This window comes from Amphiprion ocellaris, chromosome 5 (genome assembly GCF_022539595.1).
Source record: "Amphiprion ocellaris isolate individual 3 ecotype Okinawa chromosome 5, ASM2253959v1, whole genome shotgun sequence".
NCBI classification, from domain to species: domain Eukaryota; kingdom Metazoa; phylum Chordata; class Actinopteri; family Pomacentridae; genus Amphiprion; species Amphiprion ocellaris.
In genome coordinates this window covers 35388753-35677110 of record NC_072770.1, presented here as the reverse complement: position 1 = coordinate 35677110, position 288358 = coordinate 35388753, and the positions used below count along the sequence as shown (strand labels likewise).

General features: G+C 40.3%; 16 protein-coding genes and 1 long non-coding RNA gene across 32 annotated transcripts in view; 4 read left to right on the top strand and 13 right to left on the bottom strand.

Annotated features, from left to right (window-relative positions):
• The window catches only part of cacna2d2a (calcium channel, voltage-dependent, alpha 2/delta subunit 2a), a 153219-nt gene extending 53127 nt beyond the window's left edge, over positions 1 to 100092 (bottom strand). For 2 of the 3 annotated variants that reach the window (XM_023287421.3, XM_023287422.3), the window contains exons 1-6: positions 99658 to 100092; positions 93297 to 93378; positions 58429 to 58545; positions 23549 to 23608; positions 6619 to 6663; positions 1828 to 1966 (exon numbers count right to left, since the gene is read on the bottom strand). In XM_023287421.3, coding sequence (XP_023143189.2) covers positions 1828 to 1966; positions 6619 to 6663; positions 23549 to 23608; positions 58429 to 58545; positions 93297 to 93378; positions 99658 to 99773 — 559 coding nt within the window. In that variant the 5' untranslated portion in view covers positions 99774 to 100092. The remainder of the gene's footprint in view (positions 1 to 1827; positions 1967 to 6618; positions 6664 to 23548; positions 23609 to 58428; positions 58546 to 93296; positions 93379 to 99657) is intronic. The other variant, XM_023287423.3, reaches the window with a different exon arrangement.
• Positions 100093 to 101165: 1073 nt separating this feature from the next.
• Positions 101166 to 104087, bottom strand: LOC118471416 (uncharacterized). The gene is made up of 3 exons (XR_004848727.2): positions 103953 to 104087; positions 103652 to 103751; positions 101166 to 101235 (listed from the first exon to the last, which is right to left on the bottom strand). It is a non-coding gene; the product is annotated as an uncharacterized LOC118471416 (long non-coding RNA).
• Positions 104088 to 144929: 40842 nt separating this feature from the next.
• Positions 144930 to 168595, bottom strand: hyal1 (hyaluronidase 1). Of its 3 annotated transcripts, none has more exons than XM_055010428.1 (5): positions 168512 to 168595; positions 167278 to 168188; positions 167099 to 167188; positions 163898 to 164241; positions 144930 to 145098 (listed from the first exon to the last, which is right to left on the bottom strand). In XM_055010428.1, the coding sequence occupies exons 1-4, from the start codon at positions 168558 to 168560 to the stop codon at positions 163915 to 163917; spliced, it is 1377 nt and encodes a 458-aa protein (XP_054866403.1). In that variant the 5' UTR covers positions 168561 to 168595; the 3' UTR covers positions 144930 to 145098; positions 163898 to 163914. The 3 variants fall into 3 exon arrangements, with proteins under 3 accessions (XP_054866403.1, XP_023143202.2, XP_023143201.2); XM_023287434.3 differs by lacking the exon at positions 144930 to 145098 and adding an exon at positions 160467 to 161003; XM_023287433.3 differs by lacking the exon at positions 144930 to 145098 and having other exon boundaries at positions 163680 to 164241.
• Positions 168596 to 169187: 592 nt separating this feature from the next.
• On the bottom strand, positions 169188 to 175191 carry hyal2a (hyaluronidase 2a). Its single transcript, XM_023287442.3, has 5 exons — positions 175138 to 175191; positions 174964 to 175041; positions 172840 to 173812; positions 172221 to 172310; positions 169188 to 170301 (listed from the first exon to the last, which is right to left on the bottom strand). The coding sequence occupies exons 3-5, from the start codon at positions 173767 to 173769 to the stop codon at positions 169915 to 169917; spliced, it is 1407 nt and encodes a 468-aa protein (XP_023143210.2). The 5' UTR covers positions 173770 to 173812; positions 174964 to 175041; positions 175138 to 175191; the 3' UTR covers positions 169188 to 169914.
• A 5045-nt stretch (positions 175192 to 180236) lies between these two features.
• tusc2a (tumor suppressor 2, mitochondrial calcium regulator a) lies at positions 180237 to 183035 on the bottom strand. Of its 2 annotated transcripts, none has more exons than XM_023287436.3 (4): positions 182762 to 183035; positions 181835 to 182070; positions 181061 to 181181; positions 180237 to 180967 (listed from the first exon to the last, which is right to left on the bottom strand). In XM_023287436.3, exons 2-4 carry the CDS (start codon positions 181981 to 181983, stop codon positions 180902 to 180904), a joined length of 336 nt encoding a protein of 111 aa, XP_023143204.1. In that variant the 5' UTR covers positions 181984 to 182070; positions 182762 to 183035; the 3' UTR covers positions 180237 to 180901. The 2 variants fall into 2 exon arrangements, with proteins under 2 accessions (XP_023143204.1, XP_023143205.1); XM_023287437.3 differs by lacking the exon at positions 182762 to 183035 and adding an exon at positions 182588 to 182746.
• A 144-nt stretch (positions 183036 to 183179) lies between these two features.
• On the bottom strand, positions 183180 to 194642 carry LOC111579908 (ras association domain-containing protein 1-like). 2 transcript variants are annotated; one of them, XM_023287426.3, is made up of 7 exons: positions 194237 to 194642; positions 192909 to 193261; positions 191975 to 192099; positions 184980 to 185084; positions 184612 to 184897; positions 184406 to 184521; positions 183180 to 184307 (listed from the first exon to the last, which is right to left on the bottom strand). In XM_023287426.3, exons 2-7 carry the CDS (start codon positions 193225 to 193227, stop codon positions 184161 to 184163), a joined length of 1098 nt encoding a protein of 365 aa, XP_023143194.1. In that variant the 5' UTR covers positions 193228 to 193261; positions 194237 to 194642; the 3' UTR covers positions 183180 to 184160. The 2 variants fall into 2 exon arrangements, with proteins under 2 accessions (XP_023143194.1, XP_023143195.1); XM_023287427.3 differs by lacking the exons at positions 191975 to 192099; positions 192909 to 193261; positions 194237 to 194642 and adding an exon at positions 187225 to 187726.
• A 12524-nt stretch (positions 194643 to 207166) lies between these two features.
• Positions 207167 to 214680, bottom strand: zmynd10 (zinc finger, MYND-type containing 10). The gene is made up of 12 exons (XM_023287603.3): positions 214551 to 214680; positions 211606 to 211714; positions 210883 to 210999; positions 210752 to 210805; positions 210452 to 210589; positions 210270 to 210358; positions 210009 to 210103; positions 209464 to 209636; positions 208879 to 209004; positions 207923 to 208044; positions 207698 to 207823; positions 207167 to 207443 (listed from the first exon to the last, which is right to left on the bottom strand). Exons 1-12 carry the CDS (start codon positions 214637 to 214639, stop codon positions 207344 to 207346), a joined length of 1338 nt encoding a protein of 445 aa, XP_023143371.2. The 5' UTR covers positions 214640 to 214680; the 3' UTR covers positions 207167 to 207343.
• On the bottom strand, positions 213078 to 224201 carry nprl2 (NPR2 like, GATOR1 complex subunit). Its single transcript, XM_023294898.3, has 13 exons — positions 223813 to 224201; positions 222520 to 222611; positions 221685 to 221853; positions 221465 to 221573; positions 219875 to 220011; positions 219443 to 219540; positions 219239 to 219275; positions 217976 to 218069; positions 216732 to 216849; positions 216492 to 216634; positions 214551 to 216411; positions 213421 to 213557; positions 213078 to 213306 (listed from the first exon to the last, which is right to left on the bottom strand). The coding sequence occupies exons 1-11, from the start codon at positions 223891 to 223893 to the stop codon at positions 216344 to 216346; spliced, it is 1146 nt and encodes a 381-aa protein (XP_023150666.1). The 5' UTR covers positions 223894 to 224201; the 3' UTR covers positions 213078 to 213306; positions 213421 to 213557; positions 214551 to 216343.
• A 468-nt stretch (positions 224202 to 224669) lies between these two features.
• Positions 224670 to 235006, top strand: hemk1 (HemK methyltransferase family member 1). The gene is made up of 11 exons (XM_023294900.3): positions 224670 to 224966; positions 226661 to 226834; positions 226941 to 227032; positions 227110 to 227203; positions 227309 to 227446; positions 230539 to 230603; positions 230741 to 230790; positions 230878 to 230983; positions 232031 to 232126; positions 232402 to 232512; positions 232731 to 235006. The coding sequence occupies exons 1-11, from the start codon at positions 224868 to 224870 to the stop codon at positions 232792 to 232794; spliced, it is 1089 nt and encodes a 362-aa protein (XP_023150668.2). The 5' UTR covers positions 224670 to 224867; the 3' UTR covers positions 232795 to 235006.
• LOC111585425 (cytokine inducible SH2-containing protein) lies at positions 233436 to 235377 on the bottom strand. Its single transcript, XM_023294904.3, has 3 exons — positions 235236 to 235377; positions 234574 to 234737; positions 233436 to 234394 (listed from the first exon to the last, which is right to left on the bottom strand). Exons 1-3 carry the CDS (start codon positions 235253 to 235255, stop codon positions 233898 to 233900), a joined length of 681 nt encoding a protein of 226 aa, XP_023150672.1. The 5' UTR covers positions 235256 to 235377; the 3' UTR covers positions 233436 to 233897.
• A 4818-nt stretch (positions 235378 to 240195) lies between these two features.
• Positions 240196 to 248145, bottom strand: LOC111585423 (twinfilin-2). The gene is made up of 8 exons (XM_023294902.3): positions 247712 to 248145; positions 244732 to 244910; positions 243746 to 243841; positions 243525 to 243629; positions 242441 to 242566; positions 241722 to 241872; positions 241203 to 241324; positions 240196 to 240853 (listed from the first exon to the last, which is right to left on the bottom strand). Exons 1-8 carry the CDS (start codon positions 247806 to 247808, stop codon positions 240686 to 240688), a joined length of 1044 nt encoding a protein of 347 aa, XP_023150670.1. The 5' UTR covers positions 247809 to 248145; the 3' UTR covers positions 240196 to 240685.
• Positions 248146 to 248986: 841 nt separating this feature from the next.
• Positions 248987 to 253386, bottom strand: wdr82 (WD repeat domain 82). Its single transcript, XM_023294903.3, has 9 exons — positions 252991 to 253386; positions 251635 to 251732; positions 250982 to 251048; positions 250771 to 250870; positions 250536 to 250652; positions 250293 to 250448; positions 249994 to 250063; positions 249653 to 249795; positions 248987 to 249186 (listed from the first exon to the last, which is right to left on the bottom strand). Exons 1-9 carry the CDS (start codon positions 253149 to 253151, stop codon positions 249157 to 249159), a joined length of 942 nt encoding a protein of 313 aa, XP_023150671.1. The 5' UTR covers positions 253152 to 253386; the 3' UTR covers positions 248987 to 249156.
• A 77-nt stretch (positions 253387 to 253463) lies between these two features.
• glyctk (glycerate kinase) lies at positions 253464 to 257899 on the top strand. Of its 3 annotated transcripts, XM_023294919.3 has the most exons (6): positions 253464 to 253534; positions 253683 to 253766; positions 255752 to 256138; positions 256226 to 256377; positions 256462 to 256637; positions 256725 to 257899. In XM_023294919.3, exons 3-6 carry the CDS (start codon positions 255783 to 255785, stop codon positions 257613 to 257615), a joined length of 1575 nt encoding a protein of 524 aa, XP_023150687.1. In that variant the 5' UTR covers positions 253464 to 253534; positions 253683 to 253766; positions 255752 to 255782; the 3' UTR covers positions 257616 to 257899. The 3 variants fall into 3 exon arrangements, with proteins under 3 accessions (XP_023150687.1, XP_054866964.1, XP_023150688.1); XM_055010989.1 differs by having other exon boundaries at positions 253484 to 253766; XM_023294920.3 differs by lacking the exons at positions 253464 to 253534; positions 253683 to 253766 and adding an exon at positions 253806 to 255229.
• A 1553-nt stretch (positions 257900 to 259452) lies between these two features.
• tcta (T cell leukemia translocation altered) lies at positions 259453 to 261471 on the bottom strand. Its single transcript, XM_023294921.3, has 3 exons — positions 260399 to 261471; positions 260262 to 260313; positions 259453 to 259708 (listed from the first exon to the last, which is right to left on the bottom strand). Exons 1-3 carry the CDS (start codon positions 260607 to 260609, stop codon positions 259666 to 259668), a joined length of 306 nt encoding a protein of 101 aa, XP_023150689.1. The 5' UTR covers positions 260610 to 261471; the 3' UTR covers positions 259453 to 259665.
• Positions 261472 to 261596: 125 nt separating this feature from the next.
• On the top strand, positions 261597 to 267196 carry mon1bb (MON1 secretory trafficking family member Bb). 2 transcript variants are annotated; one of them, XM_035941342.2, is made up of 6 exons: positions 261597 to 261750; positions 262309 to 262403; positions 262554 to 263093; positions 263577 to 264369; positions 264955 to 265102; positions 265605 to 267196. In XM_035941342.2, the coding sequence occupies exons 2-6, from the start codon at positions 262325 to 262327 to the stop codon at positions 265830 to 265832; spliced, it is 1788 nt and encodes a 595-aa protein (XP_035797235.1). In that variant the 5' UTR covers positions 261597 to 261750; positions 262309 to 262324; the 3' UTR covers positions 265833 to 267196. The 2 variants fall into 2 exon arrangements, with proteins under 2 accessions (XP_035797235.1, XP_023150682.1); XM_023294914.3 differs by having other exon boundaries at positions 262497 to 263093.
• A 1701-nt stretch (positions 267197 to 268897) lies between these two features.
• On the bottom strand, positions 268898 to 280763 carry brpf3a (bromodomain and PHD finger containing, 3a). 2 transcript variants are annotated; one of them, XM_023294915.3, is made up of 13 exons: positions 280483 to 280763; positions 276679 to 278205; positions 276266 to 276422; positions 275208 to 275339; positions 274033 to 274161; positions 273629 to 273941; positions 273190 to 273513; positions 272306 to 272860; positions 272161 to 272218; positions 271379 to 271461; positions 271080 to 271177; positions 270810 to 270964; positions 268898 to 270710 (listed from the first exon to the last, which is right to left on the bottom strand). In XM_023294915.3, the coding sequence occupies exons 2-13, from the start codon at positions 278184 to 278186 to the stop codon at positions 270527 to 270529; spliced, it is 3696 nt and encodes a 1231-aa protein (XP_023150683.2). In that variant the 5' UTR covers positions 278187 to 278205; positions 280483 to 280763; the 3' UTR covers positions 268898 to 270526. The 2 variants fall into 2 exon arrangements, with proteins under 2 accessions (XP_023150683.2, XP_023150684.2); XM_023294916.3 differs by having other exon boundaries at positions 271080 to 271153.
• The window catches only part of si:dkey-183j2.10 (glutamate receptor U1), a 10942-nt gene continuing 2747 nt past the window's right edge, over positions 280164 to 288358 (top strand). The window contains exons 1-6 of one of the 6 annotated variants that reach the window (XM_023294911.3): positions 280164 to 280310; positions 281437 to 281569; positions 285078 to 285218; positions 285401 to 285473; positions 287917 to 287948; positions 288052 to 288231. In XM_023294911.3, the coding sequence (XP_023150679.2) occupies positions 281543 to 281569; positions 285078 to 285218; positions 285401 to 285473; positions 287917 to 287948; positions 288052 to 288231 (453 nt within the window). In that variant the 5' untranslated portion in view covers positions 280164 to 280310; positions 281437 to 281542. Of the gene's footprint in view, positions 280311 to 280812; positions 281570 to 285058; positions 285219 to 285387; positions 285474 to 287916; positions 287949 to 288051; positions 288232 to 288358 lie in introns of those variants that run through there. The other 5 variants (XM_035941347.2, XM_035941348.2, XM_055010868.1 and 2 more) reach the window with 5 other exon arrangements.

The window sequence follows — 288358 nt, the reverse complement described above, 5'->3', positions numbered from 1 at the left end:
TTTTTTTACCAATCCCCAATATTTCACCATTTTTCATAGCCACAAACCATAAAGACAGAAGGAATCATTGGATTTTCAACTTGAAATGCTCCTTTGTGAGTTGTTGTTTCATTGGAAAATTTGGAAATTTTCACATGTACTTAATCAAAATCACTTAATCACAAAAAACAACAAAAAACACCCATCTGTACGAACCAGATTCTATAAAAGTTAAAAATTCTGCACCCCTTCACACAACTGTGAAGCAATTACTGATACAGTTCTGATCAACAGTCTGTGATAAAAATTCAGGGATTTTTTGGCTGAACTGCAGGCTGTCCTTCCACACAGGAGTACGGAAACAAAATGAAAATGTAAATATGAAAATATCTGTGGTATGTACAGTCACATTGGTAACACCTGTTGCACATGTGGATTCTGGGATTTTTGTCATTTTCATAAATAAAGAAATTCAACTTTTGCATTTTTTGATTTTTGTGATTTGTAACAATATAACTTTTTAATAGCCTTTTTTTTTGTTGCCATGATTGTACTGTTTCCGTAGAGGAGAAGGATTTTATGTGACGGGAGTAAAAGTTGTCCAGAAACTGCTTAAAGTTCAGAGTTTCAACATCGTCTAGACTTAACTATACATTCAAGATTCATTGACTGAAACATCTCGCATATCTATTTGTACCTGAGAAATTTGGTTCGGTCTCAAAACATCTTTAAGAATTACTGCAAATTTGTGCAGCAACATGTTTTTCCACTATTTATCTATCGACGACAACTAAAACTACAACACACATGTTCATAATGAATTTGGCACAAAATCTGCAGCTGGCAATCTCAGCACAGCAGACCGAGCAGTGGGAGCTAATGAAACAACATCAATAGTAAACATTTCCCACACAACAGAAGAGAAAAAAAACCTAATTCCATGCACTGTACCGCTCTACTCCTCTAGACTCCACCCGGCTCAATCAATAGGCCTTTATTCTCTGACTCCTATCTTCAGACGAGGGAACCAGAGCTGCCACAGAATGGCTCTGGGAACAATACGCAGGCCTGATTGCTCTATTGTGAGTTAGCTATGGCCTTTGACATCTCCCCCTGAACCACGAGTGTCTAATTCTGACAAGATTTGTCTGGAGGCACAGCTGGAGGGCATTGTTACAGACAGGTGCCATACACTGCCTGTTTAACAAAGACACCGAAGAGCTAGACAGTAACGGAAAGCCATAAAAAAATAAAAAAAAATAATAATTCCTGCGTGAAAATGGCTGCCTGTCCCTGTCTGCACATGCTTTGGTTTTTTTTTTTGAGTCTTTATAAAGAGGAAGGCAGAGATCATCTAAAAGGTTAGAGGTGGACAACAGAGGGAACATGCCAAGCGAAATCAGAGTCCCAGAAGGTACATGTGTTCCCTTTTGTCCATGTGTCAGCTGCAGACTAGGGAGGGTGCTATGTCTGCAGGGCAGCTCGGTGCCAGGCAGGAAGGGCAGGGTTCCACGCAGGAGAAAACATGAAAGAGAATACAGTACTGACCTGGTGCGAGACAGAGTCTGTCATCTAAAATCATGTTAGTGGGCTAAAGTACAGGCTGAGGGAGAAACTGAGTTAACATACTGAGAGAGGTCAAATCAAAAAAAGACGACATCTGTCCCTGACCCAGTGCTGTGTCGGAAGGCTTTTTGGTTCATCAGGATACACATAAAACTCCTGAGAGCCCCACAAGTCTTGCTATATGCATTCAGTATTAAAAATTCACGATCCCTTTCCCCCACTTCCCTACAAGCGAGATGACCAACGGCACACATTCAAGCCCAGTAAGAAGCTGCGACTTACAGCCTTTGTATATGTCTGTAGGGATCTGGACCGCGCTGGAAGAGTAGTTGACCTTGTTTTTGAAATTGGGATCATCCACGAACTCCAGCTCCAAAGAGGTTGAGGCTTCCAGCGGGTTTTCCTCTTCTCCGTCCTCCGTCTGCACGCACACACATGCGCACACGCAAACACACACACACACACACACACACACACAAATGTGAGTGAGAATACAAATAAAAACGGGTAGAGAATCAGGGGAAACATGCAAACATAGATCTGCATTCTGTCACCTCCCATTTTGTGGTTTTAGAGAAGCCATCTGAGACTCTGGTACATGGAGCATGTTGTCTTTGTTTCCGACTCACACAAAGTCCCATGAATTTTGGATAATGCTGAGCACAAAAATAGCAGTTATTCCGGCTTTTGTTTGCCTTCAGACTTAGGTGGTTTGGTTCTCTTTGTCTCATCAGAGAACAACAGCAGGTATCGGATTGTCAAAGACACATATCACAGATTTACTGTTTAATTTCCCACCTAAACAAATCGTAGCATATTATATAATGGTCTGTCTCCTCTCTTTATGTACTTGTGACAATTTAAACAAATAAAGAATTCAGTTATCAGTTTCTAATTGATAGTTTTTGTTTTTTTCCTTCTGCTTTTTCAGTTTGGCCACTGCACACGATGACAAAACCCAACCTAGACACTGCATTAGTGAAGTGTCACATCTCAAAAAGAGACAGAATATTAAAAAAGGAAAACTGACATTTAAGCCTTTTATCTTGATAAGTTATCAATGTAGTACAATCTGTGTCTGTTCCCACAGGATGAAGTGATTGTGGGACATGAAAAAAAAATGGCAGCAAGATATAATTCCCTCTGTCTGACTCAGTTTATTAGCTTATTCTAGATCTGGTATCTCACTAAAACCCTGTCAGATGCATCCTTTGAAAACAGGTAACACTTGGAGCATTCAAGCAACATTAAAAAAAAAAAGCAAATACAGAAGGTCGACTCATGGTTGAGTCTTTGTCGAGCAAGGGCAATTTAATTAATGTGTGCTCATGCACTGAGCTCTTTGATACGGTGCCATACAGAAGTAGCCCTCAGCAAAGTCTGGCATCATGCTTCGATCATTCTTCCTTCATTAGTCATCCTTCATTAGACTTCATTCAGTGATTATTTGTAAAACCAAAATCAAGAGCAGAAAATCTCTGATCATTCTCCATGCATTTAGATCTCTAAAAAGCAAAATTTGACATTTCTGAATAAATAAAATAAACTCTTGAGTGCACATTTTTCATTCTGATAAAGCAGCATGGGTTAATTGGATCTGACATGATAAAAACTGTTTGTTTTCTGAAGAAATTAAATCAAAACCCCATGTCCATGACAGAAATTGATTGATGGGCACAGTTTAATTGACTATTAAAAGGCAATTACAAACTTGTTGTGTGGGACGAGCCAGGGGATAGTTGTGTTGAAGCCCCATTGGAAGAAAACATAAGAAGCAGAAACCAGCTCATGAGGACATTTCTACAACTCATATGATTTAATGGTACAAGATATGACCAGAGAGAAACCTACACACACACACACAGCTGACATTTAACACACAAATTAAAACTTAAATACCAGCTGTCAGGCAGTCAGTTAAATTTTTTTTTTTACATGTTTTGGTATCACAAATTGAATGTGCAGTAAAAGTAATATAACATTTAAACCAGACATTTGAGAGTGTTTCATTCAAACTTTGGCAGAGGTTCAAAAACAACTAAATAAGTGGTCAGAGACTGGTTAAAAAATATTTTCTTTGCATTTAAAAAACAGAAAAACACCAAGAAATGATAGCAATGGTGCATTTTTGTGTGAAAAAACAGCCGCAGTGTGTGAAGAAATGAGAGGTTCAGAAGCAAGAGCTAGCGAAAGTGACATCCTGGCTTTATTTCATTGCTCCTTATTGACAGGAAGATCAGATATGATTTATTGTAATTCATTTTAGACTGGGGCTCACACTGAGCAAAGCCCGTTCGCCTGTTGTTTTCTGTCTACATCTTTTAGACACGACCTGAGGTTGCAGTCTTTCAACTCTGGGCTGCAGACTATTTATATTCTCTGTTTTTATTCTTGCTCATTATAAACTAAAACCTAAATTTGACACTAGAAGGTAATCACAATGGAAACCTGCAAATCTTAGCACTATGAACAACTTCTCTTGTTTTTATGTAACATGAATGCTTCATGTCTTAATTCAAAAAAGTTTGAGAAAATACAGAAAGAATGGGGCTAAACTGATGCACTTTTCTAAGAAGGAGAAAATATAAGAATGAGCTCCTGTAAAAGTAAAACACAGTAAGGATAAGAGTAGAAAAGCTGTGAAAGGCACTGCTGACTAAGAACTCTCTCATTAAAATGCTACATCAGTAGTGCTTTCTTTTCATTTTGCTGTCAGATACACAGACCTTTGATCACAAAATCTGAGACAGTAAAAAATGAATGAACTATTTATTATCAAATCTGATAACCTTCGATGTCAGTTTAGCATTTTGTTGGCAGTGAATCTGAAAGAGTGTGAGGTCTCACAGGTTGACTATCCAATAGCACAGAACCTGATCAGGTTGGAGATGCTGGCTTTTCTACAGCATTAACTGTGAGGTTGAGGTGTTTGTTTATCACTCAGTGTCACACTAATTCCGTCAATGTCGGGCATGGAGCTTTTCTTTTTTTCTTTTTTCTTTTCCAAAGAGCCCAATCATAATTAACTAAGGCAGTGTCTAATTAGGAACTGAATAAATCCACACAGGAAAGACTGATTGGTTCATTTTCCTCAACCATCCACCACCTGTTTTGCTCGATTCATTACCCAATTTGTTAATTTTATCTCCCGGTTCTAAAGGTTTAATTAAAGGCTGAAGAGGCCAGAGATGACATTTCAAAGCATCTTTCATTCCTGCCTTCAGCCAACCAGGGCTAACCTGGAACATGTCACTTATGACCCAGTGTTTGTGTGGGTGTGTGTGTGTGTGTGTGTGTGAGTGTGTAAGTGTGTGTGTGTGTGTGTGTGTGTGTGTGTCCTCTTTACATAGACCTTTAAACAAACGAGGATTACTTCCCAGAAATCATCATTGCAATTGATGAATAGCTATTTGAAATATTGTAGTGACATTTGCATTTCTATGCCACAGTCTTTTCACTTTAGATGTTTGATTGAATGTTACAATAATCACACGTGTCATAATGTATTTTATATATTTGATAGTTGTCCTTGAAGTAAATTACCACCTAGTGACATGACTGGCAAGATTTTTCGACCAGACAGATAAGTAATTATGTACATAAGTATTGCACAGAAAGCAGGATCATGCAAGCCATAAAACATTTACATTTTCACCCAGGATGCTTTGTCTGCTCTCTGCCAAAGAGCAGGTTATAATCTTTTATGAGGCACATGGGGGCTGATCTTGTCTGTCTCTGTAAAAATACAGGTATTTTAACACACGGCCAAAACTGGCCAAAGACTTGAAAATCATAATATTATTCAATTTGCAGACATCACCATCCACAAATTCTGGACTCGAAAAAACCTGAGGGTCTAATTAATACAGGGAATAATGCTGGTAGATAGCTGAACAAATTTAAAAGAGGCAAAAGACATGCTTTGGCACATGGGCATTTTGACTTATAATAAATGATCACATTACACTGTTATATCAAGTGTTCAGTGACAAGAGGAGAAATTACCAGGGTGTAGAGTACAAGAGGGAAAAGAAGAGCCTGCCAATCACTTACCTGTCTGGAAACCCATTTCTTGTCTCACCTCTCTAATAGTTCAGGGTTTTACTCAGGAAGCACAGCTTACAGGGACAGGGGAGTACTATCGGCTACTGTCGGGGTTTCAGAGAGTGGGTGACCTCTGCCTGACTTCTGTTGTCGTTTTTGGGTGGCTGTAAGGTCGGTGACGTGGGGTCAGGGGTGTGTCACTGTCTCGGCCTCAGTGTGCCATGTTAATGATGACCGATGTTCTCCAATTAGATGTGCTGACAGGCCCTAAAGCGCCATGTCATTAATCACGGGAGTGGCGTGCACAAAGAGAAAATCACACCATGATTTATTGCTCCTCTGCCTCCCTTTCTCACTCTCTTCCCATCTTTTTTTTTGTGCTTTGGTGATCTAAAAGGGATACTTGCACTCCTCCCTGAAACTTAATCAATCAGTGTGCATGGGCTTCCGAGCGTGGCCTATCCCAAAGAGGAACTGTAGCCAGAGTGCTGGCGTGGTGGAGACCGGTGATTTGCGGAGGAAAATGCGTCACTTGTTCTACTGGTCTTTCTTTGAATGTCATTCATATTCTTCAGCATGAATGACATGCATGATAGAAATGGTTCCCTATTGTATGAAACTGTAATATGATGTTTCTGTGTGAGGCGTCTTGATGGGCACGGAGGCCTGACAACCCGGAGTTCAGATCTGCAGCTGACACAGTTGTGGTCCAAGAGGGGGAAGAGACAACTCTGGAAAGTAAACCGGGGGAGGACACCTGAAATCACTGTCACATGCACGTCGGCCTGCCCCCTGCTCTGTCACAGCAACTCACCATATAGCACTGTCACCTCACTAACGCTCACAGACAGCCCAGGGGGCCTACGACTGGAGGGGGGGCGGGCATCAACATGGAGAAGGCCGGGGAAGAGGGGGTAGGGTGGGGTTGCAGGGTATGGTGGCAGGGGTAGGAGGTGGAGCGGGTAGGATTTTGGGGGATTTAAGGCAGGCAGACGGGGGGGAGAGAGGAGCAGTCCGTACTGTACTCACATAGTCTGAATCCGCTTTGGAATCGTAGTATGAAATGGCATTCTCCTGTGCAGGAAAGAAAAGTAAAAAAGAAAGATGAGAGAAGATATAGCAGCGCCTATATCAGCCCCGACCTGCGGCGGTAAGCTAGAGAGAGTCATGGTTATATTCAATCACACTGTTCAGCATGAGAATATAATCAGCATCACAGAACACAGGAGGAGTAGTGTGATGTGCAATGACGGTCATGAAAAGGCGAAAAGAGAAGAGCTGCAGAGATACTGAAGGATGTGTCGCATCTGGCCGATGCTTTGGTCAATGTATGTGACACATGTTCGAACCTGTGTTGGAAACACCGTCGGAACATTTTCTTGTGCTGTGGAAAACTGTTGTCAGTTTGTGTGGCCCTGTGGTATGAGTTCAGATGTAACATGGAGCAAAGCGGTTTGCAGAAAGAGCAGAATAAACTCAAAATATTACTCTCTCTGGGAGTCTTATCAACCTCAACTGGTTGTGTTTTCAGTCGAGGCAAACAGCTCTCGCAGGAGGGAAGAAACAGAAAAAGAAAAAGGCAAAGAATGTGAATTTATGCCACTGTGTTACACTAGTTTGCTCTAATTAATCACCGAAATTTCCAGTCACCAGCTGAAGCCCCAGATTCGGCCTCGTACCACCACGCTTTTACCCTTTACCTGGCCCCACTCCCAAGATGTTAGCCTCCCCCTGCCGTCCTCTTGTCCTCTGAACTGGCGTCCTTATCTCCCCGTAGAGGCAGGCGTGAGGGCGGGCAGGGGCTGCGAGCAGCGAGCAGCGTCCGTGTGGCCTGCCTCATTATCATGAGGAGGCTGGCTGAGGACGTGCTCTCAAGGGCACCACAGTGACTGCCTCGCCCTCCCTGGAAGAGCTGTGGTCATGGTCCGATGAGGGAGGACGGCTGACAGAGAAAGTCTCCTGTACAGGTGGAATAAGTCTTACACAATGACTACTCAGCCTCACATATTTTCTCACAGATTCTCTTCATCTCGAGGGCTGCACAGTGGCGTAGTGGTTAGCACTTTCGCCTTGCAGCGAGAAGATCCCTGGTTCGCGTCCCGGCTTTCCCGGGATCTTTCTGCATGGAGTTTGCATGTTCTCCCTGTGCATGCGTGGGTTTTCTCCGGGTACTCCGGCTTCCTCCCACAGTCCAAAAATATGCTGAGGTTAATTGATCATTCTAAATTGCCCGTAGGTGTGAATGTGAGAGTGCTTGTTTGTCTCAGTATGTAGCCCTGCGACAGACTGGCGACCTGTCTAGGGTGTCCCCTGCCTTCACCTGAGTCAGCTGGGATAGACTCCAGCCCCCCCCGCGACCCTAGTGAGGATTAAGCGGTGTATAGATAATGGATGGATGGATGGATTCTCTTCATCTCTCGCTCAGTTCAACTGTTTTGCTCCTTGTCTTTGTCTCTCCCCTGCTGCTCTCTATATTTAACTGGGAATACATACACACCTATATGCGCAAGTACTTTCTTTCTCTGTCGGTCCCCCTACGTCTTTCATTCAGTTCCCTTCAGCATAAAAGTCCTTCTACAACCAAGGTCTTGGCTAGCCTCCAGTCCTAATCAGCGAGTCAGTCATCAGCGCAGTCCCAAACAAGTCACCAAAGAAAAACAGTATGATCAAAACTCAAGCTGACACCGAATACGGGGCGCATGAGCCTGGACGTGGATTGTCTCTTCGGGAAATAAGAGAGGACAGGATAGAGGAGGAGCAGAATTTGCCCCCATGACACATCTCCTCAACTTACCAGCACTCCCTCTGCCCCTCCAGCTCTGTCAGAGATCAGGAGTGGGGATGGAAGGAAAAGGAGCTGAGTGGAGGGATCAGAGCAGATCGTTCAGGGAGTACACTGGGTTAAGTTGGAGGTTAGGATGGAGGCTCAGGTCGGGCTGGTATGAAGGGATGAACTGAGAGGAGAGAGATGGGTGGCGGTGGCAGTGGTGATGGTGGTGGGTGCAGTGGGGAAAGAGCTGCCAGGAGCTAAAAATAGCCCATGCCTCTGCAGAGAGAGAAGAGAAATAGAATGAGTGTGAGAGGGAGAGAGAAAGACTGTGGCAAAGCAACAGTGTTGTTGTGTCTGCCAGCAGGATTGATCTGGAGCCCAGTCCTGCTTAGACTGGTCGCTCGCTTCTAAAGAGTTTACTCTCACTACTGCGGCATTACAACTCATTATTCAGGACTGCTTCCTGTAAAGAAAAGCTTAGTTTCTCACACCCAAGGGGCACCGTCCAGCATCCTTACTCAAACAACAATATACTCGAACAACTACACCACACAGTACTGAAGAGAGTCCTTAGTATGGGGTCCAACACTCCAGTTCCCTTCTTTAAACTTCACCATTATTACTGCTCTTTACTGCAAATGTTAGAACATAGACATCAAAAGCATCGTTCTGATATATAAGTAGAAAAAATTCAAGTTGCAGATGCTTCCATATACCACCAAGTGGTCACTTGTTTGAAGTGCATAAAAATGGTGCAGTCACTAGACCTCTACGAGACTTTGAACGGCCCAAGTGACCACTTTCATCCAACATCAAAAGAGACGATATGTTTTAGAAGAACAGTGTTCATCTTTTCGGTAGTTGACCAATGCAGCTTTTCTGGTAGTTTCAACATTGTTTTGTGCTGTTTTTTTAAAAATTTTAATTAGCACCTATCTGTACTAGTAACGCCATATGTGTTGCATCTATTTGCGCCGTTGGACAATGACCCTCATGGTGCTAAACCTGCAGCCCGTGTATTCAATAAGCACTACCATCATAGCATTAGCAGCATCAGTTTAAATCTCAAAAAGAAACACAGCATGGTTGTGGAACACTGGGATTTTCTGACAGTAAAATAACATAATATGCCATCCCTAAAGAGCAGCATGGATCCCACTCATGAATGCAGCAACCACATGCAGGCATGCATAGAAGAAGTGGCTCCATTTTGGCGATGCTCTGAGCAGTCGCCAGGGTAGCACGGCCATCTGCTGCGACTGGTCACAGGTCTCTACGGGCCCAGGGTCTGGGTTAAACACACATCTGATACAACACCCAGCCAGCAACACTAATCTCCATGCTCTGTGCACCCGTATAGTTCACACATACAAATATACAAAATATGATCTCATGTGTACAAATGCTACTATAAAGTGTGAACATACTAAGAATGTACATATAGACACGTGTACGGCTTGCATGTATACGCACCTGAACTTAGGCACAACATATGCACAGGCAGAAACACACAAGTCTGAGAAATCCCCACTGAAACAAAGTCCTATCAGTAAATTAAATCTATCATGCTGAGTGGACCAACAAATTCCAAACAGAAGACAAACACTGAGGTCAGGTGATGATCTCCAGCCCCTCCCAGACATCAATCTTCCCCTGCTCATCTCCCACCTCCCTCCTCTCCCTCACCCTTATCTCGATCTGCTTCCTCACTTCTCCTTTTTGCCCCATCTCTCCTACACCACCTCCTCCTCCTCTTCCCTGCCCTGTCTTATCTTCATCTTTCCCAATCTCTCTTTCCTCAATACCAGCCTCCTCTCGCCAATTTCAGATTTCAGCAAAAGCAGCAGCGCGTAGGTTAGATGCCTACTGTTGCTATAGAAACCGCCCCTCTGCTCTAGATTACAATGTGACTTTGTCTCCTCGCCAGGTCTACGACGTCTGCTCGGTTTAATGTCTGTCCAGATACATGCCTGCCTATCTCTTGTTTGTCCGTACGTCTGTCTGACTGTGAGGTTGTTCTCCTGCCAGCGTGTTTTCTTGTCATTGGTGTGCGCTTCGTGTTATTTCAAAGTCATCTTTTGCTTGTAGTTATGCATTTAAACTTCAAAATCCGCTTTCAGGTGAGGGTCGGAACCTTTAAAGCCGCAAATTTCATCACACTGACATCATCTCATGTCTCTAATCAGACACTATTACAGTGGGGGCCGCATTTTAACCATGTTTAAAGGATAGCGGGGAACAGCATAATCCACTATAACAATATGTGAAGAGGACCTTGACAGATGATTTATCCGGTAAAGCACAGGGTGACAATACTGACTGAAAAATGGATGGTACATATAAAAGGCTGTCGTATGTAGAGGTACATGCTATGACTGAGTACGGTCACCGGGGCTAAATCTTCTGAATTTGAATCCATGAGCTCCGTGAATGCGCTGCCTGAGACAGGTTGACATTTGAGGGTGAGACAAGCGCTCCATCATGGGTGGGGACAGATTACAGTCATATTCATATCTCCTCTGGACACCTGCTAATGATTCTATAATTACAGAACACACTCTGTGCCTCTGCCGGGCCCTGGGGTGCACACAAGCATGCAGTCTCACACACACACACACACACACACACACACACACACACACACACACACACACACACACACACACACACACACACACACACACACACACACACACACACACACACACACACACACACACACACACACACACACACACACACACACACACCCCACACACACACACACACACACACAGTGCACCTCTATCCTGGCCCCGATAGTCTAGCAATCATTCCTAGCACCAGTTTCCCTAATGGAAGCTGACATTATATCAAACACAATAAAGGATTTCATTTACTGCTCTTCATTAACCCACGCACATCAGCCCATAAGGTACACATCAACACACACACACTTCAACACACACATGCAGCTCACTTAGTGTGGAAATTCAACCAGAATAAAGACGGAAACCTTCACAATGTGATTTGGCTCCAGAAAAGTAGCTTGTAAAGTTTGCAGCAAACATGTTATGGAGATACACATTGTGACTCCTTTTCTTATCTCCTCCGTTCTAATTTCTCTGCTTGTCCCTCCCTCTGTCTCTGTTTCTCCCCAGCATCCCTGTAGTTCATCTCTAGGTGTCAAACGCTACAAAACTACAGACACTTAAATGAGATAAACACTCACCATACAACACTGGCTGCACAGACTCTCCACTAAGAGTCCTCACACACTTCACCTCCAGCACACACACAAGCAAACAGATGCATTACAATTTACATATGTGAAGAAAGAAATGACTGACATCCAATTTGTTCCGGAGAAAGGAAACACACACCCACACACACACCCACACACACACACACACACACACACACACACACACACACACACACACAAGGGCGTCCGTACTAAAAGGAGAAACCTCGAAATGAGATCACAATACGCCATTAGAAGCTAATTTGTTCAGCTCATTCCCTTTGGTTTATATGACCTGCAGGATTGTACTGGTGTCAAAAGGTGAACTCATGAAAGATGATGTTCAAACAGACGCAAATTAATCATAGACATGTAAAAAATTTGTCAGACATCTAAAAGCCCTTTGACCACTTTGATCTTGAATTGCAGAGGTTGCCTGTGAATAAAATATTAAACATTGTTCTTTGATGACGCTGTTTCCATTCAGGCAGTTTTATCTTTTTCCACTGAGTATAGGCATTTTGCTTATTTGCACAACTGTGGGAAAAAAATGCATGTGGACATTTGTGTAAAAAAAAAAAAAAAAAAAAAAGCATACAATGTTGTAATGTGTTCTTGTCCAGATAACAGTGACGTAATTATAAACTTATCTCGATGGACATTTTCATCTATTTATTTTCTACTCTTATCATGGAAAATTACGGACATATGTGTCATATATTTTTGTCATTTATGTTTTCCTTTTGAAAATATGGCAGAATTTGTGTTCCTAAACAGTTAAAGTAAGAATTACCGCAAATGAAGCACTGCTTAATATTACATTTCTCTAAATAAATGACAACAACGCTGATTTAATTCTTTTTTCCCCCTCTGATCTACAGTGATCACATCAAGCCGTTACCTCACAGCTGAGGTGTATACTGAACTAATATTTCTGTACTAATACACCCACAATTTTAACATTCTGGGTTTAGGCGGGGTATATTACAAAATTGCTTTCTGAATATGAATGAAATTTAATTGACATAATACAAAAAAAACTATAATACAGTCTTTGAACATAAGTTGTTGCAATTGAGTTTTGGGAGACACTACTTTTCCCTTTAATTGTCTTTATCCTGAAGGTTTTCCTCCAAGCATCTGCATCCTGAAAGAGGCCATTTGGTGCCCTGCCACATCACTTTATAAATAAATGCAGACATGCTGTTTGAGGTGTCTGGTCCTGAAAAATATGGCTGTTGTCTTAAGCACTTGAAGGTTACCAAAATGCCTCTTTATAATGTCAAGTCAATAAAGAGTCAACCAGCACATTGGAAATTAAACTGTTGGCCTGGAAGAAAGGGAAAGTGAGAGACGGGGAGAGCTGCTGAGCTGAAGTGAAACTCAGATAAAGGAGTGCATGACGGAGGCCTGGGGCGTGGCTGCATCCCTCTCTCATTGGCATGCTCTGCGTCTCCAGGCTTTTAAGCGATTAGGGAGCTGCTGAGACCATGGCGTCCAAGCATAGCTCCATGCAGATGTTCATTTGTATGCCAATAAACAAATGTGCCCCCAGATTAAAGCTCCAATACACAGTGCAAATTCAGCAAAGTGAATGACATTCTCCATGCACATCTCATCAATGTCTTGCTCCTCTTCAGACACAACGGCCATGCCTCCTCCTAACTGCACACTCACTTCAAAGACCCTCATAAAAATGGGCAGCAAACCAAGAGACAGAAGGAGTGAGGGAAGCGAGAAAAGAGAGAACAATTGAGAAAGAGAGAAGACTTGATTATGGTGACATTAAAAAGGCAGAATCTTCAAAATAAGGTTACATATGCTATGGCTATATTTCCTGCCCTCAATTTCGCCAATAAATCTGCAATTTGCACTATTTAAATCTCTCTCTGTAAACATCCTGCAGGCCACAGAATCCTATTTTTCTCCTCTTTTCCTCCCTCTGTTTTTCTTTCTCTCTCTCCCATCTCTGCTGTGCTGTCTCTTTCTTTCAGAGCCTGACACTTCCCCTTGGTAAAAGCAGTTAAATCAGTCTGTGAATATTCCAATCCTGCGATAAGGAAAGAAGGCTTTGTCCTGCTGCACTCTGGGTAATGCTGCTCTCCATTGTTGGCTGACAGGGCTCCATTGAGGAGCAGGTTTTAATGCTGATAGCATCACCACCCTGCATGGACACAGCGCCAGATAAAAAGCCTATCCAACATGACACACGCATGCCAACACCTCCCAAACAAGGCCCCAATCTGATCATCACCGCAGAAGCAGGAAAGAGCTGCTGTAACACCAAATAAAGACAAATAAGATAAAACAGGCTGTGGCGATATTAACGGTATCATAGGATTCCAGAGGGATTTGATAAAGCAAATACAATTATCCACGTCACACACTTTACGGTGTCGGTAGCCGCGGTGACCAATCCTAGCGATCAGGTGCTTGTCTGGACCTCCCCGTCCAATCACACTGCAGCTTGGTGTGACACCGATGCTCCACTTATCTGAGTTAAATGTTTCCAGGTTCCATTTTTCTTGGAGGGCTGAATGCAGCTTTTCATTTTGCAGATGTTTTTCAGCCATTTTACCACCGTTAGTCCATAGAGTCCTGGAAAGTCGCCACCCCCTCTTTGCAGGCTGACTGAGAGCACCCAATCAACAATCAGCACCGGCCAAAGGAAACCTGTTATTTTCGACCCCGTAATCATTTCCATCAGATGCCTTGCTGTCCCTCACAATGATTTTAACATTCAAATGACAAAAGGGAACCCTGCTTTAACATATCTGCAGACAGGCCCCAAGGACAGCAGGGACAAAACACACCAACAAACCCGAAAACCCAAGCAGGCATCTTTCCTCAGCTAGAAGAAAACCAACCTCTCACCAGCCACAAAATGACAACCTAGCTGCTCAGATACACACTTTCCTGACGCATCTCGGTGGAGTCAACCCCAAGAAAAAAATGCAATTTTCTTACAGCTCTGTCTTTTAAATAGAGAGAAAACACAACAAAATTCGACTATAGATGTTGATTATTTTTGATTTATTCTATGAAATGCTTGACAACAGTGACAATGCCCATCATCACAATTGTGGATTATCTCTTCATAATGGTTCTCTTGTCCAACTTGTAGGACAAAACCTAATTGCAAAGATTTCTACAATTATAGAAAAGATAAAAAATATTTTAGAAACTGAAACAACTAAATATTTGACATTTTACCATCATCAATGACTTAAACAAATAATCGTATTTGCTTATTATATTAATTAGAAATTCAGGATTTATGGCTCAGACCATGAACTACAATGTCTTCATACTGTATTATTATTGTTGATGTCATGCCATTTTCTATCTATTTCACTCTAAATTCAATAAAAGCAATAAATGGCCAAAAAACTTCTTGTAAAATATTTTTTTCTGTCAATAAACAGATTAATTTAGCACCTAATAATTTAAGCTCTCAGACAATATATCAGCATGTAAACTAAAAGCCCTCAATACAGAAAACTACATCTCAAGTTCTTAACACTCCTTTTTTATTTCTTTTTCATCCCCTGCTCTGACCACAAAGGCCACAAAGCCACAGGTTTACTCTTTAAAATAACATTTCATGGGTGCTGGCCATGTGTTCAAATGGGAAAATCAGGGTCTGCAGCGTGGCTTGCTGGATTTCTCTGACTATTGATTCCCATCTCCTGTGAGGCAGGGGGATCGATCAGTGGGATTTAGACATGGGGGCCACTTTCTCAAGCCTCCCTCCCGGCTAACACTCTGCATCACAGCTGGCCAAACTCCTCCTGACAGAAGGCTTACTGACATATTTCAACTTTTCTTTCTCTGTCTTTTTTTAACCTTAGCATTTCTCATTACCTGTTCCCATACTGTAAAGCTTCTTCAATTCATCTTAGACTTCGCAATGTCCCCCTGCTCAAGTGCAGAACAGCATGAGTTTTCGTCAAGAGGTGACTCTTGAGGCAGCAGTGAAACATTATGGGTAAAATGTGGAGGAAAAAAAGCCACAGCAGGGGAGGTAGAGAAAAAAGAGATCAGGGAAGAGGAAAAAAAATGCAAAAAAGGACATTTCTACCTCAGAGAGCACCACTTAAACAAATTACAGCCGTCTGCAATCAAGAAGCTGAAATTACCAAACCGTTGGGTCACCACAGCAACCAAATGTCTGATCAAAGATGTGAGCGGCGCTGCGGTTGATAGAAAATGAAGGGAGGGACCGGGAGAGGAGACAATAAAGCGATGGAAGACCTCATGAAGTGACAGAAGCTCCAGTTAAAACGGAAGTTTAAGCTTTTCTTTTTGTTGGTGTGTTAGTCCAGTTTCTACTGAGGCACCAACACCACCGGATACATTTGAGAGCTAAAAGGCTCCCTTTCAAATGCAGCTAAATTGAAAACTGTGTTGGAATTTTACTCCATATAGCCCCTCCTGATTTTTTCCCCTTCCAGTGACGAGCAGATGGAAGTCCGTTCCATGGCTCAGGATTTGGTGATAACACTGTTTATGAGTTCCATTACGTGCTCGGCAGGCTGCGAGCGCTCTGTCTCAGCACAGCCATGAGGAAGTGAAAAAAAATACATTGCTCACAATGAAAATAGATGCAGGTTTTTGTGATTATACAATGTGGCTATGCTTATCAGTGTTTGAAATAAGCACTGCGCATTTAAAAACAGCCCGGATGGCTGTATTCCAACCTCCTCCTCCACCTCAGGCCTCTGCCACCGAGATCCTTTTGAGTTTTGGTTGTGCCGGCACAAGATGGTTAGCAAAATCATTTTTTTTTTAGAAGGATGTCTGCATCTGACTGTTGAAATGAGGAATGAATATGCAGCTCAGGGTACACAGTGCTGGCAAAATCAGAACAACATGATAGTCAGTGTAGAGCAGAAAAGCAGCACCCATCACTTCCAGATAAAACACCACTAGCTTGCTAATTATTACATTATCCAATAGCAAAATCCATCAGAATTGGAGGATGAATATTGTTTACTATTTAGAAGAATTACAAAGGTTCAGATGAACATAATCTCTGATCGGTTTATTTTGTATAATGGCAGGAGGGAGCATAAAAAATGTCAAAATGTGCCAGGGAGAGATTTGCTACCAAATATTACAAAGCATGTGCCTGGAGAATGCCATTTCTCCCTGTTTTATCAGAGACAATGAGAGATGAAAACAGGTGTTTGGCAACATTTTCAGACAACCAAAGAAAAGGAAATAATGGTACAATCTAGCCGTAGCAACAGTAAAAGTATAAAGTTACCATGTGGACAGCAGAGCAGAGAGCTAAAACAAAGCCAGAGTGAGGCATCCTTTCATTTCTGTCTATTTTACCAGAATCTGAATTTGAATCTGTCCAAGGCAGCCATCATAAGACTAATGTATTCTGTGGCTAATGGAGCTGGTAGCTTCGAGGGCTGGGCTGAGAGTTGCCACAATGATTCTCACTCATTTCCTCTGAAGGGCCAATTATCTCAAATAGAGGCATTATGAAAGGAGCCGAACTTGGTCAAGTGAACAAACCCTAGCAACTCTCGCTCCCAGCACTTCAGGTCACGTCACACCTCTGAAGGGACCTATTGTGACTTTAGGGCAGCTAATATGCCTGAAATAATGGCTAAATATAGCTTCTATTGATCCCTGCTAAAATATAAGAGAACATGAGAAGCATCAAACTTAAAGAACTGCTAAAGGATGATAGACGCCACCAAAGACTACAAGAACTAGGTGGGGTGAACACTGTAGGCTGCAGTAGCTATTGAGTGAATATTATTTGTGGGTTTTAAAAAGGTACTGATGAAGATACAAAGATGAAGCACAACATTAAAACCACCTGCTGAATATCGTCTCTGTCGTTGGCAAGTGGCTCTTGTGGATCCTGTGGGTTGTGAGGTGGGGAATAAATGAAACAGGCTTGTTCCAGTTTGAGCAAATTAGCATCTGGGAAGTTTGGTTGCCAGTCAACACTAGAGCTTTTTGTCGTGTTCCTCAAGGCACTCCTGAGCTTTGTTTTCTTAGTGTGGATAGCTCAGCGACCAACACCCCTGACTTCGGCACGGGAGATCAGTGGTTCAACGGAATGATGCATTGCCCTGTTGGAAGATGATGCCGGCAGTCAGGAAGTGCTGTTGCCATGGGTGGGTTGTACTTGGTCTACAATGGTGTTTAGGTGGGCGGTATGTGTTAAAGTAACATCCACATGAATGCCAGTCCAGAAGGGTTCCCATTGCCTTGTGACGAGATGATCAATATTATTCACCGTCAGTGGTTTGAATGTTTGTGGCAGATCGGTATACATGTGAAGAGAGCGGGAAAGAGGTCACATGAATACCACTGTGTTATGTATGAGAGTGGGTGGCTGAGTGGAGATGAAGAGACAGAGGCAGAGAGAGGAGAAGAGAAAGAAAAGGAGAGATTGTGTTGTCCTATGATGAAAGGCTTGATTGATTAGACAGTGATGATTGCAGTAAATGGCCTGGAAGATGGTTCCATCTCTGTTTCCCCGTTTTCTCCGTCTCTTATACCTTCTTCCCTCTCTCACTTGCTTCCTCACTTACACCTCTCTCTCCCCCCTCTTTGTCACCCTCCTCTCCCTGGTTTCATCATGGCAACCCATCAACGGAGTGGCTCTCTCTCTCCTAATGGCACAGCTATTAGCACTAATGCATTTCAAACGTACAGCAGCTGCCACATCACGATCTGAATGAAAGGACATGTCTTCCTCCAATCTCCACAATCTCTGCCCTTTCTTTCTTCCAATCTAGTGTCTCGGTTCCAATGTGATGCCCTTCATGTCAGCCCTTCTCCAGACATGCAGCAGTGGTCATCAGCAGCAGCCTCTACGAGTGGCTGACAATAATGCCGTTAATAATATATTGCTGATTATATCATTAGTCTGAAAGTGATTTTAACCGGAGACAATTTTTCATTTTGTAAATTTAGCAGGGTAGCTGAGTTTTGGAATCATTTTACAAAGTTGCCAACTTGCTGAGTCCCACAAAAAGTAGTTGTTGCCATTTTTAAGTCTCTCTAGTTTGTCCAACCTTATCTTCATCATTGAATGGGGTCAATAGCAGCTCTGTGAAATGCATCTTTAAGCCGACAGTAACTGATTTTATAGCTCGCTGAAACAAGCTGGGAACACAATATGAGCATTGTTCAAGCTGATATGGCAAACCTCCAGCACACACACAGGAAAATCATCATTCCTTTGGAGCTGCTTCTCTGACCACCTGATGAGTTCAGCATTCAACTGTTTTTGGTTTCCATTAGGTCTTCCTATGTTCCACTATACCGCAATGTTCACCAGCTCATTACTGACCTTGTCTGTTTCCGATTTGCTGCTGCTGTACAGGTGGACAAGGTGGATACAGTGAGTTTTAGGGCTTTTTTCAATTAAATCGGCTACTTGCTCTGAAAACCGACACTGAAGATGTGGACATAAGAAGGTTAGGCTGGTATAGAAATCCAAAACAATGGAATGAAAGGCACAGGGTGAGGTGGGCCTGCAGAGTGGGGTGCTACTTTGTGGATTCATTGCAACAAGCTTACTTAAACATGCAAGTAGTAGTAGTTATGTTATCCATCATGTAAAAACATTGATTGTAGATAGGGATGGGCTATGTAGCTGGAAAGTCGAACTTTTAAAAAAAATAGGTCTATATCAATTTGTATTAATTTTTAGATCACCTGTTTTATTAAATGCCATGAAAAAGTGTGTATTTTGAATATAACCACTTTAGACAATTTATCAAGGTTGGCTGTAATTTTAAAGCGGAGACAACATCAAAGCATAAAAAACAGGATAAGGGCACAGAACTGAACTTTGAGTTTTTCTTTTTGTTTTTCATGGTGGTTTGCCTCTGATGCATTCAAGTGAAACAATAAAGCAGTATCTTTCTAACAGTTGTGTTATTGTATTGAGTGTCTATCGTGGCACAGTAGTCTATTGTTTTATCTCCCAGACCTAATTATAGGTGCTTTAAAGTTTCCAAAGGATTCTTATTCAATCCAGACTTTGTAAACTCACACATTGAAGAAGTCACAGTTACGCGATTCAGAAAAAATAAACATTTACATAACTGTAATACAACTGTTAAATAATGCATGTCTGTCCACAGGGGGAGTAGTAGTGCTGATGAATACATAAATGTTGGAATTTTGATCCTGCTGTCTTTGTGAAAACATTTGTTAACCACAGCCTCACTATTAAAATGCATCCAATTTTAAGCATTAGTCATTTCCTCTGAATCCACGCATGACAAACCAGACATGACCTGAGATAAACTAGGCCAAGCTCATCTTTTAACATACATTTAATGGTGGCTCACTGACACACAGCGATTCCATTAGATACATATGCTGTGTTATTGAGTCATTACATTGAGATCAGTCACAGCAGTAATGCAACATATCTCCTGATACATCTTTAGTGGTCAGAATTCATTTTAAGCTACTGCATCTATAAAGACATTACAGATGTCACCAAGCCCTTTTATCATGTACAGAGTTGATATGAATCAGGAACTTCAAGGTTTTGCTCCACAAGTAAGAAAACCTTGCACATGCTGGTAATTCAACCTTTCTCATCATGTATCTTATGGCTCACTTCATGAGTCTAGATAAGGACGGTTGTGTTTTGAAAAATGACCTTATATTGCTGTTTATTCACCAGCACCAACATTTCCCATAAACCCTAACTGGTCATAACGACTTGACAGAAGAGATTAAAACGAGCTCATGTATGTCTGTAATAAAAAATGGAAGAGACAAATAGACACAGTGGAAGCTCTGCGACTTCACAGATTTCTTCTACAAAGCCGAACAAAAGGAAGGCATTCGGTTAGTTGTTTGGATATGGGTGAAACCAAGTTACCAAGAAAACATGGCTGGTGGACCATCGTTTCCAAAAGTCTCAGTTTGAGCTTGTTCAGACTAAAATGCAGCAGTGTGGATGCTGGGAGTAACGTAGCAGCAGTCATGTTTTAAATGGAAATCACATTTGTGTTAATATAGTTATACGTCAATTTTAAAAAATGGTTCCTAAAATCTTGGTTTTTAGGGGTATATTTGTTTAAAATGGTCTCATAGATGGTCACTAGAAGACGAACATTTTTGGCACCTAAGTAATTTCCATGAAAGTGATTGGCTCTTTAGTTGGCCAAAGCTTATTCTGTGCCAGTGTATTAAAATGAATACAAGAAACTCATCAGTTTATCAGCTAATAAATTAGCTGAAGAATTCAACATTAGTCAACTAGGAATTTCTTTGGAGCCATAAATTTTATTTTCCATTCAGTAAATTTTGCTTCTTTTATGTGATGGAATACATTTTCACCTCATTGTGTTTTAAATGTCTAAATGTGTTTGTGCATTAAAACTTTAGTGTTAAGCCAAGATGCTCTGTGAATCCTGCCACTGTAAATTCAGCTTAAAGTTGCATTTACTGGTACTGTGTTTGGTGGTGTGCTGGGAGAGAAAACATTAAAAGCAACAAAGCATTTCTGCAACTACTTTGAACTGGCAAACACCAAGGTAAACATATCACTCAGAGAAATGCCTTTCTCTACAGAAAAACATTTAAATGGCATCCCAAACACCGCATGAGGCTGTGGTCAAAGCAGTGGGACCCAGCATTGTTTCATGACTTGATTTTGAAATACAAAAATTAGGACTGAGTCAGAGGCTGATGGTCTTCGCTTCGGCTGCCAGTTTTCATTTTTACCAAACAAAGAAGAGTTGTGATATTTGGCTCCAAAGTTGCTGCTTCTCTTTTGTCCCTAAGAGAATTGCAAAAAAGCGGTGAAATGACTGTGCTGCCTTGGGATGACTCTGTTGCCAGCACAATAGTCGAGTGTCACAGAGGGACGGGCACCTGACCTTGAGAAATCAGCGGCAATCCAACACTTTAATGTCTATTTCACACACCATTTCATTCCAATGGTTTTAAAACCCTGAACGACTATCTCAACAGTTGTTACGATCAACATCTTGACATCCATAATGTCCAGCAGTCAGGATGGTCAGACGCTGGCTCTGCAGTCACTCCAGGAAAATGCCTGAATGTGTGCGTGAGAGAGAGAAAGAGTGTGGTCTTCCCATCGCTACGGTAACAGCTGCGATGGCAGCCGCTATGAGGAACAGGCGTGTCATTGAGTTTCTATGATGTCACTGGTTTGGTGAGGCGAGCAGATGGGCTGGGCCAGGTACAGAACCTGCCGTTAGTAAACACATACAAATAAGTACCGGCTCACCGATAAACGCAAACAACCACATTATGCTTTTCGAGCATGCGCGCAAACACACGCGCACGCACAAATTCTATCAAAACGCACCGTCTCTCATGCGTAAACACCTTTTCTCTTCATTTGACAGACTGCTCCACCCGCTAGTTTAAGATGCGACGCATTCCTCCTAATATGCCCAAAGAGCATGCAGCCCTAATCTAATTACAGTGTCAGTCAGCAGAGTGTTCACCCAAAGAGAAATTAGGAAAGCACAAAATCTACAAACAAGAAAAAAATATCTTCCTGCAAGCATGTGGCATATCTACCCACCACCACCACCACCTCCTCTTTGTGATATTTTTTAATGGTTTCACACTTACCCCTGCTGAGATTTATTACCTGGCCTAATTATAAAGGCAAATGAAATCAGCTCGAGACATTATTAACAGAGAACCACTATTAGGATTCATTTGCAGTATTTGCAACAATATGGTATATTCTGTTTTCATGCCTGACACACACAGATAACAAAAAAAAGGTATATGAATGTGATCGAAGGGCACGAGGGTGGGGATGAGGCTTGTGCCTGGACAGAAAAAGAGGTGGAAACACAGGAGGAAAGAGCAGAGACAGAGGGACAGCGGGGTTTTGTTGGAGGAGGGGTGGATTAAAGAGAGTGCTGGCTTTTCCTCTTGAGGAGGTATTGATGCCATATTGGATGCAGCTACTTATGAACAGGTGTGCTGTGTGTGGTCACTGTGACCCAGGCTCCACTTCCTGCATGGCTACACATCCGACTGAGGTGTATCGGAGCCGAGCGGGGAGAAGCAGGCGTCAACCCCCCTCGGGTCTAAGATGAAGGGACAACCGCACTGCAGCTCCTTCCTCAGACCAGCAAGGTGGGAGGAGAGGGGCTGAAGCCCAGCCACCCCAAGACCACTGCCTCAGAGTGTAAGCAACCATGAATAAAAATGGACTTTGCAGGGAAGTACGGCTCATAATTATTCGTTTTAAATCAGTTAAAGCCTTTTCTCAAATATCCCCTAGGAGGCGTGGGGTTAAGAATCCATTTGTGGGAAGTGTACCATGACAGCGAGCTTGTCTCCCTGGAGACAGAGGATATGACAGTAGGGAATGCGCACGTGTTTGGTGAGGCTATATGCTTATACATCTGTACGCACGTGTGTGTGTGTGTGTGTGTGTGTGTGTGCGCATTAATATGCATGCATTTTTGTGGGGTATTTGAATGTTGGCAAATTTGAGAGTCAGTAGAGCACACAGGCTCACAAACACACAAACGGGAGTAATATCGTTTCTCCTCTTTTAGATTTCAAGAGTGGATCTCAAGTGTTTTAAAGGTCACCTGCAAGAGAACACAATGCAGCGTTCAAGTTGCTATGACCTGTGAAACAAAACAGACTGAAAGCTCCAAGATAATACTGAAGACCACAAAAATAACATCCTCAGGGGTAAGTAATTTGTCGTGTGCACGGATACAAGTAGGACTGTTTTTGTGTGTATGGCTTTTGCGTTATTTACTACATTGTCTCTGTGATGCTGATCACATTGTCATTAAAGGGTTACAAGTAAAAATTGTTAAATAGCGGGGAAACTGGACAACATACGGGAATGGGCAGATGACAGGAAGATAAACCAGTTTGCCTAGAAAAGAAAAGGGGAAAAAAGACAGAAGTAGTCTTGGGAAGGAGGGAGAGGAGCGGGTGTCCTACTTTACCGTCACACCGTCTTGCCATATATGGTCCTTCTGAAGCAGCTCTGCCTCCCTGGCCAGTTTCTGCAAGGAAACACAAAAACAGCGCAAGTGTAAGTATCAGAAGTCAATAGGACATTGATTTGTGTGTGTTTGTGTGAGACAGACGAACAGACAGAAAGATGGGGATTTGACCTCGTTCCCTACAAAAGCCAGTGTAGCTGAAAAATGAACTGTGTAATTCAGGTGATCAGGCAGCAGCAAAGTCAAAAACAGCTGTCCTCTTTAAAGAGTTTGTCTAAATGACACTATAGCACCACAAGAACTACCTTAATTGAAAACAGTTTGTTTTGAAACTTGCAATGGAGGCATCTTTATTACCATTTGTGCTAAAAAAAAAAAAAAAAAATAATCTCTTAATTCAGAATCAGCAGATGGGATATTTTGTTATTAAATATCATTAAATACAAATTTAAAACAAGGGAATTTGAAGACCACGTTTGTGCAAATTTGCTAATCCTGTAAGTGTATTAAGAAAAATTATGCTAGTAACTACAGCACATGTTATTTACTTGTCAGTGCTACTGAGGAGGATCTTCACCACGACAAACTTACACTGATTGATTTAGACATTTGCAGGTTAGCTGTGTGTCAGCTGTGTGCACTTTTCCCTGGCAGTGACCTCAACACTGATATGTGTGTTTTTATCTGACTGCACGTGTCAGTTTTGAAGCTCTAGCACCTTGGTACAACACACTTATTCCTTATTAGTCTTTTTCACTGTCTATATCCACGAACGTTTACAATCCGCACAGACAAGAGGCGTATTTCTTGCTTCCTTCCTTTAGGATGTGATCTCACTCCATGCAACTCTCTGCCCCTCGCTGCAACTCAAGCACATCAGCTCACCTGTGACCTTGCACGATCACTGTAAAACTGCTCTACATTATACAATTGCAAGTTCTTATATTGGAGGGATTCAACCATACAGGTGTTTGAACTGGCAAGCAATTCTAAAGAAGAATTATTTTATGGAGTGAACAACATGCTGCAAGTTGACTGGATTGTTGTTTGTTAAATATGAAACCCTGGCAATCTGAAACTGTTTTTGAGACTGGTTTTGATTGGTACACTGCACTTCTAAGGTGGAAATGCATGACATGGCTGACTCCTTACGTCGCTCATGATGTGTCTTCTCACGTATAAAAAGGCACATATGAACTAGAGATGTTGGATCCTAGGATCAGGAGGGTTCCAATTAAGGCGATATGTAATTGATCCACATCAGCACAAACCTAGTGTGAGTCTTTCTTTGCCACTGCTGTTACAGAGGTGTTCATTATTTGAATCATTTTCTCAGTAAATGCAGCATCATCAATTAAAAAGTAATTAATTTCAGATACAAATTGCACACAATGGACATCTGTCCTGTGCTAATATTGCTGTTTTGAAGCACAGACACATGAACAGATGTTGCAGAGACACCTTTAACATGTGTCACTGGGATGTAGGAACACTATCGTTGTTGATCACAGCTTGACTTGACATGTGCTCTGATTGGTGGTCTTTAAGTGTCCTATTAGACTTTGTCATGGTGCTCCTTTACCAGTTAAACTCTTGCAGTGCTTGCCAACATGGAACTGCACACATCCTCTGGTCACTACAGGACTAAACAGCGAGAAGCTCCACTTGGTAGTGCAACCACACACTACAGCTAATCTACAATACCTGAAGCGTACCAATAAAAGATGGTATCAAGAGAAATATTAAAAGACTCGCACTTGATTGGGAGCAAAATCCCAATATGGGCCATCCTTAATATGGACAAGTTAACAAGGTAAACAAGTTGTCTTACTGACATTTTGTGTTATTATGTTGTATATGTAATAATAACTGTCATCTCGAACTAGTTAAAAGCACAGCTACTCAGGGATGTTGAACTTTAGGAGTCTAATATTATTCAACATGATGTGGCTCATCCCTGAAGAAGCTTACTGTATGCAGGCTTCGCATATAGGAAGTCATCCAAGTGACAAATATGGTGAAGCCTTGGAATCTCTCTCCTTCCCTACAGCAGTTCTCACCCTGCCTCCCTCACTCCCTCCCTCACTCCCTCCCTCCCTCTTGTGCCTCAGTATCTAGGTTTTCCCAGGCCTCTAGGGGGCGATCTTATTTTTGTCACAGAATAGTGTGATCATTCACCAAGTCCTGAGGCTCTAAAATTACGAACCCTATTTAGAACCCTGCTACAGTGAGCGCTCATTCATTTGTGGAATCTGTCCCCCTACCATGAGAGGCTCTTTATCAAACAAAAACACTCAAGAAGTAAATTCTCATTATACTGGAAGCTGTTCTATTTCTATCAAGGGACCCGCCCACCTCATCTCAGCAGACACTCCTACTTGCAGCCACATGGAAACACATCAGCTCCACCTCATCTCAGTGCACACAGCAGGCACAGAATATCAAGCTCCTAGTGACGCCACATTGGGATGTCATTACAGCATAATGGCTCAAAGTATGTATATAATGTAATATCACTAACCTCATCTGTGGATATCAAATGAAATGAATATCGGAAAATCGGGATCACTTCGTCTTTTGTGAGTGTATGCAGTTGCATCATGATTTTAATCACCTGAACAAGCCTTAAATAAGGACAAGATTTCACTCATTTCCTAATGAGACAATAGGCGACTGAAACAACGAAATAAGGATCTAATTAGCTCGTTGGAATTATTACCAAAGAGTCCATTAGAAAAGACAGTAATTGTGCGGCTTTGTGTTAGAGAGGGTCAGCTTAGCTAAAGGGCACCACCACAGTGGTAATCTCTCAGCAAAACTATCAACACTTCATTTTTCAATCTGGGATAAACAGAGCGGTTAAACAATAATCTCCCTGTGTTGTCAGGTCTGGAAATTAAAGCCATATGATTTCACTCTCTGTCACAACAGCTGTATATGAATGTGTTTTGTTACTGTAGTCAAAGTTCTTTTTGAGGATAAATAAGTTGCATTTGCTCAATAGTATCCATCCTTTCTTTCTCCACCCTATTCCATGATCTGTTATCTTGCTAACCTTTGATCCCTTTGGCTCAGTCCCTTCTTCAGGATTTCATCTGTCAGTAAGGATCTCTACTTTGTCCCTTCAGAGAATCCATTTCTCTCCCCTTGAGTGGCCGACACATCTTTTTTTTTTTTTCAGTTCTGTGTTTCTCCAGCTCCCTCTCTCCTGGTATTCTTCCTTCCTCTCCAGTCGATAGGCCACACCATTTCTCTGGGACCCTATCTCTTCCCGAGCAGCTTAATGCAGTCCCCATGCTCCAAAACAGCCATGTGTCTTCATGTGTCTTTCCTTCCTCTGTGTTGGCCCAGATGGATGGGCAAAACAAACAGCCAATGAATCAGAGTGAGAGATGTGGGAAGGAGGGGGGCAGGGATATATCATCTATGCTGGTGGCTGGAGCCCAAGCAGCTTAGAGCACTGGATGAGCATAGTGAGATCAGCACAGTACAGCACAGATAAGCTCAGTACAGGCCCACACAACACAGAAAATAACACCACAGCATACAGGCACAAATACACCAGGAGAGTCAACAACATGAGCGTGAAGCTCTAATGTTTTTGCCATTGTAACCTTGACACAAAATGCATCACATGTCGGGCCATTTGTCATCCAGCCTTCAAGCAAGGTCAGGAGCCATAAGCACAACTCTGTAATGGATAGTGGCATGTGAAGTGCGTGTACAACGTCCGCAGACTTAAACGACCCACAGTGGAACCTGTCATGTATGCAAATACAGTACATAATAGTGCAGGTGACAGTATAATTGTACAAACAGCCAAAGCGGAGGCTGCAGCAGCCTGGTGATGCCTCTGCTGTCGAAGAACCCCGTGGGTGAAAAGCCGTGCTCCCTCGCTGTGAACTCACAGAGCACGAAGACAGGACTGAGCAAAACAAGGAAAAGCTCAGCATGAGACGATTAGGATCTTTAATATTTATAACTCTTCAGTTTGCTCTGTTCCAGAGGGGAGCAGTTTAATCACTCAAAGTCATGTTATTTCTAAGGGAATGACAGCACACCAGGGACGGACAGCGTCATGCTGTGGTGAGCACCAACTCGACACTGGGCCGCTTGTGTGATTGCTGTAGCCTGTTAGGCCCTTCCACTGAGCATTAACTTAAAGGGCACTCGATACACCACATTGTCGTCTGTGTGATCTGGAGGGACTCTCCAAAACAGACCGACAATGTGTGTGTTTGAGTGAGAGGGCACTTGAGAAAACACGACATGGACTGTACATGTGATTGCAGCTTTGAATAAGGTACTCAACATGTTCCAAACGACCCCCTTAGCTTCGGTTTCTGGCAACACTTAAGTCACCTTGGGGACCAAAAGACTGTGAAATGACTCTGCTGAGGTCACTAAACCTTCTCAGAGCGACTAATACAGTAAGGAAAGACCCTTTGTAAATTCTGCAACGATTGGCTGCTGTGAACGGTGACAGTCAAACGGCAAGCCACTAAGCTCTTTGAAAAAAAAAAGACGTCTAAATATAGAACCGTTTTCTTGAGGGTCCTTTCCACAATGTTGAATTAAATATCTGGCTGCAGCATCACGAGAAAGAGCATCTCTGTGTCTACTGACACACGCATGATCGGGAAGAGTCATCAGCAGTGGCATGTATCGCTCGAGGCAGTTCAAAGGACATGACATCTGTGGGCAGCATTGTTTCCGTGAGGCCGTATGAGGACATAATTATCATACACACTGCAAGGAGCATTAAAATTTGAGTGAAAACCGCTGTGTGTCATGGCTGCTGACAAATTCTTGTCACATCAAGAACTCAATACTGTGTCGTGGCCTTAAAAGCAGCTCAGTGTGCTGTAGTAGTGCAGAGAGCAGCAATGTCATGCAGCAGTTGGTCCATTAGGGGGCAGCAGACTGAGGATACCAATGAGCGCCAGCAGCAGCAGCAGCCAGTGGAGCCTGTCAGAGTGAGAGCAGTCTGCTTTAAGCTCTTCATTCTGTCTTCTCCACTCGGCCGGGATTAAGGCCAATCATAGAAATCACTGAGTCAGAACCGTCCCACAATAACAGATGGAGGGACTTTCCACTCCAGAATTTTAAAACATCACAGACAAACTCACTTTCAGTTCGCCTCGCACCCTTACCGCCACCATCCCCCACCGCCGCCACCATCTTTCATTCTAGCACCATCCTTTTATCTCTCCTCCTCGCTCTGCTGTTATATCCTGCCATCATATGCTGTACTCCATTTCTCTCCATCTGTCTCAGTTTACTGCCCCCAAAACTTTCTCCCTCCTCTAACACCGTATTAATTCCAACAACACAGTCACAAACCAACTTCAAAACAGTTTAATTGACTTCCCAGAGTGCAGCAACATATGATGAAATGGGAAGAAGCTTGAAAACTTATGGCGTGTTTTTACTGCTCGAGTTATTACACAATCGGTGGAGTGACTGAAAAGAGAGACCATCAAATTTCAAGATCCAGACACAAAGTGCTGCACTGACGAAACTGATAATAAAAGACTCTCCTCTTCATAGTCGCCAAACAATGTAAAAGTCCATAATGAGGCGAAATAATGACCCTTAATTCCAGGTCCCTGGCTGGTTTGATACTGGCAGCTGGGTATTGTAGTCCTTATTAGCTAACTCTGACAGAGGATCTGCATGGATGGGTGGGAGACCCTGTCTTTGTTCTGTGATCCAAAGCACCCTGTGGCAGGCCCGTTTGCAGAGGCAGTGTGTGTAGTGCTATTGTAGCATGTGCTCAGATAATCCCTGCCTTTGTTTCTCTCCCATAATCTTCCCCCACCACAACGGAAATGTTCACACTTTCTTTTGCATTGCCCCACTCATGGCAGCACATTCCCAACTCCACGTTGCCGTTTCCACAGAGACTGAAAATCCGGGAGACGTGAACTGTCACCTACCCACAGCAGCAGCAACTCACCAGCTTTTCAGAATCAAACAGCAGCTTTTCCACACTCCACACAGAGCCACAGAAACACCATATTTCCACAGAAGACTGCCAGCATTGTGCTGAAGCTTCTGTGTAGTTCACTGAGACAAAAAAAGGCAGCTGTCTTTACTTTGGAACAATACAGAATCAGCATTGTAGTCTGCAGCAGCTAAACTCCCTCATAATGGTTCTTCAGAGCTACATTGAAAGTAATCGACCTTGATCATAAGCTCTTGTGTACTAATCGGTGCGCTTTTAAGTTTATAATATGGATAGAATCAAAATACGATTATGTTAGAAGCAGTGTCACAGGAGCAAATGAGCTAATTTAATATATTACTGACTGCTGAAGTATCTCCATAAAAACAATTCTCACTAAAAAACTAATTCTCTTTTAATTGGGATGATTTTGGTTTCATTTGAGATACTCCACTCAAAATAATATGCATTTCACTCATTAAACAGCAGAGCCTTTGAAGCTAAGTGGCAGACTCATCATTGCACAGAACGGGGCCAAAGACCATTGTAGTGCACATTATCATTCACTGGAGATGCTATCACTGTAAATTCAAATAAACCTCCTATGGGACAAATGCTACAAACAGTTCCATCTACATCGGACACACGCATGAAAAAATTTCCATATTCACGATGCACACATCATTTAAATTATATGCAAAGTTCAAACAAGGTCAGTGCAAGAACACTGTAGTGAGTCAATATTGCACAGATGTGCAGCCTTGACTGCTCACAGGTAGCCAGGAGTCCTACATGCAGAGGCCAGCAGGGGGCTCAGGGTGAGCGTGCAGGCAGAGCGGTGTGTTGATGGGGCCAGGATCGGCTCAGTGACATGCCAGCGTCTGGCTGCTTGGTCTCACTGTCCATTGTTTGACAGATAGTCACAGACATGCCCAGCCCTTCCTGCTGTTACTGGCATCAAGCAGACAACAGTGAGTGAGAGATGGACTAAGAGACGGAAGGGGGCCTAAAAGTGACATTTAGAAAAATGAAAAATAAATAGATTTAGTCATGTTTCTCCAGCCTCAACCTTGCAGGTGACTGAGAAGGAGAAAATTGCATACCCATTGTCTGGAACAAGTGATAAATAAAATAAATAAATCAAACAGAAGAGGCCCGGTGACATTCCACTAGAAAGAAACTGAGCACATGACTGCTCTTTCAGGCAATACATCTGTTAGCAGGTGCATGGAGGACCTGCTTGTTTCGTCCACCTCCTCATAAAGCTGAGCGGGGAGGAGCAGCATCAGGATGCACGGCAAATGTTTCCTTGATCAGAGGGGAGATTGATATATGCAAGCACACTGCGACACAAACACAACAACAACACTTAGAGCTGTACACCGCCGCTCTGTGTTTCCACAGTCTGCTATTTGTGACACATTTTTCTACAAAAACTCCACAGATGCCAAATTACACACATAATGTGAAAACACACAAACATACAGAATGAGTAGGAAAACAACAGCAGCATACGAAACCGCTGAATGAAAGCCAACCGCGATTGTTTAGAAGACTCGCTTTCAATCACCACTGGTCACATACATCAAATCGACACAAACACCGCTCAGATGTATGTGAATACTGTACACTTGCAATCAAATCAAATGAGCCCTCACTAATCAACGAGCAATCACTTATACACACATCTGTATTCTCTGTGCCCTTTCTCTGGTGAATACGCTGCCTGCTCAGCTTGATCGGAAACAGCCAGTTGTGTATTGCTGAAACAAATAGGAAAACAGAGACCATTTTGGTCGTAGTGTTTGGGAAATTCATATTGAATTCTAAATATTATAATGTTTTCTGTCATATTTTTCCAGTCTTCAGTTTGTCACATGTAACCATAAAGGTGTGGAGCTGAAAAGACTGCAGAAGAGTGACCTGTGGTAGATTTAAGGTGTTACACTGGTGTGCGTTTGTGGAGTTCTCTGCAGAGTGAAGGACTATGGGAATTCAACCCACGCAGAGGCTATGAAGACGTGTTTGCGTGCTGAACTCCACTGAGCCAACGGCGTGTTGCCCCTCAGCGACAATGCATAAGTCCAATGCTGACTGATTGAAGGAAAGGGTAAAGGGTCCTTTCAATATGGTGAACAATGCACGTGCTTATAAACACTGCCAATGAATGTTAATGCAACAGGACGCAGTTTCCCTCCACTATAATCTCCACTGTGGCTTCTGTCTTTTCCATGGCAGATTCAAAAGCAAAAGGGCAACAATAATGCAAAGTCACCAGAGATACCTACAACAGGCAGCTGTGCTCTGCATCGCATCGACACCATAGAATATTTCGGCCTTTAGTGATGGTCAGGACAAATAAAATGTCAGAAGGGTGTAGAAACACCACAAGAGGAAGAAAGGCAGTTGATTTTTTTGCTCAGAGCCATACCAATATTATCTCAGTCTATCAGCTTAGCGCCCCTTCCCTTCACCTCTCCCCCTCCACAGCCCTGTCTGCAGTTCAAGGGCAAACCGGTTATTTTTGATGTCCATTTTTGCCCTTCACTCAATCAACCTCACCTCTACTTGAAGACTGCTGATAGTTTCGTGAAAGAAATTCACATTCATGACTTAAAAAGGGCCTTTATTATTCAACTAAAAGGTCACGACGTGTTACCAAAAATATATATTCAGTGATTTCTTGCAGATTTACCTTGCACCCTCTCCTCCGTCCTTATTGCTTCAAAGAGAAAGTGCACGGTGTCTGACAAAACCGCTGTCAAAGTGCCAGAGAGCCCAGTGACAACAGTTGGTGTTTGACAAAGTGTATCACTGACAGTGTGTGGCCAGTCAATTGTTCAGGATTTACACACATGCGCACACATGAGCACACACCTTCAGTCATACCCATCCACGCACACACACACACACACACACACACGCGCTACACACACGCTATTCATACCCTATCCAGTATTCCAGCAGACATAAGAGAGGAAAAACATGCAGACACGGCCGTCTCTCAAAGCAATTACAGCAGATTGAAACCAAATTAAATTTGAAGCCTAGAGCAACACCAGCGACTGAACGTCTATGACAGATATGACAGGGGAGGAAAGGGAGTGCTGCGGGACCAAAGGGGTGGAAGGCATGATGGAGGGAACGGCAGGTGTGGGTCACAGAGGAAGAGACAGCTACTTGGATAGAAGAGCAAATAGAAAGAAATAGGGCAGAGAGCTGGTCCCATACAGAGAGCATCAAGAGTGAACTCTAGCACGATTTAAAAGGACAATTCAGACAGTGTTGCATGCTTTGGCTCACCTGCTATGACTGATTCTATACGTTGCTGCAGATGCTTTCAAAAGCACACCATATGTTTTTGGATTGATTTTCTACCTTCAGGGCAACCACCAGTTTGCAGTTATTTCAATATGGAATCAACTCGGTTTGCATTCATTACTGTGCAGAATGAACTTTGAGACTTTAAACTTGCTTCAGGCTTCATGTCCACACCAGTACATTTTCATTTTTAAACAGTGTTTTAAAATAAATATGATCCTCGTCAAGTTGAGCAATTTCAGAATCATTTCAGAAATAATCTCCTTTCACACTAACATGCCTGAAAATGTGCATCGTATCACCGTTCATGTACATCAGGTGTGTGCATGCTGGTGTGCATAACCAGGGTTTACAGGCAGAGGGTTTGTTGCTTGGTTGTAGAATCATGCAATAGGGGTGTGATGAATCAGAGAAGGACACATAGTGACTGATAAGAGGATGAAAATCTCCACTCTGGAAGGAGTTTTCTAAAACGTCTGTTTTCAGTGACCTAAAACTGCATTTGTGTGCGGATGAAAAAGCCAAAAAGCATAGCTAAGGCTATAAGTTAAAAACTACCCACATACACATGGAGAAGACTGGTACTCTATCACATTAAATGTTTCATCACATTTATCATTATACTCTGACATGTACAGTACTGCAGGCTTGGCTGTTAAATAACCTCTAAATGCACCGAATAATCAAAGTTACAATATTCAAATTGACACTGCTGTCTTCTTGCTATCCATATTTTTACTTTCCAACTATATACTGTTGCTCCTGAATTCAATGACTTTCTGCATCGGTGAAAACCAGCCAAAACAGTAACAGTAAAGGTACAGTAAAGGTGTCTGATAATACAGTCTGACACTATCAGACACTATCAGGAATGATGGAATACTATATTATTTAAAATTAATATACTAAAATATGCAAAATCACCGACATGTTCCTCTCTGAAGACATATTGTGCAGTTTACAGTGTCTGAATATACAATGCTTCATCTATGCTATTCATGATAGATGCCATATATCTGACAATTAAGCAATGATTTATCAAAAAATGACGGCTAAAGGAGGAAAAAAAGAAAAACAGCAACGCTACATCCAATAAAAGCATTGTTTTTTTTAACTGTCACACTGCAGAACGATACTGCGGAAGTAGAAATATATTATAATCTGTAGACCATTTAGCAATCACAAACATGTGCTCGTTGCAGGCATACAGATTAGCTCAGTTTCCAGTTCTCCACAAGATATCGTTTCTCCATTTTCATTATTCTAGTCCAAGAAATGACAGGATTAGTTGTGGCGGCTTTTAAACATCTGATGTTATCTCGCTCTCCTGGGTGAACAATTAATCCCCCTCACTTCCCTTCTTCTCATCACCCTCTCTCTCCCCATCCAGGCTTCATCTCGCCTCCATTTCTCTGCTCCTCTTTTCTTCTCTCCCCCCACCATACTGTCTATCGCTCCCAGAGGAGATCTTTTTTTACTCGAGAGAAATGAAGCTAAGTGGCCTGGCATTTAAATACCTACAGCGTGCTGTGGAGCTATGTGAAGGAACACAAAATGAGGTTTCTGTAATCACTAGCCAGTGGCCTTACAGTACATGCACTCATGTTCAAGTCAACATTTATCCAGCATTAATGCTCTTATATTTACTACATCATTGTTCTCTTGTCTTTTTAGTTCAGACGTGATTTGTAAATCCAACGTGAACATGAAATTTCCATTAGCAAAAACAATATGAGATGGATCTATAATCGTGTTCAGGTGGCAGGTACAGAATGATGAAATTTGAAATGATAATCTGTCACACTTTCCTGTCAATCTGCCTTCTAACAAGTGAAGGACATCATTTTCTTTGTGGGGAGAGCAACTAGCTTGCAAGCAGGTTTCATATGTTAATGCAAATAACATCTGGCTAACAATGTAAATGTTTGATCAGTCTTCTGTGTCTCGTCCTCCTGCAATCTATACTCCTCAGTCGCCAAGAGATGATTTGCTGAATATTCAACAAAGCGATGACGCTCAGAATTCACAAGTGCTGCGACTGATTCTATATGCAAGGTCTTCAATGAGAGGCAATTTGTAAAAACAGATACAACAGAAAATAGAGAGATGAATATTAAAACATGTGGAACCTTTATAGGTAACACTGGACCTGGAAGTCCAGTAATTGCACAATATATACGATACTTTAGCTCAATTCTGCGTTTTCTTTTTGAACTCTCCTGATGTTGATTTGTCCCCCCCCAATAATCAAAGAGCTTTCTTTGCATTTCAGTCAGATGTGGAGAGAGTGTGTTTTGTCATAGCTGCTTATACACAATAGTGGCTGGTTTTATGTGATCTTATCTAATTTATTTTTGGTAAAATATCAAATGGTCTTGAAGGTACCATTCAAAAACATTTGCATTTAATTATCCCACAGTGTAAATGCTGGAGTCAGTCCATATATTTATTGCTATCACAGATGGCATAAATATGGATGATTCATATGCAGTATGTTTGAAATGAGAGCCTTCTCTGTCTAATTCAGAATCAAACAAGAAAAGTACTTGAACCTGAATTACTGTTATTCCTGAATATGTTACACTATGAGAAAAAATGCCTTCTAACAACTTCCATGTCTACATCTTGTGTAGTTATCACTCGTAAATATGCAGCAGTTGAATGCAAAGACTTCACACAGCATGTCCAGAGTTCTGTTATCACACACTGAGGCTGCAAAATGCTGTAACTTAGCAGAAACACAACCTCGCTGACTAATGGATGCATCAGTGCCGAGTGTGCTACACAACAGAATAAACATGTAAATAAGACATCTCCTTTCACTTTTCATTGATTAAAACTTTCTGAATTTGCACATAAATTGAGCTTGATAAAGGGAACGATGTACAAGGAGATGAAAACAAATTATTCAAATACATGATTACAGTAAATGCCAGCCTAAACAACTGAAATCCCCCCTCCCCCCCAAAAAAAATAAATGAAACACCGAGGCTTCCAGCCAGCTATTGAGTCTGACATGCACATCCATCCAGGATGTTGTTGCTGCAGATCATCTTTTTCTCTGTCTGCCATGTTTAGTGGCAAACATTAAGATTTGTGTAAAAGCAGAGAAGAGGCAAATTCCTTCAATAAACTGGCGCTCATTGACGCATCAAAAGTGAGAGGCATATGAAATGCTCGTTTAATTACCATTTGTAACTTTTATCATCCTCTTGAGAATATTCACACAGTCTCTCTTTGGAAATTTGGGTAAATCACATGGAAGATTTGATTTTGAATGTTACTGCTGTTAAGTGAGGATAAACACAGACACATGACTGTCCTGGAAGTAAAAATATAAAAAGAAATGACAGTCAGATTGTTTCTTCATTAAAAGCTTCCAGGAGGTTTATTTTATGTTAGCTGATTTGTTTATTTCCAAAAAAAAATGTAAGTAAGTAGTAAGTTGATTACCAATGGCAGTGGCAGCATGATGTCATGTGAGAGAGAAGAACTGAGCTAATTCATGCTGACCATGAGAATAAAACACAACTCTGGGTAAATGAACGAGAAGACAAGGGGGTACGGCCCGGGGCGTACAAGAACGCTACCAAATCTAATCAGCCTAATAGGCTGAAACACAAATATTAGAGACGTCTCGAACTTGAATTATCAGTTTTAAACACAAGCACGCACTGATTCGCTCACTCAACAGCACACACGCATACAGCAGCACAAAGTTTATCAGTGTTGTTGAAGGGCAGAGGATGAAAACACCGTATTTAAATCATTCCAGAAGGAGAACAAACTCATTTTCGAAAAAGCTCCACACGCACAGCAGCCTGATGCTATATTCGGTGTCATTATAGACTAACATTGGTCAAAGATTATACGGGGTAGCCCATTCTGTCTGTGTGCATGAAGTCAATTTTCTAGATGGCATTTTCAGTTTCTCATTACCCTAGTGGTATACACTACGCAGCTTTTATCTCACCTGTAACATCCTAAAAATATCTGCTGTTAAGGAAACAACATACAACAAAGAAGACACCCACATAAAATAAAATAGCAATGTGAAATATCTAAAATTGCAGAAAAACCCCTTTGCAGGAAAGAAGAAAATGGTGAAAGATAAAACGAGGTAAAGTAGATGAATTTAAAAAGCAAAAAGTGTGATGGAGGCAGATAGAGAAGAAGAGAGCCAGGCAGCACTGAAGCAGTCTAACCTTGACAGAGAGCATCCTCTGACAAGCATCTGCCTCCTGTAATAATTTAGAAATAATCTCCATCCACAAAGGCCCAGCAGTCTGGCAGAGTAAATGCTCTGTGCCTGATCGATCACTCCGATTCAGCCAGCTGCCGGTCTCGGTGTGCGCAGGCCTAACATCGATCTCAGCCGTTCTCCCTCTCTCCATCGCAGAGGAGGGGAAGATAAAGCGAGGGACGGGGATGAAAAGGTGAGAGAGAGAATGGAGATGGTGGTGGTGATGCCAAACTGAGAAAAACAAAAAGGGGATACAGACTCAAAAGCTGATTTCAGAAACAATAGCGCAAATTTAAAGCTAAAACTGAGCGAAAGAAAATTAAAAACAAACATTTTCACAAGGCATCTGCCAGAAACTGAATCCAGACTATTATGCTGCTCTCCCATGATGCTCTGCTTCATGACAAAGGTCATCCCCAGGACAACAGACAATCCTTTTTTTGAGAGTTTTTTGGAAGTGCAGCAGATGGCCACCCAGTTTCAGACAAGAGGAACACACTACCGCACACAGGCACATCCCATCAACACATCCAATTACTACTCAGCATTGTGACTGTATTAACTGCCACTGTGCATTTGGCCCCTACCAATTAATTGACTTTTAAATAGTCTGCCATTAGCACCAATTTAAATGAATAGATGTACTCCTCCGCCTTCACTTAGTACACTTTGCCCCGGCTGCCTTTAAGAAGCGGCACCACTGTGTCATCGGAAATGGCAGTGCAGTCAGCGAGGTTTCAAAACAGAGCAAGGATAAAGTGAACCAGGCCTCTAAAATATGTTATTATCATGCATATAGGCCATGATTACAGTGTCCGTATTAGATTAGACGTTTCCACCAAACACCTGCATGCACTGTGCAAGAGGTGGAACCTAAACCTCCCAGGTTTTGTCAGGTCTAATGTGACAACAATAGATTAATTCGTAGTATTACAATTACTGCTCAGCCACCATAAAGCCATGAAAATGTTCATACTCATCCTGGTATATTTCAGTTATCTCTGTGTGCACTGTGATTAAAGCTGGGATAGGCAGTATTTTAGTGGTATCATTGGGTAAAAACACCATATTAACTTTACAGTGTATTCTGATTTAAGTGGTTTTAGAGAAAATTAGACTTCCACACCTCATTTTGGTTATGTTTTCAGGCTTTAGGAAAAGCATAGGAAAAAGGAAACACAAACAAACACATGGCTCATTGGTAAATTTTATAATGTGTACAATATGGATAATAAAATAACATCATTACAATGCTGAGAGGAAGGTCACTACTTTATTTCCCATAGAATAATTAGCTCATTTATAACTTTACAGTGAACACAAACTGTCTTCGCTTCCATTTCCTATTGGCTTGTTCTTAACAGGTTGTAAGTTTAAGTTTTTAATTCAATGTAAAACTCGAAGTCTGACATTCCTTTCAAAGAATGGCTTCCTACAGATGAGACTAATAGATCTCCTTAGAAGAACCTCTGGCCAAGGAGCCTCTTCAGACTGAAACTCCAAACCCGTCTTTACAGCAACACTCGAAAAGTTTGGAGTCTCTCACAAACTTGCAATAAGCGGCAGTCAACCTGCCACTCTCTCTCTTTAAATGACTAAATAATGAAACAAGTAAATATAAATAGAAGCTGATTAATATCCAAATAAATGACAATCTAAGATACACGGGTAGGACATTATGGAGAGCAATAAAGTCCGTTATGGTGGAACATAGCGCAGCAGTGGGTTAGATGGAAGACTTTCAGTGAGATTTTACAGGGTTCCAGTCCCATGTGAAACCACAAGTGATTGCTGGTTGTTAGCTGGACTACCTGGTCTGGTGTGAGAAGTTTAGGACACAGAGAGAAGAGCTGCATGAGGGCTGTGCTTTCAAATATGGTCTTTTTTCTTTCACTTTTCCAAATTTCAGCCTACTCCATTTTTATACTCACAAAACTACCACAAACTCAGCCTGAAAGAAAGACTCAATGCAAGAAGCAAATGTTGAGAAAAAAAATCCTCTGCAGTTCTTTAGAACTAAAAAGGAAGGAAGATAACAAACACACTATATATTATTGTTTGTCTTTAACTGTCGCTATAATTCAATATTTGTTCACCTTCTACTTATGAAAGCCAGAGCTACAGTTGTTGAAACTTACATTGCTTTGTAAACCCTTTATAAAATGTTTATATGCCTACAAATACGAAATATGAAAGACATAAAGTAAAGCGTTGCTAGTATTTATTGTAAAGAATGAAATAACAACAAAAGCTGAATATTTATTTATGGTTTAATTAGCATTACTGTGATAATTCAATACATATAGCATTTTTATGATTTTTTATAACCTATTAGACTTATTAATTTGAAAAAAACCCTCAAGTTTCATAGTAATGCAGGAACTATTTGTTGTTTGCTGTACTTCTGAAGGGTGGTATAAGAACCCCTTAATGCAAAACTTGTGACAGCAAACCTACGTGGTTGAGTTGATAATGCAATGCACGCTATTCAGTACATAAATCTTACAGTTGGGGAGGATGGGGGGTCAAATGGTAGGGGCTTATTGTGATAAGCTGAACCTGAGCTTGTAAGTTTGTAATCAATGATAGGGATTAATGTGTATCAAAAAGAAGAAAAAGAGCGAGGTTGCTTTTATCTGAGGTCGCTAAGATTACAGGAGCAAAGGACACAGACGAAACAGAGAGAGACGCCAAGAAAGGGAGAGAGACAGTGAAACAGGCAGGAGAGTAGAAGTGGGGAGAGGAAAAAGAAGGAGACAGAGTGAGATAATTATTATCACAGAGGTGGTTTTCCAAGGTCAATATTTGAGATTCTCCTCCACTGTCTGTCTGAAGCGTAACACCCCCCGCCAACCTCCATGCAGCACCTCCTCTCTCCTCCCCCCCGGCCACCGCCAGGCAAGCTCCTATCTTCCCCTTTCCCTTCTTCTGCAGTTCCTACGCCTTTCCTCCGTCACTCATCCAGAAGAGGAAGACAGTGTCCCATCCCCCTGGCCGCTACCCCTGAATGAGCCGAAGCTACAGCCGACAGCTACCGTATAGCCTTTCAAACGCAAGACAAATTAAATGGGCGATAAACAAACCAAGGGGCCCCTCTCTCTGTGTAGTTGGGGAGCCACCTGTCAGTCAGCCAAGAAACAAGGTAACTGGGCATCAAACCACATCTCCCAGCCCCTACTTTGCTGGCCTGTAAGGAAAAACACCTGCCAATCATGAAAAGTGTTAGGTCATTATGTTAAGACAGGCTATAACAGGCTGACAGAGTTATGACAGGCTGTCAGAGCTCAAGACAGTAGGGCAGAAATCACGGGTGAGGAAGAGGAGGAGGGGCAACGGGCTGCAGAGGAGAGGCAGGTGAACCGGAGTTTGACAGTGTGAACTCAAAACTCCTCCTGAGGACTGCCGAAGATAATTTTAGTATTTAAATTCACTAAAACGCAGTTATTTTACGGAGTGGAGTTAAAAGAAGAGTCTTTAAACTCACAGTTAGACGGAAGTTAGTGTCTTTAGCCTCCTTTATGTGGCATATTTCAGGTTTAACAGTCTGGGCTAGGTAGTTAGAAAAGAGATTTAGATGAAATCCTTTTAAATTTGACTGGCTCACTCGAATGTAGGAGCAGTTATGTGAATGAAAGGTGATAAAGATCTGTAGAGGATTGCTGGCCTGTATATACATACCTCTAATGGCAGAATACTAATGCAAGACAGTGAATAAATTACTGGAATTACAAAGAAATGGATAAATTAACCCTGAACCACATTCTTTACCCTCATCAGGACACGTGGCAAAACCTATTAATCCGTATACTTGAGGTCCAGCTGGACCCAAGTAGTATTTCATCTGGTTCACATTTCTGTACCTGTCCGTATCCTATCAATATGTATTTTCTTAAAACGTGTGTAGTCTGTAGATACAAACATGAAAGCAATAATAAAACTTGGGTGACTAATGATGTTTTTATTCAAGAGTAAATGAAATGAGAATAACACAAACATTTTCACTATTTTCATATTTTTGTGATTTTTGGTGCAGAATCCTGTGCAGGAAATAGAATTAATACGTCCCATTATACCTCTGAAGGTACAAAGTAAAGAGACATTAATGGTTTGCAGTAGAATAGCATATATATGATCCTTTTGATTAAAACTGCCATCTTTGCCACTGGGGTCCAGGTGTGAGTGTGATTGTTTGTCCTGCTTTAAGTTACTGTAAGTTATTCTCTTGTTTTTCACTGTGAAGCACTTTAGTCACCCTTTGTGCTGTTGTAAAGGATATAGAAATAAACTTTGATTGCCATAGTTCAGATGATTACTATTAATGATTACTGACAGGTATTGCTTACAATGTTAGTCTAAGAACTCCTGAATTGAAATGAAACACAATGCAACTGAAGCAGTCATCACAAGAGCAACAAAACACAAACATACATAAATAAAAGATGCACAGTCCGGCTGGGGGCTGCACAGTGGTGTGGTGGTTAGCACTGTCACCTTACAGCTAGAAGATCCACGGTTTATGTCCCGGCCTTCCTGGGATCTTTCTGCATGAAGTTTGCATGTTCTCCCTGTGCATGTGTGGGTTTTTTCCAGGTTCTCTGGCTTCTTCCCACAGTCCAAAAATATGCTGAGGTTATTTGATGATTCTAAATTGCCCGTAGGTGTGAATGTGAGTGTGATTGTTTGTCTCTATATGTAGTCCTGTGACAGACTGGTGACCTGTCCAGGTCGCCCCGAGTCAGCTGGGATAGACTCCAGCGCCCCGCGACTGTAATTACAATTAAGTGGTGTACAGATAATGGATGGATGCAGTCTGGCTGGGGTCCGCATGGACCCCGAACGATTTTTCTATATGAAAAACCACAAAGCTAATTGGAATCAAATAAGCTTTGTTTCATGTGATGGCAACTAGATGGGTGACAACTACCTAAAGGGACTGAAAAATCCAACTTATGGCAAGTTATATACCCCCGGAGTCTGGATGGACCCCAGGTGTACTGATGAGGGTTAAAAACATACATTTCTGACCAGTGATATCACATTTCTAATCATGTTGATATAAAAATGTATCTCGTTAGTCACATGCAAAGAGTTACCTGAACAATTAAAGGGGCACAGAATTTCAGATCCAAGAATTTCACTGTTTCCTCAGCATTTTTAAAATAAAAGTAAATACAGTACAATATATTTTTAGAGCACAGACTGGAATGCATCCATTTGCAACACATCTAATGTTTGAATTAATACAATGCAGTTAATTAAATTGGTCTCTAGTATAAGGTTCTAGGCCCTTGTTTTTTCTGTTTTACATGACGGTGAAGTGAATATCATTAGACATTTGGATATAAAACTACATTTGAAGATGTCAATGCAAGTGATTCTGAGCTGCAACCCTAAAAATGAAACAAAAGAAAATAAAACCATTAATCTCAAATGGGTACCATGACCATATCGTTCCCCTAAAATGTGCATTTGGTAAACACCAACCACATAAGACTAAGAAGAGACTGTAATGTATCATTATGCCATTTTGCAACACATCTAACATTTGAATCGAATTAGTTATTTTAATTAAGTTCATAAAATGAATTATGTGAATTAATAAAAAGCTTCTCTAATATAGAGTTCTGGGCTGTCGTTTGTTTTACAGAAGTGAATATCTTTAGTTTTGTTCTTAGCTGCTACCCTAAAAATTTAACAAAATCAAATCAGACACTAAATCTCAAATAGTGACCACTGCCATATCCTAACCCCAAAATGTGCATCTGGTAAACGTCATCACACAAGATTGAATCACATGTATGCGAGTCAACCCAACATCCCACAAAGACACACACACACACACACACAGAGCATGTGCAAAATAGCAGGCAGCTTTGGGCATTTGCCTCTGCAAATGTGCTTTAACACCAATAAAAGCCCTGTTACTTTTTTATATAACCACTATTGCAGACCAATGCCACAGCTGATATGAGATGATGCAACAAGCTGAGACAGACTCTGAATGGCTTCCACTTAAGAAACAAACACAACAGAAGAGAAGTGACAGCGCAGCGCAAATGAATGCAAACTTGGGAGAAATGGAACGGAGAGAATAATTCAATCTGCAGCCACCTCCTCCAGTCAGCCAAGGAGAAGTGAGCGGAGGGGAGGCGGGGGGGACAGGGCTGAGGCGTGTGATGCCTTTCTCCCTGGGCAGGGCCGGGGTGGCAGGCGCCCAGATAAGTTGGGGCTAAGCAAAGATTAACTGCTTGCTCTGATGGAAGAGCAAAATAAAGGCGAGCCGACCTCCGATTCCCTTGGCCTCTCTGCATGAGTGTCCTTACTCAGTGGGGACGAGTGGTAGGGATTGTGTACATTAACCATGATGAGAATTTTTAAACAGCCAACAACAGCCCAGGCAGAGAGAAACTAATGTCATTCCTCCTGTGAGGAATAGGAGCCGCATGACCTCTCGTATCCTTTCAAACTCATCCCTTTTTTGTCTTTCACTTTGAGTCCAACTTTTCATTTCCCGCAGTCCTTCACTGCAGAGTCAGACAATAGTGCCGGTGGCTGCACCTGCAGAGCTGGCAAACGGCTTCTCTGAAGATAACTTCTAATTGTCTAAGCCCATCCAAATGTTGAAGCACGGGCATTAGGGAAAGATAGAGCTTTTCCCAGTAAAACTGAGCTGGTTTGCAGGGACTGCAGCAGCCCAGTGAAGTTGATCTCTTGGATCATTCTAGTGTGGTTGAGCTCAAGTGCTAAAGCTCTGCAAAGAAAAGATCTTACCTATTAAAGCAAGCACCTTTTTTCGTCTCTGCCATCGCCTAGTCAAATAAGTTTTTCAGAGTTTTTTGCTTTTGTGCTGGATTTGTCGCTTGTACAGGCTAAAAGAATACTTATTTAGATTTTTGGCTCATGCAAAAAATTGCAAGAACCTGGTACAAGGTACATAACTGGGTTCTTATCATCCTGCCTTCCCCTTCGTAAAACAAGAAACCACATACCTGAAAATGGGGAGTCCAGATTATTACAATTGTATATGCTGATGAAAAATATGTTTAACATGTATATGTAACTATTTTTATGTGGTTTAGGTGATTTTATACTAATGACAGACAAGGAATAGATCACCGTGATCAAAGTCCAGCTGAATAAATGGAGTGATCTTTAGCATTAAAATAATTGAATCTGAAAACAGCTTAATTCAGTCAGATTTGTATTGTAAGAGCACTGAGCTTTCCCTCATTGTGTTACTTTGTGTGGTCTAAATGCTCAATTACACAACAAAAAAACAAAGATAATAAGTTAAAAACCTAAAATGTGTAAGCCCTGGTTCTACAGCCTTGTAGAAGACAGAGGAGAATTCTGAGATTTCAGCTGCATGTTAAAGGCACTTTTTAGTAAGCAGGATATTGTAGTAAATGTAAACATATTTCCTAAGTTTAGATTTTTCTCAGCATCTGATTTTCTCACTGTGCAGCTTAATATAGTGCATTAGGTTTCTTTATTCAGGATATCGGCTTCTCTGTTGAGACAGTGATACTCTCAAAAGCTCCGAACGTCAATAAAATACAATCGATTTATTTGTCTGTCTGTAAGCCCTGCAGGGACAGAACAACAAATGTGAACTCTTAAGCTCAAATCGTAAAATGCTGTTGAGGAGACGTTTCTTGTTAGATTAACATAAATCTGGTGTCCTTTCATGTGAGTGTGCATGTATATAGTTATTTAAGAGCACCATACTGTGAAAACAGCCCTTGTTCTCCCGATCAATGGTCTGTCAGGAACTAACAGCTCGTTGTCAGGACACAAGCCCATTATTTGCCTTGTCCATTCCACAAGGAATAAAAGAAGGGACTCGCCCAAGCAGAACCCGACACTCCATCACACTGGAATTAAAGCACAGCTTTCCAGGGTCAGAAGCAGGCTATGGATATCAGGCCAGCATTCAGAGACAGGGATTATTTACCTCCCCACCAATAGCTACTTAATCCCTATAAGCAACATCCAGCCTCCCACTCATGATCACATCAAAAAGAAAGACTCACTGACAGTGTAAATAATTTCATTATTGACCCCAAATAAACTTTAAAAATCCTACATTTATTCAGGTAATGTGCAATTACACTGCAACAATGATTTTTATGCAAAAAACCACTGAGCCAATGAAGCATTGGTTAACATTAGATTAATTAACTGTAGGATATAAAACCCGGATTTCTCAGTGAGTGTCTGTGGTTTGCAGTCCACAAAAGTTTGCACACTGACTTCCTCCCATGGGAACCATTTTGCTATATGGCCTCTCAGCTGATGATGCTGATAAGAGAAGCTGGCAGATAATCAGTGAGGTGATGAGGAGGTGGAGAGGATCTAACAGAGTGGAGGGCTGGGCAGAATGGAGGTGGAGTGGATTTTGACCTGCTTAGGACAACCAAACATAATGACATATTTTTATATAAAATAATAACTTGACTTTCTAAAGCAGGGTCTCTCGAAGAATAGCAGATGACCACACTGTGCAATCTTGTTGTTGAAAATACAATTGTCTATTCAAGCAGGGCATTTTTTTCATGCAGCACTTATTTCATTTTTTCACACCACACAGTGGTATAACATTTTCTATTTGATTGCTGAGGCATTTTTCAAAAGCCCCTTTCATAAAAATGATCTTTTTCAATTGTGCCCTCTAGGAAAGAAAACAACCAACAGACAAGAGTACTGCCTCGGAATAGGAAAGGGGAAAAAAGTCTACGTTTTAGCACAGCAATTCAAGATTCAAGTGTCTCTGTCCTTTTCTTTCCCTTCTCTGCAGATACAAAATCGCACATGGGAGACTAGAAATATATGTTTTATGCAGCTTGGAGAGACGGCTGCATAAAAGCACAAAGCAGTCATTTCTATTCATTTGTCTCTCGCTGACGGGGAAATGAAGGAGTGAAGCAGATGCTACTGCTACGTGAACAAGTTGCTTAAACACAGAAAGCATTTTTCCCCTTTCAAGAAGAACTTGGATAATTAGATGCTGAATCAAAACCCCTCCCCCCACTTCCTGCCTCGAACCCATATTGTCACTCAAATGAATGATTCTGAGTGAGGCAGGAACACCGCAAAAAACATAAATCTTCTGCTGTACACTGACATTTGTTTAGGAGGAGGGAAAAAGGCAGAGCATTCAAATGGAGCTGAAAACTGTGCATTCAGAACTAAAATAAATGTGTGCATTGGGGATGTGAAGGAAAGTGCTGGAGGCAGCATACTGCCACGAATCAGATCAGGTTCTGACATTTTGTCTAATGTGAAATGCTGCCAAGGAACAGTGGGTGCGATGTTGTGACCTTTATCAGTGGAATGATAGAATGACCCAATACTATAGATAGAATAATCCAGAGATACAACAATCTGTTTTTACAACGCAATGCTGTGACCTACCCCTGTGTGTACGTTTCTAATGACCTCCCGCTCTGCTTGTGTGCATCGGTGTGCATGTGTGCGATCACGAGGGTTGCTGACCTTCTGACGCATCTGTAGTGGGCAGCAGCGCAGTGACGCTATCGCAGGTGTTTGTGAAGGTTAAACAGGCGATGCCTCAGCAAATTCTCTCAAGGCTTCCAAGAAGTTAGTCTGCTGTACGTTGAGTGAGGTAAGTGTGTCCATTCATATGTTTGTGTGTGTGTGTGCCAGTGTGTGAAGTGTAATAGCTTTGCCGCAGGTTGTAACAGATGGTTGCTAATGGAAGTTCATAGATCTGAAAGACAGGGGCCAGGGGATTGGGGATGAGATTATGGGAGGGAACGTGTGATTTAATGCGCGTTTGAGAGTGCACATCCATGTGTTGGAGTTTGTCTAACTCTGTGCACATATGCATGACCAAAGTAGACCAACTAGTGTTTCTAGTCCTTTGACTTTGATCCTGACTGAAATATAATTACAGCATTAGGGCAGACTCTCATGCAATTTAGTCAAGACATTCATCGTACTCGAATTAATAGTTTTGGTGATCCCCAATAGCACTACCACGGGGTTGACAATTGTAGTTTTCAGTGATATATCTCAAAATTATTGGCAGACCACTTGCCCTGATAACAAACATAACATTTTAAATTCATGGTCCCCAAAGAACAATTTGTAATAATTCTGGTGAGCCTTGAATGCATTATGCAGCACTTTTAGTTCTGTTGTGTTTTTGACGAAATACCATTAAAGCTATCTGCAGTTATCCTAGGCTCCTCTTAGTGCCCTAGCTGTGATTAGCAGAGCAGAACTGGTACTCCATTTTTTGGAACGATGCAGCTACCAATTTTTCATTTTTAAAATTTTTTTGACTACAAAATTTCCATATGGATGTATCAACCAATATTTTTTTATATAAGTAGATATACATTTATATATAAATGTTACAGGAAACTGCTGATACCGATGCTAATATCGGCTAATAATATTGGCCAACTACCAGCTGGCCAACTGATAGGGCTTTAGTATTAAGTCCTACCTAGTGCTAATCATCTAATGTAAACAAGCTAAAATAGGATAGTAAACACATCAAGTTAGCTAGTTAGCATGCTGATTTCAGCCTTTAGTTCAAAACAAAACTTCACCACAGTAAATCAAAAAAAAAACACTAGAAACTTTTGATAGATCAACTGCTTATGAATATTTGCTCACATTTTATATCAAAAATCTGTTTGAGAGCTCATCTTCAGCTTGATAGCTGATGTTTATCAGTTGATCAGCTCACAACTCTGAAAAACTGAGTTCTGTTCTTTTGTATTTCTGAGACAATAAAAACAGATTCTGACTGACAAAAACCAAATGACAAATACAGTTCCCATAGTGTTAGATACTGTTTGCTGTATGTCATCAATAGCGTTAAAGACTGCAAAATCATGTAAAACATCCACTTGAATAGTCCACTGTTTACATTCTTTAAAACTCCACACAATTTTACCATAAATGGTGTATGCCTATTACATCTAAAGAAATGTGATATTCTTTTGCCAATCAGTGCACACCGCAAGTTGTAAAGTTTTCTCTTCTATTTTTACCCAAGTAGAGCTCGGCCTACTTCTCCCGCTCTTCCCTAATGGGACCTGAGAGTTATAACTGCCTCTCCAAAGGCCTACAGGAAATGGAAAAGCAAATTACTTTGTTAGAGTTTCCTCTTTAATTTAGTTTCTTCACTTTCTTGCAGTGGAGCTGGAAGGGATGGAGTTGTAGTATGTAGCCGTATGCTATCTACAACAGCACATCCAAAATGTTCCATACATGTTAAGAGTTCTGACAGGTGATTGGGTTCATTAGCTATTCAAACCATCTGACCTCCCCACAGCACTGCTCAGACTCAGTCATTACGAAGCCCTTGTAATTCATTAGGCTTCCTAAATGAACACAAGCCATACCGACGAGTGCTTGAGATTACTGAGTGGCATGCTGTGCCTCAGGGAGGTTAATAGTAAGTATGTGGGTAAAGTTTTAATGCTACGATGAGGGCAAGGGTGGAGGTTAACAACTTGCACCAGAAAAACAGTGGCTGGAAAATACACTGCAAGGATACGAAGATATAACATATATTTTCGGTGTCTGTGCACAAAGCATAATGTAAAACAACCAGATTATAATAGTGAAGATTACAGAGATAAAGACTATGCAAATACCTGGAATAAAATATGCTATGCTATGCTTCTATAGTGGAAGATTAATTCAGCACTTAGGGTTATGATGATTATAGAGTACCAACGCAAGAAAAAAAAAAAACCTAAAACAAAATGTCGCCCCAGATTTAGGACTGAGGGGAACGAGGCTACAGGGAAATCTCCCTCCCACTGAAAGGGAGAGACAACTCCTTCATTTGTCATCGCTTCACGCCAACAGGAGGGACATAATCACTTGCTGCCGGTGGTGTAATTCATTGTGGGCACACCAGCTGCTGCTGTACTGCTGCTGTTTGGAATGGCAGCAAGTTAGAAAACAAGTGTTTCAAGTGATTTAGAAAGCCCTTTTAAAGGACGTATACAGTATAATTTACAGGCACAGCAGGAAACATACAACACAACAAAGCACAGCACTGGCTAACTGACAGGAAAGAATCACCAGCAGCAGAGCAATCAGTAACCAGTCCCACATCAGACAAAGGAGAGCTTCACTTTACTAATCCTCCAGCTCTAGTACACTCTACCACCGAGGGCCAATCCAGACCCGAGTGACAGCTCTCACTAGTTGCAACGGCTGCACAGTGGCATGATCACAGGAGTCTGATTTTTAAGAACTGGTGGGCTTTAAAAGACTGAGAGCTAAATTTAGCTGTTAGAAATTGGTTATTTGTCCCGGATGCCTGTTCAATTAAAGCCAGTCACTGAGGCGTCTGAGATCTCACTGGGATGACGACTCAAGTCATCAACCACACACTCCAAGGAGCTGGTTATACTCCCAGTGTTAGTCCCGGAACAATAATTAAACTGCTGATTTCTCCTTGTTGTTGTTTCTGGGCCAACCATTAAAAAAAAATGAGTGTATGAAGTATGATGTTCCATTAAAACGATGAAGTAGGCACTTAATACCTTCTCATTATTCACCACACAGAGCCACATTTCTCTGAAGATATTTTTGCTGAAACGTTGGTCTCTTTGTTTACATCTTACATGTTTATACCCCAGTTAGAGCACTGAGGTCAACCAACCAGATGCTCTTGGATATGCCGAGATCCAGGCACAAAAATAGAGGCGGTAGAGGCTTCACAGTGGCTGCCCAAAACTCTAAAATAGTTCACCGTTTTTTTTTGTTTTTTTTTTACAAGCCAGCATCTCATCAACTTATTGTTCATCCTCAATCCACTTCTTCAAAGCTGTGCTTTCCTGATGGAGAAAGTGTGTGAACTTAAAAAATAGTAAAAAAAAATCTGTGAAAAGGACAGTATACAGAAGAGGTAAGTACAAGCCTGTGCAATATCACTTAAAAGTTAAATGATTTTAAATTGAACTGCCTCTCAATAATTGCATTGTTGCCAAGTTGGACAGTAAAGTATTTCCTCTCATGAGCAATCAAACAGATACTTTAGAAAGACCATAATAAAAAAACAGACTCCAAAGTAGAAACAAACAACAGCAAGGAATGCACCTACGATCACTTAAATATAAGTTAAAAAAACTAATTTCCAGTTATCCTAACTGCATGGACGCAGTTATAAAATAATCTGTAATCAAGTGATTACTGGACCTATGGGTTGTATCTATATGCATGTCTGCATCATGGCTCCATGTGGAATTGACAATAATTGACAGAGGACTTTAAAAATTGACGATTGATTGTGACACTTCACAAAGACAGAGAAGAACACAGGAAAGTTGGTTACCAACAATACCGCAGCAGTATTTAGGAGATATTCAATGACTCACAGTACCACTAATCAGAGCCACAGTGACTGTCCTTCTAAAATGACATAATGGACATAATGTCACCTGTACAATGTAGTTCTGAAAAACAAATGGGCTTCAGACTTGGCACAGGGGCTATTAGTGGAAATTACAACGTATGTGACACCTCAGACAGTGTGAAGGACATTACATGACGTCAACTTCAATGGACAACATCCAAGAAATAAACTTGCAAAATTGCAAGAGTGAACTTTGCTAAAGGACATTTTTTTAAAAAGCCTGATGAATATTTGAGCTCATTCGTTGTTCAGATGAGATCCAGGACTGTCTGCATAGTGCTGACAGTGAAGTACAGGGTTTCGAGTGTGATGATATGGGGCTGTATTAGTGCAAACAGTGTTGGGAAGATGAGATTTATAGAGGCCAACATGAATGCCTGCCAAGATATTAAAATACTGGAAGAAAGAATGACTCCTGGTCTGCTGGGATTTGGTAGTTAAAATCAAGGTGGACATGGACAGTTCAGGAAAAAAAAGGAAAAAAATACTCTTAGGAATGAAAGGTATCCTAGCTCCTGTTGCAATGAGTTCCTACCGTTGGATCTGTAATTGTATTATAGTAACTGTGAGTTTTTAATTCAACATGAGAGCAAATACTCAACTCTGTAGTAATGTAATTAGTAAGAGGTGATGCAGTTTATAATCATTTGACTTTTGCATGGCATTGCACTCACTTCACCTCACACTAAACATCTGATTCTTGTTGAGCTTTTGTAACTTATGTGGGTGCTATTTTTTGGGGAAAAAATGTGTATTTCACTGTGCTTGTTTTTCACAGCGAGATATACAAAACTGTCAGAATGATTGACTTAAGAACAAGGTCATGGAAAAGAAAATAAGCTCCTGACCGATAACCTGCTGCTGTGTGAAAACTGATCAATGTCGGCTATAATTCCCTTTGTTTCTTTGGTGAAAATACTAGCTGGTACTTCAAATGTCATTTCTCAGCGGCGTGGAAATATCAGTATACTGTAGGGGATGTCAGTGTGAATGGGTCACAAAGTGAGTAGATCCAAATGTTCACACCTGCGTTAACACGTGCACGCTGGCACTGCTTTCAGCATACATGTTGGCAGTGCATGCCACACATGAGAGTCAATGTCTTAGTGAATTATTAATGGATGTAATGTGATGACAGATGACTTGCAGCGGCCCGTCCCTCCCCATCCCTGACCCGGCTGTGTCGTCTTGTTTTCCATGGTTAGGAGGAGACGGAGGCCCACGCAGTCTGATTGATTAATTCTGTCAAGCACACTTCTGCTGTCCCTGCACAGTGTCCGGTCCGAGCTCTCCTGCAATCTCTCACAATCACTATCAGCATGACTGCAAAGTCACAAAACATCTCCGTCATTTTTTAAAAAGTCCAACCCGCCCACTGTCCATCCTCTTTGGTTCACATTATATTCTTGTCCAGTTTAAAAAGGTCTGCTTGTCGTGCCCCATTGAGAGATACAAATTTCTCTAGACTAAAACAGCACATCAGCAACCCAGGTTTGTTTACTGGAGCTGCTAACTTCCTCAATATTTCTACATTATTTTATGACTTAACATACAGTTTACTTGTTATACAGTCAGTTAGCTGTCTATGTGACAACCAAGAAAACTCCATCTGTTGTGGAAGGATGTGAGATGTGGTTGAAAACTTGAGAAAAAGTAGACAAAGTAGACACTTAGATACAGAAATACGCTCACTTTTTTTTAAGACTTAAGATAAAAAGATTAATACAACTTTTAAACTGGTTAGCTTAGCTTAGCTTAGCATAAAGACCAGAAACAGGGATAAATGGCTAATCTCACTCTGTCTTAAAAAAAAAAAAATCTGCCTACCAGCAACTTAAAATTTACTAGTTTATAAATGCTTTCAATATCAAAAACAAATTTTCAGTCATTTAGTATCACTTTTAATGCTTGTTTTTATACACTAATCCAATGAACGGTTTAAACGGTGGTATATACAGGGAGTCAGCCTACCGTACTTACAATGTGTGTAAACTGTTGGGGAAGAAGACACTGAGCTGTATTGTTTCAAGATGAACGCTGACTTGTTGTGATTGCTGTGCAACATTGGGAAGCTGCATGTCCAGGTACAAACATACTTCAGGTGTGAACATCCCAGGTGTGACTGCACTACATGTCAGTTTATTTCCTGGTCAATAAGATATTTGTTGCACATCCGCTGTCACTGTGCTGCACACAACCTCAGAGTGAATCACATCTATTTATATGGGTCAATCTTCTCCTTTTCCAGAGCCACAGAGCACAGCAAGTACACTTGTTAAACTAAAAGGCCTCGGTCCTGCCAGTGTTTTTCCCTCTATCTGATCTTTACACATGCAGCTTAAGTCTCCTCACTTTCTTGTGCTACTTGTTAGTACAATTCCTTTGCTGTGTTTTTTCTTTAAAAAAAAAAAAAAAGAAAACATCAACTGGGACTGATTCTTATTCATTCAGCTCCCTGCCTCATCTCCATGCTTTGGCCCTGCAACCATTCAAACCCAATAACAAACCCAGTGGAGTGCTGGGTGAGCATTCATCAAGCACTGAGCAGACCAGAGGCACTCATCCTTCAGCCTGTAAGTGGTATTGGAATAGTATTGAGATCTGTGTAATTGGATTAGACCAACCTTAGTCCCCTCTCTATTCCAGCAGTCCCCTCTGTGAAATCACAACTTAAGAGCTTTGACAATGGTAGTTTTGCTGTGCAGCAGCTGATGGGAATGTAGCATGATCTCTGTCTGTAGCTCGTGGCCCCGTCCTCCCTCTCCGAGGCGGAAGAATCCCAGCAGCAGCCTGACTGACAGCTCGACTCTGCCGAGCTTTGACAGCATACAGGATGTTGTGCAGTCTCAGCCGGCTCTGAAGGGCCCAACTGATGGCAGGCCTGTGTGGCAATCATATGTAGCGCCACAAAGAGGAGCAGGGAAAGGGATGAGGGCTAAGATCAGTCTGGGAGGTCTATCACACCTGTTTGGCTTTATACTCATGACAGGTTACATGGAAGGCTCTGTTCTTTCTGGCTGCTCTGGGTTAAAAGGCCTGTCAGACTGATGCTCTCTCAGTATCACTCAGATGTGAGCCTGTTGCTCACAACACACACACACAACACACAACACACACACACACACACACACACACACACACACACACACACACACACACACACACACACACACACACACACACACACACACACACACAGAGAGATATAGACAGTCACTATGAAGCCATTAAGATGCAGACAGAAGTACACCAGTGCACAGAGAGCTCAGACGCTACATGCACATCAGCGTACACTGCAGTCCCTCACCAAATACAATCTCAGATAATCAAACTCCGGAAAAAGCTTCAATAATCATCGTGTGGATCCCAACAGCAGCAGCATCACCACGTTTTCCCATGTGGTAACTGCTCTTCTTCTCATGGTTTATTGATGTTTAAAATAACCAATCAGGTTCCTGTAGATATTATTGATTATAGATAGCAGTTTGCAAATATTCTAAAGGTATCATGGAGCTAGGAGGTAGAGGACTGAGAGACATTTTCTGAATTGGATACCATTCTTTAGAAGTGCATAAATCTGCTGTTTTCAAGAAAAAAAATGTAATAACTACAAAGGAAAAATAAATGCCCTTCAAAGTAAAGCTCAAGCTAAGCCCAAGTAAATTGTCATATTATATATATTTACTGACTTGTAGGCAAATTTTACTGCTTTGGTGTGTTCTGTGTATGGGCTGACAATAAGACCCTTTAGGTTACAACAGCAATTAACTGAATTATCTGAATGGAAGTCTACCAATTGAACACCCACTCTATTTTCTCTGTAATGAAATGAACCTTGTTGGAAATCAACAGGATGTTCAGAAATCACGGATCCGTAAAATGAGGCACTACCAAAAAGGCTTCTACAATAGTCACATGTCACGCAAGCACAATTTGAAGAAGACATCTTTTCATATCCTGCTCAAATGTGTATTGAGAAAAAAGGGAAAAAAAAAACTCAACATGCAAAAAACGTCAGCAATATACACTGAACTCAAATCTGACTGGCAGCAAAGTTAGCTTATCTAAAAATGGTTGTACGCATCAAAAAAAAGTCCAGTCAGCTTCAACACACGAGCAAAAGCTTTCCTGAATCACATTTCAGCGTACCTCTGGAAACAAAGACATTTATATAAAATGTCCACGGGCAACATGCAAGCCTTTCAGCTAGCAGAGGTTTGTGCTACATTTGAATTTTGGCACCGACCATAGAATCAGATCATTGTTTGCAAAGATGGCTGAAGCCAGAGGCAAGAAAGGGAGAGCAGACAGGGACATCAAGTGGAGGAGATTAAGACAAGGGAAGGAAAAGAATAAACACTGGAGAGGCTTTTAACAAAAAGTAAGTCAGCTTAAACTGTTTCCATTTTTAGAACCATGGGTGCATTAAGTACGTTGCTCTTTGAATGATATTTTATACACATTTAAATGCCTATTTTGACGGTGGCTGTATAAAAGAGGGCACACATCCCTCTATTAGTTATGCCAAATGTGGATATTAAGGCTGAAACGCTGAATACAAAAGAAGAATTTTCATTAATTAAGCTTCGTTTTTTCCAGCTGCCACAGATTTCATCTTGGACGCAGCATCAATAACACCAGCCAGTGTTAGTCCAGGCAGGTACACAAAATGAGAAGAAACAAAGAAACGCTCACCGACCAGATTCTGTTTTATTATTTCACTCCTTTCCCAATACACAAGCAGAGCATTTAAGTGATTAAAATACGTTGCTAATTTAGGAATTAAGGCTAAATCGGCTAAATCCAAAGCACTGAGAAATGCTTATATATCAGTAACTAGTGTTTAGAGTCAATGTGTATTTTCTCATTAGTAATATAAACATGAATTACAACGAATCACCCGAAGCACTATTTAAATAGGTTGCAGAAGAATAATTTCTTCCTGCGTGCGCACACACACGCACACACACACACACACACACACACACACACACACACACACACATTTCGTCGTTTTTAAATGTGTGGCAGGGAATATTTGGGACTAAATAACCATTACAGGGGGTAGAAACAGGCTGGAATATAAAACGCTGTCAATGCCGCGCTGAGCAGAGTTTGAGACCTTCTTATCTACAGGCTGCATTAAGACTTTCACTTTACAGGCTTTCACTTTTCTCCCTGTATGAATAATAAGTCCACATGAATTTATTCGCCTACAGTCGTGAATTTTCAGTTTTAGTGAAATAAGAAAAAAAAAACATAACCTGTCTAAATGAAACATATTAACTTGTTGCCTACTTTTTGTTAAGGTTTGTATTCTATAATGACATAATGACTCTATTTCCTTGCATTGCTCGTTCGCTTCTGCTATTTTGTTCATCTGACTCTCTGTTCCTTCTCTCCTGCTTTCATCTTTTGATTTTTTCCCCCCCTCAAACTCTCTCTCTCCCCTCCCCTGCCTCCCCCCGCCGTTCCCTCTCTCTTCCTTCCCCACCGCTTGCTGCTCATTTTTAAATCTATGAATTTCTGAACATCATTTTCTTGATTTTTCCACGCCCCAGGGAGACATTCTCATTCCAGACCTTCTCTTTTTTCACCTCATTTCCTCCCTCCTGAGCCAGAATCTCTCAGACAGGATGTGAGGTGACAGTGTGGCCTGTGGAGGTTAGGGTGGGGGTGATGGGGCGTAGTGTATATATGCATGTGTATGTTGAGGGAGGTAAAGGTGGACCTACAGGACTCCACTCTAAACATAAAAATTCAGAGAAACGGAGGTGGAGGGTCATTGCCATCTCAAATCCAATCCTAGACATGACCACAGGAGACATGTGGAGACGCTGCCTTGGCTTTAAGGACCCGAGCTGTAGAATTAACCGTGAATTTGAGAGACTCCTGCTGCTTCGTATCATCCCACAAGGCCTCATGCTCTTAAAAGATATACACTCCTGCTCCTTTATAAAGCTTCAGCCGTGTTTAAAAAAAGGCCCGCTTTTGCCTTGAGTGACCATATTTGGGCAGAAACAGAGTGAAAGAAAGAGAAATGAGGTGCCATATAGCCGAAAGTCAAGCTACAGCTCGCACATACATATGAAGCTGTTATACAAATATAAACTGAATGTTCAACGTGCAAACAAGAAGGTTTTGAGACACAAATGTACCGTCGTAACTGTTGCTTCTCTATTTTGTGGAGATGTGTGTGTGTGGCTACATGTGTAAATGTGGGTGCAGATGATGAGAATCATCAAACTGATTAAAACGCCTGCCTCACTGCCATTGTGGATTGAAAAAAAAAAACTAAATTAGCCTTAAATAGCAATAAATACAAATTCTATCCAGGTAATTTGGGAATTAGAAGCCCTCAACATGTAATTTCAAGTGTGAAGATGGTTTGAACAAAACTTCTTTATGCTCTGATAGTCGGACTACCAAACGGGGGACATCAACATTTGATTTTTAAATCCAATTTTTCAGGATTAGCACAAACGCTACTTTACTTTATCTCTGGCTTTTAAAAATTAAAAATTGATTGTGTATACTTTTCTCATTTCCCTCCGTGTCACTCATCTCTCCTGCCTCCGTACCGCCGCCCCCTCCTTCGTCTCTTCGGGGTTAGAGGTTTCCTACTGGGAGAGCGAAGCAAATTTTTAACTAATCACAGGACTGTCTGAGCATAACAGTCGTAATAATTATATCCCAAAATGCAGGACACTGAAACGATAACCTTCTCATGCATCACGTATCTTCCAGAATATGCGCCTTCAGTATTACACAGAACAGAAAAACTCTAAAATAGTGCTGGGACAAAAAAAAAAAAAGAGAGGAATGATCTAAATTTTTGACTAAATATAATTAGCTTAATACTCTATTTCAATCCTAAAGAGGAGTTGCAGCATTTTCTAATAGAGTTCAAACTGAAGTACTGAAGGTGATCTCATTCCATCATAGGAGATCCATGACATTCAAGTTAAATAGAAGCACAGCATGACTGCAGGTAACAATTGTAATATAATGACTGATTCTGAGTGTGCCAAAGATGTTTCAGTAGTTACAGATGATGATACAAGCGACAAAAATGTTCCTGTCAGTTGTTTTATGGTCACATCTTGGCAAATCTTAATACTATAAATGAAATTAAAATAAAGTGCAAAGAGGATCTAGTATTATGTTTTTTTTTACTGCTGGGACTTTAACGCGTTAATTTTGATTAATTAATTACAGAAAAAAATTACGCATTTAATAACACTTTTCTCAGTTCCCTAATTTCAGATGAGGCCACATTGAGCTTGTTGGGTGGAAAGTTTTCTTTTAAAAAACTTCCTGATGGCAGCTTGGATAAAAGCCTGGTTGTGTACAAATTGTGTAACAAAGAGTTTTCTGATCACCTCAGTGCAAAACATGTTGCTGTTAGCAGCAGAGCTAACGTATGCTTCGACAGTCCTGGTACAGGCAAACAACGTAGCCAGCCCATAATAGATCACTTTTCAAGACACTTAAAGTTCTGGAGTTTACAAAAAGTCTTAAAATGTTGAACATAATATGTAATTGGACTTCGAGTTTGCAGTAATCTGTGAATGTAGAAGACAGTTGAAAAATGCAGATAAATATAAATGAATCAAACATTTTTGTTGTGTAAGTTCACGTATATGTCTATTCATCAATTCAGTTGTCAAATAAAATATATTTGAATTGAAAAACTTTGCTTATTGTGTCAAATATTGCTATTTGACAAAAGTGTGATTAATTGCGATTAATTAATTGCAGTCAGATTCATTTTTTGAATTGTGTCCCACCACTACTTTTTTTTTTTTTTTTTTTTTAAACTGGAATCCATAAACCAATTTTAGAAAAAAAAAGTTTATCTGTTTGTATGAAAAGCCACTTATGTGTGTACAACTGTGCAGCACCGTAGCATGTGTTTGGACGCATGTGTTGTAATACGTGCAGCATGGTGCTCTTACCTCCAGGGCTTTTCTCTTGCTGTTGAGCAGCCTGGAGATGTCCCGTGCCACTCTCTCCACCAAGTCCTTGGGGTTGTTTCTCTTGATTTCAAACTGGCTCTTCTTCTCATTATAAATCTGCAGACGGAGAACACAGGGAATCAGAGGTTGGGTGACTGGAGCCATTAGTTTAATTAGGAAGATCACAGAGGAGCTCTTTGCTTATTCTCAAGGTAGCACACGAGATAGTAAGCGTTTACTGGAGAGCAGGCGGTATGCAGCCTGCCATTACACCCATAAGCCTCAGCACTGTAGCAGAATTAAACACAGAACACAGCCTTAATGGCAAAGCACTTAGCTAGCCAGCTGCAGTCTGGCAGTCAGGATCAAATTAAATAAATGCAAACTCCAGCAGATTCTCACTTGCTGGGTGAACACCTTCTATCTCCACCCCTTTGGAACTAAGACAAGAAGCCTTATTTACAGCTTGGTGACAAAAATATTTGTAATTTAATCCAGTGGGTTACTCAAGAATAGCTAAATAAAATCCTAGAAAAAAACCCCGAACAGACAGACATTGCAAACCACATAAAACGAGTACGGTCACAGGTCTGGGAAGCCACTAGGGACTGGGATTTTTGCAAAGGGAAGGGCATCCAGAGGCAGAACAGCAGATGCTTGGGCCGCTGACAGAGGAAGGTACTTGGGAGATTAGTCTGCTCCCCTGGAAGAATCACGAAGGCTGACTCAGCAGCCGGAGCTCTCCATAGGATCTGTAGTCTACAACAGAGCACCACCCGAGGGATTACCACTTATCCTGCTGCCCTAAGACACCGCAAGACCCACTTTCACGCCATAAAACCATTTGGTATAGTTCTCCTGAAGGAAACCAGGGAAAATCCTGTTGTTGCTGAACATTTTAAAGCAATTAGGGTGTACTTTAGCCTGAAATGCTGCATTTGCAGTGTGTTTAATTGGCCTTACTCGCTTCGTAATTTATAAACACACTGTTTATATTTGATTCTTTATTATTATTTATTATTATTCTTCAATTAAAGATGTCAGAGTTGATTGTGAAGAGGCTAAAGACAACCATAGAGGGAGGATATTGACCAGATATGTCAATTTATACAAAAAAATTCCAAGATTCTATAACAATGAATTAGAATATTTTGATATCGCTTCTAAAATGACAGCCAGTTCAAGATTTATGCAAGGCTGAATCAAAATGTTTCTTAAACCCAACTACTCCCACTCCTCTTTTAAAAAATGTTGATTTTAGGAATCCTGTTGTTTTCTCAGCATGGCTTGAGATTGGTGCTTTCATTAACAGCAGTGTATTAATTAGAGAGTGCTACTTATACCGAGCTCTCCAGACAATCAAACATACTTCCTTCAGAAACCTTTCTCAAGTACAGGGAATGGTTTCAGTTTCAAAACGTGAAAATCTATTCATCAGTTTTAATGAATTCGTCAAATTGTCTTTTCAGGTACATAATATACCAACCGCATGGTAGATTAACATCACACATGTAATTATTTAAGCGGTCTGCTCCCCAGTTATCTATCGATATCTAGAAAAACAGATGTAAACATGTTTAGCATCTGCACATCGGTGAAAACTAATACCATGCCTATTAATGAAGTTTACTGTCTGGAGCTTCAACAAATTGCTGGAAAAATGTACACTCATATCAAGGACGTGGTTTTTTTTTGTTAAATCTTAACTTTTTTTTCATTTAATGAAGCAGAGCCTCTTTGTTGGGTTTACAGTGAGATAAAAGGCTTTTCTACTCGTCAAATATGAGAATAGTAACAAAAGAGGGACAAGTCTTTTAGTGAAATACTACTTCATTAATTACTGAAGACACTTTCTAAACCAGTTAATCTGGTTGAGTAACGCTTTTTAATCTGATTCAATATTTGTTTCAGTACTTTCAACACATTGTAACAGCACCAGTACAACTGACAGCAGTTTCTTAATTCCTGCACCAGGATACATTGCAGACTGATCTCAAAACATGAGATTTGTGCAGACATTATCCTACAAAACATGACAGAGAAGAGGAAACATGCAACGTGGACACTCACTAAGTCACAACCAGGGTCCTGAAGGTCAAGAAAAAGGTGCTAAAAGGAATTAATATGGAATTAAATTATGCTTCTGATTAATAACACCACTCAAAGCATGGGTCTAAGTGGTCAATTTTGCCATTTTCTCGTCTGTCCACACACTCAGGCACAAAGGGACAAATTCCCAATACAAAAGCAATACATTCATATTCAAGAATCCAAGACGTGTTTAAACCAAATAGCAGAGGAGTGAATGAAACAGAGGGATATTTTACTCCAGTCGATGTTGACAATCCTTGTTTACCACATGTGTAAAATAATCCATCAGTAGTAGAGACATCATTTTTTAGAACCTGAACAAACACAGCACAAACCTGCAGAAATGTGACGTCTTATAATATAGAATACAATATCTCCTTTTCAACCACTAAACTGGTACACGACATTCAGATTAAACAGGACTCAAATCAGCCGATCGCCCGACGATAAAGTCTACAAATCAAACATGTTTCTTTCACAATCATCAAAGCAAGAATCTCGTTCTCGGTTATAAAACATCATGTCTGAAGGATTGATGTGTTGACGTGCAGCAATTAGGAAAGGAAAACACTGGCGTCCATATGATCTGTCTCTGTCAGGCTGAAAGCCGGGCAGGCAGCCAGAAGCCGTTTCCTTCCACTGGCCCACTGAGCATCAAACCTGGCCCTGAAGCTCCGACCATGCCAGCCGAGCACTCTCATAAGATTGCCTGGTGTCTTATTTTGGCTGCCCTCTGAGGTGTCCGGGATCCTGCTTAGTTTCAAACGACACTTTAAACTACTTTTCAAAGTAAAATGTGCAGGAAAAAAAATCTGCATACTTCATCATAATACGACCAAAACAAAATAAATAAAAAAAATCTTCTAAAATGTTTTTTGATGAGTGAAACAGGTGGTTTAATTCTTTTAGTTTGGTTTGTTTCATTTTGTGCTCCAGCTACTCATCCTGAAAAAGTCATTAGTCGGCAGTTCAGCAGCCCACACACACACACACACACACACACACACACACACACACACACACTCATGCAAATTAGTCATTTCCCTTCACGTCTAAATGGAACCGTCCTCCGACCTGAGACCGACAATCACGTGAGTATTTACACACACATACACACTTGTACTAGTAGTGCATGCACATGTACACAGTGACACACACCATTTCAGGGGGCTTTTTTTTTCAAGGTGGAAGAAGCCATTAATGGAATCTTATTAAACCATAAAACAAGAGCGAAGTTTTCTCCGCTCCATTGACAGACTACAAACCCCTAACTCTTTTAAGTGATGCATTTTTCAAGTCGATTTAAAAACCATGTCAAATTTGTTTTTAAATCAATATTCATTCCCTTAATGTGTGGTAGCACTCTCTGGCTCTGCCTCTCCCCTCGAAGATTCATGGCAGTCTCGGGGACATTGCAGACAGAGTTTGCTCTACTCTGAGTTTAGAAACAAAACACAAAAACACAAAGAGAGAGATCAATAAAACTCATATTGCCTAATGTGGGGGATTTCAAAATATATGTTTATGTAGCATACAGTGAGGTCAGAGAGCTCAGGAAGTCTTCCGTAGCGCAAAGTTCTTCTCTAATGTAACTTCCATCATTCAGGGATTTAAAATGATTCTAAGTGTGCTGCAGAACTGTGCAGTCTTTGCTGCTACTGTACTCATCAAACGGCCTCATTGGAACATGCACTGCTTAATTACCTCCTCAAAGAGTCTGCAAACCATTGAGAAAAAAAGGCAACTACTGCCATTCTGTTCCAAAATGTAGGAAAATTAGCTGCTAAAACACCAGTTAGCAAAATAAAAGCAGGATAACCACTAAACTCACACACTGTATGGATTCTGTTGCCTATAATCCGCTCTGCTGCTTGCCAGAGAACAGAAAACTTCTCGTCTTTAATGCATCTTTGTGCCAAAATTTGTATATTGACATAATGTTGATAGTTCATATTTCTAAATGAGTCACATTTCATGTGACCAACATCTGACACAGTGTCCTATTTTAAATATGTGAACATAATAAGATTTTAGTTCATGATTTAAAGTTTTTCAGTGATAATGAGGACAATCTTGTCCACCATATTTACATAAGTCAGATGATGTATCAGTTTAATATACGTGAGCTGGTGAGAGCTACCTCAGAGTAAATGGGCATGACACCAGTGTACTGTATCCACCTACACTGTGTTCTCTTCTCCAGTGTCACATGTCTATTGTTTATCATGTGCTGCTGCATAAACACCACTGGTATCAGTTTCTCTGTCATTTTGCATGTGAGCTACTATAGATGCATTCCTGACGAAAGCTTCTTCTATCCGCTTCATGACTCTCCTAATAAATAAAATTACAAATAAACTACAAATAAAGATAGGACTGTATGCGGCTCATCTTCCTGACAGGTCGGCCATTACAAGCTCCTGTTACAGCTAGATGAGGCTCCTGTCCATTGTAGGAACTGCACTGTCAACCACACCAAGCTCCAGCCATCCAATGAGAATCTAAGTTGAGGAGCGCTGGGCAAAGACTGACAGCACATGGTAATGCTGGACATGATAGGTCTGAGGAGCTTTAAATCCCCTTTAGCTAGAGGTTGGAGATGAGTGACCATCATCGCTGAAGGGCCATAAGCACGTCAGCCTGCCTGAAATTATATCTGAGGGCTTTAGAGCTTGACTCACTCAGGTAATGGGGCAGCTACAGGAGAAAAACCAAGCACCGTGGCAGGCGACTTTACTGATAATCATATGCAGCGTTTGAGCCGTGCCAAGCCACTTGCAGATACTTGTAAAAAATATAAACTGCAGAAATATCAGAGCTCTGTAAAAATTGCAAAAAACGTAATAATAACCACAATAACCCCCAAAAACATATGCTTATTGGTAATAAAAATGTAAAATAAATTTTTTCTGTTGTCATGTTGATGTGAATTGAACATATTTTGCAAAACACACAAAGTCAAAAAAAAAATTGTGGTGGAAGAAATATTGAGATAATTTACCTAAAAACACTGAAAAATCACACAATGACAACTAAAAATAAAGAAAAATCAAAGGCCATCGCAACAAAATGTGGTTGTAGTATGAGAAGATAAAACAATGCTTATAAAAAAAGACCCTACTTGGTTGAGGCAGAGCAAATTTCAGTTGTTTTTATGGATCTAAACATCGTAATATTTTATAAACTAATATGTTTTGTATATAAAATTTTACAACAAAAAAATAGCAATGACTGTGTAAAATGTATGTACTAGAGGAAAAAATGCAATATATCAATATATGCCTGGAAAAACTTGTGTGTTTTATTTGTACAGTCATTGAGTGAATAATATTTCCTTACAGCTACTGTTTCTGCTGCTGAATGCCACAATATGAGCTTGCAAAGCTATTTTAAAAGGAACAAACATCCACTAATGTATTCATTTATTTACTTTAAAGTATGGTGATGATTGATGTTTTTTTTTTCCACCACAAAAAGATTAGGGGTACTGTTAAGTCCCATTTACATTACACAGACACATTAGCTCCAAGCAGCATTTTACAATATAAAAAGCAACACACTCCAAACTGAAAAAAAACGTGGATGTGACTGTTAAGTGGTGCCCATCCTTTTCTGTAAAGAGGAATGAGAACTCACGGATTGGAAAGGCTGCGGAGCAAATTAGCAGTGTTGATCAGTTATGCTGTTGGCTCAAAGCTGTGATGCCTAGACAGCTTTCTGTGTAGGCCTGTCATTCTCACAGGAAAAGAGGAGAGGTGGCTCTGCAGAACGCCACCGACGGCCAATCAAACCTTCTGCTGCTAGCGCTCACACAGGATGCCACAGAAGCGACTATGCCAATCGCCACCAATATGCTTTCTCTGGCAGTCACAACAGTCAAGCACACACACAAAAAAAAAAATCACACACAAAGCGCGACATGCAAACGTGTGCACAAGCTCACATTCACACCCTCTGTTCGGCTCGTACACGTCACACACACTCACTTTCTCATCATTAGCTATGATGGCTGGTTCAAGCGTGCCAAGCCCTGAGCGTCACTGTAAACACGCAGATGGAAAGACAGAGGGTGGCGAGACTCCAGAAAATTACTGTTAAAAAGTGGTATGCAGATTCAGCTGGCTCCAAATATTCATCAAACAAGTCCACTGCTTTGCAAGTCAATTGCCGTACTCCTCAGCCGCAGTAACATTGTAAAAAAGGAAAAAAAATCTTGTTAATGCTGCATAAAATTTCAATACCAGCTCGTGTTATCGCTCAAACCTTGGATTTTTCAAAATGTTCCTCCTGTCATCAACACAGCAGAGGAAAGTCAAAAGCGTAAAAATGATAACAAATGAAAAAAGATTTCTGTCTGCCTCTGCCATTTTGTATAAAGACTTGTTTTGTTGACTTTTTCTGCTATGTTCACTGGTAGCACTGATGTTCTTTGGTAGTGTTGATGTTATTGTCCCTTCGCCTGTGTCTAAGGGAGAGGACTGCTTATCTCTCTGTGAAGTCAGCCACAATAGGCCATGTCTGGCTGCAGCAACGCAGAAGTTGACAGAGACAGATGCCACATCATTAAGGAATATTAGTGGGCTCTGCCGAGCGGACCCAGCTTCCACGGGCCCCGGGAAGAGTTCAATAAAAGAGAACACATAGGGAGCAGCAGCCCCTCAGAGGAGCTCGATAAGACACAACACACCAGAAGCCTCTCATAGTTCAATAGGACTGGAAACCTCCAGAGGAGTCCAGTCAGACGCAGAAAAGGCAGAGGCACTGACTGATTCTGTCAAGCCGGTTTCTCAGGTTTTCTGTTCCAAAGAAAACGAGACAGATGAGTGTGTCAGTAATGGACAACATGTTACAGTTAATCTGCCACCTGCTTCGATGACATATACTCCTGCTGACTGTATATCAGAGCAAGGCACTGCATCATAACAAACAAATAAATCTACTGCACAACAAAGTCATTTCAGAAATCATTCCACATTCTATAATAGGTTATTCACAGCACTAAGTACAGACACAAAGAACTAATAATTTTATTGCACGATAACTTGTTTTAGCTGTACATGACAATAATACCATATGAAGGAGCTTTGAAGGACTTAAAACTTGCGGTTTGCTGCTGAATTTCTTTTCATTTACTGTAAATGTAACAGGACACTGATGGTCCGATCACAGCTTAGCAACTGTAACTGATCTGAGTGGACATGACAGTCTGTCAAACTTTGGATTTCTCCTCATGTCAAACATGGTGCTCTGCTCAGAGCTATTTAGGACATTTAAAGGGTTTTTGGTGAAGCATATCCTCAGGTACTTACTTGTTGTGGTGACAGCACAGCTCTGTACCCAAATGCTATCTGAGTTAGACTAACATTACCACCTCTGTCATGATCTTTACTGGATTTAGTGAAGTTTGCACTCTACCACAGCTAATGTGACCAAAGGACCAAAGAAGACACGTTGATTATTACTCATTTTTACAGCTTTTTCTCTTTTTAGTCTGTATCTCGGTTGCACATATGATAAATATGTTTCTATTCGGCATATCTTTATTTATTTTACTGCTTTCCAGAGTCCTGTTTCTGCCTTCATGCTCCACTCCTGTCCCCCTTAAATGGATTTTATGACTCTATCAAAGCAGCAGCTCTCTTGCAACGCCAAAGGAGGAAAAATGTGTTTGTCTGAAATTAAAATTCTCTCAAAACGTCATTAAAAACGCAGCTAAGTTGTATTGGAGCGTAATCTTGTGGAGACAGAGTTGCCCAATCAGCTGTGAGTATCTAACGACAATGTTCTGAAGCAAAAGTCATCTATGGCATTTCTGACTCACAACTTCCAGGATTTAAAGGATCTGCTCTTAATAACTTAAAGTCAGAAAAGGAACCTGAGTTTGTAGAATCTATACATACATCAGTTCAGAGATGTTTTGGTGGCACCCAAAGGACCAACAGTGTATTAGGCATGGGTGGTCATAAAGTCTTGACTCTTCAGTACAGCACAAGAACAGCAAGACCTGGTCTGTCCTGCTCTCTCTGGTCACCTCATTGTGTTTTAATGCAGCCGAGGTTACAATATAGTTGTTGTCATTTACATAGTTTTCTGTTTGCATATAAATTGTGGAGCTGCTGTGACGTTGTGATCATGGGTCATGACTGCACCAGCTGACAAAATGGCCAAAAATGCATGCTGCAGAGAACATCTGTGCTGTAACATCAGCCATATTGACATTTAAAATTAGTGATAAAGGGAACACATTAAAGGGTTGTCATATTCAAGTACCTACAAACACAAAGCTACTAAACAAGCCATAAATGTGCTTTCAGTATGCTGTAAAACACAAAAAATGTTGGCAAACAGCGCTGAACTGTATTCGAAATGTGGCTGCTGACGAACAGCCGCTGTGCTCCTGAAATGTTTCCAGTGGGCGTTAAAACAGCGACAGAGGCGCAAGTGAGCCAGAGCTCAGCCAGAACATGACGCAGCCAGATCCTGTAGACATATGGGGTAACACGCAAAAGAAACAGACATTTCAGCAGCAGCGGCAGCTTCCGAGGCAACATGGGGTGCTGGTGCCAACGCAAAGTAATTCTGAGCAGACTGCAACCAGGCTCCCATCATAGGAAACAAAGGCTGAGCTAAATATTTACATGGACCCCATGGGGAGAGTTTGAGCTTAGACAGAGAAGGAAACTGGAAGAGGAAATGGAGAGGGGCAGGGTGGGCTGGCTTCTGTAGCATTATCACAGGGATTGTCAACCAGCGATACAAACAGGTCAAAACAAAGAGCAACATTATTCACGTGAACAAAACCACAGCCACATACACATGAACAAACCGCCCACAGAGACAGGACTTTGCATATGCTCAGCCTTGTCTAATCTCCATGCTGAAATAGCCTATTCACCTGCAGGTGCTGTACAGTCTCATTCACATGTCCTCAGTGTATTTAAACTTGCTGTCTTTATTGCTTCATTGCATCTTACTAGCACGCTGAGTGATGCAATTATCATCTTCAACCCGAGCTTACTTGTGTCACATTTTACAAGATCTAGAGGCCCCTAAAAGCGGTTGTAATTCCCGTTTTAGTGATTCAAATCTCTGGGCCATAACTCCTCATCATTGCAGTCCAGCTTAACCGGCCAAGAGACAATCAAGGTCTTACTAAAACAGACTTCGAAGTCAGTGTCTCACATCATAATTGATCCCTTTCTGCTCCCAAATAAGCAGATAAAAAAGAATCGGACTCTCTAAACGCGTACAGCATGCCAATATGACAGTATGAGAGGGGGATATTCACTATGCCAAGCCACAGACGGTGCAAACCAACAGGCAAACATGACCAGCTGGACAGATGGAGCCCACAGCGATCTCTTAACTGCCCGGTTTTGTATCTATTCATTAATTAGCCCTGTCAGCACAACCAAAGGGTCATGCAGAAGTGGTGTGTGATCGCGGATTTCAACAGGACCGGCTCGCTGAAAAGCAGCCAGCCGGTTGGCAACAATCAGACAGAGGGATTCATAGGAAGTGACTTGTTGGGAGCGAGGAAGGACGAAGGTAAATGTGGGGCAGCCTCCCCCCTCCCACTGCTCCTCGCCTCCCTTCCATCCTCCCTCAGTCAGGGTATTTGTCTTTTAGACAGAGATAAACTGCAGCCTTTTTATTAACTTGCTGATGGTAGGGAATTGTTTTTCCCATCCACGTGTTTTTTCTCTCTCAAACAGACAGCCACAAAAATATCCTCCCTATAATTCTTCCATCCACAATTTTTCTTATTTCCGTGACTTCCGCAAACCCCACTCCCTGCCTCCCCCTCCACACACACTATTCAATACTTCGTGTAGCACTAAAACTGCCTGCATTTTGTCACAGTAATGTCTCTGTCAGGGGCGGCTGTATATTAAACATACAATCATCCAAATTCCATCTCCCATCCCATCGCATTAACTCACAGCAGTATCAAAGTAACGTGTGATGAGTGTGTGTCTGTGTGAGCGCAGCATCAGTGTGTGTGTGTGTGTGTGTGTGTGTGTGTGTGTGTGTTGGCATGCGCGTTATTTCTCGGGGCATGTGTGTTTCCTTGTTTCTCTATTGAGAAGAATTAATTTAACGTGCGAAACTGTGCACATTATATTTTGGAATGTGCTTGAATTTGTGTTTGCATGACTGTGTTTCTTCATGTGTGAGTGGGCCACGGCGGTCCTCCTGCTGAGGAGACAGAGCCCCAGGGGGTTTCTCTCACTGTAGCGTCTTCTCCACTTCCTCCTCATTTGACTAATTACTGCGCCACTTCCACGCCACTGATGAAGCCTGGCACCTGTCCATCAGTCGCACTGCACGCTCCACTTGCTTCAGTCGATCGATTGGCTTAACGCCGCCTCATCCTGTTTTCAGTGCAAAAGTGAATTTTGCACTCTAACATTAAAGCGAAGGCAGCGATTCTGGCTCATTATGTTTTTAAATAATCCATCTCCAATTGTATTATTTTGGGTTTGCAGTTCGCTGCTCGTGCTAATGTTAGTTTTAGGTCATCTGTGCCTGAAAGTAAAGGCACCGCTGCTCTTTCACGCCATCTGTCTGTCCCTCTTTGCAGCTCACATCCTCACATCATCTTTTACGCTGAGGCCAAATCTGTCCCATGCTGCAGAATCTGCTGCTCTGCACATCTCTGACCACCTCTGCCAAGCTGTAGCAACTCCACTTTAACCTAAAGTCTTTTTGTCTTCCTGTTTCCTCTCTGCTGGACTATGTGTGTTAAAAAAATGACTGTCTCCCTTGCAGCCTTACTGCTCCTGTCAACTCTGCAACTCTGTAAATAAGACAAGTTAACTAAAATCTCCCCTGTTAAGTTCTCTCTTGTAAAACATTAGTAAAGATGAAATTAATAAATGTGCTAAGAGCAAGCAACTCGCAGAGCCAGAGACCGCCGAGCGTGGATCAGCTGTAATTTGGAGTTGAGTCTTCATAGAGGTATTACAGAGGCTGAGGTCAATGAGGTGTTATTATATAATTTAAGCAGCTGAAAATATTATAGTGAGGACGCACAGCAGTGGAGCATTATGGTAACATACAGATGATATGTGACGCAGTTCAACACAGGAAAAAAAAAAGAAACATCTTCATCTTGGAGTTAATTTTGTGAATTACTGAGTCAGGCTAATGTTACCAATGAAAATCTGCTAATGGAGGCCGATAGTTCCAAAGTGGTTTCAATCCAAGAAACTTTTCTCAAGACGTCGCTGTAGTCAGCGTAATTCTAAATTACATTTGGCAACAACATCTTGGTCTAAACCAGCTCATATTGTTGTGTTTTTTTACTTGAATAATTAAGCGTGAGGGGCAATCTGAAGTGTCGTGAGTGTTCTGCTTCGGCCTGGGGGAAGGCAGGGAATCGAACCAGCAGCCTTAAAATTAACTGTCCATCCACTCACCCGCCTGAAATTCATCTGCCTAATTCAAGCAGCAATCTGGCACACTTCAACTTGTATAAAAAGCCTTTTGAAATAAAAAAACAGAAAAGTTTGCCAGGAACTAATGGATGTATCTCATCTGTTTGGAGAATTTCATGCTTTGAGTGATATTGTTTTTGGTTAAACATGATGATTAATGTGTTTTTTGTTTTGTTTTTGTTTTTTTTCAATGAGCTTAAGTAGAAACACACAGTCTCTAGATGTTGGCTTTGAAGTAGCTACCAAATTTATATCGGCGATAACATTTTTTTGAAAGCAGGACTCCAGTGGAACACAGCGGCTGGCAAGCATGTCCGTCTCTGCAGGCCCAGCACACACCTGAGTGACAGTCACTATGACAGCCATTTTGTTCTGGCCCACTTATCTCCGTCTTACCACAGGCAGAACGGAGCGGAGAGGGAGGAATCCAAAGACAATTTAAACTCACAGTGCAGATTACATTTCAAACCTCCCAGACTGAATATTTAACCCTCTTGCCTTTCGATAAGCGATAGTGGGATTTTCACTGACTCAGGAACTCAATTTAACCTCCCCTCTGAGAGGCAAGGCTGCTGAAGCATCCTATAGGCTTGCCCTTGGTAATGGCCGAACCTCCTCCCTGCACTACTGTGACGCTAACGGCGGCTGTCTGCTGGGCCTGATAGAGAGCGGCTAAGTCATTACACACAGAGCACAGCCTAATTACACACAGACAGCCCCCATGTAACCTGCCAACAGGGTCAGTGCTCTTAGAAGTGACGGCATTAGGGGAACAACTACACAAACCCCGCTTGAGAGATAAGGAGTGGGGACGCCTGCCATGTGTATGCCTTTGTAAGGGTGAGGGTGCACTCTTAACAACCTTCCATATCTACACCTGCTGCGACATGCCAGAGTCGCGTCCATCCCTTTTCTTTCACTCCAAAAGTCCAAGCTCTGCAGCTCAACTAGCAGCCCTGAACGGGTTTGCAGCGACACACTAAACCGGACAAGCTCTCAGCGGAAGGCAGATAGTTCTCCATATTGAACATCACAGGGTCGCTTTTACAGCATGCCAATTCCTGCCAAACTGGCTGTTTCCATGGAAACGTAGCACTTAATGACCGATAACAGAGAACAACCTGGGAAAAAAAAAGAAAAAAAAGGAGTTGAGAGCGAGAGAGAAAGAGAAAGACACTGACAGAGAGAGATGGAGAGAGAAAGACGGAGATCTTGTGGAACAAAAGAAGCAATTTAGTATCGGAGGACAGCGTGAAGCCTGATTATGTCGTCAGTGTAAATGATCATTAATTTCCTTCTGTCCAGCTGGGCCAGATTAATGCCTACCCACTCTGCACTACAGAAGAGAGCCAGGCCTTAACCATTCCACCAGCACCTCTCAACAGCAGCTATAGCCTTAAAATAACGCAGAGCTTTACCGCAGCATCACCCGTACATGGGCAGAAAATACACTTTTCACCTGATAAATATACACCAATCAGGCACAACATTAAAACCGCTGACAGGTGAAGTGTATGACTTGGAACATGCTGTTACAATGCAATGTTCTGCTGGGAAAATTCTGGGCCCTGGCAGTCATGTTTCACACCAAGCAAGCTCCCTGATGGCAACGAAAGTCCGTAAAAGCAGCAGCCTCCAACAACAGCACCAAAAAAACTGCTCAGGAGAGGCTTGAGGAACACAACAACCAGATCTCAGGTTCATGCTCTAATGGTTCAGAGCTGTATTATAGCATCACAGATGGGAGCGACACAATATCAAACTGGTGGCTTTAACATTGCATCTGATCAGTGTATAGCACATCTTCAAATATTTAAATCAACCACATTTTTTTTAAAGTAAACAATTACAAATAAAAAAACACCTTCAATGTCCTGTTTTGTTGAAAGGCCACCCATGGCATGTACAAACATGAGCTACATGTGATCTCTTATTTTCCAGACATTTCAACAATTAAAACAACCAGCTCACTGATGATATACCAAAATACTCAAAACTATTTTTATGTTCATGTCTGATAAACCGTTTCTGGGGTAATTCACTGATTCGTCAACACTGGATTCCTGCAGAAGCTAATTAATACACAATCAATTGAAAAAATGATCTTTTTCTTAGCTTGTCCATTGTGTGGAATCTGTTGTGTCTGAGTTTTTAGGATAAAATAAAAGAAATAACATCTTAACATATCACAAACTAAAACATATGGAGAAGGGTAAATAGTAAATATAATATCCGGTGTGCAGAGGCTTAGTCTGACCCGACTGGAGCTTTGAGATACTTTCAGAAAAGCAAAACTCTGTAGGGCTTATTGAGCATTCAGTTTTGTGAGAAACTTATTTAGTTTCAAACCTGTTTGAGAATCATAACAGAACATCTAAAATCAATTTCAGTGAGAAATGTAGTGATTACAAAATTATCTCTGTATTGTCTTTTTTTGTGTAAGATCTACTACTGTTTCAAATCAATATTCAGTTCAAGCATATGTCCCTTTTTGATAGTTTTCATTCCCATAATCTGCAATCTTACAGAAACAGCAAGAAACAATTTATCTAACAGCAGAAAGAGCAAATGAAATTATGCATTTTAAGATACAAATCTGATCTGATACGTAACATCTCTGATGTTCTGAAGCAGACTCCAGGTGGATACTGACATCAAAACAAAGGTTTCAATTTATTCTGTTGCAGGAAGTATTAAGAACGTATGGGTGATAGGAATTAGGACCCCCACTTGGTGACCAAACTGATGAGGAACTCTGTAACCTCCTAAATTTTTATACACATGATTAGCACATACCTACACATTGTTAACCCCAAATGTATTCAATGAGCTTAGAACACTTTTGGGATGAACAAATTATTTAGGGTTACTTTTCAGCTTCAGCTTTTGACCACCCAAGACTGATCACAGTCCATGAGTTTGACTTCAATATTCAAATATTTGACACAATAGCTGTGTCCAACATGTCACACTCCAGGTCAGAAGTAAAAAGTCCTGTGAGATTACAAATCAAATGAGAGCAAACTCCCGACCTGTGTGCTTTGATGTCTCTCAGTCGCTGCTTTCCACATAACCGGGTCTGATCCCTCTCATCAGAACCGGCACGTTGTTTGACTGCTGAAAGCCCGCAATTTCACTCCTCTTTGCATGTCGATCTGATTATTCATAACACAAGCAATTATACATCCATTAAACCTGCAAGTACAAAATCTGAGATCAACAAAAGCATCACATGGATCAAGTTCATTACTGAAAACATCCACAGCCTCCGCGAGACAAAACACATTCCAAAATCATGCTTGACTGACAACCTATTAAAATGCAACAACATTTTAGGTCCTCAGCACTGGAGGACAAAATGGTGGCCACAAATAAAAAGCGTTCGCAACATCATTGTTGATGGAACCTATTTCCAAAATGCACTTTATGTCCAATCAACAACCTGCAACACCTAGGGAGGAAAAACTAAATATTCAAACACACACACAAAAAAAAATAAAATGAAAAACACAATATTGAGCAATAGTTTTCATGTTGAAAAATGTAGAATCTCTGAATGAGTGCTCATCGAAGTCATGTAGCAGAGAAATCAGAAAACTACTAAAATGCAGCTTCAAACCATTTTAATTTAACATCCTACGAGCAGAACCAGATTTATCAAAGAAACGCTAATTACTCATGAAAGAGATTGAAATAAATCAGTGCAGTGACTTAATGCTAATATAGCAACTTTTTTCAGCTTCCATACACTAATTTTAAAACATGTATCATCATCTATACCCGCTTCTCCGCACTAAAAGAGAGAGATGGACGACTACTCTCACTCACATGGGCAGAATCACTGATTAGCCCAACATGATGTCTTTGGAGAGCAGGAGGCCTGAGCACCTGAAGAAAACATGCAAGCAAGCTGGCAGCTTCAAACTCAGATTGTTGTTGCTCCGAGGTGAGAGTGCTAACCACCATTTGAACACCTGACAGCACCAATTATACAAAGTGTCATTTAACACCAGCTATAATATGGGAAGCAAAACTGTTACTGTTACTCTCGCAGAGAATGGCATCTATCACTTAAATCTATTTATTTCTTTCCATATCAGTTTATAGGTGCATTAGCACCACCTGAGGAGCTGAAGAATGGAGCAGTATATGTAGAGCACATCCTAATGTAACATCTATTTTAACGTTCTTCAGAAAGGGCTGGAAATGGCACGATTGTCCTCAGCTACTTTCCAATAAAACAGATTGTAACCGATTACAGTGGGCGAGTACTTACGTTGGCTGTTTACCTGTTTTATGAAGTGTGTAATTGAGCTCTCTGTGTTGTTGAATAGTTAATAATGATCTCCTCCTTCCAGGACCTACTCCAGTGTTTCAGTCAAATGTGCTTTTAAATTTTGCAAAGACGTCTTCGTTTCTCCCTGTCTACACAGCACCCCTATCTGTAAAAGATTTAATGAGTCCTAAGTTTAGCTTTACTTAGTGAACCTTGTCAACTGGTGACAGCATATCTATATTTTCAAATGTATAATAACATAATTGTGGATTTAACCCTGTAATGCTCAAATCCCACCGGCACAATTGAAAGCTAAAGTTATCTTTAATAAAATAAATGGGACCATTTAGCAGAGCCAGAAACTGTAAAAACTGAATATGTTATTAGATTTTCAAATTTCCAACGCTCCTTGAACTAATTGTGTGTAGAATTCAGTTCCAAAGCTAAGCTTAAAATTATGACAGTTTGTCAAAATAATTTTATTCTACAGTTCTCATTTTAAAACTTTAAACTTTAAAATGATTTTTGTCATTATAACTTTGTCATACTGTGTGAAAGACATTTTTGAGTGATCTCTACTTTTAGTCACAGTTGTGCTATATTGAGGTGAAAAAATGTGACTGTGGGTTCAGAGGTTAATATAAAACTAATTATACAACACAGAAGACCAAACATAAAGGAGATTTACTGAGGGCTCAAACTAGTATTAAAGTAGGCATTGATCATTTATTCAAATTCCTCAGTGAATCCAATGAACCTCAGAAAACATAATGTAATTCAGCACCTATATGACTCTTAAAGCCATTGTGAGGGAACATCTCAAGCTTTTAACTTCCTTTTGTTAGCCTGACAATTCTGACACTACATTAAAAACCTCTCGTTTTATACGGCAACATTACCCGCCATATTCTTTTCAGCAGAAACTCAGTTTTCATGAGAGACAGTTTAGAACAACAAATACAGAGAGGCAGAGAGACGGCTTCAATCCTCCAAAGTTGCGTGGCATAAACGAAGACAACACTCAAGAAAGAGCTGTCGATCAGCATTTGTACAAAGCATGTGAATGTGCAACAATCAATGCCTTGAACATGCGGGCTGCTCTTTGAAAAGCTCTACAAACACACTATTAAAATAGAGATCAATGCAGGGCCTTGCTTACTATGTTATCATACAACACAGACACACACGCTGTGTCCTAACAACTGCTTTGTACTCGTAAAAACCAAACAAAAACACAATTAACTCAACCTCTCAGAATCAAGGCTAAGACCCTGAGTAATGAGCATATGGTTCTATAACTATGTCAGTCCTTTAATTTCACTGTAAAACACTGCTACAACACTGAAGCCATCAAAACATTTTTCACAAAACCGAGGGTGACATCTCAGGATATTTAGGATTAACTAAATCAGGACGTGAAAATAATCCACAGGTTGACAAAAGGTCCTTTAGTCCTTAGTAGAAGATCATTTTAAGGGTAATTTTAATAAATAACTATGCTAAAGCAACGTACATAAACATGACCTGTAGCGTGCAAAGTTAGGCAAAAGTCAAAACTTATTTTAAAGGGTAAGTCACCCACAATCCTAGAAGAAATATCCCTGCAACAGCATAAATGTTAAAGACAATATTTCCCAAAAATTTACCTTAGTTTCAGTGAAGTTATCTATATTACGCGTTTTTATAGAATCCTGTTCCGGCCTGTACAAACCGCCACAGAGCTGTAGAGATCTACAGATGAAAGATGTCACTGTTCCACCATTTACGTCTCATATACGCTCGAGTGTTTGTGTGCGTCAGATATATTTGAGGCAGTGGGACTGTGAACCAGCCTGACTGATGGCTGAAAAGAATGATCCTCTTTAGAGCCAGAAAAGTTTACGCTTCGGCGCACGAATTTGCAAAGCTATAGTACAAAGGAAAATGTTTCATAAAATGCTTGCTCATTCTTCAAGCTGTAAGTTTCAATTTCCACTTTAGTGGGTCTGTCACTTTGGCTTCTTTATATCTCTGAGGAAAAAAGGCAGACACAAGAGTCTGACCAAGATTCTTATACCCGAGTTGCATATTTTTTTCCTTCTGTATTAGATCTTTTCTCCCACACTGCAGGATAATGGAGAGCAGAATGTGGTCATTTAAACACAATGATGACCGAGTTAATATGAACCAGTTCCATGTTTCAATTGGTCCCTGCTTCTTGGCTAATTTGCACTTAAAACGATTTCAACAACATCTCTGTGGCTTCATTATAACAAGAGCACACAACTGAGAAGTATATTAGTATCTCTTTTGCATGTCCTTTTGACTGCCTGCCTGTTTCATTTACTATAAGTTTAATCTATATCTAAGGTTGACTGTGGTTATTCATCATTGGCCTCAATGGAGATAGTGAAAAACCTTGCAGCTTACTTTTGCTTTGTCAGGAGATTCTGCTGCTTTATATATAATGGAATAAATAACATAATAAATCATTAACCAAAAACAGAATTCTTTTAGTGATAGACCAATTGATTAATTGACTAATCATTTCATCTCGAACTGTCAGTGACTCAAGACACCAGCAGTAGTTACTATTTATAGACAAACAATTACTAATAGGGGAAACTTGTGAAGCTAACAAAACATTTTTCAGAGCCAGCGTTAAATTGTAATTTTCTGAAGCCATTTACCGATAAAGTTGAGCATTCATGCTTGAGATGCACTGCTACAGGTTTTGTATGGTGACTATCTCTTTTTATTCCATTATGTGGCTTGTTGTTGTTATGGCAACAGTTCTTACAGTGTTGGAGGCAGGCAGCAACCTTTGGGGATGAAAAACAGACTCAATTCAAAAATACAGTTCCTCAAATGGCCACTTGAAGCTGGATCCAAAAGTGAGTCAATCCCGATAGTCTCCCATGTTAAAATGTCTAAATTTACAACAGAAATAAGCATGTTTACAGCCCAGTACAAAAAATGTAACGGTGTCCATTGTTTACTTTCCCATTCAAGTTAATTGCACAGGGGTACATTTTTATGTAGCTTAAATTTATAAATAATTAAGGCCGTGACCATTCTATAGATAGGTGGGTGCTCATTTTTGTATTAGCTGGAACTTAGGGACGGTGATGGCTGGAGTCACTCCACCGAGCTTCAATGAGTAACGTCATAGAGACTTTAATACACAGCTAATAGCTACTGTTTAGGGTGTGCCTGCTCTGAATCTGTTGCTGAACTGAACCATTGTTTAGCTGTAAAGCGCTCATTAACTGCAACAGTGGCCATTTTCATGTATTTGTGCAGGCACTTGCATTACTGCCAACCCTACTTGGATTTTTAAAGCGTATATATAGACTGTGTTGTGGCCTAATAAATGGATTTCTCATGGTCTGAACAAAGCAAAAAAAAAAGCTACAAACAACTAAAAACTGTCTGCTGATGAACTGATGCTTTCCAGCAGCAGTGAGAGTTATATTAAAGTATGCCGTTTACACTAAGAGAGAAATGCACCGTTGACCTCAGTCTTGGCTATCAACTCACACAGAGACTGTAGAGTTGAGTCACACAGAGAAGCTGTGACTAAAAGCTGCTAATTTGAGTGCAGCAGTCCACTTGATACAGAGACTCTGGCTGTGTTAGACTCATGCCTTTCGAGACAATAGTCGGCTGTATCTTAAATGGCATAAAAGGGCCATAGAAGCAGTGAAGAACAGCCAGTTTGAAAGCAGACACGTGTAGAGATGGTTTGGGTTAAAATAAGAGTGACTAAACCTTAAAATGAGTGCGATCCATGGAGTCACTGTGCAGCTCGCGTGTCTGTGTGTCATTAGCTCATGTCCAATGGTCTTGCTGGTGGAGCTGAGGTGCTGAGAGGAGTCCCAGCAGAATGCTTCACAACTCCACACATTTAACAGTGAATTTAACATTACAGACCCTGGAGGCCGTGCAGCGGTTCTATCACTGGCAGACAAGGCTGTTCCCAGCTCCCAAAACACCAATACACACCTCCAGCGCCACGAATACACCACACTGGTGAACAAAAAGGGATTTTACTGTCGACATTCACACTTTATGTCTATTTCCCTATGATGTGGCTCTAACTGATTCTTTCCTCATGTACACAAACATAAATCTAAGCTCCACACAGGCGCACACATACACACACATGTCTCACTACGCTCTTGCATCCTTGCGTCCGTATTATATTATGAGGCTCAATCAGTCCTGGATGGACTATTTATCCTCCTCATTTGACGCTAAATCCTTTCCAATACAAACAGCTTTATCCCTTTTCTCGCTCTGCAGACCAGTAACGTCATCTTTATCTGGAGCAGCTACAAACACACACACACACACGCACACACATGCAATCTACAAATGCACCTAGATCAGTTCAGCTGAGTGCAACTGAATAATTCATATGAGGAAAATTTACAACAAGCCTTCATTATGAACAGGGACAAATGCTCGTTTCACTACCGTACAAGAACCATGGGACAGACCTGAACTAAAATGCCACCCTATAAGCAATGACCCATTACCATTTTATTGGCATGCAGAAATAAATTACACCAGAAATCAGCCTGAAATTAACTCTGCAAAGCTATAATAGCTTTCTGCATCATTTTAGAAAAAAAAACAAAAAAAAACCAAAAGAAAAAACAGCACAACAACACACGAGGCTGTGTAACTGATGAATGACATTTGAAAGGAGGGTGCAACTAGGGTGCAAACCTACTTTGAGTAGCAGGTCGTGTGTTAGGTCATGCCCTGCTTCAGATATCAAAACTAGAAAAGCACTCAGAGCGCAGTACTCCGCCAAGGCTGCTCAGTTGACGTATCATTTCCCAAGGATGAAATCTTTAATAATAAATGACCTTGTGCTGAGCACAGCCATGTGTTATGCATATACATGTTATGTATGGATACCGAATTGTGTGTAAATTACTCTTATAAAGGTCTGTTGATCAGTTCATCACTTTTGGCAAACCTTTGTTTTGCTAGTGTTAAAATAACCGTTCCCTCCATGCTTTTATTTTGAAGGCGCATTTTTAATGTTACAGCCTTTTATTTTGTCACCATTCCAGCAGCACAGGAAGTGTTTATCTAAGAAGTGGTTTCTTGACATGACGAAGACGCTGCCGAAAAGTCCGAACAGTCACGTAAAGATGAAAGAAAACGGTTCCACGCTGTTGCTGTCTACCAAAGGATGTGTCTAAACTTAGAAGCAGCTGGAATGGAGACAAGCTCATGTGTTCAAAGTTTTAGAATCCCTCTCCTTTAAACTTCCCTAAATCAGTTTTTAAATCAATCTTGAGGTCCACATCCAGTTCTAGCATGTGTCAGTGCTTTCAACCACATCACAGTCTTTTTCAGCTCTATAAGAGGTCAAAGTTGTCGTCATCAGCAGATGGAATTTGTTCAGATGTCACCAAGCTGGAGCTGTTCAGTCTTTCCATTACAGGCTTTTTCCCCATCAAAGGCTTTTTGACATTACATGGAAAAGAACTGATGGAAATAATAAAAAGAGCAACGAGTGAATTCTATTTACCTGAGTACGTGCATGCTGGTTCACTGTCAAAACAGAGCAGAACTACCTTTGTTGTAACTAACGTGTGAACAAATCAAAATGTCTACTGTAAAAAGGTCTATTGTAGTGACATTTAGGGCTTGACGTCCGTGCTTGCTTAAAAATTACGCTCTTAGGTGACTAAGCAGACCGTCAGCTGAGATTAGGTTGAAAGGACAGAAACAGGAAATGGAAAGCTTTGTGCATATATAAAATCAAGGTCACTTAATGCATTTGCTAGTGTGACTAACAGCATCACAGAATTGGTTTTCTGCCTCTTTAAGTCTATAAAGAGGCGGCTGATGCACTCGGAAACTCTGGAACAAGATGGACCTTGATTCCAGATTGTTTTGTCAACTGCTGTTTCCAAGGTCAAGAATGAACCGTCAAGCTCAAACACCCCAATTCAGTCTGCGCTTGGAGCGCCGCCCACAGGCCTACTAGAATTATGTAATGCTATTTCATCCATTGTGTTGCTCTTTTGCGTGGCTCTGTCTTGAATAGCAAAGGGTGAAACAGTGCGTGGGTGAGAATGTGAAAAATATACCCACACATATTTAACACATGACAAACACAAAACATCACCACCAATACAATGTTAAAGGGCTGGGAATTATTATCATACCGTTTTCCCCTTTTGTTTTATGTAATTTAGCATATATTTCCATGTCAGCATGTGTCATTAGTGTGAACACTTGTGTTTGAGCGTGCTTAAACACTATAAATACATGTGTGGGAGTGATTGCATACGTATGTGGGTGTATCTTCACCAACAGTGGTCCTATACAACGTTAAATTTAGCTGTGATAGACACGGTAAGTGTATGCCAGATAACCACGAGAGAAGACATCCCTGGATGGTACTTTACACAAGAGTGTGTGTGTGGGTGCAGGTGACACAGCAGGATGAGGTAAGGTCTCAGTGGATTACTGAACAACCTCTAGAGGAGAAAATAAGAGGCCATCAGAGGGAGGAGAGGGGAGAGGCCAGATTAATGAAATATGAATGTGTTTACTGAATAGCTGTCATGGCAGCCTACTGATGGCTGAGGAATATTAAAAATACACAGTGTAGCTGACGGCTTCACCTACACTGCAGCGACCCCCGCCATCTTCAGAGACTACTCTAATCAGCATACAACTCACTGCAATCACAATCACCCGCAGGAATGATCATCATCACACTCTTCATCATCATTTCCATCTTCGCCATCGCCGCCTGTTCATCTACATTATCACTTTCATCGTGCAACAGAATCACGCTGCTGCAGGAAATTGAAGTTGGCCAGATCGATAAATACAATATAAAATTAAATTAGCTGCCAAGATGAGGTGAAAATGTGAAAATAAGTGTTTGGAGGCAAAGGCAGAGGTAATGCTATCCAGTCAAAACAATCAAAAAACACATTTTGGACACAAGCAAACAATGCGGCGAGGCCATTTCTTCCTGTTATGGATTTAAAAGTGAGTTAAAAGAGGTGAGCCGCGTACACTTTGATGTGTGTACCTGTGTGCGTCTGTGTGTGTGTGTCTGTGTGTGACCATGACATCATTTCTGCAGTGTCTAATCAAGGAGAAAGGGAGCCAGCTTTTGCAAGAGGGCTGTAATGGAAACACAATTGACCTGCTTTAATAAGAAAAACATGATACCTGCACTTTGCCCACACTTTCACAGAGACACACAACACCTTCACTTGAGCGGCGACAATACACAGTCTCACCACCTGCAAACAGATGCCAATGTATCTCTGCTCTTTTGAAGTTTTATCTTTTCTCAGTGAAGGATGGCGACTTGGTGCATGGCAAAACTCCATCTGTTCATTTCAATATGAATGGGTATGTAAGTTTGGTGCTGCTGCAGCAGCAGAGATGTGAAATTGCGGATGGCATGCAGAGCGGCCCCGACACGCAGGGTTAATTCAAACTGCCTTTGATGTCTGCCTGTGTGTGAAATGAGCTGGTGGTCCAGAGTTCACACAAACACATGCCAGCACATACATACACTGTCATACAGGCGTATACACGTGTTGTAATCATCGCACCAAAAACTCAAGAGACCACTCGTGTAGCCACACAAATCCAAATATCACAGGAAGCACTCGGCTTATAGCGAGCACTGTGCAGCAGCAACCAAAACACCAACATAATTCAAAGTCACTGTTTGGTTGATGGTAAAATCCATTGCGCTCTTCAAGCTTGAACTCCTGAGCAGCCTCAAACATTGACTCACATACCAGCCACATGACAATGGGAGCTAAGCTGCCTGTAGGCAAAAACAGACTGCTGGCTTACACACAATACCTATGTAAAGCAGAAGCTGCAGTTATACTGCAGAAATAGTCACATACACAAAAACACATCTGATTAAGTTCTTAGTAGTGAGCTACCACAATAAAGTATTTCTTCCGCTGACATTTTTATGATTGATTTCTTCTTCACCAGACTTCCAGTGCCTTCAAAGTTACACCTACACAGTCATTAATGTGATTATAAATCAGCTAAATCATATTAAACTAATGCATTTAGCTTCAATTTAATTAGACCGACTGTGTCATTTACAAATACTGAGTGATAGTAATTATATGGCTGATGCTAATTTAAATAGCACTGTCATATATAATTGAAACAATGAAAAACTACATTGAAAGTGAAATTATAGATATATTAACACTTGGATTTCACGTCACTGTGCAAATTATTAGGTTAGAAGTCTGAGCAACTGTACAGAATCAACCACTGCCTCCAACAATGAACTGAAAAGCACAGAATCTTTCATTGTGTTCTATATTACTGCACTTTTAAATGTGAAATTGAAGGTATTAAATGGCAGAAAACATACACAGCAGCAATACCAACATGCTGGAAGTTGCCCAACAGTTTGATGAGTACACAATGCTAAACAGTTGTAGTTTGAGAGAGTAAACCGTAATAATGGTTGGGGAAATGGAAACGTTTTTCATTATCTTTCAATTTTACTGTGAAATAGCACGTACAGGGAGGTAATGATGTTCTCTTTGTCTCTCATCAGTCTAATGTGTGATGGTGAGGCATTTTACTACATCCTGCTTTAAGTGACATCAGTTTTATACCAGCCTGCATTTATGGGAGGCTTTCAGGTCCACAAGTTTTGATGGTCAAAAAATTGGCAATGGTGAGCTATAACACGTCCTTGTTTGCTTTTATAATGATGATCTATCAAGGGGTAGAGGTGTATGTGTATCAGTGCAAGTAATGTGGCACTTCAAAAAGCATTTTATTCATATTTAAGTATTTATTATGCATATGAGGGACCCTGTCTCCTTGAAATCAACTTTATATATGTGATTAATTTGTTTTGCCTGGACTGTGACACTACAGATCCTGCATGTGGTTAGGTTTGAGGAACAAAAGCAACGTGATGATGGATAGAGAATCATTGCGGTATTGGATAAATGTAAACAAACTCATTTCTCACATCATCTAACCAAAACCACAATAGTTCTTTGGGTACTATAGCACTCTGAAAAAACAAAAGTGTGAGAAAACAGTAATATTGCAGCAGCTGAGGTGCCACAGAAATACTGCAAAAAAACATCTGATAACAATACAGTAATTTGGAACAATTGAACTGCATTTTGTCGCCAGATAGATAGATAGATAGATAGATAGATAGATAGATAGATAGATAGATAGACAGACAGACAGACAGACAGACAGACAGACAGACAGACAGACAGACAGACAGACAGACAGACAGACAGACAGACAGACAGACAGACAGACAGACAGATAGATAGACTATAGATAGATAGATAGATATTCTCATTAAAGTTCTTTTTCTGTAAATTGCCACTAACTGTGTTTAATTTTAGAAAAATTAAAGCGGTATTAAAATGGAATTTAACTGCTTTATCTGAATATAATTCTACACTTTCATTTCGCAGATGCTTTTATCCGAAGCGACGTTTGTGTGGATGTCAAAAATCTGTTTAAAAAAAATGTTTAAAAAAGAGGGGGGAACATTTCTGTTGTAAAAATGTGCAAAAACAACACTTTAACATTAATTACAGGCATTGCATTATGACCCAAACCAAAACTTAGGGGTGGCCATTAACTTCCTCTTGAAACACATTTACAAATTATGAATATATTAAGGTCCTCTGTAGCAGACACAGTTCATGTACTGTATGTGTTCATACAGTAAATATATATATATATATATATATATATATATATATATATATATGCATACACATAGATGGATTTAGACGTAATGCAGCAACTGTAGCGATGGAGCACAAATCCCATCAAACAACGGAGCCCTGGGAAAAGGGCCAGAGGCAGAGATGAGAGTGAGTCCAGCTCGAAGCCAAAGGCGGGGGTGGATATATTGTGGAAGCAGGAGAGAGAGAGAACAAGGCAGAAGACGCTACGATCAACAGAATTAAAACGTAGGTAGCACTTCTGAAGACTCTTCTCAGATGGCAGTAGAGAGTCCTTGCAGGCTACATAATCAAAAATTTAAACACTTTTCTAGGACTTCCACAGCAGTTGTGCGTCTGAGAACCACCCACCGCTGAGGCAAGCCAATTAAAGTCATTCAGAACTGTGACCAATCAATCACAGACAAGTGCAGGTGGAGGAGGGAGAGAAGACGACGAGGACAAAAACCTCTGAGACTTCAAACTCTCGCACATGCAAACACCCGTTAAAAAAAACCACACAAATATATTTGGTTCACAATGGAATAGAAACGTCACACCTACCACTTCACACATACAGAAGCACTCCCTCTGCAGTGGAATGAATAAAGCACTTCACACCTGGAATTTTCTAGGGCATCACGCCACTCCACATTACACTGCAGCCCACTCAGGGAACTGTACTCAGTTGTTTCTCTCTGTCAAGCACAGATAGCACCAAAGACACGTCATGCACTCTGTGAAACATCAAACAGAAGACAACTGAAAATTACACAAGCACGTGAACGCGCACTCTGCAAATAATCATGTAAAGAGACGGAGACAGGGGGAAAAGATGTGCAGCGTCTGCAAAATAAAGCATCTTCCTCTGACAGGGCTGGAGCTTTAGCAGACCCCTAATCCTATTTTGACACATAATGCTATATTGTGTTCCTTTAAACAAGTGCAAGGCCTTCTTTTCTCCCCCAAAAACCCACTAGTAGCATGAACGCACTGGTTCTTTGTCTTCCTTGAATTCATCGAGGAACAATTAGTTACACAAATACAGTCCCCCAAAATGTGCCACAGTGGATGACGGCGAGATTCAGACGTTGCGACCATCTCTGTTAGTTCTGCACTGACACTTAAGATGCTGTTTCCCTCCCAGTGGGCTTTTACAGCTCCATCCTGGTAATTCACTGCATTAGATGCACACAGTCCCACACCGTAAGATGTTTTATAACATGACCGGAGATGACATGAACAAGCACAGCATGTATCGTATCGCGCTGTGTCTTTACAAGCCTGCATTATTGACATCAGTCAGCTGGCTTTACTCTCAGACGGAGCAGTTAAACCTGAACGAAGGGGGGAAAAAACTGAGCTTGGTTTGAAAGCATGAGCATCTAAGAACTGACAAATCTGCTCAAAGTTTTAAAGTAACATATTTCTGTGCCAAGATGATAAACCTACTAAAGAATTATATCAACAGAAATAACTGAGGACTGATTTAAATTAAATGTATCGCTAATTTTGCACTTTATGTTTTGTTTAAGTTTGAATTACTCACGCTACAATAACTGGAGGTCTCTGCATGTTGGGGGAAATATCAGCAGCCGATTATGGCTTCAAAATATATAAATAAAAATAAACAGAATATGAAACTGGAGACAGGGAACTGGCACTGTATAATCTGGTTCAACTTCTCCTAAACTGTCACATTTTTATTGCAAAGCTATTTCAAGTAATTCCATCTAACACTAACCCAGAGATATCTGCATGCAGGGCTGCGCTCTGCAGATATATGTATTTTCATTTATATAAACACCGCAAACCAGTGCCAGGCCATCAGGCCGGGGAGCTGAGGAATCCTTGTAACCTTCCCCAGTGTCAGAAAACCAATAAAAAGGCAGAAAAATAAATACCGTGTGCTTGTGTGCCCTTCTGTTCTCCTGTCAGCCCAGGGGAGTCTGCGGCTGGGAGTAATGGTGCTGACCAGCTCCCGCGCTGCTTAACGTTCAGCCGACCGCTGGTTTTATGTGCCTCTAATGTCCACAGTTATTTTGTCGTCGTGTTTTATTTTGTTTTTGTTCAAGGTAAATACACAGTAAAGACCAGAGTCGACACACAAATAGCATTTGGGCAAAGCCAATGGCCTCCATTCTTTTGAGCAGGTGAAGAACATTTACATCCACAATGAGATGTTCTCGATTGAAAACGGCCTCCTGACTCCGACGCTAAAGGCCAAGAGACCGGAGCTGAAGGGAAACGCAGGTTACATGAGGGTTTCAAACAAAACAAAAAAATAGGTTGCTAACAGAGCATGTCTAAGCTTTCACAGCCCTGATGTGTCACCCTGACGACCCCTCACTCCTGAAGAAGAGACCATGAGATGTCAGAACGGAGATTCAGCCAGGTTGGAATACTGGACAGTACATCGTGGATTCAAAAATGAATAAAAACAAGGGTCACTATTCATTACAGTATTACTGCATCATAATTAAATCATCTTGACCTCAGTACCTTTTGGTACCTAAAAATAGAGTCCCCACTGAGCTACACTTAATCTGAATTTGGGAATGTGTGAAAAAGAAATTACAGAATACTCCTTAATTTAACATTTCTATTCCAGTGCTGGTCTAGGGCTGTCAACACAGTGAACTCTGGCAAAAAAAAAAAAAGGTTACAACCACAATTTTCTAGTAGATTACTGTGCAACAAGAATGGCATTTCTACTACTTATCTAACAACTTTCATCATAAAATGTTTTTTTAAAAACACCCCAAAACAGCATATCCTTCATAATATTCACTTTGCTCAGTGTTTAGGATACAAGATTATTAATCACATTCATCTTTTAAGCCTAATCTGGGCTTTTCACATCCACATGAAGCAGATTTCATCATCTGTCCGCAGCTGAAAATTTATGAGTTTACACACTTTAAGCATACAGACATGTGCAAGGAAAGCAAATGGTACTAAAACAATTCGTTGTTTTGAGGAGAGACTGTGCGAGGAGATTCTCAGTCATCCACAGCTTTATAGTTCACCATTAAAAGAATTGTAATTGAAGTAGTCTCTACCGGACTTGGAGGTGCTTTGATTTGTACAGGTGTACTATCGACTGTGGTTAAGCACAGGGGACATTCTAAATTCTCCAGATATCTTGTGCTTTGTCTGACGACTGTTCTTGTGACAGAAAGCCAATAAACATATCCTTGGTAAACCTCACAAATAAACATTGACACCAGGATACTACAGCCTAATCTGTAAGTAACTGCTATATCTTAGAAAAACTGCAAAGTCACAGTCAGCCATCTGTGCACATGGATGCAGAAATCATAGATTAGCATTTACTAAAACTGTACTTTCAGGGTCACATTTCATTCTAATGTTACATGAATGTCCCATCACATTTAGCACTGAAATACATTTATTTAGAAATAATATGAATACACATTTTGAGGTTTTCATTTAAGCATATTTCTTGTATGGCTGCTTAGGCCATATTTAACATTTCAGAACTTTGATTTCTTTTACATATATTTGATCTCTCTTCAATTTTTTTCAAACATTTATATCAATATCAACAGTTCCTTTCCTATTATTCTCAATTTTAAAGAATACCAAATATAATCACAATAATATTTTCCCTGGGTCAGCAAGTTCATGCTTTATCCAATCTTATGTTACCATAAATTAAGCATGCTCAGTTTGACTTTTTGTTTCAAGAGGTTCATCAAGTGTTTTTGGCCTTTAGGATCAATAACAAATTGTTAAATTGGTGACACTAGTGGATCTTGGCAGAAAAAAAGGGAAACAAATTTATTTATGAGTGATGCAAAAATTAACAATTCTCCTCAAGGTTGGTCGGTTGTGGAGAAATTTTAGCTTTTATATCAGCAGACAAGACCATATCAGTTATTGCCATTGCAGAAGTGCTAAAATAACTAATTAATAAACCATTTTAAGCCACACAAAGTCCTCATAAAGAGTGGAGCATAGTGTGCACTGATATGTGTGGGACGTGGTATACTTAAGACAAGCCATCAGTAGATAAAAGCAAAGCCTGAGAGTAAGTATCTTGCAGAAATAGCCTGTGATGTTTCACACAACCAGATAACAAGTAGCTGTTGTGTAAGGCCAGAAGATGGAGGGGGAGGGCGAAAGGAGAACTGAGAGAGGAGGACTGAGTGCTCCCTCTCTTTCTCCTTTAAAGGTAACTCCTCATGTCAGGAGGAGTGGCCTTCAACTCTTCTGTAAACTGCCCACAGCTGAAGGAGTTCCTAAATCAAGGAACAAATAGAAGTGATCAGCCCTCAAGTAATTGTCTAGTGATGGATAAGCACACAGAGCTGCCGGGGTGGGGCAGAAGCTGACATCAGCTGTAGAAAAAAAGATGAGGGGGGATGTGGGTGAGAGCAGGGGTGACGTCTAGCATAGCACTGGGCAGTTGAAACAGATTATTGGAAATTTCTGTAGTCAGCAATCCACAGTAAATCCAGCAGTGCACTTTATAGAAATAACTATTTGTTGGGACCGGCTGTCCTCGCTGTGAGCAACCTTCTTATTTTTTGGGAAGCACAGAGGTTTGGAAAAGCAGCGGAGACATTTGAAATTGTGTTCAGCCTGCACATAACGTGACCCTCAAGTAAGGAAAACAAACCTGTGCCGATCAAAATTGAACCAGAGGCTTCGGCGATGTTAGAAAAGATGACGCGCATGCAGTTATGAGCTCACACATGCGCACTGGCAGCACCGAAGGCAAGAAGGTCTGTGCTGAACCGAGATAAACCTGCAGCCAGCATGTGGTCAGCGGAGAGACTGATGTAGTGTTGACCACCACAGCACAAAGGCACAGGCAGGGAGAAGGGCTAAAGTGAAGGAAAGACAGCAAAAAATATATATCTTGTCAGACAGATAAAATACAGCTCATATGAAAACTGAGCGATTTCCACATGCATTAATTGGCACTCTGTCTTCCCGCTCTGCATCCACATGTGGGTATATTGATCTTGATGCCGTTCTCAGGTTTCCAGTAATCAACAGCAGCAAATGGCAGGAGGAAGAGCAGACAGATTCTCAGAGTGCAGAGAAGTGGAGTGCCAGGGTGAACTGAGGTGTTCGGGAGCAGACATACACACCGACTTAAATTATGCACGCTGATTAGACTCTTATTGAAATGTATTTCAGTTCTAAACTGGGAAAATATAATGGATGTTAAAAATAAACCACAGGTTTCCAGCATTTAAGGCATGTGAACCCTTACAAAAGAGCAGCATTTATTTGGGTCTTAAGTTGCCTTTTACGCTTTAATGTCTCAGATGGTTCACCAAATAGGTATTTTTATTTATTCAGAATTTGAAAAAGAAAAAAAAAAAAAGATTAAAAAAAAAAAGGGAGAAATTAGGGCTGGGACTTTAACGCTTTAATTTCAATTAATTAATTACAGAAAAATGTGTTTAAAAAATGACGCATTTAACCTTACCTTTCTCAGTTCCCTAATTTCTGGCACACCGATAACACTGATGCCCACTCCAGCCCAGTAGGTGGCAGTAATGAACCTAAAGTATTTTTTAGTTTAGATGCTTTAAGAACAGTATGATTTTAAAGATTTGCTCCTACATAATTCAAAGATTAGAGGGCTTCTACCACAAAAGCATCTCACCACATGATTATTTACAATTACAGTAACTGAAGTGAACATATGATACACAAAAACAGATTATTTCCATTATTAATCTGGCAGTTAATATCTTGATGAATTGATAAATGTTTTGTCCACGACATATGGTTCCACAATTAATCAAATATTCATCACGATCATGATTTTGGTTTCCAACAATTAAGTGAAAATGATCAAACTCTGATGATAGAAAACTGCCCTTCCTGTGCACAGTCACCTAGCTAGCATCTACCGTAGTCTGGATGTGAAGCGTTAGGCGAACATCGGCCAAATGTGGAGTCTATTGATAAGTAAATGATTATGAACAATGCTGTTTATTTAAATGGGAAAGTGCAATTCAATATTTGAGCCCTAAAATTAAGGAAGAATTACAATAGATAACCATGATCTCAATATTGATTCAAATAATCATGATTACTATTTTTTTAATAATGGCAAACAGTCCAAAGATATACAACAAACCATCAAATCTTCTCATTTTAAAAACTGGAAACAGTAGCTGTTTTACATTGAAACCCATTTAAAAGATAACTTTTGTAAAACTGCTTTGATATCTTCAAAATAACGCTGATTATTCGATTAATCGAATCGTTGCAGCTCTGTCTGAATCTCTGATGAACCATCTGTAATGACAGTATGTGGGTGTAGGCGCTGCTCATGTGTGCCTATTAAAACTGTTCTGAAAAAGCCCGAGGACATGAAAACAATGGCAGCGTCCACCGCCGCCTCTCATCACCGCATACTGTAACACATCAAACACAGCAGCACATAGGATAATGAGGAGGATAAGGACTATAAACAGCAACCGTCTGCTCACATTTAAATTTACCAGCTCTCGTCCGTCCCCTTTATCATTTCATCCATCTTAAGTAGTTTGACTCTAAATATACACACAAAACCGCCCGAACATCCATCTCGATTGTCAAGCCATTCTTCATCCTCTCTCTCTCTAAAGAACCCTCCTCCTCCGCTCTAAAAGCCGCCCACTCTCCTTGTCTATCTGAGCTCCACACTCTTCATTCGAAACTTTCAACTCCTCCGATACATCACTCACTCTCTATCTTACTTTCACTCCCCCAGGGCAAAAATATCATCTTGACCAAACCTGGGCAGATTATATTAGAATTTGATTTTAGGCATTCGAAAAATTTGATTATTATTTAAAAAAAAAAACAACACACACACATTGAAATATTGTACATCTCAGTATTGCTGTCTTTAAGTCAACCAATTCCAAATGTATCTGATGTTTTTCTGTGCTGCCCTGTCTTGGCCTCCACTACTCCTTCACCTGCCACCCTGCTTGTCAGTTAAAATAAAATCACAGAAACTCACACAAACTGAGGGGGAATCGAAGAAACTGCATCATATTCAACTTAGTTTCCTTGTCTCTTTCCATGTAAGACAAACTCAGAAATAATTTGCACACACTCTACATTTTTTGTCAGTGAGAATAAACTGCGCATGAAGAGGAAGGGGGCGCAGAGGGAGGCAATCTTGTTACCAGCCGGCATAGCCCTGGGAAGATTTCTATCAGACACACGTATAGAGAGAGGCATCCATTTAGAAAATGGCTTTTCTAGGCACGCTGGGCCATTTAGCACACCCTGTGACGACTCCTGTTTGGGGCAATGATAAATGTTCTTTCACACCCGGTCTGTGCACACAGTCAGACCAGCACATACACATGCACATCCAGCCATATGGGCACCCAACACAAGACATCACCAGGATGGACGCTGTAAAAGAGACACCAGCTTCATTGGGTTTGGCCCACAGAGAAAAAAAGAAACAAAACTTCCATCACTTGTTGTGTAAATTAGATTAAATCCACACAAGTTAAATCCCATGAAGCACTTAACATCATGTCAACACCACATCTCAGCTTTAGGACTCATTAAGCTCAGGATCATTCAGCTACATATGTCCCGGTTTTAGAATAAGCAGTGAACAGACGCCGTGAAATATCCGAACTAAAAGTACAACGCATTCCTCTAAATACCAAAAACAACAACTGTACAGTTAATTAATCACCAGACAGATTAGATCAGATAACTAATAGCTCAGTTTGATCAGTCAACAGAAGCTCGATCACTAACTGCTTACTGAGACCAAACATGCTCCAGTAAGAATTTGCTAATTTTCTTTGTGTTGTGTGACAGAAAAGACACGTTTTTTACTGTTTTCTAACATTTTATAGAACAACTGGTGCAGTGAATTATCAAGAAAATGATTGGAAAGTCAATGAAAATGTAAGAAAAATAAAACAATAATCAGTTGTAGCCCTAGACTTTCACGCTACCAAACTGTGCGTGTAAATTGAGCTGTGTGAGTTGAACGGAGGATGCAACCCACAGAAGACAATTGTCTTGTGGTGAAAACAGTGAGTCTGAGTTTCATGATTGTATTAACCTTTGAGATAAGTTGAAGGATGACGTGCTTCCTTATGGGCTGAGAAAATTCCCCTACCTCTTAGGCTGATAAAGCCTCTTCAAAAACCCACTAGGTTATCTCCAAAGTGCATCAACACTGAGCTTAAATCAATATTGTTTTTCATAGCTTGTGGAATGACAACATTCTGGAAGATACATTTTTTTTTTATTATCAAACAGCAGCAACACACTTTCACCTTGAACCAATGTGTAACATTATTTTAGAAGTCTACTGCCGTATAGATATCCACGCTCCTCAGTGAGAGTATAGAAAAAAATATTTGCACAAACTTGCGAAAGGTAAATATTTTGATGGGTAAACACTCTCTGTTATGTTTTGTTTACACTGGATGAGTGCTAAAAATCGACCTCTCTGTATCATGCAGTCTGAGCGTCTGCCTGATATCCACTAATGGTCATTACCCTTTACACCAGCACGATCCCTGTCAGCTCACTTCCTCCTCTCTGGGATCCATCAATGTCACCACCATACTAACAGCCATCACACTAACCACTGTTACTGCTAGCATTAAAGCCACAGGCACCGTACCGGCTGGATGAATCACACTCACCCATACAGCAATAACGAAGCATTTATCTCAGGTTGCATTACAAACCCTGGAAGCATGGCAAACATGCGCACATGGCCCAAGTATTGTGAAACAGTGTCAATCACACGATGCTCAACCATCTGCTCTGCAAACACGTGTTACACAAATACTCGTAGCGGGGATGCACACACAAACAACCAGCACCGTGCTCTGCTAAGTGTCTCTGTTTCAACAGGAAATTCAGTCTCATAACTTTAAAATCCAATGTGTCTTAAAACAAGTGGAAAAAAGTGGGTCATTTGGTCGAAATCATTCCATTTTCTTCCCCGGAGTAGCTTCACTTTAAAACCCTTGTTTCATAAGAGTCAAGATTAAGAATAATCAATTCAGAGGTTTCAGTTTCTGGAGGTATCAGGAGGGAGATCTGGCTCCAGGAAATTCATGAAGAAAAAAAGCGGATTTACACTGAAAAAAGCACAATTATCTCTGAGTGAAATTATCTCAGACAATATATTTTAAAACTAAAATGTAAAAGTCAGAAAAATATCGACATTTCCTGCAGCGCTCAAACAACCCCATTGCCTCAAAGACACACTTACGTTGTACAACGTAGCCCAGTGAAATCTTACTGATTAATAATGCAGGGAAATGCAGGGCATCACATGCAAGTGTGACGTCAACTTACCGATCTCATCTGCTGAGTTCCAGTGACGTGCTGCAGGACCTTTTCCAGCTCCTTCTCAATGCGTCCGGCCCAGTGAATCATTCTGAAAAATAAATTTAGACCTTTTCAATCTGCATTTCTCGACACGATCACCTGAACATGTCATCACACAAGCATTCATTTCTCTGTCACTGAGTGAGTGCATCTGTAGAAAATGGGGCAGTGAGTCTATCCCCATCTTTGTGTAGCTCTCTTTCTGCTGGCAAACCGCCACACTCTGCCCCCGTACCGGATCGCTATCTGGAAGTATCCCTGTCCTATCTCTGCTAATGTCTGGGTTAGTCATCAGCGCCTTCTCTCTCCATCACATCTTGCATATATCTGGTCAGCCCTGGCAGGACTGGCAGCGAACGTGCCTGTCTGCAATAAAACTGCTCAGGTCTGACAGAAGTGCACCCTAAGCAGGAGCTGATCTCCGTTAGACAGAGCCAAGTTTGGAATTAAGAGATCAAACGGCTGGAGCTCATCACTGTATATCTCGCAGCGAGCAACAAATGACTTAATGGATCAAGATTTTTACTAGATCATTTTACAGCAGCAGCGGGGTCCAAACTGCCAAGCTGGATACATACTGAACAATCCATGTGAAAAGCTGAGCAGAAATTCTCACTGGAAAAAAAAAAAAAAACAATCAGATGAATAAATTCTGTCATGTGTTTGCTAGACAACCACTGATTCCGTGCCAACCTTTTCCTTTCGGCAGCCTGCAGATAGCTAATCACTAGCATCAACAGCACAACACAACACAGTCGTTTTTCTTATAATATGATGACGGAGACAAATGTCATCTTTAAATGTCAGATTTGCTCAGAAGACAAGAGGGAAGACAGATTTATTAAATTGCACAAATCTGCCAAGCAGTGACAGCGCTGTCTATAATCACCAAGCCGGAGCGGGCTTCATCAGGAGAGTAACAGCAGCGCAAACACACCGGCGAGTGTGTGTCTGTGTGTTTATGGGGACAAGATGAAGAGAAAGCAAGCGGGTCTACAAAAGGGGTACAGAGGGGGGCCGCTGTGGAGGGGCCACCCTCTATGAAAAGGTCACCTCAATATGAGATGAAAACAAATTTACAGTGAGAACAGAGCCGAGCAGGACGCAGTGACACTAACAGTGAGGGACGTACCTTTATCCTCGAGCCAGGCACAGCTCTTATGCAACTTCTTTAGTCTACATGCTACACACACACACACACACACACACACACACACACACACACACACACACACACACACACACACACACACACACAATATATATATATATATATATATATACATATATATATACATATATATATATATATATATATATATATATATATATATATATATATATATATATATATATATAGCCACATGTGTGCATGGGCAAGTACTCATGTTGTGGGGATATATATCTGTTTACACACTGACATTATGGGGATTTGCCTTCCTTGTGGGGACAAAAAGCCAGTATCTATAACACACACACACACACACACACATATATATATTCTGTGTATATACATGCACTTATATGTATACACACTGCCCTGTTTTAGTAGTTAGTATTTCCATATTGCAATATCACACACACATTGTCAATCACCCACTTAATAATCCAAAAATTTTTTATTTGATATTGATAATACTCTGAGTATCGCTATAGTCAGGGATGCACAATATTGGATTTTTTCTTAGACTGAATAAGTAAATACTTTTCAGTTTATTTTAGCCATTTACCAATACTGATATATTCACATACTTTTACACCTAATTATAGATAACACCAAGTCTCTCCTGTAGCAGAATTAAAATATTATGTCCACTCTTATCTTGATGGCTCCCTGGCAGATGCAGACATAAAACTTTTCAAATGCGCACATTCACTGGGAAAAATAACTTCAACTTACATGTAAAATGCATTATATTTATATTTCAAGCAAAACTGTAAACTTCAATATTTAATTTTCTAACCTTTATCAGCAGATACTGATGATGATGCTAATATCATTGCACATCCTTGCTATTGGTGGTTTCATGCAATGTTGAACTTACACAAAAAAATGGGAAAAAGAGAATTTGATAACCGAGCAGGTAAGGGAAGTCCTTGTTCAGTTCACAAAGCTAGAATTACAGTAGGCACTGCTTACTGTTTATCATCTCTCTGTATCATCTGTCACATACAATAGTGGCAAATTTCTCATATGAAGATATTGTGAGTCACAGATCTCATCTGCTAATAAATAATAAGTTGACAATGAACTAAATCTGAACGCATGCATGATATACATGTTCCTTTGAGACTGAGACTGTGTCTGCTGGAGGTTTCTTCCTGGCAAAGAGGAGTTTTTTCTTCTTAATGTGGCAAAGTGCTGTTCAAAGAAACGGAAACCTTGCATTTGGTGTTCTGCACTGTATAATTTTGTAAGGTTTTCACCTGACTATGTGACTATTTGCTTTGAGATGAAACACAATGTGAATTGGCGCTATATAAATCAAACTGAACTATAACTGAATTGAATTAAATATCTGACATGATGGTATAACCATCAGTTCAAATGGTCACCATGTGATTTGTTACATTTAAGTATCACATCATACTAATAAGATCAAAAAATACAGTTACTCAAATATAAATTTTGTGCATATTGCCACCATATTGATATATGAATTTTTATTAGTGTTATTTTTTTCAATCTAATGTTATTGGATGGGAAACCTGTGTGTCAAACATAAACCATCACTATGTTCCCTCCACTGGAGTGGGTGGTATTATTCCAAGACATATATCTAAGGGCAAAAATGGACCACAAGTCAAATAAAAACAGCCAAAGATATTCTTTAATCTATACTATAATACTGTGATAGCAAAACAATATTTTGCCTCAGTTCATAATAAAAGTGTCCATACATCTATCAGCTCAACAGTGATACATATTAGCCTTGTTGTTCCTCTTTCCTGAAGTTTCCAGGACATTGAACACATCAAATATAATCGGTAACATACTTATACACAGACTGATATCCATAATACACTGACTTGCATCACATCACATGGTGTTACGGCCAGCGCCTCCTACCCCGTGTGTGTGTGTTTTGGCCAGGTGTTGTGGTTATGCAAATAGGGCTGTGGGATCCCCACTTCCTGGTTGGACCGTGACAGCAGAGGTGTGGCTGCGACCAGGAGCCCAGTGATTGGTGCGGCGCTCACCAGGCCGACCAACCAAAAACTGCCAGCTCCTTTAAAAGAGTTGTCAGTTCAACTGAACCAGGCGGCTGACTTTCAGCGTGCCATTCTGTGTTCCTGTGTGGTTGAGGCAAGAGTGTCTGTGTGAAGGGAATTGGGCCAGGGTTAGAATCAAAAACTGATACAGCCTCATTTGATTCCAGGTAGTTCCTTATTGTCTAGTTTCACCAGGATTAGGGGTGCTGACTCCTGTGTAAGTTTTGTTTTGTCAGTTCCCATTTAGTGAGCCTTTTTGTTCCGTTTTTCTTTTGTCCACCGCGATTGTAGTGTTAAGTTCTCCTTATGAGAACTCTTTTTGTGTTTTGCTATTTTCTTTGATTTGAGCAGCACCCACCAGCCCTCTTCCTTAGTTTTGCCTCAGTTTGTATAGTAACGTGCACATTTCTGTTCAACCTTATCTGTAATAAATAATTTGATTTTACCACCAACAACTGTTTATGTTGCCCCCCCCGAGCCGGGGTTGTAACACATGGTATGAAGCTGACCTAACAACATTTAAAGGCACAATGCACATTTGCAAAGCACTGTATGATAATTTGACATTCACGGACTGACTGTAAGTCAAAGAGGAATATTTCACAGTCTCAAATATGCAGAACTCTCCATTCAATACCAACTACAAAGATATCAGAAGACGGCTATTTGGCAAATCTTACGCACAACTGAGGCCTAACATTCACTGAATGCTGGGAGACCTTCTGTGCTATGAAAGCTGCGATCACTCTTAAAAACAAGGAAGTTGCCATGGCACACGACATGAAAGCCTACTGATGCTCTTTGTAGTCTAATGTAGTGTCAAAACTTTGCCATTTCCCTCCAGTGTTTTTGATGTATTTTCCTTGTATTACAATTTATGGTAGCCAAACATTATGGAAAAGAACTAAAAGTGATGAAATGAGTTTGGATGGAAGACCTGTGTGTCAGGCACATACGTTACTATGTTCTTTCTGCTGCCACGGATCCAATCATTTGAATATCTATTAGGGACAGAAGGTGGCGAAATTGCTGATGATTATTTCACTCTCCTAGGAAAGATTTTACTTTGCGACGAAAAACTGTCAAAACATCCATTTAGCTTCCGGTTATCAGAAGAGATTTTCTCCACATAATTTAGAAATATGGAAATAACTTACCGATGTGCGCTTTTTATTTTTGTGCCTCTCACAGACACATACACAGTATCTTATACACACAAACAACACTGCCAGTAAAGTAAATAAAAATCAGGCCAGTTTTTTAGGTGGCAAGGTGGAGAAAATGTACACTTTCTTGGCACTGCTGTGGAAATGAACTAGAGGACATTCTGCCCTTTCTCACAGACACACTTCCTCGGCTGGACCTCGAACACCCACTTGCTCTGACCTGTGTGTGTGTGTGTGTGTGTGTGTGTGTGTGTGTGTGTGTGTGTGTGTGTGTGTGTGTGTGTGTGTGTGTGTGTGTGTGTGTGTGTGTGTGTGTGTGAGTCAGGCCTATACATCAGATAGACTGCCTCAGCAGCTCCCCATACACTTCAATTAACTGTCAGATTCTGGCACATAGCACAGAGATGTGGGTGGCCCAAAACCCAGTTTATGAATCCCAAGGGATGACTGGATATAATACAGAAATACATATATGTCCAGCCCTGTGGACCATTTATCTTATCTGATCAAACAAGGACACCAACAGACTTGAGGGGTATTATTAAAAAAACTGACTACAATCCAGTAAATTGTGCAAGTTAAGTGCACCTAAATGGAAAAAAGCATAGATTTTAACACAGCTATTCAAATACAATAAATATAACCTGATGTATGAAAAATATGTGGTTTTGTTTGCAAAGTAATCCAGGTGTAAATCACATGCATCACTTTTCACAGAGCTAAAGCAATCAAATCAATGGTCCAGCTAATTGTGGTCTGAAGTCAATCGGCAGTGATATAAAGGATAACTGATTCCTCCTTTGAAAGTCACCTTGGCCATGAAATTAACAAATGCCCCGGAGATTTTAAAAAGATCGTCTGCTGGATGCATCACAGAGGAATCATTGAGATTCCTGTCATTTCTGTGAACCTGACTGACTAATCATCACTGCAGGCTACACACGGAGTTCACATCAGATCAGCGGGATTATTATTATAAACAGGAGCGACGTTTGAAGCGGCGCTGCGTGGACTTGAGGAACTGTTGCACTTTGGTGTCACGGGGGTTTAATACTGAAAGAAAAACCTGACATAAAATCTGACATGAAGCAATTTTTACTTCCGTTTTTTGTAAGTACAATTTGAGGGGAAATTACTGTCAGCCTGTCACTGAACAGTTTGACGACGCACAGGTGGCAAATTGTTGCCTTTGTGCGTCCTTAAAGGGGGAAATTGTTGTATATTGCTCGTACAGGAGAAGAAAGCGTGCTGTTAAATTTCAAATAATACCACAAACTATGTCCCCCCCCTAACAGGTGCACGCTGAAAAAGTCCAACAACAGTTTTCAGGACTGCTTTGGCACTTTGTGCGCCTGCGGTCACTTCTTGGACAAAGCAGCCGACCTCAATTTCGTCTAAATTTCGCCGTCTAAATTTCTAGTGTAACATTTCCAGATTCACTCTCTGAAACAAACTAATCCTGTAAAAAAAAACAAACAAAAAAAAAAAACAAAACATACACACACACCAGCGTTATCCTGCGGTGGGATATTTTCCACGGTGCGAGTGCAGGACTTTTTAAAGATCATGCCTAAATGGGATGTTCTCCCACATGCGACACTATTTTTATTAGGATGCTTGTGTCTTTATACCCTTGAATTGTCGCTTGGATGGCTTTTTATGTGCACGCTCCCTGTAGCCTGTTTCCATGATGACTGTGACGAATTGGAGAAGACTTTGGGCATTTAATGCCACTGCCCACAACAACAAAAACAACATAAGCTGGGAGATTCATAAGGCAAGCATCGGAGACGGACGCTGCGTCGGAACATCACGGACAGCGGCTCCAAGGTAACACGGCGCCGCGTGTTCAGCCTCGTCGGGGGGCCACCTGTCCTACTTCCACGCTCCGCGCCCCCTCCGCCGGTTTAATGCCCCCCACCAGAAGGAAAACCATGCAGGGTACTTACGTGTAGTGCTGGGGAAAGAGGTGGGTCCCGGCTGTTGGCGTGGAGACGCATATGATAAGTACAGTTTGGATTGTGAGCAGGCAGAAAACACCGTACGACTGCGTGCAGATCGCCATTTTCCATTAAATATTCAAGAAACTGGGATAAATAAAAGAAGGACCGGAAGGACAGTCGCTCGCAGGCTGAGCTAAGAATAACCGAGCTCCCGAGAAAGTGTGCTGTGGTGAGAGGTGATGGTTTTTTGGCGGAGGCTTCTGGACACTTCAGCCCGGCAGTGGGAGAATGTCAAGCGGGAGACGCACACGGAAGAACTGGCAGCTGAAGATCAGGATGATGCTCTGCCGCTGCTGCTGATGTGCCTGGCTGCCTATTTGCGCACTCGCTGTCCTCCCTCCCTCTCCGCCGCCGCGCACATTTGCTCCTTCTCTCTCCCACTGTCTCCAATGTAACAGCCATACACAGTAAAGCTGGCCACGACGTGAGCGCAGCGTCCCCATCCCGGCTTTCACAATAAAACCATGTTTGGCGACGCTAGGAAATCCGTTTTCCTCAAAGAATTATAGTATGAATTCAATTTAGATGTTGTGACCCTCTCAAATACTGCCTCTAATGGAGCTCATTCCTAGTTTTTATTATGAGATCACAGATGCTGCACATGGTTTAGGAACTTAAATTGTCATGTTGCCTCTTTTGACGCACAGCCTCCACTCAAGCGTTACGTTTTTGAGGGGAATTTTATTGTTCTAAGTCCAAATGTGCAACGTCCTGTATTTATTTTGTCTGACACTTGATTCAGCTGTTGACACTAGTAGTCCCTTCCTCCATGCAAACAGAATATTCCTGTGCGACAGACGGGGGCGCGCATCAGGCCACCTCCTCTTCATGTCCACTCTCTCCATGCGCTCCCCCAAAAACTCGGGATTATGCAGCAGAAATCACGGCTTTATTTTAGTAATTAGAGGCATGACTCTAGAGGGGTATTATACTAACTGGAGTGTAAACATTCTGCAGATCACCTTGGGGCTGCTCTCCAACTACATTTGTTCTACTTATTAGCGCATCTGGTCCAGTGGATGAACATTTAAATGGATGCAAGGAGAATTAATAACCTCATTCTGGAGACACCTAACTACTGTTTCACGCTGTCACCAGCTATTTGGACGGAGGGGCCTTAACTTTACATGGCATGTCTCCGTGTTTCTTTTAAGTGGAAGCTGGAATAATTATAAGCTTGATAATAAAGGGTGGATTTTAGTGGAGCAAGTTTTCTCCTGGACGCAAGTCAGATGCTGTTCATTTAAATGGTAAACAAGGAGGAGAGATGCACTGAAACCTCAGAGTAAATCTAATCCAGCATGAAGTTACCCCCTGGAGAAGTGACTATCTCCCTCTATCAGCTGTCTGTTTGTAGTTGTGTGTGTGTGCGTGTGTGTGTGTGTGTGTGTGTGTGTGTGTGTGTGTGTGTGTGTGTGTGTGTGTGTGTGTGCACCTGTACCTGCCTTCTTACCTTTCCCTGCACTGCTGTCTGTTCTCTGATCTTGCCATTTCAACTGGAGGCCAGGTGTGACACATTTGCGCCTAAACAAAAAAAGATTTTTCAGCTCACAATAAACTTTATATTTATGTGCCATTCATTCTCCACAATGGAATCAGGCAACACAGGCCTCTGAAAACACACAGTTGGAGTAAAGACTGAAGGTTTGTTGTTTTTTTTTTTTCATTCCAGTTGTCTCCCAGTCGAAGCTCAGGATCAGGACACTTGGTCCCCCTCGGCTGCTTCTGGGGGGAACCTTACATCTCTCAGCTCATTTGCTGGGCACAGAGAGACAGCCGGTCTTGTGGCTTGTGTTGTCCTTGGCTCAGTCAGTCAGCAGGGGATATGCAGGTGCTCTGCTACAGAAAGCCACACAGCAGTCGTCAGGGTTGCTGTGCAGCATTTCTGTCTCCTCAGCGGCAGAGAAGACGGGGCTGTTTAGGGAGAAAGGACACACTGCAGGGCATAGACCTCAGCAGGAGAAGGAAGAGCCCACCTGATGGCAGGACATGAAGAGCTATAGCAGCCGTCCACCCCTGCTTATGCATATAGATGTCACGGACCATTCAGTCAGAACAAATATCTGGCCTTGTTCTTCTGGAAGTGAGGAGGGGGAAAAAATCTGCTCGTATTCCCCAGAGAAGCAAATTTTTTGAGATATATCGAACAAGCAACTCCCTCTCATCCACCGTTCCGAGCAAATCTGTGGCAGAGAAGCAGGAGACAGCTGTGTTTTGATTTATTCCTTTTGTGGAGGAAAAATAACCTTAATTGATGGCTACTCTCACACATTCATTCACTGTACCGCTTCCCATCATGACATTAATGATATCAACAAACAGATACTGGTAGAGTGATGTAGGCTGGCTGACTCACACTGAACATTTCTGCTGACTCACAGATACACCTTACTCTCTCTTTCCATTCACACATACATTAAGCAAACACGGCTCAATTTACCTCATTCATAGGACCTGGAGAGAGGAAAAATGAATGATAATTTTGTATTAGTGAACAGTGTGCAGTTTTGTCTCTCTGAAAGAGCTGTCTGGAGCAGGGAGGGTTTTTTTTTATTCTGTGCAAACAAAACATCAGGGGGTAAAGATGTCTGGATGGTTAGCATGCCGCTGGGTGTGCTGCGATTGCCAGAGCCAAGGGACAATTGGCAACCAATTTTAGCAGCAACGTATGATGGCCGTGCAACAGTCAACTCTGTCACACCTTAAATGCAAATTAACTTTCATTTGTTTGGTATTTGTGCGGTGGTCGTGGGCAGCAGAGTGGCAGACAGAGTGGTGATTGTCACCCCGGGGGCTTGGATCTCACTGAACACGCTGCAATGCCTATAGAGAATCCACTCTTTATTATAGCTGATCGATCAGGCCAGCTAAAGGATCTGCTCAGTGAAAACACACAGATCAATGACCTCAAGCTCTGCTGATCCTTCAAACGGTGAGAAAAGCAGACAAGAGGTGGGTCTACGCGACACAGGTTTCCTCTGATTGGTCGCACAGTTTCTCCTGAAGAGATTGACCTGCCAATCCGGTATTGATCCGGGGAGTAGAGCGGAAGGAGACGGGCTTCTCTGCTCTGTTTCAGACTCAAGCCTCCTTTCTGGGGGACTGCTCCCCAGGACAGAGGCCAAGTAGGTTGGAGTAGAATTAATCACTCCTTGTTTCCCTGTCTCCAGGCCTCAGGGAAGTCGCCAGTAAAGGTACACACCCCACACATTCAGACACACACACTGGTGGCTTATCTTCCTTTTTCCTCCACCTTATCCATCTTTCTCTCTCTCCTCTGTCTCTTTCTGTGGCCCCGTATGCTGATGTTCTGCTGTGCTGGACAGAAAAGTGAAGCTTCACACGCTGTAAAACCCAGTATAGTCAGCATGCTGAATGCTAAGATTTTATATTTCTGATTAGAGAAGGACTGCGTGTCGCATTCACCGCAGATGATAGAGCCAGTTGCCCTTGAGAGAGAGTCCCGGCGCTCTCGGCAAACTTCAATGATCCTCTCAAGTGCTCTCTGTAAAAACAGGAGCATGATATACTGTCACTCATTTACCACACACTTTCTTTGAGGGCTTCTTTTTTTCTTTTTTAAAAAAAAAAAAAGCACAGTAGAGAAGCATCGGTGTGCCCTTGTCTTCTGCGGGGGATGCTGAAGAGATCAGCAGAGTGATTCCTGCCATCAAGGTTATCTTCCCCGTGTGTCCCTTTCTGTCCTCTTTCTGCTCACCTCACAGCTTATCCTTCCATTTATTTTCATCTACTTACCACATCAGAAAGATCCCAATGTAAACAACATATAGAATCTAATTAGTTGCATAAAACTCACTACTTGCTTCGCTCTCTATTGTACGCATGACCTAAACGCTGTGGAAAGAAATCAATAAGAAAAACCCTCATTCAGTCCATTCAGGGCTCCGTATACCTCCTCTACTGTAAAACACAAACATACCCAGAGATGTTGAGCTGAAAGGCACGCTGGGACTTTCATGCTCAAATGTCAGAGCGTTTCATCCTGATGATGATGATGACTCACTCCCCGCGTTCTGAGCCTGCATGAAAGAACAACAGCACCAATTAATGACCCCAGCCTCCTCACGTGCAACAGTCGGACAAACAGGCGCTACGCTGCAAGTTGCAGCAGGGCACACAAACAGTGCCGTTACGTAAAAAAAATAATAAAAAAATACAGAACAACAGAAATATATGCATTTAAAGCTACATTTTATCACCCCCAGGGAATCCCTCCCCACCTCACACACAGAGACAAGTGGCTGCATGTGAAAACAGAGCAAGACTCAGCACTCATTGACATGCTCTACTAGAGGCCTAATGGCCCCTGGGTAATGGCCTCTTTGGTCTTCAGGAAATCCTCCCTCATGCATACATCAAAGCTGGGATTGAGAAGGATAGAGAGTGGAAATAAAAGGGAGGAAAGAGACATCAGTGCCACACAGGGAGGGAAGATGAAGTAACATGCTAAAAAGGAATCTCAGTAGTTTTTGTTTATGATATTCATTAAAAAAAAGGTCTGTAAATTTTAAAAGTCTGGTTCAAAGCAACATGATACGCCGATATCCTCAGATAGGCTACCAGATAGTATTTGTACTCTCACATGATCTTTGGTTGAATATATACTGAAATAACATGTTTTTTTACACCTATTTTTGACTGCTTTAAGAGTAATTTAGATCCTGTGCTTGTATGAGTAGATGTGCACATTGCATGTTGCATTTGACATCTTTGGCATTTTTTTGTTTTGTAGTAAAATCTTGCGTAGTTTTTATAGTGTCATTTCTCTATTTTTACAAAAAAGCAAGTCTCTTATTGACTCTTGTGTGAAATAATTCAAATAATAATCAGCCTGATATTCACTTTTCACCAATGATACACTACCCTCGTGATTATCACTGAAATATTCTGCCAGTTAGTTAAAAGACAAAATGGCAACTATTTTGAATCAATCAATCAATCAATCAATCATTTGAGTCGCTTTTTAAGCAACACTGTTGATTATTTTTATTTAAAATTTGAAGACTTTCTTTTTTTTTGTCATTCCAAATAACAAGCCAAATATCTTTTGAATTTTTGACTGTTGGTCAAGCAACAAGTCACATGTATGCATCAGCTTTGGCTCAGAGAAGCTGAGTGGGAATTACTTAATAATCTGACCAATTCTTCATTTTCCTGACAACATGATTAATTAATCGGGAAATCAGTAGCAGAAAGAAATAATTCATATGACAGCAATAAGTTGCTTGTTTTTTTTTTTCTTTAACTCTATGTCCATCTCTGTTTCTTTCTTTCTTTTTCCCATTTTGCTGACACACAGTATCCCGGAGTTGTCAGCCAGCTGCTAGAACATGAGACCTGTAGCCCGTCACCCCACAACACCCTCCTCCTCTCCTCTCACTGTCCATGAGCCATCTGCTTAGTCTGCATATTGCAGATCTGTCAATGCTACCTAATTAGAATTCACACAAAAGTGTTCATCGTGACCCTGGCTGTGTTTGCAAAAGTTTTGTCTTGCTCCATATGGTAGGTACACAGAAGGCACCTGTCTGTCTGCAGCTATGTACGTACGCATGCATCGATTCATCTATATGTGGCCTCCATCCTGTGAGCAAACACAGCAGAGCGCTGTTAGCTCACAATCACAGAAAGCAGTGACCTCCACATGTCCTACACCATGACGTGGAGCATGTGAATTCTGCCCCTTTGCAATGGCTTTTGTTCCACCTTCTGGCGAGACTCTGAAAGACTCTACTGAAATGCTTTTGTAATTCAAAGCAACCATACTGTTGCATGTATTGAATTTAGGTGAAATTGAAGCAGCTACTTCACGCTGCTCCCCAGTGGCACATCAAATTAGCTGGCATCAAATTGGCCTTCAAAACATTTGCAGTGAGTGGAGTGTGAGGTGTTGCCATACAGAGCTGTGGGGCGTGACTCCACGTGTTGGGCAGGTGTTTGTTAATTGGCACCAGGAAATGTTAAAATGAACGTTAAAAATGCAGGTCTTTAAGTAAGACTAACTACTAAACAGGTGGTATTTATGAACAAATATTATTAATTTAAAAAAGGACAAAATAAAGCCTAAGAAATTCAATCAACCAAACTCACAGTTTGAAGGGAAACAATACCAAACAGTGACGAAGCCTCCTCTCTTCCTCTACATCACTCTGACCTCATGGCTCCTCAGCGTCATTGCATGGACCCTACCACCTGTCCAGGTAAGGGAGGGGTGACCAAAACATAAAACGGCCCAAAATATGAATAAACAACAAAGATCTCAAACAATTTCTGCTTACATACATGTGAAATATGGGCACATATATGCATATATACATTTATATGCTCCACAGAAATCCTTCTCTTATCCTTCATCTACTCCTCCTTAGCTCCTATCCCCCTCTGTTTAGGACACAATCATGCAAACCTGTCTTCTACCTTTAGTTAGCAACTTCCAGGAAACACAGAGGAACATAGAGGAACAACAACAATAACACATTAACCATAAAACGCATCATTAATTACAGAATATTATCAATAATCAAATGCGTCATTGATTATTTTATGGAACAGGGCATAATGAAAAGTAAGAAGAAGCAACCCCATTCACAAAAGCACATTGAAAAGTCTCAGTAATAAAGAGGCAAAACTAACAGGCCTGTGGCGCCTTTATTGGGTTGATAAGGAAAGCGGGTGGTCCTGTCTGAACGTGGTTGACTCCTCTTCTCTTGTCACTGTGGAGTGAGAAGTGCACAGTCGCTTGCCCGCCCTGCCGTCACATTAAAGCGCATCTTAATTGGCATTAAAACTGGTGATAAGGCCTTAATGAAGGAATTAATAGATAACACACATTCTGGAGCTTATTCTCCACAGTCACACTCTGACAGACACATAAACACACACAGCTGCACTCAAACGGGCAGATTTTACGACCAGAGACGGAGCGAGTGAGAATTCATGAGGAAATAGGCGCCCTGCAGCGAGAGGCAGGACCAAGACTGAAAGCCTGTAATACATCACATTGCAGAGCATGACAACAGCTAACCTTCTCAGGTTGTAAAGCTGGAACTCTGGCATGAATGGGTTGGTACACACTGCCATCTCTCTGGTTAAATGGGTTTTCAGTTTGATTACTGTTTAAGGTAAACACTCGTGAAAAAATAAGGTTTAATTATAGAGTCGACACTGTACCGTTTATCAGTCATATGCCAGCAGATTAGTTTATTTATCTAATAATAGTTTGTTTTATATGACCAAGTACATAGTATGGATCAGCGCCACATACCACAGCCTTTATAGACTGAGCAGATCTGCAGTATCTGTCCCTAGATGGGCTTATATACAAGCAGACAGAGCTCTACAGTGAAGTGCATTAAAACCAAGTTAAAACCCAAACAATTGCTCCATAAAACAGGCAGAATGATTCAACAATTATTAGTTCATCAGCAGAAAACTAAAAGCAACCATACTGACAATTAACGAATAAACTGAGTCATTTTTTCAGTAATTACCAAGTTCCAGCTGCTCAGCTGGGAGGATTTGCAGCTTATCTTGTATAGTATGGTCTCGACTGCTGAGGACACAAGCTTGAGCTTTAGGAATTGGTATCACGGCTGCTTGACTGCATTAAAAATAACCAATAGTTGAAGTTCAATAGAAATTGTACACTGTTTTCATTTCAGAATAAAACATATATTATTCCTGATTTATTTATTGTGTCAAAATTATTCAAACATGCTAGTTAACAATTAGCTGTCTGATGGTGCACTTCTATTTCTGACTGAGCAAATCATCAACTCTCTTATGGTGGTCGGGGATCGACCAATACAGTGATTTTCCAATATTAATACCTATTATTAGCAATCATAGAGGCCAATAACTGACATTTGGAACCGATTTACATGTGTGGTAGAACTGAAAATCTTGGTGTCAAAATTCTGAAGAACATGAATTCAAACACAAAATTTAATTGAAATACTTTTGTTTATTTCTGTTTTGCATATATTTAATTAAAAGGTAACTTTTCAGCATTTGCCCTTCAGTATTGCTTGTAATGTATAACCAGTTAGATTGTGCTGCGTGTGAGACATTGCAGTTTCATTCATTTTATTGGAAGTAGGCAAAAAAGACAAAATAATTGTAAAAACACTGAATATCATACCTGGTTAGATGTTTTTAGTTATTTCATCACTACAAGGGACCCCTCTTACACCACACAGTTATTTGAATCAATATTCAAACTGAAGATAATCGTGATTTAGGGAACACTTTTGATCTGTACCACCTAGTAACAAGGCCATCTCTTCAAAACATGCTTGGGTAAAGTTGTTTAATGTCTAATTTGGGACTAATGCAGTCATTTTCAACAAAAGCGAGACACTGATCTTGCACCAGAACTTCTAGACCACAGCAGAGACGGGTGTCACACCAAATTTTGCAACCTGTTAGTTTCTGTGACTATAGTAGCCTATCAATTAGCATAAATATTTTGTGATCTACAAACATAACTGTAGTGTATGCTACTTCAGATATAGATTAGAGTCACAAATATTTTGTTGACTTTGTTGCTTAGCTAACTCTGGTAATGTCAAAGGGGAAGAAAAATTCCAGTTTGTATCACAGGTATGGTGTAACATCATCCACATGCCCATAGATTAGCTACATTAATAACAAATACTGCAATTAATGATGTGGCAACAATTTTTATTTTGAGAAAACAAGAAATTCTGACAAAAACTTCTGTTTTACTAATTTATCATTATGTCTCTGGTGTACAGGCTTAAAAGATAAGCTGTGGATAGTGTGTGTAAAGACGATGTCCATAGATTAACTTTACCCAGTAGAGAAACATGTAGACCTCTTCAGATATAAGATCCCATTAAGATTGTCATGAAGATTGACTTCATATTGCCCGACAACTGTGTGCATAGCGAAGGAAATACATTTCACATCACATATCTATTCCAGGTCTCAATGTAATAGAGAAGAATTTACAGTGAGTACAGTGTCACCATGTGTCAGAGAATGACTAATAATGCTACGAAATCGTGGTGCATATAGACACACAAGGGAACGTTAAAATTCTGGTATTTATGCTCAAGTCATATCACAACGCCATGCTACCTTTTTTTTCAGAATTCAACCACTTGTACTTTGACTTACTTACTTACTTTGACTTGACGTGCACCTACGGATTATTTTGGAATCTCTTCAATTGTATTTAAAATTCTAACCACTTGATTACTCTAGAGAAATGTGAATCACATTTCTAGCAGTAAAAAGCATTAATCTATTCAATTTCCAATAATATGAAACTGAGAAAAGCAGCAGCTTCTTACTTTAGAATCTGAGAAAAGTGGGTGAGTTTGAGTTGACACATTACCATTAACTGATTATGGGAGCTGTTGTTGATTTAATTTCAGTCAATCAGTTTGTCCACTAATGTGAACAGCACGGTGTTGTGTCTAAGAGAATCCCTGAACAATATTATATTCATGCTTAATTATTCACTGACCCTCCTCAAGTAAAGACCATCAAACTAGAGCTGGCTTCTGTGATTTTTATCATACTACACACCGTATTTCCTTTATGCATAGATTTCTATGGTCTAAAGGCCACTAAATCAACACAGCACAGAAAAATATAAAACAGTACAAACAGAAAAAACTAACCAACCGGGTGAAACAAAAAGATCTGTTACTACTGGGGATGCTAATTAATGAAGTCAGCAGTGTAAGTCTTCCTTATTACAGCTAATGGATTGTTTATATGGTTATTTTGTCCTGGGCTTAGAGAGATGTTGCATTAATCTTTATTGTTATCAGCGGTGTTATTGCATCACCTCCGGCGTGTAGGGATAATATACTTCAGATTCTATAATTCTGCAATGAAAAGTGGGGTGAAAAAAATGTATTTGCATAAATGACTGTCGTTTTTCACTCAGAAAAAGAAGCATACTGTACACTTGTTTGTGTGTATGTGTTTCTTTCCCCCCTCCTGAGCCGCAAGTTTGGGCCATTTTCCCAGAAATGTGTTAGACAGACAAAGGGAGGCAGATGCTTTCCTGTCCTCCCAGAGGAGACTGCAACACATGTGGAGAGTGGCTAGGCTGGTCATATTAAACACACCATGTGCACTCTGCATGTGACTGTGTGTGTGAGTGTGCGTGTGGGTTGTGTGGCCTAAAAACAAGCCAGGAGTGAGACATCTAGTGGTAAAAACTCAGTACTTCAATAATAATGATGTGTGACTGTGTGACCTCTTGTATTTTTAAACAACGCAAAGCCAAACTTTGCTTATTTGTGCCGGATAAAGTTTTTAAGGTGAAAAAGGTGACTGTAATTTGTGTTGACATGCGGTTACAGTACATGCGCGCTCGTGTGGGTGTGTGTGTGTGTGTGTGTGTGTGTGTTAGATTGTGGATATTGCTGCAGTTTGATACTATCTTTCCTGCTGTCACGACAATAGATCTTGCAGTTGATGGTGATGCATCATCTGTCAAACCATCAGTGGCAGGACATGGTCCACCGGTCCAATGAGGTTGCAGACATGATTCACTACAGTTTTTATCGCAAGTGTCTTCTTTCACTTCTGGAGTTGCCTCTGGACTGCTGGGTTGTCTGCTTTCGCTGGCCTCTGCAGAGTGTTGTATTAACCTTGTTCCACTAAGCAGTGATTATTTGTGTCGGGGATATCCAGGATCTATGCATGATCCACGGTGAGGCTTATCTTAATTCATCTAATGGCTCGGTAATCAAGAAATCTGCACACCAGCAAACAGGCCTCGACAATCCCTGCATGGTTATTAGCAGCAAATCATCCAACTTTCACATTTTGGATCAACATTCTGATTCTAGTTTCTCCTCCTACACAAGAAAAGTCCAGCTACGCAATAAGACAAATCTATTGTATTGTATGCACCTCAGGAAAATGTGAGATTAAGCGGTTGTTTAGGGACAAACAATGCATCACTAAATCTGAATCTCAACATGTCTTCAACAGCGGTCCCTGAGTACATACGTGTGCACCGGCACCAAGGTTACTGCAAAGATAAACAGCTTTTCTGACGCATGCTGCCTGTTGGAGCCTCTTCTCCAACCTCCAGCCTCTTTGTTACTACTAAACTGGAAGGCGGGACCTGCCAGTGGAATAGCAGACAGGAGATTAAGACCTGAATCAAAAAGCAGATTAATGGATTGTGTATGTGTGTTTGTGTGGGGGCGGATGGGTTGGTTGAGGGGGATGTGTGTTTGTACGTGTGTGTCTCTTAAGCCATACAGATCGTAATTGAGCAAATATGTCTATGTAAACAGGCCTACTGTAAGGGCTACGGCCTGTTGCAATATCTCAGCAGTCTCTATCAGTGATTAAAGTGATTACATACACACACAAGTGAACCTCTTGCACAAGTCACACACTTTCCCAAAATACCACTTTAAAGCTTTGTAAGCAGATGCAGAATAATCCCCAGGTTCTGACAGGCTGAGATCTGGCAGATAGTTTCAAACGCTGCAACACCGATGTGAAAGGCTGTTGAGGGTGCTAACATGTCATCCCTGAGCGTACATCCCCGGGGCGCCTCAACCCTCCCTTCATGCTTTGAATTTGTGCGCCGCTGCCTTCGTATCGCAGGCCGGCCTCTGTAATCATCCCCCAAGTGATCAACAGCGATAACATCGAGGAAAGCTTGCTCTGCAGGACGACGCTGACAACAAGGTTGCCGCTGAAATTGGGCGATAGAGCATAAAGCAAGGCACACCTTGAATTCAAATCCCCCCTCGGATGTTGTGATAATTCAGTTCAACTCCATTGAACAAGAATAATGATTGTGGCAGAGTGCTTATCAAAAGCTCCAGTGTCTGGGCCACCTGAAGCATGTCCTGGGCTACAATGAATGCAGGAACCCCAGCTTTACAAGAACCCTACCGTCCGCCTTTACAGATGATTGTGCATGTAATTATGATGATGGAGTAATAGGGCACAGCTTGGCTTCAAAGTAAAATTCCAGGCTCATGGCTACTGTGGTCCGATGTGATGGTTCTGACTATTATTTCTACCATTTGGAATCTATTCCATCAATAAAAGGAGCATAGAGGGTCGCGGGGGCAGGAGCCAATCCCAGCTGACATTGAGTCGATCAGCAGGTTCAGACTCGGAGCTTTTTTGCTGTGAGGTGACAGTGATAACCACTGCACCATCCTGCTGCCTATAAATTATATTACACCAATTAAAACATAGCATTTCAAATCCAAGTCCAACAGGAAAGGATAGTACAGGCAGCAATATCAAATTATCACTGCAATAGAGTTCTTAGTTTGCTGTGTCTCTGCCTAGTGTTGTGATTAACCTGTTTACAGAATACACTCATTCAAACACACTCATCACTCATGCATACTGAGGTCAAATATACAAGCACAGTGCAGGGCTGCAGGGTGAATCTGTGGTCAGCACTGTCCCCTCACAGCTCGCCTCCGCCTGGGATCTTTCTCTGTGGAGTTTGCATGTTCTCCCTGTGCATGTGTTGGTTCTCATGGGGTTCCCCGGCTTCCTCCCACAGTCCAAAAACATGCTGAGGTTCATAGGTGATTCTAAATTGTCCGTAGGTGTGACTGTGAGTGTGCTTGTTTGTCTCTCTGTGTAGCCCTGCAATAGACTGGCAACCTGTCCAGGTGTCCCCTACTTTCACCCTAAGTCAGCTGGGATAGACTCCAGTCCCCTGTGACCCTAATGAGGATTAAGCTGTGTAGAGATGATGGATGGATGGATGGATGGATGGATGGAAGTACAATGCAAAAGGGTATGTACAAAAAAAAGTGTAAGAAAAGCATGTGCAATATTTCTGGTGCAAAAGGTTGAGATCTTCTCATACATACTGAATGTACAAAGAATAGTAAATAATAAGAATTTGCTAAAAAACTGTGTAAAGACAAGTGTGTGCAGGTTGTGGTGGAAATTAAAATGTGCAAAAATATACAGTAGTGCAAGATTAAGTCCTTTGGTCTATGATGTGGGGTGTGGGCAGGGGGAAACAGGGCAGTGGTTTGGGTGTATTCAACAGTCTCATGGCCTGGGGGTAGAACCCGTCTTTGAACCTGAAAGTTCTGCATTTCGGATTCCTGTAGCATCTGTCAGACAGCAGGAGGGTGAGGAGGTGGTCCTGTGACTCTCTGAAGACTCTCTGCTGGTAGATGTCTTGTAAGATGGGAGGGTCATACCTGTGACGTGTTGGGCTGTTCTGACCACTCTGTAGGTGGTTACGATCCGCTTGTGTGGAGTTCCTGCACCACGATGTGATGCTACTAGTGGTCTCAGTAGTGCACCGCTAGAAGCTGCAGAGGAGTGATGGTGGTAGTTTAAACTTCCACAGTCTCCTCAGGAAGTACTAACTCTCCTGTGCCTCTTGATTATCTTGGTGATGAGTTGGTCCAGGTGAAGTCCTCACTGATGTGAACCCCGAGGAACTCAAACATGTTGCCTCAGGCCAAGTGATATGCAGTCTGTCACAGAGTTGATGACTTGTCTCCTTCCTCAGGTCCCTCACTTCCTTTGTCTTGTTGACATTGAGGGAAATTGTTGTACTGACTCCTCAGAACCAGATTTTCTACCTCTCTGCCTCATCCCTGTATCTGATGAGACCCTGGACTCTTGTGTTTCCGTATTTCAGAATTTGAATATTCTTATTTGTAGGCATCACAGTTGTGAGTGTAGAGTGTGTACAACATGGGACTACTGAGTCAACAACTTTAAGGGCTTCCAGTGTTCATGACACAAGTCCTGGAAGTGATGTTTCCAATCCTGAAAGACTGCGGTCATCAGATGAGAAAGTCTGAGATCCAGTTGCAGAGTTTGGTCCTCAGTCCGATGTTCAACACCGTTTCTGTTATTTGAATGGGGGTGAGTTTGTTGAATGCTGAGCTGTAGTCCACAAACAGCAGCATTCTGATGAAGGTGTCTGTGTTTTCCAAATGGGAGAGGACAGTATGTAGAGCTTTACAGACGGCATCCTAGATCTGTTGAACCCATATGCAAACTGAAGGAGGTTCCATGTGGAGGGAATTGTGGTTTTGATGTGTCTCAGTATAATCCTCTCAAATCACTTCATAATTACAGGTGTGAGATAATTGGTGTAAACTAGAGAAAATCAGATGATTTGACTGAACTTTTTTTTTTTTTTTTTGCTGTTTTACTGTTTGGTAATAAAAGTTCAAATCAAACAACTGTAGTGGAGTAAAGGTACAATATTTGCTTCTGAACTGCAGTCGAGTAGAAATACAAACTCAAGTACAAACACACTTAAAATTGTACTTAAATAAAGTACTTGAGTAAATGTACTTTCCTTCACTGTCATTTTTACTGAATCTGGTACATTGCATCCTCTTCTCTGATTAGAGATTGGTGTTTTTTATACATGGTCCCTGACAAGTACATACAGCCGATTAAACTAAGTTAAATTAGTAATCAAAACATGAGTTGAACTTCATGTGTAAAATTAACACTGTGACCACATGAGACTGAAGTTTTGCTGCCACAGAACATAAAGTAGGACAGTAAGTTTGCAATTATTAGATACTGTAGCAATAAATCTACAGTTTAATTGTGCTCATATTTCTGTCATTGTGGCTGATGTCAAAAAGAGGAATGTTATGTTAGATGCAGGTGCAACCAGGAAATTATTCTTCTTTTAATAAAACACTGATCCTGTGAGTGAAGGTTAGGACTCATTAATCCACTCTCTAGTTCTCTACATGCTACCAGAGTTGACACTGGCGTCCGACCCAGCGTCGCTCCAGAATGTGCAGCTTTCAATCTCTGTTTCCCAGCCGGTACCAGTCTGATTTATTCATCGACTGTAGATCCTTGTGAATAACAAGAATATTTATCCTCCTGTCAGAGCCTGCAGAAGGATGAACAGAATGTGGAAACTGACTGCAGCTGACTGGGCTGAAGATAAAGCATAGAAAACAGCAGGATTTATAACAGGATGAGGTTTTCAGAAATTAACCAGCTTGTTTTAAAATGGAACGTCACTTTTAGAGGAGATGGGGCATTGATTTCAAGTTGGAAAGGAGGAGATGGGAAGCAAACTGATCATCATAAAATCTTGTGGGAAACAGGTCAGTATTTTAAACTTGTAAATACTATGTTAAGTACATCAAAACAGAACTGTCTAGATTTGCATACACACATACTAACAAACATGTCCCAGCCCAGAAAACGAGCTAAAATGAAGAGACACTCATACGTTTTCCATCAGCTTTGTCCTTGACTTGTCCCAGGAAGGGAGAGGAGATTTTCTCCTATTTGTTACTCTAGAGACACCAACTGGCTGTGACTATAGCAGAATTTAAAACAGTAAATAAGGAGGTAATGGGCTTTGAGTCTACTGTCATCTCTAGTCTAGCTCTGGCTATCACCCAGGATATTAGCAGATAAATCTGAATGGCTTCCATCTGAGGCATTCCACAATGGTTATTGATCAGACAACCCCATGAAGAGTGGGGGGGGAGGAGCAGAGTTTATTAATTAGGGATTGACAGCCAATTCCCTCTTCTTATTCACAGATGGACAGCTCAGGAATCCTGATGAGCTGTTCCCTCTATATGCATTTGTCAACGCTGTGCTCCACACCGCCTGCAAACACAATAGCACAAGAATGCAGGGAGGGAATTGAACCGATGACCCCGCTCAGTGTAAACCTGTGCACAATGAGAGATCTGCAGGTTATTCAGGTGTAAAATAACCAACCAACCCCCCGCCTAGATCATTTTCGTAGCCTTTAGTGCTGGATGACCCTGTCACAGCAGACAAAGTTTTTCCATCTGTTTTGGTTTGAAGATATCAAGATGTAAATGTTTTAAAGGTAACTTGGTTGATGTGGTTTTCTTATTTTATCCCATCTTTCTCTGTTCTCAGGGCCTTTTCTTTTCTGTGGCGATGGCTATATGAATGTCTTAATGGCTGTTCGCCAGCAGCTCTGCTTCTCCTCCCTAAACTTGACTCTAATAGGATACAGGGCTTTTCCACTGATTGGGTTGGTAGAGAATAAAATTGGCTCTTAACTGTACCTCAGTGCTGAGCTGCACCCTAATCCAGCCACCCTGGGCTGCCAGGCTCCGTTGTTCTCCCTCAGCTCTCCCGTATGCTCCGATAAGGATCTGATCCCCTGCACAATTTCATGCCTGCTTTGCCCTCTTCTCCTGCAGCAAAGCATCAATTACCCTCATAAAACAAATTCTGCCCCCTTCAGAAGCTTCAGCCAAACGCGTTCCGCCCACTCTCATATCTCCACGGCCGCCAAATAGCCACGACTGTCTTTAAACTTGGAGCTTGTTGTGCAAAATCGGCAGCACATTTCTGATGAGTCACAAAAAGCAAAATTAAAAAGTAGCCAATTCAAAACATATCTACTGTCCACTTGTGCAAATATCTGATGCGCGTCTACACAAACACACACAAATGGCCTGGAGGTGGGGAAAGATGTTTATTTTTTTTACGTACAGCGTATAAGAGAGAAGCATTAACTGTTAATTGAGGGCTTGGGAAACAGACTGTGCAGCAGGGTGACTCACTTATTCCCCGACCCCGACTTCCATCTCTGCAACACTAATCCCAGGTTAATGATTGGGGCAAAGAACGTCAGGAGGGGACATAACAGTCATCTCAAGCCACACACACACGTACTTGTTTATACTGTCTATTAAGATAATGATGTCCTGCAGAACACTGACTCCCTGTGCCTGATATATTAATATATATGACACTGTTAGATTACTAATGCTGGGAAATGAATGTGTAAGCACTAGCTCCAGTCGAGATGGAACTAGTTTAAACGACTTAAAAGTCCCACACTGGAAAATTAAGGATAGTCTCACATTTCCCGAGAATGTGTCCAAATTTTTCTGCTCAAAATACTGCAAAGATGGTTCATTTTACAATGACTCTACGACGTTTGGTTACAGCCCTGTTGGTCTGCTGCCATCCCCGCCCCTCTTCAGGAAGAAAACTCTCTCTATGTCTGTGATTGACGTTGCAAAATTAAGCAGTGGATGTGTGTGAGACCAATACTGTGTTCTAAATCACATACTCTTTCTTTTAAATTATAAATACCTACTGCAACAACACTTTCTTCCTGACTGACTTAGAAGTCATTTGTTTATCTAACCTAAGGGCCTCTAAAGAATCACAAGATACGTCTTGAAGATCATAAGATGATTAATGGTATAGCAAAGACAAACATTTCTGTTAAGCACATTTCACTAAGATTTTTTCTTTGTGGGGATATATATTTGTCTTTGGTGGAACGCTTAACAGCTTACTGACATCTGATTACAATACAATGCCTTTCAAAAATGTATTATATTGTTACATTCTGGCTAAGGTGGAAGTCACAGCTCTCAGTCGTAAGGCAGAAATATATCAACTGCAATAAAACTAACCAGGGCACTATTTTATCCATAGCAAACATGACACAACCCGCCATGACTGACAGCTGTTAGTACTGAAGGCACATAACAGAATGCAACAACGACAGCAACCTGTGATCATTATAATATGTTTCTTCATATAGAGTTCTATTCTGAGAAGTAACCATTTACTAAAGCTGTTAAACAAATGTGTAGTGGAGTCAGAAGGCACATTTCCCTCTTGTCTGCTGCTGGTAGAGGAAAGAGCTCCAGAGAATTCCAAATAATCCTCTTTTAAATAACATCTACACTATTTTCTGAACGTTTTTGACACGAATGTACAAAAATATCTTATATAATAGGGAAGTCTCACCATTTAGTATTTATCTTGGCAATTATTTTGGGTGAAAACATGACACTGCTATCTAAATGAATGGAGAAAGATCCATGACTGCAATTCCAATAAACACCAAGATATAAAAAAAAAAAAAAAAAAAAAACTGCATATATAGAATCACCTGAAAAATCAGATAAAAATCATTTTAAAAATTGGTGACTTTACAATTCATATGTACAGTTTCACCACACTTGGCTGAATGTTTCCTGGTCCGGCTGTTAGAAAGCAGACAACTGGCTTTATGGGTGCACATGTTTCATACGAATGCTTCCTTTAGCAGAATTATCCTTTCTATACAGCATTCTCAAACTCGTGCTTCCACTTATAACATCTCTGTTCAACACCTTGGCTGGGAAGAGCAGTTTGTGACCAGCAGAAAATGATAATGATAGGAATGGCATCAATAAGGAGACTAGATTTATTATTACCTTACTGGATTTTATCACTGATTTGATGCACCACTCATGCACACACACTAAGTAGCTGCTCAAATACATCCACAATGTTCTATAAGCAACAGGTGTATGTTGGATCGGTATAAATAATAAAAAGCTCTCCAGCTGTGACATCTAAATTCACTTACTGTGTAACCTCCACTCTCAGTGAGGTGTAGTTCACCTGTCTGCCGTTTTCGGCAATCCCTGTTGTGACAGCAGAGCTCAGAGCTTGAAAACTTTGAGGATCACAGTGGGACAGAGAGGCTGAATGAAGCGAGTTTACACAGAGGCTGAACCCAAAGCAGATGAAGCCAGACTTCATGGAGTCTAAAGTGCACATAATGACGTGCAGATCGGTGAGTTAAACAACGTGAGCACAACTCACTCACTGAATATTGTAGCTTTCAAGCTTTCACTTCCAAAACTCTGCTGCTCTTTTCTTGCCTCAGCATGTGTTTGTAGCTGCAGCTGCTGGTGAGTTTATATTGTTGATGCATTTCTATGTTTTCTGCCTCAGTGAAGGTAAGTCTATAAGAAATGTTTGATGATTTAATATATGTAGATTAATATGAGTACCTAAAGTCTATGGACACGCTGTGATGGTTTTGTCCTTTTTCTTTGGAAGATTCTACAAAAGTTTTCTACTTAGAATTAATAATTGGGTTTATAAACTCAGTGCACTCAAGTTATTTAATTGTTTATCATAGAGCATTTTATAACTGAACTAACATCTACAAAAAATACGTTTTTACTGAATCATTTTTGTCATGCTTGAGTAAAATTTTAGCAAAGTACCTGCAATTCTACTATATATATATATTTAATGCTCATTGCATCCCTTCATGTATAAACAATTTCTCTGCAAACTATTTTCTCTCTTCCTTTCTGTTACACACATTGACATGCACAAACAGAGACAATTTATCTTTGCTGTTGTCCCTTCACTGTGCCCTTGGTCACATCTCAACAGTTCAACAGGGTCCCTTTGCATTTACAGAACCGTTTTCCCAAGAAGATATTTAAATGATATTCAATGCTTTTTTCCCCATTTTTTAAGTGATGCATATTACTTGTGGGAGAGGCTGAATGTGCACAGAACACACAGCATTTTATCTCAGCACTGCAAAAAGAGGAAAGCCTGACATGGTTAGTTTCTAAGTGACCCAGAGAACTTAGCAGTTGAGGGGCAGAGAGCAACTAAACTGAAATGTGAAATTAAACATCTGAATACTTTGCTTATGCGACATTAAAGGGAGCTTCAAGGGTCCAGACTTTTCTAAATGTGTGACTCACCACCCAGATGTCTTGGAAATACATTACATTGTCTATATTTAATGTGATTTTAAGCTGAATTTAATCAGACACCATCTACAGTAAATAACCAGCAGGGCAGCGTTTGATGTATTCCTGCTGTAATGACTGTGTATCAAGGTCAATGGCAATTCATTAGCTCCTCTCATTTAAACACTCAATCTGTCAGCAGATACAGCTTCAAAATGAAAAAAAAGAACTTCACAATTTTTAAAGCACTCATTTGGTCAACATATTCTTTTAGTTTTCTGTTAATGACTTACTGAGTATTTTCTTTCATCAGTTAATTAGCATTCCAATACAAAAGGTACTTAATTTCAAAGCAATTATCGCCTGATTGGCTGGCCCGCTTGAAAACGTCGCCTGCTCTCCGTTCTGTTAAACCCTTGAGGATTCCTGCATGAACTGGTTTACCTGTGAGAGTGAGAGTGTGTATATTGTGTCTGTTCAGACGCTGCATGTGCGTATTGGTGTATAGAAGAGTTAAACTACCTTATATCCTTCACTGCACGCAAGTTGGCCCTCGACTGCTTTATATTCTCTCAGTCAAGAAGGTAGATACCATGTGGCAGGTGAACAGCACCTGCAGTGCTAAACGCTGCAAACACAAGGTATTCCATCAATATAATTACTTTCACACAAATGCACAAGAGCACACACACACACACACACACACACACACACACACACACACACACACACACACAGTCAGAATGTGGATGTATAACAGTAGGCCTTCAGAGGGCTGCGGGATCATGCACTTACTTGTAGTGGGAAGAGATAAACAGCAAACGCTTTCTGCAGCAGTCAGCTACTTCGTCCTATCAGCCTCAGTTCGGTGTTTATCTGCAAAGAATCCTGTGTACACACGCCGGAAATGCCTTGAGATTTCAAAAGTTAATTAGAGCATCAAATTAAGTGCATGACAAGTGCCAATAGAAGGCCAGCGCAGGGTCTTTAATCCCCTTTGCTCTCCTCCACGGCACCTCGAGCGCCACCTCAGCCACTGTTTACCAAATAAAAAAAAAAGAAAAAAATGAAAATCCCAGCTGTAGAAAGCAATCAACAAGCATGTGGATTTACAGGACTCTTTCCCCCTCACTTGTTTGTTTGTGTGTTATTGAAAGGAAAGTGATGCATGATTTAATTGAATGAGGTCCCTTTTTGCAGCCAGTTTAAGGGGTAAATTTGATTGCAGTTTTAATTAACCAGCATAGTTCGCCCCTTTCATCGGTCCAAGGGATTACAATTATGAACACAATGAGGCAGCAGTCGTGTGGTGATTTGGTCATTTGTACTCGAGTGAGGGCTGTTCAGCTGCGCCTTTAAAGATGCCTGAGCCATTGGCAGGCACTGTGAAGGTGGATGCGGTGGGAATTTAGGGCCATTTTTAATCCAGGCTATGAAGACATACAGTAGAGTAAATAATTTAATGTTGTTATTGCAAAACTGTTGATGTAGACTTTACTTTTTCGCTATGTTTTTATATTATTATCATTATTTCTTATTATTGTGAGGGTGGTTCAGATACTATTTTTTTGCATTTCTTTATTAGTGGTAATAGACGTATAGTCTTTACTGCAGTTAGTCGAATGTGCTTCCACATAGACAGATCATCTCTGTGTTAGATTAAAGTGGAAATACAGTTAAAGATTAGATTGGACGATTGGAATGTTCAAAACAACTGCAGTTGTGAAATTCCCCAGAACAGTCTTTCCACTGTTCTTCCCGTCAGACTGACTCTCGAGGGACCCATAAACAGGATATGGTCTCCCAGGAACAGAAAGTCCCTACACCCCCTAACGCAGCACGCTGCCAGGCTTCCAGTCCAAAACTCCATCATCCACTGGGCAAGTAAAGCAATCGATAATCATAGATGGTGGATTCCAGTTGGTAAGAAGAGCTGAGAGGGAGGACAGTGGAAACAGGAGTGAGATTCTGCCAATATTATAGAAGAGAATAGTAAATGACAACGTTGTTAATGCAAATATGTTGTAGACTTTACGTTCTCTCAATGCGTTCTTATTATTATTACTCCTCCAAGGAAGGCGACAGAATTATGTGACAATCGGGGTACGTTTGTCTTTCTGTTAATCTGTCTGTCTGTCTGTTAGCAGCATTACTCAAAAACAAAATAATGGATTTGAATGAAATTTCCAGGGAAGGTCAGAAATGTCATAAAGATCAATTGATTAGATTTTGGCAGTAATGCGGCTTATAGTCTGGATCCACGGATTTGTTAAAGATTTCTGTATCATTGCGAGATAGTGGCATGGCATCACTGTAACTATGACAACTAGGGAGTGCTACATCAACTGCCTGCTGACAATCACATGACTGCGATCCTACTACAAATCCACCACTGCGAACCTATCGGGGCTTATCCATTGGAAATTATATAAGGAACAAGTGATTAAATATTGGGGGTGTTTCTGAGTCCCATCTATTCCTGCCACCCGCTACATATTTATGTCACGCGATTTGGTATCCATACATAACATACACATGCATAACACACGCCTGTGCTCAACGCAAAGTCACTTTGTTTGTGGGTACATCGATATTAAATGACCACATTCTATGTTGCTGTGATTTCTGATTATCAACAGCTAATAAAACAATGCTGCATTTCTACAAAGATATGCTGCATTTCTAACAATGCCATATGGTGGAATGAACAGCCTTGGTGGAGTACTGCACTCTCTGATTGCTTTTCTTTTTGATATTGTGGTAGTGGTGGTGGAAAAGGTCATCAACATCATGTGCATATTTTGCATGTCTGATAAAATGATCTAATTACTCGTATTTTGAATTAATTTATGAGTGGAAATAGTATTAGTCTTCAGTACAGTTAGTCAAATGTGCTTCCATACAGACAGATCATCTCTGTGTTAGATTAAAGATTAGACTGGACGATTGGAATGTTCAGAACTACCACAGTTGTGAAATTCCTAGAACAGACTTTCCACTGTTCTTCCCAACAGACTGACTTTTGAGAGACCCGTAAACAGGACAACCTAACACTGTACTCTGCCAGACTCCCAAAACCAAAATAAGGAGAAACTTTGAGAAAGAGCTGAGGGGAAGGACATTGGAAACAGAAGTGAGAGTAAAAACCTATGTGCACATTAAGAATTCAATTACTTTTCTTGGCAGAGACGACAAAGACAGACCTTTTTACAATAAACAAAAGATCTGGTCTCTTCTCTGAGTTTTTCTTGTGTCACCTACAACATAAACTGGTGTCACAAATGGGATTCAGAACTGCATAAAATACTGGCATGTGTCCTTGGGAAGGCCTTTAGTTTTTTCTCCCTTGTCATTATTATTATTATTATTATTATTATTATTATTATTATTATTATTATTATTATTATTATTATTATTATTATTATTATTATTATTGTTATTGTTATTATTATTTCTGTTATTGTTATAATAATGGTCAGAGGAATTAAGTCTTCAAAGAGCTACACACTAAAAATGACCAAATTTTCCTCCACCACGTCGTTTGTATTTTCATTCATCACCCCATTGCGTGTGTTTTATTGCTTAAAGGTATCCTGTGGAGTTTTTGACCACCAGTGGTGCTACACAGAAGTGACTGTATAAGTGGGTCTTCATTTTGTTTTGCTCTCATTCATGCACCTGCATGCTGGTGACAGAATACCTATCCTGCTGCTGATTTCACACCATTCCTTTGATTTAAACGTAGCTATAACATGCAAGAAATGCAGCAGTGCACCATCAAAAGCGGAGGTCAAGACCTCCAGAAGGTAATCACAGAGACCTTGAGGATGCACAGTGTGTTTTTATGAGTAACACTAACATTAAATAGGAATTATTTTTTAGCAAAAATGCATCAAGGAATATTTACGGTTGCTGATAACAGTCTTTGTATTTTTTGTGGGCATTTTGACCTTTAATGAGTAGTTACAGTGGAGAGAAATAGGAAATGTAGGCAGATTTTCAAACCAGTGACTCACCATTTGAGGGCATTTGCACCCATGTGGTGTGTAACCTAACCGCTCAGTTATCAGGGAGCTCATTTTTAAATGAATTATTGAGAATTTCCTGGAAAGAAAAATGTAATTTGGCAGCAATTAAAGGAACAAAGAAGACTGCTGTTCGCTTTGTTGACTTTTAGAAGAAAGAATGACTCCTTTTAAACCCAAGTAAATATTCCTTCATTGTTAATTTATTAGTGGTGGTAACTTAATTTTAATAGTATTTTAAATTCTAGGCATGTAGAGAAATTTCTCATGACACTTTTTTGCACTTTTAGGCTCCTGTTCGCTATGGGACAATGTCTGTACTGCACCTATAATCATGGTTCAATAACATAAGTCTTTCCAAGAAATTTCCTTAAAAGTTATTAGTAAGTTACCGACCCCTAAAATGAAGCATTGCTTGAAGTATATCTCCCATTCTTTTATCGACTGAGTATCTTTGATACACACTGAAACAGTGAAAATAGAGGCACCAAAGTAAAGTATCTTTCCGGTCAGTGCTGGCAGACTTCTCCCTTGTGCAGATGAAGCACACATTTCTGAGCCCTCAGTAACACACTTTAACCACCTGGACCTTATCTCGGCAGTGCTAATAGGAAGCTTCCTTCCTGTCTGAGCTGTGGCCAACCAAACTCTCTTTGTTTCTCAGCATCTGCTTCTTTATCTTGTTTGTTGAACCGAGAGGAGTGTGTGGAAACAGAGGCGGTGTAGCCACGTTCTGGGGGCAATGATCTCGATTCCTCAGTGATATTGCCTCTTTGAGATTGTAGCTTGCTCCGCTGGATGTTTAATATGAGTCATTACACAAGTAAACGTAGTCAGTTTATAGTGCCAGCGATAGCAATCACTGCCACTTATCAGATGAACAGCAGCTTTGGTGATCCATCGGAACAATAAGAAAGACTTGTTAAGTTGTACAGTCATTTTACATGATTTATTTCAGAGTCCTCTGTGTTTAACAGAGCACTTATTTACATCAGATCAGTACCACACTGCGACCTCTCAATATGGCCATGTTTCATATAGAAATATGCACTTTATGTTATAAAAAAGGTTTTAAAAAATCTGTTTCTCCTTAGATTCAAAATATACTTGTGAAATATTTGTCTTTTTAATAAACATTTATTTTAAAATTTTGATTAATATTGAAACAGTATTTTCTTCATTTGTTCAATCAAGGGGGAATCATGCAGATAAACATTGTTACATAAGGTTAAGTAATACAACACATGCACTGCATTAAGGGCGTCAAGCTGTGAAGCTAATTTAAAGCCCCCCGTCCTCGGTTAGGCTTTCTAAATCTAGATCAAAGGAACCAAACAAAGATAAAACTGAATAATCAGTGAAAAAAGAGCAGGACAGATTAAACAGACTGTATGTGTGTATATATGTCTGTGCTGCTGCTTATGGACTAAGATATATGTGAGCGGGTGAGTTAAGTGTGTAACTATAGATTAGACTTTCTTATCATTGCTGATGTTTAGTTAATTGCATGTAAGGTCTGTTTTTCCAATTTGTGTTCCAAACTAAGTGAATGAATTTGTTGTGGTCTATTTTTTTCTTACATTTCTCGGACTGGTACATTTCATGGTAACATAATCAAAAAACAGAGATATTTGGGTTTGGGGGTTTTTTGCATGACAGAAGTAATATGTTTTATATTGTATTATATGTTTGGATATGGGGACACATATGAAGACTTCACAGAGGATGAATGGTGAATGTACTGTATTTACATACTGATGCGGAAAAGATACACTATAGTGATGATAGATATTAGTACGATGATTTGGTACAATAAGAATTGTTTCCAAACATCACGAGGCTTCCAGATGGAACAAGTTAAAGCACAGATCTGCACATACTGGACAAAAAAAAAAAAAAAAAAAAAAAAAAAAACCCTACTTGATTCAGGAAACGAATGAGTCCTGAAGGTGAACAGGGGTGTGATATCACAGTTATTCACCGTTTTGTACTGCATTTATTAGACTTAAAGGTCAGGGAGGTCACATGTTTGCAGTCCTTATACCAGAGCCACCATCACGTGCACTTACACCGTGCTTAATGTTCAACAGATGATGCTCAAGTAGTGACCTCTTTTTTCCTCTTTGCTCACATCCAGACAAGGACAAGAGGGTGAGGCGGACACAGACAGACCCTCCCTCCCTCCCCCTTCCTCCCCCTCCCTTACTGTAAATGAGCAGCGCTGCTGTAGATCAGCTCCTCTCGGCCAAATGGGTTGTGTCAGCTCACAGAGAGCATCATCATCACGCTGCTTAGTTTAGACTGGCAGTCCGCTGGGAGGAGCGAGCTAATGCATTTCAATCCACAGGCACACAAGCAGCACGCATATGTAGATGTACACACACGCAGGCAGGCAGGCAGGCACACACACGCAGACACACACACACACACACACACACACACACACACACACACTGTAATGAGATTCAGCAACAGAGAGACAGAGGTCGCTAGAGAGAGCTGGACAGAGGTTGCACAGAATTTAGATACAAAGAAGAATAAAGTCAAGTGAAGGCTGAATTACCTCGAGACTTCACTCAACTTGATTGCACTGTCGCACACACACACTTAAACACACTGTGTGTTTTCACCACCTCCTCAAGACTTACCTTAACCACTCACTCTTAAAACAAGCCTTTACCTATTAAATGTTATGATTATGTCATGAGGACTTGCTTTCTGTCTCTAAAAGGGATGCTTGTCCATACATCATGTGGTTAGATGCCCTAAGGTAAGCGCGCGCGCACGCACACGCACACACGCACACACGCGCGCACACGCACACACGCGCGCGCACACACACACACACACACACACACACACACACACACACACACACACACACACACACACACACACACACACACACACACACACACACACACACACACACACACACACACATATACTCAGTGCGAACACTGAGGTGCAAAACCAACATGTTCCTTCGTTTTTAGGGTACAACAAACATGTTTTGGCACAGTTTTACCTGCACACCTCTGCCTCTTTCCGCCTGCACAGTTTTGCGATGCAGCACAGGACCCTAGTGACAGTGTGAGTTTAATGGCGCACTGATGAGGTCAAAGAGAGAGGGGAGTCAGGTTAATTGGGAGCTGCTCAGGAAATCTCAGGTTGAATGATGATTACAAATCCTCCAAATGTTAACTGGGGAAAAATGGGATAAATATAGCTTCCAGTTGAGCTGAATGGGAATGTGGAGCAGTGTGATGACAGAAGGAATCCTCCCAGGAGATGGTATCTCTCAGAATTAGGCTATGATACCGTACTAGATAGAGGAAGGGACAATTATCACATCTCCTCCCATCCAACCGCACTCAGTGATTGATAAGACGCCCTGTGGGCTCAGACTGATGATACCTGGATCAGGCAGAGTCAAGGGTGGATGTAATGTTCATTTTTAAAACCAGGAGGATGTATTAAGTTCACTGACAGTACTTCTTATATTACTTGTAAATGTTGTGCGCGTTACTACTGCATATTTATGGCAGAGCTCATGACTGCACATGAAGATTTCTCATTAAACATGGGCTCATGAGCTTAAAAACATCACTGTTGTGGGTTAAAACATATATTTCTACTTTTTGGGAAACATGAGAACTTGGTTTAGTTGGATTATACTGCATTTCTGACATTATCTGAAGAGTTTTAGTTGCAGCAGTGCAGGTAGAGCCAAAGTAGCACTGAGTTTTTGAGGTCAATATTACATAAAATTTTCAAACATCGAAGCACAAAGGAAATTTGGACATAAAAGAATTGTAATATGTTCAAAGTTGAGCATTGACTAAAGCGTTGTTGGTGTTTTGTGATGGGCTGTATACTGAAAGTACTGGAAAATCTACTGCTAATTTTATTCCTATTATGCTTCCTTTGAGCATTGTATGTGCTGTAAGGTAACAGTGTGTGTCAGCACTGTAGTCTGCCAGCCGCTTTATCATTTCATTGTGCTCCTTCATCATTGTCAGTCTGAATGACATGACAGCCTTACAACATGAGGTTTTCATGCAAAATGATGAAAGCAACACACCTCTACTGTGCATGTCCCATTCACAGCCACTTAATATCGCAGGTCAGACTTTTTAAAGGAACACATCAGACTTTATGTAACAAAAAGACATTTAACCTGGCCTTACTGAAGTATTAATTATTATGAAGACTGTCATTCTCTAGTTAAAATCACATATTATGAAAATGTTCACAGCAGATAAATTTATACACTGCCTGTCCAAAAAAAAAAAAAAAAGTTGCCACCGGAATTTAACTAAGTAAACAGGTAAGATCCTTCCATTGGATAATTACTGCAGTGATGAACACGTTTCAGCTGTAACAACTTATTTAACTCTCGCTGATGCAGTGAGGAGCTTCTCATTTCTTAAACAACCATGTTGGAAGACACATCCTGTGGTCATGGAAAGGATGTTAATCTGTCTCAGAAGGGTTAAATTATTGGCCTGCATCAAGCAAAGAAAACAACTAAGGAGATTTCTGCAACTACTAAAATCAGGTTAAGAACTGTCCAATGCATTATTAAAACCTGGAAGGATAGTGGTGAACCATCATCTTTGAGAAAGAAATGTGGTCGGAACAAACTCTTAGATGATTGCAGGAAATCAACAGTGGAACTCACAGCTATGTTTAATAATGAAAGTAAGAGCATTTCCACATGGACAATGAGAAGGGAACTCTAAGGATTGGGACTAAACAGCTTTAACTCTCAGAAAACCACTGATCTGCAAGGCTAATCAGAATAAAAGACTTCAGTTTGCTATAGAGCATAAAGATTGGACTCTGGATCAATGGAAGAAGGTCATGTGGTCTGATGAGTCCAGATTTACCCTGTTCCAGAGTGATGGGGGCATCAGGGTAAGAAGAGAGGTGGATGAAGTGATGCCCTCATCATGGTTAGTGTCTACCAGCCTGTGGGGGTTAGAGTTATGATCTGGGGTTGGTCAGGTTCACCAACGTTATGTTCCCAATGAATGAGGTCAGCTGATACCTGAAGATACTGAATGACCAGGTCTTTCCATCAATGGAGTTTTTCTTCCCTGATGACATGGACATGTTCCAAGATGATGATGCCAGGATTCATGGGACTCACATTGAGAATGAGTGGATCAGGGAGCATGAGATGGATTGTCCTCCACAGAGTCCAGACCTCAGCCCCACTGAGAATCTTTGGGATGTTCTGGAGAAGACGTTGTGCAGCGGTCTGACTCTCCCATCATCAATATAAGATCTTGGCAAAAATGAACGCATCTCTGGACAGAAATAAATCCAGTGACTTTCCAGAAGCTTATCGAAACGATGCCACAGTGAATGTGTGCCATAATCAAAGCTAAAGATGGTCCAACGAAATATTAGAGGGTGTGATTATTTTTTTGGACAGGCAGTGTATTTCCAAAAGTATTCATCCATAATACAAATGTTGCCAAAAAAAAAAAAAAACATGAACAACACCAGTCCGTTTTTCACCTTTTAAAACTGCTTTCACTTTGTGTCCTCCTGGCTGTTTCTTGAATCTGTATTTATTCTGTTTATAGTTTACAATTATTAGTTTGTTAATGGCTGCTACAATCTGGGGTTTTGTTATATGGTTAGATAAATTACACTTTGAGGACTCTGTTGTTTGCTATTTATTGTTCCCAAGTTACTGTTAAGTTTTGGACATTAGTGTTTGTCGTTTTATGATTCAAGTATATGTGTGTGTAAAAATAATAATTTTAGTAACATGATGCTTTGTTTAATAGTTTAACATTTTGTAGCTCCTCATCATTTATAACCAATTATATCAACTTTAATAGCAGCAAAAAAATAATTCCCAGCACTTGTTAGCCTTTTTTTCTCATATTAATTGTGTAGCATTGCTTTTAAAAATGAGGTAAAGGTGATTATGTTTGTGTGTGAGAGAGAGAAAAGGCCATAAAATACAAAGCAATGAGCTAAAAGGCACCAAAGTGCCCTGTACAGCAACAGATTCTCTGTGAGTTTCTGACACTGGCCCATTTCACATTACACTCAGCCGTTTGAGCTGTGCATTCACAGAAAAACATTTAATATTGCAGCTTTACGGATTTGAGTGTTTCACCAATGGCAAATTTGTTTTTTCCCCTCGTGCAGCCTTTTTACTGGAGTTACAGCTGAATTCACTTCCATTAGGGGCAAAAAATATCCTCAGCTTTCCATATGCATTTGAAGCACACAACATTGAATTCATTTAAAGTAAAGGGTCACTCAACAAAGACGAGAAATGTAATTTGGTTTTACTTTGCTCGTGCGGTTTATTTTGCCTTCGGTTGTTCCACTTTTATCCGTTTTGAGCCCCGTGCTCTTGGATGTTAGAGGTTGCGAAAATCACCTCCAACAAAGCTCTTCATTTTTAAAAGAGAGCTCAACTTTTAATCATTTACTTCTATTATTTACTTTCCTCTATAGTACATTAGAGGAACACTGTCTCTCCAACACTGGGTAAGCACATTTATTTGTACAAAATGTTTTCAGAAAACAACTGAAACCCCCCTAGTCGAGAGTACGATTCACCCACTGGGGAAAAAGGTGCAGATAGACGTTTCAATGAATAATATGTAAATAGGACTCCCTCTCTTTAGATCAGCTGAAACCGCTGAATGCTGCTGGTGCTGCATTTTCACAGCATCATCCATATGAATTTTTTGATCTCTGTTTTCTGGCTCCTGTGTCCTCGCAGCATCTGAGAAATATCAGGGAAAACTGTCTGCACCGTTTCCCAGTGGAGACCTTATCAGTGAGAGATGTTTGTGTAATGGCGTTTTCCAGGCTGGTCCTGCAGGTCACACTGTCTGGAGCAAACAGAGAGGAAAAAAAAAACAACCGAGAAGGAGACAGAGAGAGGACAGGGGGACAAAGGAAACAGAGTTATGAATAGTAGCTTATTGGCCTTATCATGCTTTACATGCTGGCTTTTCTCCACAATGCCTTTCAGCAGGTTTGTGCCACTGAAGCGTGGACTTAACTGAAGGCAGGAAAACAGAAAAATAAACCCTCCCTCCAACAAAAAGAAAAATGGAGCTGCATCACACCGTTGTTTGATTTTTGTTGTTTTGTTGTCTTGTTAGAAACTGTGCATCAATTCGAATCGCAGCAGCGTCAATTTTTCTTTTCTCTCTCACTGCACATCCCACACACACACACACAGATATACACTCACATCTACGTAGGCAAAAATGCACAATTTTTCAGAATACTTCCCACATCTCTCCACCCACATTCCCTTCCACACAGAGATAGCAGCACACGTATAATTGCAGTGTGCAACAGTGCGCACCTTAGAGGAAATAATTACCACCATAAAAAGAGCAATTACTAACCTGGCAGAGAGTTGCAGTGGATTTTAATGCTTCTGCCAGTAACGTCTGCTCACATACCGCTCTTTGTTTGTTTGACTAATGGTTTCTTTTGAAGGATAAACAAGCCACACTTACCAATACTAAAATGCCGTCTGTTTTGCACACACATTTAGATGTAAAACACAGCTTGCAGGTTCTGTGACAATCAGAGCAGGCAGCGAATGCCGGGAAGAGAAACTGGGCTGAAGGTTAATATGAGCTTGATTCATACAACCGAACATTAAAGAGCTTTATAAGAATTGACTGTTGAGAGAAGCCTGCTTCAATTCCAGACTTAATATCCAGTTGTGATTAGCTCATGTGTCATTTCAGTCCCTCTCATCTGCGAGGGAAGGAATGCTTGCCAAACTGGCTGTCAGTGTAAGACAATTATTCGTTTTCGTCTTAAACGTCATTATGAGAGGATCACTAGAATGATAAGGCCGGAGTGAGTGAGCAGCTTTGTGATTTGCATTACAACCACTCACTCAGCTCTGTGAGAGGAACAAGAAAAGATGCATTAAGGTTCATAGTCTCATACATACATCATTAACAGATAGAAAAAAGGGGGAAATAACTGCAGCAATTTTTTTTACTACTTCCGGCAAATCATTCTTGGAGAATTAATCACAGTCTGCTCCATGTCCGCTTCAGAGAATACAGCCATCTATCAAAGCCTTGGCTTGTCCTGACCAGACCACAGAATTCACCAGTCATCTCTCAACTATTGTCTCTGAGCTTCACTGGCCTGATTGATTTTACAAGGGAGCTACTGAGGATTATCATTTGGCATCATATTCTACATGTAATTGCACAGTATTGACTAATGCTAATCCATAGTCAAAGCAAGCATTAAAGAAGTGAGAAACTACTCCTCTATTGTAAGCTGTAATTTGTTAAAATTCAAGCCGGGAACATCAATAAGCATCACCAGAGGCACAAACAAATAGATACCAAACAGCTACACAGCTTAAAACAATGAGCTCCACTTTGTGATATGCCACCCTTTATGAATTGTGTGCTAGCTTTAATTAATAAATGCTTTATTGATGCTTTACAAATCAGCTATCAGGCATTTTTTAGAAATTGTCTTAAAGTGTTGTCTAAGGCACACATGATGCACAGGTGTTTACGAAAATAGCATTGTGGAATAAAATGTTGAATTCCTGCAGCAATGAGTTTATTTGAGATACAATATTTTAGCCATAAGCTTCATTAGGGGCAAATTTATTAAACAAGATTATAATATCTTTATAACTGAGCCACAGGATGCTGCTTTTTGGGAGCTATTTCTTGAATCACACTGCCCTGTATTTATTATGTCACCCTGTTATTTGTCAAATGTCTTCTACAGTTTGAGGTTTTGTTGTGGTTAGAGAAATTACACTTGAACCACTCTAATGCGTGAGCGTGTAGAATTCTGTTCTATGATTTTAGTAAATGCATATCGGTTGCATTGTTCAAACTCTAATCGAGTATTCTGGCCTACAGCTCTTCTGCCTCTTTCTAACCAATTATATCAACTTTAGCAGCAGCAAAAAACACTGCTATCTCTTGTTTGCTTAATCTTTGTTTAATAACTTAGGTGGAAGCTCCTGGTGAACGAGAGCATAAAATACAAAATAATAAGCCCAAAGGCAGCAGAGTCAAGCGACAGTTCTGTGTCGATTTCTTTAAGTTTGACATGCAGCAAATCAGAAAAGAAGCCTAATATCAAACACCCAGGTTAACTATCTCCTAATGACAAAACCATACACGGGTTCTGGAGTCTAAATAAAAACAAATCATACAAAATATATAGGGATTCAGAAGTCTGCTGACAAACACAGGCCACTTGATTGATCGCTATAAAAGATATATGACACAAACAGTTTAGTGTTTCATGCTGTAAATAATCTGCATCATTTTCGTCAAACTCCTCCGATTTGACCTCTGACCTTCTGGAAACAAGCTGCTGGGCATGTAGCCTACAATCCATTTATTAACAATTTATTACGATTTACAGCTACAGGCTTTATGAATTTCAGTAGAAACCCATATTAAAGACTAACTGACATTTATAACTGCAGATGACTTATTAATTTCTGCTGACAGCTAATGACAGAAAATATGGAGGTTAACTAATGACATTTCTTTAGTGCAATTGTTTAATTTATAATTTATAACTCTTTATTAATGACTCATTAACAAAGAGGCGGACATGCAGACTGAAACAGCTGTTATTAAATTTGATATAATGAGTAGTGGTACTGTGCACAAACACGACCGCAGAGCCCTGTGTGGGCAATATAGAAAAAAACTATATAAATAATAACAGCTGTGCAGGAAATGAGTAAAATCTGAACACTGAGGATACATAGATGTAAGGGACAGCATATGACACCACCACCAAAGAGGACGCTACCTTTTATCACTAATCACAAAGGCCTCACACGACTACAGAGTCTAGATAAAAGGAAATAGGACTTCTATAAAGTATATAAACAGATAAATAAGAAAATAAATACAGACAAGTGACAAAGGGAAAAGAATAAACAGTGAACAAACCCACCAACCAGTCAATATCACAGTAGGCTATACATGATTTCTACTCGTCTGATGCATCCATGCAGATGCTAATTAATTCTAGCTTCAAATGCCTCCACCAGATTACATTGTGGAACGATTAGGCTGACAGTCATTCGTTTTTAGCCACACTGGAGGTGCAGCTGTGGGGATGGCAAAGCATGACAGCTGGTCCATCAGTTGGTCCCGGATGAAATATTTCTGATTTTGGGGATTCTGCAGGTTAAATGTTTTACTTATTCAGGTAAACGTCTTCTATTCGTCCAGACGGTCTTGATCCAGGGAGGTTCAGTGAAAGGAAGCTTGACTCCTCTTTCAGGTTCTTGAAGTTGTTTCAGAACTTAAGAAGCTTCTTGGATGACAGTAAAGGTAGAGGTAAAGAGGTGAAACCTGAAACAGAAGTCCAGCTGCTTTTAATCCAAGGATGTACTATGACCTGGATGATTGAGAATCTACAAAGATGTGGACATTCATGGTTCCCAAGCATGTATTCCATGGACTTTGGTGAGACTCTGGCTGCATCCTACTGCATAGATTAGCATGATATTTGGTTCGGTTCAGACAAGCTGCCCTCAGGATGAATTTTGCACCATTATTAGGTAAAAATTTAAATTGGTCCACTTTAGTTTATGAGCAGATACCTGCAGAACTAATGAGATTCCCGTCAGCCTCAGCTGTACTTTGTGTTTAGTACTACACTGTGTTTAGTCACAGTAAATTGTGAACACGTTGCCTGCTGACGTTAGTCAGTTTGCTCTAAGCACCGCTGTGCCCAAGTGCAGCCTCACAGACCCACTAGTTCATTATACACTAATCTTGTTAATTAATAGACAGAAGAAAAGAAGTGCCATCACGTAGACAGATTTTCAAAAGGTCAGTGGATGTAAAAGTGAATACACACATTCTCTTTTTCAAATTTAGTTTTACAGCAATTAGCATTGCATTTGACGAGTGATGTGCAAACACACTATTATTATTTAATTATTACTATTGCATGTCACTTGAATTATTCAGTGTGTTTATTCTATCCAGTGTAATACAGTAACTTCACTGTACATATGTGTTGAAGCCACTCTTAGTTTGGGAGGGAGGCCAGGTTTTAAATACTACAAGAGAACACCCATGATCACATTCCCACGATTCAGCACGCTAACAGATTGCTCTCCGGGTTAGAGAGCGATCAGCATCACTCCTGCTAGCGGTTTAAGTAACACAATCTGGTGTCTAATTTCAAACAGCTGTCTGCTCTGCCACAGGACAGGAGCGAGGGCGGAGGGCCAGAAACACCTTGATGATCCATGGCCTGCGAAATGAAGATGAATATTTTATATGAACTGGCATTAAGAGGTTTCAGCACAATCATCCAGATCAAACAGAGCAGCCTGGCAGGCCAGTCCTCCGCTGACTGTCTGCGAGGCTGCTGGCTAATAGAGATGATGAGCTCTACTGTGGGCTGAGGTGGAGTTTGAGGTTGCATCAGGAACATTTGTTCTTACTGGAACAAACTAAACTGATATTAACATATATTTTAATCAGCACTGGATGCGTTTGCTCTTTTATGTTTCCTTTTTTTTTTGAGCACATATTTGTCAGTCTGGTGAAATATCTCATGCCATTGCCTGAAATAATGTATCATTTCGATTTAATGCACAAATTAGAAATTGGATTTAATTTCTGTCTTGATTTAATGTCCTTAATCCTGTTAACTAATGTGGAGTGCATGCATTTACAGATGCCTGCACGCCAGCGTACATACGTGCCACCCCACAGCATGTGTATGCCTCCGTGTCTGTTCCTTCCCTAACTAGGTTTGCAAGGGTAAATTGAGTGTGTGACTGCATATAATTCACTCCCAGAACAGCCCCATTTCCCTCTGCCTGCCTGCTTGGTCACACTGATTCAATGCACCAGTAGCAGCACAAAATCCATACCAATAAATTTCACCTCCAAGGGGTTGCATGTCCCATCAGCCAGGAATGCCCCTGCCAGAAACCAAACCATAGTTGGTTAGCCACAAGAAGCAGCCTCCAATTGCCCCTCAGTGCGGATCTCAGAGTGCTTTTACCCTTTTTTCCATTATGGTTTATTGTTATGATTACTTAACCCAGAACAGCCCCTTTAAAGCACATCCCCACTCATCCGCCACTGTCATCAATGTGTTGATAATATGTTGTTAAATCAAGGCAAAACCCCACAGGGCTGACTGCGTTGGTCATCTCATTTGGTCTGTAATGGCCAGACGCTGTCTCCATGATTGATTCTGCTTATTTGATGTGCATCTCGACGAGGGTCACAGGCCAGGCTTAGATCAGCCACAACAGTCAGACTTCAATACTCTGATGTGATGCACGCACCATTTCTACAAGTAACAATCTGGATTTTATACGTCACAGTCCCTTCACACGCCATTAACCTGCCCATGGTCTTCATGTCATTATCGATTCTCAAAGGCTACGTGGCTGTAAACGTTCCTGATGCCCTTCAGAGATATCACTCCTAATCAACGTGGGACACTCAAACGTGCAAGGGAAAAGAGGCTTCACTATGCAGAGAGGTGCATTCGCTAATCTCAAGCATGCCATCTCATTGTGCTCACCCATGTGTGTGTGGGTTTGTGCGTTGGTGTTGCATGCAAAATGGCAGTCTGTCGACAAAACTGTGTGCTGCTACTGAAACACAGCCATGTACCGCTTTCACACTTTGGAGTCACTGAGGAAAACAAAGACAGCCACACCGAGAGCTGAGTGTTTTAACAATCTGTCTCAGCGGTTTGGCCATTTTTCAGATAGCAGCCACGAGCACTCCCTCATCGCTCTGCTGACGTCCCTTCGAGCCCTTATTAATATTCACAAGCAAGATTATGGTTTAGCAAAACATTATCATTGCTGATTAACTGGGGATTGCAGCGAGGACCAGATTTACTCTGGCATTTTGATTCATGTTGTGATTTTGCAAGCATGTTGATCTTCCGATACGGTGCCTCACTAAGGTACAAATTTATGGCAATGAGTCTATTTGCACAGAGTGACATAACAGCAGGGTCCCTTTCTTTATATTCCCTAGCATATCAGTGTACTGTATGTTACCTCCTGCAGGTGGAGATAGGCAACATTAGGGTGCTGTTAGATAGATAAAAATCCATAGACGTTTGTCTTTTTTTCTTTATTTGACTTCTGTTTATCCCATTTTCCTGTTGATCGAGTTCAATATTGCCAGTCTATCACCCAGTGGAGTGCATGCAACATTGTGCAAGATGTATTTACTTAAGTAAATTGCTGTTTAGTTTGCTTTGGTAGTCAAAGCGACGTGATAAAAACCCTGTCAAGAGGTACCAGAAGCTATTGAAATGGAGAAAGAGGAGGCAGCAGTGGGAGTTTGGACAGCAGGATCAGACATGACACACTAAAGTAGCTCTTCTGGTGATCCTAAGACCTGAAAGTGCTGTTAGCAACAGCCTGTCAGCAGGTACCTGTTAAACTCTCAACTGATCAGTCCGTCTCCTAGCCAGCACTCATCAGTTTAACGATGTTTTTTGTGAGTATTTTTTGTGAGCATTTGTCACAAATGCTGCAATGGCTACGTTTCTGTAGGAAATTAAAGATGAAGTAAGCAATTCCTGAGAGTGTTTAACAAACTCAACAGCCAAACAAACACACCTAGAAACATCGCCCCCAAAATTCACAGACATGCAATTCCCACGCAACAACACTAATAACTGAACTAGACCAAAAGAGAAAATTACAGCCTTATGGGCCTCTCTTTCTCAAAATAAACATTCTAACATAAAACATCGTAAAATTAATTATATGTAGCCTAAACACACAAACACAGGATTCAAATACAGTGTAGCAGAATTAAATCTATGATTTAGTTGTTTAGGATGTTGCTGGGAGAAACATAGAGCTGGCTGAAGAAGCACAATGCACCTGGAACACTTGCGTAGGAAGGACATCTTAGTCAAGGTCTGTGATTAAAAGTGCATACTAATGGCTTTTAATCTTGAACAGTGCTTTACCACCAAAAACAATGTCTGTCCCGATGAACTATTTGTGCCATTTCTATTACCAACACACCAGAAAATGCATTGCACATGACTATTCACGTATACTGCACAGGTACTAGTACAAACAGGGAGCAGAAGGTTGGTGTCTTAGTTGTAGAAAATACTACAGGGGAATAAATAGCACAATTTAACTGTACAGCTGCCAGTGTAGACAGCAGGGCTGCAATGCATTTAATTTACTATCCATGTTGAATTAACCACTTTCAGTCAAGGTTAATGTCTTTGTTTTCTTTCAGAAAAAAATCAATAGGAGCGTGATGAATCAGGGAAGGACATGAAGTGACCAATAACACCTATAAAAGCAAACATGGGCGTCTGCATCATGATTTCAAGAGTCTCAGTTTCTGCTTGGCCAGATTACAAAACAATCCTGGAGTTTCCAAACTGAAACAGGGTCAGCAGCAATGTTTAAGGGTTTAAAACAGCACAATAATGCTTTAGGACACTAGTCATAAATGAGATAAGAGTTGTGCACAGAAATATAATAGAATGGATGTAGTTTCAATTGCTCATTTAACATAACCTTCACTTTGAAGGTCAGAAGGGTTTATCCATCCAAAATTTACCTCAAAGGATACTGAAACTCAGCCTTTAAAGAATAGATTTTGCTACCAGTAAAGGAGCTTAAGTCTGGTCTGATGTGAGCAGGACTCATGGCTGAAATGTTCTGAAAGATTTAACACTTTATAGGCATTTGTTAGAGACTCTGTATGTTTTGTACATTTGTCACATGTGAGCTGTGCAGTTTAATGTTTCCATGATTTCTGAAGTTGAATATTTCTGCGTCTGCATGTTTGCTTACTGTACGTTTATTAGTACCATCCCAGGACTGACAATCAGTGTTTTAATTGGTGGTGCAGTAGTTAGCACTGATACCTCATAGCTATAAGTCCTGACTTTGAAGCTGTTGGATGCCTGGAGCCTCTCGGTGTGGATGCTCTCCATGTCTGCATGGGTCTCCAGATGCTCCACTTTTGATCCACAATCCAAAGGCAGCCGTGGCAGATTAAGTAGTGATTTTATTTTGGCCGTAGGTGGGACTGTCAGTGTGCATTGTTGTCCTTCTGTCTCTTTGTTAACCCTGTAATGGACTGGCAACATGTTCTCACCCAAATGTCAGCAGAGATAGACTCATAGACTGCACAATCTATGGATAAACTCAAGTGCTCTCCAGGATAAAGTGGGAATCACTAAAGTATGAATGACTGGGAGACTTTTGAATAATCAGAAGTGTTTGTTGCAGAAGCATTATATTAAAATAGACCTTCAAATGAGTTAGGGTTGGCAATATATTTTTGGCATCATTTGGCAAAATTCCATCACAGCCTCTGAGCTCATTGTATTTCAAATGATCTGACTGAGAGAAAACTAGACTTCTGCACTTACTCTTTGTTCTATTTTCAAGCTTTGGAAAATGTAGACTGTGGTAGGAAACTGTAGCCAATTGCAGTTCATTTAATTCAGATCACATGATAGATTATCAAAGAGCAAAGGGACTAGGATGTGGTGTCTCAATGAATATAACAGACAGCTCTAACTGAAGGGAAGGGAGCTTGAATCAAAAGCCAAAAATGAATGTTGACTTTTGACTTGTCTATTATTGTGACTGCATATGTTCATGCTTGTCTGGCTAGATGGAGCTCAGGACAGAAAAGAGGGCTGTATTTTTACATTTTCTGCCTTTTCCAGATTTCTGCTTACTGCAGCTTTAAATCCTGTGCTTACTACAAATTTCATAGCCACTCTAAAATAAGCCGCAGCAGAATGAAATCTTTAGTGCTGGTGCTGCCAGGGTTTCTTATGTTACAATTCCTGAACTGTGCTAGCCATGTAAACCTGGCTGCATCCTGACCTTAAACCCTCTGAATGGCTGTTGTTTTACGCATGTCGTTACCTTCAGAGAGATCTGAAAACATGATAAGCCGTCGTCTGCCCCAGGAAGTGATATATTTGATAGATGTCCACACATCTCATGCTGTCACTTGATCACTAATGGACCAATAAACAGGACAATGGGAAAAGATGGAAGATGTTCGAGTAAATGTCTCTTTCTCCCTCTCCTCTCCTACAAACATGGTCCACTGTGTTATCACGCCTTGCCTCAAATCCATATTCCTATTATGGATGATACGCCTTATTTCTCCTATTAAGGTCTCCTGAGCAATGACCCGCCTAATAGTTAATGTGTGTTAAAAGCTACAGTTAATGCCCCCACATAACATTAGCAGCAGCTTTATTAGATAAAACTATTCATGTTAGGAGGTGGATGAGAATAGATGATAGCTTTGGCATTCCAGCTGAAGTCCACTTGTCACGTATTGATTCGTGGTGGAAAAAGGCAGAAGGGAAAACTGTCTTCAATTCAACGAGGTTTGACCACGCCGGGGTGTGTGTGCCTTTATGTTTGTGTATTGTTGTGCGAGTGTGTGAGTGATGCAGCAAATTGTCCATTTGCAGTATATCCGATGGGCTCAGGGATGTCATTAGTCACAGCGTGCTCGTTCTCATTAAATGGCCCAGTCGCCATGGCAGCCCCACAAAGGCCAGCCCCTCCCCCCCAGCGCACCCAGAGTGACAGGCCAATTAGAGCAGGGCGCCGTGACGTGCAGTCTGCTGTGATTACAGCTCTGAGGAGACAGAAGCCAGGCAGGGGACACCGTACACCGGCAAGGTCCCAACAAGATCCATCTCCAAGCAAACACGATGAGCCGAGGCCCTGGAGGTCATGTCTGCTCGGAGGACGCCGCATCCTCATCCCTCCGTTACATGTGGCACCTGCCATCAGCAGCGGTTAGCTTGTGATACCCACAGAGGGAACAGTACAAACTACACCACCCAGAGGGCTTTGGGCACGTATCAGATGTCGACAGGTTGATTGTCCTGCGTTATTCTGTGTTGGAGATCTTCATCACCCGTCACGCTCAACGCACACGCACAGCTGCTTTGCTATAATCCTCTGCAAGTCTTTTGCGGAAAGCATGTGACAGTTAACTCCTGGAGATGCAGCAGGAGAGCGAGGAACCTATTTCTAATCTTAGCGATGACGAGATGATAATAGAAAGAGAAAGCGTGACATAAAGTGTGGCATCGCATCTGTCAGCCGCTCTCTAAAGTGCATTCAACACACATAATGAGACACACCAGACGACGTAAAGGCTTAAAACTGCAACGTGAGAAAGCATAGGTTGCACATTTATCCCTCCTGTTGTCCTCATTTACGGGCACCAAAACATATTGTTTCTCTGTCTGAAAAAAATCCCAAAATTCTGCAAAAAAATCCCCCAAATTTATGAAAATTTGCAAAGCAGTCAGGAAGAAAGTTCCAATAATTCCTTAAAAGTTTCCCTTCAAAGTTTATTTAAAAAAAAAAAAAAAAATACCCCAAATTTGGCAAGAAAATTCTTGAAAATATTTTCAAAAATTGAGTAAAAATCTTCCAAAAAAATCTTTAAAATATCTAAAATGATTACATATATATATCAGTAAAACTGCTAATGTTTTCCAGCGAAATTCGCTGGATTTTGGTTGATTTTTTGTGAATGTTCTTAAGAAACATTTTTAACATTTCTTTTTTTCCACCTGAAAATGTTCAAAAGATTTCCCAAAAATGTTGAAAATGTGAACATTAGAAGTTTCACTGTGAAAATATTTTTTTCCCCACATTTTCAAACTTTAAAACGGGTCAATTCTGACCCGCAGGACGACACGATGGTTAGAGAAAATAAACTCATACTTAACCATCGTCAACAAACTGGCTGCAGCAGATTAGAACATTACAGTTGGCGTTCTGTAGCTTTCAGTCATGTCAAATAGCCTTCTTCAGCTGTGTGATGTTCGTCCAGGTGTCATGAAACTTAAGATGTTGCATTTTTCATAACTTGAATTAGATTAAAAGTTCACTCCTGAGACCTTGGAAACAGCAGTTGACAAAACAAAGGTTTGTTTAGTTGCTGCTTTCGAGCTTTCAATCATGTCACACAATCTTCCTCAGCAGAGTGAGCACTATCACTTTAGTCTGAGCCTTTGATAAAAACATGGACAAGAATTCTATATAGGGTTCAGAAAAAAATGTACATTTGAACAACTACAGTTTGATGAAAATGTGACGAACTATCTGCTGAGGAAGATAAAAACATCAGCAACAGCTCTTGCAGTGGCATGGCTTTGTCAGCTGCTGTTTCCACCCTGAAGAATAAACTTTTAAAATATAATTAGAACAGAATGTAGTACTGTAATAAAATATTTTCTATAGGATTTCACTTAATTACTTTTTCTGAAGCTGTCAACTAGATCCCAAAACCAGATTCAGTGAATGGAAATTGTTTCGAATCATCATGTGACCTGAGCACAGCACTTTAGATTCAGGATAAGTTTTTGGACTTGAAGGAGTTTTGTCCAATCTGATGTGAGTCATGCATCCATGATCATAAATGGTCGTGTTAAAATCTGGTAAAACTTTGTAAAATGGCTCAGATGCAACTCACTTTAGGTAAAACTCATAGTTCAGTCAGATAACTTGGATTATTGCTCCTACTAATAGACAACTGAACAAGCTGTTTATATACTAAAAATACAGAATAAAGCTGGGTGTTGGCTTGCAACAATTCACAGAAATCACAACAACACATTGCAAAAACACACAAACGGTAAAATGGATGTATTATTATTCATGGTTCATCCAGTGTTCTGATATCAGCAGTGCACTCGGTCCACTTGCAACAGCTGTCCCTAAACTGTGAGAAAGTAATGCATGCTTTCATATAATTCATGACAGATGGCAGACTTTACATTTGCACTCACACTGGGTAGTACCAAGGTCAAAGTCATCATGAAGGTGCCAATGGAAACCCACGGAAATAGGCGTGCAGCACACATCTGAATAAATCTTATAAAAGATCACCGTTATGGTATGCTAACTATGATTAAGGTGTGGTCACTACTCGGTCAATAAAGGCAAACCCCGACTACACGGCCACCCATCCACTATGTTGCTTCATGCCTTGCTATTTCAAATAAACTGTCCTCAGCAGCATCAGCCATGTCAGCAAATGCTTAAAAGGAAAACAATACAATTTATTGTGATTGCACTCAAGTACATATGAGGAAATAGTATGACAGTGTTATAGAGCAATTAAATCCAGAGGGAGGATCATCAAACTTCTGCAGAAGCTGACTTTTCCCTTTAAATTTCAAAGACAGCCTTTCTCTAACCCTGAGCTGTTTACAGGCCCTGACACAAACCAAACCTATTACAGCACAGTCAGATCACTAAACAGGTCTATTTGACATTCTGGAGGAAGGAGAATGTTTGCTGCTGTACTTATACGAGTCGAGTTATATCCAACCACCTGAATATCTAAAATAAAATGTGTTTATATTAGATGCAATTGGACACTCTACCAGGAAGAGTAAAAACAGTTTGTCATAGAAGGGGAGACACTATATTGTCTGAAAACAGGACATTTTCTGACAGACTCTCCAGGAAGACATTAATAATGTCATGTATAGTTGTACCCATGAAACAAGAATTACTCTCTTGTGGTTGTACCTGGCCACCAAGCAAGTTGGCCTTAAAGTTGAACGTAAAATATCGTATCGGACATATTTTGTCATAATTAGCGTATGAATTCTTGAGCTATGACATGTTCTGTGAGGTTGCTTTGACCTTGATGTTTGACCTTTGAACACCAAATTATAATCACTTCATGTTCAAGTCTGAATGAATGTTTGTGTCAAATTTGAAAAAATTCTGTCAAGGTGTTCCGGAGATATGGCAATAACAGGAATGAACTTGACAAATAAGAGGCACAGAGGTATAAAAAGAGCTCAAATAAGCACAATAACAGCATGAAGTGGGTGTCAATGTCAGATTGTCTGTTTCAGAAAGTTATAGATATGGAAGACATAGACAACCCCTGTTATGCGTTTTTTTTTTTAAAAGCTATTCAACGATCTGAAACGCAAGTCAGGCACAATAGAAATCCAGTTTAAGACCACTTACGTCACATGATGACGCCTGAGCTGTTCTATTAGCTCCTGAGGGCTGTGGGATTTATTTGAGAGCTCTATAAAGGACTAGCTGGTGAATCTCGAGTTTAGAATACTTGTACCTTTGTCAAGAACAAATCTGACTGAGCGGAACCAAACCAGAATAGAAATATTCACGTGTGTGACACAGACATGGCCATATATACATAGAGACAATGTGGCAGAGTTTAGCTGCTGTGAGCCATGTTTGCAGCAAGTAGAAGAGTTAAATGCCTCTTAAAGCTTTTTCTTTGAGCCACAATAGAGAAAATAGAAAAAAGGGAGAAGAAAAGAACCCTGTCTGGGCAGATCGAGCCATTGGCCTCTCACTGCACATCTTTTATGTTTCAGAGAGAATGGTTCACTGCCTTCTGACAATAAAAACCACGGGTGGAAAAAAACACAATTTTCTTCAGGCAATGCTGCCTTCCATTGCTAGCTTCTACACGAACAGCATCAAAAAGCTGTAAATTCGCATTTTGGTCGCGGTTTCGTATGAATTGCATTTCTACTCGTACTTAAATACACCGATTTCCCTTTCATCCAAAGGAGGTGGAGATAACACGGCAGAGCAGACGGGCTGCTGCAAAGTAATGATTTAATTGCTGGTAGGCTGGAAAAGAAAGCGCCATGAAATTTATCTTGTTGTCAAATAGAATTACAGCCAAACACAAACCTACAACTAAGACTGTAGACACGAGAAGAACAGTAAATCAGTTTTGTTTTTGTTTTTTTTTAAAGGGAATTTCGTGTATGAGTGGATTTCATGTTCTCCCTGTGCATGCATGGGTTTTCTCTGGGTTCTCCAGCTTCCTCCAACAGTCTCAAAACATGCTGAGGTTAACTGGTCATTCTAAATTGTCCGTAGGTGTGAATGTATATGTAGCCCTGTGACAGACTGGTGACCTGTCCAGAACCTTCACCCTCAGTCAGCTGGGATAGACTCCAGCCCCCCATGACCCTAATGAGGATTAAGTGTATAGATGATGGATGGATGGATGGATGGATATTGCATATTGTCTATACATTACGGTATAAAGACACATTCTGATAAAATGTGTCTCTCTACAGGGAAATCAAACTCTCAACATTCTTTTTGTGACTTTTAGATTAATCAGCAGCTAGCTAGTAAAACCACATTTTAACGTTCAGGCAAATAATCATATAATTCATAATGTAGAAGCAACACTGTACAGCTCAAGTGTATTCACTCAGGAGAAATCTAAAAACGAGTACTTCAGGCAGCAGCATCCTTATATGTGGAGTTACGGGGTAAACTCAAAACCACCAACGTGGTAGTTTGGATGACGTCATGCTCATGCCTTAAGCTCACAAATATTGTCAAATACATATTTATAAAGCACTATAAATGGCAGATATGATGGAGACACGATAAAACGTTTTCTGGTGGAGCAACATAATACACGCGAGTCATCAAATTAAAAGCTCGGACACGAGACGAAGGTGATTTTTCAATGGCAGTGTCATCAGGTTTTAGCAACTCCAAAGCCACATTTAAAGTGTCCATACATCAAGGCTAAACAACAAAAAAACAAAGCGCTCATTTTAATAATAATATTCTGCAGTCCTGCATTTAGCAAGATAAATGCAAAAAGGTGGCAATACAAATTCTTTAAAGAATGTCTTGAGAGAGTCTTATTAATTTTGAGGAGTGTGTCAGGTTCTCTTACTGACCAGTCTCTGAAAAACACTGATGGCCTTAACGTCCAGACTCTCTTCCTCCTCCTGCTGTTGCTGCTGCTGATGCTGACCTTAAAAAAAAAAAAAAAGAAAAACATCTGTTATATTGTGTCTGATTTTGTCTGGATAATCTGAAATTACAGCACGGCAGAACAATTTGTCGACACTCAAACATTACACCCATATGTGATTGCTGATTATTACACTGCTGTAAAAGTCTCCAGTTTATGAGGATTCTCTATACATAATTATGGAAACTGGTAAGTGGGACTTTTCCACACATTTACCCCCAAACTCCACTGATGCCTCTGTTCCATCTGATCATGAAGGGGTTGGATGGGCTTGAGGGTAGGATCACTCAAGTTTTTACATGCTAGAGACATGCCAGCATTGATTGAGAAAAGTGCCTCTATCAGACAGTTGTACCAAAGTTTAAAACATTGTGATGGGGCTGCACTGTGGCTCGCTGGTTAGCACTGTCGCCTTGCAGCTAGAAGATCCCGGGTTCATGTGGTCCTGGGATCTTTCTGCATGGAGTTTGCATGTTCTCCCTGTGCATGTGTGGGTTTTCTCCGGGTTCTCCAGCTTCCTCCCACAGTCCAAAAACATGCTGAGGTTAACTGAGGATTCTAAATTGTCCATAGGTGTGAATGTGACTGTGATTGTTTGTCTGTATATGTAGCCCTGTGATAGACTGGTGATCTGTCCAGGGTGTCACCTGTCTTCACCATAAGTCAGCTGGGATGGACTCCTAATGAGGATTAAGCGGTGTATAGATAATGGAAGGTTAGATGGCATTATGATGTCCGTTAAATGAAACAAAGTGTTACAGGGGGAGCAGGAGAACCCAAACGCAGACATACAGAAACTGGCAGAGAGGCGAATAACGGAAAGAGATTTATTTAACCAAATAACTAAACCAATGCATAAATGGAGAACTGAACTGGGGGGACAGAACTAAACCAAAACTACTAAAACTCTACAAGCAAACTATGAATAAAAAAACAGAAGTCCACAAAACTGAACTGAATTAACAAAACTAAACTAAGGAGGAGTACTCACAAGATGGGGGAAACTGACAACCGAGTGGAAAACAGGCTGGGGAAAATCCATGAACAGACAGGAGCAAAACAGAATCTATGGTCCGACAGGGAATAAGTGAATGAGCAGAGTTTAAGCAGTGAACAGGTGATACTGTGGGCATGTGAGCTGATTACTGCAATGTGAGTCAACTGCAGTAATCAGCTGAGTGCAGGCAGGTGAAGCAGGGAGAGCAAGAGACAGGGACGAGGAGAGACAAGAGGGAAAGAGATGACAGACAGAGGGAGCCAAAGGGACAGACAGGTCAACACAGACAGACAGATACAGAGAGAACAGGAGGAAGAATGAAGGAGAGGAACAGGGACTGGAGCAGAGACCATAACACAAAGGGGCCAAGTAAAAAACAACCCTGGACCGAAAAGGGTGTCCACATACTTATTAATACAGAGCATGTTTCAGCTTCTTATCATGCATTGGTTACCTACAACATTAACTCTCGTGTCGTCCTGCGGGTCAAAATTGACCCGTTTGAAAATGTGGGGAAAAAAATTATTTTTACAATGAAACTTCTGATGTTCACATTTTCAACATTTTTGGGAAATTTTTGAATATTTTTTGGCGGAAAAGAAGAAAGGTTACAAAAAATGTTTCTGAAGAAAATTCAGAAAAAAATCAACCAACATCCAGCCAAATTCGCTGGATGTTGGTTGATTTTTTTACTGAATGTTCTTAAAGAAAATATTAGAACTTTTACTGATATATATATATATATATATATATATATATATATATATATATATATATATATATATGTGTGTGTGTGTGTGTGTGTGTGTGTGTGTATATATCTGTATATATATATATCTGTGTGTATATATATATATATATATATATATATATATATATATAAAAATAAAAATATAAAATCACGTTAGATATTTTTAGGATTTTTGGAAGATTTTTATTCATTTTTTGAAAATATTTTCAATTTTTTTTTATTATTTAAATTTTTATTTTTTGCCAAATTTGGGGATTTTTCTTTTTTAAATTAAACTTTTAAGGGAAACTTTTAAGGAATTTTTGGAATTTTCTTCCTGAAGATTTTTATAAATCTAGGGATTTTTTTGCTGAATTTTTGGATTGTTTTCAGACAAGGGAGCAATTTTTTTAGTGCCCATAAATGAGAGCAACAGGAGGGTTAAAAATACCTGTCTAATATTATGTAGGTTTCCAACAATAGCTCTGATCCATTGAACAGAGGACCTCTGGGGGTTTCGTGTGGTGTCTGGGATGTTGGTGGTGGATATTTTGGCTCCTGTGGACTGTAGGCTCAGAGCAAGACAGCCTCCACTTTATCCATCACAGTTCACTGAAGCAGAGCTACAGAGGTTTACCAATTCATGTGACCTTTATGGATCAATCAGATTCAGATCTGGGGAGTTTGGAAGACGGGTCAACACTGTTGTTGTGTTCATTAAGGCGTTCCACGCAGTTTTTGCAGTGTGGTGGAATAAAAGGGAAGTGCCACTGCAATGGAGAGGTGTGCTTTGGAATGTGCCAAAGTAAGATTCACATCAATACTAGGACAAGATTTCTGAGCTACTGTTGCATTCTAAGAAGATGATCAGTGTCCTTCACTTGACCTGCCAGTGGTTTTAATGTTGTGGATTATCAGTGTATACTGAATGAATTCTGGGAGATAATATTAGTTTTGAGTGCAGAGAGATTTTTTTTTTCATAGTTGTTCTAAAAGACTTGCTGTCCTCAGTTGTAAGAAACTTTTTGTAAGTATAAATAAATGAAATTTAAATATTTTCTCTGCTTCTAAATGATCTGTTGATCATTTGAATAGTTGGTTGTCCTAATTTGCATTTAGGTCTTTTGTCATGCATGTGATACAAAAATGAGGGTTCAATAGCTCCATTAGTGTTAACAAACTCCACAGACAACCTTAAAACCAAGAAACATCCTGGATACAACTTTTTTTAAAAAAGTGTAATACCTGCAGGATGGGATACAAACCCCCATATGAGAGTCAGAATTGCTGCACAGCCATCTATCAGCCTCCACACCTTTACTTTCTGCCTCTCCTCTTAAAGGCCAAACTACTCTCTACACTGGAACTGAACATTGGTACCGGGTGTAAATCATGAGGTGCAGAAATGTCTGATATGAGCATAATTTTTGGGATACAGGGCCTCTGCATACAGATGAATGCCCACATATGAAGTCCTCAGTCACCCAATATTATGCATAACATCACCTATGATGTTTTTTCAAGCTATTTCATGATTGCATTTAGAGAACATCTCTCTCTTTTATCTCCCCGTTTCATTCTGTCTTTTGCTTTTTCTCCCTGAGGACAGAATTGTGACTGAAATTTAAGATGACAGGACAAGGTGAGCGAGGGGAGAAGCGGCTTTAAGTGACTTAAGAGTAAGAACTCTAAGGATAAAAAGAGAAAAGTGAGAGTAACACAGGCCTGGAGTGAGAGTTGGTAGAAGTGTCTTTGAGTGGCAATAGAGTGAGGGAGTCTGGGGGCTTTGAAAATGAAAGTGAACGTATAAAGAGAGTGAGTGAAGGAGACAAAGCGAGAAGGAGAGGACAGTGGTTGAAGGGTTAAGGGCGAAGTTGGAGTCTATGTGACAGTATCAAAGCCACAGGAGCAGCAGAGAAAAGCTGTTAACGGGAGCTCACCGTGCCTTAATCGATTGTGAACAGTGCTGCAGAGCACAGCCAATCACAAGAGCTCCTGGAGACTTCTCTGGGTTAGAGCACTTACACGCTGTCTGCCGCCCGATCAGGGAGACGATGCAGGGAGAGGAGAGTGAAAGCGACAGAGAGAGAGAGAGAGAGAGAGAGAGAGAGAGAGAAGGGGGAGAAAAACAAAGAGCTGAGGAGGGAGGGTGGTGTTAGTCAGGGAGAGGGAAAAGTAGGACTTCAAGATTCAGCTTTTGCTTTTTCATCTTGGTGACCTTGAAAGCTTTTGTTAGGGGATGTACATGGGAGTGAATATGCATCAAGTGTCCTTTCTTTTGCTCCATTTGTCTATCTCTCTGCTTGATTATCTCAGCTGTCTTTCCTTAACTCCACATGGGCCTATTTTTCTACAGGACAATGTGCTGTACGCATGACCTTTCGAGGCACGTCACACGGCATCAAAAGGAGATTTGAACATTGTAACTGCTTATGACATTTGGTAAGGAGCTTCTTGAATGGGCAAATGCCTGTGACATGAAACTTCTGGGAGATGTCGCTCTTACAGAAGAAATAAGACATCCAGGGGACGACATCTGTACTAATCACAAGGAAAATACTGTGATATAATAATCTTTGCTGTAATGAACAAAAGTGTAAACAGGTGCAGCAAAGCAGCTTGTATGACCCAGTTCTGTCATCTTCATTTATTCATTTGATCTCCTTCTTTGAGGTTTTGACATTGTGCCTCATTAGTTTAAACAACTCACAAAGCATCCATTAAACTGCACAAAACACAGACTGATGTGACTTGAGACAGAATTAACTGACTAAACCTTTAATGTGTCTTTGTGATGACTCCGGGGCTAATTTTCATACAGCTTTAAGTCTTCAGTCTAATTAACATTTGCCTGCTGTAAATAAATGCTGTAACAGCGAAGAAATGACTCAGTAAACTGGTGCTTTCTGTTTATTTTGGGCCTGTTACAGTGACATCCCAACAGCGTTGTACTGTCTGATGCCCTGACTGTGAACTCAGAAAGTTAAAAGCTGAAAATCTGTAGAAAAAGCTGTTTCCCATTTTGTCAAAAAAAAAGAAGTTGGTACAAATATTTATGGCTGTAATCTTCCATTCAGCATGTTGTCAGAAAAATTTACTAAACATATTTTTGTGTGAAGCAGAATAACCTACAGCAGCAATGCGGTAGCAGCAAATAAATATAACAGAATCTTATGATCAAAGTTTGAAAGAGTGCTGAGTTTTGAAACACTAAAAATAGCTTGTACCTGCAGACATCGCACAAGAAGCTAAAAGTTCAGAAATAAATTGGGTTCAATCTACTGTATCTATCCAATCTTATTTAATAACATTTTAAATCTAACTTTCTGACTATGGAAAAAAGTGAAATTAAAAAGAAACAGTGTCTTCTCTTTGTTCTCTGTACAAGCATAACCGCCGTATTTGATTGTCTTGATAGAGTGACACAGAAGAGAATAATGGAAATTATGTAATTCCACTTGTTAAACAGAATCCAGGTCAAGTCAGAGAATTTAAAGCATCGATCCCTGATCACTGATTGCTCAAAAGACAAACTCAGATGGTGACTGGTCCAAACTTACACTGCACCTTTAAACCTCAGTGCCTTACAGTGCATTTCTAATGAACCCAGTCACACTCGTATGCACATACCAAAGGTGGCAGAAGCACTCATCTGCCATCAGGGTCAACTTGGGGCTCAGTGTCTTGCTCAAGGACACTTTGGTGGGTGCAAGGGTCAAAGATCGAACTGCCAACCTTGCGATTAGTGAGCAACAATGATCCTCTATGAAATGTGGGCAATAGATTTGCATGGCAGTGATGTATTATGTTTGGAAATGAAGAAAATCATCATTATACCATCAACTCCGGTCAAACTATCACACTGCTGGACTAAATAAAAGAAGCGTGGTATTCATACTCTGTTTACAGTTTGTAATCACTCTGTTCAGCATTCATTTATGAAATCTGGAAACCTTCATTGTGTTGTTTTTAGGGGCTGAACACAGTGCAGTTTCATTAGGTAGAAGGCTAATAGGTTATACAAGGGACTAAAGGTGGCAAGACGCAGGAAATGGGTTTATAGTTTTATGTTGGAAACTGTAATAACTGTGTCAGCTTGTGTCTTCTGATATCAGTGGAAATAATCAGCATTATGCAAGTTGGAATATGATGCTAAACAAATATAAAGCCAAGGCTGCTTTGATTTTGGCCAGTCTCTTACAAAATCTGTCTCTTGTGAGTGCTTCGGTTTAATAGCAGTGAAATACCAAATCACTGCAGTAGCCCTCGGCAGCAATGGATTACAAATTTGCATACTTTACCATGTTTTTCCAGCATACCAGAATCCTCTATCTGTTTCCTAACTCTGTAATTTGCGTGAAACTCTCACACTAAAATATCAGGTCTAACACACACAAAAAAAAAGCCTGTGGTGCTATTTTCAGGTGAGAAATCCTGTTATTTTTGCTCAACTGGTTTCACCTGTTAGTGAATAATTTCACCACAGCCATCAGTAGGAAAGAGGAGACGTGCCAGATTGAGACATCAGGCTCTGTGTTGATAACATAAAAGAGCATTCAAGGAGGACTCCACCAGAGAAAAGGGAGGAAGAGGGGGAAATTCCCCACTACATTCATCTTAGGTGGTTTAATTTTAATTTGGTGGTGTGGCAGTTGCTCTGTAGGGTGCCAGTATCTCCATAAACCTGTTAGTCAGTTACTCAACTGAATCTATGGCAACACCTACACGAGTGCTGTGCCGCCAACTGATTTTTGGCAATACAGCACTTCGCATTTGCTCACGTCACTCCCCATTTAGGCTGATTTCCCACATTAAGCATAAACTATGACTCAAATCCATTCTCAGGGGAAATCTTTTCTTGAATTCAAATGGCAGAGAGAAGGCAAAATGAAGCCTCATCTGTTGAATTTCTTTTCACCCTGTTGCTCCACCCAAAAGCAACAGTTCTCCTGCGCTTTCCTGCAAACAGCTGCTGTGAACTGCCATGAAGTGACAGCGAGTTTGCAGAGAGCCTTTGTGGGGAAAAAACACAACAACTCCAAAACAGTTACAGGTTGAACGTTTTTAAGTGCAAGCAGAGTGCTGGTCAAGGGCAAACAGTCAATAACCAGAGCCGCCCCTTTAAATGTCAGTTGTCTAGGAAACAGGTGCAGAAATTGAGCGTTTGGACTGTGCCTGAGCAACCCGGGAGCCACCGTTTAGCAACGCCCAAGAACAACAGCGCGCCAAGCGAATGTCACCCTGAGGAGCCACGCTGCTCCACTGAAGCACTGAAAGCTGCAGTTCAAGGAAACGGGGAGGTAGAAGACCATGAAACACAGCAGAGACCACCTGATGGTATAATCCTCGTCTTCACTATAATTCATGAAAAACAAATGTGGAACTCGAAAAACATGCAGAGGCAAACTGCTTGGAAAGAGGAGTTCTTAAAAATTACATTTCATACATGTTGTTAAAGTGGAAATGTTCCTGCAGTTAGCATTTTTCTTCATGCATGTCTTGGTATTCAAGGATCAATAAATACAAGAATAAAATTTAGGCTGAATTCTTTGCCGTCAGGCCCTGATTGTGAAATTCTCTCAGTCTGGCTACAACAGTTGCATCTCTTCGTATTTTTTTTGAGATTACTGTCACCTACAGCACAAGTTCACTGATTACACTTAGATTTTATCCATATAGACGAGGCTCAACATTCACCAGAAAAAGAAAAAAAAACCTGATTTATGACCTCGCCCTAAAACACTGAAAGAAAACAGGCATCTTGGTACAGACTGTCACTGTCTCCCAGCAGAAACACTATTCACTACTGCCCCCTGCTGTGGCCAGAAATGCTAACTTGGACCCTTATGTATCTCATACTGTGAACACTTCCACCAGGGATGAATAGGAGGCTAGAATATCCTACTGACATTTACTTGTTATTTGTGCGGGAGACTATGTAGCACATCTGAACACATATGAGGACAGTCGCAGGTTAAGTACAGCATCGTATCTATTCAGTCTGAAGGCCTCTAGCTAGTTATGTTCTCCAAGAAGAGACAATCATCTTAAATAAATGAAGACATTTTCTTAAAAGTGGACTAAAAGAATAAAAAATTTATTCAAATGGAATAGCCTATTCTTGTTTTTTTCAGAAGTAGTTGGTCAAAATGCGCTATCAAGGAACAGGGTAAGTAGAAGCAGAAAGTGCTTTTGTCCAAGAGAAGGCAGAGAACAAAGGCATTCACTTTGGGTTGTCATGTAATTATGGGTAATTTGATTGTCAGACGATAATCTGCATAGTGAACTCTATAATCGGTCTCACCTTTTCAGTAAGAGAAGGAAACTTTAAAGGGATTTTACGGCATCATCTCATCTTAAGCTTCTCACCTCTGGATGGAGTTGAGCACCAAGGTGGACGTCAGACAGATTCTTGTATCTCCTTTAAAAGGCTCAGTTTGAATCTCCTGAGGAGGAAACTATCTGGAGGTTGATGCTGTTTTTTCTGCTGAGTACCAGTCTGGATGATGAGGGCTGTATGCTCATGGTTTTAAGTCGTTTATCACTCGATGTACAAGTGATTAAATAACATGTATGTGAGATGGTGTAATAGGGTCACCATAATGTTTAACATACTTTTGCCACAGCAGCAACATTGACACTTTAGTCCACACTAAAATCTCTAAACTACTTTTGGCTGGATTGCCATGAACTGGGGGTCAGACGCTGCAAATCTCCAGATAATGAATCATAATGTCTCTGGCGATCTCCTGACTCTCCTTCTTGTGCCACGATGAGGTTGAGATTTGTGGTTTTGAGTGAGATATCTTGAAATATTTTGGACAAATTGAAATCAGTGGAATCACCCCATTCATTTATCACTATCAGTAGGTTATTTTTTTGTTGTTCAAATATGTGGGTTGCGATGAAACATCTGCAAAAATCACCATTGGCTGCACTTTGTGCTTAGTTCCACCAAGTGCTAGCTTGCTAACATGCGAAATAACACTGCTAAACATCAGCTGTCATGGTGCATTTCACTGACCCTGGAAGTCAGAAGTAGAGTTGGGAATGACATTACATGTAAGTTGACTGGGGTACAGTCACAGCACATATATAACAGATGGACGTAGCAACTGTGATGTCAACCATTGGTTTGAGGATTACCTTTATAAAGCCTTGAGTTTAGCATTTGGCTATTGCCAGCCTGTTTTTTCTGACCAGATGCATTGAGCCTGTCAAATAAAAAATAATCCTACTGAAAAACATTCCCTACTTCATCATCTATTTGACTCTAAATGGAGCTATAATTTACAAAACGAACACCACGATATGTTAGCTATGCAACTGAGACTACAGATTCAGTAGGAAAATGTTTATCGAGGTAAACAAGTAGGGTAAATTATTCATTGACTTGAATACAATTGGACATCTTTCTGCAACTAAGGGAGCCGCCCCCTGCTGGCTATTAGGAAGAATGCGGGAACATGCACGCTGGATTTCAAGCACAAAAAGTCAGGAAACCAAAGACACACACCTTTAGGAAAACAGTTCATTCCAGATTAGCCACTGTTAAGCACTTTTATCAGATATCAGTTCATTCACAGTCTATGGGTTCTTCCAACTTTCCAACTCAAAATCCGACCACAGTGGGCATTGGAACTTCCAGCTGGGATTTCAATCTGACTTCCCATGAGCATTTTCTTTGTGACACTTGTAGCACTGTGGCATTAGCATTTAGCTCAAAGAACTATATGAGCAGTCTCACAGAGCTGTACAATATGTTTTGTTAATTGTATTGTTTAATGTTTAAGTCTTTGTGTTCTGTCTCACATTTCTGCATGACACTTTCCACTTTTAGACAACGAAGATGAAAGTAGGTCACAGCGATAACATACTAGTCACTTTATGCAATTATTTTTGCAGTCCTGAGTAAACTTTACTCTTAATTTACTCAAACTGTTGTTATTTTCAGTGTGACAAAGAAATAAGTTACGAAGGAAGAAAACATCCCCTGCAGCGGCCTTTTTAAAATGTAGCATGGTTTATGTAATGCAGATCTCCATTCGTCTATCCAAGCTGACATCAAGGACATCCTCTGATCTCTGTGGTTTAAGCAAGGGGCTGCTATTGTCAGTTTCATATCTCATGACCCATAGTGACAGATACACATGTCAGCACTTCTGCAAACAGATCTGCATTTAATAACACCTACCACATCCATCTTTTCTCCAAACATCCTCTCCCATATCCTACTCTCCTACCACTTAAGCACAAAAAATGAGCAGCTGAGACACGTCAAATGGATTTTTTCCTCATTACTATCAATTTCTGCGTCATGCTTCCTCACATCACACATCCTCTCCTCTGAAATACAGAGTGACCCAGCTCCTATTCTCCAGCCACAGCTGATTAATTAAGGACAGGGAGATGCAGATACAGCGGGACAGATCAGATCCTTGAAACTTTGCGGCACGCCGTAATGCTGGTGTTGCTGAACTGTGGAGGCAAGATAGCCGGTGGGCATGACTTAGATGGGGACCTTTCAAATCCAATCGCATCGCGTTGGTCCCCGTCCCGGCCTGGCCACGCTATCAGAGCAGATAACGTGCTCCAGTAAAGGTTACGACTCACCATGACATTTCTGTTGAGACCCAACAAACCCTGATTCCTGTGGACTAATCTTGAATTCATGTAAGCGTGTGTTTGTGTGAGCGCTTCCCTGCTGTGTGGGAGTGGGCTGCATACTCTGTTGTTTATAATAAAAGGTTATGGAATAAAGAGAAACAGTTGGTAAATCAAAACAGGGGGAACAGACAGTCGATTAAGATAGTGAAACAAGAGCCATGAATCACATTAAATCACACTTCATGTATTCTGGGTTCAGAGAGCATCGAGGAAGCAGAGCACTTTCCACAGGCAGGAAATCACTGTTGCACCTCTTTTGTTGACCCTTTTTTTATAAGCATATAGTCTAATATAGTGAAATTATTTATGAAGCTCACATCTGTTCTCCTTGTCTCTGGAAGAGAAGTCCGTCCCTTCAAAATGCTTTTCCTTGGAAATGCATTAACTGATGCTAAGATTTGAAAACTGAAATCAGAAACATGATAAGAGGACAATCATTTCAGCACATTATGAATCTGAAATAAGAGACATTATGGTATCGAGGAAGCTTCATCTGAGCTGTTTCAACTTTAATTCAACCCATATGGAAATATCAAAACAGTCTTCTCTTGGTGTCCTGTGTATGTACGTAACAGTGTGGGCATAGGGCAAGTATGTGGGTAAATATTAACTGTATTTTGTTTGCTTGACATGAATAGTCTGTGGTCTGCATAGCAATGGTACAATATCGTGAGACCAACAAAGTACGTGAACACTAGAGGATTGCATTCACGTGACAGTTAAATATTAGCATGCCTCCTCTCTTCTTGGAAGCCTTTCCACAAGACTTTGGAACCTGGCTTCATTCTCATTCATTTACAAGTGAGATCCGCTGGTGGGTGATAAGATCTGGCTCGCAGTCGGTGCTGCAGCACGTCAGTCCAGTTCTTCCACACAAAATCAGGAAAAGCAAAACATGGCTTTGTGTAACTGGATATTGTACTGTAGAAGTAGAAAACAAGTCTCAAAGAAGCACAGTGTTTTCAAAAAAGTGACTTTCAAACGAGGTCGGTGAGATTGTGAAGTGCCTCAGCAAAAGTGCCACTTTTAGCTGATTAACTGTCTTAAAATAAGCAGTTCAAATGAGTACATTTGTAACAGGATTGAGGGGGATGGGCAAAACCATGACAGCAGCAAAACTACACAACAGTATGTGGACTTTTGGCCACATGTGTAATGTTCATCGTGAGGGTGGCAGTTAAAAAATAACCGAATTATATCAAGAAATAGATGCTTCTAAAGCCCTACGCTCATCACTTCTGACATTCAAACTTTCTCCAAAAATTAGAAATTATTGTTGGTCCTCCGCATTAGATTAAATCTGGTATCCAATCAGCAATTTCCCTGCTGAGGTGACCACTGTGACACTCCTTTGTGCCACAGCTCTCTCCACTCTCATAACAAAAGCATTTTTCTTCTGAGATCCACTTCATTACCCAGACTAATATGGAGCAAAATGTTTATTCAAATGAGCCAAGATCAAATCCTATAAAATGAATGAGAAAACGCTGAAACGGATTATATGCTTGCAGAAAAAAAAAATCACATTTGAATTAATTACAAACTGAAAGGGCGTCGGGGTTGGGGGAAAAAACGTTTGTTCTTCTTCCATTTCCTTAGTTATTTTCTCATTATCTTGCATTTATTTATCGTCATCATTCATCACTGCCCAATGTCATCGATATGTGTCCATGAAAACAGAGAATAATTACATTTTATCAGCATCAACATGACAGCGACAAGCATTGTGAACAAGTGATTGGCTGTTGTTTCCAAGAGAGGCCACATTGTGAGCTTTTGATTGGCCTCTACCAGAGGAAAGACTTTCTATTAGCAATTGATTGGGCAGTGTAATTTTCCACCTGAATGGCTCCTGGACACGCACGGTTATTGTGTGACTTTGGCTGGGGCCACCTTTGTGCAGCAATGTGTGTGAATGTGAGTTTGCTCTTGCTCTTAAATGATGTTCTCTGAGTTGTGATGGGGTCTTGCGGGGCAGGGCTGGGGTTGAGCACAGTGCTGGATAAGTCACATGTGACAGTCTGTCAGGTCACCTCTCATCAGGAAGCATACAGCAGAGAAAGCAAATCCTCAACGGCAATAACAAACAGATATGCTTAACACATAGGAAACCTAAACGCGTTCCGTGATCAGTCGTTGCTGCACGTCCCTTTGATATTTGTATACATGAACTTATGTGCAAATACATCGATCACAATCAGCTCGTCTGCATCCAGCCGCATGACGCACCACCGCAGGATGTGGCCTGGTAGTGATTCTGCCAGTCGACAAGCAGCCTCTAAGTGGAGAGATATCAGAGCTACATCTCCTAAGAAATAGGACGCTGTGACCTCCCCGGCACTCCGCATTTTTTGCCTTTTCATTTCTCGACTCCGATTCACTGCTCTGACTTCATTTACTTACATGGAGATGTGATAAAAGGTGATTCAAATATCACTTTCTATCAGTTGTTACAATCTTCTCATTCACAATCAGCGGCTTTTGGTTTGAAATATAGCCGTGTAATGCCAGTTCACACAAAAGGTGCTGTTTACCATTTGCAGAATGCACATAAAAGGTCATGTGATTCTTTTTTACTTGTTATGGTAAAAAGCTGAATGTTCTTTGTGGCTTTCATGAAAGGAATAATATTCTGGAACAAAGACTGGAAACAGCTGATGTGGGTCTGTTGAAAAGATCCCAAATTAACATGTTAGGTTTTTTTATTTAATCTGAACAAAAACCAGCTGACACCGACAAGTCACAGCTCCCGACCAAGAGGCAGTTGATCACAAGTCCTCCAAATTAACTCCAGAATGAAACACTCAAGCATTTTTTGATCTGATGCAGGTTTTCACAGGATGCAGTTTCAAATTTAAAATCTTTTTTTTTCTTAAAGGGCAGTGGATTAAGTTTGGCTAGGCTTAGGCACAAAAACAACTGTATTTGCAACAGGGAATGATCATGGTTTGGTTACAAAAAAAAAGTTAGGTAAATTTCAGCATCGTACCCAAAAACCGTACAAAACAAGACACAAACTGACATAAACGAGACACAAAACAACAAAAACGAGACACAAAACAGCAAAAATGAGACAAATACAAACAAGTCACAAATGAGACACAAAGCAACAAAACAAGACACAAAATGACAAAAGCAAGACACAAGACGACAAAAATGAGACATAAAATGACAAAAACAAGACACAAAACAACAAAAATGAGACAAAATTACAAAAATGAGACACAAAAAAACAAAAATGAGACAAAACGACACAAACGAGACACAAATGAGACACAAAGCAACAGAAACAAGACACAAAATGACAAAAGCAAGACAGAAAAGGACAAAAATGAGACACAAAATGACAAAAATTAGACAAAATGAGATACAAAGCAACAAAAGCAAGGCACAGAATGAGGCACAAATTGACAAAGATGTCACACAAACGACAAAAATGAGACACAAAATGACAAAAATGAGATGCAAAACAACAAAAATGAGACAAAACGACACAAACAAGACACAAAACAACAAAAATGTGACACAAAATGACAAAAATGAGACAAAAGGACACAAACGAGACACAAATGAGACACAAAACAACAAATACAAGACACAAAACGACGCAAAACGAGATACAAAACGACAAACTAGACACAAAGCAACAAAAACAAGGCACAAAATGAGGCACAAACTGACAAAAATGAGACAAAAGGACACAAACAAGACACAAATGAGACACAAAGCAAAAAAAAGAAGACACAAAATGACGCAAAAGGAGATACAAAACAAACTAGACACAAAGCAACAAAAACAAGGCACAAAATGAGGCACAAACTGACAAAGAAGTCACACAAACGACAAAAATTTCAGGTCAGCGGCTAGCAACAACTGGCTGGTAACAATAACTACTGCTGATAAGAAACAAATGCTGATTGGGTCATCTTCTGTGGCAATTTGAGACTTTTTGTTGACCCATCCATCCAACCAGACCTCCTCCCTCACATGCTACACTACTAATTTATTTTCAAGCTTTCAGTAGAGCCAAATTTACAGTTTTCCTCTGACTGCCGTCTATGCTGAGCTAACCGCCTGGCATTTGTAACTTCATATTTAGTGCAGACACATTAGAACAGTCTCAGCCTTTTCATCGTCTCTGCAGTATTTATCAACATGTTTTCAAGGCAAATATCGAGCATTTAACAGGCTGATCAATGCACAACGCCGTAGCTGCAGTGACAAATGCACACACAAATCATGTAAACAAGTGTGCGTCAGATCTTTAAGAAACCTGATCAGAGTTGACTCCTCTGAAGGACAGACACAGAGCGTGACAAAACAGTTATTAAACCAAGAGCGCGCAAGACGATCTCTAGACCGAGCAGCAGGGAAAGGAGAGACGTGACCGTGGAGGGGTGACAGAGCGAGACGCCAAAATGAAGAAATGCAGAGATGAGAGGATAGAGTAATAGAGGGGCCTGCCAGAGGATGGAAGAAAAAGACACGACCACTCCAAGCAGACAAACAGATCTGAAAGGCCTCTGTTAACGTATTGAAAGATCATTTTCAAGCTTTTGATATCATTTAAAAAGGCTGCTTATGGAGCGTGAAATTCAATGTCTTATATCAAATAATACTGCTTTTGAGGTCAAACTGTTGTGAAATATCAGACACGAGGTTGCATGGTCTAAAATTCAAGTTTGGCTACAACATCATATTTTGAACTTGAATAAGGCAAGCTTTTTCCAAACAGCACAGCATCATTTCACCATAATTTCTCCTCTATATTTGGGCAGGCAGAGTGAACTATAGGTTGCCGGGGTGAAGAAAATTGTAATAATAAATATAGTGACAAGCAGCGCTGTGAATGTGAATGTGAATGAGTGCGAGAGCGCTGCTGTTTTTTTCCTGCCATTATCCAGTTATTACAGGTAAACATAGTGTTTCAGGACACGTATTACATTTTGTCTTGTTCAGAAAACTGCTGCACAATAACCTGCAAAAACCCACATTTATTTTTAAAAAAGCACAGGCTGCAGATGTCTTGCCTCCGTTTTTCAAAAAAACAAACATCTATCTCCTCCTCATTTCCTTACAATCCAGCCAGTTATGATAAAGCAGGAAGCAGGAAACAGCAGGGCCTTGTGGGAAACTGTTCTTCCAGTCTGCTGAGCCTCAGGGGACAGAGGAGGGAAATTACTATCAATGGCACCAGTTTGAAGCTGGGGTGGCTATCAGATAAGACAGCATTGTACACGCTACACGTAAATCAATCAAGGTCACCTTATCCTGTCTTTGCTCTGTTTGGCTCTCAATTACAGTGACTTTAATTCATCGCTGACACTCCAGCTGCTGCAGAGTTTGGGTATAAACTCATTAAAATCTCACACACTGAGTCAAATGTGTTTTTTCCACTACAGTTATTTGACTCTTGCTGCGGTGGTTACTAGCAACCACAGCTCCGACCTTGATGTTTGGTGTCTTTCTTTTATGTTAGCTGTCCCATAACACCACCTGCTGGTCATAAACCTGCAAACAAACATTTCAAATGAAAACCTCAGGATGCAAATTATAGGCAAGTGGAGTTTAAAAATAAAAATAAAAAAATGCAGCATAATGTTGTGTCCAGTTAATATTAAAGATCCTTTCCAGATAGAAGCAGAAAAATATATTCAGATGTTTTACTGAAAGCCAAAGTAACAAAAGACACCCTATGCACACAAAATATTACTTTGAAAATGTGGAAAATATGTATATTTTCACAGTGAAACTTCTGATGTCCACATTTTCAACGTTTTTGGGAAATTTTTGAACATTTTTTGGTGGAAAAAAAGAAATGTTTAAAATGATTCTGAAGAACATTCACAAAAAAATCTACCAAAATCCAGCAAATTTCGTTGGATTTTGGTTGAGTTTTTTGTGAATGTTCTTCAAGAAAATTTTAGAAGTTTTACTGATATATATATGTAATCACTTCAGATATTTTTAGGATTTTTTTGGAAGATTTTTACTAATTTTTTTGAAAATATTTACAGGAATTTTCTTGCCAAATTTTTTTTTTTTTTTTTTTTTTAATAAAAATTTTAAGGGAAACTTTTAAGGAATTATTGGAATTTTTTTCCTGAAGGTTTTGCAAATTTTCAGAAATTTGGGGATTTTTTTCAGACAAGGAAACAATATTTTTTGGTGCCCATAAATGAAGACAACAGGAGGGTTAAGAACAAAAGTACAATCAATTAAATAGAGTAGAGTGTCAAAAGTGCCATTCAGGCAGAGAGGCTTTATAACATATGTAGTCAATGTAGAGACAATTTAATTATTTTATATACTGTCAGGTAGTTTTGTCTGTAGCAAGAAATCATTGTATTTGTATGAAAAAAAATCTGCAAATTAACTATCAATGTTAAAAACATGCACTGAAGTGGCATTACTAATTTACTATTAATTACTTTCCACCACTGGCTGGCTTGGCATCAGCAAGATGTGTTTACATGAAAACTAATATTCCCAACATAATGCTCTAGACTTTGTTTCACAGTAGATATTGGAACATGCTCAAGCAAGAAGTGCTCATGTGCAGTGAATAACGTAAATGATGGCTGTGTTCCATGGAGCAGGTCCAGGGTCTGGTATGTAGAACCACTGTCAATGTTAGTAGCTCCATTTGTGAGTGAAATTGTCTGCTGTGGATAAGTTCTACGACAATTAAGATTAAAGATTACCTTGCAGGAATGTTTGAAGGTGTAATAGTGTTCCGCTTTGAAAACTAAATTTCACAAAAAAGCTCACTTATCTAGTTAAAAATTCTTAACATAAAATCGTAACTCAGGGCTGCACAGTGGATCGGTGGTTAGCACTTTCGCCTTGCAGCTAGCTCCCCGGTTCGTGTCCGCCTTCCCAGGATTTTCCACATGGAGTTTACATGTTCTCCCTGTGCATGCATGGGTTTTATCCAGGTACTCCAGCTTCCTCCAACAGTCCAAAAACATGCTGAGGCTAAGTGGTAACTCTAAATTGTCCATAGGTGTGAATGAGAGTGTGATTGTTTGTTTGTATATGTAGTCCTGTGATAGACTAGTGACCTGTCCAGGGTTCCTTAGCCCTAAATCAGCTGGGATAGTCTCCAGCCCCTCACGACCCCAATGAGGATTAAGCGTTGTATAGATAATGGATGGATAGAAAATCATAACTCAGGCTTGTCTTTTATGCCATACCTTAGTTATAGTAGTGTTGGTAATTTGTACATATTTATGTGTTGCTGAAATTAATATATAGAATAAATAAATCTTGGAATTACAATTACTTCCCCTGAACAGAAACCAGGATCTATGCAAATATTATTAAACTGCAGGACACAAAATCTGCTTCGTCACTGACGAGTGACAAGCTGAAAGTTTCCACATCACAGCTCAGCAAGTAGCTCATTGAACCATGACTGGCCTCCAAATCATCTCGGATGAACACGTCCTGAACTCAAATTAAAGGTGAGCACAGAGAAACTTTCTTTCCTGCAGCAGATGTCGAGCCAAACTTTCTGCACAGTGAAGCTCAAAGTAGCAAAAGCAAAATGTTTGACTGGAGGTGGATGCATAAAGCTGAGTTCCACCACCCAAATGGGCACATTTAATGTCATTAACCCTCCTGTTGTCTTCACTTATGGGCACCCAAAAAAATAATGATTCCTTTTCTGAAAAAAATCCCCAAAAATCGGCAAAAAAATTCCCCAAATTTCTGAAAATTTGCAAAACCTTCAGGAAGAAAACTCCAATGTTTCCATATAAGTTTCCCTTAAAAGTTTTATTTAAAAAAAATCGTCCAAATTTAGCAAGAAAATTCTTGTAAATATTTTCAAAAAAATGAGTAAAAATCTTCCCCAAAAAAAATCCTAAAAATATCTAAAGTGATTACATATATATCAGTAAAACTTCTAACATTTTCTTTAAGAACACTTTAAGCGAAATTCGCTGGATTTTGGTTGATTTTTTTGTGAATGTTCTTAAGAAACATTTTTAACATTTCTTTTTTTCGACCAAAAAATGTTCAAAAATTTCCCAAAAACGTTGAAAATGTGGACATCAGAAGTTTCACTGTGAAAATTTTTTTTTTTTTCCACATTTTCAAACTTTAAAGGGGGTCAATTTTGACCCGCAGGACGACACGAGGCTTAAACGACACATTCTTCACTTATAATGAAACATTAATTGCTCAGTAGAAAGCAGTCTGCATACATGGCAAACTGGTGGTTTATTTTAAAAACTAATATTATCAACAAGAAAAAACATGTACAAAAGCAATTCATTAATAAAATCTGATGGTCAACGATTTCAACTCACAAGAGACCACATTCACTCATGTAGCTGTTAATTTCGTGACTTTTTCAGATTTTACTGCTGTTTATTAGACTAATACTGCCACTAACTTACCTCCTCCAAGAACAGTCTCATCCCTGACTTGGCTTGGAGCAGCTCTCACCACCCCAGCCAGGATAACACTTGCACTCAAAGTCAAACTTCATCAGCTTTACGTTCTGCGTCCACATCTGTCCTAAAACTCTGTAGTTCTTCCCTCCTAATGGTGTCTTCTCAGACACTATCTTCCACGCAGCAGGGTCGAGGTGAAGGTAGGCCCTTGAGTTCGGGTTCCTCCTTTGGCACCTTCCCTTGGAGGAACAAAGTGTCTGACTGCAAAGCACAGCGGCCGATGTTACGTTAACCAGGTAAGGACCCAGAGACTCATCGATGTAAGACTTGACAGCTTCGCAGGTAGCCTGAAAGTAGGACAGAAACAAAACACAATGAACTGGGGATGCTGAGAATTATGAAAAAAAGCTTCAGTTGTCAAGTGAAATATTGGTCATTACCAAGAACAAGAGCTGATGACATAACAACAATATTAGTGCTGCACATGAGATGTCATATGACTTTGTTCCATAAAAAACAAAAAACAGCTGCACTAAGCCAATTGAAGATGGTCTAAGCCAGTGGTGTCAAACATGCGGCCCGCGGGCCAAAACCGACCCTCCAGAGGGACCAAACCGGCCCACTGGAAGACTTTGTAAAATGTAAAAATCACAGAGAAGACATTAACTGCAAATTGTAAATTTGGAAAACTACAATTTCTAAACTATAACAAATTGTTTGATCATAAAGTAAAATACTAGATTGTTCATTGTTCTTTTGCCATTTTGTGTCTCATTTTTGTCATATTTTGTCTTGATTTAATGTTTTTTTTACTGACTTGTCATTTGTTTCACATTTTTGTTGTTTTGTTTCACGTTTTTGTCGTTTTCTGTTTCCTTTTTGTCTCGCTTGTGTTTTTGCCTTATTTTTGTCATTTTGTGTTTTGCTTTGTTCGTTGTTTTGTGTATCGCTTGTGTCGTTTTGTGTTTTTTTTGTCTCACTTGTGTTATCTACTTTTTTGTTGTTCTTCTTCTGGCTTTTGTCATTTTTGGTTTCATTTGTGTCATTTGTGTAATTTTTTTGTCGTTTTTGTGATTTGTCCATTTTTTTTATCGCTTTGTAACTTTTTTGCCTAATTTTTTTGTCTGTTTTTTGTTTTATTTCATGTCTTTTGTCTGATTTTTTGTTGTTTAGTGTCTCGTTTTTGTCATATTTTATCTTGTTTTCGTTGTTTGTCTTTTTTTGTCTTAAACATTTATCATTTTGATCATTAAGTACAATACTATGTCATTCAGTTCCAGACACCTGTGACTAAATGTTGTGCTCCTTTGTAGACACTCTGTGATCTGCAAGTTGTAATGTGTAAATGATAAGCTGAGGCTGAATGTTGTTGAAATTGGACTTAGTTTTCTTAAGAAATTTCAGGTTGTTCATGAGGTTTTGTAAAAAGATAATTCCTTAAATGTGAACTTTTTCAGTATGTACTTCTCTGCACTACAACAAAGGAAAAAATTTGGAGTTGTGTTTATTTATAGGTTATTAGGCTGTGATTTTACTGGTCCGGCCCACTTGAGATCAAATTGGGCTGAATGTGGCCCCTGGACTAAAATGACTTTGACACCCCTGGTCTAAACAAATCCATCTGCAGAAAAGCCACTTCTCTGCAATTTCTGTACATGTATATACATCATTATCAGTAGCACATTATCAGAATTATACTACAAGTCTCACTCAGATTGTCAAGTAGTCGTTTAGCAATCAATCTGGCAATATTTTTGCTTTAATACTACGAGTCCAACATCAACTGTTCTGAGTAGCCAAATATAATTTAATCCTCTGTGCTATAGAGCATCACTGTTGTCCAGAAACCAGTAAAGCCATAACAAAGAGTCACACTGTTACACTGGTGTTCTTTCACCGCCATGAACACAAGCACTGTATGTTATTCTGACTCAGTCCCATTTACTGGACACCATCCTGCTGCCATAAATACTTTCATCTGCAGCTGAAAATAGTCTCGAGCAAAGGATCCTTTTACTCCAGTTTGAGAAGTGTTTGCTAAAAATCCCAGTACCCAGCTGTGCAGAGAAATACTAAGGGTTTTTTTAAAAAAATGAAACCACATATTTGTAATTTGGTGCAGGATCAAGTGGGCTGAAAGCCACAGACAACAAAAGAGATATAGAATAATGCCAGACCTACTTTGACAGGACACCAAACTAAAGAACAGGAAAGAACATTTTCAAGTCTCCAAGAAACAGTTTGTTTAAAAAAAAAATCTGCAAAACACAGTGGCACATTGAAGTTCATCTGAAGGGATCACATTTTCTTCAATTTCTAATTTTAAAAGCAAGATGAAGGAACTTTTCATACGCCAGTTTTATTAGACAAGTGCAAAGGCAAATGAGAGGGTTTAAAATTTTCACGGACTTCCACATATTGTCTAACTCACAGAAATGCATTTATGTGCAATATTTCGGTGCTTGACATTTAACAGGTATAATGAAAGACCAAATCAAAACTTTGCCTGAAACATTGCAAAAAAATGCGTTCAGCAAGTTAGACAGTATACAGGAGTCTGTTTGCAACTTAAACACAAACACATACAGGAACTGTAGGCTTAGGAAGGAAGTCTTCCTAATTTCGAAACATTCTGCACAAGTCACCACCATGCATGATATCGGCTTGTTTAATCAGGGTTGTGTCCAATGTTTGTTTCCTGTATCCTCAAATACATTCCAGTGACTCATAGATCACCATAGATACAAAGTATACAAAACATTGTCTCTGTAGATTAGTTTGTAAAAAAAAACAAAAGAAGCTATTTTGCAGAGAAATATAAATAACCATAAACGCAAAATATACAATGTTTTCGCCAATGTGAATTCAGTCAGTTGATACTTTCATACTCTCCAACACTATCATCTCCTTTGTTTTTATTAATTTTACCATAAAATCTGTCCACATTTAACATGAACACATCCCTCCCTCAACTAAAGCTCTTATTTTTTAAACAGATAACACTCTAATATAGGCATGTTAGCTACAACATTTGTGTAAATAAAGCAAAAAGCACAGCATACTGGAGACAGGATGCATTTTAGGACTTTTTCTAAGATTTCCAAGATTCAAGACTATCATGCACCCAGGTATAAAAAAAGACACTGTGAGCATAATTAAATTATTGGAAGAGTTTGGATACTTTGTACAAGTGAGTTATTGTACCTGAGTTTTGGACAAGAGGTGGTCGCCCCACAGCACCACCCCTGCAGATCCTAAGGCAGCACTCTCTCCGATCGTGTAGACCAGGTGCTCCTGCAGAACGAAAACAAGGGGTGAGCAAAATATTCAGATGAAATTATGACAACAAATAAATGTTTGTGTTTTACAAATCTGCTGCTTGCCTGGGAGAGGAAGTCTAACGTGTAGGTGTAGACAATGCGAGCGTAGGGGAACACAGGTGGTGCTGATGGAGTCACCTGAGCTCCTGCTCTCATGGCCTCCAGGATGCGATGGTGAGTGTAGAGCAGAACTTCTCTGCTGAGGCCTCGCAGCTCCTGGCTCAGGTAGATGTCAGGATACAGAGCAGAGGAGGCGCTCCACAGCCAGAAAAGCCTGTCGTTCCTCTTTACCTCTACAGGTGGACACTCCCCTGTGTAGTTAGTGCTTTTGCCACTGTAGTAGTTGTAGCAGTTGGGGAAACCGTAAAAACCCCACAAACCATTCGGCCTTTCCTGCTGCCCCAGTTTCAAAGTTTCCTCCATGAAATTTCTCCCGGCTTCTTCAAACTCCTTATGTGCCACAGCGTCTACCTGTGCGGGGCTCCAGTCCGGATGCTGGGACCTCACCAATGCCCTCGACCCCTCCCAGTACACCTGCTTACTGTCCCAGTTTCTCTCCCACACAGGTCTCCAGCTCTCCCAGTCCACCACAGCCAGGCCCTGGAAACCCCTGTCAGGGATACAGGTGTGGATGTCTTCAGCGGCAGCTCTGAGGTGTCCACCCAGGCTGCTGTTCTGTGGCACCCCGCCGTTAACTGCCTGCCCCTGGCTGGAGTACCTCGGGTACAGACCAAGCTTTTCAGCATAGAAGATGGTTATGTTCTCACCCATAAAGGTTTGGTTCTGGTTCTGGACGATGCTGAATGTCCCCAGGTCAAGATTGACGCCATACTGAGAGAGGCAGCTGGCAGTCGGGGCGTTCCACACAGAGAGGAAAGGCACCTGGGAGAAAGATGAAGTTGCAAACTGCAGCCCAGAAACGAGGCTGATCAGACTGAAGAGCAGCAACACCTCAGGATGAAAAGACCTCATCCCTGCAAGGAAAGAACAAACAGTACTGCTAATATTACCCAGCTGAGCAAAATGGCACTGTGTCTTGAACAAAGTCTTTCAATTATGAGACAAGATCAAAACTAAAATCAAATATGGTGCTTTAAAGCTTTTACAATCTGCTTTTAACACTAAGAGTTTAAACTTTTAACCACAAATGCTGCTTCCTTCCTATTATAATCCTGGATGATTTTCCAGATAATAACAAAAGGTGTTTGTAATGTAACTGCACTGGACTAAAACAGTCAGCTATAGTGTAAAAACGTGTAAAACAGACTTAAAAGCAAACTCACAAACTCTGACTTACCTAGGAACTTATTTAGGACTTTGGTTTGTGGTGAAAGCAGAAGTCTCATGATCTGAATGACACAAGCAGGAAAAGAGGAAGGTGAAAGGACCAATCCCAAGTGTGCACAGGATTTCTACCAACCAATAGTATGAGACATGCAAATCAGTTGCAGTATCAGGCACATTTAAAGTCACAGGGACATTAAAACATAGTCCCATTATTCTGTCTGTGCTGAACAGTTTTTAGTGTTTTAATTAAAAAAAAAAAAAAAAAAAACGCAAATGTAGGCAAAAATACATATTTTAATGAGGAGATTTGGAAGGACTACACAGTCGTCCACTAAATGACTGTTAGGCAAAGCCATAATGAACTCTTCCTCCTTTGCTCAACTCTTAAAAGTAGTAAAAAATAACTCTTGGTTAAGACACCCTACAATTACATGGGGAAGGGGTATGAGGCTGCAGCCTGCAAAATGCGTCCCTCCCTGAGAACTAGCTGGTTTTGACTCCCCTGGGCGATGGTGAGTCACTGAGGGTTTCTCCTGTAGCTGAAGTCTGACTGTAAATACAAAAGCATACCTGTGTTATGCAAAAAAAAACAACTAATTTCAACTTTACTACTACCTTTGACGCTAAAATGATGGTGCAGACACGTCTCACTTTCTGTAAGTCTTCAATCAAAACACACAAAGGGCTCAACAAAGGAGTTTATTTACTGTCAACTTTGAGAAAACAGCAAACGTTTGCATACGAGAGGCATTAACGTCAGTGAAATTGCTGAACATATAGAGTCCAAAATTTAATTTTTATACTGTGAAGATCAAACAGCTGCTGAAATATACAGCTTAAATGGGAGAAACATAGTGTTCAAAGAGAAAACTAGTAGTCATGTTTTGGACATAAAAATAAGAAAATGTCATATAAAACACCTAAAAAATACATTCAAATAAATAGTAATACTGCAATTGCCTCCATAAAACTATCAGATGTCAGAGAGAGAGGTCATGTTGAAAAAGATCAGGCACTTCAAATATATTGTGCTATTAGCAGATTTAAGTGCATCATTTCCACTTCTGCCACTTTCGCTACAACATACATCGACTCATTCACCACATTTACCACAGAAGCATCCTCACTATGAGAAACATGGAATTTGACACCTTGGGAAACAGTGACTGAGAGGAAACTGAGAGCAAAATGTAAACAAGGTCATTTCCAGCTAGCCCTCCACTGATTAAAAAAGGATTAAAAGTTATAAACAAATATTACGTTGCAATTTCCACAGTGTTTCTTATAAAAATTTCACTTTGTGTCATCCATATTTTACAGCAACAGAAGAAAAAAAAAGACACTCCTCTCTCCATTGAACTCCTCATCTCTTGTGCTCCAGTATTTGCCGCTACTGTGTGTGTGTTTGTTGCATTAACAGAGGAGCAGAAAGACTATCAGTAACATCGCACACTGTGATGCTGTGGCTCGTGCTGCCGTCCCTCTTTGGTGCTCAGGGTCTGTCCGATTGTGGCCCCCTCCCTCAAAGCCGCTGTAGTACTGGCACTGAAACTCTTCTTGAAACATCATCTTGTCTGCGTCGCTAAGCTCCCCGGTGACGGTCGGCTTGCCGCTATCCCCGACGATGCTGTGGGAGAGGGGGTTCAGATGCAAGTAAACGTCACTGTCTGATTTTTTGCGCAGACAGCGGCCGTGAGAACCGCACAGGGTCTGGCTGCATAGCTCTGCTGCCGTGGAGACGTTGAGGAGGTATTGGCTCAGCGTGCCCCGGAGATATGCATCCAGGTCGGAGCAGCTCGTCTGGAGACAAAGAAAATCAACACACTCAAAACTTAACATCAGAACTGTCCCTATTCAAACTTTTCACAGGTATGAAGTTCAGGTGACTTGAATTGGTTGAAGTTGTTAGAATGTCATAACTTTATGTTTAAGACTAATCCCTCATTTCAAGTAAAATGTGGTTCATATATACCATTTTCTACTCACTTACAGATTCAGAATTTTCCTTTTGGGGTCTACTAAAATAGGTTTTCATGCTTTAATGCTGAGGCACACAATTTTCTCATACTGTACATTGCCGTCTGAAACACTCCGTCCTAGCGCCTCTCTATTTAAGACCTTTTCTCGAAAAACTAGCCACGCAATGTGCTAACACTAAGGATTTTCCTATTGTTGTGGGGACATTGCTATGAAAAAATAGTTAAGTAATACACAGAATCTTTAGAGTGCATCGAGATACTTGGGTTCACTCCATACACTTTATATAAAAGATGGATGGGCCCTGAAAACCAATGTCCAAGTGCCTTAAACCTGCATTCTTTCACATGGCCAGCAGGGGGTGACTCCTCTGGTTGCAATAGTCTGACTAGCCAGATGTAGTTTGCATGGGTAAGTCTGCCACTGCCTGCGCATTTCATGCACACCATTGCTACATCCTTCACTTAGCTTTGCCAAAGACAAATGTGATTGGTTCAAAGACATACAAACAAGCCAGAGTGCTTTTATCCCTCCTACAGCAGAATAAAAAAGAAGTGCAGCCAGACCATTCTGTTCTATAGAATAGTCTGGCTAAATGAGACTAGCCACCTCCCACTGTTCATGTCTGGTTTCAAAAGGGCAAGATGGCCCCAGTCAAATTCCAAATTCAATGCTTCAAAATGGTCTACAAAGCAGTGGGAGACGTCATGGTCACTGCATCCATCCTTTACATCCTCTTGCAGCCAACAGCAGAACGTTTGGCGTGCTTTGCTCGAGGCTGAGACATTTTAGAGTTAATAAAAGCAGCTCTAGTGAGGAAATAATGGTGGACTGTGAGGTGGATACTAATTTTTTGTTTGAGGGGTTGCCAGACTAGCCTCTAGGCAGGTATTGTGCAAATGTGTAACATGGTGATATAGATAAATGATGGAAGGAAAGACTGCACTTCAAACAAGATATTTCAATCAGGTAAGGAGCAGCGTTGATTATTTTTCATTCTCACTAGTTATAACTGAGGCAAAGTTGCACCTTTTAAATGAGGCATGTAATGATATAATGAAAAAAATAGCCACTTGATGTGGCGCAGAAGTCCTGGCTGTTAGTAGCAGAAACTACTCTCATTAATGACTATAACTCATTTCAAATGTGAGGCGTGCAGAGCCACTGTTTCCAAAAATAGAAACAAACACAGGCAGAAAACAAAGCATTTTCACAGGAATCATATGCATCAGAATCACTATGTGTACAATATACTGGACATCCCCTATATACCACCCCAATGCTACAAAGAATATATAGCATACATACTTCCATATTTATATAAAAATGAATTACCCTGATCACTTGGTGCTGCAAAACACACATTTATGAATGTGGCATGAACAGACGTATCTCCAGTGAATGTCTGTATAACCTGCACATTTTTGAAAGAAGCGTCTGGTACTTTGCTGCAAAACCTGTCTGTGCACAAGATTAAACAAACTCTTCACGGCTGATTTCCAGATTTTAAATCGGCTCCAAACGAGATCAAAGTCCTTCAGACAAATATCTCGTGTTTATCTGAAGAGCATCCATGTGACTTAACTTACCAACTGTGACCTGAAGCCCTGAGGAATAACCAGCATCAAATGACTGCACACATGACAGCAAGTCAAAGATGATTACAGTTTTTTTTTTAAAAAGTGTAAGTTGTGTGTGACTGATTAATATGTTTGTCTCATAATTAGTGTGCTGATGCTCACCCTGCTGCTTGCATAAGCTGCATCTCCCCACAGGATAATTCCAGCGGCTCCCAATGCCACACTCTCCCCGATGGTGGAAACAAGGTCAGTCTGTAAAAGATGATACAGCACTTTACATTTCAAGCCAAGCAAAGGGAAAATACACTGCTAAGAGGGTCAAACTGTTAGTGGGTCATAAGCTACTGTATGTGAAGTACAACGCCAGCTCTTATCTGTTCATTCTCCCATAAGGAAACACTCTATAGGGTGTTCAGCCAGATTTTCAACTGGACCAACACCCATCCTGCCTACTCGACACAAATGAAAGGTGTTGGGGTGTCTGACTGCTACCAGAACAGGAAAGGACTGTGGCCAACGATAAGGAAAAGTAGAGAACCATGCAGCATGCACTGATATAAAGGGGTGAGTGGTAGTGCTGTATGTTAGAGCCCCAGAGTGACCGAGAAGTAATCTAAGACACAGAGGAAAAAGTCCATATCGGCTGCTTAAGGAATGCATACATGGCCAACAGCACACAGGAACACATTAGTCAGTTTAAACTTCAGAAAAAGCAGAACAGGCGTATCAGGAAGAGGAACCGAATTCAGCATCGGCGGTGTTTCTAAGGTCAGAGCGTCACCTCTGTCAGCTGTTCCAGGGAATTGGCGTAGGTGGGTCGGGTGTACACAAAGACCGGACGCGCCAACCCTGTGCCTGATGAAGCCAAACGCATCCCCTCCTTCACTCGGTTCCGTACAAACTGGCGTCCGGAAGCTGAGGAACGCAGCACCGTGCTCATGTAGATGGAGGGGTAGAGGGCCGTGCTCTCGGTCCACAGCCACCTCAGCTGCTCGTTGCGGGCCACCTCCACGTCCGGACAGCGGCCCGTGTAGCTCTCCAGAGTGTGCCTGTAGTCGTGGTTGTAGCAGTCAGGGAACAGGTAGAACCCCCACAGCTGGTTGGGCCTCAGGTTTTTAGCGTGCTTCAGCGTCTCCAGCATGAACTTCCTGGCAGACATCTCAAACTCCTGCTGGGCCACTTTGGCCACCTGTATGTCAGACCAGGTTGGGTTCTTCTGCCGCACCAACTCACGAGAATGCCTGCGATAAATGTCTTTGTTTTCCCAGTTACGTATCCAGAGGGGACGCCACTCCTCCCAGTCAATAACTGCTAAACCTGTGGCCCTTTCTTCACGTATATACTTCCGAACGCCTTCTGGCATTTTGTCAAGGTGCTGCGTGAGACTCACCACCTGAGGCAGCCCTCCGTTCACTGCCGTTTCATCTGATTCAAAGTAGGGGTACAAGCCCAAGCGATCTTTGTAGAAAATGGTCAGATTCTGTTTAACAAAGCCCTCATTGGGTGAGGCCACGATCTGGAACTGGTCCAGCTGAAAACGAATGCCATGCCGCGGGGCACAGTCCTCAGTCGGGGCATTCCATGCGAGGAGCAGAGGCTTTTGGGAATACAGCGGCCATCTCGTGGGTTTCAGTCCCTCAGCCCAGACTCCGTCCCACAGCAGAACAATCAGCAGCAGCACTTTCCAGTCTGGCAGAGTCCAGTACAACATGTCTTCAGATGTGGGTGGACAGAAAGGACTGTCACTCTCTGCTCTACAATTCAGATTGAAACGTGTTTTTAGTTTAGCGTTCTGATCGGTGACACTTCACCTCCCAGTACATTCATTCACAAAGTCATCTTTCCAAAATTATGACTGTTCAGTGTAAGTTTGTTTGTAGTTAGTATTGTACTGAAGACACACTGCTGCAATCACATAACTATGAGGATGTGTAGATAAAAAAGATATATAGAAAAATAGAAGCAGTTTTGTATTTTAGATTCTGAAAGCGCCTTTGCTGGTTTGGTATTCTCTCTTTCCTTGGCTAAAAAAGTGAAGATTGCATATTGATTCAGTTGTCACTGTCATTTCAGACACTCTGGTAAGTGACAGTTCCAACTATACATACTCATAAAGTTACCTAATCAAAAGGAAAATTAAAAAAAAAAAACTCTGCGTGAGTTTAATTACAGTGCACCAAAGACACAATCAATGTTCCTTGTGAGGATGAGTAGATAAATATTTTTTTCATTTAGTTTAATATTCTTAGATAAAGATTTTTTTTAATATATTTTATTCATTGAAAGCATCTTTATAAAAATGTAAGCAGAACACCTAAGCTTCTGTGTTGCTTTTCTTTGACTGTTTGCTAAAAAAAGGTGAAGATTCTCCATCAACTGATTCAGTTGTCAGAAACTGTGAATTCAGAGATGTAATGTAGATGGAAATTTAGTTTTCTGATAAGCAAAAGTTCTCAGTATAGTCATTTAGAAAATTTCTTCTTCAAAAGAAAAGAAAAGCACCCCCTGTGACTTTGTTTCAGTTTAGTGCACTGAAGAGATGTTTGTATTCTATGTACTGAAAGCATCTATGTTTGTTTTGGTTTTCTTTATTTGTCTATCTATTTTGCTCAAAGAAGTGATTATTCAGAGAAATCCATTAAATTCAGAGCTGACAAGACAGTAGGGTTTTGTTGTGCACAATCAATGCCAGAAACTCAGTTTACAGAAAGTGATGCAAAAATGTTTCCAAAAAGCATCTTCACAGGGATATCTGCACATTTCTACGGCCAGACTTCAACATTTAATAGTTTTTTATTACAGCTAACATGAACTGGCTTCAATTAAATTGCAGTTATTTAGCCATAAATGAGCAAAACGTTAAATATTAATAGACTTGAGTGTCCGTGCAGATGGATAAACTTACCTTTACTGGCAGACTGGAGAAGCATTCCCAAAAACCAGAAGCCAGAAACTTCAAACCGCGTTTTTTTTTCTTTTTACGCTGCCTCAAAACAAATAGAAGAATTTCAAAAAATGTTTCAAAGTAGGAAAATGACGACGAGATGAATTTACAACGGCATGTGTCGAGTCTTCTCACCGGTGCTGCCTGCGGTCTTCGAAGCGAACAGAAGCGAACTTACCCCCTGCGATGTTGTCAGTTGCAAGTCGCCCCTCAGAGCCAAACCACTTTCAGGATGTTCCATTCCGGCTGGGAAACGGGGGGGCGCAGGGGCCACTGGCGAAACTAGCCGGACATCCTAAAAACTCTGTCAGCACGTCTAAAAGCTCACAGCGACGTGTTTGTTCACCTCGAGTGCTCACATGATTTCAGCTGCCCGCGAGGTGAGACGTGGCTTTGATTTCGTCGTGTTTTGTAGTATAAAAGATAAACTAAGTGTCCCGGTTACAGCGCGGAATGAGTCCGTCCAAGAAGTTTGCCACCACTGCCGTGAAACGGATCCACTGTACGGAGCAAAGTCAAGATCCAGAGAAGGTCACCGCGGGCCAGCTTGCCACATCCCCGAAATAAGATCACCCCCACGAGTGACCTTTCAGCTGCATTACGATTACATATGGTATATAAATAATCTGGCATTCAGAAATTAGCTGAGGACTTCTTTTGGTTTAATATTGCAGCTTAATCCTTAGTTCACTCCAAAGTATTTCTCCATGGAGCTCAAAAAACACCCTCTGTTTCATTTTAACCCTCCTGTTGTCCTCATTTGTAGGCACCAAAAAATATTGTTTCCTTGTTACAAAATGTTACAAGTCATAAAATCATCAGAATTTAAAAGACAAGTAAAACACAATGTGGTGTATAAAATACAAAAACATGTTAAAAACTGTTATAGTTCAAAGGAAGCTGAAATCAAGGATGACTCTCCAATCAAAGTATGTTTTAAAAAGACACTGAAACACCTGACCTCATTTCCTCTGGCTGATTGTCCCAGAGGTCCAGGACCCTGATTCCACTCTAGTTTATCAGTGATTCCCCTGGAAGAAACAAAAGGCCTCTGCCCAAGGACCTCAAAGTGTATTGAAAGTAAACGTGACATTTTAAAAATGCATCTTTAAATGTACAAGAAGTCAGCAGATCAAGGCTTAAGCAGGAGTGATGTGATCACATTTGTTAGTTCTGGTTAAAAATCTGCTATTCTGCACCCATTTAACAGCAATAAGAGGAACACAGAAAACAGGAGCAATACAAATATCGCTAATATGTTATTCTAACTTTGGCAGATCGTCTGGTCACTTAGGACCAAATTGCTTTTGTGTTTTCGGTGGTTTTAAGGGTACCTTTGATCTGCCAATGAACAAGAGCAGGAAAAGCTCATTTACTCAACTATTACATTTATCACCAACTACTGCGATCATCAATCAATTTGTCTGTGTCATTTTTAAAGGACAAAAGTACATCTTCTCTGATAGCAGCTTCTAAAATGCAAATGTTTTGTGGTTTCATTACTTCTGTATGGCAGTAAACTGAACATATATGGTCTGTGGACAAACCAAGACATTTATGGACAACATCTTGATGTTTGAGAAACACCAATTGATATTTTGGATCATTTTCTAACATTCTGTGGACCAAACAACTAAAGGAGAACATAATCAACAGCTGAAAATGAAAATATCCATTAGTTGTAGCTCTTTTGTAAATTAAATTACCCACTGTAGCCACATTACAGTTCAAACTTTTGTCCATACTGAACGGAAAACATAATAAAATAAGAAATATTATCTCAAATAGTGGCAGTAGGTGCACAGCATATGGGTTAGTGATCAAGGGAGTTTTCATGTCTTTTAATTGTGACAGTAATAGTATTTAAGTAAATACACAAGAAAAATATTCTGTCACAGGCACACAGTAAGTATTGCATTACATTTTTGAACTAAACTAAAAGCCCAGATGAGTTATGGGTTTCAAGTGTTCATCTACTGCTATTAGATGCACACTTTTTATAAGTTGGACTTAAGTTTTATATGCAAAATCAAGATCTGTTAATAACAGTGATCAGAGATATGTTGTAGAGGAGACAGTACAATATTTACCTTTGAAACATGCTGAAACAGAAGTAGCACAAGGACAAGGATCACTAAGCTGTACTTGAAGACACGTACCTTAGTCATAATACATGTCTCACTATGACACGACAACTGATACTTATACCCACTACTGCATCAGTCTGAGGGCAGGAGATCTTTTTCTTTCAATATTGAAGTGCATTTCTCTGGTGATTCTTCTTTTTACAGGTCTTCTGGTTTCATTGAAGTACTTTTACATTGTAGTGTTGCTACTTAAGTGAGGATTTTAATGTTTTTTTTTCCACTTGTGCACACTTCAGACAGTGGGCACAAGGCATCTGGCATGCAGATGTCATTGCTGCCTGAGGCATGTGATGACAGCCACTGGCAATGGCTCAGTGAAGTAACCAAGTACCACATGCTGTCATGCTGCCAAGTACAGCAGATAGGGAAGTGCAGGGAAGAGAGTAGAGGTCATACATTGACACTTAATTAACCAACTTAACAAGTAGGACCGTGTCGATTGCAGGAAGAAGTAGGAAATCCTGTTGTGAAAAGTTATTTAAAGTGCTTCTGTCAGCACTGATAAAACTGATGCTTCTGCCTAGTAGTCCAAAGGTGAGGTTTTTAAAAGTTCGAATATTCCCTTCACAGATACATGTGAGCTGAAATATGGTCAAGCACGTGATGGAGGTCTGGAAGTACAACGTCTTCCTGTGTCAGAGTCCATTCCACTGTTTGTCCTCTGAGCTTTGCTGACTCACCTCACCATGTCATCGGTTTCTCTCTCTTTCTCATCCTCCCCTCTTTCTCTGCAGAGTGTTTAAGGAAAATATGGGCCGTGCACAGCCCGTGTGAATGAAAAGGGAGGGAAAGGAACAAAGAAATAGTTGAGTTTCCCTCTAGTCTGGGCTTCCCTTTGACCTCTGCTTCCTGATCGTTACATCAGCAGGAGTCAGTGACTGTCAGGAAGCAAAAACAATGGCAGGGAAACTGGAAACACACCCTGCCACCTTCACTTCACATCCCAAACACTTTGGGTAATGCTGTAAATTTGGACGGATGAATTTCACTGGAACAAGTTCATCTGACCTTAGCAAAAAAAATATTTAATTTAAATGTACACAGTAAAACAAGACGGAGACATAATTTGTGTAAAGAATATCATGGCAAACGTAAATGTGCTCTAAATCCCATAACATCTTAAACTGAGGAGTATACGCATTTCACTGTTTCCATCTAAGCTTTTTTTGCGTGGCTTGGCGTGTTGACTAGATAAACAGGAAATTACCATAAATTTTCCCAACCATTATTTGTTTTCTTTCAGTGCTGTGGCAGGAATATGTGTGATCACACTATAACACAGTCAAATGTAACATAATCCACCTGTGAGCTGAGATAAATTAGGCTACACTAAGCACTGCTGTTTTACTTTAAATCGCTACACTTTGTTAAATGACTCCAGAGAAAACAATATATCTCTTTTACTGTTTATAATTCAAAGCATGTTTTAGTGCTTTTTCGAGGCGGCTGATCATTTATAATGACAGTTTCTCTCAACCAAAGCCACATGGACCACTTTTCCCTGTTAAAACATATTGTATACATCAGGGAACTCATTGCACAGATGAAAAAAAAAACAACCAAAAAACACACGATACAGTGTCACATTCATGAAGTTCATACATTTTTATGGTTATATAAGAAAGGGTTCATCCTTTTTAATTCAAGTGGGACTTTTCGTGAAGCTTCAAAGAACAGCGGAGAGAAAACACATCAAAGTGACTGACCTCTGGCCCAAAAACGCACCCAACCACATTCCTCACAATTATAGACACCAGAGAATGCCTGCAAAGGAAGCCCTTCCCATGTATTTGTCTACTGCACACACTGAAATATGTTTGCATTGCCATTAAAGTTTGATTCTGTGCCAGCTGGCAACAGCAACAACCTCCACTGGTCACGACTTGACTCTTTACTTCAGACAGCATTTAATTTTATCTTCAGCCTTTTGTGGGGAGTCTAATTACACAAAAATATCATTAGTGGAAAGCAAGTAAATGTATATGATGAATGCCCCAGAAATGTACACATGAACATAGTGAAGTTAGAGCAGGTAAAGCATTCTGCTGCCATCTAGAGGTGACATACTTTGCAAGTTGCAGACGTGTAAATTAACAGAATTTCAAAGCATTTGCAGATTATTCTCATATTTGCATAATCAGAGAAACTAAGCAAGGAGCAAAAACTGACTTTTGTTGCTGACAGCAGCCTCGCAACTCAGCAAAGCAGAAATTTAAGAAGGCAACGAGGAAAAGCTAAAAATAAGCCAGAATCTGAAGATGTCAGGGTTATGTTTACAGCTGTCGCGGAAGGGATGGTCTGACCACAGATTCAAAAGTCACCAACTTGATGGAATCCAATCTCTACTTTCTATTCTCTTCTTGTAAGCATGTGGACTTTGAGATTTCATTCTTAAAAAAGGTTCTTCCTGAATAGCTGGCAACATTAAAGATACATTAGTTAAAGATTCCCTGCTGACATTTTTAGTACATAAAAATACTGAAGCTGTGTATGAAGATTTTTACACACAAAAAATTGGCTACAAAAGCTGCAACCACTCCTCTGTCAATGAAAAATACATTTGTGATAATTCAATTTTGGTAATTTCAATTATTTACAGAACTAGCTTGACATTTTGGAAAATCCACTTATTTGCTGTCTTGTTGAGAGTTACACAAGAATACTGACACCATGTTTATGTCTGTACTAGCCGGTCACATTAGCTGAGCAGAAATACTGGAAACAGGGAAAACAGCTAGCCTGTCCAAAAGCGATAAAATATTTTATTACTTTAGTACTTGACACAAGATGCTTCCTACTTGAAGTCCTTTGTGAGACTTCAAGTTTCCACATTACTCTCACAAAACCTGCGTAGGGGCTCATGATAGGCTCCCAAATGACGTGCATTCTTGACATAAATGCTGATTTTAAGATGAGCACAGGAAAACATGCTCTCTTCATCCAGTAAATCAGGATGGTTTTGCATTGCAATGCTAAGCATCTAAGTGAAGTAACAATATGCAAGACATTGTTGATTGTAGGGGGGCATGGTAATAAAAACTCATTGGCAATAGGAACCAATATAATAAAAGATCTCTTGACTCATGATTCAGCTCAATAAACCATTTATTCAAGTATTTCCAACTAAGAAATCTGAAGGTATTTACAGTACATTATGTTCACTAGTGCAGGTCTGAGCTCCAGAAACCGAGACAGACTCAGACATGACGATACAGAAGATGATCTTATATACAATAAATTTCACAATCGTTCATTACTCCTACACTGTAATAGCATCTCACATCTCTCTTTCACACATCCGCTCAAAACAGAACTAGCACGTGTACACGTACGACGACACATACAGAGTCTAACACTCTACGTCTCACAGAAGGCATGAACCATTAAAGCCTTTTCACATCAAAAATGTCTTTCCCTGCAAACAAACCTTACAGGAGAAATACAACTCAGCTTGATGTATTCTCAAAGACTGCTTACATATCAGCTGGGTAGTGGAAACACAACCTGTACCGACACTACTTCAATGTCAAAATATGGACATTAGTGAACAGGACACTCACTGACCATAGTTGAATCCAAATGTATAACATTTCATTCAATATATCAATTTATGATGACAAGTTGGAATTTTCCTTTTTCCTTCCAGACCACAGTTCCAATCTTGACTGCAACACATGGGAATGGAACAAGACTTTGCTCCAAGTTGAGTATCTGCAGCTGCTCATCATAGTAGGTCAGTCCTATGCAACTTTTCACACCTCACAGAGGACAATGGGGAAATCTACATGAATACAGGGGTGGTCGAGCTTCACGATTCCCTGAAAAGTGAAAGAAACAATATTCACATCTGGTAAGACTGACAATTCTGACAAAACATTCCTCATCATTACTATAGCGTGTCCCGAGCTCACCTGCGGAATCAGATTTTTTTGGATCCTCTTCAACTTGGACTTTTTTCTGCCATTTTTTGTCACCACCGTCTCTTCATAGAATTCATGAGCTAGGTCGCCATCCTCGTCATAGTACAAAGAACTGTCAACACAAAAACTGCATGTAAGGACGGGTAGTTTTCATAAGCTCTGAGTTAATTCTGTGTTAGCTGGTCAGGTATTAAGCTAGACTGGTTCTGTGCCAATTTCTGTTTACTAATATCTAAAGTGATGAAAATGTGCAGTATTGTTTTGCTCTGTCATGCACGTTTTGTCCCATGGGGAATGAATAGACTGAATTAAAACGTGCCTCTGGAAACCAGAATAACCTGCACAACTGATTTACTGAGACTAGTTCTTCAATAAAAATTAATTCCAATGAAAACATTAGACAGTGAAGTCTGTTGCCTGTGTAACTAGGATATCAGCTACAGACACACACAGAGCTACTGAGGCAAACCAATCATATGATGTTGCAGGTGAACCTGTGGCCTCGGGGTCAGGGTCATGACCATGAACTGTAGTGTCCCTGGCTCCATCAATCCTGGGAGTTTTGTGTAATGTAATTCATCTTTTCTTACTCCCATCACTGTGTGTCATTTCACTGCTTTCAGCCATTAACCACATGTGCGTGGCAGAAAAAAGCAAAACAAAGCAAACCTACCAGCATGAGCAGGTAACACTGAGGTCAGATAAGAAACATGTTGTGATCAGGGTGACCCAACCCTTTGCCACTTCCTGTCAAGCAACATTTACCTCCTCCTGGTAAAAACAAACGGTGTTGCATTCCTGGAACCTTTCAGACGGGCCAAGGATTGCTCGTTTCCTTCATTTCCTGAATCACCTCCACCTCCGCTGCCTGAGAAAGGCCAGACACCTTTGGCTTTGGATCCACTTCCTCCCATTCTCAGAGATAAGGCATAGTTAGTCTCCAGTTAGAGCTTTCAGTCTGGTTGATGGCCAGATGCTCAATTGCTTACCAAAGCCAGGACCTACAAAGTGAAAGCGCACAAAGAAATCAGAATTGAATTTCACTGCTTTACACTGCTGCTGCCAGCTGTGGCACCTTTTGTTTAATGTCTGTTTGGAGCTCATGGTTTTTCATATGTTGCTTATGTAATTTAACCATGTGAAATAAGTGTATACAGTTCAGAGACAAAACAGAATTATACCTGCTGAAATGAGAACTATCGAATGAGATTTTCATGCTTGATTTGCATTTAAACTAAGTGTAAAACAAACCAGCTCGTTATACTTGCCATTTATACGGTCTCTTTCGTATTGTAATGCTACATTATGCTAGCTTAACCACAAGCTAACCTACCGGGCCACACAGAAACCGAAAACTAAACGCAAGCAATCTGATTCATATCGATAGACACATCGCTATATCAATTCAGAAACACAATTGTTTTATACACACGTAATGTGCACCGTCTATATTCCACAAACACGCCCGTTGTACATGCTGTAACCTACATTTGGCTAATAATAACTCGCTAACGGTACCTGCACATTTAGGTGAGTTAGCCAGTTAGCTTTGACCACTGACGCAGGTTAGCTTTAGTAGCTAAACAGTCACTCGCTTTACGAGGAAGCGGTGCGTCTGTAGACACACACAGCACTACTGTTTTACTCTGCCAGAGCCTGTATCCTAAATTGCGCTTCTAGTCAATATCCTACCGTATCATGTGCTGTTAAAACGACACGTCCTGTCATAACTTTTACTACCAGCTATGGTTAGCTAGCGTTAGCTGTTTTGGTCGGCGCGTCGTCGAGGCGATCAGCTGATCTGACTGACAACCGGTTATTAGTTAAAGGCAAAACGTCTCATTAACATAATGTTACGCGTTTATCTAAATATCCAGCTCTTAAACGTGCATTGAGGGCTACAATTTGAGTTTTCTGTGGTGACTAAAGGGTTTGTCTATACGGAGTATTTTTTTTTTTTTTTTAATTTTATTCTTTATTTCATTCATTTGTAAATTTTTTTTTATGTAAATACAAACTTATCACATTAAATATGATAAATGTATAACTTTTAGGCCTTAAATATACTTGAACAACCTTATTTACATCTGGAAAAAATACAAATACTTGATAGATTTGTGAAATTCTTTACTAAACGCAGTGCACAGTTGTCACGACATTCTTAAGACTGCTACAACATGTAAATGTGTGCATAGACCGGTACAGTGAAAGTGAACTGAAAAATAGAAGACAAACATTTTGTTTAAGGATTGAAAAACAAATATAAGGAATGACAGCGAAACACACGTATAGCAATATTCATTCATGATTCCGCTCAACCAGAGTGACTTTGACACTGCTCTCTGACATTCAGAGTTGCATACAAATGTCCATACATCAGTCATACTCACAAACTGACAGTGACATAAAGAGTTGCACCCATCAGGGGTGTAAAGAGAGGACATGGCAGACTTTAGAACCCAGGTCAAATGAAAATCCAAGTACCTTTCAGCAACAAATACTTTATATGCTAACTTTCTAACAGGGTAACAGTGTAGAAAATGATAATGAAGTCAAGAAACATGATTTTTATGGTAGATTGTTGAAGATTAGATTGAATGTAAATGGCAGTAAAGTGTGTCACAATACTAATTTTGTAACTTCAAAATGTTATTTTACCAAAAGTACATATTTTAGCAGTTTCTACTAATGTTTGACTGAGTTTTTTCATACCTTAGAAAGGCAAACTCATTACTGAAATTCATTTTTTAAAGTGACAGCTGAGGTACAGGATAATCAGATGGCACCCGGTAGCTAAAGACATTACTGGATACAGCCACTGTCTCATCTGCCAGTCTCTGCTTCTTTCAACTCATTCTCTCAGGCACATCAGACTCTCCAGGTGTAAGGCACTTCTCATTTCTCTCGCATCATTTCATACGCACATTCGCGCTAGCTCTCTCTCATTGTCTTGCGCCCTGTCTCACTCTCTCGGTCACCGAAGAGGCGTTTTGAGTTGTATTCTCTAGGATCTTTGGATGCAGCGATGACTGGTCATCTTTGGGTGATTGTCCAGCCAAGAGGTGCACGTAGAACCCTGAGCGCGGTCATCTCAGCCTGGGGTCGAGCCAGCCAGAGCCTCCTGCATCTTAGTGCGAGCCAAAGCGTAACGTTGCACGATCTGTTTGACATGCTCCTCTTCTTCACGCTGCAAGATGCGCAGGAAGTTCTTCAGCTCGGGCATGGAGAAGGCATGCCACTGCAAATAAGGAGGGGAGAAACGCTGCGTTAGTATATGTAAAGTATGTAAACGTGTGTCATTAGGATCAGTTATTCTCATGTTCACACTGCACTCACATTGACTTCGCCAGTTTCATTCTCTTTGAGCACAAAGCTGAGGATTTTCTCATTGGGCCCGGCACATAGACGCAGACGGAGGGGACGCTCATCATCAGACAGTTTACGAACATAAACTGAGGGAGGCAAACAAAAAGAATCAGGTTAGTGAGCTGAAAACTATTTTTTAAAAAGCAAATAACATGGCAAGAGTTCAGGAGGAATACCTTGGTCATGACGCTCGCTGCGCTCAAACAGAGCAAACTTGCCAGGGTTGTCCACAACAGTAAACTTTTTCAGTAAAGCCTCGATGACTTCACGAGCAGAAGTACGTGAACTTATGTGCAAATGCTTGGATGCGTCTTTTGGCAGGTAGAAGGAGGTGCGGCGCTTCACTCCACTGGACCTCCTCCCTCCAGCATCGTGACTTCCTTTCTTTGGAGCTGGAACTGACACAGGTCGTGCCAACTTGAACTGCACCTTAATGAAGCCAGTGTAGGACCCGTCCTTGTTCTGTTGAGAAAATTAACATTAATCTCAAGTTGAAAAAATGGGGTTACACAGAAATGATTTGATGAGAATAACCACTACTCACCATGTTCATGAACAGATTGCTGTTGATCTGAGCATTGTATTCCTTCACCTTCTGCTGAACATCTGCAGCTGTCAACTCCTGTTTGCCCGAGTCGATTTGTTCATCCTGGAGGGGACAGGAAAGAGTTGCAGTGTTAAACCACCAGATGTCAGTGCTCCCTTTCAAACCCCAGCAGGGACAAGCCAGAGATTACAGTATAACGGGCAAATTCACCAATACAATAAAGGACACTTTATATGATCCTGGGTTGTAAAATCAGCTACTTAAAGATGTCACTTTCTGAAAAAATGCAGCGGATACGGCTACTTTAAATTAACCAAGTCACAAAACTAATCAGTTTACAACATGTGACTGTTGTGTGAAAACACTGCTTGTCTTTTCCAGGAATTCAGAATGGGGGTTTTATTGCTTAAAAAGTTGGAAGAATGTGCCATTCCTGCAAATGCAACTGTGAAGTGAGTGGCATTTAATTTAAATAAGTTATTCATCAAACAGTATTGCGGGAAGAGAATTACAGACACCACCAGTTTGGTAAAGGTATTGTTAATTTGACTTTCTCGTAGGCTCCATTATTTTTAACAGTGAACACCAGTTGCACCAGCCTCTCAACTTCCTGACAACGCAGTACAGGCAAACACAATGATGTCAGCTCTGTCCAATCGTGTTCATCTGCTCTGATCTCGGTGTAGGAGGGCTAAAGGGAGGAGAAAGGATGAGGAAGGAGGAGAGCAGTTTGTGCCGTTTGCAGCTGTTTGCTGTGACTGTGACCAACGGCTCTGCATTGCATTCCTCAACTTGGTATTCATGTAAAAATAGCCACCCCCCTTAGACTCCCACAAGTGGGAGAGACAATGCTCTGCCTTGTTTTCCACACACATCCTGTGAAGTCAGCTGCCTCATCAACCGCACTCCCACAGTCACGTTTCAGTCATGCACATTTGGCCTGCAGCATTTGTGCGACTGTTACCTCAATTTGGTAACGGTCACACTGTCTTCACCCACCAATTGGTATTTCCTGTATAGTAATCTGATTCTGCTCTGAAGCAGCACAAATTTAATTTCCACACTACACATCAGCTAATTCCTCATAGTAGAAGTATGGGTTATTTCAAGAAGTAAAATCCAAACATTATTATCCAGTAATCTGGTTGTTACTAAAATTGGCACTGCTGACTTCTACTTAACTTTTAAATAAAATCTTACAATTTTAATTCTCTTTCAGTGTTCCTCATTTCAAAACCAGATTAACTGTTGAAAGACAGACTGTGTAATAAAAAAATGCAAGCACTGACAGGGCTGAACAGCATTTAAATCAATGTCAAGCAGAAGATCAATAGTTGCAATCCTTATGCAGATGTGCTGCTGTTAAAAAGTCAATAAATCAATATCAGGGCCAAGTTGAGCTTTCCATAACGTAAGAGAAAAACATGCAAAATAACTGTGCCTCTACATGCCCAGTAAAGGAGTGTCACATAAACATCATGCACATTTGCCAACATCAAATTAAAATGGCTTCAGCACAAAGACGGAGGATGGTAAATGCCAAATGCCTGTACAGTAAATGTCATATGTTTCTCACTAAAGAAAGCTGACACCCGAGTGGGTGTGTGTGACTAAAAGACGAGCAAATTAACAAAACCAAAACATCCCATGACTCAACTGTTATTGAGAAATTAGTGTGAAAAACCGGCAAGACAAGTCAATGAATGGGGGGTGTTGGGTTGGAAACCTGAGAGGCGAGTGTGCGTCACAAAACATGACATTTGGGTTGGTTTCAGGATGAGTTCACCTATGGGTCCCTGCATGTTGCAGCAACAAAAAACAACATCCATGCCAACACCGGCATCTGCTTTTTTCCCTTCAGTGTTGATATTTATGTTAAAAAGTTCACACAACTCTGGTCTGTTTAGGTAAAACTGGAGGAACCAGAACTCCACCCATGAGCCTGCAAGCTCCCCTGGCAAGCATCTTATTTGATGGGGTGCCCTTGAGCAAAACAAGCAGATACATACCAGGCTGCACAACAATTCACACTCGACCTTTAATAATAAAACTACAAAAAAGGATAAAACACTGGAGTTTAAACTAAAAACTGACAGCAAAAGCGGAACTGTCAAATACCGCGAGATTACGACTAAGCGAATTCCTCCATCTCTTGAGTCTCACTTCCCTTTTCTAAAAAACTTTATATAAGAGGCTATGTTGTGTTTGTTTGTTTGACTAATATTATCATCATCCTTCTCACCTTCTTCACGCTAGCAGTCACGGGAGTTTTCCGTGTTTTTGGGAAGAAAGATGTCCGGGCGGTGAAGTACTGCTCGAACTCGGAGTCCGACTCCTCGTCGCTGCAGTAGCCGCTGCTGGTGGAGCTGCCCCAGGTCATCTCGAAGGAGGGAGTTTTGTCCGAGCTGCTAGCCGAGTCTGTCATCCTGACTACGGTTAAAGTCTTTAACACTAGAGCCGAGACTAGGAACTTAACTTTTGACGACTGAAGGTGTCAAAAGTGAATCGCCTGGAGCGGGTTTACCGACACAAATACGACTAATAAACAAGAAGCTAATAACGGCAACGAACGGGAACTAGCTGCAACGGCTATGTTAGCTAACCTCGCAGAAAATGTCTCGATAAAGCCTCGAAAACTGTCGATATAAATCTCACCAACTCTTGTCTCTCAACCGGCCACGTTACCACTATGCAAACTGTGTGAAACAGGATGTGTTCAGGCCCCCGCCCTGAGCCGACCGGCTTCCTTCCCCCCGCCGAGGCCCCACCCTGGTCCGTTGACTTGGGTTTGGAAAATACACAAAATCCCCGCAGCCGTTCGCGATTGGACGCCGGCAGGAAATACCAGACTTCTCCCCACCCTCCGCCGCCTCCTCCCGCTATCATGGACGGATGCTGAGAGCTTTTCTTCCACGCTGGATCTGTCATGTGATGCTGGGCCCCTCCGGTCGCACAGCCGCGGTCAGCATGTGAGGCTTTTTTTTTTTTTTTTTTTTTTTTTTAACTATTTACCAGGCTGCAGTTAAACTTTTAATACAGCTCTGGAAATCATTATCACACCACCTGTTGTTTTCTGCACAAACAGACCTTCAACACTGATCATTTTGTCTGAATTTGATCACAGTGGTTAACCCTGCTGTTGTCTTCGTTTACAAGCACCCAAAAATATTGTTTCCTTGTCAGAAAAAAATCAAAAAATTCTGCAAAAAAATTCAACAAATTTCTGAGAATTTGCAAAACCTTCAGGAAGAAAATTCCAATAATTCCTTAAAAGTTTCCCTTAAAAATTTTATTCAAAAAAAATCCCCCAAATTTGGCAAGAAAATTCTTGTAAATATTTTTGAAAATAAGTAAAAAATCTTCCAAAAAAATCCTAAAAATATCTAAAGTGATTACATATATATCAGTAAAACTTCTAATATTGTCTTTATGAACATTCACATAAAAATCAACCAAAATCCAGCAAAATTCACTGGATTTTGTTTGTTTTTATTGTGAATGTTCTTAAGAAACATTTTTAACATTTCTTTTTTTCCACCAAAAAATGTTCAAAGATTTCCCAAAAATGTTGAAAATGTGGGCATCAGAAGTTTCACTGTGAAAATATATACTTTTTCCACATTTTCAAACTTTAAAACGGGTCAATTTTGACCCGCAGGATGACACGAGGGTTAAATAATCACAGCATCTTTAAAATCACCTTTAAAAAAATCTTGAAATAAATGAACTGTGTTTAAAGTATGAATAGAATAGAACAGAACAGAATATCCTTTATTAGTCCCACAAGGGGAAATTTGCAATGTCACATAAGTGATGCATTGCAACTGTAAAAACTTCCAAATTCACACTAGATGGCTGGAAATATTTTTTGAGTCACCATTATTTTGTGCGTAGGCTGTATATGTGCAGTTAGTCCCACTTTGCCAGCCCATTCTGTAGAATATAATGGTCACCACACAACCAGTCTTCTACAGAGGAATAAACCACATGATTTATTTTTATTTCTTTAACCCAATCAGTCATCACGGACAGTGCTGAACAAAGGCTTTACTTAACATTGTGATTAGTGAAATCGTTGGGAGGGAATTCTTGCATGCAAGCACTCAAATACTGTGATTAAAATGGATAATCCCCTGGAAAAACTAGCAGGGCTGCTTTACAACACAATCATAATCCTCTGCAAAACTTGAAATTGTCAGTGTGGTAGGTTGCTAGTCTGGAAGTTGTTGTAGTGAAGAAAACAGTAACATGCAGGCTTCAACCAACATCCTACTATGGAGTTAGACTCATGTAAGGTCAACAGATAATCCAACCTAAATGATCACTGAACGAAAAGAAGAGAATTGTGAAATGATGAGAAGACTGTCATTTTGGTGCTTAAAGAAGAGAGAGCCACTGATAACTGGTTTGGAAACAGCAAAACTGCTGTCAACTACAACCTTAAGTAGAAAACACAGTATCGATGCAACAACAACCACAAAGGAAGAGGCAGAAAACGGTGGTCTCAGTGGTCCAGTAACTATTTACAAAGCTATATGTGTGCCACATAAATTCTAAACTGGATTTACACTGTCATAGATAGTTCCTTATTTCATCTTGATAGATAGTTCCTTGTTTTACGTCATGTGACAAGCCTAGAAGTGATAAAATTCATACCTTTACAAATAAAGGATGTTTTAGAATATGAACAAATTCTGCTTGCTGCTCTTACATTGAACACGCTTTAAACTCTGATATACTCTGAAATAAAAATCTCCTTTTGTGTGTGTGTGTTTTTTTTTTTTGTATTTTCATCTTAAACATCCCACCTATAATGTTCCCTTTAATGGATTCAAGTAATAACACAAAGAAGAACATAAAACCATGCGTATTTCTCAATTTCTTCTCCAGTTTCTCTGTATGCTGACAAGCCGGTTGTATACGTTTGCATAACATTGTTGGCTACAGAATAAATCACTAAAGTCAGGGGAAGTATTAGCACATAAATGCTGGCAGGAAACACTTTGGAGCCTCCTAGTGTAAGCTGGTGAGTTCTGCTATATAGACTTCTACACCCAGAAATCCTGTTCTTACACTGAACAGGCTTCCAAGTCTGGATAAGCCAAGCGCAAAACATTTAAATAGAAAGACAGCAGTAGTTAGTTTTTCTTTTTTTTCTTCTAAATCTGCTATTGTTTTTGTTGTTTTTGTGTTTGCATGTTTTCTGTAATAGTTTTTGTTCATGGAAGATACTTTAGGTGTTGTTAATGACACTAATCACGGCTGCTTTCTGGCCAGGTGAGGCAGCTCAAGCCCTTTTGTACTGCGCAGGCTGACTCTGCTGTGGTTTACTGATGTGCTCAAATATAACAGAGCCATTATTAATGTTATGTTATGTTATGTTATTTGTGTCTGTGCTTTTCCTGCCATATCAAGTCAGTTTTTTGCTGTATAAAAAGGATTATAATACCCCAAACAACTACTGCTCCATAATCTTCCGTCTTCAGGAATGCTACTATTGTGGTCCTAAGAAACCATAGTGAGACGTTTACTTTTACTAGTAAAGCAACCAGGACTTGACTTGAATTTTGCTGAAGAAGCTTAGAAGTGATACAAGCTGTAAGTTTTTCTTGTATAGTTCTATAGCGCCACCACTTAGCATGTAAACCACATAATACTTTTGACATACGACCAGAAACCCCCTTCAGAAGGACATTGTACACTTGAACAGACATCGTAGTACTAACCATGATGAGTACACTGAACTTCATGTGTAAAACCGCATGCTCATGTAATTGGTTTTCATAATTACTTAGGTTTGTGAGTCACTTTTTATTCAAAATTCCACATATCTTTTGTTAAGTGCTTCTTAGATAGGAGTATTTCATTTTTTCCCCATATTTAACGATTTATTTTGGAGTTTCAACAGATCAACTACCAACTATGTCATGAAAAGCCACAATAAATCTAGTATCTTTGACAGTATCATTATAAAATGTGTCTCCATATTCAGTTACATGCATTGAGACATGGTTGGCTGCCAGCTGTCAATAATATTTTTTTAATGCCACGGCAATCCCTGACATCGTGTTAATAGTAATTTGAGAAAGAAATAGATCTCTAGTCTTGGTTTAGTACTAAAAACACAACTAAAATAACTGTTAGTTGTAGCTAAATGTGTTCAGTATTCACATGCAGCAATGCATTTGTAAACCATGAACAGCATTAATACTATAATGGGACTAAAGATGAATCAACTCAGTTCTAAGTCTGTAGCTGTTGTAACAACGATCTTGCTGTTGAAAACTATAATCACACATGTTAATAAAATTGTCTTTGTTTTTGTTAGAAAATGAACAGCTGCAATGCAAGTGTTGCATCTATAATTTGAGATAAACAATCCCATTTGCTTCTGTTCATCTGAAACATTCCACCTATAATGTTTCCTTTTAACTCAATCACGTAATAAGTAGTAGAGGAACATAAAACCAAGAGCATGCGTCCCACTGTTGAGGTATTTCTAAATTTCTTCACCAGTTTTTCCACATGCTGAGATGTTTGTGTCACATCTTTGCGTAACATCATTGGCAACATTACAAATCACTAAAACAAGGGGGAAGTTTTGGCAGATACATACTTTGGAGCCTCCTAGTGTGAACTGCTGAGTTCTACTATGTAGACTTCTACACCCAGAAATCCTGTTCTTACACTGAACAGGCTTCAAAGTCTGGTTGAACCAGAGGTGAAACATTTACATGTATTTATTGCCGTGCTAAAGTGGTTCCTACATTTGGCCATAAAGCAACTGATTTGTTCCCTAAAGCCTTCCAGCACAGTTAACATGCATCCAATCAGGTAGCACACACTGTAACATGCCTGTTTGCTACGTGGTAACAGGCCCTTGATATTGAAGTTGACATAAAAAGAAAGTAAAGCGTGACTTTTACCACATTTGCATTTGAACTATTAAAGAATGCTGGGTCAGCAGTGCTGCCAAATATAAAGGTTCTTACCACATTTGTGTCCGTTTCTATGGCGTGCTCGACAACACAAGTGTGGTCGGCCGCAGAGTTTCGTTCCCAGCTGCAGTCCAACTGAATCAGGGCACGACAGCGGTAGTGGCATGTGAATCTACAGTCTGTGAATTTAGAGAGTCACAGATTTAGACAGACTCTGCCACATACTGAAATGCACAAAATCATTAACAATCAAGAGTTGTAAATGTGAGGTATCATCAGCTGTCCATTAAAGGTCACTGCAGTTACTTAAAGTCGGCTCACACCTGCAATTACTCTGTGTGTTTGTCTCACAATAAATAAACTGCAAACACTTGTCTCAAGACTTACGAATAGCAACCACATGAATACATGCGTCTTTATGTGGTCTTAAATCGTGGTCTTGGTGAAGACAATCTGCTATTATCATCTGTATCCAGCTCTGTCATTGTTTCAGGATGGTTTGATTGTGGTTTCATATTCAGATTACAATTAAGATATGTTTTTTTTTCTCCAAACTAAATGCTTTACACAAACACAGCTTATCTTGCCTAATGAAAAGGAAGTTCAAGACAAGAAAAGCATAAAGGTCTAGAGCCGCCCCTGAGCTGAGTTGGTGACGAAACCACCAAAACCACACAAACAATTGCATGCATAGCTGCCTTCAAATCAAAAACAGTAGAGTTGTTATACTAGTTCTGTCTAGAAACCAACAGTTTTCTTCATTTTCACAGAAACACAATATGGAGAATATTGATGTAAAACTTCTATTCTGTTTAAGTTAAGCAGAGTTATCTGGACCTGCAGCTACACTGGAGGCTGCATCTTTCTCTGTTTAGGTAAATTTCCTCTTCCCCACAGTGTTGCTCACATTTCTGATCATGCATATGCACACCGTCAGTCACACATGCACACACCCACATGCACAAACAGCCTACGGAAGCCGACTCACTGACACACCGCAGGCTCTGCTTGTAAAGGCCCCAGATGAAGTCTCCACACAGGTCGCACCACGTGGGCTGAGCGTGGCTGCAGGGTTGGAAGTTATGCCCTTCTCCCTTCTCCTCTGGGAGCTGGGGGTCCTGGCTGCTGCTCAGGACTCTGATGATGCCCACCCGGCTCAGCAGGTCCGGGACTTTGCCCGGGCTGATCCTCAGGGCGTTGGTTCTCTCCAGGCGTGGAGGCGAGCATGGTGAACGTGAGCCAGTCAGCTCTATCTGCTCTTTGCTGGACTTCAGGTCACGGAGCTCGATGAACTCCCCCCAAGACATAGTGGCACTCAGAACCGGGCTTCTTCCATGTTCACTGACACACACAAATACAGATAATAATTAATACGGGGCGTCTAACCTGCCAAAAACACGAGGAGGTCCTGTTTTTAACTCTTTTTTTATTACTGTGTTGACATCCAAATATACTATCCTGTGTCACTTTGTGAGTTAGTCACAGAAATGTGGAGTATTCACTAAGTTGGTGGTAATATTTAGGTGATGTTTTTGAACATTTCTATCTAAATACTGGTTGTGTTTTGCCGATTTTCAAAAAAAGAATAATAAGAAAAGAAAACAACCGGATCATTAGAAAAAAAGTAAAAAAAAACATTTAAATATTATAAACCATAATTATTATATAAAATGGGTATATTCAGAAAAAATATTAATAGTATGATTTTAATAGAGTATAAGGTGAGTAGCAGTATTATCAGCTTGTTGTACTTTAGGTGAAATTATAGAGCAGAACACTCCATTTACTTTCTAGTAGACTACTTTTACTGCTGTTTGTTTTAGATGGTCCAGGCGGAGCAAATTTTGCTTCCATTTATACAAAGTTGACAGTTAATTTTCTTTAAAAATACATCATGTTATAAACTGGCTGCTTATGAATACTGCTGCCATTTTAGTGTAACAGAGTAAAAACTAAACATGTAGTAAAGTATAAACATAATGTGGCATAACATGGAAAAATTCTTGAAACAGCAGTTTGTACCACTGATTATATAAGTACACTTCCCCCCCCCCTTTTTTTCTCTTTAGGTCATTTTCAGTAGATTTCAAGTTTACATTTGTATGATAGTTAGTCATGTATAACATCTGCTAACGAAACCCATGCAAAGCAGGATATAATTAGTGTAACATGTTGGTGTATCAAATGTACTGTACGTTCAGCATGACTTTTTTCTTTCCAGAGGGTAAATCACATGTTAAGCACAAAGCAACACTTTTGATGGTAATCGGCCACTTTGAAACATTCAAGTCAAACAACATATAGAGTCTAACTCACCAAACTGGGGGAGAAAACAGCTCCGCGGACGCTTTGTCTCAAAACTTCTTCCATCCGAGGAGAAAAAACTTTCCGCAGATATTTCTGAGGGTTTCCAAGTAACGGAGGTGTGCAGCCTCGACTTCATCTCTGGAAATAACCTCTCATCACCGGCCTGGACGCAGAAAAACCAAAGCGCTCGGATCCGCTTTAAGACGGTACCATCAGAGGGACAGCGGCGCCTCCTCTGCCCCAACAACCATCTGCTTTGTGGGGCTGAGCTGAAGGAGGAAGCGGCCCATCATGAAGCGGAGAGAGTGAGATGAGACTGAGCTGCTCCGACATCCGGAATGTTTTCAAATAGGGGGTGCTTCTGAGTCCGAGCTCAGCCAGAGTCCCCCGCCCTCAAACCAGAGTGTGATAGGTCTGGGCTTCATTTACCACCACAGCGAAAACCTAAAATATAGAAGTAAAACTACAAACACAATCGAAACCACTAAGATGCAACAGCCAGCCCTGCCATGTGATGTTATTAGGGTCCGAGCACCGAATGGTGCGAAGACCCTATTGGAATGCAAGGAATTATTAGGGTCCGAGCACCGACGGTGCGAAGACCCTATTGGAATGCAAGGAATTATTATTATTATTATTATTTTACCGTCTTTTGAATTGCATTTTTGGCGGCCTTATCATACCCCAAAATGCGTGAAACGCGGCATGCTCATCAGGACTGGCGAAAAATTTGATATTTTATGGGAGTTGCGCATGTGTGGGGCAAAATGGCTCCATAGCGCCACCTGGAAATTTTCAAACGGTTACTACGGCCAGTACGTGTGACCTAGAATTATGAAACTTTGTAGGCATATGTAACTCATCAAGACGCACAAGAATGTAATTGACACACATGCCCAAAACCCAACAGGAAGTCGGCCATTTTGAATTATATGTCATATGTTTTGAGGATTTGGGGTCATTTTTGTGCATTTTGAAAAGCTATAAACTCAAAAAGGGTAACACCGAGAGAGCTGAAATTTGGCCAGGATGTACTCCAGGCATGGGTGATCAAAAGTTATCAAAATGCTCACCTTAAGTCTGAGGGCGTGGCCATGGCGGCCTCCTGAATTTTGATACTTCGCCATGAAACATCAACTGCTGTGTAACTGCCCTAAACATGCTCCAATCTGCGTCAAACTTTACACGTGTGATCAGAGTCCAGTCCTGATCACATCCATAGGCCGACATAAACTCTCGGTCGCAGCGTCACCTGCTGGACGTGCGTGGATTCGCCGACCAGCAAGTATGTGATGACCTGTCCAACGCTGCTTGCAGCTTTAATTTTTAACTTGAGTTTGGAGTCGACAGTTTTTGACACGAGGTTGGACTTTAGGCTTTGTGCTGGAGGGTTGAAACGTGATTTCCAAGATGTTTAAAGTGTACAGACCTCTTGAGTCCTGAGGAGATGAGCTTTCACACAGTGTGAGGACTGAAATTTTCGAAGTTTCACAGTAGTTGTCTGTAAACTAGAACCTTCAGATAGTCCAAGGATTTGTGTCTTCTATGTCCATGTGTAGTTGTCTGTTAGTCAGAAATGTCAGATAGTCTGAGGACTGCAATGTGCAAAGTGTCTTAGTACTTCTGTGTTAGTTAGAAATTTCTGTTTAATTGAAGACTTAAAATTTGTGAACATTAGTCTTGATTTCACATTTAGAGTATCCATTTGAGTATTGGTGAGACGTTCACATGTGTGATATTTAGAAATGGTGAAGAAACTTTGATTGTATTCACTGAAAAGTATAGTTAGTGGTGATCAGAAGGTAACATTAGTTTGATCAATGATTTCAACTATTAGTAGACTTTATGAGGGAAGCAGTTTTGAGAAAAGAGTTATTAGTAAATCAATTCATAGTGCAACCCAGAACATTGAAAGAGGAAGTGTTTGAAGAAACAACCAGATGTTTTTGTTTCAGAATAGAAAACGTTTTAAGATATGTAAATTTATGTGTTTGTTTGGATTTTGTTATTGTGTCTTCTGTGTAATTTGATATTCAAAAGTGTCACAGGTGTTTATCAAATTTTTTGTCTGTATTTAGATTCATCTTAAAAGTTGAGTTTTGGTCTTTTGTCATTCTTCATGATTTTATAATATTAGATTAGATGTACAACTGTTTTGTCTTTTTAATGTGTAATTGTTGACTGAAAAGTATTATTGGATGTGATGAGTAAAAATATTATTTTCAATATTAAATGTTTAAACTCTTGTAGTTTGTAATGTGAAGAACTTGTAGTAGATTGTAATGTGTAATTGTATATTTAAAGTGTTCATAGTAAATTGTGTGTAATTCCTAGTGAAAGTGTTATTGTCTTTAAGATGTTATGTTGTAAAGAAGCATAGAACTATGTAAATAAGTGTACTAGTCTCTTTCACCTTTTGTTTGTATAGGCGTAGTGAGAGACAGCCAGACAACGGTGTTAGAAATAAGAGGTATGCCAGCTCATACAGCATGGGGTGTACAAGCGGGAGTCGAACTCGGGCCTCAGCGTTGGGGACCTAGTACATACGTCAGAGGCGTAACCCGTAGAGCTACATGAGCACGCATGTTGGGGTCTTGAAAACGTGTATAAATCCAATAGTTAGTCAAGGAGTGAGATTAGGGTTAATGAGCAAGGTCCTTACAGCTGTAATGAAAAATCGGGAAATTAAAAATTACACAAAAATATTTTTAATTTTAAAACAAAGCAGCCGAATATTCTGAGAAATTAATTCGCGGTTTTTCCGTCCGCATCGTCGATATAGCTAACCTAAAGGTAACCTTTTTCAACCACGATGCGGACGGAAAAAAAACAACTTCATTTTAGGAAGTTTTTGGCTGTAGTGGCTTGTTATTAAATTATGATCAAATTTTATTTTTTTGAATAATTCTTTTTTGAACAGTACTACTGTCAGGACCTTCCTCTCCAACTCGAACCCTACCCCTAGACTTTCTTTTGGATGAATACACGTTTAAAAGCACATAACGTGTGTACATATAGCTCTACGGATTAAATCACTCACGCATGCACTAGGTCCTCAACGCTGAGGCCCTGGTTCGATTCCCGCTTGCAACCCCGTGCTGTATGAGTTGTCCACATTCTTATTTCTACCCCGTTTTCTGCCTGTCTCTCACTACACCTATCGATCAAATAAGTGAAATAGACTACAACACTTATTTACAAAGTTACATCTTTACTTACTAAATAAACTTCTTAAATTACTTCGACTTTTATATCTTCCTACTTTATAAATGTTTTCTTGTCTCAACTTTTTCCCTTTGATTTAATGTCATTTTTTTATGTCGTTTCTTTCTTGATTCTTCTTCTTCTGACTACATTTTAACCCCAACCAGGACTGGATTGGCCATCTGGCGTACCGGGCGATGCCCGGTGTGCCGAAGCACATTTTTGGGCCGGCACAGGCGGTGTCATAATTTAACCATCATATATAAATATAAATCCTTTTTGTCGATCGCGACGGCCCATTGGTTAATTTTTTGGAAGGACATTGGACTAATCCAATGAAATCTCTCAGCCCTCCTCGGCCTCTTGACCAAAGTCATCAAATTTTGCCGTTTGAGTTGGCCGAAAGTGGAGAGGAGCAAAGATGGAGAAACGGCCCAAACGAAAGGGGGGCGCTGAAAAATTGCGCGAATAAACGCTTAAAAGCCTGCAAGTCGATGCAGCAAAATGCTGCTAAATAAGTGACATGTTTGCCGTTGCTTCCACTACTTCACCTGCGGCAGCGACTGCTGCTGCCATGATAGAAAAAGAAGCCGAAGTTCAGGGGGAGTCGGAGGAAAAGGAGTAGGAGGAGAAGGAGGAGGAGGACGGAGGGAGAGACGTGACACAGCAGGGACAGATCGACGAGGTCACATTAGCTTTAAAACTATACCTTCACTGATTCCAGCTTTTTCTTTTCTTGATCATCTATGCATCTCTCTCTCTATCTTTCTCTCTCTCAATCTCTCTCTTCATACTTTAAGGTTCCATTTTGGTGAAGAGCTCCACTTTCAATTCGAGTTGGTAATTTTGACAGTTTGTAATAAAATTTTGAATAAAGTCCCTGTGAGAAGTGACAGAGTGTATCTTTTTTTTTTTACATGGTTACTCTCTTCCACGTAGGCTGCTGCATGTTTTTTTTTTTTTTTTTAAACAATACAATGTGCACATATATCCTCTGATATGTCGTATGGCTTGGCATATTGTATAAATAATCATGGTGGGCCACCATGACCAAAAATGCCAGGGCCATATCTTGATCCCAGTCCAGCCCTGGCGCCACCTTGTGGTAGCAAGAAATAGACATTTTTTACATTTTGATGTACTATTTTTAGCACGTTGACCAGAATTACTTCAAATGTGCTGACATAAGCCTGAACACATTGATGATGATTACCAGAGAAAATGGTGACTCGTCGTCAAGGGGCGTGTCTGTGGCGGCGAATTTCGATTTCTTGCCATGAAAATTGAATTATTAATATCTCAGCTGGAAATGGTCCAATCTGGACCAAACTTGATGTGATGGACACCAGTCCGGTTCTGAACACATCCACATTCATAAATTTAGAAATACTCATAGCGCCACCTATTGGCAACAGGAAGAAATTGTCATTACATTTGCACGTGCCATTGCCTGATACTTTGTCATATGATTCTGAAAATTGGTCAGGTGAGTGACCACACATTGACGATGGCACAGTGTGAAGATTTTGACGATTCATAAAACGCTGTTGCCGTGGCAACGTATCGTTGCCGGAATAAACAAAGTACTTTTTGACAGGTTAAAAATGCTCAAATGCTCGCCAAAATTACCACACATATCTGGACCGGCAACCCATTTCAGATTTTAGGGAAACTGCACATGTGTTTGGCAAAATGGCTCCATAGCGCCACCTGGAAAATTTCAAACATTTACTACGGCCAGTACGTGTCACCTAGAATTATGAAACTTGGTAGGCATATGTAACTCGTCAAGACACACCAAAATGTAATTGACAGCCATGCCCAAAACCCAACAGGAAGTCGGCCATTTTGAATTATATGTCATACGTTTTGACGATTTTGGGTCATTTTTGTACATTTTCAAAAGCTATAAACTCACATAGGGTAACACCGAGAGAGCTGAAATTCGGCCAGGATGTAGTCCAGGCATGGGTGATCAAAAGTTATCAAAATGCTCACCTTAAGTCTGAGGGCGTGGCCATGGCGGCCTCGTGAATTTTGATGCTTCGCCATGAAACATCAACTGCTGTGTAACTGCCCTAAACATGCTCCAATCTGCCTCAAACTTTACAGGTGTGATCAGAGTCCAGTCCTGATCACATCCATAGGCCGACATAAACTCTCGGTCGCAGCGCCACCTGGTGGTTGGAAGGAAATGCTCTATAACTAGCCTGGACATGGTCCGATCTGCCTGAAATTTTACGTGTGATCAGAGTCTGACCCTGATCACATCCATAGGCCAATATACACTCTCGGTCGCAGCGCCACCTGGTGGATGGACAGGAAAAGCTCTAGAAGTAGCCTGAATATGCTCCAATCTGCCTGAAATTTTGCACGTGTGATCAGAGTCCAGCCCTCATCGCATCCATAGGCCGACATGCACTCTCGGTCGCAGCGCCACCTGGTGGATGTGCGTGGATTCGCCGACCAGCAAGGATGCGAGGACCCGTCCAACGCTGCTTGCAGCTTTAGTTTACTTTTTGATCGCAACAACTTGTCAAGATATGGAAATGATTTTAATTTGATATTCATTTCCACGTGTAGTAATCCTGACACCACAGCATACAAACTAAACAGGAACTATTAAGGAAGAAGTTTCGGTTATCTCCCTGCCTTGTAAATGGAGAAAATTTATTTTTAAAAAATGCATAAAAGTTTTCTTGGTGCATGAACTGAGGCTGCTGACTGACCTTATATTGCACAATGTTCAATGTCTTTAAATATTTTCACAGTAAGGATTCATCTGTCGATCTATCTATACCTGAAACCTGATCCTCTGTATATAGTCTTCTACATGTTTGTTGTTTTTTTTTTTTAAGAATAAAGTCATCTGTATATAATGCTATGGGCAATTTTTGCACCGTTTTTTTCTTATTTATTCTTGCACTGCCTTTATACTCTTATACTTTCTCCTTTCCTAAGGAAGAAGTTTCGGTTATTTCCCCAGTTATGTTTGAAATGTAACATTACTTCTTCAGCTCAGTGCATCAGTGATCATATTGGTTTAGTGGTTGGAAGTCAATAAAACATTAGCGTCAGTCAAATTGAATGCGTCAGTGGATGGAAGTGGTGGTTGCCTTGTGCTGCTCTTCACTTGACTGCAGCTCCATGGCTCCATCTGCTGGACGGACAGAAGTGCAGCAGCTGATGGCAGCTTCTTTGACCTCACGCTGCTGTCAGACCCACAGATTAGGGTTTATTTCAGATATATATAATAGAAAATAGTAATTAAAAAATAAGCTGATGTTGTATTTTTGCAGCAGTGAGTTTTACAGGGTTAAGAGCAACCAGTCAAAGGTTATTACTGAGGATTTTAAACAAAAACATTCAGGCAAACAGTTAACATCATAGGGTGCCTGACATGTTTGTTTTTTTTCCGGGTCGATACAGATTTTTTTTGTAATCAAGGAGATCAATAACCAAGATTTGGAATCACTACACATTTGCAGAAAAAATAAAGTTTTTGAACAGCACATAAAGTTAAGTTAAAATTAAAATAATCACGAGTTGCAGCCTTTGCTTATTTATGTTTTACATGCTGAAGTTGTCCTTCAGTGTTTCACTGATCAGATTGTGCTGTGGGCAGGAACAAGATCAGAGGGAGGCAGCTGCAGCAGACCCAAAGTAGTTTCACATTCATTTATCTGATCAGATTTCAGGGGGCTTTTTTTTTTTTTTTTTTTTTTTTTTAAGAAATGGGACCAATAATTGAAAACATGCTAAATATCAGATGGGATCATTGGTGTCACAGGACATCTGCAGACACAGGTCAAAGATTACAAGGAGTTTATTTAACGAATGAAACTAAAACCAACACAGAAAGGATAACTAAACCAAGGTGAAAACAAAAAGGGGAAACCAGATTAATTGTAGGAGAAAGGTTCTGGTTTCAAAGTCTGTGGTCTGGCAGAGAGCGGAAGAATGAAGAACCGGGCCTTCGTGGATTAAGGTGATTGAGAACAGGTGAATCAACCCCCACACCTGTGAGAGAGATGGATGGATGGATGGATGGATGGATGGATGGATGGATGGATAGATGGATGGATGGATGGATGGATGGATGGATGGATGGATAGATAGGTAGGGAGGTAGATGGACCATAGATAGATGGATGGATAGGTAGATCCTGCAGTGGGGAAATTTTCAGTGTGGCAGTAGCAGATAGGAAAAAAAGTTAAAAAAAAAAAAAAAGCAGCACTCAGTGCACAGATATAAATAGATGCTTTCTCCTTAGAGAAGAAATAGAAATGCTTGTAAAAAAAAAAAACCCTGTGAAATTGCACATATTGACTTATTTACATTTTATTGCAGTTACTTCATGGGTGATCTGAACTACTGGGAGCAGGCTTGATTGAACACAGTCTGACTGCTGCAGGAAGGAAGGACCTCCTTCAAACATCGTGGGTGAAGCAGTCTGTCCCTGAAGGAGCTGCCGGTGATGGTCCTGTTTCCTGCAGGGGGTGGGAGATGTCCTCCATGATAGACAACAGCTTTGTCATCATCCTCCTGTCTACCACCAGCCCAGGACAGAGCTTGCTTTCTTAACCAGTTTCTTTAGTCTCTTCCTGTCTGCAGCCGTGATGCTGCTGCTCCAGCAGACCAGTCCATACAGGATGGCTGATACCACCACACAACCATAAAAGGTCCTCAGAATTGCTCCCTGCACCCCGAAGGACCTCAGTTTCCTGAGCAGGTGAAGTCTGTTCTGACCTTTCTTACACCGTGCGTTGGTGTTCTATCTCTAGACATGTTTGAATGTCTTTATCAATAAATGCTCAAACATATGTTGAGTGTCAGCTCAGCTCTTTGTTCCATACATGTAAATGTTCCTATGTGATTGGTGTCTTGCAGTCAGAGTGTAAAGAATTGAAGCTGTCAGAGGCTTTCTGTGGTGAAGAGGCTGCAGGACATCAGCTGCTCCAACAGGTGAAGCCTTTGTTCTTTGGCTCCAACCAGAAGCAGCAATAAATCAGCATGAGCTGCAGCTTATCCACCTCATAGAGTGTATAATAAAGAAACCAAGAGGTTTTAGTTGATAGCTGTCGCTAGCAGTGTGTTGTTCAGGTTGTGAGGAGAAGTAAAAAGCTTACAGCACCTGGTATTCCCAGGTAGTCTCCCATCCAAATACTAACCAGGCCCAACCCTGCTTAGCTTTGCAGATCAGATGAGATCAGGTGTATTCAGTGTCAGAAACAAACCTGACATGATTCAGATCTCCACTCACACCTTTTATTTGTCGTTTGGTTGCGCCAGTACTAACTGATAGCATCATTTAAGCAAAGTTAGAGCAACATCTTGTAGGACAGGTGGTGTAGAGGTAAGTTTTTTGCCTCCCCGGTACCTTAGTACCTTTATTATCTTCACTTCCTTAATACTTTTGTGTACCATCATTTACGAAAACTAACAGCTACACCCAGTAGGAAGGATAGTGCAGTGGTAAGTTATCTGCCTCTCATCCAGGAGGTCCTTGGTTAGAATCCAGCTCAAGGCTCTTTTTACACTTTGGCTGCATGACAACCTCTTGCAACCATCATTACAACAAACTCCACCAGGGAGCTTGTGTGACAGATAGCTCACACAGAGGGTGTGTGTCTGTCATGTGGATGGTCATGGTTCGAATCCCCGCTGTGGTGTGGAGTGTCACTGGACTGGACTGGATCGGATCGGATCGGATCCTGGCAAAAAGGAAAACAAGGAGATTTACCCATAAGCAAGGCACGAAGGCACGAAGGCACGAAGGCACGAAGGCACGAAGGCACGAAGGCACGAAGGCACGAAGGCACGAAGGCACGAAGGCACGAAGGCACGAAGGCACGAAGGCACGAAGGCACGAAGGCACGAAGGCACGAAGGCACGAAGGCACGAAGGCACGAAGGCACGAAGGCACGAAGGCACGAAGGCACGAAGGCACGAAGGCACGAAGGCACGAAGGCACGAAGGCACGAAGGCACGAAGGCACGAAGGCACGAAGGCACGAAGGCACGAAGGCACGAAGGCACGAAGGCACGAAGGCACGAAGGCACGAAGGCACGAAGGCACGAAGGCACGAAGGCACGAAGGCACGAAGGCACGAAGGCACGAAGGCACGAAGGCACGAAGGCACGAAGGCACGAAGGCACGAAGGCACGAAGGCACGAAGGCACGAAGGCACGAAGGCACGAAGGCACGAAGGCACGAAGGCACGAAGGCACGAAGGCACGAAGGCACGAAGGCACGAAGGCACGAAGGCACGAAGGCACGAAGGCACGAAGGCACGAAGGCACGAAGGCACGAAGGCACGAAGGCACGAAGGCACGAAGGCACGAAGGCACGAAAAGATTTTTGGCAAATTTTGCCCTTTTCTTCTATTCGTCAAGGCGGTGACATCAACACTGAAAGAAAAAAAAACAATCCACAAAATCAAAAAAAGAAGATAATCTACCTACAACTTTTAAAGAACACGCTAAAAAACACAATACTAAAAAGTCACACTCTTCTCCTCATCACTCATTTTTACATTTTAACACAATTTCAAAGCCACACAAATCACATTCTTCATGTCAAATCACTTCTCTTCACTACAAATGGGAGAGAACAGCAAACAAATAAAATACAACTTATGGCTTAAATATCTTCAAAATCTCTTTGCTATTCCTCTACATTCAAATTCCTCAACACCACTCAACAATCACCTGCAGGATGTCTTACTTCTTTCTTAGCTCTGACAAAACATCTTCAAGACTCTGAGAAGACAACTCATTTTCAACACATTTGCTGCTTCGTCTAAGTGTCCACACACATCTCCAGTCATCCACAGGCCTCACCACTGATCAGCTGCACAAACTTACATGTTAAACTTCTCCAAAGATAAAATACAGGCCCTTCTGTCTGATCACAACTTTTACTGGTGGCTCATATTTCAAGTTCATTTCCTTGCAAAGTCTTTATTTTGGATTAAAGTGGGATCTGTGACCAGGCAGATCACTTGTTTATTCTTAGCATTTGGATTTCACTGACATTCCTGTCATGTAGAAAAATAGAAATATCTTTGCATTGATTCAGCTAAACTAACTGCAGACACTGAGAGGCGTAAAGTTCAACAAATGCTGTTTTTATTTACTTCACTGGTGACATCAGTAGATGCTTGCAGTGAAACCACCACTGCAAATATTTATGCATTTAAGTATCACAACTGAAAACTCCCTACAAACGTCCACTTCTAACACCACAAACATTGTCCAGAGGAAATGATATTAGCTGAACATAAAAACATGTAAAACAGCTCTGATGCTTTCATCCTGAGCTCCACTCAAACATTTCACTGTGCAGCAGCTCAGCAGTTTGTTTAAGAAAAGCATTTAGGTTCAATCTGTGAAGCCCAAAACCCACCAGCTTTGAAAAATGACACCATTTACCAGAGTGACAAACTGTAAAAACAGAAGGAATTGTTGGATTTTCTATGTGAATGTGTCGCCTCTCTAGTTAACTCACCCGGTTACGTCTCCATCCTGACGCTGCTCTGCTGGACCGGAGCTTCTGGACCAGCCGGGTGGACCTTCCTTCACAGATCTTCCCGGTGGGAGTGATTCTGAGTCGGCCTCGGTTGACTGCAAACTCCTTAAAATGGACACATGAGAGGAAATCGTGGACAAATCGATACAACAGCTTGTTCGGTTTGTCCTGTTCTTAAATGGGTAGAAAACTGCTGAGAGCTCTCAGTTCAATTCAATTTTCAATTCAATTTTATTTATATAGCGCCAATTACAGTCAAATTGTCTCGAGACGCTTTACAGAACCCATATGCCTGACCCCCAGAGCAAGCCAAAAGGCGACAGTGGCAAGGAAAACACCCTTTTAACAGGGAAAAAAACCTCGAGCAGAACCCGGCTCTAATGTGGGGGGAACCATCTGCCTGCTGGCCGGGCGGGTTGAGAGGGACAGAAGAGGTAGAAAGGTAGAGATAGAGGGGTAGAGGTAGAGATAGAGGGATACAGATAGAGGGGTAGAGATAGAGAGGTGGGGGGGTGGGACACAAGGACCATAAAACACAGCCACACATCTGAAGCATCCAGCATCCAGCTCTGGGACCAGGGACACTCGGAGAAAGGACACAGAAAGAAACAGAGTGAATGTAATGCAATAATGGTATATGTAGTAAATACATAGGTAGTTAGAGAAGGGCTCAGTGCATCAAGAGAGGTTCCCCAGCAGTCTAGGCCTATAGCAGCATAACTAGGGGCAGAACTAAGGGACGTCAAGAGGGGAAGTCAGTTGTGCAAATGAAAACACAAGCATACCCCGTCAGGGTCCCCCAGTCAGCCCTAACTATAAGCTTTGTCGAAAAGGAAGGTTTTAAGCCTGGTCTTAAAAATAGAGAGGGTGTCCGCCTCCCGAACTCAAACTGGGAGCTGGTTCCACAGGAGAGGCGCCTGATAACTGAAGGCTCTGCCTCCCATTCTACTTTTAGAGATTCTAGGAACAACAAGTAAGCCTGCAGTCTGAGAGTGAAGAGTTCTGCTAGGATAATATGGTACTATCAGGTCTTTAAGATATGATGGAGATTGGTTGTTAAGAGCTTTATATGTCAGAAGAAGGATTTTGAATTCTATTCTAGATTTAACAGGAAGCCAATGAAGAGAATCCAATATAGGAGAAATATGAACTCTCTTGCTAACTCCCGTCAGTACTCTGGCTGCAGCATTTTGGATCAGCTGTAGATGTTTCAGAGAGCTATTGGGACAACCTGATAATAAGGAATTACAGTAGTCAAGCCTAGAAGTAACCTCCTGTTGTCTTCATTTACGGGCACCAAAAAAATATTGTTTCCTGATAAAAATCCAAAAATTCAGCTAAAAAATTCCCCAAATTTCTGAAAATCTGCAAAACCTTCAGGAAGAAAATTCCAATAATTCCTTAAAAGTTTTCCTTAAAAGCTTTATTTTTTTTAAAAAAATCCACCAAATTTGGCAAGAAAAATTCTTATAAATATTTTCAAAAAATGAGTAAAAATCTTCCAAAAACATCCTAAAAATATCTAAAGTGATTCCATATATATCAGTAAAAATTCTAATATTTTCTTTAAGAACATTCACAGAAAAATCAACCAAAATCCAGCGAATTTTGCTGGATTTTGGTAATTTTTTGTAAATGTTTTTAAAGAAAATATCAGAAGTTTTACTGATATATGGAATCACTTTAGATATTTTTTTTGATTTTTTTTTGCAAGATTTTTACTCATTTTTTGAAAATATTTACAAGAATTTTCTTTCCAAATTTTGACTTTTTTTTTTTTTTTTTTTTTTTTAAATAAAACTTTTAAGGAATTTTGGGAATTTTCTTCCAAAAGTTTTTGGCAAATTTTCAGAAACTTGTGGAATTTTTTTGCTGCATTTTCGGATTTTTTTTTCAGACAAACAAACACTATTTTTTGGTGCCTGTAAATGAAGACAACAGGAGGGTAAAGTGTGTGAATGCTTGAATGCAGAGAGAATGTCGTTTGGTTGCTGTTAAAAACTGCCTGCACATCCTTGTTCCTCATAGCAGAGCGGGGCAAGAAGACAGGTTTGAGAGAGTTAAATTAAATTGGTTGCTTGTGTAACAAAGTGATTTCCACTGTCATATACTAAGATCATAAAAGTGTAAAATCTGTTGAAGGTGAAGGAAGTGGAGAAAGCTTCCTGGGTTCTTTCATGAAAGAGACACAGATTTGGTTAAAAGACCGCAAAAAAAGTGAACTCAGGAAGTTAAAGATTTTATTACAGCTTTTTCAACGAAAATCTGCAGTGGTGCATAAAGATTTCCAGCAAAGATTTACGCATTAATCAGAAGCAGTTCTCTTTCCATCGTGTAACTTTTGCATCTGCCATCGGTGAGGGTTCCATCCATGTCTCTTTCTCAGCTGCTGATGTGCACGTCCCTCTGGATCGTCTCTGTGGTCTCGGCTATGAGCTTGCAGGTTTGCTTGTGTTTGGGCCAGTGCTTCACCTGACACTCTCTGTAAAAAGCAACAACATCAACTGAACTTTATATTTTATTACTATTATTATACTTTATACAGCAAGAACACATGAAATATATTATATCACTATTTTCAGCAGCTTATGTCAACCATCTTCAGTCACAACCCAAATCTCTTGACCACAGGTGAGAGCTGGAAAGTGGATGAACTGGTAAATCTTACGTTTTGCCTTCAGGCTGTGCTTCCCCTTCACCTTGACAGTCCAGTATTGTGTCTGCTTTGAATCTTACCTGTGACAGTACCATTCTCCCTGGCACTGAGAGCATCTCTTTGTAGCCCCTTTTCCACAAAATCCACACTTTGGTTTGTCAGGAAGTAAACTCTCCATCACATCCAAGTTGTATGTCTGAGCCAATCTAGTGAAAATAAATAATGATTATTCACAGCGCTAGAGCAGGACTGAGCTGATTCTCTGTAAAATCACTGCTTAGTTGGACTTGTGTTGTCAGGATTACCTCTGTGCTTGACGCATCAAGTCACTTTCTGATAGGCTGAATGTTTCTTTGACTTGATACTTAGCTATTGCCTTCCACTTCCCAGAGTTCTCTCTGACAATGTGGTTCCACATTTCTGGGATCTATAAATAAAGAAGAGTTGAGGATAAATGTGAGGGCCGTAGTCTCCAGGTTGAGTGATCAGTTGCCAGCGTTACTTTCATGAGGAGGAAAAGTGTTTTGAAAATCCCAGCATTTCCATGGCTGTGAACTCCCCAAAGTAATGTAGACAATTTAATATTTATCTTTACTGAACGTCAGCCTTAAACCAATTCATGCCATGTCAAAGAAGTCTTCAGTGTGGCTGCATTTTGTTCAAATAAATAGGCAAAACAGTCGAGAGTAAACTTTGCAAAACACAGCTGCTAATCACAGCTCAACAACTAACTTTAACTTTTTAATCCTAAGGATTAAAAAGTTAACCTATTACAATTGTCATATTTCAATAGACTTGGTCTAATAATGCTTTGAAAATGACAGACACATCCGGCAACTGCTTCCATAGCTGCAGAGTCTGCCAGTAGCAGCAGCTGCACCCAGATCAGGCTTGACGTGAAGCCTTCTCTTTCATCAAAATGCAAACATTAAATCACGATTGTCAAATTAGGTTAAAATGTTTTAATATACTGCAAACACTAGCTTTTTATGTTTATTTCTAATTCATTTAGGCCAACAAGGCTTGCAGGTGGAGAGTACTCAGTGCACTGTGGCTGATTAAGTTAATCTAGAGATAACGTGTAGTCATCTAACAAGTACGATAACAAGTTTATGCTATTGTCCCATGACCAATGGACTGGTTAAAGACAATGTGCAATTTTACTCAATCAAGGCTGTTTAAGCTGACGACAGGCCTAGTAAATGCATACGGACACACTCATATGATAGAGGTATGGACACATAAGTGAGTGTGGCTGTACCTGTTCCAAAATTAGCTCTTTTTTTGGAGGAGCTGCGTCTGTAACGGCAAGATGAGCCAGGAAGCGCTGCAGCTCTATCAGGTTTGGAAACTGATCAACCAACACATCTGTCAAGAAACCCCGGAGCTGTACATGAAGGATAACAAATAAAAGAGCAGCTAAAATAACAATTTCAAAAAAGTCATAATAACATGAGTCTGTATGACAAAAACAGTGTTATTACAAGAGGATGCACAAGGCTCTCTGGTTATATAATTAATGTAACAGGAAGAGGATGAGAAAGCTTATAATAGGAGGAAACATCTTAGTCAAAACAACTTGGAAACTGAATTTGTGCCCAAGCAAGGGAGGAGATCAGATATGTTGTTGGAGGACAATGATCTGGCACTCGCACACTTCCTTAACATCGGTTTACAGCTAATATTCAGTAAGAAGAGGAGTTGTTTGATCAGATTCAAAATGAGTTTAGACACTGATGAAGTAAAATACTGCAAAAAGCAAGGCAAGCAGCAAGACAAGGCCCAGAACACAAGGTTATAATACAATCACTTAAAGCTGCAAAAAGTCAGCCTAAATGTCACTCACCTTGAGAAGCTGGCTCTTGTTGAAACTGTTGAAGTCGTATTTCCTTTGGCAGTCCTCCTTTAATAACAGATTGTAAAGGGAAAGCCAGACCTGGCCATCCAATTTTGTCATCTTTAAATGATCTTCAGCAGGAATTTTCTGCCATTTACCATTTATGTACTTTTGTACTTCACCTGCAATAGGAGACAGGAAGCAGACAAGTGAATGAAAGGTTGCTTACCAGGCCAAAAACATATTTTACCTTTTGTGTGGCTGAAGGCAACAGTGTTTATAGCATCATCTGGACACAAACTTGGAAATGGGGAGTCTGGCTCTGCCCAAAGGTAATAAAATCCAAAAAATACAATATGTCTGGTTTGTTCCATCAAACTGACTGGCTGTTTACCCTTTGTTTGGTTTATGAAGCACGCTAAGCTAATTGGCTGCTCATTTCAAATAACTCTCATAGAGAAAATAAATAAGCGTGTTTCTCTGTACGTCAAATTATGCCCTCGACAGATAAGAGAATTTAAGGATGTATTTGAAATGCTAGCATTGTGACTTACCGTCTCCGCAGCGACTCCAAGGGCAGCAGTCAATCAGCTGAACCAGCACACATGGGACATTATGTGTGCACAGCATACGACTGATAACACTGATACTGAAAGGAAAAGGAAGACACACTCATTTTGCCAGTCGCATTGTGCTTCTCAGCATCAGCATCTCTGTAGCAATGTTGAGTGTGAATGCACAGTTTTGATTTGGAAATATGATATTGTCTTGTCAGAATAGAATTGTAAGTAAATTCTCAGACACCACTGTCATACCTGTCAGTGTGATCTGTGATGTAGCGCAGCACAGATACAGCTTTCAGGGAGATTTCAAACTCCAGAGCAGCACTCTGCATCTGCAACTCCTTCACAAAAGCGAAACACACGGTGTGACTGATCGTTTGAAGTGAGAGTGAGTCTAACCAATGTCAAACAAAACATACATTTCAAACTTTTACCTCAATAGTGCTTATCACTTTGTGCTGGTCATGAGTCACGGCACATTCCCTGGTTGCTTCACTGGCCAGCAAGGTGAGTTTGCGGTGGCAGTAGTCCACCAAGTCAAGAACAGAATCATCAGCAGCCTCACATGAATCCTGCACAAGACACATGACTGTTTCAATGTATCACACAAAGTGTAATAAACAACAATATTTAGAAAGAATAAAGAGTTTCCACGGCCTTTCTGTGTCAAATAAAATCTTTAAGATGTTTAAAATATACTGCTAATAACATAGAAGTAGAGACATTTGACTGACCTTATGAAACATTATTGTCTCAAGTAGGTTTATGATTGTGGCTTCATGGTGGATCTAAGAAGGAGACATTAGAGAACAAATGAAAGATGATGACATGACAATTATCTTTTTAGATCTCATTTTACACTCACCACCATGTAAAGATGAAATGTGTTCTGCGGATTGAAGTCTTGCAGCTGACATAAGATTGGAAACACTTTTTGTTTCCAGACCTCAACAACAATCATCTCATGGACCAGGACAGGTATCTAGAAACAAGGAGGAAATCTGTCACCGTAAGAGACTTGCTGTACAATTGCAGGGCTTGTTTAACCCTCCTGCTGTCCTCATTTACGGGCACCAAAAAATGTTGTTTTCTTGTCTGATAAAAATAAAAAAAAATTAAAAAAAATCAGCAAACACCCCCCCCCCCCCCCCAAATTTCTGAAAATTGACAAAACCTTCAGGAAGAAAATTCCAACAATTCCTTAAAAGTTTCCCTTAAAAGTTTTTTTTTGTTTTTTTTTTTTTAATCCCCTAAATTTGGCAAGAAAATCCTTTTAAATATTTTCAAAAAAATTAGTAAAAATCTTCCAAAAAAAACCTAAAAATATCTAAAGTGATTCCATATATATCAGTAAAACTTCTAATATTTTCTTTAAGAACATTTTTAACGTTTCTTTTTTCCACCAAAAAATGTTCAAAGATTTCCCAAAAATGTTGAAAATGTGGACATCAGAAGTTTCACTGTGAAAATATATTTTTTTCCCCACATTTTCAAACTTTAAAACGGGTAAATTTTGACCCGCAGGACGACACGAGGGTCAAAAACCACTGACATTTTAACATGATATATGTATAGTGATGGCTGTTACCTTTCCGTATGACACCAGGAACTCCTTGACAAATTCATCATGCATGGCAGAAGCATTCAGAATTGCCTGCATGTTGAGTTTCTCAATATACTCATGCTGTCTGAACCACCTGTTAACACACAGAGGAAAATCACAACACAACACAGAGTTAGGGAACATTTTATGAATGCCTACATTATGAACCATTCAGACTTCTGAGTTTGTCTGTGACAGGTTTACCTTATTTCCCCACTGTAAACACGCAGAACTAACATTGAGTTTTCATGCACCACATTCCTGAAATGAACTCCCAGGAGACGAGAAGTTTGCCCCGACTCATTTCTTTTACAACATGGATCAGCCTTTATTGTAGTAAAAAATACAAACTGTTTATTCAAATCTTGCTCATATCTTACCCACTAATATTTTAAGTCATATCAAGCACTTTGAATTACCTTATTGATGAAAGGTACTATGCAAATAAACTTGCCTTGCCTTCAGAAAAATACAGCCAGTCCAGACCACATATATTTGGGCAGACATCCACTTTCTGCCTCTCTACTTCAGCACAATAAATCTGAAATAAAGTAATGAGTGCTGCGTTAAAGTGTCAAGTCTCAGCTTTAAAACGAGGACATTTACTTAAATATAGAAAAAAATTCATGGAGATGTGGACTTTTGAACACACTGTGCCAAATTTGCATGGAGGGTTAAAAGTAACTGGACACTTGGCTGCTAAAGGTTTTTGGACAGCTGTGTATCTTTCAGTGTAAGCCCAGAAACAAAAGGACTCAGACATGGTTACAGTTGAATGACAGTTGAAAGTTGCCAATTGGATTTGGAAAATGGTTGTCTGTCAATATGAGGAATAATGAGGTGACAATGGACACAAAAAGATATTTAAAAAATGAGGCTCAAAACAAAACTAAACTCAGACGGAGATGGTGTGCTAAACATACCCAACAAATTCAACAGTTGGGTGCATTCTATAAATAGTTGCACACAGGAAAGATTTAAAATGCAAACAAGCTAGTAGATAGAGGAGCATAAGCATCATAGATGCACTGGAAAAAATGCCCCTCTCAAAACAAGAAAAAAAAACTTATTTTTAGGAACTTAATTTGCAATATCAGTTTGTACTTTGCACATTGTAATTAGTTTTGATTTTGCTGCTGACAAATAAACTATTTTGTGACTTATGTGACTGCATCATAACTTTTCATTTTGTCTGTTAAGACACTGGTAGGAAAAGAGTCAACAGTCTGAACCAAACAATTCTGTATTCCCTAATAATGCATTTATATTTAATGGGATTTAACATGTTTTAACACAAACTCCTTTATGGTTCATAATTCCGTTGACTGAATTACACCAAAGCAATACTAATTTATCAAACTGGAATTTTCTTAAAACAGCTGTTTTAATGTTTTGGTGTTTAATTTGTCATGTAATCTTGCTAACCTTCACAAATAAAACAATAGCACAGACACATCTGCAAAAGGTACAAAAGTTTATTGTCAGAATTGCATTAAAGAAAACAATAGCGGTCCGGGGACAGAAAAACAGAAGTATAGCGAGAAGAATAACTTCTAACTTTTGCATGACACGTAGTGCATCAGTGCATCCTGTACATCTCTGTCCTCCTCCTCTACACCTTGTGCCACTGCAGGCTCATGTGCTGCTGCTTCAGGTAAATCCCATGAAGTCTCACAAGAGAGCCACCTGAAACACATACACAACATGCATATTTTAATACCTAATAGCGACAAACTGCAGCCATTACAGAGTCGTTCACAGGACTGATACACGATAGCTAGCGAACTAGCATTAGCTTACCCTCATATGTCGTCTCGTTCATATCCTCTTGTCTTCGGCTTGATACTGCTGCATCGCCTCCCAAACTCTCCTGTGTGTCTCCTGAGTGTTCCGACTCGTCGCTCTCAGCTTTCTCCGACTCTTCTATTACTTTGAATCTGACAGAAAGCCACAGACCGAGCAGCAGGTGAACCATCGTCTCCGTTATGTTGCGTTTGTGTCGCACGCAAATGACGTTAGAGACTTTCGGCTGGCTGCGCTATGACGACTCCACCCACGATGAGGCTATATGGAAAAACAACTAAACCGAGACGAGCCGAGTCAGATACAATAGTGGCGAACCGTACCGCGCCAAGTAGATGCTTGTGGAATCGCGGCTAAAAAAGTGAACGTTGCACGCTGTATTTTTTCTATACTGGTACTTTATTGTCGTATCTATAATTTTAATTGTCCACAGTCTGGACTGTATATGCCTCAGAAAATGGCCTATTTTTACTTCACAGCAGTAGTTAAAGATTTCAACAAATATTTTTTCCCCCTCCCAATCACCATTATTATATACATCAAGATCTACAAGCAGCGTAGATCACTGCAGCCACATCAGACAGATTTCAGAAAAGGTTTCAATTCTGGAAACATTCTAATTTACTTGAAATGGCAAAATATGCTGTTAACAGCATATTAATTATTATTGTGGTGAATACACAATTCAGCTTCACTTACTGATTTGTTGTGGAGCGGATAATGAGACTGAAGGGGACAAGGAAGACAGCCTATACGTGTTTTTTGTCTTTTTTCATGTATGTAACTTACAGGCAATGCTTTACCTTAACTCCCCCTGTTTTGCTTTCAAAAGTACTATTTATGCATTTAATAAATTGTGAAAAACTACTCTTCTGCTAAGGAAAGAAATTTAAGTGAAAACATTTGATGTCGCATAACTAAAATGTATTAAATCGACTTCTTATACTCTCCTGAATATAGTATATTCTCCTCGGTTTACGTTATCGACTTTAGCCATGCTAAGCTAACGTACGTAGCCTCTTGCTAACGTACGTAGCCTCTTGCTAACGTACGTAGCCTCTTGCTAACGTACGTAGCCTCTTGCTAACGTACGTAGCCTCTTGCTAACGTTAGCTGGTTCATCTCACCTCTCAGAGCCGATTTCCTTGAGGGAGAAAGTTTCCAGACTTTGAACGAACCCCTCTGCTTCCACTGGCAGAACTACCGACGTCTCCATGTCAATGCAGGAGACTACTTTGTAAGACACCCGGTAATAAATAAGTAATTTTTCACCACAACTTCAGTAGGCTTGTTTGTGATGCTAACTAAAGAGACCCGTTGCGTCTGGTGGTTGTCATGGTTACTGTAAACCAAGCGCAGGCGCGCAGAGCAGTTTGTGTTCGCCGCCATAGAGGGGCAACAGATCTGCAAATAACACCTACAACCTAAACCTACAACTACATCTGTGTATCAAACATAGATTTGTCATGAACAGTGCGTGTTATAAACTTGGCTAAAAGTCCACAGTGATAGTGAAAATATGTATGATTACTCACTTATCTCAGTTCAAGTAAAAGTACTGTATTAAAAATATGAAACGTAGGAAAGTATTAGTATCAGCCAAATACTTTTTAAAAAATTGGCCGTACATTAAATACGATATTACTAGATTCCTATTATTGATTAATGAGTGCTTACCTTGACTTGACTTGACTTTACTGTTGCTGTACATCAAAACTGAGCTAATTTTTGTTTATTACATTGTTCCATTAATATATTAGTCGAATTGTCTGTTCTTGCATTTTTACTTTAAAGCATTGTTCAGTTTGTTTTTAGCTGATATAGGCATGAATTCTTGTTTTTGCAACCTCATTTTGCTGAGTGGATTTATTTTATGTGCCTAGGTACCATTGAAAACGAGGGTTCTTATTCAATCGTTTCCAAGAGGTGTTTACCAAAATTACATAAAAATGCAAAAGCCAATCACATTTTGCAAATCAAATTTTAGATATCTAAAGTAACTACTCAGTACATTTTCCTCTGAACAGTCAGCATGTAATGTAAATCCATGTGTAACTTAAAAGCACATAAAATCTGTACTAAAAGATTAATGTTGGCAAGCATAAATGCAAAGCTATTCAAAGTATCTGATAACATCAGACCTTGTACATCTGCTTGCTCCAGGGCTTCACTCTGAGTCTTACTTTTTATGGCTGCAAAATTATATTGAAAGGTAAACTTTTAGATGTTTGGTGAAACACTTTGTTCTAATACAACTCATTTGATTCCATGAAATTCAGCCTGCTGGTTTTGGGAACTTCAGCATCAGTGTGATTTGGCAGTAATTTCAAAGATATTTTGTGTGTTTTTACGACCTACCTTTAATTGGGTTTATTAAATATGCTGCAAACATTTTCAAATAATTAAATTCCAAATAAAATCTAAAGTCTCAGGGCTGACGAAACTTGCCAAAGGGGCTGTACCACTGCAGAGGATAATGTGTTTTTGTCCTTTATGTCAGGATATCGGTTTGTAATGAAAGTTAGATGATCTAGGGTTAATAAGTCACAGGAATAAATCAGTGAAACTGAATATGGAACCAGTAATAGAACAGACATTTTTAGCTTTAGTTTAATTTAATAATGTATTGTATATAACCAGGTAACCAGAGCTGATATACAGCCAGTCTGCAATGTTTGCATCATAAACACATATTTTCCTCTGCACAGTATTCATAAAATTCACCTTCATCACTTGACTTGAAGAAATTTTGATTCCATTTCTTCGTGAAAAGATTCAAGATTGCTTTAAAAAAGAACTAAGCAAACAAAATGACAAAAACCCTATGTCATTTTCACAGTTATTCCAGTAAAACTGTTCCGCTCACTAAAGGCATCTTTGGTTGAGGCATCTCTGTGTCTTTCAGTCCAATGGCTTTGTGTCACTTCCAGCACACGATGATGTTGGGATCGTTTTCCAAACGTTCGTCCAGCTCCTGGTAGCTAATCCCTGTTAAATGAGGACAAGGTAAGAAGACTTGTTTTCCCATCTTCAGTTACATCAGGATCAAACAGAGCTTGAAAACCTGCCTGTTTTGCAGCAGATCTCATCATAACTATGACAACCGGTATAGAGTCGAGGCGGCCTGCTTCTCTCGTCTCGGATCACCTTCACAGGATACTTCTGCAGCCGTCGAATGAGAGACTTCATCAGTCCAAACTGGATTAGCCTCCTGAGAAGAAACGCATGACATAACACACGTATGATGTCACTTTGTGACCAGATTTTATTATATCTTTTCGGGAACTGGTAAGATAGGCAACACTCACCTCTCGTCAACCCTTTGAAGTTGCAGCGAGTAGCGGGAGCAGAGGTCTCGGACTGTGGTTCCTGGACTCAGACCACAGTACAGCTGGAACACATCTCTCAGGCTGGCACGCTTCTGACCTGATAGTGACAGGAAGAAACAGTTCACCGCAAAAATTCAAAATCTTACCAAGTCTAGTTGTCTTAGTTTTAGTCAAAATGTTTCATCCCACTTGATTTAAGATAAACTCACTTAACAAGTGACATTTCAGCAGATGGAGGGACTTGTTTTAAGACAATGCATCTTAAATATCTTGTTATGTCAAACAATCTTATAATCTGTTTTGAGTTGAATTTTACAAGAAAACCCAAAATAAGTTTGACCCTTGTGTCGTCCTGTGGGAAAAAACTGACCCGTTTGAAAATGTGGAAAAAAAAATATTTTCACAGTGAAACTTCTGATGTCCACATTTTCAACATTTTGGGGAAATCTTTGAACATTTTTTGGTGAAAAAAAAGAAATGTTAAAAATGTTTCTTAAGAACATTCACATAAAAATCAACCAAAATCCAGCGAATTTCGCTGGATTTTGGTTGATTTTTTTGTGAATGTTCTTTAAGAAAATATCAGAAGTTTTACTGATATATATGTAATCATTTTAGATATTTTTAGGATTTTTTTTAGAAGATTTTTACTCATTTTTTGAAAATATTTACAAGAATTTTCTTGCCAAATTTGGGGGATTAAAATAAAACTTTTAAGGGAAACTTTTAAGGAATTATTGGAATTTTCTTCCTGAAGGTTTTGCAAATTTTCAGAAATTTGGTGAATATTTTTGCTGATTTTTTGGGATTTTTTTTCAGATATGGAAAAAATTTTTTTTGGTGCCTGTAAATGAAGACAACAGGAGGGTTAATACATCTCAATTAGGAGGTTACATGAAAGCAAAAACTTATTTTTGAGTGAAACACTACCAATTTTTTTTTAGCATATCTGGCTTATTTTAAGACACCTAAGCTTGACAATCCTGGTAAAGCAGAGCTTAAAATAGGTTTTCCCAGCTAATTTTTTGATCTCAATATTCTAAATATCATATCTTTTTTTTCATATTCATATCTTTTTTACAGATTTTTTCACTTATTTCAAAGTAAAAGTTCCTTGAAATAAGTTTTTTTTTCTTGTTTGGAGAGGGGCATTTTTCGAGTGTGCAGTGAACATCATAAAAGAGAGATAACACTTTTATTCATTAATCATGACTCGTTCTTACCCTGCTTAGTGACGTAGCTGAGACACTCCTCCTGAATGGACTTGTCATCTATGAGGCTCTGGACTTTGGGAGTGGTGCAGTACACATTAGAGTACTAGGAAAGGAAAAAAGGCACAAAACAACCAACCAAAACAAATCAACTCTCAGATAGTTACCACAATGCATTGGTGACTAATAAGGAAACTATCAGAGACTTCTAGAATAATCAAAAGAAGAAAGAAAAGGGTATTACATTTTAATATTCTGAGAATAAAGTTGGAAATTTACCAGAAAAAAAGTCACAATATTTCAATAAAAACTGTCCTTTGGTGTTACGTCTAAACAATCACATCTTTCTCTCAGAGTATTACAGTAAACCTGCCAGTGGGCTTAAAAGCCATGTTATGTTTGAAAAAAAAAAAAAATCCTAAAATTACATAATTTATCAGAGAAAACTGTAATAAGTGAATTATTTTTCTTTTAATTTTAAACAGCCCTTGAACTACTCATGTCTGCTGTGCAGTTCAGTCAGAAGAATGAAACAAATATAAGCTTAAAATTATGATATTTATTCAAAATCATTCTATCCTACATGTCTCATTTTTAACTAAAATGCAAGATAATAAAGTCTTTGCTTGAAAAACATTCTGTAAAACAAAAAAAAAATATTCTGCATTCCTCAGCGCAATTGAAAAGTCATGAGTGATTCAGCTGAGATCAACACTCATGTAAAAAAGGTTCAAGAATTATTCTGCTGAACTGCAGGCTGTTTTTCCACAGAGCAGAGAGGAGACAAGTATGGACACAAATTAACAATGGAAGTAGTAATATATCTACGATGTACAGCCATCAATTTATGTCCAGTATTTGTAACTCCAGTTGGCAGTTGGAAAAATGTTGTACATGTTGATTTTAGATTTTTCTTTTTAAATAAATATGAAAATAAATACAACTTCCCTTGTTTCTTTGTTTTCTTCACATATTTTTGTATCATTTATGGCATTCTGAATTTGTTATACTGCCCAACCACTTTGTGGTTGTAGTTCTCTCTACTTTTTACCATGGTTTGTGCTGTTTCCAACAAGGTGCATATTACAGTGAAAAAAAGAGCAAAAATATGACTGGAGCAACACAACGCACCGAAACTGCTTGGGGTTGAGAGGGTTAATTTAATGTTTTCTCAAAAAGTGGTCCTAACGCACATTCATAAATTATTCCACCACACTTCAGATGCACAGTTGAAGAGGAAAAGGCCAAATGTGTTGGACGGCGAGTGTTTAATACCTGGAATATTGACACCAGAGTCACTACTCCATAATACCTGCGGGAGAAAAAGGAGTGTAAAAGTGTAAAAGTGTAGCTTTGTTGTTGTACATCATTGGTAAGAAATAGGATAGAGGTTTACTCCCACTGTAACAGCACCACCAAAATGCTGCCCTTATGTGAGCTTAACTTTGTGTAGTGCTTTACTCATTGAAATATACTTACAGGAGATTCTGCACCGCGATGCGAACGAGATTCAGCTCTACATCCGCTTCAGCAGAGATTTTTTGAATGTGTCTAAATCCATCAATGTAGGGCAGGATCTGTAGCAAACAACACACAGCAGAAGGTTAAAGGCTTGTACTAAGCTCCATGACCTTAATTGCTGAATTTATAAGAACCACTACAAGCTTGAAAATAAGTTAATCTATCAGAACAATAACACATTATTGTACCAAACACCTTCTTCAACACTAATGACTCCTTTCCATTTATATAATACTTGATATAGAAGACTTGCGTATGGTACTTCATGCACAGCCAATAAAAAGTGTTTAATCACTGATCTTTCTTCTTATGCTTCTTAGAATTTTGTTACACCTTATTTCAGTGTCACTCGTTATCAGCAGCCACTTGTCGTCGACAGTAAAGGCCTACCTGTTGAGTGGTGAGGTCCCACTGAGATTTGATAAAATGCTCTTTGCACTGGGTGAAGACAGGCACATCGTATTCCTGGACTATCGGGGGATCTTTTCGTAGCTGGATGAGCTTTAGGTGGATGGTGTTAGACTCATCTAAAAGACATACAAAGAGACAACTTTAAAAAAAAAAAAAAACTTTCATAACTACTGCTGCTGCCAATAACTATGCTTTTTCTTCAGAGCCAGAAGCCTGTACATTCAATGTGAACTTTTATATATGATCACCAGTCACTTCATTTGGAACACCTGTGTAATCTAGCGTAATTTAATACAACAGCTCTGCTATACATTCTACTTTAACGTCTACATTTTCAGTTTTTGTTGATGTAGTCAAAAAGGTGATATTTCTAATTTTATTACTGGGGTCATGTCTGGTGCTTGTTAACACCCACTGCAGATCTTTTAACAGCGGAAGAATGACACATACACTATTGTTCAAAAGTCTGGGGTCACTTAGAAATGTCCTTATTTTTGAAAGAAAAGCAGTTTTTTCAATGAAGATAACATTAAATTAATCAGAAATACAGTCTAGACATTGTTAATGTGGTAAATGACTATTGTAGCTGGAAACAGCTGATTTTTAATGGAATATCTCCATAGAGGTACAGAGGAACATTTCCAGCAACCATCACTCCTGTGTTCTAATGCTACATTGTGTTAGCTAATGGTGTTGAAAGGCTCATTGATGATTAGAAAACCCTTGTGCAGTTATGTTAGCACATGAATAAAAGTGGGAGTTTTCATGGAAAACATGGAATTGCCTTGGTGACCCCAAACTTTACGGTAGTGTACACAAAATATTACATATTAAAACAAAAATAATTTTATTGAAGCTGAGAAATAAAACACCTTGTCAGTCTGTGTGTTTAAATAAAATTTTAAGTTAGCAACACATCCAGACTTTTTGTTGAATCCCATGTCTTTTTGTCACAAAAAAAACAATTAAGTATTTTGACTCAGATTGGTGCCAGTGGAACTAGAGCTTTATACAAAGTAAGCGGAATAATAAAGAAGGAGGATTGCCTCCACATTCTTTAGGAAAACCAAAAAACATTAGCCAAAGGGTTGCACACTGCACCACACCCCGAAGTCCTGACTTTAAACCCCATCAAGAACTTGTGAACTGGGTTGAAGACACAGGTCTGCGTCAGAAAGCCAACAAATTTATTTTCACTGAACCAACTCTGTCGAAGGAGCAGTCAAAGATACAACCAGAAGCTTGTGGACGGCACCAAGTGATGTTTAACCAAATATTAGCATTACTGTATATATATTATTGACCCGGCAGTTTAGTCATATTTTCCAAAAAGCTATAATAAATAGATTTAAGAACCAAAACGCATGTGTTTCCATGATTCCATTGTAGAAAATCTTCAGCTACAGGAGACATTTTCAAAACTGTTTGAAGACTTTTACAGTCAACAAACCAGGGCTGTTAATCTAACACATTAACATGTACTTTGCATTCCACTGCATCTTCACCATATATGTAAAAGGAACTGATGGTTCTTGAATATACATCATAAATGTATCATCATAATAATACCTATGGGCAATGTGCAGGCTCCTGTGGCGTTAAGTTCTTCTAACAAGGTCGACATGATCGGTAAAAGTTTCTGTTTGCTCTCCTCATTAGATATAAAGCCACTCTCCAGCTGCAAAACAACAAAGCAGAAAAATACAAAAGAGATTATCTCAAAGACCTCTCACTGAAACGACATGATCAAAATAATCCCATACAGATACAACAATGAATCGCTCACTACCTCCAGAGTTGTGAGGTATCCAGACAGCTTCTTAACAATGGGCTCCAGGGCACATGTATTGGTCTGGGCATCGCAAACAAGGCCGAGGTTAAAAAGGAGGGCATTTCGGCTATACTTTTTATGTTCGATGCACACAGGACAGCCGATTAACTTCTTTCCCATAGCAGTGCTGTAAGTATAATGAAAAAGAGATGACGTTAGAACTCGATATAGGAAAGAAAGTGACATACCATTACGAAGAAATCATGAATAAATGAGATTTTAAGACAAAGCAATATAATGTATTAAAGGTTGATCAATTGTAAGTCTGACTGATAATTGGATCTGATAGTCAGCATTTTTCAGAATGACTATAAAGCAAATTCATGGAAAAATGCCCTCCTATAGCTCTCATGCAATTTACCCACCCAAAGCAGAATCTGATTGGTTAAACATAGAGTGTAATACCCAATCAGTACTAAAGGGTAACATTTCAAAAGCGCTCTTTCAATTAAACATATATAAACAAAGGCATTTCAACCACATCGTGTCCATGGCTGTGATCTTCTAGTCTTACATGGCTCGATGGGTCTCTGGCCCACCATCATCACACCGCTACACAGGAACAAAAACTCTGGTGTGATTGAATTTTGTTAAATCAGTCATGGGAAGATCTACATCTGCTGAGTCAGACTAGTGTTTTGCGAGATTTTCACTTCTAATGCGACTGTATGTCAGTTTCAAATATCAGTTATTGACTACCCTGAATCTGTATCAGCCCTGAAAAAAAAAATATCAGTCAACGCCTACAATGGATTATGGCAAGGAGACAGATAAATGGATTTAGAATACATACACTGTTATTAATTTGTTCTGTAGTTCTGGCTTGGTGATAATATAAACTTGAACTGTGTCAAAGAGCTCCCGGGAAATGTATTCCTCTGGGACCTGTCAGGAGAAGACACAGGAAACACAAAATATGTCCAAAAATCCAGTTTAACATTAATAAGAATATTTATTCAAATTGTAAATGCTTTATACAGAAAGAAGCTAACACTAAGGACAGTTATGAAGGTCATCATAATGATAATAGTTATAATAACTGCCCAGAGTGAAACTCCTACACTGGAAAAAATGCTCCTCTCAAAACAAGAAAAAAAAAGCTTCAAGGAAGTTTTACCTTGAAATAAGTGGAAAAAATCTGCCAATAGAACAAATGAAAAATGGCTTGGTAAGATTTCTTGAAATAAGATATGATATTTAGAATACTGAGATCAAAAAATTAGCTGGGAAAACTTATTTTAAACTCTATTTTACCAGGATTGTCAAGCTTAGGTGTCTTAAAATAAGCCACACGTTAAAAAAAATAGTAGTTTTTCACTCAAAATAGATTTTTGATTTCATGTAATCTCCTAATTTGAAATGTATTAACCCTCCTGTTGACTTCATTTACGGGCACCAAAAAATATTGTTTCCTTGTCTGAAAAAAATCCCAAAAAATTCCCCAAATTTCTGAAAATTTGCAAAACCTTCAGGAAGAAAATTTCAATAATTCCTTAAAAGTTTCCCTTAAAAGTTTTATTTACAAAAAAATCCCTCAAATTTGGCAAGAAAATTCTTGTAAATATTTTCAAAAAATGAGTAAAAATCTTCCAAAAACATCCTAAAAATATCTAGTGATTCCATATATATCAGCAAAACTTCTAACATTCACAAAAAAAATCTATGTGAATTTTTATGTGAATGTTCAAAAATGTTCAAAAAATTTCCCAAAAATGTTGAAAATGTGGACATCAGAAGTTTCACTGTGAAAATATATTTTTTTTCCCACATTTTCAAACTTTAAAACGGGTCAGCTTTGTCCCGCAGGACGCCACGAGAGTTAAACTGATTTTGAGTTTTCTTGTAAAATACAACTCAAAACAAGATAATTTCAAGATTGTTTGACTTAACAAGAAATTTAAGATGCACTGTCTTAAAACAAGTCCCTCCATCGTGCTGAAATGTCACTTGTTAAGTGAATCTATCTTAAATCAAGTGGGATGAGACATTTTGACTAAAACTAAGACAACTAGACTTGGGAAGATTTTGAGTTTTTGCAGTGTAATTATGATCTCCATTTTACCAAATGTAATATCTGCACACTTACCTGATATGTTATCTTTGGGCCCAGAGTTGGATGAAATTCACTAAAAAATATACACTCTATTCGAGTGGGCATGCCCATCATACTGTTCTGAGCCAAAACACCCTCATCCAGAGGTGTAAAAACCCGCCTGGCTCTGCTACTTCTACCCAGATGGTTTCAGTCTGCTGTGTCTTCCCTGTTTACCTTCAATAACAGCTCACGCTAGCTTGTAGCTTTAACGTTGAAACGCCGGCTAGTGACTTATTTTAAAATACATTGAGGTAGTTTTAACGTCAAACGACGGCCTAACAAATGCGCTATTTATGAATTTAACCAACGTGTGCTCGTCCCTTCTGTCAAACTCTCCAACAATTCACCACATCCATGCACCCAGCAGGAACAACAACATTGCTGCCTTCAGGGACTCTCCGTGACTTACGAACGCAAATAACGGACGAAAGACGAATTTGTTGCAGGTGTATCAAAAAAACATTTAAACATTAAAATAATGACACGATTTATGTTGTATTTTGTATGAAATTATCACTTAGCCGTTTTGTGAGTGAACAAGACCCTGGAAGGCAGCTTCAAACTGCTTCAGAATGGGTAGGTTAGCTAACAGTTGCATTTAGCATCAACCTATCACGTTTTCATCGACTTACATTACGTCAATATTTTTTAGCTCAATATGCTATCTTATCCACTGCTACTTGCAGTTTACAGTGTACTTAGTCTCGCTTTGCTAGCCCATTTTGTAGTGTACAGTGCTGTAGAGAGTATATTTTCCACAGTACGTGAATGTAACACTATTCATTGGAGTCACTGCTGCGCAGTCTTTGACGCATGTAGAGACGGTTTGCGTTAAAGGGAAGCTTTGAAGAGGTTTTCTGCGCCGTGTGCAGGAAACAAAACACGCAGGGTCAACCATCGTGCTGTCCGATTCCTTAAAGTGCTGTTTAAATGTCATGTAGGGCGATAAAAGAGACATATACAGCGTAGTTATTGGACCATTGACCGTAACTGTCGTGCTGCAGCGACTTGAGCTGGACTCTATAAAAGCTGTGCTATGAAGCTGAATGAATAACGATGCAGAAACAGTGTTTGTGTTAAACATGTGGAGAAGGTCACTAAGTACAAGATACAGGTGTTTTGGCCGCAGGAGTGTTGGACCAAAGGTAACTGATCTAGTTGATTTTTGTCTCAGGGAAGTATTGTGACATATTACATGTTTTGTAGACAGTAAAAGAGCAGAGTGTTGACAGAGTCACAGTATGTGATGTTTATAGCACTGTCAGGATCAGTCTGTTACTACTGGGAGCAGCTAAAATACTAATAATAAGCATAAATGAGGCTCTGTTAATTTACTGACCCATTTGTCCTTTGATGGGATTTTACATTTTAGTTAGGGTTTAACATTTCCTGCTGTCCTCATTTACAGGCAACAAAAAATATTGTTTCCTTGTCTGGAAAAAAAACCAAACATTCTGCAAAAAAATCCACAAATTTCTGAAAATTTGCAAAACCTTCACAAAGAAAATTCCAATAATTCCTTAAAAGTTTCCCTTGAAAGTTTTGTTTAAAAAAAAAATCCCCCAAATTTGGCAAAAAAAATTATTGTAAATATTTTCAAAAAATGAATAAAAATCTTCCAAAAAAATCATAAAAATATCTAAAGTGATTCCATATATATCAGTAAAACTTCTAATATTTTCTTTAAGAACATTCACATAAAAATCATCCAAAATCCAGCGAATTTCGCAAAGTTATGAACTACTTAAATCATGTATTTATCGTAATAATTATCAAAAATGAAATAACTCCAAGAAAAAAAAAAATTAAAAACTGACAATGTAGTAGGTGAGTGTAACATTATCAGTTCAGGAACAGCATCTAAGTATTGAACATTCTGCAATCAAGTTAGATAAATTAACAACCACTGTGCTGTATACTGTATATCCTTGATTCCATTGCTCAAATTGCAAATTTGGTTAGAAACTACTAAACAATTCAGTCCTATTGTGGAAATACTGAATCAAATGTGCATGAAAAAAAACATTCTGAAGTATCCAGCAGCAGGCTGAATCCCGTACCAGATCAGTAAAAAATGTGAAGGAATTATAATAGGCCTGAGAGAAAACAGGGATACATGTTTATTAATATGTGATAGTGAGTGAGGTCGTGACAAAACAAAAAACAGTTGCTCAAAGGATCAAAATAACTCCATAATTTATTTAAAGTAAATCCGTCAGCCATTCATTGTCCTCCATATAATCTTGATTGGTCAAGTGTTTCTCTGTGTACCCATATATACACCTGCAGAATTCAACCTATTTTTATCATTTGTTTGTATGAATATTATCTTATGGATGTATTACTCATTTAATTTTTGTATGTCCAAACTGGCACGTTTGCAAGTCTCAAATTGGATATTTAGTTTAAGAGTAAAAAGCTCAGAGGCATTCACTTTCCATTCGTTTTGATAAGAAACAAATGAAAAAGAAGCAGAAAAAAATTAAGAAGCTACGTGCCACCATTTTTTGGTAGGTTTCAAAAATCTTAAAATATTAAAAGTATCATCTTCATTTTAAATGTAAGAACAATACATAAGCTCAGATTAGTAGGAACCCCTCTGGACTGTATTAGACTGTTTAGGTGTCTAATAATAATGTCACATAACCTAATGTAATCCTTCAATGTGCTGGAACTGATGAATGCAGGGGAGACATGTCTCCAGTGTACGTTAATCAGACGTGTCTGAAACAAATGTCAATTAGGAATTAAACCACATTGCTAAAAACCACAGTTGGAATGGATGTATTGTTTTTGATTTGAGTCTACTTAGAAACTCTTTTATATGTGGTGCTTTCAGGGAGTTTGGAGTTCCCACGCTGTGCGAACATGCAGCTCTCCAGTTCTACCTGCAGGCAGGATCACTGCACTTGAGGCGGTGGACTTCTGGAGGAGGCACTTTGAGGAGCGAGGTGTGATGGAGCCTGACCAGTCCAGCCAGCACATCATTGCTCATGTGCTGGGAGCTAAAACTGTGAGTAGACATTTGCTGAGCTCATCCTGTGTTGCTTTATGTAATGTCTCAGCAAATGCACATTTCACAGATGTGAGAAATATTTATGCGGCATTTCTTTATGCAGATAGAAAGTCTGGAGCGCGAGAGGTTAACAGAGTTTCTCAGCCAAGAAACAGCAGAGCAGGTGTGGAAGCTCTGCACTCGGCGTCTCTCCAGGCAAGTCCCTGCATAAATCTTTGTGCCTTCTAATGGTTTTTACTGAGAATACTCACAAGTCTATGTGTTTGGTGTAGAATGCCGGTGCAATATGTGATTGAGGAGTGGGACTTCAGAGACCTGACTCTGAAGATGAGGCCTCCTGTGTTCATACCAAGACCTGAAACTGAGGTTGGAGAGGACAAACAGAGGCTGTATATGTGCACAAGGTGCAATAAAAACCCTGTGAATAATCACACTTAACCAGAAGTGTGTTGTGTGTTTTTGTTGGCGCAGGAGTTGGTTGAACTTGTGCTTACTGATCTGCTGATGAAGCCTGGGACTGGAGTGGGTGCAGACACTCAGCATACTTGCTTGGAAGTGGGATGTGGGTCTGGTGCCATTTCCCTTAGTCTGCTGAAGAGTCTGCCTCAGGTGAAAATGCATTTATTCTGCGAAATAGAGGCTATATTTAGCGAGCAGAACAGTATTCGGAATGGTATTGTCTGTCAGTCCACTTTTGCCTGAAATATCTCAGCAACCAGTGAATGGATGACCGTGAAGTTTTCTAAATACAATTATGGTACCAACTGGGTTACCCCTTATTTTTTTCCCACGCACCAGCAAGTGTTTACTTAATCCGTGAAATTACTCAACGTATAAGAGATGGATTGTTTAAAAATTTACACAGACATTCTTTGTTTGTAAATTACATGTGCTGTTGAATTTAGTGTTCAGAACATTAGTGGTTTTGGGTGAAATCAGAAACAGTTGTTGCCATTGACATTTGTAGAGACATTGAGGTTCCCCCCAGGATGAGTTAAAATAGTTTGTGATGTCCTGACATTTCCTCTAGCAAAAAAAAAAGCAAAACTAATAGCATGTAATGATCAAATGTACCATGTTGTACTAATCATATTTGCTAGTCAGAAGCATGGTAGCATTGCCATTATGATGCTGACATTAAGAGACTCTTGACTGGCAATCTGAAAACAAACAAAAATCTACATCAGATCCAGGGAAAGTTTTTTCAGTCCACACATCCAACTTCCTTGTTAAAACTTGGTACCCATTTTGTGAAATAACCACTGTAGGTTTAGCTCAGTGTGTTGGTGTATAGTAGTCAGGTTGACATTATTAATTTATATAGTTTAGTTTAAACGTCCTGCTGTCCTCATTTATGGGCACCAAAAAATATTGTTTCCTTGTCTGAAAAAATCCAAAAATTCAGCCAAAAAATTCCCCAAATTTCTGAAAACTTGCAAAAAACCTTCAGGAAGAAAATTCCAATAATTCCTTAAAAGTTTCCCATAAAAGTTTTATTTTTATAAAAAATCCCCCAAATTTGGCAAGAAAATTCTTGTAAATATTTTCAAAAAATTAGTAAAAATCTTTCAAAAAAAATCCTAAAAATATCTAAAGTGATTCCATATATATCAGTAAAACTTCTATTTTCTTTAAGAACATTCACAAAAAAATAAAAATCCAGCAAAATTTGCTGGACTTTGGTTGATTTTTTTGTGAATGTTCTTAAGAAACATTTTTAACATTTGTTTTTTTTTCAAAAAATGTTCAAAGATTTCCCAAAAATGTTGAGAATGTGGATTTCAGAAATTTCACTGTGAAAACATTTTGACCCGCAGGACGACACGAGGATTAAGAACCAAGAATAATATATACAAAACCAAATTACATACTTGACCATAGTGCTGGGCGATATGGAAAAAATCATATATCACAATATGGATTATTTATATCTTTATATCACGATAACGATATATATCACGGTATACCACAATAAAGTATGTTTTCAGTTATTCTCTGAAAAGTTTGACAAAAATTTCATTGCTTACTTTTCTCCATGAAACTTCAACCTGTTGTTAGGGCTGGACCCGAATATCCGGTCCCGACGGTGGTATGCGGATATTAATTTTGAAATGCGAATTACCCCCCCCCCCCCCCCCCCCCCCCCCCCACCACCACCACCACCACCACCACCACCACCACCACCACCACCACCACCACCACCACCACCACCACCACCACCACCCCCCGTCGGGCACTACGAACTGAGCCGAAAATTCGTCTCTTTCCTCCGTTAGCTCACCGCCTCTGACCTCACGGACCAAACAGAATATTCGGGTCGTTCCTCCGTCCGTCCGTAAAATCCCCCCCCCGGACGTTAAGGAGGGGACCGAATATTCGTCATTAGCAGGGCCCGAATATCCGGAGCCCACAAACTGCTATTCAGGCCAGCCCTAGCTATTGCGCGTCCATCGTTCAGCACTCATGAGCTAAATAACGTAAAGCATGTCGCAAACCCGCTTGAGAATCAAAGAACGTAAAGCAACGTCATGTCGCAAAAACCACAAGACGGAGTTTCTTTGCGAAAAATCTTTTTTTTTTCTTCTTTATTTTCACTTATATAAACTTAGAGTATGCACAGTGACAAGAAAAGTCGCAGGCTATTTAAGGATATATTTGCTGTAATAATTGATAAAATTAGGTTAGAAACGATAGAAACGATAGAAGAGAAATGGCAGGATAGACACTTTTCTGTCGTTCTCACGATATGTATCGTCATATCGCCCAGCACTAATTGACCAATTTTTAAAAAAAAGGTTTAGTCCCTACAAAATTGCATGTGGAAAACCCAGTGAAACCAAAGATTTGTTTTGAGCGAGCACTTAGTAACAGAAGTAGCAGCTAATGAAGCCTCAAGCAGAGATTAGGAGACTGCAGAAGTCTGCTAAACTCACTGCTTTCTAACTAAACACTCAATTTCCAAGTTGAACTCTGCAGTCTCCCCAGCTGATGACACATCTATCAATTTTTATTCAAGTTTTTTTCACATTACACAATGCAGTTCTGCTCCCCAAGACTGGAGAACAGACTCTGGTGTGCAGAGTTCAACGTTCTCATTTAGCTTGGCTTTTGTGTATGCATAAATAAGTGCAGCAGTGATTAGTCAGTTAACTGATCAGTAAGTAGAGAGGGATTGTATTTATTATTAGCTGGCAGAGTTTCAAAAAAAGTGCATAATGAGTTTTGTATAAATTGAACACGTTTTATTTTAGCCAGTAATTTTGTACTTTTTGGTATCTTGTGATGTCCATGTGTGGATTTTGACATTTTAAAAATTAAACATTTTTTTCTTACTAAAATAAATACATCTGGAGGCTAAAAATAACTCATAATGATGACAGAAATCATGAGTTACATCTATTCAGCAGACACACGTGGTCCGGTGAAAGGGCTTTTTAGTAAAATACACTGTTGTCCACACATCATAAACATTGTCTGTATCCTCCGCTCACACAGACAAAAACATTCTCTGTACTATCTGGTCATAATTTTATTAGGCTGTCGCGCCTTACTTGTGCGTCTCTTGTATTCACAAATGGTACGATAGTAAAAATGCATGAATTTATTCTTGCTATTAAACTTACAAAAATTCTGCCTGAGGTAGTTGTTTCTGAAGGGTAAAGTGCAATTTTTAATTGCTGTGTTTGTTTCTCTTTTACTAGCTGAAAGCTGTTGCCTTGGATCAAAGCCAGGATGCAGTGGATTTAACAACAGAAAATGCGTTGAGGTAATTGCACCAGGGCGCATGAAAACCAAGTTGTAAACATCCTTGACTGTTAATTGTATATAGTCTAGTTAAAGACTTACGAATAATGTCATTTAAATCAGGGTTTTCAGTAATACATAATAGATTTTCTTCTACAGATTGAGGCTTCAGGACCGATTACAGGTTCATCATTTAGATATAATGAAAGGTAAGTGAAAACCCTGTAAATACTATATTTTTACATAACACACCTAAGCCCGCTGCTAATAAAAAGCTTTATTTTGTGTTTTGTCAGATGCAGAGACTGTGCTGAGCCTCTGCCGTCCTGTTTTAGTTTTGGTCAGTAACCCTCCATACCTGTTTTCAGAGGATATGGCGTCACTGGAACCAGAAATTTTTAGGTGACTAAAATACATTCAGCCCTCTTTAACTTATAAGTACTTAAAACACATTGTAATAATGTAGTTTATTCATGGGTTTGTCAGCAATAATAATTACCTATCTGTAGCTGGTACTGATCACACCGTTCAACAGAGTTGTTATCATATGGTAGATAATGATAATACATATGCCCCAATTTTACAGCATGCTGTAAATAATTGAATTGGCTTATTCAAATCATTCACGGGTGCATTCAGATCAGCAGACGATAATTCATCTTAAGTCCAATTCCAAGAGCTGAGTAACTGTTACTATTCCAATTATGTGCTTCACAGGAAGTTATAAAAAGGTGTTATACCTACTCAGAAACATATTGAAAACAGGGTTGACTGTACACCAGACTGAAATAGAACATTAACATATTGACCACGAAACTGCACATTGGCCCTCCATGAACATCTGAGAATGTGAAGGAAAACAAAAACAAAATGTACTGTTTCAGCTTCTACCATCTGATAATAAATACATTGAAAGCAATGAAGCAAAATTAACTCAAAATGTAACACGTGTGATTTATTTTAAGTATTTTGACCACCTTAAATTATGAATTCTACTATTAACAGAGCAAAGATAGCAGTTATTGCCACTTTGCTAAGCTAGGCTAGCTAGTGCTAGCTAGTTTAGCTGAATTGAACTCTCCATGACCAGAATTTATTTTATTTTATTATTTAGTCTAAACTAAAATATAATTAAATAAGGAATTATTGCATTGTGTTTGTTGGTTGACAATGTGTAGCAAAGTGCGTCCAAACTTTTTTTAATTGTTTAACAGTTGTAAATGCTAAATGGGCATTTTAAAGATTTAAATTCTTGCCAAAAAATTAAACTGTTGGTACTAATTTTGCTATTTGTTTTAGGGTAATCAAAACACCTCATAAACCCTTTATAAAATGTAGTATTACTTTGCATGAGTGTGTTAGGTGCCATTTAGAAATGTATTTTGTGGAAATATGTGACATTGTACAGCTGCATTTCAGCCATGCTTTGGTTTCGTCTGCTGCTCCCAGATTTGAAGACCATGCTGCTTTAGATGGAGGTGAAGATGGCCTAAGAGTGATCAAACAGATCTTAGTTCTGGCTCCACAGATCCTGTCAGATCACGGGTGAGGAACCCCGTTGCTTAACACACGCACATACAAACCCAGCTGGGTTTAATTCCTAATGGCAGTGGCGGCTGCTTGTCACAAGAACAGCATGTTCTGAAAAACACATGTATCCTATTGCCTCTTTAATGAGTTACGCTTTTTAAAAGACTTCCAGCGAATACGGTTCCAGATATATGCCTCCGCTCTCATCTCAAGGTCACTGCTGATAATCCTGTTCTGCTGATAATTCAATTTGAATCCATTTTGTATCTCTTTTTTCTTCTGGTGAACAGTCGTGTTTACATGGAGGTGGACCCCCGACACCCTCCGCTCATTCGACAGTGGGTGGAGGTGAATGTGGGAGAGCTGCAGTACGTGGAGACACGACACGACATCACCGGCAGGTCTGTGGAGAAAACCTCCTATTAAATTATTCTGTCATCATTTAACATGCTGTGACTATATGCTGAAGTTGTCGTCCGTGGCCATCATTATCACTTTGGATTAAAGTATAAAATGCTGCACAGATAAAATTGCCATCTTTACACCTTTTGCTAGAGTTTCTCTTAGACAGATTCAGCATGTGTCACTGATTTCTTTTGTTTGTTTGTTTGTTTCGTAGGCCGCGATTCTGCATCCTTCAGAAAGCGAAGGCAAAAAGGGACCACAAGCTGGATCTGGACTGAGAAACTGAGATCTTATTACGCTGGCTTTAGCTCAGGTCGCCACAGCCTCAGCTCCCCCTACCCCCACTGAGCCACCAAGCACCGGCTCAAGCTGATTTGATCACTCAAAATTCACAATTTGCACAAGCCCAAACAACATTCATGTCACTGTGGCACTCTTAGTCTGGTAGCAGGCGCGCTCGCGATTCGGCGTCACAATAAAAATGTGTGCGAGATGGCACAAAAGCAGGCTCAAAGCTGAAGGTAATTACCGCAGCTTTTCTTAGAACCCTCCCTCTCAGAATCTCACCCTCTTCCCAGGAAGCATTCAGTAGTTCTGTGAATCCACTGATGAACGGTCCTCCCCTTCGCTTGTCCGCTCGCTGACTCAGATGCAGGCAGTGTGCATTGTTGAGCAAAAGTACACACAACGTGGCTTTTACTTCCTCACACAATCGCCGTCGCTCGCACACTGTAAGCTCAAAGGCCACAAAGTCTTTGTGTTTCAAAGGTGATTTGAAGCAAAAAAATATTTCGTAACAAGTGTCACAAGAGCAGTCATCATGTGGTGGTTAATGGTGACAGCGTTTCTCTTGAGCCCTGTGAAAAATGCTGACATTTTAGGTGAAACTCATGATTAAGAAAAAGAATAGCAACTTAGATTCCAGTTGAGGGTTTTTTAATAGAAACATGTACACAACATGTAAAAGGTACAAAAAATGCTTTACTGAGAAAAATGAAATGGCGTAAAAGATGTCTCAATGGAATCACTGTACTTCTTAAGAACAGTATGTACATCCAGAACTGATGAGAGCAAAACAGATATGGACAATTTCCACATCCATCATAAAATAAGAGTGGATTACAGTACTGCGTTTGTCTCGCGAGTCGTCTTTTGTCGGGTGCTTGGCCGCACAGTCCTTCACAAATTAAGTCTGAAACCAGACACATCAGCATGAACTGAATTTGTACATATTTTGTCAGCAACAACTTGACCCTGTGTCCACTATTTCTGTGACTGGCCTCCGACTGCTGGAGCAGTTCTGTTCTTTACAGGCACAAAGCGCCTGTCGACAGTTTACTTCTTCCTTTAGGTAAGCTGACATTCAGCCGTAATAATGGACTCATACTTTGAAGGGATAGTCCTGCAGGTAACGCAGCAGAGGCCTCGGGAGTGGTAGCTGGTCAGGGCAGTCAGTGTGTCTGTTGATGACGAGGCGCGTGAGGTGCTGCAGAGACGGGAGGTTCTGGGGCTTGTAGACGGCCCGCTTCAGTTTTAGCACCACGGACGTCTCCTGGACAGTCTGCTGGGAGGGTTTGGAAGGAACCTCCTGCTCCACCTTCCCCTCCTCTGCCTTCCTCTCTGGTCCCATGTAGTGCTGCACCAGACTGGGCACGTTGGGGAAGGACGACAGGCTGGGCCGGGCCGGGGAGCTGGAGTCCAGCAGAAACTGGGCACCGCTGTACTGGATCCGTATGCTTGTGGGACCTCGTGCCGTCCTGACCGAGAGGGTCAGCATGTACAGAGGGTGGCTGCTGTCTCGTACCAGAAAGGCCCCTTCAGATGCCTCTTGAAGTGCAGCGTGGGCCTGAGCTGCAGTTACAGCTCCCCAGTACCATCCTGCACACAGATTCCTGAATGTTAGTCACTGTGAACAGTACACGCTGTCCTGCCTGTGGCTTAATGTTTAGCACCAAACAAATAGGTAGGTTAACTCAATCTCTCGTGGCAGATGATAAAACGCACCAAGCAGTTTTTTTAAGAATCTTATTTGTTTAGTTCAGTGGGCGAAAATGTACCTGAGTTTTCTAGATAGCAGAAGTTGCTGGCAATTGCCCGGAGATCCTTTGTTGGGTCCCATAGTGGAGGGGAGCTTTGTAGGCAGGGGGTAGGAGGTACTGTTCCTGCCCGCATGCCCCGCGGGGCTTCAGTGGATGGAGCAGCGGGCAGAAGAGCTCTGGGACTGGAAATAAGATGGAAAATACAGGTTAATAGGCATTAACAAACACAACACAAGAAATGATTACAGCAGGCTTCAGGCTTCCAGATTCTTTCCAGGAATCATGAGTTATCTGTGGCCCTCTGTGTGAGAATATTTGTCCTTTTCATGATTTATAATCCTGTTTGTGTTTAATTCTCATTTATGTTTTTTGGCTGAAACTCATTGTTACTGCTGCCTGAAAAACTGAACCAGGGCTTTTCCTGGTTCAATAAAAATGCTTATCATTGCCACGTTGTTCGTATTAACTGGTTGCTTTTACTAATTCTTTTGTTTAAATGGACGTTTAGTTTAGTTATTCTAAGAGGCCTGCATTTTGAGGTTAGACGACCCACGTTAAGAATAATAACCCAACAACTTTTACACGCAATTTAACACTAATTACAAACCTTCACAGATAGATTTGTGATATTTTAACAAAACAAATAAAGAGAAAAGAGAGACAAAGAAAAGTCAACTCACCCGGGTACACAAAGAATCATGCTATTTCTTTAATCCTCCGAGCTTACAATCCGGTCAAGGTTCCTCCTCAGAAAACAACGAAAATATACAGAGACGAAGCTTTGTCTAAAGAAAAAACACCTTTACTAAAAAAAAAAAAAAAGAAAGAAAAAAAAAGAAACCTGCGCCGCTACATCGGTTTGATACGAATAGCGCGATTATACTGAAGACACGAAGATCTCCGTGTGGCCGAGCTGTCGGTTCTGCTGCTGTACTTTCTAACAGAACGGAGGAAGGTATTTTTGAAAAAAGCAGCTTTAAAACCTGAGAGATCTGCGCTGCGGCCGCTCGGAGTGTGTTGTCGCCGGACTGGGACCCAAATGTGTGAAGGACAGAGTGTAAAGGCTCGGCTTTAAAAATTTACCGTTTCCTAGAAGTCTATTCTGAGAACTCTTCACAGCACCGGCAGCTCTGACGTCACGTCGGCCGCACCAACTCCCATTCCGCACCGACCGACGCCGCTCGCCGCGCGTCCCGGCGGCTCACAGCTCCGTTATTAGCGGCGTTTAGAGAGGCCAGTCGGTTCGTTTCTTTCACGACTACTTCTCGGGATAACCGCTCCGAGCCAGGACGTTTTTGCGGTTTCGGTGGTGCGTGTCTCCCCCTCCGTCTCACCCCGCGGCTGCTGCCTTCGCTGAACCGGCGCTCGCTCCCAGGAACCGCGCGGCAGCTTCTGCCTATCCGCTTTCCAGGAATAATTGCAGGGCTTGACTCCGCCCCGCCGGGCGGCCCTGACACAGCCTTCATTCTGGGAATTCACCGCCTCGACATTAAAGATAATAGGAATGCGCACAGGCTATTTCCAGTAATATAGATTTCCCTCGATCCTGGTGGAAAAACACGGCGAGAGGTTTTCTCAGAGGTTTGGAGTAATTAAGCTCGAGAAAACAACTTGTTATGGCGACAGTAAACACACACAGACACACACAGACACACAAAAAAAAAATGAGGGTGGAGAAAAATGTCATTTTGCTCACACGCCGTGCCGCTTTCTAAGCCTCTCTTTTGTCTTTTTCATTGGATCATGGCTGATTTGTTACAGCACGTGTTTCTAATAGTTGAGTTGCTGGGAATGCTTAGTACTGGAAGTTGTATTTCTGCTTATTTTATCTCTTCGGGCATTTCTTTTTAGGGACTCTATCTGGGAGATCCCTGCCTCAGGCTGCTTCTTTCACCCTCCTGCAGGTAAACAGTGACATCTTATTTAATTTACCAGAATCAGCCAAAATAAGGCCTGTTCAGGGTGATGCTGGATATTGTTATAAATCTGAGACACATCCAGTTCAGGCCAAAAGGTTTCAAAATATTTCTTCCAACAACAGCCGGAGCCATCTCTCACGCACATGGGGCAGATTGGAAACAAAGTAATATCTAAAATATGCTGCATCATAATCGCAGCCATATTCACGAGAGCCTGCTGATCCCAAGCCGAATCTCAACTTTTTCCAAGAAATCCTGAAATAAGCTTTTTTTCTAAGAAGTCTTGTGGACTTTATCTATCCCTGCTGGATGCGGTTGGACAAATATGTTTTTTGGCCTGTGAAGTAAAAAGAACATCACAATTGTTGCTGTGAAATTGTACTTTACTGGTTATGCTGTATCCAGATAACCTAAAATAGTCTAATTTCTGTTGTAAAAGAAACCAACGGCACAAGCAGACTGTTTGTGCCGTAGCACATTAAACAGGACTTGACAGACACAGAGGAAATTGTGCTTAGATAAATTACATTCTTCATAAAACATATTTTGAATGTGATATTTGAATGCTCGCTACAATCCGACTTTGTTAAAATGAATGGAATTTATACCATTCCTGGGGAGCATAATGTGATCAGACATGAAAGATTATCCATCTGGATGAGCTAGTTTGGGGTCTGGGGAGAATTTTAGATGGAAGTTTACTAAGAATTTGAAGATAAAAAGGAGTGTGCGCCTCCCAATTTCTATGCTCCTGTTGAGCTCCATTTTTTTTTTATTACAGCTGTGTATAATTTCATATTTTTGTGTGACAACCTGTGGAAAGTTCATTGCCTTCACAACACAGAGCTAGAGAGACGTACATTTGAAATGAAGGGAAATAATACCTCTGCAAACTCTGATGCAAACTGTGGTTCTTGTGCAGTTATTTTCTTGATTCATGGACTAATTTTTCAATTTTTAGAATGTCAGCAAATACAAAAAAAAGCACATTGCATGTTCTCGGAGCCCAAACTGGCATCATATAATGTCTTGTTTTGAACAATTAACAATCTTAACTAAGCTTATTCATTTTACTGTCATAACAGAGACAAAATACAACTGCAGATATACACACTTGAGAAGCTGGAGCAAGAAATATTGAGTCATTTTTCCTTTAAAAATTCTTCATTATAATTCGTGACTGCTCATTTTTAGCTCTAGTTGAGACTTGGGATGAAAACTGCAGACTGCATTTTAATGTAATGTAATCCTTAAATATTTTCCAAGTCCAAAATCTGGCCCGCTCTTGTATTTGCATCATTAATGTGTTCAGCTGTACTGACACAGGCAGTCATGAGATTAACTGATTGTCGTCATAGCAACGTTCATTTTATAATGAGTGCAAATCATCAACTAAAATGCAGCCATTTTATCTCCTTTGTCTTCTAGTACTCTGAACAATCCAGGGAATTCTGATGATTGTGCTTTTTTGAGTCTTGATAATAAGATTACAAAGTTGCTGTCATGCCATGTGAGACCAGATGGGTACATGTTGTGTCTAAATGCAGAAACGCTGTTAGAAACTATGGGGGCCTTTGTAGACCTGCTCCCTACTCTGCCAGGCATTGGGACTATGCAATGGTAAATCAGGTAAAAGTCATTATTGTATTTCTAGTATAATTAAGCATCAGTTGTCTGTTTTGTGGGCATATGGACATACTTCTGCCATTCTTTGGCACGTTTGCTGTGCGTCAGATGCACTACAACATTTATCAAGCTGCAACTTTGGAACAATGCTGCCTTTGAAATATTCTTGGAAAGATTTCATATTTTGTTTTCCAATATCTTCCCTAAGTTGTCTCTCCACCCTCCATTTCCATCTGTGACTCATTCATTTCCACTCTATATTACATTACTGCACAATTACGCTTGTCAGCAACCACTCCACAAATCAACGCCGACCACACATCAGCTTACCAGTATGTCAAATATACAAACTTTTCCTGTGTGAACCGGCTGCACGCTGAAAACTTACTAAGAATTAGGGTGATGTCTGGGACACATTGAATAACTGTTGTTCTCCTCCGTTGTGGAAAATAAAAGGCATCTGAAGAAGATTCTGAGAAAAACTTTGAATGCTTGGAATTAGTGATATAAATTTGTCAGTGGTGCATTTGGAGAGGAAACCTTGTTCATGTGCAGAGGTTTGTTCACAAAGAATGGACCTTGAGCTGTGTAGGAATTGCTGTCGATTTCAAATAGGGCATCAGTTGATTTAATTGGTAAAATCTGGTCAGATGAGTGTGGTCGTGCACGAGGACAAAAATACAGCCTTCACTGTTAGAATCAAAGCGCATGTGTGGACGTTTAGCTGAGGGGTATAAGATTTAAAATGAAACATTTTTAACCACGCAAATGTCCTATCCTTTACTGATCCCAGGGGGGAGTTCATTCTCTGAATTCAACCATCCTCAGCTTCAGGGAACTCCTGTTCTACGCCAGTGCTTTGCTTAAAGGCACTTTGGAAAATAATTTTTTGAATGGCGAACTTATCTGGAGCTCCCAGAAAACATGAAAACTCCCCACAGAAAGGCTGCGGTGCCGGCTAGGACCTTCTTACTGAGATAAGAGTGCTAACCATGGAGTCGCCATACTGCCTTGTGGTGTGGGCCTGTGGGGCTTCGATGGTGGTCATTTAGTCCACCACTTCAGTCCAGGTTTAAATATTTTACCAACTCCTGGATCTTTGTCTCTAGTGCCACCACAAGGTTGACATTTGCAATCCTAAGTCAAATGTCTCAACAATTACTGGACTGATACAGAATTTGGTTTAAGTTTCTTAACATTTACTTGATGGAGATTCTCAGCATTTTGTAGATTCCCAAACTATATATCATTGTTCCCTCTAGCACCATTATCAAGTCAAAGTTTGAATTTGCTTTATGACCAAATACCTGTCAAACTAATTACATTTGTCTCAGCTGTAATTTGTTTTTTTGCAAATGGGGCTTGTTAACCTTAGCTAGCAAGACTATAGACTCTTTGTTTTGCTCACTTACAACCTTTTACCATCCACCATAAAAAATAAATCATAAATCAATTATTCAACATTCATTTTCTTAGACAACCGAGACCAACACAACACATAGACTAAGAAAGAGCAAACATCCAGCGCAGTATATGACTCATGATAATTGGCACTCGTCTAAGACTCAACCTTAAGTTTGTAATCCAGTTTATTGTGGGACATGTGCTTTGTGGAGGCATGTGGAAGACACAGCCGGCGAGGATTATAAAGAGAGAAAGTTCACAGTATCCACACAGGCTGATCCTGCAGCCAAGGAAATTCACAGAAGCTTGAAACAGATTCCAGTTGTTCTGTCTTAGAAGAGCAGATCGCAGTTACGGAAGTCAATCTTAGAACCAAGAATCCTTTTGAGATGTGAGAGTTGCAGCTTTGTGTTGTGTAGTCCGAGTACACAGGCCAGATCTCAGGCTGAATTCCTTTTTATGTTGTTTTGTGGAGTTAATTCAAAACATAGCAGACTTTCACATGCTGGAAATTTACTGCAAGAGATCCTTGTTGATATTGTTGACGGAGGTAGATGAATGAAAGAAATGTTGTTGGTCTAGTTGAATTATCCCTTGTTTATGTCAGCAACCTAAACATGTGGTACGCATAAGAGCTTCTCTATAGGGATCCAACACTGCATGCTTAATGACAATGCACCCAGAAGATCTATTCCACAGTATAAACACAATTTTATTCGGAATTTCCTTTGATATTGTTCTTTTTTTTTGTCTTTCATACAAACATTGCTGATACAAAACCTGCACTAGACGCTAGATGTGAAGGACTGAAACATTTGACTATGAATTTACACTTCAGTACTAGTCTACTGTATTGTAAACTGCAGATTTATTTTATACAATGGAAGAATAGATTCTCTTTATAACAATAACAAGGCCATCTGTCTGTGCTTCAGCCTGATTCCTTTATAAATGCCTTCATATTTAATTGCCTGCTTTGTCTGTGAAACATTGCCAAAAACTCACCAAGAGAGACAGACTGAAGATCATTTATGAACACATTTGTTATATATCACAAATGTTTCAGGAGCAGAGGAAAAGCCTCGTTCCTCTGGACCTAATGAGGTGATGGTGGGTTTGGAGAAATGGGGAGGAAGGCCATAAAACTGCAGACACAACTGTAGGAGAATTTTTGTCCACCTCTAGCTGTGCTGTATGGCCTCTCCTGTCCCCTTGATAAGGCGCTTGTGTCCTCTTTTTCCTGCAGGGCCCCGGGGCTTAGCGAAGGCCTGTTTGTGGGCGTGCTGCTTGGGATGGACCTCATCGTACAGGAAATCTTCTGTCAGTTCATCTCCATCGTCAATCTCCAACTGCACATACATGCAAACGGGGAAAAAAAGAACAAAAATAATCGCACATGTGGACAAAATGTGTTTGGATTATTCCCATGAAATCCATTAAAGGGCGCTGATGTGAATAATTTTGGCATTTATTAGTCAGCTTGAGGTTGCATAAGTTTCACCAGGGCTGTAACCAGGATTTCAGAAGCAATGGTCAATGTAACCCCACATACTTTCAACTACTATTTACAGTTCAGTAATAGTTTGGCAATCATATACTTGTTTTCTGTGTCAAAGCCTCTCCAGACTGCTACGATCCTGTATGAAGCTGTGTTATCTAATTTTCTATCCCACCATCCCCCATCTGCCCATCTGTTACCTTTTTAGCAATTTCCAAATGGTAATCTTTCTCCACTTCCTCCAGTAGTCGACTCTTGCAGCTGGAATACAGCATTCGCTCCTTAATGCTGCAGCTGTATCCTGGCATGGAGTATATGAACACTGCAGGGAAGAATGATAAATAAATATTTAAAAGGCATCAAGAAAAAAAAGTACAAAAAAGCAAGAAAGTTTCTGTTACAAAATGTTTGTTTATTTCCAACTTAACTATAAATTTTGCTTTTCTGTAGTAAAACAATTCATATTTTCCCCCTTTCAGGCTGACATATTCTTTAAAGAGTCAACGAGAGAAGGAAAATCAACACTGATTAATGCTCATAGTCCAAGTCACAGACAACTGTTGTTTAATATCATGGAGTTATTAAGCAGAAACAATTGGGAACCAGGTATGCAAATGATCTGAAATAATCTCTGAGTGTCTCTAGTCCAGTTGCTTAGAGCTCTTTGCATGCCCTGGACAAACAGGAGGATTATCACACTTCAGGGATCAGTATCGTACCGACAGATTCCAGGTAGTCTCCTTCGTGGGAGTGTTTGTAGAGGAAGAAGTGGTATCTGGGAGTGTCTTTGGGAACTCTGCGGGGCAAATCTCGAGTTTCTGTTGGATTAGCGTGGACCAGCTCAATTGTCTCCTTCTCTACATCCAGCCTCTGAAACACAATGAATAAAGGAATGAATTAAGAGAAACTTTATTGATCCCTCACAGGGGAAATCTACATGTTTCAACAGGAAGATACAAATGAGATGTAGAAGAAGTAAGACAAGAAAAACAGAAGCACAGAAAGGCTAAAAATAAAAATATAATAAAGACTATGCACCCCTGGTACATGTACAAGCATGGCATGAGTGATACTGTACCCAGATGAAGGACACACGTGGTACTACTTAGAAATACTCACAATAGCAGTGCCATAACTTATGCTTGCTTGAGAAATAGCAGTGCTTGTGTCTTATAGGTCAACACTCCAGACACCAAGCTGCTCCTGATGTTGTTCTTAAAAGCATTTTAATTTATCACAACCCCGACAGTGTGCCTTCGGTTGATTTTGTAGACTTGTTTTTATACAGACAACTTCTTCACTCATAGGAGTCATCCAAGATAAAATAAACACAGTGCTCATGAGTCTGGTTTTCCAATAAAAAGCCTGAGGCTGGAATAAAGCCCTTTGTCACTTCCTTGAGTAACCTTATTCGTATTTATCAGCTCCTTTGGCTCACCAGTTGTATGTAGTTGATGCGTTTTTGTGCTAGTTGCTGTAGAGCTCTTTTAGCCGTCTCCTGCAGAGGGAAAGCGAGGCCCTGAAGTGTCTGGTGTTTACTCTCCACGCTGATCTCTGCCTTCACCTGCAGGGGGCAGCAGGCACACATGCATTTATTATCTGTCTGCACACACCTTCAAAGGAAAATCTGAAAGTGTTTAACCCTCGTGTCGTCCTGCGGGTCAAAATTGACCTGTTTTAAAGTTTGAAAATGTGGAGAAAAAATATATTTTCACAGTGAAAACTTCTGATGTCCACATTTTCAACATTTTTGGGATATTTTTGAACATTTTTTGGTGGAAAAAAGAAATGTTAAAAATGTTTCTTAAGAACATTCACATAAAAATCAACCAAAATTCAGCAAATTTCACTGGATTTTGGTTGCTTTTTATGTGAATGTTCTTAAAGACAATATTAGAAGTTTTACTGATATATATGTAATCACTTTAGATATTTTTAGGATTTTTTTGGAAGACTTTTACTCATTTTTTTTCAAGGATTTTCTTGCCAAATTTGGGGGTTTTTTTGTTTTTTTTTTTAAAAATAAAACTTTTAAGGGAAACTTTTAAGAAATTATTGGAATTTTCTTCGTGAAAGTTTTGCAAATTTCCAGAAATTTGTGGAATTTTTTTGCAGAATATTTGGATTTTTTTTAAGACATGGAAACAATATTTTTTGGTGCCTATAAATGAGGACAACAGGAAGGTTAATGGTACAAAAAGCTTTTTATTGTCTGTACTGTAATGTATCTGAAAAAAACTATCATTTACTACTATCAATAGATGAAGGTTTTCTCTGTGTTGCTCCCGTTACCCCTGAAATCTGCATTAATATTGAAAACACACAGTAATCATAGATTAACATACCTGTTTAACCCGGCCCTGAAAAAGCAACAGCAACAACAACAAAAGTTTGTTTCCAGGTGCACACATTATATGAAAGACACCAGCAGGTCTTGGCACGTGTTTAAAAGAAGGATCAGGCTCATATGCAAAGCTATGTGCGATGACGACAACAGTGCAGAGGGCATGTTGACCTCTCACCTCAGAGATTTTGATCCTTTGGAGCTCTTGCTCAGCTAATGTGAGCGGGGCAGGAGCTGAGCAGGATGACACATGACGCTGGTAGCCCAGCAAACAGATGTCCTCCTAGTGTTGCAAGCAAAACAAGAGGCCTTTTACAGGAAGCACAAGACAAACGCCACCGAAACACGTCATCACAGCTGAACGGAGGGTTTGCAATAAGGAATGGAACTGGTTTTGACCTCAGTTGTGCCGAACATCTCGTACTTCACATGGCCACCACCAAACTCTTTCTTCACTGTGGCGCGGGTGGCAGCATACAGCATCTTTTGTTTGACCTGTAGTCATTAGAGGAGAGAAAGTATGTATCTGTAAGCTTCTTGCAGCTGAATGAAGACTTTGACAGATTTCTGGTGATCAAAAAAGCATAAATTCAAGAAACACATATTACAAAACTCAAGATTAATGAAAAAGAAGCTACAATTTGAAAGACAAGGATTTATAAAGAAGGACGATGGATGAATATTGAGTTACATAATAGGAAAAGTAGGATTCTGTGTTATTGGACTATAACCCATGTTAGGACTGAGATAACCTTCTCAAATAAGATTTCTTTTTACATGACAAAAAGTTTCTTTTTGATCTGTGTTCTTTGATTATTGGCCCATTTTCACAACAGTTTGTGTCTTATTAACAATGTCTTCTTCTGATCTCAACAAATGGCTTAAAAGTATGAAGTATATTTAGTTGACTGAAACTTTTCCTTTTCCTGTTCACAACTGGAGGAGTTCAGCATGATCTGGATTAGCTCATTCATTTTATTACATATCAGTGATGATGCCGATGCCTAAATATTGAGTTATGTTTACATACATGTGGTACTGATGCTGTTTGTCTGTATACATTTTGCTGCTGGATGTCTAAAATAATTGACGTAGTGCAGAATTTTCTAAGTCTTCCAAAAAATCCTGCACAGGGAAGTTAAATTCATGAGATGCATTATCCAACAATGTTATTTTGAGTATTATTTTCTTATCAGACTTGTGAGTATTCTTAAATTGGCAGAATACTCCTTTAACCCTTGTGTCGTCCTGCAGGTCAAAATTGACCCATTTTAAAGTTGAAAATGTGGAAAATATATATATTTTAACAGTGAAATTTCTGATGTCCACATTTTCAACATTTTTGGGAAATCTTTGAACACTGAAGAGTAAATGACATGTCTTACTGGAGACTGGTCAGGAGACCATGAAATGAAGATCCACTCGTAGCCCAGTGCATTCTGGGAGTCGAGGCGGTACAGGATGTAGCAGGGCTCCTGGTCGTCCAGGAGAGGAAGCAGGAAGTGGTCATAGTCCTGGTCCCAGCTCTGTTCCGGTTCTCTGTAGGCCCCCAGCACCAGCTGCTCTGAAAACCACACCACTACTCATCACATACCTCCTACATGTAGCGCACCCTTTACGTAGCAGTCTCACACGTGCAGCACGAGTCAGTCTGGTCATGTCATAGATGTTGCTGGTTATTTAGATTCAATCAAATTCATCTTCCAGGCATTTATTTACTTTGGCCTTTAAGGTAATTACACAAAGAAAACGGGATAGTACAGAGCTGTAACATGAAGCAAAGCTTTTTACAGTCCCAAAAGTGACTTGTTTTATATGTCAGCAGGTTAGGGTTAGCAAAATGTAAACAAAATGTTTATTCCTATTATTAATTCCCTTTTTTAAACATAAGCCTCAACTTATTTTCAGGTCTTCCATAAAATTAGTTTTTTTTTTAGTTTTAAAGACCCCCACCAGTAAAAATCTGTTGCTTTTTTTTAACCTTAACATGTCCATATGATGTTTTTTACATACTGAACACATCATGCAGTGTAGTTCTGGCTCCAACATGTATGATTGATTTATTTCAATAATACAACCTGCCATTGTGTGACGTAGAGCAGTTGTAAAGTGTTTGAGCAGAGTTTTAGATGAGCTGGTGTACTCGAGCTGCAGAGATTGGGGAAGGATGTACAAAGAGAGTCGGGGACTAAAAAGGGGGATTATTTCCAACAAAAAAAAGTACATTTGGTATACAGAGATGAGTTTTTTTCATTGACTGGGGGGACTTTAACAATACAAACATGCTGGATTTTTCATATATAATTTGGACATTTTTCAGTTGTATTTTCTTTTTGACCTTTGACATGACCTATATATATATATATGTAGAATATGAACAACTATAGTATATATACATGTGGTGATGCACAAACAAAACCTCACAACTTGCTCTACTTTGTCAATATAAGAAGACAGTAGTGTGATGGACTCTTTTAACTTTAGCTGCAACTGAATGTGTTTTTATTATTTAATATTTCCTCCATTAATAGATTGTTTGCTGGGGTCACAGCCTAAAAATCATGGAAATTGCTCATCTTCAAGTTCATTATGACAATTTATGCTGACTAACCTCTTCCTATATGAGGTCGTTGGTCGACCATCGGTCTGACAGCTTCAACTGCTGTGGTGACAGACGAGGAAGACGAACCTCTGAGTTAAAAATAACACTGGATTAATTTCTGACTGACTTGACGAGACTGTACCAAATCTCTCGATCATACTGACAAACACTAATGACACCCACACAAAACACACACATAAACCCAAAGTCTGATGTCCTTGTGGGGGTGCAGGGGGATTTCCTGACCGTCTCTGGGGGCATGTTGCTATTCTGAGCCGCAGCACATTCCAACTCTGCACGCACATACTTTCCATCCGCCATTCTCTCCTGGTCTTTAGAGGCCTGTGTGAGTGTGAAACTGTATGTAGATGAAGAAGTGCTGTGTATTGTCTTTTCAAGTTTGACACAGATAGTTAGACTCTCAGGGAACAGTTGGGTCACAGGGAACCATACCAAGGCGATGGTGATGAAACTGGCTTGAATGTTCTTGTTTCTCTTGTGACATTGGGACAAACATGAGTGTCTGAGCATCACCATGCAGCAATGACAAGTCACATGTCCCTCCAAATAGCCAAGTGACGCCGGCAGAGATCAAAGCGCTTTAATAAGGAAGTAAAGAAGACCTGACATTCCTCTGCTGCCCGACTGTCCGTCTCTGTCACATCGAGCTCTTCTGTGTTGACATCAATCCTCCAAATATGAGCCCAAATATTTAATATGATAGGCATGTTTCACAAAGATAGCCCAAAAAAAAGTCCCAGAATGCATTTGCCATGAATCATATTACAGCGTGGCATTTGTCAGAAACCAAAACAAGATGTAAACACCTCATGAACATTTCAGTCCACCAGAAGCCCATTACCTCACTGACCGTTTTCCTCTGGCTGCTCAGCTGACTCACTGAATGCCTGCTCTCACACAGCAGCTGCTGCAATCCTCTTTTCCTAGTCTGTGGCAACACCTAGCTTTATTTTTTTGCTTTTGACCCGGTAACACACACCCTCATCCACTTATGTACATACTGTACAGCTCATGAGCATTGAGAACTTGAGCTAAAGGTATAGGTTTGTGCCTCTCGTGTGCTGCCATTATAGAATCAGAGAGCCTAACAGCTGCTTTTCTGGAAGAAAAAGCTAATTTAACGACATTCACAGTCAATTTGAAGTGAATTTGAGTCCTCAAACCACCTGGATGAAAAAATATTCAGATTTAAGGTCTTTCAACCCATCAGGCTTCTAAAAATCCATTTACAACAAACCATTCAAGGCCGAACTGTTCACAGCTCAACTTCACACTAATAATAGAAGAGCATTTTGTTAAATTTCCATGAATCTGCTTTTTCGTATTGGTTATTACTCTGCAAAAAAAAAAAAAAAAGCCAAATAAGCCCTTTTAGTTTTTCTTTTAAATCATTGTAAATTCTTTAGTTTAGTAATTTGTAGATGTCATTTTGGGCCTCAAGATTATGTGTTTGACATTTTTTCACCATTTTCTGACATTATGTAGAATTAAGGATTGATGTGCTTAGTTGCAGGCCTGGCTTCATTTTAAAGAGTCTTAAGTTTGGGAGCAACTTTGACAAGCTGAATTTCTCATTTGACAAACTGGACATTCAGCAGATTGTGTAAAATGTTATTCTTCTCTAATATTTACTCCATGACAGACATTACTTAAATCACAAATGAATTCTTTCTTTCGATCCACCAAAGGCCACCTATTTTTTTACAGCTCCTCTCGTCTCCACACTGTTCTGGGTCACTCACCGTCTTGGATGCGCACCTTGATGAGCCGCACTGCTCCACCTCTTGCTTTGGCCAGAAACTGCCTCAGCTCTGGTGTCACCACTAGTGCGAGAAACATGGCGGGTCAGCAGCGTCTTCCTCCCGCCAGAGGCTGTAGCAGGGGAGCTGAGAGGAGGAGAAGAAGAAGTGGACAAGAACCGGAGCCCCACAGCAAAAAAGCCAAAATATTCAGTCCAGTCAGGAGAAACTAAGTCCAACCAGAGTCCCAAAGTAAAAGTGTCCTTAACTTCTGATGGTGAGGAGAAGCGCCGCTCCGACTGCTGAAGAGGATCACTGAGTGGTCTGGACTCGCTCAGAGTGTGACAGTATGAGAAGGGACATTGCTCAAGTAACTAGGACAGTATCATGTGCACACAGAGAGGCAACCTGATCACCTCTACTCCCAAATTTAGCTCCCACTGACTGTCCAGTGCTGAGAGCTGGTCTGTGAAAAACCCACCACAAACCAACGCGACAGTGGAGCAGCAGAGTGTGACCTGCAAACCTAATTATCAAACTCTGAGATATAAGAAAATTTAAATCTCATGTACTCGTCCACACAAACTATTGGTCGGCATGAAGCACAGGGAACTGCACGTGTGCGTTCATTTGTATTCTATCATGTTTTGATAAATAAAACATCAGTATTCTCATCTTTAGGAAATTTAAAGTTTTCTGAGGTATGCCGGCCACAACAAAAGCAGCAGTTTAATCGCACTTAAAAAGGAACAAAATTAAATGTTATCCCAAGGAGCATATTACCCCAGAGAGTTTGCTTAACATTTTCCACTTTGAAATCCCCCCTATCCACACTTCATGTGATGACACTGACGGTCAACAAATTGTGCAAGATGTTTTTTGCCGCTATAACATACCTGAATGTGCCCTCAGCATTTTCCTAATCTCTGGGAACAAATTTCAAAACTGACAAGTGGGGTTAAAAATATCTCCTGCTATGAATTATATGTTTATACTTAGAATTAAAGCTGAGAGTCAACGTCACTAAATCAAACGCATCACAAAAACAAAAAAGCTTAAATGAACACAATCAAACACTAGGAGTACTTTCATGAGTATTAATGTATAACAATAATAATACTGATAGTAATATTGAATAATTTCTTTTCAAAGCTGCTTTAAAATATGGGTCTGAACTTATATGTTCAATAAATATTGAAATATGTAAACTGGTTAAAACTATAAACCGTCTTATGGACTGTAACGAGCACAAAAACACAACATAATGAAGTCAACATAAACATCTTACAAAGAAACAATTTAATGTTAAATAGAAATATAAAAAAAAACAATAGACAAGTGATCTATTTGTGTGAACTCCTTATTTACAATTTCATTTAGATTTGCTCCACACTCCCTGTGATATCCACACAGACCCGACTGTCCCGCCCTCTGCTGGTCCCTCTGCTTCACTCATCAATGGTGGGCAGCCAGAACGCCTGAAAGACAAAATGTGGTTACACTTGATTATGAGCACATGTGTTCAGTCCACAGGATTGAACAACTGTCCAATACTGATTATAATTAAATGGATGAAAGCGTTCTCCCTAACTACCACCAGCTGTTTTTATTAGATACAAATCAGCTGCATCCAGTTTACTTTCGTGCTGCCTTGTTCTTCATTTGTCTTAAACTGCTGGTTGCCAAAATGCACTAATCACATGTCTACTCGTGTCACTGTGCAACCTTACAGTCACTCAGACACAGCGTACAGTTGAATAAAGTGCCTGCAGTTTCAGTCTGAAGGGTGAAGCAACACATTAACCAAACGGCGTAATGACAACTAAAATACAGTTCACTTGTCACACACACCTCTCTCATCAGTACTCAACTCCCTCGAGAAAACTAAGATTGTGAAAGACTTTAGAATGACCTTCTTCAATCCACACTGCCGCCCACACTCACCATGTTGGAGCAGGCACTTGCAAACGTCATGAACTTGGGGTTGAACTGCAGGCAGGTGATCGGGCCTGTGTGCTTCCCGTCTAATAAAGCCACCTTCATGCCACTTTCTGCGTTCCACACGTGGATCTTCCCGTCCTCAGAGCCTGAAATATATTAGCAAACACTTGCTCAAAAAAATGCAACATGATGATGCTATATTCATTTGTCCATAGTCCTGACTGTGTATTATTTGTCCAAACAGTCACAATGTAGCTTGTGATCGTAAAATAAAATAATGTATAAAATAATGCATAATGTATTTTCAGTACTAGGGCAACAACAAGACAGAAAAGTTAACTTACCGATCATAACAAACTGAGAATCGGGAGTAAACGAAGCCTCCAATGTCACACCTTTACTGTTGTTATAGCCCTGTGGGTAAATGAAGACCAGTGTCACTGAGCAGGTATTTTGTGTCAATAAAATCTGGAACTCCAAGTCAGACCATATAACATCAATTCTCTGTTTTTGAAAATTTTGATCTTTAAATCTGACTATGAGGAACAGATCATTTCTTTTAAATTTTCACACACTCATGTTTTCACAATAAATATTCTATAAATATTTTTAGACTCTGTAAGCCCAATCGTTTGTCTCTTACCCCAAAGGAATGTAGTACAGCACCCTTGAAAGCATCTAAAATGCGAAGGGCTCCTCCATTAGTAGAGAGAAGAATGAGCTTTCCATCATTGCTAAACTTGAGTCCAGTCCACTCACATGTTCGATCATACTGAAGCTTGAAGGTTGCAAAGGGACCCTGTTGACAACAGATATTGAAGTTATTTTACAACCATGAAGAATTTGCCTAATATACCGTTCTCTCTCTCACATATACCTCTCTTACCTTGTCAAATGACCGCAGATCATAAAGTTTGACCATCTCTGAATTTATTCCAGCAGCAAAAATGAGGCCCTCTGGATCAAAGGAACACACTGGTTTCCCCTGCAGGTGCATCAGACCCTAAAATTTACAGAAGACAAGAGAAGGTCATTATCAGTTACACAGTTACACATCAATACAATGATATAAATTCTATACAAGTTCAACACCAAAGAGAGCAGAAAGCAAAGCTACTTACCTGGCAGTTAGGTGACCGCAAATCCCATAATCTGATAGTTTTATCTAATGAACCAGAAATAAATGTGTCATCCACAGGAGACATGGAGAGCGACGTCACTCTGGTCACAACAAAAAAAAAAACAAAAAAAACAAAAGAACGTGAGAAGACAGCGACTTGCAACAAGACACTGTAAATAAAATCAACTAATTATCATGAGTCCAGTTCTCACCTTTTGTTATGTCCTGGAAAATAGCGGATGTATTTGTTGTCATGGAGGGACAGGTACCGGATAGTATCTTAAAGAAAAGGAGCGACACCATTAAACTGTGAACACCACTGCCATGTCATGCATTTAACACGAACAGCAGCAGCAAAAACCAAGCAAGCATTCATGTGTGAAGTTGTTTACATGCAGGTCAGATGAGCAGACTCAGCCGTGGGCAAGGCAGTCACTTGTACAGTTAGCTCCTGTATGGGGCAGAATCACAGACCCTCAAACTGTACAAACAACTACCTCAGACCAAAGTGAGCAGTGGGAAGTTCGCAGCAGCCGTCCACAGGCGTATGGCATCTGTTTGCAGCGACCACTGGCAAATATCTCTACAGTCCAACCAGTAAAATGCATCACGATGCTGATAGAATGAACATGTTAAAAAAAACATTATTGCAGAAATTAAGATTTTTCTAATATTGTAATATAATGCACAGCAATGCCATTATGAATGACTTTCACTACCAAATACTATCACATCACTACATTAGATCAAGTCATAAAAATAATACATTCTCCAACAACTTCAACATGCCAACAAATCATCTTCAACACAAACTTATTCTCGCTACATAACCAAACTGCCAGCAAGTATTTGTTCATCAACATACCATCGATTTTGTTGGAACTGTAGACCACAGTGTTTGCAGCATGTGTGTACCTGATCAGATCAACTCCATATTTTTTACTGTAGAGAGTCCTCTTGGGTCTGCAATAAATCAGATTACATGAAGAGAAAAAAAAGATCAGTTCAGACAATTATTTATTTAATCTCTGCAAGCCATTTGACTAAAATACAAACATACAACACTTGCACACTCAGGGTTTCTGCAGAAATCAGCCAGTCAAATTTAATGCTTTTTAATGCCATTTTAATGCTATAATGTAAAAACTTAATGCCATGACCGTGAACTCAACAAATTACACAGGTTTGGTTTTTTTTTGTAAAAGATGCTTTTATATGAAAACTGTCCCTACATTTCACTATTTCTGAATCCAGAAACCACCCCTGTCCACCCACGGGCTGTAGTCAGTCTACATTTCCCAGCTCTCCTCCACCTGGTCCAGCCTGCCGGCCACTTTCCAAACATGCAGTTTTTGGCAATTGTACCCAACCAGCTGGAGCAATTATCGCAATGCTTTGGCATGTTTATGCAGATGCACATATCTGATGAATCGCAGTCTATAATTACATATTATTATATCATTATTGTCAAATATTTTTCTTGAAAACTGCAGAAAGAATTTTTAATGCCACTGAGAATCAAATTTAGTGATTTTTAATGCCATTTAAGGCCTTAATTTTCACAAAATCTACTTAATGACTATTAATGCTTTTTAATGCCCTGCAGAAACCCTGACACTGAAAAAAAAAGTTTTTAGTTTTCTTGGCATGTGAAGCGCCAATTATAAGACGTTGATGTGAATGCTGGTATTTTATTACGTATTACTTTAACCTGCAAATCAGATAAATTACAACAAAATAAAGGCAGGGTTGCCAGCAGCAACATGTAAGATTGGATACTTTTATGAAATGCTAATTAAGTGTTTGACCTACATAAAGTCAGAAATATCACTCTAACCACTTTCAAATTGCCTATAATGTAAAATGGCTTGCAGAATAACTGTTGGAAAGTTATTTGTATAAGTTAAAAATTCTTTTCATCCAATATAAGGTTTTAATCAACTCAAACGCGCAAAATACGAATGTAACCGCCTTCCAGAAATTAAGGCATTCTTCAAATGATGATAGTCGTAAAGCACATTATTGACTAGTAAAAATTTAACACACGACAAAGTTACAGCATTAATGTTGCAGTTGCTCAGAATATGCATACACACAGACATTTTAAATCTCATAAAATCGCTGCTGAGCACTAACGCGGTGGACTAGGCCTCGCTAACTAGCATAGCAAGTAGCTAACGTCAAAAACAGTAACAGTAAAATCAACATAACCCGCTCTTACTTTCCCTCCTGGCAGTCGTACAACACTAACGAGTCGTCGTCGCTACTGGAAATAATAGTTTCTCCGTTTGAACTGAAGTCGAAGCAGTTGATTTTGTCTGAGTTTTCTCGAAACACTTTAGCAACCCTGAAGCTCCGCAGCACATTGTCCGTTAGCTTCATGATGGCCTGTCTGTGTGTGAGGGGAAGCAGGCCCTCGTTTCACTTTAAAAAGGCTCACAAATGTCACGTATGCCAACTCCTACGGATTTATGAGCTACAGCGGAGCTAAGAGGTAATTTTTAAAAATTGTGTTGTTCAAAAACAGCGACGAAATCCCGCCTGTGATACTTTTTTTTTTTATCCGCGGCAGTGACGAGGGAGGGAAACCCACCGCCGTCGGTTACGCGCATATTCATCACCGGACACGCGCATTGGATCGAAAATCACGCGATATGATAGGAACTTATCGCGATAGTTTCCTAGTGCTAGTACCGTAAACACAGTGGGAGTAGCGTTATTAATCGACACAAGAACCCTGCGCAGTAAAGAAAGTTAGGAATAAAGTAATGTGTATTTTTTAATCTGCTACCTGCAACCTTCTGAACTTATACTTGAATATACTGTTTAAAATATGTTTGAGAAAGTGTAGCTGTTGTGTGGTCGAATCCACCAGCACCTTCTCCCCTTTTCATCTCCTCTGTTTACTGACAGCTTCTAGGCTTTGCTCCAGGCAGTGAAATGAACGCAGAAGTAAAGAAGAAAGTAACAGCAGGTGCTATGTCCTCTCAGTCTGAGGTAGGAACCAATTTTAACTTCTCTGTTTGCGGCTCATGTGTTTTTGTCGAACGTCATAAGTAGGATTTTGTAAAATATAGAAGTTCATGTAGAAGTTCACTGGCATGATAGAATAGAACAGAAAGATCCCCAAGTGGAAATTCTGTTGTTACAGCAGCAAAGCACAACGAGTAAAGTGACCACCACCACAATGCAAATAAGAAAAAAAAGAACACGACCTGGCAAAATAAGGCGCTTGACTTGAATAAAATAAACACTTTGGGGGTATTTTAAAGAGGAAGACAGAGTAATACAACTTTTTCAAAGAGCAGCTGGAAAATATCTCCAAAGAGTGACAGAACATCTCCTAAAATTTGGTATCTTCCATGCCAAGAAGTACTGAGTTGGCATACACAAAGTACTGAAAAGAATGGAAGCCTGAATCTCAGTAATGAAAAATATAGTGACTTCTGTTGTATTAAGTTCCTACTGTGTGGCCTACATGAGCAACATTAAAATGCTGCTTTGCATGAAGAATATTAATACAATGATATGACATATAACTGTACATCACTCACAGGGGAATTATTCTGTCTTGAGTAGTTTTACTGTTAACACTTTAAGGACATTTTCTTGGCCATACTTAGATATTTTTGCTTATCTAACATTTTACTTGCAATACTTGTAACAGTGTAGTTTTAGTATTTTACTTAAATACAGGATCCCCAACTATGCTTACAGGTCAATGCTCTGTGTCTTCCAATAATAATTTATACAACTGTCGGTTTTTGTCCTTTATCGTCTTATTAATGAAAAATTCTCATTATAGTAATCTGTTGTCATTGTGTCTACATGTTTTGTTACACCGTTTATGGCGCTGCATGTGGGCAAATGCATATCAAAAAACAAGACTGACTTGAATTATCTTGCACAACTGAAACCAGAGTTTTGAATCTCCAACATTTTGCATTAAAAATAATCTGCTTTTAAGGCTCACCTGACATTTTCACTAGTCAGACTATCATAAACAAACAAATCACATCTATTTTTACGTGCCTCATTGACATGTTTGGTCTTTCAATTCCACGAAAGCACCAGCATTTAGTAGTGTACCAGTTCAGGTACACTACACTTCAGCCGAAATGGCTCCAAAGTCTGCCAGATGATGTGCTCATCATTTCGTTCAGCTGAACTGAGTTGACTGTTGGTATCACTGGGCCATCATTTTTTGTTCAACCAGGCTGTGGCTAAAAAAAAAAAAAAAAAAAAAAAAAATACAGCTGAAGACACAGATTCAGAGCTGGATGGTCAGCGCTTTCATGTGGCCTGTGATCCTTTCAAGTCAATCATTAAACACAGGGTACACAACTCCAGTCAGTGTCCGGTCAGATTTTTGCAACGCTGCCTCACTGCTGAGCTGGAGCACACTGAGCAGCTTTCCACAGGAATCCACAGGTTTCATATCCCATTGGCAGCTTTCACAGGTAGGCAGCCTCATGAGAAAGTACAGTTTTAAAAGGAAATGTCGTGGCAAAATTGCAATGATGGAGACAGTTTTGTAGGTGAGGATTTGGTTGATATAGACACAAACAAAGTAAGCAAAAGACTGTGCACCTTCCAGCAGGTACTACTTGAGAAAATGTTCCTTCATGTGGGTAAAATAGGGATAAAACGACTCCACACACTCGTTAAACCCTGATTTAATCATGTGCAAGATATTAACTGAGGTACTAATCAGAGCAATGATTGAACACCGCCATAAATTTGAGTTCACACTGTCTTCCACAAAGATTACTTTTGAGGTTAGCACGATATACGGAATAAGTGTATATACAGTTAAACCTTTGCAAGACAGAAGTGGCCACCAACCACCAAATTATTTCTAAATTACTGTAAAATATGACATTATCCTTTTCATCTGCATATTGTGGTTGTGCTACATGTATGTATGTAACGTGATTTTGTGCTGTCTTTATAAACTATGACTCAAATTTTTATTCCCTCAGGAAGTTTCTGCTCAGACTCACTGAACTGTCAATGGCCCGTGTTCTTTCCCTTTTCCGGCCTCTGCCTCTTCTGGCCCTCGTGGGCAGGAGAAAACCTGCATTGTGCAAAATGTCAATGGACTCACGGGCACGTGAAGTTTTTGCAGCAGCCGTGGAGGCTGTGCAGCCAGACACTGTGGTCCGGCAAAGCATAGAGCGCAAAGAAGACTCAGTCGTTATTGACGGTCACAAATTCACACTCAAACACAACCTGCACCTGGTGGGCTTTGGGAAGGCCGTGCTGGGAATGGCTGCTGAGGCGGAGAGGATCGTGGGTGATCATTTAGTAAAAGGAGTCATAAGCGTGCCCCATGGGATTCAGCAGACGTTGCAGCAGCACGGGAAAGGGTAAACAGTAATACCAGAAATGAACAAGTTAGAAAATTATGTAGAAAGTAAGATTAAGCATAATAGAATTTCTTGCTTCCATCACAGCCATCTGTTGTTAAAAGAAAACAGTCGCATCAAAGTAATGGAAGGAGCTAAACACAACTTGCCTGACGCTGACGCCCAGAATGCAGCTGAAGGGATCAGGCAGTTAGCCAGTGAGCTAACAGAGAGAGACCTGCTGCTGGTACTCATTTCAGGTAACTCTTTCACTTATTACGTATCCTTACAGCTAAATATCATAGAATGTAAATTTTAACACAAGGTGGTTCATCTGTGTCTAGGTGGAGGCTCTGCACTACTACCTGCTCCAATTCCACCAATCTCACTGCAAGAGAAACTGGATGTGACCCGCAAACTTGCAGCTGCTGGTGCCACTATTCAAGAGCTGAACACTGTTCGTCGTGCCCTTTCTTTCTTAAAGGGTGGAGGTCTTGCACATCATGCTCACCCCGCGCAGGTAATTGACCTGTATTTTTTAACAGCTATTTATTGAAGAGAAGTCATTCATCACTGAAGTATCACTCCTCTAATCCCTTCTTCACAGGTGGTTGCTCTGATACTGTCCGATGTGATTGGGGATCCACTTGATTTGATAGCTAGTGGCCCCACAGTAAAGAGCAAAGTTTGGCCTGAGGAAATTTTGTCCATCCTTGAACGTTACAAGCTATTGGACTCTCTACCAGCATCAGTAAGGGATGTCCTTGGAAGACCAGGGCCCCGGTGGAAAGATAATAAGGATGAATCTGATACACCAGCACATGTTCTCAATGCCGTCATTGGCTCTAACAGTGTTGCCCTTAAGTGTGCAGGTCGCCGTGCTCGAGAGCTCGGCTTCCGGCCCGTTGTGCTTTCACCGGGAGTGTGTGGCGATGTGAAGTCTGTCTCTAGGCTTTATGGCCTTCTGGCCCGCTTCGCCAGCTCTCGAGAAGAACCTCCTCCTGAGATTGCCGCTGAGCTGCTGAGGCTGGGGCCTGAAGTCGGTGTAGAGACCTGGGACCTCTGCCGTACCATGCAGGTCTTGGATGAAATGCGCATGGAGGGATGGGGTGCCACGTGTCTGTTAGCCGGAGGTGAGCCCACTGTGGAGCTGACAGGCAAAGGTCGAGGTGGTCGAAACCAGGAGCTGGCTCTGCGAGTGGGACTTGAGCTGGGAAGTCTGAATCTCCCACCCAATGGTCCCGTCTTCCTGAGTGGTGGCACTGATGGTCAGGACGGACCCACTGAAGCAGCAGGGGCTATTACTGATGGAGGCTTGTGTGATGAAGCACAATCGCAGGGGTTGGACATCAACAGCTGCCTTACCAACAATGATTCTTACACGTTTTTGTCTCGTCTTTCTGATGGCAAACGTTTACTTGTACCCGGCCTAACCTGCACCAATGTAATGGATGTGCACATGCTACTTATCCCAGCAGTACCCATTAATATAAGATAATTCCAAAGAACACCAAATCAAATAATCTAATGGACTGGGACAGATTCTTCCAGCCCTGGTGCTGGTCTCTTCAGCAGCTTAAAGGTAAAATATGATGATGATGATTTTGTTCAGTTCATCTGAAAGGGACTGTGCATCATTTCAAACTTGTGCGAACACACAGCAGTACATTGTCTGGTACTGCAAAGCTGTCTTTACCATTATGGTAGTAATAAACATAGTTAGTTTTAACAGCTGACCATAGGATGGCTCATAAAAAGGATTAAATACCTGTTTGGACCTTTTCATGTTTCATTATTTTTTTCCAAAATCACAGTGGATTTAATAAGCTTTAATACATGACTGAAAAACACTGTCCTCACACTCCTCAAGTTGGCAACACTGCAATATCAATAGGTTGATTTCACCATTCCATTAACATCACACATTGTTGGAAGTTCTTCCTTGCAAAACTGCTTTAAGCGCTTTTGAAAGACAAGTTCAAGTCCTCCTTTAAATCACAAACTGGACTGCAATATCGACGTTGAACTGGTTCCTTCAGGACATTAACATAATACATTTCTAATCAGTTCTTGGCTTTTTCTTGCAGAGTGCAGCAGGTCTCCTCCAGGATTTAATACTGTCGTTTCCCACAATTTACCAACATGCTTCATGTTTGAAGCTGGAGAGGTTCTGCTGATTTGCAGTATAGCCAATATCTTGTGTGACAGTAACAGTCCAACTACTGCACTGCCTTCATTACTTTTCAGGACTTTTAGAGTATACTTACATCCTTGCCTTAATTTGAACTTTTCTGCAGAATGCTGTAATTTCTGCCAAGACATTGATTGAACTGCTTTTGGCCATTTAAAGGTCCACTGTGTAGCATTTAGTGGCATCTAGTGGTGATATTGCAGATTGTAACCAAGCGCATACAACTTGTCTCAACCAGCTCTTCTCACCCTCTAGAAGAACATACAGATACTGTTAAAACTTTGAAAGGTGCTGCTGGAGCCAGTGTTGGTTTGCCTGTTCTGGTTTACTGTATAAACTTGGCTCTATCCCTCTAAAGATATAAAGAGGTCACAGCAACTCAACCATTCCTGTATTAGGTGATTATACACTCATAAAATGATAGGAATACTTTATTTCATTTCTGCAAACAGATTAACCTGAATCCTACACATTAGTCCTTTAACGTGTGGAATTTAGGTGAATCATTTTAAATGGGGTGAGTGTACTTCTGTAATCAGGTACATTGCGGTATATGTTTGTTCTTAGTTTTGATCAGTTTGTAAACAATTATTATCACTGGCACAGGAGGTTACTGTAAGTCAACGTTGAACATAAGAAGATATGAAAAAATTAAAGAGGATGGGTACTTCTGACTGACACTGCAAGCACACAATGCTTCCTACACATGAGAAACAAGTGAATAGTCAAAAATATGTAAGATGTAAACTGCTTTTCATGCGTCTGTTTTCCAAAGGGCCATACACATTATTCATTAAACAGCAGTGTTAAAAATGACCCTGTCCACTGCAATGTATTACTCTGATCAATACTTAGGCACGTACACAGCACTCACTGTCACTCACTCCTGTTGTTGCAATTCAGTCTTACCATTAAATAATCTGTCTCCCACATCCTGTGTGTCTGAACATGAAAAATACAGTATTTTGTCCATCCATTAACCATTTACATCAAGTGTTTTCTCTTGTGTATGGTCCCACAATTGAAAATTTAATGTCTGCCATCAAACCCAGCACACCCAATTCACAGGCAAACCCATGAATATTTTTCACATTTCTAATGAACCCACTTAAAAAAGTAAAAAAGTGGACCATTTAGTCAAACATCAGTTTAGTTTTTTTTTAATGCAGAAAAAGATTCTGTTCTGTGTGACACTTGTTATGGATAAAAAGTCATGTTTTGGTGTGGGGTTGGTAGATGGTAAGGCCATCCTGAGACAGTCTTCTTTGCACTGAAGGCCAAAACTTACATCTAATGTCTCTGGGAGATGCAAACTGTCCAGCCCTCACTTGGATAAAGTCCAAAGATCGATGTCCTTTTAATCCCGATGAGTCTTCAGAGTGTCTCCTGCTCGACTTTCCCTACAAGGACAACACAATGTCATTACTGACCAAAACAATAACAAAAAGGTAACAGCAATTGCATTTAAGTATGATTAAACATCTATAAAACTATTTTGCACTTTATACCATACCATCATCGCTTTTGCTTTTTAACTGCATTTTCTTCCTGATTTATAATGGACAGCTGATTTGCTGATTCCAAACCAGTTAGCAGTGTCTGTCTCATTGTATGCCTCTTAGCTAAGCACCGGGATGGATGTCTTCTTCTCAGATTACAATTCTGTGCTATTACACACTGCTAAGTGATGCTGTAGTTTGGATTACCTGTTAACTTTACATATACAGCTTATGCATAACGGTGACATGATGTTGAAGCTTTAGCTGAGACATTTTTAATACATTACATCCATTCAATTTTGCAACAAAGTCCACTAACAATTAGAAAGGAGACTATATCGGACCCAAGGTGCAACTTCTGCACTAATGGTGGTTAATACTGACTGTAGTTTTTTTGGGAGAGTGTAAGGTGGGTAGGCTGCCTGAGTAAATGACCATATAATCGGACACCTACCATCCACTGAGGTGAGGAGCTGTATCAGGTGTGCCTCCGTTCTGTCCAGTCCCTGAACAGCAACACACAGAAATGAGGCTAACGTGGCTAGCATGGGTTTAGCAAGCACTGGCCTGGTAAGGACGAATCAAACTCACCTTGTCGATAATACATATCGTTCACTGTGTTCCCGTAGACTTTCCACGCAAAGTGAATTCCGATGAGGCTGACAATTAACCAGCTGAGTAGGATTTTGAATATAGAGACTCTCATGTCGTTGGCGAGCCAGTCGTCCACAAACTCCGAGAGAAACGACAGGCAGCCGTCAGCGATGCGGGACAAAAACTCAAAATCCCACGGCTCCTCCATGGTGTCCGGCTATCCAGCTAACGCGGAATTAATCTGTTGAATTTTCTGACTGCTGGAGAGTTTAAAAATCATCACTTTGGCTTGGTGGCGTTACCCTTCTCCCCATCGCTACCGTTACGATGTTTATGCAGGCAGGTTTGAGGAGTCGGAAATGACGTCAATACGCAGACGTCCTACCTCACAAAGTACGCAGCCTCCAAAACAACGTTCAATTCCTGCTTGAGCTAAACCATAAATTTTAGTATTTCTCTGCTATATTTATTAAATTTCTCCTATATATCAAAGTATTTAGCATATGGAATGGAATGCTACTACTAGCCTGGAATAGCAAAGTAGTTCCCCCCATTAGTAAACTATATTCGCTGTCTTTATTCAAATTATAGGAGGCAAAATCAGATGTTACTTTCATACGTGCTACCCAGAAGCGAGCTCCGTCTATAAATGTATTTTATGTGATCGTACCGACATGTCTTGTGTGACCGAAATGCTTGCAAAAATCCTGCATTTAAACGCACTGCACTCCGCTATATCAAACCAGGTGGCACCGGTGGCGTCTGAAAATAATTAATTTAAATGTTGGTTTAGCCCTGCAAAAACATGGTGTCGTTCCGGACATACATTACATCCCTTGTAGATGACGAAAAATTGGGTGAAAACGCACGAGGGGGTAGTTTATTGGAGAATAATAACGTTTTGCTTGCTCTCCCTCGAGTCACGATGCTAAGCTACATAGCTAATGTTTACTCTGCAAAAGCAGGTGACTGTTCTAGTTCAGTTTTCTTGCATAGGGCAATGCAGTACACACTTGTAGTGTCGCCTATCAAGATCCTGCAATGACTAAACACACAAAACATGTCGCATATTTCGCTTACCAAGCTAAAATTTGCACAGCTAAAATGCTTTACGCAGTGCTTTACGTTGCAGTACGGATCGTACCCTGTGGGGGCGGGACCAGCCGGAGCCACCGAGCAACCTGATTGGTCAGCCGGACTTGTCATCAGCGATTCCGGATGTCTGCTGTGGTAAGAGGAGAATTTGTTTTCTGCCTCTCATCCTTGACAGCTTGTGTGCAGCGGGGCTGCCGATGAAAGTTAATGTAGCAAATTAGGTGTTTAACCCAACGTCTCGACGGAACTAAAGCGTAAGTATCGTTCTGTGTGTTTATCTGTCTAATTTTAGACGATCACGGTTGTCTCCATGAGCACTGTTAAGCCAAGGCCATGAAACTGATCTGTGTGTGTCGCTTGCTAGCAGATAGTGTTAGCCATGTAACTCCAGTCAACATTTACTGAGTGGCACCGGAATTACCAGTCAAACATTTATTACAGTAGAAATGTAAGCTTTCTTCGCCGTGTGCAAATTAGCAGACAGGCTATCTTTAGCCGCTTAACTATCTTAAGTTGGTATTAAACAAGCGTTAGCTCCTTTGCTCTGGCGGTAAACTATTAATTTGCTTGTTTATCTTCAGTGTAATATTAGACAGACTGCTACAATCTATAATCAGGTTTAAATACCACAGTCTGTTTGGTATCTTTGAGTTTTAATTCTTCCCTACTCATGTGACCTGACCACTGGTCCAGTGTGAGTGCTCGTATTCATAAAAGACTCGAGATGCATCATGTCTCAATGTTCAGCTACAATCACTAAAATGAATTAGTTGTAATGCTATTTGTTGATAATTTTTTTTTTTTGGCTCCAGTGATTGGGATGGTATCATGGAGAGAGCCAATCACCAAGAAGGAGAGGCACAGGGAGTGAAGATTTGTGATCCCCCGTCTGAGATCAATCCACCTGGTAATAACAGATATATTCCTACATTAAAACTCTTCTCATTTCAGTCTTCATTTTCATCATTCATTTCATAATTTAGTTTTGTTTTAATTTTAGCTGACACGTTGGCGACTTCTCTCTCCCTCTTGGGGAATCACATGTTTCCTGATCCAGTGGAGAGAAACGACAGCACCACTGTTAACAGAGATGAGCCTGCGACTTCGCAACCGTCAGATGTTACAACAGAGGAACCCAGTGTGGATGCGGAGCCCCCTTCTAACCAGTTAATGAAGCTAGAGAGTGAGGAGACAGAAAACTCTGAGTGTCAGAACTTTGTGTCTGCCCAGTCAGCTGACAGAGGGACTGAGGATGCTGCCACTGACAATGACCAGAGTGACTCTGGTGAGTTTGTTGTTGCAATGTTGGCCAAGGCCAAGCTGGAGGAACAAGGTATTGGTGTGAAGGGGAGATCTTCTCCGTTGTTGGAGGCAGGAACCCAGGAATCTCCTACATTTACGTCTCATCGTGATGAGGATGTTACAGCTGACAGCTGGCGGCAGCACAGGAAGCACGTTTTTGTGCTAAGTGAAGCTGGCAAGCCCATTTATTCCCGATACGGCAGTGAAGAGGCTCTGTCATCTACAATGGGAGTCATGATGGCGCTGGTGTCGTTTGTACAAAGTGGAGATAATATCATCCGCTCAGTTTATTCAGGTGAGTGTGTTGGGCCTCAGTTGTGATGCAAATGTAACAGATTTGACCTATGCTTATTTTTTACAACGGAGCTTTTCCAACATTATTGTTCGTATCCATTTGATTCACATGTGACCTGACATTTTTTAGATGCATGCATAAGAGCAAGGGCAGCAAGAGCCAGTATTTGGAACCACCTCTAGCATGCCGTAGAGGAAAGTTAATTATTGACAAATTGCAAAATGTGCTACTCTGCAGGGAACAGTGTCTGAAATACAATGAGCACAGACAAGCCCATGTATTCACAGTATTGCTTTACATTAACTTTGTAATTATTTGACATTGGTATATTTACATTCATTATCCGTATTCTCTCTCCCTTGTCCACAAGATGTTCTTGAGCCCAAAGCCACAAAGCATTGCTAGCACTTTAGGCAGGTGTTTATTGTTGCTTCCAGTATTATTTGTCTAACTTTTTCCCACATTTTGTCTCCCTTCCTTTAGAGGAACATACTGTGGTGTTCTTACAGAAAGGGCCCCTAGTGCTGGTGTGTGTTTCCAGCAGCCGCCAGTCTGAGCAGCAGCTGCGAGGAGAGCTCATGTACGTGTACTATCAGATCATCAGCATGCTCACCCAGGCCAGCATATCCCGCATCTTTGAACACAAGAAAAACTATGACCTGAGGAGACTCCTAGCAGGCTCAGAGAAGATCCTCGACGGTCTCCTCAATCTGGTGGATTCGGACCCCAGCTTCCTGCTAGCAGCAGTGCACTGCTTGCCTCTAGCTTCCTCTCTCAGGGACTCTCTCAGCCAGATCCTGCAGAAAGCAATCACACCCAATCTGGTTTTCTCCATCCTCATCGCCAAGAACCAATTACTAACCATCGTCCAAGAAAAGACTGTCATCGAGGACACAAGGCTGGAGCCAGCTGACGTTCACCTTCTGCTCAACCTCATTGGAGCCTCCTCTGCCTTTCAGGCTGGGGAGATCTGGACTCCCATCTGCCTCCCACTCTTTAATCCTGACTGTTACTTTTATGCATACATTTCTTACCTGGACCCTCCAGAATGCACTGTTTGTCTGCTGCTGCTCTCGACAGACAAGGAGGCTTTCTATGCTGTGGCCGAGTGCAAGAGGAAGATAGAGGAGGCCATGGTGGCTCAGAACTCCCTGAGCCTCATCGCTAAAGCTCAGTCGTACAGCGTGAGCCAGGTGGGAGTTTCAGACCTCAGACACTTCATGTACAAGCCTTTTGATGTGCCAGACAACTTCCGCCAGCTCACTCAGTTCACCAGGTGTGTGTGTGTGTGTGTGTCTTGGTGTGTTTGTCTCTTGTCAATGTCATGCAACCACAGGAGGGCTAAAAGAACGTGATCTTTATATTAACAAAAAACAAATGTGTTCCCCGATTATACAGTTGCATAATATCTTTTTTGTTCTTAAAATAATTCTAGCAATATGACAGTATAATACCTTTTCATTAAGAGCAAATACAAAAGCCCATTTACTCTATGGAAGACATCCAGCTGTTTAATTAATGAGCTAAACTGAAAGCATTAAGTTGAGCACTGAAAATTACATCATGCAGCTAATCCTACATCTGTAATACTACTACTACAAAAGTTCCTCTTCTTCTTCTTCCTATTCTGCTTCTATTTATTATTATTAGTCCATTTACGCAACATCATTCAGAAAATTGCTACAAAGTGAAAAAGTTTCCCTCCTAGTAACGTGGATGCCATGTCGTAGTTTCTGACAGTGCAATTTTGTCCTGTCTCAAATTCTGTTTTAATTATTTACTAATTTAGTGTCCGAGTATTTTTGCTCTTTTTATGGATTTTACTTGTCTGACATGTATTACAATTTGTGGCTGCATGTAGCCCAGAGATGGAGGCACCGTACAGCAGTGAAGAGGAGAAAATGAGACTGCTGGATCTTTATCGCTACATGCACAGCCGCATCCACAGCACCTCACGACCCCTCAAGCTCATCTACCACGTCGCCGAGAGGGAAACTCTGCTAGCCTGGGTATGTGGCTTTGTTTATGGTCACATTCTCGTTGTTCCCGTGTATAACTTATGGATACTGTCACTGAATAGATCAATAGCATTCTCATGTCTGTCTGCTCAGTGTGAAGCTGAAGCCAGGAGGCAGTTAGCTTAGCACAAAGCCTGTTAACAAAGGACAACAGCTATTCCTGCTACCTATAGAAGGACTGTTTCTTAGTAGAGTGACTATATATATATATATATATATATATATATAATCTGTTAATTAGTGAGCTTTAAAGAAACTGGAACATGGATTTCTTTTGTGCACAAAGCCTCCTGTGTTCAGTCATTATGCTAAGCTAGCTCTTTGTCGAGCCTCATAGTTAATGAATAATGATGAGATGTATAGATCTTTTCATCTAACTTAGCAAAAAAGTGAGTGAGTGTATTTACCAATATGTGTAACTTTCCTGTAATCACAACAGTGACAGATTGTTTCACGTCCTCATTTTAAATGTCCGTTTTCCCGTCCACTTTAGGTCACAAGCAAATTTGAGTTGTACACCTGCTTCAGCCCTCTGGTTACAAAGGCCTGTGCAATTACAGCCATCACTAAGCTTCTAAGATGGATTAAAAAGGAGGAGGACCGTCTCTTCATCAGATACCCCCCAAAATATTCAACCACTCCAAACCCCAGCAAGAGCTCCCGAGGTGGCAAATCTGACCAGCAAGACTCCACAGATAACGGCTTCTTATCTCTTCTATAGGACTGTTAGCACTCCTATAGCGGCTCTGCCTCATTCAACAATAGTTTTACACTGGTTACAAGATATTTTTGAATCCTCTTTTGACACTTGTTGGACTTGTCAGACATTGACTACTGGAATCAAACACTACGTTTTACACTATTTAAGAAGACTAGTGTCTTTGAAACTAGTATTAATTCCTTTACCTTAACAAGAAAGCATGTCGTCGCATCACTGCTTTCGAACAGAAACAGTCAGGGCAAAACAGCATTAGTACATTTTAAATTGAACTGTGGTACAGCATAATTGCAATGATATTTAAATGTTTTTATATTGTTTTATTACAGCAACAAGAGAAAATTTTTCCTCATGGACAGTGAATGTATCACACAGGCAACAGTTCATTCATTGTCTTTTTGGAGAAAAATGGAGGCGAAAAATTAACTTAAACTACCTTTCTGTCACACATATACTTATTCGTTTCATCGCACAAACCCAAATCAATGTAACAAAACCCGATATGCAAGTATGTTGTGTTTTGGGGATTAGTACAAACTGGAATAACGACAATGTGAACTGCCAGAAGAGGGATGGGCCACCGTGTGTCATGCATGGCCACGAGCAAACAGATTGTTGTCTATGAATCTGAAGATCGCTCATCCCTGTGAAGGAATTTAATAACATGGCGCTGTTTCATATCCCACTGATGTTTCTACTCAAATTAAAACGAGGTGTCAGCCTTCATTCATGTCACAGTTTGTGCAGGAGACAAGTTAGACATCCCAGCCTTTACATGATTATTGTCACTGTTGGTGTTTTGTTAAAAGAAGTCAAACCTGCATCATCTGTTAAGATGAGAATATGCCACTAAGCTGATGCAATGTTTGTTTGTTTTTTTCTGAAGATACTTCTAGTATGATTATCACCTGAAACCTAATGTAGTGACTTATCTTTTTGGAGAATAGTTTTGTAAAGATGGTCTATAAACAGTAGCCTCATCCTTGTGTCCTTTGAGGAATCCCCTGTCAATTCAAGTCTTAAGAGTATGTCTGTAGTATTATGAAATAAATACCAGGTTGCACAAATCTATAGTTGTCCTGATTAAGTAGAGAAATGGTGAATATTTTTTGAGAAATAGAAAAGTAATATCAAGTATCAGTTGATTTTTGTGGTTGTTATTTCTCAGTTTCTTGGAAAGAACGACCTAATTTGGTACTAATTAAAGGAGAAACAAAGACCTCCAGCCTGTGTAAACCTAAAGTCAGTGCACAGCAGGTGAGCTGAACATGCAATTATGAGAGGTTTATCTGCAAGCAAGCACTGTTCAACAAGCAAGAATAAAAGTTCCAGTAATAAAGATATAATAAATGGATATTTACTTTGGTTTTAGCTGAGTTGTTCTTTGGAAGACGAATATCATGATTGGCATCACTGGAAAAGGGTGAATAATGCATCCATTTAAAAAAAAAAAAGCATTGCAAACACTTGACTATGTGTGTTAGTGGTCAGTGTCACTTGCAGGATCCATCAGGGACTGATAGTGACCTGAAAGTCTTCGCTGAACCGGTGTTTTAACCCTCCTGTTGTCCTCATTTACAGGCACCAAAAACTATTGTTTCCATGTCTGAAAAAAATCCAAAAATTCCCCAAATTTCAGAAAATTTGCAAAACCTTCAGGAAGAAAATTCCAATAATTCCTTAAAAGTTTCCCTTAAAAGTTTATTTTTTAAATCCCCCAAATTTGGCAAGAAAATTCTTGTAAATATTTTCAAAAAATGAGTAAAAATCTTTCAAAAAATCATAAAAATATCTAAAGTGATTACATATATATCAGTAAAACTTCTAATATTTTCTTTAAGAACATTCACAAAAAATTCAACCAAAATCCAGTGAAATTTGCTGGATTTTGGTTGATTTTTATGTGAATGTTCTTAAACATTTTTAACATTTCTTTTTTTCCACCAAAAAATGTTCAAATATTTCCTAAAAATGTTGAAAATGTGGACATCAGAAGTTTCACTGTGAAAATATTTTTTTTCCACATTTTCAAACTTTAAACCGTGTCAGTTTTGACCCGCAGGACGACAGGAGGGTTAAACAGTTAAGAAACACATTGTTAGACACCCGGTAAATATTGTGCCATCTTAATTTGAAGTACTGAAGTGTGACTCACAACAAACTCAGGCTGTCAGCAAGAACATCTAGTTCATGTCTGGCTTTCTTACTTACAAGCATTATAACAGGCTTTGCTTGATTTAATTACGGTCATGATCGAAACTCAAGTACTTGATGTGTACAGGACAGTTTTTTGATACCAGACAACAGCTGATTTTTTGACCATGTTGGAAACTATAATCACTTGTATTGTTAAAGCAGTGTGACATACGCATGTGTTTATTTGTTCGATATTCTGAAATATACAATCATAGAAGCGAAAATGTAATAGCAGTAATTATTTAGGAGAATGAAAACCAAACTAGTAAGCTGTGCTGAAGACGTATGCATATAAGAATAAGACTTACAACTCCTAAATTATATGATTCATGAAATAGATGGCTGGTATGTGAAGTCAGAAAAGAAGCTTTGATGAGGACGTTCTGTGAGCCCTCCATGTGCCATCGCACTTGGTAGGAGACGTTCTGTCAGCCTCGAGATGGAAATCACAAGATTGACCGAAAATAAAGATGGTTCAGGATTTGAATGTAAACAAAAGCCTGCAAAGATGCTGACACACAATATGGCAACGCAGCTCGTGACAGGTGAGAATCAGGTGATCATCAAACTCTGGGGACACGTGTGACGCATGTCAGGCAGGCTAAAGATTCTGATTTAGGTTAATTTAATCTAAAACATTCAAGTTATTTATGTGTTTTGATTATTTGTTGTTGGAGTAACTGAAGTAGTTCCTTTGAAAACGATTCAGTCAGACAGTTCTGATGTATTCCATTTCACAATGTTCTCATTATCCAGTTTTCTTTTTTATCTTCAAATAATTCCCCTAACTTGAAGGAAACAAAGATGCCACAGTGTGATAAATTGACCCAACAGCACGAAACTGTTCTTAAAAACAGGCCACACACATGCGCTTGTTTCAAACAGCATTTATTCCTGTGTGAGAAAATATTGTCTCAGGCAGATTGTAGATCTTGCAGTACAATTTAAATGGCAAGATCAAAAATCTCCTGTGCCACCAAGAAAAAACAACAACAAAAAAAAACCTTGTAGGCCACTGCTGCCTACAGAGTTAAGGTTCTTGTGCCGCCTCACTTCTAGAGAGCATGTTCCGACATGTTGGTGAATACCATCACTATTACAAAGAGCTACTTAGCATCATACATAAATCTTTTCAATATTTTACTTTTTAAATAACACTCTCGACTGCCACAAATTATAAATTAAATTCTAAACTTGATTTTTGCATTCCTTAAATTACTTCATGTAAGCCGATATAAACATACATTTACATATTTACAAAACTATACACATGCACTTTTACTACACTGAGGTTGTATACATGTATGTATAAGCTGTACACACACACACACACACACACACGCACACACAAGGGTTTTTGCCACACATATGGCTCCAGAAGTCACCAGTCCTACAACTTTGTGTTTCTTTTTTCTTTTTTCAACAGACCGTTTGTGCTTTTCAAGTCTTCTCAGCCAGATTTGAAAACAAATGCAAGTTCTTCAGTGAGTGATCGCAGTAGACTTTTTCCATGAGAATCACCTCCATAGTGGCTTCACATCCTACTGACCTGGTAGCTGCACCGGGTACTCCAACATTCATAATACAGTTTCACAATATGGAAAAATAAGTAAACACCTCTAAAGTCTCACCAACAACACGTCATAGCGGGACTGGAAAGTTCAAGAATGTCTGCACCAGCAGCTGTTTGAACACAATTTACCATTGCAAATTGTTCTTTCACACTTATCTTGCGTGTGCGGAGCAAATCAGTTGCTCAGTAGATAGAATAAATGTGCTAAATAAATAACACACCCAAAATATACTCTTGGAGTCAAACACAGAAGCAGTTTTCATCACATTGAAGTGTTGAGTTTTAAATTTGATGTCAATTGAAGAAATTTTTATAACAGCTAAATAAATGGAAGATATGAAAGAAAGGTTTAGTGCATTAATTTGTTAAAAAAAATAAAAAATTACAGTTTATTTACTACTTGCAGAGCTAGAGAGAGTAGTATTGTTAGTATTATAAGGACATTATGTGACAAAAACCACACCTCACTTTCAGAGTCCAGATATGACGTGAATATTAAGTGAGACTTTCATTCTTCATTATACACATTGACATATCAATGGTAAATACAATCTAAATATGTTTTGAATCGAGACAATCCCTTTGACGATTAAATAATTACACTTTCTCACTAGAGTCTTGATTCACTTTGGCCTAAAATAAAAACTTTATAAGAACACAGCAACAGTGGTTGTGTAAAACCTTTTTTTAAAAAAATGACACGGATAAAAGAACAAAGTAATCTACGAAAAAGCCTTCCAACACTTTTTTTCCCCCACAATTTTAAAAATCAGAGCAACAGGTTTTACGCAAGAACCTTTCAAAAACCATTTACAGTTGGAAATCTCCTTTGTTTTACTGTCCCACTGTCTTTTTAAAGAGCATTGAAGAAGCTTCTACACACATAATCAAGCAGCTTGTTTAAGATGATAAAATCTTTGAATAAAATTTATATAAAAGTGGAGGGAGTGAAGTTAACGTTTCCTCTCACGTGGTTTAAATGTACCATAGCCCGGTCATAAGCAGTGTGTACAGACTTGCGAACGCTGGGTTTCTTTCCTTCCATCAAGCGCAGTTTGTCTACAGTGTCATCCATTCCCATCGGCAGTAGTTTGTTGCGAGGGAGCCATTGCCTGAAAGAAAAAGAGAGAGAGAGAGAGAGAGAGAGAGTTTTCAAAAGGACTACACTTCATTGATTTCACATTCAGCTCAAGGTTGTGTCTGAATCTCACCAAGTTCTTTTGGCATCAAAGAAGAGAACCAAGAAAAGCTTTTCGCCTTCCTCCAGTCGTCTCCATTCGCCTAGTTTGAGCACCTCCACAGGAGGCACAGGAATGGGGATGCCATTGTGGAGAAGCCCTTCCTGGGGCATGTCTGGGTCAACAATCTGTAACAACGGATAAGTTCAGCTATAGTAAACTGAAAAATGATTCCTGTCTATGGGAAGCAACAACGTGTGTATATATGTACACCACATACTGTAAGATCAAAAACATCCTCACCATTGCTGGGTATGATGGATATCCTCTGCATTTGGCCCAAACTAGATCCAGTGGTGAAAGCTCGGTCTCACTATCTAAAGACAGAAGTGTAGACTTTCCTGTGAACAGGATATTCCAATATATTCGATTAATATCTATTCATGACAGCTCTTGAGCCCAAACTAAGAATTGAATGAAACTGTACTGCTCAAGATATTTGCCAGTGTTTGTTCTTGTGTGCAGATTCTTCCACTAAGCTTCCAATAAACACACAAAAACAGGACTGGACTGTATTTTGACTGCTTTCTCATGATACACACCGGACCCAGAGATGTCTCCATTCTCACTGCTAGGAACTTTAGCCAAAGCAGGTTTACCCCGACTCCGTTTGGGAGGGGAGACACTACAGTTGAGAGGAGAGAAAAGCAACAGAGAGTAGTCATTTTTCATTTGAAGTACAATTTATAGGAAGAAGAAAGCTACAATTCAGAACCTTAGAATTTCAAAGACAATGGGCCTCAAGCAACAACATTTTAATTTTCCTATTCTAAGCTTCTCTTTGGCTTGTATAAATGTCCAAGTTGCATTCAGCAAACTCGAATAACTGCACAAACGTGTTGTCAATCGCTTGTTTTTGGGTGATGAATACCACACAGATGTCTTTAAAATCTTGGCCTTTCATAGAAATGCTGTTTTATGTCACTTGAAACTGCCCTCTTAGAAAACTCCCTACAGAAATCCTGGTAAAAAAAAAAATCTAAGACATGTCGAAGTTGCAGCATGAAATATGTTCTAAAACCTATAAAATCTTAACAATATTAGCTTTGCATCAACTTTGTACCGTATACAGTACTTATTATATAAACTGATTTGTTTCCTTTTTACTCTCTACATTCAAATCAAAGACATTCATTCTTAAACCATTTTAAGTCAAACAAGTGTTTTGTCCCTTCTGAAAAAGGTCAACGTATGTACTTGACTCAGATATATAACAGTTGTTAATGTCACAGACTGTCTTTCATTGCGTGCACGAGCTGCTAAACTGTGTTTGTAGAAGCTCTTGTTGCCTGAGGTCCATTGCGTCTGTGATCCAATAACTCACCTTAGGTTTGGGTTATCATCATCGTGGTCTGTAGAGGTGTGCTTTCCATTCGTCAGGCCTTGCAAAACCAAAAATGAAATGATGACAAATATGGACATTCTAGAAAGTCAAATGTCTGTAATTCAGTTATCTATTGTGTCCTTACCTTCCTCGCTGGATGGTGGAGGAAGTTTGTCTGCTTCCCCCTCTGAGCTCTGGCCTCTGGACCTCAGGTGGTGTGAAGAAGGAGAAGGAGGCGCAGGAGAGGCGTTTGGAGTTGGAGGTAGGGTGGTGATGTTGTTCGCACTCGGTGATTTTGGGCTGGCGGGGGCGCTGTCCACCCCATTGGATTTACCCTCAGGAGTTTTCCCATTTTGCTGTGGGGAGGACTTGTTTTTTGTCATCCGTGCCCCATTTTTAGCTTTCTTAAACAAAACAGACGTGCGACGACCAACTCCAACCAAAGGCAAAGTTGGGGGTGTGCCCAGCGGAGTGACCTCGTGAACTGCCTCCGGCTGTAAAGATGGCGTTTCTCCGACTTCAGCCTCATCTTCACCTTGGCTTTTGCTTCCACTGCGGGAAGATCTCTGGCGCTTGTAAGACCGTCCAGGGGACCTTCGGCCTCCAGTTACAATACCCAGGACTGGGGGCTCCAGAGGAGCATCTCCTGGCAGTGGCGATGATACAGGGCAGGTGAGCTCTAGCACAGGTGGAGAGTCATCTGGATCAAAGAGAAATTTATCACATGATCATAACTCTAGATTAAATGATTTTTAATTCATAAAATGAATTCATTTATCAGTTTAAATCTCCATTTGTTCACTAGTTGCAGCTTTTCTCCTGTGCTGATTTGCTGATTTTCTGTTTCATACAGTTGTAATTTGAATGTCTTTGGCTTTAAAAGAATTGACATTTTAGGTACAGACAAGAGAATTATCAGAAAAACAATAAATTATCAGATTACCTGATCATGGAAAAATAATAATTATTAATTAAATAACAATACTAATATTTAACAAAATAGTTATCGTAAATGAAAAATTATTTTACCTGTGGACACTGTTGTTAAAGGTCCATTATCCACACTAGTCTTCTCCTTTTTCTTTTCTTTGTCCTCCTCCTCATCTTCCTCTTCTTCTTCTTCTTCCTTTCCTTCACCCTCCTTGTCATTTCCATTCATGGACTGAGCGTTTTGCTGCTGCTGGTTCACCTTCTGTTTCAGATTGTTGATCTCTCGCCGCAGCAGCCTGATGCGTTTGGTCCGGCCGCCGCTGGTACGCATGGACGTGACCATGTCCAGTTTATCCAGTAAAGCCTTCAGCTGCTCATCTGTGGTTAAATGCAGTCTGTTCTCTGGGTCCAGCAGAGAGTCGACTGCACAGATCATGACAAGAGAAACAAACGGGAGGAAAAAGCCAGATGATGAAAAGAAGCATGTGGGTTTTGTTTAAAAAAAAAAAAAAACAATTAGTTCCCACAATCAACTCACCATCATCCCATGTACAGCTGTAGAAGCCGTGTTTATTCGGAGCCTCAGTCAGGTGCATGCCAGTGCTGGGGTCCAGGCCAATGCTCTGAGACTGCCTGTGGGCGTGACGGAGAATAGCTCCACCCACCTCCCGTAGCTGTAAGGCTGTCCTGTGGAACATGGTGTCCTTTGAGTTGTACTTGAGGCAGTTGGAAATCATGAGCTCAAAGTCCTTCTCGAGGTCAGCGATGGAGCAATAGGCATGTCCGTCCAGTTTGCTACGCATGGTGGAGAAGTCCATGGGTCGGGAAATAAACTCCAGGTAGTCTGGGACCTCAGTGAATCATAACAAAAATCAGAACGTTAGCCAAGTTACCAAAGAAACAATGCTGCTGAGGACCGTGTGTAACTCTAACTGCACCAACCTCTGATAGATTTACAGGCTGAGAGAAGATTTTGGCGGTGTCTTTCTCTTGCAGTTGGTCCAAGGTGGATCGCAGAAGCACTAAAGCGGGGGTCAACTTCAGCTCCAGAGCAGCCTGCTGAATTTTCATCTGTGGGTGATGACGCAAACAGACAGGAGAGAGCAGAGGAAGAACAAGGTCACTCCAGAGGCTTCAAATGAATGACAAAAAAGAAGATATTAATGCTCTAAACATTATTTCCTTAAGCATCCAGCTACTGATTAATTCCTTCATCAATTTATCAAATTATTAGTTTTTGCAACTACATTATGTCTAAAATAACACAAACATTTTCTGAGCCACAGTAACATTTAACCCTCCTGTTGTCCTCATTTACGGACACCAAAAAATTGTTTCCTTGTCTGAAAAAAATCCAAAAATTCAGCAAAAAAATTCCCCAAATTTCTGAAAATTTGCAAAACCTTCAGGAAGAAAATTCCAGTAATTCCTTTAAAGTTTCCCTTAAAAACTTCATTTTTAAAAAAATTTGGCAAGAAAATTCTTGTAAATATTTTCAAAAAATAAGTAAAAATCTTCCAAAAAATCCTAAAAATATCTAAAGTGATTACATATATATCAGTAAAACTTCTAATATTTTCTTTAAGAACATTTACAAAAAAAATCAACCAAAATCCAGCAAATTTCGCTGGATTTTGGTTGATTTTTTTGTGAATGTTCTTAAGAAACATTTTTAACATTTCTTTTTTTCAACCAAAAAATGTTCAGAGATTTCCCAAAAATGTTGAAAATGTGGACATCAGAAGTTTCACTGTGAAAATATTTTTTTTTCCCACATTTTCAAATTTTAAAACGGGTCAATTTTGACACACAGGACGACACAAAGGTTAAATAGTTTGCTGTATCAGATCACCAGCTCAAACTGCAAAGATATTCAAACTGCCTCAGATCATAGATCACTACAAAATATTCAACAATTATTCACATTTGAGAAGCTGGGTTTTGTGGAATTTTGATTGAAAAATTACTTGAATGGCTAACTGATTATCAGAAATGTTACAGATTTTCTTTCGCAGTTATTTTACCTCAAACACATGATGCTTATGAATGACACTACTGGTATCAGTAAAAATACTCCAGATAATTATAAACCGTGTCAGACTTCCTCTTAAACGCACCTGCTCTCTCTTTAGCCTCTCTCTCTTGCGGATGAGTTCCACCAGAAGCCTTGCTCTCTCCAGGTCTTGCCTCAACTTCTGCCAGTATCGGAGTTCCTCTCTCGCAGCGCTCAGCTTCTCATCCGGCTCCCTCTGGACATGACAGAAAAAGCACAAACACATCAGGTGTCTGATTTAAAGTACATTAGAAAAATGTTTCCTGCAGCATTTTTGTAGGGCACTGAGGAGAAATTTTGGCGCAGAGACCCAGGTTTGCTCTTTAGCCAATTCCATGCTCACCCAGTTTCCAACTAAATAAATGAATAAAATCAAGTCACCTGTATTTACAATCTGCAGCTGCAAAGCCAAAGTTGTAAGATTGATTTTTTATGAAAGTTAGATTAACAATTTTTTTTTCATATCATAAAGACTTTTTTTGTGTGATAAATCATATTTTAAAAGCTCGTAAAGTGTGGACAAATCTTTTTTTATGTCCACTTTATGCTAAGAACATCTTAAGCATCCCTTGACAATTCAAATGAAGAGGAAACTTCACAACTTTTTAATAACGTTACCCATCTACAGCAAGAACTGTGAAGGGTTGTGTGGAGGCCTGCCATCTATCTCAATCAGTAACTGCAAACTGTGAGTTCTGGGCTTATGTTTGATTTCAGTGTGTGAGGATACAAATGAGGTGTGAAGTGGTTTTGATTCAAGTGACTTGGCTGACACTGATTTGAACAGACTGGTTCTCTGAAGGCCTCATACTCTATTTGCAGTCTCCACCGACAGTCGAATGTAAATGTACTGGTTTTAACAATTTAAACACACTACACCACCATGAATATAATACCCAAGTCAAAATACATAATTTGTAATCACTGGTGAAAAGATAGAAAATGCCTGAGAAAAAAACTGCACTGATTATTTGCTTAGTCACATTTTAGAAACACTTGAAACTATGAAACATTATCACAAATACATACAACACTATTTATGTTTATTTAGGTATTATTTAACAGTACTACTGTGCTGTTTTATGCAGGATAACAAATAGTGTAAATGATATCTCTCCTCACCTGCTCTGCGGTCTTGTGGGCCTGTAGATGGGAATGAAGTCGCCGTATTAAAGGCATCCCATTTCGAGACTGTCGTTTCAGTAACCAGTAGTTATGAAGCCTCTGCATGAACTGATTCTTCCTCTGGACATCAACTCCTGTGCAGATCTTGTTCAGCCTGTCACAATGTAATGTAACAATTAAACATTAAAGCCTTTGTGGAAACAGTGGTAGATGCAGTAAAAACATCATCACATTGTGACTTTATAAGGTCACTTAAATATGTTTATATATTCCTGTAAAAAAAAAATACACTCAGTGCCCATACTAGATAAGAAATCGCAAATCCTCTCTGACCTCTTTGAGGCAACAGACTCAGTAATTTAGCGCAGTATGTGGGCTATGCAAATTCTGAAAGTATGCAAATGTCACACCTGTGAGAGGGGATCTGAGGCACGAGCAGCACAGGAACAGTTGAGCGCCGTGTCGACCCACCAGACCCCTTTGTATTCTTCTTTTTCTGGCCTTTGGTACCCTTCTTGTTCTGTGGTGAGGGTGGGCTTTGAGAATATGATCTCTGACCCCGATTCCCCCTGCCACCCACCAGCCTCCCTTCCACCGACTCATCTCCAGACCCATCCCGCCGAGACCCAACAGGAGAGTGATGCTCGCAGAAAGCAGTCTTCTTCACAGAGAAGGTGGTACCATTAACACCCGTCTCCCGGACCGGGTCTATCTTCATAAACAAACCGGCCTTCTGGGCGCAGGTGACGTGAAAAGCTCTGTAACAGTTGGCTTTGTGGCACTGAATGGATGCTCCCCTGCCTTTCTGCTTACACAGGTAGCAGGTGAGTTTCCAGCGAGCAGTAGGGATGTTCTTGACGCCCTCAACGGGCTCCAAGAACACAGTGTTGGCAAAGCACACCTCTGGGATCCATATGGCACAGACAACATGGGCCCAGCGTCCATCACTTGTCTGTTTGAAGGCACCTCCTCGGTTGGGGCAGAGCACACAGTCTACAGGGCGGGAGGGGGACTGCAGGCAGCAGCGGCACAGCCACTGGCCCTCAGGTACGTACGGCACACCGTAACACTCCTGGTGGACGGCCAGGTTGCAGATGTCACAGAACAGGATGACGTTACTGTTCAGACATTCGTCATCCAGGCAGACGCAGCAGAAGGCATCCTCGTCCACAGCACTCTGGGAGAGAGCCTGGCTGCGGGACTCCAGGATGGACTCCCTCTCCAGGCGGTCTATCAGCAGCTCAAAAGCGTCCGGAGGAACAGAGGCGTGACCATCTGACACCCGCTTTTGGTTCACCATCTCCAGCCAGGCCAAGTCCTCCTCGTCCATGTCGTACTCAGCCACGCTATCCTGTTCCTCCCCAGATTTTTCTATGTAACGGTAGTAGGCTGCTGGGAGAGGAGGCGCCTCTGAAGGCGAGACTGAACTCAGCACACGGAAGGTGGGCTCAGGCAGGGGGCTTTGGTGGGACGGGTGCTGGAAGGAATAAGTAGATCCTGTGTGCTGCTGGGAGCCAGACCGCTGGTTCTGGTGAGATGTGTTTTTACCGCTCTTCTTGCTTTTACTGCTCGACGGCTTCCTCCACGATCTGGTTTTACTCTGCGTTTGCTCGCTGTTCTCTTTGTTGCTGTTGCACTCGGCAATGTCCTGGGCCATCATCTCGTCCTCTGTAATAACTGGCAGAGGATCTGTGATGTTAATCCGATGGAGCCTTCCATCGAGGTCCACTTCCACTATTTTCTGGGCCTGAGCGTATGTCAAAGTCTCCCTGGATGGAGAAAGCTGCAGTCGGTAAGGCGAGGGGGGCCTCAGCTGGCCAGATGATCCCCTGCCCCTTCCTCTCCCTCTGCCTCGACCCCGACCCATGGTGAGTCTGCTAACAACTGTCTTGCATTCCCACCTCCTCACCTTCCGCATGGGACTTTACACCAGCTGCCTGACAGATGGAGAAAGACAAAAAATGTTTAATGCAATGATTGAAGTTGCTGTGTCAACACTATTTTCTACTTTGTGTAATTATCTGCAAAGATTGACGGTAGCTGCTATATATTCATATTGGAAAGTAAACGGAGGATATAAAAGCTTGGACGGGAACCAGAGGGCTAGTAATCTTTGTATTGAGTATGATGAATATGAGAATGCAAGCACAGTGAATAATATGAAAACGTACTTGTCAAATTCCTGCTTAAACAGTCTGTCTAGCGATTATTATGGTTTATTTTCAGGCAACCATCAGTCGAGTGAAATGTTCTCAGTAATGCTGGTGCCTTTTTGAATAATATTTTATTATTTTGCATTTCAATCCTGTCTGACAGTGCTACATTTTTGTAATGCAGATATCACGCAACTGTAACCTCAAGGTGAATAAATCTGAGTTGCAATGGATGCGACTAGAACTGCTAAGTATTTAATTACTCTCTGGTCATTGATTAAACCCATGAAAACTCATCACGGTGAATCAAAGTTGAAAACAATCTCTTCATTAAAATGGCTTTGATACAACTCTACACCGCTGCTTCCTCTAAAATGTGCAGATTTACTTGTCATCACTCACTGCAGCTGAATCTACAATTCAGCTCAAACACTGTAAAACTATTCTACTTTTACTCAATGCCGAGTTCTGGTGTTAGAATAATTCAGCTATATGTGACTGCCATCAGTACACTGCAGTTTCAAGGCAGAAATGCTCAGCCACAGCTTTGACTGCAAATTTCGCTCATGTCTTTCAGCATGTAAAATAAACAACAATATCAACTGAAAACCTGTGTAATATTATGTAAATATAATTAGGAATTTCTCCATTTAGGGACTGCATGACGTTCTCCTCTTCATTCGCTATCTACCTTACCATTTTCATAACCCCCCCTACAACGAACATTTCTGCTGTTTCTAATGATGTGGTTTGTGCAATTAGGCAGCCTTATCAGTTTATTTTTTGGTAAAATAACCATATTAATGGAAATGCTCACCTCCGTGCACGCAGAGGAGGAGACAACATTGCTGTTTCCTTGGCTTACCTCTGCCCAAAATGACAGTGATTGATTTAAAGAAACACAAAATGTCAGTGTTCTTTCCTCAACAGCAAAATAATAATGAGGTATGCAAGACCATTTACACACTAACTGACTGGCTGACAAAAAGCATTATTTGTTCTATATTCTTATATCTAGTTGTCTCCTATGGAACACTTTGCAGGACTGTGGTTCCCAATATGCATTTATGCATGCCCAGCCTTAACACATTACGTAAACTCTTGTGTCATCCTGCGGGTCAAAAGTGACCCGTTTTAAAGTTTGAAAATGTGGGAAAAAATATATTTTCACAGTAAAAACTTCCACATTTTCTGGAAAAATTTTGAATATTTTTTTGTGTAAATAAAGAAATGTTAAAAAAGAAATTCTTCTTTCACAAAATTCAGAAAAAAATCAACCAAAATCCAGCGAAATTTGCTGGATTATTTAAACACTGCTGTAAATAAGATCATATATAAAAAAGTAGCTTTTATCCATTAATAATAAATTAATAGACAAATTCTGCCCCAAATGTTTGTGTTATAGTCTTTCCGTATGCCTGCTTTTTTTTTTTTTTTTTTTTTTACCTGGACATTCTAATTTCCACGTAAAAGGGGTCAACTGTGGTGCTGTGATGTGTAATAACAACACGTTACCTCAAGCACTCTTGTTGCACAAACACAACTACAGCAAACCGTCCTGCTGCGTGCATCTCAGCTGTGCCTCCATTGGTCCAATCAGGAGTCTGTAACGCGACCATACGTCTCTTGCACCAATCAAATCCCGGCACCTTGTTTTTTTTTTTTCCCTGTTGCTGTGCATAGTTTGGTTGCAGAGCGCTAAATACCAACCCGAGTATCTAACATCTGTCAGCCATTTTAAGCGCTCAACAGCAGAGACAACGGTTGTATTGCAAGTTGATTAGCAGCCCAATTATACATGCAAACAGCAACCAGAGAGCAGATGCGCTGTTTGCACCGTGCCTGAAATGCATAAAATAACTTGCATGTATATATTAGACCACGACATTGTAAGTGTGCAACGTTCCGGGCATTGCTTTGTACTCCAGACCCCTGCAAATAGACTGTCTCTCTGTCGCTGATGAGATAACGTTACTCGGTCGGACAGGACACACGGGTGTCGTGTGGCAAAAAACGTTTCTAAGCAACGCTGAAAATGCTGAAAATACCAGAGTCGTTTACCTTGTACGACCGTCCTCTGCAGTGCGAGTGCCAAACAGAATAACTGCACCTAGCTAAATGTCAGCTAGTGACAGACTACAACCGAGGCGGACATGCTAGCAGTTAGCTTAGCTAGCCGGTAATTTCAGGAGCGACAGCGTCATCTTCAGCACTCCAGCTCTCCGCCGGGACTTCGGTTGGACACACAGACTCGACCCGGTTTCATTGGTGTGGTTTAAACCTTTCAAACGGTGGTGGTTAACAACTTGGGGGCAGCAAAATCCCGAAGATATCAAATTAATGTACCTTGGATGAAGCTAAATATTCAGCCAAGATGGCTTGAAAAATACGCCCCTTTAGAAAAAAGCACTTCAGCCAATGGGAGGAAGCCGCTTCACCTCGCACGCAACGCGCACCGGCTTGTGATTGGTCAGTGCGATACACCGAATTCATCGGACTCGGCGCAGAGTTCACCACCGAGAAAAGCGATGATAAAAACAACGAGACATTTATTGCGCGCCTTCTGGCCTCGTCTCCATCTACCCCAGACCACCTCACACACCTTTTAGACGTAAACACGAACGCTGGTCTGTAGAGCTTACAGCAGAAACAATCCAATAACCAGATAATGAAAATAGAATATCAATTGCATACTCATACACACAATAATGTATCTGCAAATTAGAGGGCAACAGATATAGAAATACTAAGATTTTCATAATTACTTCTGTTATAACGTCAATGAATCTTCCCAGTGCTAAAATCTATAGTGTTGTTAGAAGAAAACGTCAGTGAAATGTACAACTGTTGAAGTCTTTTGTTTAATGTGTCTGTAGTAATACATGTTCTCTTAAGCTAATTGTAAGGATTATAAATAATCAGAAGGTCGAAAATCATGGTATGATTCATGTGAGGAAAGTCCAAGGCAGCTTTAATAATATTGTTTTGTATGCCCTCTGTCCTTATGCTTGTTAGAAGACAGTCTGCAAGGCACAAATGTCACAAGATGCACCTAAAATAAAGACTGTATGGAGTCTGGATGTAAACGAAGCCTGCGAGGCTGATCACACATGATGTGGTGATGCAGCTCAAGACCAAAGATGTCAAGGTAAGAAACTGTATATAAAGTAATGTGTTTTTGGACAATGCTTAGATGTTTTCTAGAGCAGCTCAGTTTGGCTGGACTCTGTGGAGTACGGTGAAGCTGCGTAGACCAAATTTCGCTGACTCCAGTGTGTTGGAATAATTTACAATAAATCAGTGAATCTGGAAGTCAGAAAAATTCTGCACCACACATTTGAGCTTGGACATTCATTTATGACCTTGGCAGCAGTAGTTTGAAGAAATGTCAATTTAAGATTCACGTCAGAGCTTCAACTATCTTTTTTTTAATTATTATGGCTTGATTTGCTGACTGTCCATTTGATTAACTGTTTTGCCAAAGCTATAAAATATCAAAAAGTAGTGAAAAGGCCAATTCATATTTCATAGAGCCCAAAGAAATAAATAGTATTTGGTTTAGTCCAACCTGTCCAGCTAGTGTACACTTACTAGTTTTTCTGATGCTTTCGGTCATTATCACGCTTCTTATCAGTGGATGGAGTTTGGTGCAACAGGGATGGATTGATTAACAGTTTATATATTGTAAACAATTTATTTACATTCAGAATAAATTGCTCTGTAGTATACAGATGCAACTCTTAAAATCATCAGCAACACATAAACTACAAATATGTGACATTAATGTCTGGAGGTGCTGCTGTTGTTTTGTAATTACCTAAAGCATCTTCTGTACATTCTTCTGTTTTATATAAAGTGAATTCATTAGATGAAGTTAAAGGCCATTTAAAGAAATTTAAAACTATCTGAACATTTTATATCACTACCAAAAATTATGTTTGCTATCATAACAACAACCCTGAAACAATAGATCAAATTAGTAAATTTGTATATAATTTTACAATCATTTACCATTGTGCTGGGATATGTGCATGTTATTAAGCTATGATAAATCAAAGTTAAGATGTGCATGTGGATTTGATATATTCCCAAAAGTGATGAAAATTCCATAAAACTTAACCTTAACCTTAACCTGTCATGATCCCTGCTCCAGCTCCTGTTTCTCTCCTTCATTCTCCCTCCTGGTCTCTCCTTCTTCCTCCTGTTCTCTCCGTATCTGTCTATCTCTTTTGATCTGTCTCTCTTTGGCTCCCTCTGTCTGTCTGTTGTCTCTCCCTCCTGTCTCTCTCTCCCTGTCACTCGCCCTCTCTCTCTCCCTGCATCACCTGTCTGCACTCAGCTGATTACTGCAGGTGACACTCATTGCAGTAATCAGCTCACCTGCCCACAATATCACCTAATCACTATTTAAGCCTTGCTCATTCACATACTCTCTGCTGGATCATAGAGACTCACATCCTATCTTGGACTCAGTATTCTCTTTTGGACTCTCCTTCCCCCACTCTTGGACTCAGTTTTTCCCCCTGGGTTTCCCCACCTGGACTCTGTTCTTCTCTGGATTCTCACCTGCCCTGTTTCAAGTCTCCAGCCTGCCATAGCCCCACCTGGACTCTTGTCTCCCCCATTCCTAGATAACTGCTGGTCCCCTCTGTCTTCAGCTCTCTGTCTGCCTGTCTTGTTTCCCCACCAACTTCCAGAATCCCCTGTCTTCCTACTTTTGCCCCGTTAACCCTTTGATGCACAGTGTGAGTCAGGAGATACCCATTTTCTATTGGATTTGGGTCACTTTTGACCCATGTTGCGCATCAAAGGGTTACTCCTGTTCCCCACTGGTTTTGTAAGTACTTTGTTTTGTTGTATGGTTCAGTTTATTCTTGTTTGGTTCTTGTAGTTTAGCTGTAGGTTTAATAGCATAGCTTTTTGGTATTAGATTTGGTTTAGTTTTCCCCTGGTTGGTTTTCTCTTTTCTGTGTTGGTTTAGTTCCTGTTTTGTTTAGATAAAACCTTTTCTAATTGCCAGTTGTCTGCCATATCTGTGCCTGGGTTCTCCGAACCTCCCCGTAACATAAACCTTAAGATGCTAATGTAGATGGATTCATTTACAGATGAAATATGACTGAACAGTGCCATTAATAAATATAAATTGGGCTTGTGTACATCTTAAATTCTGCTTGTGGTCCTGCATTTCATTTTTCTTTCACACAATTCTTAATGCTTACAATAGCTGAGTTGACAAAAAGTGATTCCATTAGAATAATTGCACCTAAATTTGTGACCTGATCGTTCAGTTGGTTTTAGATTTGACTGTAATGTTCTGGGTTTGAAGCCTATCAAAGCCAACAATGATTTTTCCTAAATTACAGCTGGCAGGAGTAAACACACTTACTTCAAATTACAGAATGATCTTATGCCAGTGTTGAGTTACAATAATCTCATCATGCCAGCTGGCTTTGGTTTTATTTATTTATTACTGCCTGCACAACCCAGTTCAAACTGCAAAACATTTACTGATGAGAAGATCACTGGCTGACTCAGTTATTCAGGTTCTTTCTCCACATGAGCCATAAAACATCCAGCGAACTCCCACGGACTGATTCAGTCTGCTGTTTCTGCAGAAACAATTCCTAGTGTTGAAACAAAATCAAATACAGATCGGCTTATATGAAGCTATTTCAAGTTTTTCAGACATTAACAGAGCACAGGTTCCCATTGCATGATTTTTTTTTACAATCAGTAAAAAATCAATTTGTAGAAATTGGCATCAATGAGCTTAAACTAATGTATGGCCTCTTGACTGCTAACCTGAAACCATCTACAGTAGCCTGATTGTTCAAATCTAATTGTAAAATACAAAATAAAACAAGCAAATAAATAAGTAAATGAAGAATGAAAGAAACAAAGAATGAAAGATTTACTGAGGTGAACAACCCTGTTTTTGTATGTGAAAGATCAAATCCTACATGCAAAAACATATGCAGCAGCATTTCAGCGTTCCAAACCTGAAAAGGACGATTGGACCAAATATTGATTTCTGGAGCTGTACAGAAAGAACAACCCCTCCATCATTTTTTATTTTGATTGGATCACACCTTTTGTTTTCATTTGTACTGCATTACAGACTTGCTCCTCTTTTCAACACTTCACAGTGCCTCAAAAACCTTTGTGAGCTCAGGGACACTTTCCAGTAAAGATAACTTGTTTTCAGATTTCTGCAAGACTTTCTTCACTCTGAGTTATTCTGTTTATTGCTACATTTGTCCTTCAGGGCTTCCTTTGGATTTCAAAGAGCAGAGAGCTTTTTGTGTTTTGTACGTCTTTGTAACATTTCCAAAGGCACGCAATACACGACATCAGTTAAATACTGTATGTGTTAATCCCTTTATTTTACACGTGCGTCGTTAACATTCCTTCTACTACAGCAGAGCTTCTACGTGCAAATATTGCTTATTTATTACCTTGAGACATATATCTTGCCCAAAGAGCTTCAAATATGGAACTTAGTTTACATGAATTTTAAATATCGACCAACTTATGGCACTCATCTTAACTACAATACAAGGATAATCATCTGCTCTATCAGTGCATGATTTGGTGTAAATCTTCACATTTAGCTAGTTTGTGCTCCATGCTGCTTCTCCCCACCCCTTCAAAATTAGTCCACATTCTCCACCCACAAAAACTTCGTTGGCTGCCTCTTGACGCATCTGAATCTGAGAAAGTTCATTTCGCAGCTCACTGGAGTCTATTTGAAGCTGACGTGCCAATCCAGCAGTCAGGACTTGGACTCTTTTCAGGTGGTAAGGACTTTCATCATGCACACTCTACAAACTGATTGTCTGTTTTTTGCTGATTTGATTCAGATTTCTGCATTTGTATTAAGAAAGTTTAATGAACATCTGTCAGAGTTAGTCTATATCGTCCATGTGATGCATCACCAACTAGTTCGTGTCCTTTCATAACTCGTAGTTTGCAAATCAAGAGACACAGGATGCTGCTGGGCTTTCTCTTGCTGTCTTCTTGGCAGTTCCTGTACATGGGACTGTGTACTGCAGGTAAGAGAGCATTTATTTATCTCAGGTTTGCTCTTGTGCATAGTATGTGCTAACACACAAGATCAATATAATAGATGCAATGAGGCTTGTTCGAATACTGTGAGTGTGTATTGATGCAGAAGATAGTCTGACTGACGTTGGATAATTTCTAAATAAATTCTGCTGCTGGACACTGAAGTATCAAAGTTTGACCCGGTCACTGCATTTGAAATTCAGTTTGGTGGCAGCTCGCTTTTTTTCTTTGCCAAATTCCTCATGTTTTCTCTGCAGGATTTGGTAGAAGTCTCTCAGGCTTGACAAGACATAAATACATAAACTGTCAGCTCGGATGAATATCAAAGTGTAGCACCACATCCTGTCCAACTCTTGTTGAAAGACAGAAAAGGAAGCAAGCCAACTGACAATCTCACAAAAACCGGTAATAAATCAACTGTATGAAGCAAACAAAGACTCTGTGTTTCAGAGTGGCCAAAAAGTGACAGGGGCTTGAAGAGCTTGTATACGTGTCATCTTCTGAAAAGGAGGATCTGATGGTTGTCAGGATCACCCTGTGGTGATGGATCCCCAAGGCCTTGGCCTGAATTGAAGCTTTTGATACTCTTTGACTGCCCTCCCATCTCACAGTGCCATGGCATTGAGAGTCTTTGAATTAACACACTGCTCTAAATAGATTGTAGAGTGCAGACAGTTTGCAAGCAGGAGAGGAGACTGGCCAGATCTCTAGGATACCGGAAAACTCTTGTGACTAGAAAGTCAATACATGCACACCAAACTTCACCTCAGACATCGCTGTGTGTCAGATGGCCAGTACACAAAGGGGTCTTTGATTCAGCTAAATTTAGGGTGGACATCAGCTGGGAAAACATCTGTCAGAGGAAGATAAACTAGGAGTCGCTCTCTTAGGTTGTCTAACATGCTCTTCAGTTTTCATGTAAAAGAACTGCAGTTTTATTTTTCATTGTACATCTTTAAACATTTTTTGCCACAGAAAAAAGATATTTGTTGAATCACTAGGTGTGGTTCACTATTTTTAACCCTAAGGCCAGTGTTAAGCCTTGATTAAACACCCTTGTGGACAGCTGGGGTCAACACATAGTTGGCTGTTTTTTTTGTCTACTTTGTAGTTTGCATGGAAGACTCTGTTCCATTCATGCACAGTAGACTGGTGAGCTGGTGTTGTGTGCATGAACACTGCCAAGTGTGCACTCCACTGCCCTTGGAACGTATGTAGCAGCTGTATGGACACAAATTTTGTGCTATATGTGGACGTCAGCAGAGACGTCTGTGTGGAGTCTTTCTAACTTGGGCAGATCAAAAAATTGGCGTGAGAATGTAACACAGCCATTGCATGTTCTGTGTTTGCGAGTATGTAAGGGTCCACAAGGGTTACATGAATTCCATCATCTGCCCAGAACTGCATAAAGCCTTGATTGAACTTTCTTGTGGAACAGTGGACAACTGTGGACACCATGGATGTGTAGTTGTTGTTATTATGCTATTTTCTAAGAATACACCCTTCCATACATGCATAGTAATTCATGTATACACAAATTTCTGGGCTGCATACTCTATGGAGGACACAAGAGGAGATGATTAAATTTACATCATATGGCCCATAGTGGACCCTTGAGGGCCCTCGCATACTTACAGACATGGAAAATATAACACTGGCCTGAGTCCACTTGCACCCCAAATGTGTCATCATTAGGTCAACCTGTGCAATGACTACACTACAAGAACAACTGTGCATGTATGGAACAGAGTCTTCTAGGCAGACTAGTAGACAAACAGACTAGAAAATAGTATAATAACAACTGTGTGTCCTTGCTGTCCTCAGCCATCCATGTGCATGTTAGCATGGGAGTATAATCAAGACTTAAGAGTCCAACGGACAAAATGCCTCGAAACCTTTAGTCTTTTTGATTAAAGGAGTGAATGTTGAAAGGTTAAAAGAGAAGAACTAAGCAATAAATACCTAAATCATATTAACAAGTCTTAGAGTCATGCACTGTGCATTGTGAGGCTCGTTTCACAATGTCTTGTGACACAGTAATACTTTGAGCTAAAAAGTCAGACCATCACCAAAATCATCAGGATACATCATCTGTGAACAAGGAATGCCTAAGCAATTTTTTTTTACCAATCCCAATTGAAATATTTTACAAAATAATCTAAAACTTTGACCTACTAGTGGAGTTCAATAATAAAAAGGCCTGTGGTCAAAAAAGTTAGTGGAATTTATGTTCAAAGGACCAATGGAGAAAATCATAGCAATCCATGTAATCGTTACTGAGACCAAAACAGTGGACTGATCAGCCTGCAGATCAAAACTGCAATCATAAAAACATGTCATGAAAACCAGAAAGCAGTTGTTATGTAGGTGTACCGTGAACAGTTTACATTACATTGACTTACCTGTGCTTTATTTTTCTATCAACACCAGTACAATCAGAGCTGACAATCACAACAATAAAGGTATGTCAGCTCTGGATATCTGTCTGGCTCATGCAGAAATCTAAATACAAGATTAAAGATGAAACACATTCCACTGATTCTATTTTTGCATCTTATCTTTTAGCAAGAGCCATATGCAATGTCCAAAGGCACACAGCTGGAAGGGTTTTGCATGGACCTGCTATCTGAAGTAGCCAAAAAACTGGGCTTCAAGTACAGAGTGCAGCTGGTGAGAGATGGTTCATATGGCAGACAGGATGACAGCGGCAACTGGAATGGGATGATTGGAGAGGTGGTGAGAGGGGTGAGTACATGGAAACTGGAATCTAGAGCGGTCAAAGAGCAGTGAACTGCTTTGCAGAAGAAGGCTAATTATTGTTTCAATTATTCAGTAAAGTAAAAATCAACGTTGTGTTCAACTTAGCCACTTC

Bases quoted from the DNA above. Each gene is read 5' to 3' on its own strand.
- hyal1 (XM_055010428.1), bottom strand. From the start codon at position 168,560: ATGAGACTTCTGCTTTCACCACAAACCAAAGTCCTAAATAAGTTCCTA. The intron at 168,189-168,511 runs GTAAGTCAGAGT...CTTTCCTTGCAG, and splicing joins AGTCCTAAATAAGTTCCTAG to GGATGAGGTCTTTTCATCCT. The intron at 167,189-167,277 runs GCAAGCAGCAGA...TTCGTTCTGCAG, and splicing joins CGTTAGACTTCCTCTCCCAG to GAGCACCTGGTCTACACGAT.
- hyal2a (XM_023287442.3), bottom strand. From the start codon at position 173,769: ATGTTGTACTGGACTCTGCCAGACTGGAAAGTGCTGCTGCTGATTGTT. The intron at 172,311-172,839 runs GTGACGCTCTGA...CATCTTTTACAG, and splicing joins CCCTGGAACAGCTGACAGAG to ACTGACCTTGTTTCCACCAT. The intron at 170,302-172,220 runs GTGAGCATCAGC...CTTTGTCTCCAG, and splicing joins CAGCTTATGCAAGCAGCAGG to ACGAGCTGCTCCGACCTGGA.
- tusc2a (XM_023287436.3), bottom strand. From the start codon at position 181,983: ATGGGAGGAAGTGGATCCAAAGCCAAAGGTGTCTGGCCTTTCTCAGGC. The intron at 181,182-181,834 runs GTAAATGTTGCT...TTGTGTTGACAG, and splicing joins TTTGTTTTTACCAGGAGGAG to TTCTTTGTACTATGACGAGG. The intron at 180,968-181,060 runs GTGAGCTCGGGA...TTCACTTTTCAG, and splicing joins AAAAAAATCTGATTCCGCAG to GGAATCGTGAAGCTCGACCA.
- LOC111579908 (XM_023287426.3), bottom strand. From the start codon at position 193,227: ATGTCTTGGGGGGAGTTCATCGAGCTCCGTGACCTGAAGTCCAGCAAA. The intron at 185,085-191,974 runs GTAAGAACCTTT...TGTCCCCTCCAG, and splicing joins TAGAAACGGACACAAATGTG to GATGAACAAATCGACTCGGG. The intron at 184,308-184,405 runs GTGAGTGCAGTG...CCTTATTTGCAG, and splicing joins ATGAAACTGGCGAAGTCAAT to TGGCATGCCTTCTCCATGCC.
- zmynd10 (XM_023287603.3), bottom strand. From the start codon at position 214,639: ATGGAGACGTCGGTAGTTCTGCCAGTGGAAGCAGAGGGGTTCGTTCAA. The intron at 211,000-211,605 runs GTAACAGCCATC...CCTTGTTTCTAG, and splicing joins TCCTGGTGTCATACGGAAAG to ATACCTGTCCTGGTCCATGA. The intron at 207,444-207,697 runs GTAAGATTCAAA...TGCTTTTTACAG, and splicing joins GGAGAATGGTACTGTCACAG to AGAGTGTCAGGTGAAGCACT.
- nprl2 (XM_023294898.3), bottom strand. From the start codon at position 223,893: ATGATGGGCATGCCCACTCGAATAGAGTGTATATTTTTTAGTGAATTT. The intron at 219,541-219,874 runs GTAGGCCTTTAC...TGTTTGCTACAG, and splicing joins GGGACCTCACCACTCAACAG to ATCCTGCCCTACATTGATGG. The intron at 216,850-217,975 runs GTAAGAACGAGT...TGTCACTATCAG, and splicing joins CAGCTACGTCACTAAGCAGG to GTCAGAAGCGTGCCAGCCTG.
- hemk1 (XM_023294900.3), top strand. From the start codon at position 224,868: ATGAATAACGATGCAGAAACAGTGTTTGTGTTAAACATGTGGAGAAGG. The intron at 230,791-230,877 runs GTAAGTGAAAAC...GTGTTTTGTCAG, and splicing joins TCATTTAGATATAATGAAAG to ATGCAGAGACTGTGCTGAGC. The intron at 230,984-232,030 runs GTGACTAAAATA...TGCTGCTCCCAG, and splicing joins CTGGAACCAGAAATTTTTAG to ATTTGAAGACCATGCTGCTT.
- LOC111585425 (XM_023294904.3), bottom strand. From the start codon at position 235,255: ATGATTCTTTGTGTACCCGG. The intron at 234,738-235,235 runs GTGAGTTGACTT...TCTTATTTCCAG, and splicing joins ATGATTCTTTGTGTACCCGG to TCCCAGAGCTCTTCTGCCCG. The intron at 234,395-234,573 runs GTACATTTTCGC...ATCTGTGTGCAG, and splicing joins CTGCTATCTAGAAAACTCAG to GATGGTACTGGGGAGCTGTA.
- LOC111585423 (XM_023294902.3), bottom strand. From the start codon at position 247,808: ATGTTTCTCGCACTAGTGGTGACACCAGAGCTGAGGCAGTTTCTGGCC. The intron at 243,842-244,731 runs GTAAGACATGTC...TAATGACTACAG, and splicing joins GGTCTCCTGACCAGTCTCCA to GTCAAACAAAAGATGCTGTA. The intron at 242,567-243,524 runs GTGAGAGGTCAA...TGCCCCCTGCAG, and splicing joins AAAGGATCAAAATCTCTGAG to GTGAAGGCAGAGATCAGCGT.
- wdr82 (XM_023294903.3), bottom strand. From the start codon at position 253,151: ATGAAGCTAACGGACAATGTGCTGCGGAGCTTCAGGGTTGCTAAAGTG. The intron at 251,733-252,990 runs GTAAGAGCGGGT...GATTTATTGCAG, and splicing joins TACGACTGCCAGGAGGGAAA to ACCCAAGAGGACTCTCTACA. The intron at 250,871-250,981 runs GTGAGAACTGGA...TGTTGTGACCAG, and splicing joins TTTCCAGGACATAACAAAAG to AGTGACGTCGCTCTCCATGT.
- glyctk (XM_023294919.3), top strand. From the start codon at position 255,783: ATGGCCCGTGTTCTTTCCCTTTTCCGGCCTCTGCCTCTTCTGGCCCTC. The intron at 256,139-256,225 runs GTAAACAGTAAT...CTTCCATCACAG, and splicing joins TTGCAGCAGCACGGGAAAGG to CCATCTGTTGTTAAAAGAAA. The intron at 256,378-256,461 runs GTAACTCTTTCA...ATCTGTGTCTAG, and splicing joins GCTGCTGGTACTCATTTCAG to GTGGAGGCTCTGCACTACTA.
- tcta (XM_023294921.3), bottom strand. From the start codon at position 260,609: ATGGAGGAGCCGTGGGATTTTGAGTTTTTGTCCCGCATCGCTGACGGC. The intron at 260,314-260,398 runs GTGAGTTTGATT...GTTGCTGTTCAG, and splicing joins CGATATGTATTATCGACAAG to GGACTGGACAGAACGGAGGC. The intron at 259,709-260,261 runs GTAGGTGTCCGA...TTGTCCTTGTAG, and splicing joins GCTCCTCACCTCAGTGGATG to GGAAAGTCGAGCAGGAGACA.
- mon1bb (XM_023294914.3), top strand. From the start codon at position 262,325: ATGGAGAGAGCCAATCACCAAGAAGGAGAGGCACAGGGAGTGAAGATT. The intron at 262,404-262,496 runs GTAATAACAGAT...TTTTAATTTTAG, and splicing joins GTCTGAGATCAATCCACCTG to CTGACACGTTGGCGACTTCT. The intron at 263,094-263,576 runs GTGAGTGTGTTG...CCCTTCCTTTAG, and splicing joins CATCCGCTCAGTTTATTCAG to AGGAACATACTGTGGTGTTC.
- brpf3a (XM_023294915.3), bottom strand. From the start codon at position 278,186: ATGCGGAAGGTGAGGAGGTGGGAATGCAAGACAGTTGTTAGCAGACTC. The intron at 275,340-276,265 runs GTGAGGAGAGAT...TGTCATGTCCAG, and splicing joins CCCACAAGACCGCAGAGCAG to AGGGAGCCGGATGAGAAGCT. The intron at 273,942-274,032 runs GTTGGTGCAGTT...TGATTCACTGAG, and splicing joins AGCCTGTAAATCTATCAGAG to GTCCCAGACTACCTGGAGTT.